At 43.2% G+C, this 288,358-nt stretch overlaps 4 protein-coding genes and 4 non-coding genes across 13 annotated transcripts; 5 read left to right on the top strand and 3 right to left on the bottom strand.

Moving 5' to 3' along the window:
* The first annotated feature begins 33,583 nt into the window (after positions 1–33,583).
* Positions 33,584–33,656, top strand: Trnaa-ggc. Its single transcript has one exon. It is a non-coding gene; the product is annotated as a tRNA-Ala (tRNA).
* Positions 33,657–87,985: 54,329 nt separating this feature from the next.
* On the top strand, positions 87,986–128,877 carry Fbxo32 (F-box protein 32). The gene is made up of 9 exons (XM_036208155.1): positions 87,986–88,391; positions 94,831–94,943; positions 96,092–96,141; positions 97,146–97,238; positions 110,970–111,063; positions 111,868–112,052; positions 119,907–120,089; positions 121,611–121,754; positions 123,201–128,877. Exons 1-9 carry the CDS (start codon positions 88,276–88,278, stop codon positions 123,288–123,290), a joined length of 1,068 nt encoding a protein of 355 aa, XP_036064048.1. The 5' UTR covers positions 87,986–88,275; the 3' UTR covers positions 123,291–128,877.
* Positions 120,637–120,710, bottom strand: Trnaa-agc. Its single transcript has one exon. It is a non-coding gene; the product is annotated as a tRNA-Ala (tRNA).
* A 20,022-nt stretch (positions 128,878–148,899) lies between the features above and the next one.
* Ntaq1 (N-terminal glutamine amidase 1) lies at positions 148,900–167,896 on the bottom strand. Of its 5 annotated transcripts, none has more exons than XM_036209007.1 (6): positions 167,655–167,896; positions 159,169–159,268; positions 157,635–157,685; positions 153,644–153,792; positions 152,687–152,811; positions 148,900–149,295 (listed from the first exon to the last, which is right to left on the bottom strand). In XM_036209007.1, the coding sequence occupies exons 1-6, from the start codon at positions 167,744–167,746 to the stop codon at positions 149,186–149,188; spliced, it is 627 nt and encodes a 208-aa protein (XP_036064900.1). In that variant the 5' UTR covers positions 167,747–167,896; the 3' UTR covers positions 148,900–149,185. The 5 variants fall into 5 exon arrangements, with proteins under 5 accessions (XP_036064900.1, XP_036064901.1, XP_036064903.1 ...); XM_036209008.1 differs by lacking the exon at positions 167,655–167,896 and adding an exon at positions 167,402–167,520; XM_036209010.1 differs by lacking the exons at positions 148,900–149,295; positions 153,644–153,792 and having other exon boundaries at positions 152,751–152,811; positions 159,161–159,268.
* On the bottom strand, positions 161,999–162,124 carry LOC118597530. Its single transcript, XR_004946836.1, has one exon. It is a non-coding gene; the product is annotated as a small nucleolar RNA SNORA11 (small nucleolar RNA).
* Positions 167,897–173,064: 5,168 nt separating the features above from the next.
* On the top strand, positions 173,065–219,818 carry Atad2 (ATPase family AAA domain containing 2). Its single transcript, XM_036208292.1, has 28 exons — positions 173,065–173,322; positions 178,525–178,673; positions 181,312–181,358; positions 182,732–182,897; positions 183,357–183,459; positions 183,680–183,767; positions 184,760–184,915; positions 186,380–186,497; positions 190,968–191,072; positions 193,081–193,189; positions 193,536–193,651; positions 194,774–194,948; positions 196,585–196,673; positions 200,444–200,603; positions 201,875–201,965; positions 203,276–203,590; positions 203,684–203,816; positions 204,667–204,853; positions 205,499–205,684; positions 209,625–209,760; positions 210,945–211,141; positions 211,634–211,793; positions 213,640–213,762; positions 213,874–214,017; positions 215,071–215,457; positions 216,919–217,052; positions 217,634–217,762; positions 218,623–219,818. Exons 1-28 carry the CDS (start codon positions 173,167–173,169, stop codon positions 218,665–218,667), a joined length of 4,104 nt encoding a protein of 1,367 aa, XP_036064185.1. The 5' UTR covers positions 173,065–173,166; the 3' UTR covers positions 218,668–219,818.
* A 24,205-nt stretch (positions 219,819–244,023) lies between these two features.
* On the top strand, positions 244,024–279,029 carry Zhx1 (zinc fingers and homeoboxes 1). 2 transcript variants are annotated; one of them, XM_036208232.1, is made up of 5 exons: positions 244,024–244,347; positions 253,133–253,246; positions 265,440–265,589; positions 271,410–274,256; positions 277,550–279,029. In XM_036208232.1, the coding sequence occupies exon 4, from the start codon at positions 271,629–271,631 to the stop codon at positions 274,251–274,253; it is 2,625 nt and encodes an 874-aa protein (XP_036064125.1). In that variant the 5' UTR covers positions 244,024–244,347; positions 253,133–253,246; positions 265,440–265,589; positions 271,410–271,628; the 3' UTR covers positions 274,254–274,256; positions 277,550–279,029. The 2 variants fall into 2 exon arrangements, with proteins under 2 accessions (XP_036064125.1, XP_036064124.1); XM_036208231.1 differs by lacking the exon at positions 265,440–265,589.
* LOC118597526 lies at positions 277,043–277,168 on the top strand. The gene has a single exon (XR_004946832.1). It is a non-coding gene; the product is annotated as a small nucleolar RNA SNORA40 (small nucleolar RNA).
* Positions 279,030–288,358: the final 9,329 nt, after the last annotated feature.

Genomic DNA, 288,358 nt, shown 5'->3' with positions numbered 1-288,358 from the left:
TGAACATGAATATGGGAGAAGGTACAACTCGACCTACTGCAGATACCCTGTACTCCAAGAGTTCTTAACGGTCTTCATCCTATTCTGCCCCTGCAGGGCCACCAGAACACTAAGTCATCCCAACATCCCCATGATCATCGGGGGCATCTTTCCTGGATCCTCCACTCCTAGCATAGGGCCTGACACCAAGAAGACACCCAGCAAGTGGGCATTGAATCATTTTACAGACTGAAAGGACAGAGGGGAAGTGGACACAAGACATAGCTTTTTAGTAACTTCCTACAACCCCAATACCTGCCAAATGTCCATCAAGAAGGAATTAGAGGGACAGTGAGATGCTTCCGCAGGGAAAGGCACTTGCTGCCAAATCCAGTGACCTTAGTTCAATCCCCAGAACCCACATAATAGAGAGAACTGACTCCAACAGGTTGCCCTCTGCCCTGCACACACCTGCAACCACACACAAGTACACATGCATGCACAAACACACACGCGCGCGCGCACACACACACACACACACACACACACACACACACAAACACGCATTCACAATAGATGGATGGATGGACGGATAGATAGATAGATAGATAGATAGATAGATAGATAGATAGATAGAATGAAAACACTGTTTATAAAGAAGAGGTGGAGGTCTGTGAGAAGTTACAGGGTCAGGCACATGGAATTATCTAAGATGACTCTTCTGTTTGCACAGTGTCGCCCACCACAGCCTGCTTTTGTCTTTCCACTGTGACCCTTTGGGGTGACCGAATGCTAGAGTAGAATTCTTCTGAAGTGCTGGCTTCCCTGCAAGCTCACAGAAATTCCAGAAACCCGTTCCAATGCCATTCCACTCTCTTCATGTGGGGAATTTGGTTTCTGTTTTCCCTAAAGATCTCCATGAGTCTCTTTTCGTTTTTGTTCCATTTATTTGACTGAATTAAAATGTCAAGGCCTATGAACCCCAATTCCCCAGTCACCTTCCCATAATAAGTCAATGGTCCAGAAAATGGAGCTTTCGGGACACAGCCAGGGAGGGAAGACTCCACAAAGACAGTAACTCGGGAAGACATGAGCCTGGAGGTCTGCCTTGTTCAAAATCAGAGGCTGTCTTTGCAGTTCCCCCAGAAGACCCATCATCCCTACCCACAAAGTCACCTCCAGACAATGAAAAAAGTCAAGGCCCATGGAAAGGGCTGGGTAGGGAGCTGGAGAGGAGTCCCATCCAGGCTGAGGGTAGAACCACAGAGCAGAGCAGGAATGTCCTTAGCAGGACCTCAGAGGTGGGACCTTTTGTCCAGTGCTGGCCAAGAAAACAGAATGAATCCCCATTTGGGTGTGTTTGGCTTGCTTATCTGGGGAGAAAGAATGCTAATGTGTTTGAGGGGCCATGACTCCATACCTAGAACCTAGACCACTGGTGGCTCAACACAGGAGTGACAGTTGTGGCCATCTGCCCTGAGGAAATCTTGCTGAGTGAATAAATCAGAGAGTGATAACGGAAAACATCATTGTTCATTTAGCTCGCACTAGGCATGGTGCGTCACAGGACAGCCTTCCAGCATCCCACACTCACCTGTCCCTGGCTGCCCTGTGGGAAGCAGTCCCGTCTCTGCATTATTCCCCCTCAACCTTCCTTCCCTCCCTTCAGACCTTTTATTATAATTATTTACAAATCTGTTTTTTTTTTTTCCTGACTTTAGGTAGTTGACATGTGACCCAAACAGTCACCTCATGTCGAGCAGAGCAGACCTGCTTTGTTTGCAAGTCTGTTTCTGAGGTTCCAGAAACAGGGCCAGCCATCAGGAAGCAAGAGCTAAATGCATGCAAGCACACCAGTGCAGATGCTGTGGGTTGAATTTGAATGTCCCTCCACAAGCTTGTGGTTTGAGTTCTTAGTTCCCTACTTGTGAAAACAGCTTTTGAAGGCTGTGGGGCTCTTGGGAGATGGGATATAACTGGAGGAAGTGAGTCACAGGGGGCGGACCCCTGAAGGTTTCTGCCGTCATCTCTGCTTTCTGCCCACCATGATGGGCTGAAATCTCTAGGAAACCGTGTGCCAAGATTCTATTACCCTCCCTTGAGTTGATTCTGTCAGATATTTTGGTCACAGAGACTAGAAGCTAAATAATTCACCAAACATCCAGGGTGCAGCCCAATTGAGAAAGGAGGCTGAAAGCAGTAGAGAGAAGGGTTGGAATTCTGTTGAGCCTTTGGTTCAATCTCTAGCAGCCACATAAAAGCCCAAAGAAGTAGTGTATGCCAATAATCAAAACACAAGCAGAGACAGGAAGTTCCTGGGGTGTATGTCACATATATATTTATTAATAGGATTTACTAGAGTGGCTCACAGTTATGGTTTGATTGCCCCAACAAAGGCTGTTTCTCAAAGTAAAGTCCAAGAATTCAATAATTAATTGTTCAGTCCATAAGGGTGGATGTCTCCGCTGGTCTTCAGTATTCTCTGGAATCCTGAAAATGTAGGCTCTGGTACCTGTGAAGGCACGAACTTGGCAGTAAGAGCCAAAGCCAGTGGACAATGATCAAAAGCTCCTTTCTTCCACGTTCTTTATACAGGCTGTCACCAAAAGGTGGGGCCCAAATTTAGAGTGGGTCTTGAATCTCAAATGATTTAGTTAAGAAAACTCCCTCAAAGGTATGTACATCCAGCAACTTCAGGTTTAATCGATACAGATGTAGTCAGGTTGACAACCAAGAACAGCCATCACACTTGGGGTTGGATGGCCAGCCAATGTACCCAATCAACAAATTCTAGTCCAGTGAGAGACCCCTAAGGTAGAAAGTGATTGAGGAAGACACCCAACACCAACTTCCGGCCTCCTCACACACATATACCACATATACACACTCACCACATACACACATACACATACCTAAGACTAGAACACAAGTGAAGGACCTCAAGAAGATAGCATCTGGAGCCCTCTGGGGGAAACTCAATTCCAATGAAGATATCTGATAAGAGACACAGAGTGACAGACAGCTGAAGCAGAGATGCGTGGGAATGCTGGAGCCACTGGAAGACAGCAGAAAGAGGCAACCAATTCTCTCCCTACCAACTCTGGAGGGAATGTGGTCCTGCTGACACCTTCATTTTGGACTTGTGGACTCCTGTGAGAAGATACATCCCTGTGAGAAGATACATCCACCAAGCTTGTGATGATTTATTACAGCAGCCACAGAAGTCACACACACACACACACACACACACACACACACACACACACACACATCATCATCATCATCATCATCACAGGACATCTGTGGGAGCTGAAAGAGAGCCTGTGCCTCAGCAGCCAGCACGCCACCCCTGTAGCATTGAGCACCACTCCCTCCTCTTCCCTGTGCTTCTGTCTTCCTTCTCACAGTCGAGTGTGATGTAGGACAAAGACACCAGAGCTTTTGTTCCCTCACACAAGGCTCTTTCACCACTCAGATCCTTCCCAGAAACGGGACTGTGCCATTGTCCAACCTTCCCACACTTTACTGAGTTCTGAGGCAGAATCCTCCGAGTTCCCAGGTCTTCAAATGTCTCCATCCATCACAGAGGATGGTGGGAACCTGCCCTTGTCATCAGGTCCTCCCTGGAGGTGACAAAGTGCACCACACTGCACAGTCTCTCCCTCGGTCTTCCAATGGGAAAGAGGCCTCTGGGCAAGTCCCTCAACCCCTCAAATACATAGTTGCCAAAGTTATATTTTAGGGATTGTGAGATTCTCTCCCTCCTACTCAGGGGCTCATGAGGGAAACTTCATTATGAATATTGAAAACCAAAATAATAGCTATAGGGTTAGGCTTATGGTGGTGCATGTCTGTAGCCTCAGTACCCAAGAGGCTGCAACAGGAGGACTGTTGGGGGTTCAAGTCCAGCTAGGGCTATATGGAGAGTACCAGGCCAGCCTGAACTACATAATGAGATCCTCTCTCAACTTGCAAAACAAAACCAAAACAAAAAAAACCTATGAATGGTGGCGGATACAGACATGAAATGCATAGGGATGGCAGCAGAAAGAATGGGAGGGAGGAGAAATGAATGGTTCATAGTGGTGTTGCCGAAGCAAAGTGCAATCATCCCTCACCCACACCATACAGTCCCTCCTAACTCTTCCCTCCTGGGTCCTGTTATGGTCTGAAATATCCCTCAGAAGCTTACTGTAGCAGTTTGAATGAGAATGGCCTCCGTAAGCTCACTCATATGTTTGGATACTTGGTCCCCAGTTGGTGGAACTGCTTGGGAAGGACTAGAAGGTGTGGCATTATTGGAGGAGGTGTATCACTTAGGTTTCAAAAGCCCACACCCTTCCCAATGAGCTCTCTCTGCCTTGGATTAAGATGTGAACTTTCAGCTCCAGCTCCAGCACTATGCTTGCCTGCCTGTTGCCATTCTCTCTGCTATGATGGTCATGGACCTTCGCAACCACAAGCTCCAAGTTAAACACTTGCATAAATTGTCTCAGTCATCATGTTTTATCACAGCAGTTGAAAAGCAACTAAGAAACTCACAGTTTGAATGCTTGGTACTCATGGTATTCTTTTGAAGGCTTTGGGGGCCTTTGGGAGGTTTGGATCTGGGTGGCAGAAGTAAGTCCCTAAGGGCCGGTCTTTAAGGGATAACCCATTCTGTGTTTCCAGCCAGCGTGCTCTCGTCTTTCATCTGCAGACACATGAACTATCTCCATCACGTGCTCTAACCATGATGGGCAGCACTGCCCCTACAGCCACATCTCCCGCTACAATGTACTTCAACCCCATGAACCCCATGAGTCAGAATCCTTCCTTCTATATGTTGTTTCTGTTACTGAGTCATGCCAAGACTACCGGAACTAACACAGCTCCAGTCTCCCTTCTCCTCACTCTTTCCCGGCACTAGGATCATCCAGGCAATTCCAGTGGGAATGGGGAAAAATATACCCACTTATGTATCTAATGATCTCTTCCCTGTTTAAGCCCCTCAGTGATTTCCTACCTCAAAAATCCTGGCTCTGCTTCTAGACCCATGAATCCTTTTATGTGTGGAAGAATAAACAGTCTCCATTGGATTAGATCCCATGGTGGGCTGAATAAGAAATGTTCCCCACAAGCTCATGTAAGCACTTGGTCCCTGCTCAGTTGCTCTGTTTGCAAACCTTTAGGAGGCTGAGACTTTCTGGAGGACGTATGTATGTCACAGCGGGTGGATTGGAGGGTTTTCTGTCTCAGTCCACTTCTAGCTTGCTCTCTCTTTATCCTTTCAGGAGGTTGAGGATGTGATCTCTCAGCTTCTGGCTCTGGCCACCTACTTGCTGCCATGCCTACCCTGATAGTATAGATTGCACATCTGGACTGTCAGCCAAAATAAACTTTTCTTTCATAAATCGATTTTGGTCATGGTATTTTATCACCGAAATGGGAATAACTGATACAGATTCAAAATAAAATGGTAGCAAAGGACCTACCCTATAGTCAGTTACTCAGTGAAGGCAGTTTTCCTAGCTGACCTCACAATCCCTCCTTTCTTCAACTGGTCAAAATGTTTTCCTATTTATCTACCAACAAACAGTGCTTAGCTATTAGCTACAGCGATAGATAAATAGAAACAGACTAAATAGGTCTGATGCTTGGCCTCCAGCTCTTCATCCAAAGAGGACAATGTGACCTTCACATTCATGCCTAAGGCACAGGACACTGGTTCCATAAAGGCTTGCTCCCTGTGGATGTGGCCAAGGCTTCTGTTTCTCAATATGTCTTCAAGGAAATGCTTTTGCCCTCAAAATTGCCCCCTTCCCTTTGTCTGGAATGACGATTTATTCCATTATTCAGTGACTGGAAATTCATGAAATTTTGTGGTTACAGAAGAAAAAAATGTGTCACACACAATTTCATATGTCCATGCAATGGAACTGAGAAGAGCTGACAATAAAAATAACCATTTCTCCCCGAGAGTTTAATGGGCCTCCGACCTGATTTCGTCTTAACAATATTTTTACCCTCTTAATCAAAAACACTGTTTTTGTTTTTTAAAGGTAATTAGAGATAAGGCTGTATAAATAAAGATAGCAGTCAGAACTCTGTAGCGTCCTGGATTCATTTCAAGACTGGAATGCTCAAATGCAAATGTAGTTTTTCTGAGTCATGGAACTGATGGGGGCCTGTGAGACCAGTTGTTCCAGTCCAGCGAAACATCATGGAGAAATAGGAACACCAGGGAGCCTGAGAAGAGATCCAAGGACTTGAGTTTGAGATCCATCCCTCCCTGGAATAAGAATGGGACCTGAGAAGATCCGTAAGCTATGATCTCCTCATGTATGTATCTCCTCTGCCCACAGCCCTTGAGAAAGTTGTAATCATAAATGCAAAAGTACATAATGGGCAACAGTGGCTCCAAGTAAATATTCCTCCATATTTATCACTCTGTATCTCCCAGATCAAAGTCCATGTAGCTCAGGCAGGCCAAGAACAAGGGGATAATTAGAGAAGTCCACCAAATACATTCCTGTGACCAGCATCCAGATCAAGAAGTAAGACAATATGGGATCCCAGGCCCCATCTCTCCCCTAGGGAGAGCCCCTAGGTTCCCCCAAGGTAACTACTGCCCTGAATTCTAGCTTGTAAGAACTGCTGGATTCTGTACAGATGGAGTTAGTTTGAGTCTGTCATCCTGTCACAGTTTATTCAACATGAAGTTGTAAAATTCACTTACGTTGTTGTATTCACTTAAAGCTCCTTCATTCTTGTTGCTTATAGTACTGAACTTTGCAACTCAGCACTGTAGATCCATGTGTTAATCTTAGTAAGCTTTCATGCAGTTTCTTATTTGGAGTTAGTAGAGCACTCTTGTGTGGAACTTTAATGGTGTGTGTGTGTGTGTCTGTGTGTGTGTGTGTCTGTGTGTGTGTGTGTGTGTCTGTGTGTGTGTGTGTGTGTGTATGTGTGGTGTGTAGATCTGTTTGGTATGGAATGGGGAATGAAAGGGCTGACTCAGAAGGCATACACGGACTCAGCTTCACAGATCAACCAAGCTTTACAGTTATCCAAACTCCTGCCAGCAGTGTGAGAGTTATCACTGCCCCACACCTTCGACATTTGTATTATCTGGCCATTTTGATGGTCAGGAGTGGTATCACATTGCAAAGTGCTTTCCTTTTAAATATAAATCAGATTAGGTGGTCCTGCCACTACACGAAATATACAGCCAACTCCCAAACCTCATCTCCAGGGGCAGATTATGTCTGACCTCCTCTCCAAGTGTTCCGTGTACATAGCACTGTGCTCTGGCCTATTACCTCCTTCCTAGTGTTCAAAGCTCAAGTTCTCCCTTGTCTTGGGATTTTTGTGCTCACTGTTTCCTGCCTAAAATGTTCTCTCTATAGTTATTCCTGTGGCAAACTCCTTCCTGTTCAGTCATACAATCAAGAACTATCATGGGTGACCAGGTTTCCTCGCAGATGTTACCTCCCTTTCAAGATGTTTTTTCTTAGCCATCAGGGAGTATAGTCATGGCAGCCCCTTATAGTACCCATATTCCCTCCCATTTCCTCTCTTAAGATGTGTTTTCTGGGAGGCTGGAGAAACAGTGAAGCAGTTAAGAGCGCACACTGCCCTTCCAGAGGAAGCCAGTTTGGATCCCAGCCCCCACATCAGGCAGTTCTGTAATTTCAGCTCTAAGGGATTGGACGCTCACCTCTAACCTCTGAGGATACCCACACACATGTGGCAGACAGTCACACAGACACACATATATACACGGAAAGGATGTGTTTTCTTCCTCCTTATGTTAAAATACAAGCTAACAACAGAGCTCATATATTTATTAATGCCTAAAATGCTAAACACAAAAATATTCTTCATTGGAAAATGTTGAGTGGAAGGGAAAACATTGGTAGATAGCATTTGCAAAGAAAATTATAAAACAGTAAAGCTAAGAGAACCCCTGCTTAGTTCTATTGCTATGAAGAGACACCATGGATTAGTCCATGGTCATCATGGCAGGAAGCATGGCAGCACGCAGGCAGACACAAGGCTGAGAGCTTACATCCAGATCCACAAGCAGTGGACAGGGAGAGAGAAACTGAGCCTAGGGTGTGCTTTTCAAATCCCAAAGCCCACCTCCAGTGGGCCATACCTCCTAATCCTTCCCAAACAGTTCCATTAACTGGGGACCAATGATTCAAACATAGACGCTTATAGGGGCTATGCTCATTCAAACCACCACACCATCTATCCTCCAACTCAGCTGACAAAAATTAAGCTCAGAAAGATATAATAACTTAGCCATATTCATGACATTGTTCTTTACAGAGGTGGGGTTTAAAATCAAGTTCATTACTTCTATTCTAGTGTCCTGCATTGCCTACAAGGATAGAAGACAAAATCTTACTCTGTATAAATGTGTCCACAGTTACTGAATGTAGGGCATTGGTGGCTGAATAATCCTGGAGACATCTTTCCTATACCATGAAGGCCAACAACACAGCAATAAGCAATGAGATGAAGTCAATTATGGGTCTTCCCAAACCGTCTTTGACCTTAGTTCAGAAAAAGATGGTAATTGAAAGAGTGAATATAGGTTCATTGTCCTTCCTCTGAAGAAATCAAAGAGAACCCATCTGGTGGAATAATTTCCCTGAGCTTCAAGAACCTGAGATCTTTTAAGAGACCACGCTGTGCCAGGTGAGAATCCAATCTCACATGCTTAATTTGGGTGAGACTCAGATCACACCACAGTGTGGGTCTAGGGGCTGGTTGCATAATTGGAGGAGTAATCAGTACCTCCGAGAATGTCAGCCAAAGCACTCCTGACACCACTTTCAGCCTTACTGAATCATCTCCAGACCCCATGACTGGATGAGTCACTGATCTTCGGGGTCATGACTATCAGGTGCTGCCCTAGAAATGAGAGCTAAATTCTTAAGGGGAAAGAGATCCTGTAACTGGAACTTCGGCTTTCCCAGTGGTCCAACCTACCAACTCTTTGGGTTTCTGGAGACTAATGGAAGACATGTTAGTCTCTTCCTGTCAATCTAAATAATTGTAAGTGGAAACAGAAACCAACTAGAAAGGAGAAGGGGTGGCTATTTGAGAAGAAACCAATCAGGAGCCTCCACACTCAGCTGAGCTGAGCTTCTAAGACAACTCACCCACACTGCAGGGGATCCCAGCTCCTTAGGTATTCCCATATAACTGCTAGAGGGCCATCCCAAGCATGTGCCTGGAGTCTTCCATATAGAGGAATGCTGGAGAGAATGAAGCAGAAACCAGAGTATGCAACTGCACTCAAGGGTCACATTCCAGCATACTCATAGTATCCTGCTAGCAATACAGGTTACCCTCTCTAAGATGGGAGGAAACCACACCAGAAAATGCCAAAGTCTGGAGGTGGTTTGACCCCAAAGTGTTGCTGTGCTAGATAGATGCTTGAGGGTTTGAAGAGGTAAGACCTAGAGCGAGGTCACTAAGTCACTGGGGGAGGTGGCCCTTGGAAAGAAGTCGTGCCAATCTCCCAGGGTAAGTTACTTCTCTCCAGCATTGATTATAAAGTAAAGCTACCCCAAAGTTCAGCCTCTTCTACACACGATGTCCTCTTCTTGTGTTTGCCATGATATCATATCACTATGGTGAGACAAACAAGACTCCTCCCATCTTTGACTTTTAATCTCCAAAAGCTAAATACACATCTTTTTTTTTTTTTTAAGTGTCTAGCCTTGGGTATTTTGTCATAACAACAGAAAGTGGACCAGCAGACATGAACCTCAGGAAGTAAGTATCAACGTGAAGAACAACCTTGGAAGAACGGTCACCACATCTGGGTTGGATGTCTGAGGAACTGGCCAGAGGTTATGTATCTTACCAACTGCCAACAAGGACTGTAGCCAGGCTGGCAAACCCCAGAGCCCACACTCTAGCTATATATAACTTGATATGACCTCCTTAATCTCTTGTTATTGCCCCAGGCAAACATGCAGGACACAATTGCTAGGTCAAATTGTGTAGACGTTTTTAATGCTGTTGATACACACTGCAAAAAAATATATAATCTCCAAGAAGGAAACACTAATTGACAACCTTAGTGAAAATCCATGTGGACTCCTATCTAGCTCACATAATGGATATTATCTCCAGGCAAATTTCTATGGATTTTATAGGTTACCAACACTTGTTTAGATTTTCATTTAGAATATTTCAATTACTTATTTTACATAGTGGAATCATTTAAGAGTATCAATTACAAGGAAGAGAAGCCAATTTTTCTCTCTTTAGTGAGACACATCTGTACATATTTATGGAGGAGAGAATGACAATTTTATACATGTGTACAGTGTGTGGTAGGCAAATCAGGATAAGAAGATCTTCCATTCATAGCTATCTCTTCTATCATTAGGGTAGGAGTCATTTTTTTTATGTTGGGAACTTTCATGCTCCTTTCTAGTTCTTTTAAACCTATCATAGATTGTCATACACAATAGTTATTTTGGTATGCTAGGAACACCAGTCCTAATTCCTCCCTTTGGTCTTGGTGACCTCAATCTGGTCGTCTAGCCTCGCCTTTAATGCCACCCCCACTCGAGTGACCACAATTCCACCCCACTCCTCTATGTGTTTGACACATTAGTCCCTACAAATTAATAAAAATGTGTGGTATTGGGGACGGACTCATCTCACTTAACATGATAACATCCAAATCCATCCATGTTCATATAACTTAATTGTAGTATTTCATTCTTTTTGTAGCAAATGATATTCAATTTTGTGTGCATATCACATTTTCCTTACTCATTTATCTACCAATAGGCACCCTGATTGATTATATATTGACTATTTGAGTGGTGCTGCAATAAATACAGGCATGCGAACATTTTCTTGACATAATAATTTTATTTCATTTGGATATACACTCACTCCTTAGCTGGATTGCTGGGTCATATGATAAACTTACCTTTGTTTTTAAGGGATTCCTATACTGTTTCCCATACTAATCTACATTCCCATAAATACTGTCTGGGTTCTTTTTTCTCTGCATCTTACCAGCACTTTTTTTTTTGTCTGGGTTCTTGGTTGGTTGACTTTTGTCTTTTGATGCTAGCCATTCCAACAAGACTGAAGTTATATCAAGCTATAGGTTTTCATTTGCATTTCCCTAATGATCAATAATGCTAAACATTTTTCCATATCCCTACTCAGTTATCTTCTTCTGAGAAATGTCTATTCAAATCTTTAGGCTGTTTTAATTGGATTTTTTTTCCTTCTGGATGTTTGTGCTAAGGTTTTTTTTTCTCCCCATGATTTCTGGATATGAATCCTCTGTCAGACAGTACCTTATACGTGTTTCCCCCACTCTGCAGGTGTCTCTTAGCACTGTAGATTGTTCTCTTTGCCACAGAGAAGATTCTCCATTAGAAATAATCCAATTAACTACCTTTTGTTGTAAATTACAGAATTGAAAGCATGCCAGATAGCTCATGGAAGTTAAAGAAATGTTAGAAAATATGTCTGAAAATGAGCCACGGTCAAAACATCCACAGGCTCTCTAGGCAACAGATGGTGGCCTTGTGGGGTACTGCCAATGGGATGAATCATTTTAATATTCCACCCATCCCCTTGATCACGTGTCTAATTTTGTGTAAGGTGGTAGAGGAAGATGTCCCTTGATTCAACCAAGACAGCAACACAAGACAACACTTAGTCGTGGGGGAAAGGAAATAAATCTATTACAAAAAGATCCTAGACAGCTAAAGAACAATAAATGTCTGCTTGGGACTTATATTTGATGGTTCCCAAACCTCTAATCTTTTCATTAAATTAAAAGTTCTTGCCTCTTTACGCTGGGCCATCATCTGTTCCACTAGTTGCTCAAATAAAATAAAGGATGTTAACCTTCTTAGCGTAAGTTCAATGTGCTTGGAGTCTCCACTATGGACAAGCTGAGGGAGAACCTCTTTGGTTGAGAGAAATAGCTAAAACCATAGAAATATGGAAATAAGACTCCTTCAATTTGCCTACTGAAATAATCAAGAAGGAAGAGATAAGTCTACACAGATCAACCCATTGACTACAGGTCGACAAACGTTTTCTGCAAAGAGCCAGGTAGCAAATAGCCTATGGTTGTTTCATAGTCTCTGCTGCACATGCTCACCACTGCTGCTGTGGGACATTGATAATAGGGAATGAATGAACATAGTCGTGTCCTAATAAAAATGTATGTATAAAGTCAAGTGGCAGGCAAGCTTTCACCTGGGGCCACCATGCTGAGTGCTGCTTTAACTAAACTACAAGTAAATACTAGCTATGGGATACTAGCCCCACACTATGAGGAAGTCCAAGCTCCACGGAGAAGGCAACTGGAGAGGACCAACAGTCCAGTCGAGCGCCCCCACCCGGCCATTGCACCAACTGCTAGTCATATGAAGACATCATTTGGAAATGGATCCTTTGACCCCCAAATCAACAGCCCCCAGCGATTCTATGTGGAGCAGAGATGATTAACCTAGCTAAGTCCTGTCCAAACACAGGAACCATAAATTATGAATAAAATGAAATTGGTGTTTTAAATCACTATTCCAGGACACTTTGTCACTCGGTGGTGGATGACAGGAACATAAAGCCAAACAATTTCTTTCTTCAGTTTGGTTGGAGATAAATAACCATTAGAAATATTAGGAGCTGCACGTCATCCAAAGACATAGCCATAGCCATACGTTAGAAATGCATGGACAATCTATGCAAGATGGAAAGTTCTAGACCATCTTCCACTCAAATCTCTCTTCTAGTAGGATTAGAGTGACCCCAGCAGTTACTTTGGAAACAAGTGTCATATGATTGATTTCATGAATAAAACTCTTATTTGCATACTCAGCAGGGAAACCCAACACACACATTCACATTTCTCTTACCCTATATCTCCAAATTGCCTTTGACTTGAGCCCTAATAATTCAGTGTGGGCTATTTGTAGCCTCCAGTTCGGTTAGGTCTCAGAGTTAAGAAAATCCTGTGTCAATAAAACCTCACCAAAGGAGATGGTAAAGCCTGGATCCTCATGAACCGGTAGTTTAATCTAAATTGAACCTGAAGACTTAATTGTCTTCCAATTTTAGAATCTTAAAATATCCATGACTGCAAGATTAAAGATCTCTGTCTAAGACCCAGTATGAAAACTTTTATAATCCTCATTATAATTCTTCCTCCAAAAGGCAAATCTCATCAGACACCTGGGGGATTTTTTCTGGATTCTGTCACAGACAACAGGGCCTTTCTGGAAGGCAGAACTGCTGGGACTCGGCCATTATCTGCAGATAAGATTTCAAAGGGCTTGTCCGTGTGGGTGAATTCTGGCTGGGGCTGAATGTTTCGGGAGGTTTGCTTTGAGGAAACCAGACGGGAAAACTGATTTATAAGCATGGGACTGCCCCAGCTCTGGTGCAGTTACACACAAACAGGGTCACAGTCTGTGTGTTCTTTCCTGCTTAAGCACATATTTGGGAACAAGGAAAAGAAACAAACCTAAGAGTTAATTGGTGGTCTATTGACCGCTTCCCACAGTCAGTCCAAAGAAGCAAATACTATTTGAGTGGTTCTTGATGTATCTCTAGTGACAAACTTGAAATTTTTATTTTATTTTAATATTAATGTATATTAATTACAAAAATAATAAAGCATTTTCATACATGTATACAGTGTTATTCAATTGTGTCCTTTTCATCCTAAATAGCTATGATTCCAAGACTTAAATTCTCTGCTTAAAATTGATTGGCTATTGCTTATTACCTACTGGTTCAATTGGGCCTCCCAGTTTACCTGACCCATCTTACAAAAGACCAGCCAGCAAGTGAAATAGAGTTATTGGGAGGAAAAAATATAGGAGATTGAGAGGAGAGGAATCCAGTGAGATATCAGGATGGGCCATGGGATATGTACTAAGTCCCCGGGTCCCCAGGTTGGAAGTGCCAAACAGAAAAAGAAATGGGTCATAACCCAGGTGTGGCAGTGCATTCTTGTAATCCCAGCACGTAGAAGGCAGGGGGATCTGAGGCCCAAGGCTGCCTCAACAATGCCAGATAACAAGGGTGCAGGGGATGGGGGGGGGAGAAAGAACAAAGAGGAAATGAGAGAAGAGGAGAGGGGAGAGAGAGGGGGAGGGAGGAGGAGAGAGAGAGAAGACAGGAATGGGAGAGGAAAGGGGCATTGAAGATGAGAAGGGAAGGCAGGGAGAGGAGGAAATGCTATGAGGTTCCCTCTCTCTTTGGCTAAGCCTTAAGAAAACTTCCAAAGAGTCTGTCCTGATAAGAGCTTTCTAGACCTTTATGGACAGTCATTAATTGATAAATAGGCACAGTGATAATGATCCTAAAAAATGTTAATCCTTGATACCAGTTATCATAACTGCTCTCTTTCTGTTCCAAAATCGATACTAACCCATGTGGGGCCAGGAAGGATTGAGAGGGGGAAAAAAAGGAGCAAATGACTAGCAGATGATTTTACTGGGCACCCACTCGGGACAAGGCACTGTACTGGGCACATTGAATGGATGCTCCTGTCGACTTCTCAGCCAAGCTACAGACATTAACCATACCCAGTCTACACGTTCAGAACACTCGCTCAGTATCAGCCAGACAGTGATGGGTTTAAGTTCACCTCTGGTGGAAACCAAACTCCATACTCCTTCCATCTATAGCCACCAAAACCCAAAAATAAGTTTTAGCTTGTCACTTTAGTGATAAGCAAAATACTAATTATGTTAGCATTCAGTGGAGGTTTATGATTTCTCAGCCATTGAACTAAATCTGTCACTGACTGTGGCATTCAGTCCTCACTCCAACTCTGTAAACAGCGAATACTGTCCTCCCTTCACTAGGAGGAAGCTGAAGTTAAGCCTTTTGCTTGGGGACAGCCAGTGAGGTAGCAAAGGTTTAAGCCAGACAATCTGATACCGAACACCAGAGACTTAAGTGCTGCACATTGCAAACTTATTTTAGTTCAATCAGCCATAAATAAAAATCTGTTCTTGCTCAGTGTACTAAGAAGGACAGAGACAGAGGAGAGTTTAGCTACAATCCAGGGGGTTGATAAACTGAGAAATGCCTCTTGGCCAGCATTTGGAGGTTACCAAGAGGTAAGCTCTACAGTGACACAGACCAACATGTAATTTCTTTCCCCACAGTTTCCTTCCATGGCCCAAAATGCAATCAGTAATCATGAATTGCTCCTGGTCAATCATCTCTGATGTTCTTAAAGAACACAATGCTATTTCAAGCCTCCCATGACTACGGCTGCCACAGGACTCTTTCCTGCAAGAACAACACCCTGGCTCTCTCCACTTGGGGCCTGGAAAATGTTTCTGGCATCTTGGCAGAGATGAGAAAATGGAGGAGGGAGATGGGAGCTGGCATGCAAATGTTTACATATAGACAGTGCAGCAGGAAGCTGGACTCATGAGAGAAGTTAATTCCAAAATTGGAACCAAAACCTTTCAGAAGCTCTCTTGGCCTTGGGGTGGGTCAGCTGTTAAGGAGCATGGCTATGAGTACCACTCTTTGTTGACAGGTTTGCCCGTTGCCCTCCATGTAGACATGACTTTCTGTATCCAAGATGAGACCTGATGATCTTGTTACCTGGGCTGCAGAAACCCAAACAATTCCGAGTCTCCAGGACAAGACTTTAGGAAGAAGGCCCACAGGAAACCGCCTGTGGGTAGACTTTCACATCCACTTGGATATACAAGCATGCCAGGGTGTGCCCAGCATAAAGTGCTGGCCTGTATGCTGCAAAATGCTAATGTAGGGACAAGGAAGAGGTCCCAGTCAGTAAAGCATGAGGACCTGAGTACAAATTTCCAGCACCCATGTCAAAATAAAATGGCACAATAGCAATCACCTGTAATCCTTGTGCTCGATTTGCTGCCCAGCCGGCCTACCCAATCAGCAAGACTTAGATTCAGCGAGACCTTGTATCAAAAAATAAAATAATAAAATGGAGAGCAATTGAGAAGATACCTAATGTTGACCTCTGACCTCCACATACATGTCTACACACACAGGCTCTAGCACACACCTGTTTGTTCATACACAAACACAGGAATACAAACACACATGCACACACAAGCAAAGGTTAAGAAAAATAAACAAAGCTGGAAGGGGTGTGCCAAACTAAAACACATGGCCACGATGCGAAATGCATGATGGTCTTTGTTGCACTTGGGCCAGGAGGGGAGGAGGAAGAGAGAAATCCTATGAAGGCTATGACGGGCGATTGCAAAATTGAATATGGAGTGTTAGCTAACAGCGTTAGCTCAAAGCTAAATCTCAGCTTGAATAATATGCTGAGAGACTGTTCAAAATGGCAATGGCCAAACCATGTATAAAAACAGAAGTTTAACTCCAAACTGCAAGCCCAGTCTACCCAGGAAACCAACCCCATACCTATGACCATCAGCCCGGGAAATCATATAATCACGCAATGTGACCTTGTCAGAGCCACATGGCCACCCCTCACGACAGAAATGAAACAGTAAGTAGCTTCTGTAATCTTAAGAGCCCCAAATGGCCAGGTCTTGATGAATCACTGACAGCTTGCCTAGATTTATACCTTCGTTCCAATTTAGGATCAACCAGACAGAGCCGCCTGCAGCTCCCCCATCTCATTGCATCTGCCCTTTTTCCAGTGCAAAGTAGTCTCGGCCGAACCGATGGGGCTTCGCTCCCTTGCCACAGAATAAGTAGCCTTAGTTTTGTTGGCTTGTCTGGTCCTTTTTTTAAGGCCTCATCACCATGTCATGTGAATAGCCCTGTTTATTGGAAAGATGAGCCAAAGCATTGGTTGTAAAGAACCTCAAATTATTCAGGAAAAGAAATATGTCCATATAGACAGAAATAAAATAGGTGTGACAACGGACTAACAACTCGTGTATCTGGATCAATGGTATGAAACCTCTTTGTACAATCCTGACAGCTTTTTTTAAAAAAATGTGACTTATTCCTGAATAAGAAGGATTTAAGCCGGGCAGTGGTGGCGCACGCCTTTAATCCCAGCACTTGGGAGGCAGAGCCAGGTAGATCTCTGTGAGTTTGAGGCCAGCCTGGTCTGCACAGCGAGATCCAGGAAAGGTGCAAAACTACACAGAGAAACCCTGTCTCAAAAAAAGGGGGGGAGGGGTTTAAGTTCTCTCCACTTGAATGCTCACATCTTGACCCGTTGGGCAGCCCATCCCTGTTCACCTGAGATTGTGGACAATGGGCTGGAACTTCCTGTTTCGCTTTATCTGTCTGTTCATCCTTCAAAAACAATAATATGGAAGATGGGGCCCATCAGCCTGTTCTGGAGGAAATGATCATATGCCCCGCCTACACACAGCCAGTCTTGATCCCTCTAGTGGTGTCATTTGTTCATATTGTTGAGCACATAGAGCAGTGTTTCTCTCGCTACCCCTTTGGGGTCATATATCAGATATCCTGCATTTCAGACATTATGATTCATAACAATACCACAATTAGTTATGAAGTAACAATGAAATCGTTTTACAGTTGGGGACCAGCACAACGTGAGGAACTGTATTAAAGGGCCACAGCAGTAAGCAAGTTGAGAACCAGTGACAGAGAGAATCTCAAAGTCTTTTTTCCTTTCTCTCTGGCCCAAGGGTGCAGAAGCATTGTGGTACAGAATCACCATGGTACTGTTCTTATTATTAGCCCTCATGTGTACCATGGACTATGTGACGCACGAATCTCAAAGACTAGGGATTTCAAGGATATCTGGAGGCTGGCCATCAGTTTGTTAATGTTAAAATGTGCTGGGGATGCTGTGAATGTGTTGCTCTGATTGATTGATAAATAAAATGCTGATTGGCCAGTAGCCAGGCAGGAAGTATAGTGTAGGCAGGATAAGAGGAGAATTCTGGAGAGTGGAAGCCTGAGTCAGGAGACACTGCCAACCCCCGCCATGAGGAGCAAGATGTAAAGTACTGGTAAGCCACGAGCCATGTGGCAAGGTATAGATTTATAGAAATTGGTTAATTTGGGGTTGGGAATTTAGCTCAGTGGTAGAGCTCTTGCCTAGCAAGCACAAGGCCCTGGGTTCAGTCCTCAGCTCTGGAAAAAAAAAAAAAAAGACAAAATAAAAAAAGAAATTGGTTAATTTAAGATATAAGAACTAGATAGCAAGAAGCCTGAGCAACACGGCCATACAGTTTATAAATAAAATAAGCATCTGTGTGTTTATTTGGGTCCAAGCAGCTGCAGGATTGGCGGGTGAGAGAGTTTGTCCTGACCGTGGGCCAGGCAGGACCAGGAGATAACCCCAGCTACAAAACGAGTTCTAGGAACTAGGTAGTATAACTGTCATCCTCCAGAGTTGTTACTTATGCATTCCATAACCTGGTCTTCAGACCCTTCCTTCTACCTTGCAACATATTAAGCTGTTCTATTATATGTGAGCTCCTCTTATTCATTAGTGCCTCAGTTCTTTGCCTTGGCTGTACACTGAGCTGTCTAAGAAGCTTGACGGAGTACCCATGCTGATCCTGTACCCCAGACACTTCACTGTTCCCAGGTACAGCCTGGGACTTCTTGTATGTTTGGTTCATTTGCTTGCCTTTTGGTGCCTTCCCCTGCCTCCAGGATTCTTAATTGTTCTAATGTACCCCGCCTCCAGGATTCTTAATCATTCTAATGTACACAGTTGAGATTGAGAACCACTTCTGTCCTACATTGCTTATAGGAAATACACCCTGAAGTGTTTATGGCCAAAGGGATGTCTGCCCTTAACCCTCAAGTGGTTATAAAAAATGTTCATATCTATAGACAGAGAGAGGGAGAAGGAAGTAAAGCATACATCCATGAAGCTCTTCCTTCCAAATCCTCCATTACTTTAGGGACGGGCTTGATCGTTCATCTGGGTTGATCTCACTAAAGACTCCACATAGAAGCAAGTGTCCTGAGGTTCTGAGGATCTGTGTGGCCTTCACAACAGTGATTTATTTTAAGGTCTTTCCCAAAAAAACAAATTAAGGAGAGATGAGCAAGTCAACAACAAGCAAAGCTAATCACTGTAATTTCCCCTCTATAAACTCCCTGCTTGGATTCACAAACCCCCCAGTGACAGCACAGGAAACATCCCCTTGTGACTGTTCAAGTTGCCACAAGACAGAAAACAACAGATTGTTCATCCAGATGTAGTTACAAGATACTGAAAGTACATGGAGCAAAGGCATGATGAAATCGACTCAGATTTACAGCAACAGGTGGTAGCCTCTGAGAAGGCATAGACCTGGTCATCTGGCCTCTTGTACACACCGCAGAGAGAACAGGGAGACCCAGCACCAAGATGTCTGTTGTAAGCACTGTGGCTAGCATTCAAAACTGGCAGAGAAGGGCACAGGGGTGTGGGGAAAGCATGCATGTGCCCACTTGGCTCTTAGTCCAAATACTCATAAGTATCATAGAAGGGGCTTTCAGGCACTTCTCCTAGATCTCCCTCAGCCCAGTAAGATCAGTGACTTTAGACAGAGCCTGAGCATTATTTTTATAAGTTTCCTAGACAAATGCACTGCGTGCTTGACTTTGAAAATGATCTCCACAGGGAATTTTCTTGTCTCCCCGGGCAGGCAGGACACTGAGGTGCCCATGCCTTCAGCCTCCCTTCTTCCTTCTTTTCTTGTTGCTATGTAGCTGAAGGTGGCCTTGAACTCCTCATCCTCATTACATACATGCACACACACTCATACCCTCTCATACTCGGGCCCACAGAGAAAGTGTTACAGCAAGCTCATCTGAAGTGTCTTAAATACAGGTCATTTTCTAACCACACCGTGAGTCTGGGGAGCAGATTGGCTTGCACTGTGGAGGTTCTTGAAGCGTCTAGCAGTATCCAATTCAATGTACGCACTGTGGCTTAAAAAGTCGTTGGTTGGTTTATTTAGTTAAAACTGTAAGAAGATAGATAAATTCAAGACTTGATGTGCCCTTGTGATTAGTCCCTGATATAAAGTATCACACTTAGAATGTGTTTGCTTATTTGGAGACAGGCTGTAGGATAGCCCATGACATTCTGAAACTCATTATGTAGCCAAAGCTAGTCCTGAATACCTGACCCTCCTTGCTCCTACCTCCCAAGTGCTGGGATGGCATGTGATGCTGTTCATAGAAGCTATGTGACTTTAAATTTATTGCTTAAAACCTTTTTATAGCTTAGCTGAGCGGTGGTGGTGCACGCCTTTAATCCCAGCACTTGGGAGGCAGAGGCAGGTGGATCTCTGTGAGTTCAAGGCCAGCCTGGTCTACAGAGTGAGTTCCAGGACAGCCAGGGGTACACAGAGAAACCCTTCCTTGAAAAAAAGAAAGAAAGAAAGAAAAAAGAAAAGTAAAGAAAAAGAAACCTTTGTTCACGTCTGTTTCTGTACCAACAAAATGAGAATAATATAGACCCAGTTCATAAGGCTTTAGATAACAAAAGCAAAGTTGCCTGACAGCCAGTCAGCTTCTCTTACTAGTTACTGCTAAGGACCAAAGTTTGCTCTAAAACTTCCAAAGTCCCTGCAAAGCCCAACTCCAGCACGTGTTTCATCTTTTCTAAACAGTGACTATGATAGTGCAGATGAGGAGTTAAAAGGCCCACTACTCCGTGCTGAGAACCCAGGCTCCTCCTGTCTGGGTAACCTTGTCCCTCCCACTCTGATTATTCTCACCTGAAAAGAATCAGCGGGCAGGAAGGATATCTCAGTGGTTAAAAGAGTATACTATTCTTGCAGAGGATCAGCGTTTGGTTCCCAGCACTCACATAAGGTGGCTCACAACTGTAACTCCAATTTCAGAAGATCCAAAGCCCTCCTCTAGAAGCCAAGGACACTGCACTCCTGTGCACAAAACTACATACAGATACACACATATACACTTAATTTAAAATAAAATCTTTTTAAAAATAATAACAAGTGTGTACCACCACTGCCCAACTAATGGGCTCACTGGTTTCCATCCCTCATTACCACAGGATCCAGAGTGAAAGGCAAACATGTCAAGACCAGGTCTAGAAATCAGCATTCAGATATCTGGACCGTTTGGAGTCCCTTGGAGTGTTTGATAATTAATAGGTTGGGAGTACTAACTGAGTTGCTACAGACCAACATGGTCCTCCTTTACCAAGGAAGACTCCCCAAGATCAGTTCTTCACCTAACTTGATGTTTCCTATCTCACCCAGGAACCTCCTTTCTTTCGTTCTGGGAATGTCTTTCAAAGGCTGGGAATGACTTTGTGTTCTAACACTTGGCTGCCCCCCAAAAATAAGCAACAGATAACAAGCGCAATCTTCCAAAATACACAGAAAATGCCACAAAGCTCTTGGGCATTCTTGAGCATTCCAGCTTCTCTCTGTAATCGTCCAGCGAATCTTCTTAATGCCTTTCCACTCGGTATGCAAGGGGTACAATAAAGAAACCGAAAAGGCTGCTCCGTTCCTGGAAGAGGAAAAGTGTATTCCAAATTGCCATGGCTGTGCATCGGGAAAGCAGAGAGAAGTGAGATGGGGAAGAGGAAGAGGAGCAGCATAAGGAAAGCCAGAGGGATGGAGGGAGTTTAGTGTAGGGGAGGAGGTAAGAAGGGTTAGGATGCCAGCATGGGCGATGAAATGGATAACAGGCACTTGAGATACTGAGGAAGCCTGGAGGCCAGCATGTGTGGGAGGCCAACTGGGTGACCGGCTCCCACATTTTACCCCAGGGTACTCCTGAGGAGTGAGGGATGAGAGATTTAGATAGAAGGCTAGAGGGAGAGAAACAGAAACACAGGACAGCCTCCAGAGGGCCTGGATCCTTATCCACCGGCCCCTTCTGAGTCTTCTAAAGAGCTATTTATTTATAGGAATGCCAAGGGGTAGAGCATAAGATCCACCCCACCCCACGCCCTCCAGCACAGCCAAGTCCAGAACCTTTCCAATCACTTGGTAACCATGCACCCATGCATGTGGTCAAGCAATCCTCTAGTGCAGCTCTGCTGGGTAAAGCAAGCTGAGCTCTCACTAGGAAACCTCTGTGGGCCTCCACAAGTATGGGCTTTGATATCCTAATAGGCATCACAGGTAGTCTTCTGCCAGAGGAACTCCTCTTTTTGACAGATGGGAACCAGTTCGACAAGTTCCTAAGGAATACTGGCTTTTGTCTAACTGCTAGAAGTCTTCCTATAGTCCGTGTTGTGCTCATTTCTGCATATGCCTTTGGGATTTGGGGAATTGGAGGTTCCTTTGGACATAAAAAACTGTACTTTCATTCCTACACTCATCAAATTTCTCATCTCCTCAACTTCCCTAGACAGGGCATATGACCCTCCCTCTTCATTAAGTCCCTTTTCTCAGCCAGAAAGCCCTAGGGTCAGACTTTGGTGTCTGTTAGTGTCCCTTCAGGTGTCCTGCATGGCCTGTATCTTTCAGGAGCTGCCACAGTAACACTTGGATCCTTGAATCATGGCCTCTGCAGACTTCTCCTTCACCAGAGAAGTGATGAGATGAGGCTGTGATATTTTTTAGGTATCCAGAGCCCAATATGCCATTCATATTTACGCAGACATACCACCTTAAAAGTACAACAGGGATCCAGTGATAGCAACAACAACACAGAATGGGAGCAACTTGTAATTCTTCACAATACGACCTCCACCGAGCTCCTTTCTCATCTCTTGATAGAAAGTGATCACATGCTGTGAGCATTGTCTTTGGGGTTGTTGTATTGATTATGTTTCCTGCAATCGTCACCAGAGTCACTTCATTTTATGAGTAGCTTTTGATTCCTCATTGAGGATAGAAGATGACTCCTGTCTGGTCGTGGTAATCTGGAGCACAAAGCTATGGCGAAGAGGCAGGAAAGGATTTTAATCAACACAGCTAAACTCTATCACAAAGACAGAAAGTATATGCATTTCAACCATCTTCCCAGTGCAGACTTGAGTTCTGGGTTTAAACAGAGGAATAGCGCAGTGGCCAGCCGGCAGGAGGTATGAATAACTAAGCAGTCTTGGCCACTCTGGGTCTGCAAGGTGATCAGAAGTCCTGTTGCTCCAGGAGATAAGCAAGTTCCTAGGAGATGACTGCCCCTGCTTGTGCAAGTGACCTGAGCACAGACAGGGAGCTATGTGTGCAAAGCTCTGCTTTTCCTGCAGACCAAGGTGACATCACTGCAGCTTTAGGACAATCCCTGGTGACTCTGATGCCTGCTGGGCATCCGGGACAGGACACTATAAGGGCTGGTAGTAAGATGCCTGTTGCCTTTATCTGTGTCCTGTCAGCCTGGGAAGGTGATGAGCTAGGGTAGATAGCAGGTCTTCTCGAGTGATTAGCATGCTGGCATGCAGAGCAAAGCAGGAGTCTCCCAATATGCCGGATTCAAAATGTCTGGAAGTAATTTACTTTTGTAGGCTCAAGTGAGGAGTCAGTGTTTTACAGTTAAAGAGGGTCTGGGTCAAAAGAATGTAGTCCTGGGGGAGGAATCCCTGATTCCTCAAGCCTAGAGTAGTACTAAGGCCATGTAATATGCTAACACTGAAGAAAACTAACTGGATGAAGAAGGGTCGTGAGTGCACTATGCCAAAAACACAGCTGTGTCTTTCCACAAAGTCAACGTTTATTGAATAGCAATAAATTCACAAGGTCCGGTGGTTTCAATGATAGAAACTTGACATATAGTCCATCTATCTTGGTATCCTTGCTGAGACAATTGCAAGGTTTTTTTTTTTTTTAATTTAATTGTAGTTACTAATATTAGCTTTCATATCACACAGCACATAGTAAATATCTCTCTGTCTTTTTCTCGCTCTCACGTGTGTGTGTGTGTGTGTGTGTGTGTGTGTGTGTGTGTGTGTGTGTGTGTTACAGAATAAATACAGGATAAATAGATTGCAGCAGAGTTCAAAGGATTACAGAAGGGGCTAATGTGCTGAGAAAGAGTCTGGATTGATAAAATAATGAAGTAAACCAGTGCCCCGTGGGAGCTGCTGCTAGAGCTGCCGGATTCAGGTTTGGGAGTGAAGTCACAGAGTTCAGTGAGGTGAAAATCCAAACGGGGTTTGGAGCAAGGAACAAGTCTGAAGCAGGTCAGGTCCCAGTCTCGATGGATGAACAGGTGGATAGGTATGCAGGCTGCATCCCCAGCAGGTGACCAAGCTAAGCCATGGCTCCGAGAATAGTCAGAGTCCACATCAGCATTCACAATAACTGTGTGCCCAATTGTTCTCACACACAGTCCTGACCACACTGGAGGAGCTGGGAATGGCAGGATGAACAAGGTAGACACAGGTCAGACCAGGGCATGCAGCTAAGGGCACCCATCAAGGAGCGAGCAGGCAGCAGAGATGCACAGAAGTCAAGGCTTCCTCAACCCAGGGAAGGCAGGATTCAGGAAGTTTCAGTGGGATAAATGAAATTGGGGGTAAACGAATGAGGGGTTCTACAGATCTTCAGTTAGTCTACAGCAGTGGTTCTCAACCTTCCTAATGCTGTGACCCTTTAATACAGTTCCTCTTGTTGTGGTGACCCCAACCATAAAACTGTTTTCGTTGCTACTTCATAACTGTGATTTCACTACTGTTATGAATAATAATACAATATTTGATATGCAGGATATCTGATATGTGACCCCTGTGAAAGGGGTGTTCAATCCCCAAAGGGGTCACAACCCACAGGTTGAGAACTGCCGGTCTACAGAAAACCTTTAGAGGGAAAAAAAATAGAAAAGATTCTTGTTTTCTTTTCCTAAAAGACCAGCCCCAGCCCTTTAGGACAGACATCTTAGCAGAGTATGCAAAATGAACTTGAGGTGACCTTGCCCTGAAGGATGAATAAGAGCCCCCACAGAAGGCGAAGAGTATTCCAGTCATAAGAACCCGAACAAAGGCCAAGAGCTGAGGCAGAATTGGATCCAAAGACTCTGATAAACTTCCTGCCTAGGCAGGAAGTGGTCCGGCTGTGCAGGTTAAGGGTCACATATATAACTGTAAAACAATTTATATCAGTTTAAAAGCAAGTGAAAAAAAACCTCCACTACCAGAGACAGCCGTTCCGACAGGGGTGCAGTGAGAGAGGCCAAAGGACAGAGTGCTCTGCCAGTGACAGCGTCTTCATGGAACTTCAGAACGTGGAGACCACCTGCGGCCCACCCACTCTTTACAAAAACAAAACCTTCCTCTTCTAAAATAGGATTCAAAGGCCGAATCTCCTAAAATAATTGTCCTTAGCTCTTCATTTGCCTTTGTGAGTCTGGAAAGGAACAAACACATCTTCCTTGGTTGGACCTTTGTGTGTGTGTGTGTGTGTGTGTGTGTGTGTGTGTGTGTGTGTGTGTGTGACAGACCCTGCCCCCCACCCAGGATGGGTCACTGGGAAGAACACTTTAATCAGACCACCATCCCAACAATTTGAGGAGATAAAACACATGTTAGTGTGGGCTTTTACAACTCTCTTCTCTTCAACTTTTTCTCTTCACAGAACAGAATACTCACATAGCTGACTCTCAGTCTCCCAGACCACAGTGGGGGCAGGGTGGCTTGAGGGAGGTAAAGGCAGTTCAGAGAGCTTCCGTCCATCATGGAGGGGAAGGTGAAGTGGATGGGCTTAGTTAGAAAGCTATGCCCGTCTGGGGCAGAGGCTGTTTCCCTAGTGGCAAATCAGAAAGCAAAGGGCAAGGCAGGAAGGAAGAGAGACTGGGCTTCAATGGTCGGTCCCTAAGGACCTGCTTCCCTTAGCTAGGCTCCCGCCAAAGTTTCCACAACCACCCCAAACAGCACCACTGTCAGAAGAACAACCAGCCCAAACAGGGCCGCCATCGGAAGAACAGGCATTCCAAACAAGAGCCTGTGGGAGGCATTTTACATTCAAACTATAAGTGTTACTTTTAAGCATATTTTATGTGGCTTTTAAGTAATTAGTTCATATAGCCATTCATTCAACAAGTATCTAGTAAGAGTCTACCATGTGTTAAATATGTTGGGCCTTAAGGATACAATATTAAACAAATCAAAGCCCACCAACTGCATACACAAGAGACAGACAACAGACAAATATATACACATGTAACTGTAAGCTTTCTTTTCATTTCAAGCTAGGTTATGACCCAAGAGAAAAGGCAATAGAGAAGGGAGTCTGGAGGGGAGGAAAGAGTCACTCAAAAGGTAGCACTTAGCCAGAGATCACAGAATGGACAGAGAGAATGATCCCTACAAATAAACCAATGTTGCAAGCCAGGAAAGAGCCAGTGCAAAGGGCCAGGGGCCAGAGTGCACACAGTTAGCAGATAGCCCTGTTGTGTAGGGTGACAGGTTCAGGAGATGGACTCCAAGAGAAGAATGAGGTTAGATAAGACTAGAAGGACCTATGAAGATTGGGGGTTTTAGTGAGTAAGGTGGGGAGCTGAGGGGGCTGAATGGTGATGTGGCATGAGCTGACTACTGTTGTTTTACTTTGGGGGGAGGGTTAATTCCTTGAGCTGCTGTGCAGAAATAGATGGCTGGAAAGGGAGAGGAAGCCACCAGGAAACTAGATAGAAGCCACCACAGTGCAGGTGAGAGGTGGTGATGGTGGTTTGGACAAGTGAACACGGCTGGACTCCGGGTATGCTTCAAATATAGATCCAAAAGGTCTGACTCATGGGCTGAATGTCACATACAAGAGAAAGGACAAAATTAATCTGGTGTATATTTATATTTATTGTTATATAAAACTGTATGTTTATATTTAGCCTGAGTGGTGCCACCATTATCAGGAAAGGGGACATAGCATAGTGCAGCTTTGGGGAATGAGGTAGGGTCTGGAGCATTCTATGTGAGATGTTAGTAGTGTTTTTAGACTTTTGAGAGGGGATATAGGACAAATAACTGGGAATATGCATCTGGGATTTGGGTATGTATTAGTTAGCATTCTCTAGACTAACTTATAGAATGAATATTTCTATATGTTTTATTAGAATGATTCACAGTCTGTGGTCCAGCTAATCCAAGAATGGCTGCCTATGAGTGGAAGGTTCAAGAATCCAGCTAGATTCAGTCTATGAGGCTAGATGTCTCAGTGGGTCTTCAGTATGGAATCCTAAAGAAGTAGGCTCTCATGCTAGTAAAGGAATGGACTTGTTAGCAAGGGGGGAAAAACAGTTAAAGAGAGATGCTTCCTTCTTCCATGTCCTTATATATGCTTCCAGCAGAAGGTGTGGTCCACATTAAAGCTGTGTCTTCCTAGCTCAAAGATCCAGATTTGAAGTGGATCTTCCCACTTCAAATGATAGAATTAAGTAAAAATCCCTCACCAGTGTGTCCAGCCACTTTTGGGTTTTAGTTAATTCCAGATATAGTCAAGTTGACAACCAAAATGGCTATCATGGGGTATGAAGACACAGACTTGAGAATCACTAGTGCTTAGGTGGTGTCCAAAGCCAGAGACAAAGGGGTAGGCCTAGAGAATGTACACAAATGCAAAAGAAACCTGGGGCTGAGCCTGGGCCACTCCATATTCACGGGTTGAGAAGAGGAGGCCAATGTAGTTAACCTGCCAAAGAAGCCACCAGGATCCATGTGGGGAGCATGTTTTTAAAAGGGCCAATGACATCAAAAGTTACTAATGAGTTAGAACAGAAAGCAGAAAGGACTCTAGTCCTGGCAATGTATGGAAGCAGCTGGTGACCTTGAAGAGAGACCATAAAATGTTACACTATTGGAACAGTGCTAAAACATAGAAAGTAGGAAACAATTTACATACAAGCAAAGTTGTGGATTTATAATCACAACCCAGCAATTCTTTATGTAGGATCTATCACAGAGGGATTATAGCACATATGTCAAACTTTCACAGCAGCATTGTTCCTAACAGTCCCAAGCTGATGAGACCATGTGAGATCATGGGCCTGCCCTTTGAAGACACTGGTCACTTTAAGTGGACAGATCCCACACAGAGAACTGTTCTCTCTCTCTCTCTCTCTCTCTCTCTCTCTCTCTCTCTCTCTCTCTCTCTCTTTCTCTCTCTCTTCCTCCCTCCCTCCCTTCCTCCCTCCTTCCCCCCTCTCTCTGCATCTCTGTCTCTCTCTCTCTCTGTCTCTCTCTCTGTCTCTCTCTGTCTCTGTCTCTCTCTCTCTCTTTTCCTCCCTCCCTTCCTCTCTCCTTCCCCCTCTCTGCCTCTCTGTCTCTCTCTCTCTCTCTCTGTCTCTGTCTCTCTCTGTCTCTCTCTCTCTTCCTCCCTCCCTACCTCCCTCCTTCCCCCTCTCTCTGCCTCTCTGTCTCTCTGTCTCTCTCTCTCTCTCTCTCTCTCTCTCTCTCTCTCTCTCTCTCTCTCTCTCTCTCTCTCTCTCTCTCTCTCTCCACCCCCCCACCATTCATCTCCCTGTGCCCCCTTCCCTCAGACAGAAAGGTAAGAATCTATGCTGTGCTGTGGCTTCACAAACAGGCTACACAGGGAAACCTTGACTCAAACAAACAAACAAACAAACAAAAAGTTATGCCCCTCAAGTTTAAGTGGGTAGAGTAAGGATCCACTCAGATAACCAGCACCCACATGAAAGCCAGGTATGACTACACATGCCTGTAACCCCAGCCCTGGATGGGGGAAGGCAGACACAGGAGGTTCACTGGGGCTTGCCAGCCAGGTGAGTTAGTCAAAATGATGAGCTCAAAAAGTTAGGGGGAGAAGTAATAGAGGGAAGCATTCATGATCTACCTCTGGCCTACGCACACATAAAAACCACAAATACACATACATACCTATACACACATTTACGTACGTATACATACACTACAGAAAGTGAGTGAAAGGAGTAGGAAAGTAGAGATGTTGTCCATTGAATATGAAAGTGTGTGTAGGTAGGTGAGAAAGCAGACCTTGGGTTCCAAGATGGTCAAGAAGGAATTGTAGAAGACAGTAGCAAACATCATATTTCTATACTATGGTCATCATCTTCAACTCAAATATAATTATTCCTCTAGCTTGAGCTTTAAAACCCTATCATTAAACTTTACCCCAAGATTCAGTATTTTATATACTTTTAAAATTCATTTTTTAATGTCCATAAAGATATGAGAGCCCTTGGGGAGACTGGGTTGTCTGAATGTGTCCTAATAAGCTCCTGCTTTATGACTGGACCACTGATAATATTCGAAAAATCCTGGGAACCACACAGTCTTGTGCAGTCTTCACCAAAGAAGGGGACATTGCGGAGAAGCCACAGGTTCCACCACTCCCCAGTACACGAGACACAGACAGCTCTGACTACCACCCATTCCATCACCAACAGATTTCAGCCAGGATTCTCAGCTCTGCCAACCTCTGTCTTCTCCTCCACAGTAGGAAATAAAGTAATGTCTACCTCCTCAGTGCTGTAAGGATAAACACGAGAAAATTCACATAAAGGGCTTAACAAGATTCAAGGCACATAGCAGTTAGTTAAGAAAAAACTGATGCCCCCACCCACCCCACCCCACCCCCGCAACCAACAACTTGAAGGGAAGTATCCCATACCCGGGGCTGGGACTAATGTTTTTTTGTCATAGTCTGTGGTTTCTGGGAGGAGCATTTCCCATTAGACCTTGACCATACTATCCTACTGCTGATACCACATACTTTCGTCACCGGACTTGGAGAAATCTAGCTGGTACTGAACTGGAATCCTCCTCCATAATGGCCAGATCTCATAGTGCCAAAAAGTGCTAGGCAGGCTGCAAGGAGAGAAAAATACCAGCCGTCCTACCCAGATATGAACCCAATTCAACTACAAGAGCCTCTGGTCCGTCGGTGTAAGGGTGGCAGCACCAACGTTATCGTGAGTAACCAACAGCTGTCTCACTGGATTTAAGGTCCACTAAACAGGGGGAGCTCATGCATGGTGCTGGAAATCTGGCCTGTGGTCACAGAACCCAGAGAGAAACCTACTGCTATAACTTTGCTAAACTGATAGAGAATCCAGCTCCCTTCCAGATACATATCCACCTACACATACATTAGTCCAGATCTTTACCTCTCATCAAAGATGCTTCTTTTTGTAATGGGTGGAGGTTAACACGGAGAGCCACAAATAATCAAAGAGCAGAAAATAAGTCACTGTGGTGGTGTATTCATCCCCAAATGGGACATCTATATCAAACTCATCCCCAAGGATCAGGGGCTATCTCAAAAGACTTAGCAGAAATATTTTAAGAGCCAGAGACTGGAGAAAACTACCGTGAAATGGTGTCTTCTGGGCATGATGGGAAGTTGCACATGTGAACTCACACTATCTGTGGTTGCCTCCACAAGACCTGTACCAGGTCAGAGTAGTCAATAGTGTAGCACGAACTTGTGGGACTCACAGGGCCCCACTCTTGGTTCATAAGCTATAAGCACTTTATGGTCACTAAGGGAAATAAAATTTTCTTCAGGAGTGGGGCCCTTGTTAGATTGCCCATCTTACATTGTGGTTGGCCCTATGTCACATGCTTGTGGGCAACACTAATTGGACTCAGTAGTTGTAGATAGATAGATAGATAGATAGATAGATAGATAGATAGATAGATAGATAGATAGATGATAGATAGAGAGAGGACAGGCAAATGAAAGGACATGACACTGAGTAGGATGTGAGGAGAAGGACCAGAGTTGGAGCATGGAAGTGAGGAGTGTATTTTATCAAAGTAAAATACATTCATGTGTAAGTGAGAACAAAGTTTTAAGAGACCAAAAGAGAAGTTTACAAGTATTTTAAGCATTTGATCTGCTCTAGGGAAAAAATAAAAAAGTAACTGTAGTTATTGGCTATAGTGTTGGCTGGCTCTGGTTGGTGGTGGTTATGGTGGTGCTGTGATGTAACTGAACTCTGAACAAGATGATGAATCCTTGAATACCTTGGTGATGATGAAGTTCAGCCTTGTTGGTATTCTGTTCTGTAGGTAGACAACATTCCCTCAACTCAAGATAGGAAGCATCTTGCTGTTTTTAGTGTCTTACACACATTGTTTCACTTAATCTTCACAAGAGAATTCAAAGCCATATCTTGGCTGTAAAAATCCCTACTTTTTAAAAACTTTCATTTATTCTTTGAAATTTTTTTGCACAGAATATATCTCAATAATAGTCACCCTTCATGCCCCCTTCAACTCTCTCTATGATACCCCATTACTTCTCCCTCCCAACTTCATGTCCTTTTATAATAACTATTTATTTTTTTAACCTATTGAATACACTTGGTGCTACCCATATTGTAGTTGGAAAGTTTCTCTGGTCCTGCCAGGCCTCCACACTCCTGTAGCATGCTTATAAAATAAACACTCAGAAGCTCATATTAATTATAACTGCTTGGCCATTAGCTCAGGCTTATTACTGACTAGCTCTTACACTTAAATTAACCCATAATTCTTATTTACATTTAGCCATGTGGCTTGGTACCTTTTCTCAGTTCTGCCTTGTCATCTTGCTTCCTCTGTGTCTGGCTGGTGACTCCTGACTCAGCCCTCCTCTTCCCGGAATTCTCCTTGTCTGCTTATCTCGTCTATACTTCCTGCCTGGCTACTGGCCAATCAGCATTTTATTTATCAACCAATCAGAGCAACACACATTTACAGCATACAGAAAGACATTCCACAGTACCATATGCTCCTAAGTGTGGGGTGCTCTTCTAGGGCATGAGGAACCTACCACTGAACGTACTTCTAAAGAAAATGTACTCTCTCCTCCAGTAGCTATCAATTGCCAGTAGCTCCATAGTTAGGGGGTGGGATCTCAGAAGCCCCTCCCCAATCCATGCTGTCCTCTTTAACTGTCTTGATCTTGTGACAGTCCTATGTGGGTTCATGAATCCAACAGCCATATCACATCCAAAGGACGGCATCTCACAGTTCTCTTCCCATCCTCTAGCTCTTAGATTCTTCCCATCCCTCAGTGGTACCTGCCGTGCAATTGTGGCAGGACTGTTTATGGGGATAACCAACTGTTCTCCTGATTGGATCTGAGACCCGCCCCACAGAACAGAATCCTTGACTGGTAGGGTAAACATAGCCAAAACTTCTTATTGCAGGGCATAGTGGTTAATGAAGAAACTAATTATTGATCAAAGTTTGTTGCCGAGAATCAGCAACTGTGAGTGCTCTGCTGCAGACAGAAAATCTTTACTCTTCTCTCAGTGAAATTCTCTTCTTCCTGATGCAGCTTTCTAGTCCTGGTCTTAGGAAGGCCTCAAAGATATCAGCTCCTCTCCCTCATGCAGCTTCCTCCAAACTCCGAAGCAGACTCTTCAGAGTTGGCAGATATTTTGCTAGTCTAGAGGCACACACTTCTAATCCCAGCACTTTGGAGGCAGAAGCAGGAAGATGGTGAGTTTGAATCCAGGCTGGGATGCATAGTGAGACCCTGTCTCAAAAAAAATTAATAAATAAAGCACACGATATTTCTGAAGGAGCAGCCTTTCTGTTTGCAATCCCATGATGCAACCCTGACACTTGACGGTAGCTATGCCAGCATCCCATCAGCCAGCAAGCTTGTGATGAATTTCCAGGGTGCATGGGCCCTGAGGGAGTTATAAAGGAAGCACACGAAATAGCTCTTAAGAATACAGGACAAACCATGAGAACATCTCAACAACAGTGTGATCTCGGGCAAATCACATCTCTATCTTCATCCCTGGCTTCCTGGGTTGAAATGGGGATAATAATGATATGTAGTGTCAGTGTGTGAACTGCCACGGAGGTTGAAAAAGACAGTGCCAGTTATTACTATGGAAGACTCCTACCCAGAGCCACACATCTTCTTTGTTATCAGAACCCCAGTTTTATGCAGGAAAGCTCTGCATCTGCCTCCTAGATTAAATTAAAACTGACCCGATCTGGGAGGACAAGCTTGTTCCCACCTCCCCAGCTTCCCTGTGACTATGCATGTCCATCTGACCTTGTTCTGGTCAATGCAACATAAAGTACAGTCACATGAGAGGCTTCCCTATAAGGGGTACAGGTATGAGATGATGCACATTGTGGTGGTTTGAATAGGTAGAGCCCCTATAGACTCGTGTGCTTGAATGCTTGGCCCATAGGAAGTGGCACTATTAGGAGGTGTGGCCTTGTTGGAGAAAGTGTGGCCTTATTGGAGGAAGTGTGTCACTGTTAGGGCATGCTCAGTCTACACCCAGTATAGAGACTCCTTCTGCTGCCTACAGATCAAGATGTAGAGCTACAAGCTCCTTCTCCAGGACCATGTCTGCCTGCAAGCTGCCATATCCTGCCATGATGATAATGGACTAGCCCTCAGAAACTATAAGCAACCCCCCAATGCAATGTTTTCCTTTGTAAGAGTCGCCATGGTCACAGTGTCTCTTCACAGCAATAGAAACCCTAAGACACACATTAAATACTCTTACCTCATAGCCTACCCCACCCTCACAACCTATTCACAAAATGCTTCACAGATAGCCTTCCAGAAGAATCACCACACTTGTGGCTTTCTTGACCAATCCCATACCCTACATGTCTCATATATTGTATGAACAGCTCTCTGGGCAAGGCTTGGGCATTTTGCCCTGCTTTAATGGGCAAACTTCTCCTAATAATCTGGTCTCATTCTTGCCCTTGAGGACGGAGAAGGAAGGATTTGAATGCTTGAGCAAATGCAAAGAAAACACCATGCAGGGGTTGGGGATTTAGCTCAGTGGTAGAGCGTTTGCCTGGCAAGCACAAGGCCCTGGGTTCGATCCTCAGCTCCAAAAAAAACCAAAAAAACAAAAAGAAAGAAAGAAAGAAAGAAAGAAAGAAAGAAAGAAAGAAAGAAAGAAAGAAAGAAAGAAAGAAAGAAAAGAAAGAAAAGAAAGAAAAAGAAAACACCATGCATGGTGGCTGTAAACAGCAGCTCTGACCACAACCATGACCAGTATACAACACAAATCTATCCTTTGGTCTCCATATGTGCTTATATGTGAATCATTCGCTGGTTCTGCTGGGGTCCTTTGTACAAAATAATAACAACATAAATCACAGAGGAGCTTGACTGTGTATAGCACACACACACACAAAATAGTGATGGTGGTGATAGGTGCATGATGTATTGTATGGGTGTGTATGCCGCAGCATACATGTGAAGGTCAGAGGTAGAGTTAGTTCCTTTTCTCTTACCTCTATGTGGGCTCTGGGGATCAATCTCAGGTCATCAGTATTGCACAGTAAGTACCTCCACCCACGAGCCACCTCATCAGTCAGTTGAAAGTCTTAATTCTTCATCAGATTGCCTTTGGATTGACTTAAGCTTCACCTTTCCCCGGAGCCTCTAACCTGCTATCCCACTCTGCTGATGGTAGACACTTTCAGCCACAACAAGGACATGGGCCAATTTATCACTCTGAGTGTGTGTGTTAAAGAGAAGGCAAGGTGAGATCTATCCCTTAGTCTGCAGTTCCTCTAGGAAGAGGTGTTAAAGAAGTCAGGACAATGTCCTCTTTCAGGAGGACTTGTGCAATAAGCCTCCTCAGCCCGGCAATAAATAAATACCAGTAGTTCCTGAGCTGGTACACCAAGTACTGTGGGGGTATGAAGAGAGATAAACCAGTGTGAAGGCAGCCAAGAGGAAACCCAAAATAGGAGGTTGGGAAGGCGGCTTTTCATTCCGCCTGCCTGGTTGGCCATGGTCTGTTGGGATAGTTCCTGATTCTTGTACGTGACAATGCTATTGTCCTAGAGGTAGGAAACAGGGATGTGACTGGTGCTGATGCTACCACAGTGAGGAAGACACAAGAACCTACCCTGGGCAGGGTGGGCAAAGAGGTAGTTCAGGGAACACCCCAAAGCTCACATCCATTTGAAGACCACTGCACTGAAAAGAGCCTGCTCCACGCCAGCTGTTCCTTACATGCTCACGTGCCTTTCCTTGAACACACCCCAAGTGGATCTCAGTTACAGCTTTTGTAACCAGAGAGGCCACAGCTTGGAAAAGGTCACTCATCCTCAGGCTCCTATAGCTGGTATTTCTTCCTCTTTAAATCCCATGGCCCAGGCTCCAGCCCAGCCCTCTACTGGTACCTTCCCTTTTAACAGTCTTCCTGAAATCCCATCCACATCCAAGGTTTCCATGACCACCCCACTTGGATGAGCCCCAATCTTGAGCCCACATCCGATTGCTCTCCCATGTGCCTGGCCTGGGTTTCCCTGGATGGAGACTCCCCAGGAGCAAGCATGGCTACTCCTTGTTCCTTAGCATGTGGAGTATGTTAAGTGGGGAATAAATCTCATTGCAGAAAGTGAAGAGAACTACATCCTCAGCTTGCAGACACCTTGTTGTATTGAGGTTGTCTTGGCCTCTGCTTCTGTAAGATCAAGCTCTTTATCCACCCACTCCCAAACTGTGTTTCCCATTTTGTTAGTTTTCTCACTACCCATTTCCTTCTCGGTCCTGAGATGTGGGTGACATCTCTATGCCCATGGTTCTCCATTGCCTCCTGTTTTCAAGATGTCTCCAAATCCTTCCCTCTCATGCCTCTCACCTGTTCTATGTCATTTCCCCCACCTGGAACATAACATGTGGGGAAGTCATCCTTCCCACACAATAGTCATCTGTTTACTTCTCTGTTTCTTCAACCAATGAGTCATGGAACACTGGGACCTGCGGTACTGACATTGGGCCACGTAAAGGAGAAGGGAACCCTACAAATCTAAATATTCCCTTCCTTGTAGGCAGGAGTTTCTCTCCTGCTTGCCTGTTCCCAAATACCCAGCAGCTGCTTCCCAAATAATTGACTCAGAGACTTAATATTACTTACAAATGCTTGACTGGTAGCTCAGGCTTATTACCAACTAGATCTTACACTTAAATTAACCCATACTTCTTATGTATGTTTAGCCATGTGGCTTGGTACCTTTTCTCAGTTTGACGTTCTCATCTTGCTTCCTCTGGTCTGGCTGACAACTCCTGACTCAGCCTTCCTCTTCCCAGAATTCTCCTAGTCTGGTTGCCCCACCTATACTTCCTGCCTGGCTACTAGCCAATGAGCATTTAGTAAACCGATTCGAGTGACAGATCTTTACAGTGTACAAGAGCATCATTCCACAGCACTTTTCATTTGAAGGGAAATCCCCTAGTGAGTGGGGTTGTGAGGTGCAGAGGAAGCCACGAGAGTCAGAAATGCCACCACCGTATGCAGTCATGAGCAAGTAATATGGCCCTACTCACTCACAACTTCCATCCCAAACTTGAAAGCTGAAGGATAGCGTCAAGAAGCAGGTTCATTTAGAGCTCATCCAGGCTTCAGCTATGGCTAATGGCTATGCATAAGGGACTCGCAGCCAGTGAGTCCTAACCAGCAGACCACTCCTGGGGATGTCCAGGGCTGTGTTCCCTGCAGCCTGGCCTGCTGGTTGGCCCCACTGGGTTCTCCAGCTTACCACCAATTCTGGGAAATGACCATTGTTGAGCTAGAAGTTGAGCTAGAGTCAGCTTTTGGGGTGCAGAAAAAACAAGAACCCCAACTGACAGTACCTCGCCTCCGCTGTCTCAGAATCCCGGCATCGAGCAGGGTACCCGATATCCAACAGCTAGTCAGGATATGGATGAAGAGACAAGTGAGAATGAGATGGAAGGAAGAGAGAAGAGGGGGCAGGGGGGAGCTCCTCTCCCTCTTGGGAGTAGGGAGAGTGAGAGAAGAGCTGGAGAGAGAATGCGCTCCCTGTCTGCATCTGAGCCTGGGGTCCCTCTGCACCTTCCTCCTCACCTGCTGAATCTTAAGACTCCTGGAGAATGTGAGAAAATGTACCATGTCCAGCCCTGAGAAATCAATAGTCCTCAACATCCCATGGGCAATAAGCTATGATGAACGTTTCTCAATAAACTGACATGACTCCAGCTTGACTCCCATTGAGAGCTCAGGAGAAAAAAAAAAAGGGTAGGTTCTGAGTCGTGGTGGTAGGTCCGATGAAGCAGAGAACAGAGAATTCGGGGAGGCATGTAAATAGCTCCTGTTCGGTTCCCATGCTTTATAGAAGCCAGCTGAGTAGAGACATGAGTATCATTTTTTGCATATCACGCTGGTATTCCCTTTGACCCACTAATTCCATTTCCATGCAATCAGAAACACAGATGATTTATGTATAAAAATAACCATGCTGATGTTACTGATAAGCAGAAAAAAATGGAAGTAACTTAAATGTTTAAATATAAGACACGTCTGGGTAAATTGTCTCAGTAATGCAACAGAATATTAGGCAGCTGTTAAAAATACTGCTCACAAAACAGTTATGAGGACATGTGGTGATTTAGTGCTATGTAGAAAAGACAAGCCACATGGAAAGTCATGAACATAGTGTTAAGCTTGGTCTCAAATAAAAAAAATGTGTACATTAGGAGAAAGGCTATAAAGAAACCATCAAACTCTTCAGAGGGGCTGTCTTGCCCTGATGAGCTTATGGGGGTTTTCCTCCTGAGTTCTATAATTTTCTACAATGAATCAAAGTCACCTGTTTTCATTTGGTTTTGTTGTTGTGTTGTTACTGTTTGTTTGCTGAGACAGGGTTTCTCTGTGTATTCCTGGCTGTCCTGGAACTTACTATGTAGACCAGGACAGCTTCGAACTCAGAGATCACCTGCCTCTGCCTCCCAAGTGCAAAATCATCTTCTTGATAAAGGAAAAAAATTGAAAAATAAAATGAAAGAACAAAAGTTAAAGTCAGGAGGAAATGATGTCATTGTATTACAATCTCAAAATAAAATAAATAATTTCATTTTATTCAGTATTCAGCGATGACATGTCACCTCCCTCACACACTTTTCCCCCCTTGCTCCTGTCCCTCTCTCTCACCCCAGCCTTGCACCATTCTGCATGGACTCCCAGCCTGAATTCATCATATCTAACCTACAGATGGTTCTTCTACTGACCTACTCTCTCAGGCAGGTGTGCCACCTGGAAAGATGTCACAAACTCATTCATGGTACTTCGCATTTTTTAAAGACTTATGCAATTTTTATTTAGGGGTGTGCATGTATATGTGCATGTGTGTGTGCATGTATGCATGAGTGCGTGCGTGCGTCCATGTATTGGTCACAGTGGAGGCCAGAACAGGGCATCAAATCCCTTGGAGTTGGAGTTACAGGCAGTTGTAAGCCACCTACATGGGTGATGGAATTGAACTCCAGTTTTTTTAAGAGAGCAGGAAGTGCTCTTAACTGCTGAGCCATCTCTCCACCCCCTCATTCATAGTATTTGTAAGTAAGATGTGTTAGATGTGTTTGGCCCACCCACCATCTAAAGAGTTTATAATAGCTACCCTTCATCTACCAAGCCCCACTCTATCCATGTGGAATCTGTCTGGATGCTGAATACATGCCACAGGTGTATTTGTTAGCAGATCCAGCATTGTGGCATGTGGCGTTCTGAGAGAAGCGGGAATGTACATCCTGCACTGAATTCATGCCTTTTCTAACCAAATATAGAGTTGTTCTTTACTCAGTAAACAATGCAACCTTTTGACTAATCCCACTTTCTTCTTGCAACAACATAATAAATGTTAGAACAAATCTCGTGCAATTTAACTGCCCTTGTCATTGAGCCGTTCCCCGGCCAAGTTCAACTAATCCTCAGTTCTGCTCCAGCTGGTTCCGAGTTGTACTGCTGGTGTTAATTGCCGCAATAATGAATTTTACAGCAATAAAGGCTCGTTACATGCCAAGTGCTGGATTCAACTGATTATTTCCTGTAATATCCACAAGATCCTATGCAGGACATGGGAAGGCTAAACACACTGGCCCAAAACTAACGGTTCTCTCACAGCTCCAATGATGAGACAATAAAAATGTGGTTCAATTTACTGTCTTACTATATCTGTTTATATATTTTGTGTGTATGTGGGCACACACATGCCACAGCCCCGTATGTGGAAGTCAGAAGACAATCTGTGGGAGTCGGAGCTCTCCTTCCTCCATGGGGATGCTGGTGGTCAAACTCAGGTCGTCAGACTGGGTGGCAGGTGCCTTTACTGGCTGAGCCATCTTGCCAGGCTGAGATATGACTCTTACTGTCTCCAGCTAACAGGGCCAGCCTTGAACTTCTGCTCTCCCTGGCTTGGTACTCTACTGTGACTTTTAGAACGAATCGCTCTAAAACCTTCACCGTTCTTATACCTGACTAACATGCTTCTTTTCCAACTAATCCACCTGTCTCATTGCCTAATGTGATCCTTGATTATTATTTCCATAGTCCTTAGAAACATTTTAAAGCGCCAACTCTCCTTCCCTTAAAGTATAATGGCGTGTGTGCAGCATGTGTGTGTGTGTGTGTGTGTGTGTGTGTGTGTGTGTGTGTCCACACCTGCAAAGCCAGGGGTCAGCATCCTCCTCTCTCACTCTCCATCTTATCTCTTTGATCCCCATGTACTCATCTATTCACTTGTATTGTATACATGCTTGATTGTATGGATGCGTGCCACATGTGTGCAGGAGCCCAGAGAGGTCAAGAGACAGAAGCTGACCTCCTAGAACTGGAGTTACAGAAACTTTCAAACTGTGGTGTGCTGGAAATGTGGGTGTGGGTGATGAGGGTGCTGGAAACAGAACCTGGGTCCTCTGCAAGAGCACCAAGTGCTCTCAACTGCTGAGCCACCTCTCCCCATCCACCCTGGCTTTTGGTTTTTGTCTTTGAGACAAAATCTCTCACTGACCCTGAAACTCACCAGGAAATGGCCAATAAGAACCTATTGTTTGACCTGCCTGCCACACCAGTGCTGGTGTTCAGTGACATGTCACCGTTCCTTGCTTTTTTTGTTTGTTTGTTTGTTTGTTTTTGTTTTTTGAGACAGGATTTCCCTATGTAGTTTTGGTGCCTGTCCTGGATCTCGCTCTGTAGACCAGGCTGGCCTCGAACTCACAGAGATCTACCTGGCTCTGCCTCTTGTGTGCTGGGATTAAAGGCGTACTCCACCGCTTCCTGGCTCATGCCTTGCATTTAAGTGTGTGTTTGGGACCCGAACTCAGGTCCTCATGCTTGAGCATTCAGCACGGCACTGACTGTGCTGCGTGCCTAGCCTCAAAACGTTTTGGTTTACAAAAGTTTCCCTAGAGTACCGTCATTTCTAGGAAAAAGTGAGACACGGTGGATAGTCACTGCTGGTTTAAGTACAAAGTGGTTTATCGGGCTGGAGAGATGGCTCAGAAGTTAAGAACATGGACTTTTCTCCCAGAGGTTCTGAGTTCAATTCCCAGCACCCACATGGTGGCTGACAACCATCTGTAATGACATCTGGCACCCTCTTCTGTGTACATAATAAATAAATAAATCTTTTTTAAAAATGGTTTATCTTCTTGAAGTGTCAACTGGAAGCATAATGTGATCCTTAATTATTTTCATAGTCCTTAGAAACTTTTCAAAGCGCCAAGTCTCCTTCCCGTAAAACATAATGGTGTGTGTGCAGTGTATGTGTGTCCATACCTGTAAAGCCAGGTGTGAAAAGTTCAAAGGCAAATCTTCCCACCCACAACTCTACTTTGCAGGGATGGGGGGCAGGGTGTACTTGTGTACAAGAACATGTGGGAAAATAGGCTCTCATGGGTATATGCAACCTCAGAGAGCTGCAAAGAGCCCAGATAGCATCAATGAAGGAACATTCAGACCTGCTTCAACACAAAGAGCCCAGATGGCATCAATGAAGGAACAGTCAGACCTACTTCAACACAAAGAGCCCAGATGGCATCAATAAAGGAACAGTCAGACCTGTTTCAACACGTCTGCCCTGGGGAAGAAGCTGTGTGCAGCAGCATCATAACAATGCCCATTATGGTCTTAGGTATTTAAGTCTATAAGTGTGTTAACTGGACCCTTATCCTTTGTTATCTAAGATTTTACAGCCTGTTAACTCTATACTTACTGAATTTTTTGAAGTAAAAGAAACAGAAAACGTGTTTAAACATAGCAATCAAAAGTCATAAGCGTGTTCAAGTCAAAGGGGATAAGCTGGCTTCCAGGAGCTCTGGTGGGTGCACTCCATACAGACCAGCAGTCAGGGGGAAAACTGAATGCTTCATAGCTTTGAGCTATGATGAACTAAGGCGTCTGGTCACTGCATCAACTCCCTGTCCCTGAGCAGTTCCTCGTGGGGCATTCCCTGCCTTCTCCCTGGCCACACTGACTCATAGGTTCCCTTGGGATGGAGACTTTCTTCTTCAGCCGCTCCTGTTGTGTTGCTGTTTCTCTTCCATGCTGAGGGAGGTGATGGAGGCGGGACCCCAGTGTCCCGCCACGAACAATTTCTCTGAATTTGTGTTTCACCTCAAAAGCCCACCTGGATTCGGTTTTCTGTTCCATATTGGGTTATTTGTCTTAACAAAAGTAAGTGAATTTTCTAAATTCTAAACAGTTAGAAGTTAGACAGACTCCCTGGTGAACAGAGAGACAGGGAGAGGGGTGATGGCTAGGTAATGATGGTGGCAAATTCCCAATATGACCAGCTTCTTCTTCAACCTCCTGACTGAGACAAAAGCCCAGCAGGCCCCTGCTGATTGATGGACAGGCTCAACAAGTTCAAGACCGGATCAGGACATGTCACTCAACAGTTCTGGGCCAATCAACCATCAGCTTTCTTCAAACTGACCAACCTAAATTAGGGGAAGAAACCTCTTCAAAGGCTTTAAACCCCAGGCCCGAAGAAGATATTAAATTCCTGGGTCACCCTCTCTGCAGAGTGTCTACTGCATGCATGTCTCCTCGCCCCAGTGAATACCTTCCTTCAACTGCTGATTCTGTCCAAAGCCTCCAAAGGCTGCTACCTTTGTGTTTCAGGTGTTTTCTGCTTTGTAATTCTTTAACTGGCAGAAACAATGATCCTGATCTAGACCCCTAGACTGTATCATTTTAATACCCCTAGCCTGTATCACGTGGACTTTGGAAAGGCACCCAGATTTATTATGTGGTTTCGCGCACTCCCAGCCACATTCCCAGATATAAAGAAGAGGCTGGCTCTCTGTTCCTCTCTCACTTCGCTGAAAGAGAGTATTTCCAAGAGACTGGCAGAAGTTCAAGGGGGTTGCTTAAGGGATCACCTGACTCTAGAGTCCACCCTTTGTAAACTTGGCCTTTTGAGTGTACTGTACACCTGCCCGAGACTAAGCAAGCTTCCTCCAGTCCCTGCTTGGTGCATCTTATCACTTTCCTAGCAGACTCCAGGCTGTGGCTCCCAGAAGAGAAGGCCAGGTCTGTGGAATCGGGAGAGAAGAGCGGCAATGGTAAGAGATACCACAGTGAGAGGAGAGGAAGAGAATAAGACAGTCAGGGAAAGAGAGAGAGTAGCGAGGATAGCTGGGTTATCAGGAATATGAGGCTGTGAGTGGGAGGGAAGCCTGTGAGCTGGAGGAGGTTAGGGCACAGGAGGAGGTAAGAAGGGCAGGATGCTAGCATGAACTTTGAAATGTACAACAGATACTTGTGATACTGAAGGAGCCCGGGGCCAGCATGGGCTTTGATAAGCTGATAGGTGCCACAGGTAGCCACATGTCCCTTCCACCAGAGGTCAAGGAAATGACTCCTTTTGGCACATGGGAGTGTGTGTTTCACAGTTCCCGAGGAATACTGGCTTTCATCTAACTGCCAGAAATCTTATAGTCCAGTTTAAGCTCATTTATGGATATTTGGACTGGCTGTGATACCTAACACCTATCTGGCCAGAAAACAGAGCAGGTAATGTCGCAGGCCTGGCAGACAAGATGGTATTGTAAAGAGATGTTTGGGCCTCTCAATCTGACTATCTGACTATTGGAACAATGGACCTCAAAGAAATGGGAATTTCCATAGGAATCTCATGCTGGAAGAAGGAAAAGGCACCAGCCAGAGGGGGAGCTTGTCCCTGAGAAGAGGTTCCACACAGCTCCAACTACTTGTCGGAACATTTCACAGGATGAATCTGAAGCCCAGACAAGGATGGGCCAATGGTGGGCAGGACCACACCTTGATGGGACTGCATTGGTGTGCATGTCCATGACCCTCCATCTAGACTCTGTTCTCACTGCAGGTCCCCAAAGATGGACTTGAGGGTTCACTGGATCTCTTTGTCCCTCTTCCCAAGATGGCAACATTGAATACATCTCCCTTTTCTGCTTTCCACTTTGATTTGGCCATGTTCAGTCTACTTCTTTCTGCTCTGGAGTCTTCCAGATGCCTCTGGCTGTTCTCTCTCTCTCTCACGTCTACAATAAAAATCTTAACTGTATCATAAAGAAGTAATGCTGGCAGTTTCGTTATTGTACCACCCAACCACACCCCACCCCACCCCACCCCGCAAACAATAGGCTTCTGAATTATGCTTTAGAGAAATTTCTCTTAGCTGGAGAGAAACAAAGATAAAAGTGTAGGAGCCTCTATTTCAGAATCAGACTTCCTTGGGATTTTCAATCTGTTCTTATTAAAGGATTTCATGTTTCAAATGTGAGAGACGGTTTTAAATATAGACATGTATTTCAATAATGACTCATTTAAATCATCCTGACTGACTTTTGAAAAAGACAGAGAACTTAAGGATATTCAAGATGAAGGACAAACTGGGGGGCAGTTGAGACTATCAGAAATGCTGAGCTATGCGTGGCAATATTTTTAGGGTATGGTGATGAGGACTGGCAAGATGGCTCAGTAGATAAACGCATCTATTGCCAAGCCAGGGACCTCAGTTTGATCCTCAAAACCAACATGGTGGAAGGAAAGAACCAACTCTTAAAAACTGTCTTCTGACCTCCACACAGGCACAGTGGCATGAGCATGCTTTCTCTCTCTCTCTCTCTCTCTCTCTCTCTCTCTCTCTCTCTCTCTCTCTCTCACACACACACACACACACACACACACACAATTTGTCTTAATGCAATGAAGTCTCAGTGTTGAATGCCTAGAAATTTCTGAGACATGAAGAACATTCTGATGGGTTTTACATATCATATCTCAGACTTGTTTTTGGAGACTAAGATTCTTTCTTTGTTCCTAGGTCCTGTCTTTTGGTTCCTTCTTTATTTATATACCATAAATATACAATCTGAGAAAGGCCAGAACTAGACGCATTTGTCAGTTTCTTCAGATTCTTCCCAGAATTGGGGCAAGACTTAATGTTTTGCCCAATTCTATACCTCATTCTGTTGAAAGTTCATTTTTAGAGAGTTTTTCAGTAGAAGAAGACTTTCTATTTTTATATTTCCCTTTAAAACTGAACAAGAGAAACAGACCATAAAACCCTTCAGCGTTTTTCTCCCTGGGGTCAAATCTCCATGTTCCTATTGCCATTGGTGACATAATGTCTAAGGAGGGAAACCCAGAGTGGTAAGAAACCTTGAGTATTCCTGCAACCGTTTGAGAGACAGAAATGTGAGGTTAGTTTTGTAGCTTCTCTGCCTATGAAGAAGAGCTCCTTGTCAGGAGCTACTTACACAGAAGTGGGGAAGGGACCTCATGTTCCATGTTAAAAACAAAAAACAAGGCCAAGTACCTGTTAGGTGACATGCCACAGAAGGAGGGAACCCGGCCCACTGCGGCCTGGTGACACTAACCGGGAAGAGGATCACTCCACCATGAGTCTCGTAGTCAAGGGCATCTGCTCTGAGACCTGGAGTGGGTTTGAACACCAGTTTGGCTGGTGCATGAACTCAAAGTCACTCAGCCTCTTGCTTGTTCCTCTCATAGCTGACATCATGGTTCCTTGAACACATGTTTGTGAACACCTAGTAGACACCGGCCTTCTTCTGTGTGCTGGGGGACAGGGAGTGGCCAGCACAGACAAGGTCTCTCTGCCTTGGGGAAGTTTGCATTCAAAAAAAGCAAAACCAACAAGTAAGACATAAAAAGGATTATTTTTTTATCACAAAGGCTATAAAGACATAACACAGCCTGACGTGACAGAACGCAATGAGGGGAGGGTACAGAGAAACAGGAAAAACAATGGAGCTGATCAGTGAAGAGAGGGGGCCACTCCCGCCTTGCAAATGTGAGCGCACAGACTCCCCCGGGAAGAATAAGGACTGCCTGAGATAACGTGTGGAAACTCTTCGTACACAGGACCAGACACAACAAATGGAGGTTGCTCAACAGATGTGGGCAGCCATCATGATTCAGTGTGGAAAAAGTCCCTGAGTCGGGTCACAGGGAAGCCCGGAGAGGAAATGTGCAAGCATTGGAGAGCAGACTGCACAGCCTTGACCTCAGGAACTGGACGGGACAAAAGGCAGTGGGCGGGGCTGGCTCGGCCGTAGATAAAGGGAAGAAGCCTCATGCAACGATGGTGGGAATGAAAACTAGTCTGGCCTCTAAGGAAGTGGGTAGGGGACTTTAGAAAACAAAACAAGACAAAAAAAAAAAAAAAAAAAAAAAAAAAAAAAAAACAGACATAGATCTATCATATACCCCAGATAGACCACCTTTGGCTGCAGCACTATTCACAATAGCGAAGGTATGGGACCAGCATAAGTGCCCAATAACAGAGGGAAGAATAGAGAAAGGGTGATCGTTTTAGCCATAGAACAATGGAGTTATAGCGTTTGTGGGAGAACATGTACAACCAGAGATAGTCATGTTAGATAAAATAACTATCGTATGATTTCTCTCAACTGTGGCCCTAGATTTTATGTAATCACATGAAGTCATGTGAGTATACTAAATGAAAGTACAAGTGAAATTGTCTAGGGGACAAAGGGGACAAATAAGTGGAGGAAGGGAGTGAAGAGGGAGGGCAGGGAAATGGGGTACAGGAGCAGATGCTCTGTAGTTGGTTATTTTTTTAACTCTTTGCTCCATCACCCAGCTCTCAAATAAATACATGAAGACTTATTCTTACTTATAAATGCTTGGCCTTAGCTTGGCTTATTTCTAGCCAGCTTTTCTAACTTAAATTATCCCATCTACCTTTTGCCTCTGGGCCGTTCTCTATTCTATATTCCTTTCTTTCCTTCTTACTCCGTGGCTGGTTGTGTGGCTGGGGGGCTGGTTCCTGGTATCCTCCTCTTTTTTTCCCGTCACTCTTTCCTCTCCTCTTCTCTCACTCTTCTGTTTATTCTCTCTGCCTGCCAGCCCCACCTATCTCTCTTTCCTGCCTAGCTATTGACCCTTCAGCTCTTTACTAGACCAGTCAAGGTGTTTTAGGCAGACACAGTAACACAGCTTCACAGAGTTAAACAAATGCAACATAAAAGAATGCAACACATCTTTGCAGCATTAAACAAATGTTCCACAGCATAAATGTAACACATCTTAAATATTCCACAACAATGCTCAATATACAGTATATACCAGTATGGACTTGTTTTTAAAAATGATTAAGTAAAGTCACTGGAGAAGGGAGTCTAGGGAACCCTAGAGCTTGTACTCCATCTAGAAGGAATGGCTGGAATGCACCCACACCCACCATTAGCCAGGCCGCTATAACTTGAGTATGTCACATTTGCCTGCCAGGGAATTCCTCTTGGTTCACTCAACCCATGCACCACCTGCCCTCTGCCCAGGTGTCCTGGTCTCCTAAGCAGCATGTGAGCAACCAGAGTATGGAAGAGTTGCCTAACCTTCCTGCACCAAAGATAAGGATTCAAGACCAGACAAGCTCTGACGCTCTATCAGCAACTCCCGAAGTCTTGATGGAAAACTGTGCCTCCCCTATCCAAAAGGTCACTTTCCACGTTGGTTCCCTCTCCACATGCCCCACAGGTTAAGAGATGACGTGGATGGAGTAGTATGAGAAAGAAGAGACAGCTTCACAGTCCGTTCACCCTGGAAATTTATGGGGTCACAGATACCACAATGGGATTGTCCCCACAGCCAGAGAAAGGCTTCAGTGTACTAAGTTTTCTGAATGTTGAAGGAATTTGGGGAGCAAAAGAATTTGTGGGGATGATGAGAAAGATAAATTAGCTGTGATATTATTACTTTGGGGGTGCTGGCTGTGAGTGTCACAGAGCAGAACATCAGAGTCCAACCCTAGAAAGCAACCCTAGCCCTATTAACAGGACAGTAATCCAATGCACTGGTGGTCTAGCCTTGACCACAGACCACAGTCAAACCCAGGGGACTCAGCGGTACCATGGCCACTCGTGAGCTGCTTTCAAATCCTCTGCGGTAGTCAATCTTCAGAGGAGATGATGGCAACTCTGAGGGGCCCAAGGGGCCCTGCTCCTGTACGAGTCAATGCCTGTGAGACTTAGAGATGCCTTCCACTTGTGGAGAGCACAAAAGCCTATCCATGCAGCAATAAAAGGATCACACAAAATGCCCAGTCCCATCACAGAGATTCCAAAGCTTTGGATGGTTTGTATTTCTGGGCAACATTGAGTTCTTTCCTTCAGAAGCCTTTTATAAACACTGTAAGCCCATGCTCCATACTTTTCCCCATCGTGACCCTTAGTCACCTCACTAAACCCTCTTCACTGGGGCCTAATTTAAACAGGCTGGCAAGATGGCTGTGGGTAAAGACCCCTGCTACTGAGCCTTATGACCTGAGTTCCATCTTGGGCCCCACATGGGAGAGAGAGAGAACTGACTCCCACAAATTGTGTGCAGCCACACCCTAGTGTGCAGGCACATGCACCCCTATACACTCACAAAATAAATAAATCAAATCAATATTTCTTAAAAGTTAGTAAGCATCAAGCCAGGCAGTGTTACAGAGTGAGTTCCAAGACAGGCACCAAAGCTACATAGAGAAACCCTGTCTTAAAAAAACCAATAAATAAATAAACAATCTACATAAAGGTGTCTCAGATACTTAAGAGTTTACACCCCATCTGTGTGCCCCTTGACCCCCCAATACCTCACCAACCACATATTTTATAATTGCTTGTATTCTCTGTCCCATCTATGTTCCTTAAGGGAACAAGCTATGTTTATTAACTATTACAGGCCACGGCCCCTATGGCACCAATACATTGTTGATTATCTTAACCATGGCAGGACCAGATCCCAGTGTGTCTGAGCTCACATGATAAGCAACTAGGCAACAACTCTACCACTAAAAGCTCCAAGTTTCTTGCTGCATTTTCTCCCACCCCCCCCCACTTCCCTCCCTCTCTCCCTCCTACCCTCCCTCACTATCAAAGGATTCATGTGACTCCAGAGGTCTGGATAATGCCAGCCAATTCCAGAGCCAGCCAGCTCCTCTCTACAGCCTGGGCACCAGTCCATTTCATTTTTCCCTCCATTGGTACGAGAGACCCAAAGGCAGCCAGGAAAACAATCCTGGGACTATCTGTCCTTTCTAGGCCCTTGGGACTAAGAGCCTAAAATTCTGACGGAGGGAGACAAGCTAGCAGTCCCTGTTTGGATAGGTCCCTTGCACTCCCTCCCTCCCTAGGCTCATCTGATTTTACTCTCATTCGCCTGGCTCCCTACCTCCATTCAAAACTTAATTTCTGCTTTTGAAAGCGATTTTTTTAATAGACCATGGTTAATATCTTTATAAATATATGCCAAGTTTACTACAACCCCTTGGGTGTAGCACCTGCCTGCAAGGGCTCCTGAAATCTATATTGTTATCTTATACCCTATCCCCTCAAGCAGCATTATTTGGACCAGCAGGAAACACTAAACCCATTTGAACCTAGAAGCTGGGACCAAGAGAGTCTTTCTCTGTGAAGCCGGTCCTCTAAGTGAGGTGTGTAACTAAGGGGTTGGGTGATGACTTCTGTTACCTCCTAAGTGCACTAGAAAGTATGGAAGGCTGGCTAACAGAGAGAGGAAAAGGAACTGGAGACACACATGCACAATGTGGCTGTGTTTTTCCATTCCTCTTTCCGTGGGCCAGTCCCATTCCTTCTCATTGGTATCCCTTCAACCCCTAGCACTTACCAGCTAACACAGGTTCTGTTGCAGGCATGTGTATTTGCACATGTGTAGAGGCCGGTGGTAAACATCAGGTGTTCCCTCTCCCACCTCCTAATTTGTTGAGACAGGTCTCTCCCTGAACCTAGAGGTCACTCCATTTGGCAAGACTAGTTAGCCAGCAAGCTCCAGGGACCCTCCTGTCCCTGCCTCCCTGGGGCTAGAAATACAGGTGCACACTGCAGCTGTGCCTGGCTTTTTACAGGTTCCAGGGATCTAAATTCAGGTCCTCATGAGCGCACAAGCAATTTACTGACTGAGCCATTTCCCCAGACCCTGGAATCTCCTTAAAAAGAAAGCTTTGAAGTTTTGCCTGTAACGTGTCGAGCACCGTCCTCTGGGTTTCCGTGGGTCTGTGTTTCTCACTTTGCTTTCCTGCGCTTTTGGAATTTACTTGGGTTTAAAAAGGATCCAGGAAAGCTCTGAACACAGACTCTAGCGTAGTAGTTCTCAACCTCCGGATCGTGACCCCCTGGGGATTGAATGGCCCTTTCCCAGGGATCACCTCTCAGATATCCTGCATATGTGATATTTACGTTGCGATTCACAAACCTACCAAAATTACGGCTATTGAAGTAGCAATGAAATAATTTTATGGGAGGGGGCGGTCACCATAACATGAGGGACAGTGTTAAAGTGTCAATGCATGAGGAAGGTTGAGGACAACTGCTCTAGAGGATCATAGAGCAAAGAAGAGGTTGCCACATGGATTCAAATCAGAATCCAGTCAGGCTGGTTGCAGAGGCCAAACTCGATCAATGACCTATTTTTTTGACCTCCCTGTGCACTGTATGGAATCTGGAACACAGTGCATCTTTTCAGATAAGGAGCATAAATTTCCCACTCTACCACCTCAGTGGTTAGGATGTTTGATCTAAAATCTAGATATTCCCCGGGAGAGCCGAGCATCTCACAGCCAGGTGTCTGTCAGAGGACTGGGTGTTTTTTTCCTGGGACTCTTAATCACCATCCCCCTTTGAGGGGGGATGCTGAGGAGGAAGACAAGCTCTCCTGTCCCCCTAAATCAAGATGATGGAACCGAGCAAAATGCAAGTGCAAGGAGCGTCTCCTGGGCTCTGGGCCAGGAAGACCAAACAAGCAAATAAACAAGAGCTGCAGATGGAGAACATGAGACACTCTGGGCTACAAAAGGTAGCTCACAGCCCGGTGGTAGTGGTGCACGCCTTTAATCCAAGCACTTGGGAGGCAGAGGCAGGCAGATCTCTGTGAGTTCAAAGCCAGCCTGGTCTACAGAGTGAGTTCTAGGACAGCCAAGGCTACTCAAAGAACCAAAACCAGGCTGTCTCAAAAAAACCAAAATCCAAAAACAAAACAGAACAAAAAGGTAGTTCAGGCTATAGAATAAATAGCACTCCAGAGAGGAAATACCCGAGCATCCATACAGTGACCTGAAACAGAATAGATGTGGGAGTAAATATAGAGCAGAAAAATCTGGAGCAAGCCTCCATATTGTCTTATGGATAACATCATAGGATTATTATTAAAATAAATCTGATCAATAGGACTGTTTTTATTTTGACAAAATTAAAGGTACTTTGAAGTTCAAATTAAAGTAACCTATTCTTCGGGGCTGGGGAGATAGCTCAGTGGGTAGGAACACTTGCCATGCAAGCATGAGAGAACCCGAGTTTCTGATGTTGAATTCCTAGCACCCACAGGAAAGAGCCAGGCATGGCCTACATGTTGTGACCCCACCCCTGGGGAGGCATAAGACAGGTATATCCTGGAGCTTGCTGGTCAGCTAGTCTAGCCAAATCAGTGAACTTGAGCTCAGTGAGAGCCGCTGCTGCAAAGCAATGCCGCAGAGCAATAGAGGAAGATACCATAGAGTCCTCCCTCTGCATGGGCATGGGTGAGTGTCTACATATGCACATGCATGCAGACATCACACATGCACACACAATCTAACTATACTTCCATTCGCGCTAATTAATAGTCATGAGCCTGCTAAGCCAGCTGAAAAATAAAAGGCCGATCAGCTGCTCTGTGCAGCCCTACAACTCAATCACTTTTCTCTGTAAGGCCCTCCACCCCTTGTTCCACTTCCCTGCCTCAATTTTTCCATAGCCCCACCCCCGACTCAGGCTCAGTTCTTGGGGACCCTTCCATATGCCCTCACACAGTGTTCCATCCCAGGACATCCTTTCAAGATATTTCCTAATGGAGTACTTCCTACCCCAAGTGGCCCCTTCTGTGTCCTGACCCTCCACTCTGAGATAAAGGACGCTGGGACTCAGAGGTTAATAATGGTTAATTCCGATTCACTGGGCACATACAAGCATCACGCCAAGAGTTCAGGTAGAAGAACTTCCAGCCAATCAGAGGGACTGAGCGGGGAGGGTCTTCAGCTTCCCACAAATCACACCCAGTAGATCTTCACTCTACCGGCAGGGCTGGCACTGAGTGGAGAAAATCTTGGGAAACCACAGGCCAAGTCGTTCGAAGCTAAGGGTAGAGCTTGCCTTGCACATCCGCTGTACCCTCCTGTACCCTGTCCTTGTTTTCCCTCTCTCCCCTGAAAAATAACTGCAGATATGGAATGTGATTAGATAACTCAGGCTATCAGGCTTCATTTGGTCTGGCACATCATGCCGGCTGGGTGAGCCAGCATACAGGGAGACTAACGGGGTTTGGGCAGATGGAGGAAGGTGAAGACACCAGGAACGTAAGAAGGCAAAGACCTGGAAATCTAGACCCAACAGCTTCAATTTCTGGGCCCAGAGTCCATCTGACGGCCAAAGACTCTGCTGACTGTCCTGTGGGAATCCCCAGCTTTTCCTAGTAGCCTTGGCAAGAGTCCACCATGACAGTCATCTCTAGGAATTCTATTGTTTACAGGACTCTTCCTGGCTAGATTGCCTCACAACTGCCCCTGGATAAAGGTTGCTGCTGCTGATATTCCTATTTCACAGATGAGTAAGCCGAGGCCCAGAAGTCTGGTGATTTGCCCAACATTGCACAATGGATGAGAAGAGAACAGAGACTTCATCCTAAGTCAGCTCATTCAAGCCCTGCCTTCCTTCCCTTCCTCTCCACCCCATGGTCCAAAGACTGCCCAGAGTGCTCTAATTCCACTTAGGTGGTGTCCACTCACATTGACTGCACGCAAGTACCTGGTGTTGGATAATGTCAAGGGAAATATAGATAGAGGGAAATACCTCGACCGCAAGTCACAAGCCAAAGAGATTGCAGAACCGAGGGGTACAGCCTCTGGTCTCTCTGCTTTCCATCATAGCCATGACCCTCACTTCACCCTCCTCTATCCAACAAGCATGTACCAAGTACCTGCCCTGCACCAAGCCCAGTCCCATGTGCTGAGGTTTTGAAGGCAACAACCCAGTTAAGGTCCTTCCCTTCGTGATGATGATGTTTTAAGGGAAGAAGATGAGTGAAAAAGAGTGAAATAAATGGGTGTGGGTTGAAACTGAGGCAGATGCAGACAGAGCTGATCTCAGGTAGTAGCAGATTCCAGTCATATAAATGTCAGGCTGGCCTCCATAAGTCAGCCCACAACATTCAAATCAATACCAGGAGCTATTTCTCTCCTTATCAGATCATATGAAAACAAGTCCCTTATTACGAAACCATGGGAGACACCACATGAGAACCCAGGCAAAGGAAGGGCTGATTGCAAGGCCTAAGGACAGTTACCGCTAATAAGCCAGAGCCCCATCTCCAGGGGTAAAAGCGATACCAAGCCTGAGAAAGGGCAGGTGCTATTCATGCTGGAATGATGTGGGAAGATGACATTATCGTCATGTCTTCAGGGTCGAACTAGAGACTCTTGTAAATCAAAATTAAATTACACTCAGTATCATAAGCAGGAATTTCAGCTTCCAGGACATCAATATGTTTGTTCACATGTGGCTTTTATATTTCAAAAGATGATACAGTCTGCAGCCAGCCCAGCCCAGCCCACCCCGGACAGTGTTCTCTCTTTGAACCCGATGCTTTTGACATCTCCAGTCAGTTCTTGTTTGGCAGTTAACCATGCACTGCCTGTGAACTTGAGTTGTTTTCTTGCATTGTTTCTTATCTCTTCCAGCATTGAACTTCTCGTGCAAGGATGACTCATCTGGCAGCTGGTTTACAAGGATCTCATCTTACCTTTGTACTGTTTGAACCTTGAACGATAATGTAGCATTCAGTTAGTCCACAGGATTGACTGAGCATCTGTTGTATTCTGGGCACTTCATAGACAGTGGAGAGGTGGCAGTCTTAGAGGCGGTATTCTTAAGGGGTGGAGAGATATTGCCCTCACTGAGATGAGTCTGTTGTGACAGATTAAGAGTAAAATAAGAGAAGAATGCAATTCTGTCAGAACATGTCACTAGAAAACCCAGATTGGACTGGAAAGGACCAAAGACTTGTTTAAAAAAAAAAAAAAAAAAGTGGTCTCATAGCCCAGATAGAAAGCTGTAGCAGGAAAAATGTGCAGAGGTTATAGACCAGCGCAAACACAGACCACTAAGGGTGCTGTGCACAGTGTGCACTCTACATTGGCACGAGACAATTGCCGGAGAGGAGAAAGCAAGGTAGACAGTGGGTCCTTGCAGAACTCTCCTGAAAGGCAACGGAAGCCGATGAGGGTGTGCAGCACAGGGCTACCGGATCAACTCTGCACACTGGATGTCCTTCCCTGAACACGTCATCACAGACCCTACGACCGGAAGGGTTTTGATCACTGCACAGGTGTGTGGTACATTTATAGACATGGGATAACGTGTTGTGTCACTCTGCATTGCTATGACCAAAATACCTGACAGGAACAACTCAAGGGGAGAAAGGTTCATTTCGCTCAGATTTGGAGCAGTGAGTCACTGTGGCAGGAATGGCATGGTGGAGCAGAGCAGTTATATTATGATGGTCAAGAAGCAGAGAGGGAGTGTGCCAGCCCCAGAGACCGGCTTTCTCATTCCTTATTTTAATTGCATGAAGTCAACCCCCAGCCCAGAGGATGATGCCGCTGATGTTCAGGGTGGATCTGCCCCAAATCCACAAGTCTAATTAGATAAATCTTAAAAAAAAAAAAAAAAAAAAAAAATTGGCAAGCAACACAAATGGTTCCTCCATCTCCTAGGTAGTTCTAAATCCAGCCAACAATGGAAAGGAACCATCCCACTCATGTGCATTATAAAGTGCACAAGTATAGAGAAAATCTTAAAGAGTTAAAGCAACAATCAAAAGGAAAGTTTGCAAAGTCTCACCTCGACGGAATGCTGATAATGCTTGAAGCCTAAGTGACAGGTAAGTGATTCATGATTACATAATAATCTATTTTGCATATATTTGGAAATATATCCAATAGAAAGGTCTTCTCTAATGCTTCAAAGTTGTTAGAACCAAACTGTCATTAGCTTAGAACTCAAAGTATAAAACACTTAGGAACACATTCAACCATGGAATCTACACCAGCCAAAGGGGAATGACGTAGGCGCTTTTGAAAAGTTTCCCTCTTGCACAGATAGCTATACCTTCTACAAAGGAAGAGGTGTAGCCCAATGTGGAGCTAAGTATCACAGTGGCCGAAGGCAGGAGCTTCATCCTAACTGTGTTTAGGGTGATACTCTCTCTGCTTTGGTTTTTAATCGTTCTACTTCAGAAACACCGAAGCAGCTTGTGTTCACAGCTAAGCAAGGCAGCATCCTTTCCTTCCTCTTCAGCTAAAACTTCATGATGTAAGGTGGGCATGCTCAGAGGCATTCTAGTCAGCACTGTTAACCTTTGAAGCATTGCTCCATGAAAGGAAAGAAAAGAAAAGAAAAGAAAAAAGAAAGAAAAGAAAAACATCTCCTTTCTTTCCTTCTTCAGTTACCACCTTAAATGAGCAGATCAAAAATATACTCCTTAGCTGAGCATGCTCAGGAATGTGCCCACCCCTACAGTGCATTCCTATATGAATATATATGGGCCACTACATGAAATCCTTAGGCATTGTTTTGCATATAAGTCTGGGTTTCCTTTACATCTTGCAGGTGTTAAATCTTTCTCCACACCCTTGCCTTGGCCATGCTTACTTTGGCTCTGCACTCATCAAGATACAAACCCATTGTATCAGGCTACAGTTTTCACTTAGCTAATCTCACCGTGGGAAGCTTCCAGTTTTGAGCCCTCAGCCCAAGCAGAATCTAGAAGACAATAGTGTTCAACCAGCCTATCTAGCACCCACGATGCTGCCCACATCACAGGTGCTTTGGCCCCTGCCCCTTTCCTCCACCAGTAGCCCACTCACTCACAAGGTCAGGAGGTCCTCCTTGTGAGGGTGGACCACATGCCGGGGAGGGGAGGGGCTGCCAAGGGGAATCCTGGCTAGGGGCCAAACACACAGCCATCTCCCAGAGTTGACTAGAAGTCTCCCAAAAATCCAGACCAAGATCCAAGCTCTCTCCTACCCACCAGCCATTGTTAGCTGAGATTTCCCACCTTTTGCTGGAAAGAACAACATTGTGCTGACCTCACCACAGCATTTTGAGGGTTTAAACTATCGCTGCTACATTGGTCTGAAGAGATTGAGTGGATTACTTTCCTCAGTCAGGAAAAACCTAGGGTCCCCCAGAACACTGGATTGAGCAAACATTGAAGATAAGCATGCATGGAAACTCCCAGCACAAACATCACACACAGGATGCTTTTTTGTTCCTCTAAGCCCAACTAGGAAGAATATGCTCATAGAATGTAAAGTGATCCTAACCAATTGTTAGGATTTTTTTTTTTTTAACCTATAGGGCTGGGACGTAACTTACTGGTCAAAGACATGCCTAACAAGCACAAGGCCCTGGGCTCAACTCCCCCAACACCAAAAACCACAAAATAAACTATAATTTACTGAACAATTAATTATGTGGGCCTGGCATTTAGAAAAGCACTTTCCGGGCAAAAATCTCATTTGTTCCTTAATATAACTCTGTGAGGTCAGCAGCTGAGATCGTCTGTACTTCAGATGAGCCAAAAACAGAGAGATTAAATACCAGATTAAAAGCCACATAGTGCATGATGGAGCCAAAATCATATGTGAGGTCACAATGTTGTAAATGAAAGAAAAGGGAACCAGAAATCAAGAGACTTGGGTTCGAAGCCTGATTAGCAGTCAATAGCTCCATGATCTCTGGTGACCTTAAAGTTCATATTTCCTCTTTTATGGAATAAAGGACCAGATTATTTCAAGGATCCTTCTATAGAGACATGATCTCCCCTATAACCAGACACCGTTGTGAACGAAGAACCATCAACAGCATTCCATACTGGCTCAAAGGGACAGACACTGTTTTGGAGATCAGCAGGTTTGCAACACTGGTCTCTTTTTAATTTTTTTTTTCCTGAGACAGGGTTTCTCTGTGTAGCTTTGCACCTTTTCTGGAACTTGCTTTGGAGACTAGGGTATCCTCAAACTCACAGAGATCCGCCTGGTTCTGCCTCCCGAGTGCTGGGATTAAAGGCATGCGCCGCCATCATCACCACCACCACCACCACCACCACCACTCTGCTCTTTTTAATTCTTAAAAAAAAATTTAAAAAAATTTTAAACCATCTTGCAGTCCTAGTAACCATGCCCAGCATTGCAAGGGCTGAAGGAAAAGGAAGTACCAACATGGTAGGTGGATGGAACACTCTGAAGGCAGATTTGGTGTTATGGCTCTATGTTGTCATAGCCAAGGTCAGGATACTAAGCAACTCAGCCCCTTATTCATTGAGGGCTGCTCACGGCTCTCTTTCCTAGAGGCATGTGCCTTATGCAGAATTATTTTCTAAAAAGACAAGACGAATGTGGTGGCTCATATCTGTGATCCCAACACCTAGAAGGCCTCAACACCCATGATACTGCCCACATCCCAGATGCCTGGCCCCTGGGCCAAGAGGACCGCCTCAAGTGTGTGGCCAGCCTGGTTATGTATTGGGACCCTATCAGGAAGGGGGGAAAACCTTTGAAAAAATCTCTCACACTTCTGCCACGTGCCTTCTGCACAATGGCAGACTGTGTCCCTTCAGACTGTGAGCAAAATAAACCCTTCTTTTCGAAAGCTGCATCTTGTCAGGTATTTTTGGTCATTGAAATCCTTTTTGTTTGTTTGATTGCTTGTTTGTCTGTTTTTCTTTTTTTTTTTTCAAGTTACTTACTCTTTTTTTAAATTTATTTTATTATTATTATGTGTTTTAATTTTAAATATCAGCCATGGGTTCCCCTGTCCTCCCCTCTCCCGCCCCCATTCCCACCTTCCCCCCAGCCCCTCTCCTCCATTCCCATGTCCTCCAGGACCAAGACTCCCCTGGGGATTCATTTAAACCTGGTGGATTCATTACAGGCAGGTCCAGTCCCCTCCTTCAAGGCTGAGCATGTGTCCCTGTGTAAGCCCAAGGTTCCAAATAGCCAGCTCAAGCACTAAGGACAGGTCCCAGTCCCACAGCCTGGGTGCCTCCCATTGTCTATTTTTCTAGTGATAACTGGGAAGCACCAGTGGCTATCTTCATCACTTGGAAATGTGGTTGATATATTGTACACCCCAATAAACTTATCTGGGGGTCAGAGAACAGAACAGCCACTAGATTAGACACAGAATCCAGACAGTGGTGGCACACATGCCTTTAACCCTATCATTCTGGAGGCAGAGATCTGTCTGGATCTCTGTGAGTTCAAGGTCACACTGGAAACAGAGCCAGGTAGTGGTGGCACACACCTTTGATCCCAGGACTTGAGATCTCATGTCTTTGCTTGGGAAAAACATACACCTTTAATCCCAGGAAGTAATATGGCAGGACACAGAAAGGTATATAAGGTCTGAGGAAACAGGAACTTGCTCTCTTGAGGCTGAGGACCAGAAACTAAAGGCTTTTAGCAGCAGTTCAGCTAAGACCCTTTCGGGGGAGGACTACAGGGCTTCCAGTCTGAGGAAACAGGATCGGCTAAGGACTTGGCTTGTTCTGTCTCTCTGATCTCTCAGTTTTCACCCCAATATCTGGCCTGGGTTATTTCTATTTATAAAGACCTTTTAAAATTTGTGTTACATGGAAGTCCCCAGCAATTAAAGCCAGGCTGTGTGAGCACGGATATGAAATGGAAAGAGGATGATAGAGGGGCCAGCTGTGCCTGCAATCCAGGTCCACCCCGGTCTTCTCAAGGACTTGAGCCAATAAATTCCCTCTGCTCCTTTGCTTCTCCTTTAACTGACATTGATGAATATCCATGTGCTTCTACTAGTGCCTTGAAAGATGTACCTGTGGGGGAAAGTCACAGCTTCTCAGAGCCATGATGGGACAGCTGTGGAATCTCACATCTAAAACATTGTGGTTCTAAATCAGTGGTCAGGACCCTTGAGTCCTTCAAGGTTTGTATTCCCTGACGGATACTCACATGCTTTGCCTTCTTCGACCAAGGTTAGTCTAAAGGCATCTACAGTGTTTCCGGATCTATTACTTTGTATGGGAAATGTCTCAGTATCCAGAGAACACTCCTGGCAACTGTCCTTCTCTTGTCCCTTTGCATCTGCTTGGGACACTAACCAATGTCCTCAAGTAACCACAGACCTCCAAATCTCTTGTGGGGCATTGATAAGGTAACTCATGAGAGAGACTATTACCTAGCCACCTGACCAGAGTGGTGTGAGGCTCAATGTCCCGTTTTTGGAATTCCCTTTGGCAATGTACCTGGCATAGGAAAAAGCTATGCATCTCTCTCCACAGATGTATCCATGTAATGGGACCTTCTATTCACAGAGGACTGGAGGGCCTGCAAGACTGACATGGACCCTGGTGTCTTCCAAGAAACCAATGCCTGCTTAGATCTCTAATGAAATGAGAAAGTGGTTCCCATAATCTTGGCATAGTAACTGGAAGCAGATGCAAAAGCATGAATCACTGCCATTCCCATAGCACCCCCCAAGTGCTCGCTACCATCCCTCTTTTAACCCTAAAAAAACTCCCAAGGAGGCCTCCTCTCCATACCTCTCAAAACCAGAGAGGAGCAGCTAATTGTCAAAGGTTTTGTTTACAACAAGAAGGTACATGCTCAAACAAGCCAATCAATCCCAACAAACCCATTAAGAAATAAAATTCACCCAGCAGTTCCTGGCAGCAGATGATTCATGGTAGGAATGTGATGGGTGCCCAGCCAAGAGCTCCACCTCTGTCTATCTTTTATGTGACTTTATTCTGAGAAAAGTCCCTGAGCACACAGAGTTCTCAGAGTGTGAGATTGAGTCTAGTTCTTGCAGAGGGAGAGGGTTTGGGGTTAAATGCTGGCTCTGAGGCTGAGGAGATGGCCCAGTCAGTAAAGTCCTTGTCTTGCAAACAGGAAGACCTAAGTTAAATTCCCAGAACATACATTAATGATTGAATGAAATGGGAAAAGGAAAGGGTCAGGGAAGGGAGGGGGAGGGGAGGGATGGCATGGGAGGGGAGAGGAGGGGAGGGGAGGGGAGGGGAGGGGAGGGACAGGAAGGGGGCAGGCAAAATGTGGCACAATTGTAATCCCAGCACCAGGAAGGCAGACAAGGCAGATCCTGGGGACTTGCTGACCAGCCAGCCTAGCCTATGTGATGAGTTCCAGGCCAGTAAAAAAGACCTTCTCTAAAAAAGGAAGGACATCAAGGTTGTCATCTGGATTCCACACATGCAAACACGCACACACACACACACACACACACACACACACACACACACACACTACACACATACATACAAACACACATATACAAGCCTTCCCACTCGTACACACACACACAAACCTTCCCATCCATACACACACACACATATATACCACACATACACACACACTATACATACACACACTACACACATACACCTACACACACAAACATATACAAATCCTCTCACCCATATACACAACACACACACACACACACACACAAACCTTCCCACCCCTACACATACATACAAACACACACACACATACATAGACAAATGTTCCCACTCATACACACACACATACATACACACACACATACATATACAAATGCACACACACACATACATACTCACATACATATACAAATGCACACACACACACACTATACATACACATACTACACACATACACCTATACACACACACATATACAAACCCTCTCACCCATATACACCCACACACACACACACACACACACACTTATTTCTGGCTCCCTAGATAGCTAGCATTGCAACTCTAAACAAGTCAATTGCTACAGTTTTAAGTGTTTGTCCTTGTATGTGTCCCTGTAAAATTCACACTGAAAAGCAATTTGCAAACCCAGAGTATCGAGAGATGGGGCCTTTAGAAGATTACAGCTATGGGGCTCCTCATGGATAGAATAAGTACCTTTACTAGAGTGCTTAAGGGAGCAATAGCTTAGTTTCTGCTTCCCCTTTCATGGTGTGAGGCCACAACCACAAGCCACCACCTTCGCAGTGGAAGGCATGCTCACCAGTCACGGAAGCTGCCTGCTCTTGAACTTGGATTTCCTAGACTCTAGAACTCTGAGAAATAAATTACCTTTATTTTCTTAATTACCTGTCTTTATTAATTGCCTAGTCTACAACATGTTGTTATGAACAGACTGAGAATGTCAAGTAACCAAACAGAGACTTCATCTTCTCTGATGAGAAAATAGGTAAGAATATTGCCTGGAGGCATAGTGGCTCACTTCTTTAATTCCAGCACTCAAGGTGACAGCAGCAGGTGGATCTCTGTGAGTTTGAAGCTAGCTTTATCCACATAGTGAGTTCCAAACCAGTCAAGGATACACAGTGAGGTCTTGTCTAATAATTAAGAGTATCGGTCTCTGGCTTTATAAAACACCTACCAACAAGACTATAGAAGTACTCATCACATGATAGTATTAATACTAAGGTAATGTCATTAGCTGACAGATGAATGGACTCAATGAATTGGGAGATGGCTAAGGCAGAAAATCCAGTGAAGGAAAGTATGCTGTTAGAGGACTGGATGGTCAGCAGTGATGAAGACCACCAGATGGTAAGGTTTGAGTTTGGGAGGACCAGAGGCTATGTATGGAGACCCAAGAGAATGGAAGGCAAAGAGTTCCATTATCAATGTCCCAAGGCCTCTATGGTCTAGAACCCCAGCCTGGAATTGAACCCCTCCAAAGCCACCTTTTTAGAAAGACCACTGCCCACAAACATCAAGACCCTTGAGTTAAAATCCTCGGAGAAGGGACTGGCACTCAAGTTCATTTATCCACTTACTCTGAGGCACCAGATAAGCTGCACTCTGACTCCTGCCAACCCTTTTCCTCATTCCTCTCTAGGAGACCAAGTAGAACATTATCTAGAGCTGCCTTCCTGCTGCCTAGCCACAAGAAGCTTGCTTTTCAAAGCACTTACTCAGCTTTGTAAACATGTCACAACCCATGGCCACGTTCTCCACACTCTTTGTGTCTTTATATGATCTCTCTTAATGGCACTCCACCAATGACTTTGAACCCTCGCTTGCCCGGTTTGGGTTACCAAGAAGTGTATGTTCACAGAAGATTTTATTACTACTCACTTTGTGTGGATGCTTGTTTTTTCATTCATCTCCAAGAAAAACACATTCCCTGATGCAACCAGATAAAGTGGGATGTTGGGCATGTTTTTCTTTTTCTGAGGAAGTTGCTTCTGCTTTTGGTGGGTCTTGTCTGTCCTAGACCTCCCAGAACTCAGCTTGCATTATGGTCAGAGAATGATGGCTAGCTCCTGGGAAACCACACTGATTCCTTCCCTCAGAGCACGGAAGCTAGAGACAAGTGTCACCTGGTGTCCTGAAGGCTCCTTGGAATTCTGTCCTTGGAATTAAATAAATGGCAGAATGGGAGGAAAGATCATTCTTGATTTACCAACGTTCAGTCCAGCAGAACTTACAGTTACTCAGAACTTTGCACTTGACTTCAAAGAAAGACAGAGAACATGGAAGGAAGAAGGTGATATGGGGTGGGTCACTTTGGATGCAAGAATGTTCTGGTAGTTTTTACAATAGCCAGTCCCTACCAGGAGCACAAGGAATGCTACAACTTTTCAATGGTTGTTAGGGTAGGCAGTCCCTACCAAGAACTCAAGAGGTGACAACAGTGCTAAGTAGTTTATGTTCATTACCTGACTGAATCTTCACATCAACCAACTCTACACATGAAAACACTAAAGCTCAAATCAATCAAACAACTCACCCGAGATCACATAAATTTGCCCTTGAACTCAGGATTCTGACCTAAGAGTCTGCAGGCTTAAATTTTGCTCCTCAACTTACAATGGGGTTACATCCTGATAAGCATGTCATAAGGTGGAAAATATTCCAACACAAGGTGCATTTCATTAACTTTGCCTGGTCTTCCTTAAATGAGTTCAGAAGCCTATTTTGCAAAAGAGTAGTGAAATTCCAGGTCATGTGTTCAATACTGTCCACTGAAAGTGAAGAGCAGAATAGGTGTGCATCCCACACCATCAGAAAGTCAAAAGGAACAAGTGAAGGCATCCTAATGTAGAGACCACCTGAAGAATACTGCTCTAGAAGCTCAATAAGGAGAGGTTATCTGATTACTTCAACGTCCACAGAGACATCTAGATCACCCCTAAGGTACTCACTACGTCACTTTTTACAAAGACAGGCAGAGGTGTACCTGGGGACGCTTCACCAGCAACCACCAGACCTAGGACCTCAAACAAGTCCACACCATGTGATGGGATCTCAGGCCACCTGTTCACACCGATGACATAGCCAGGCTCTCATTTCCCGCAATGACCAAAACCACTATTTCCAGAGAAAAAGAACATGAAGTTGGAAGGCGGGGAGATCTGGGAAGAGTTGGGAGAAGGAAAGGAATCTGATCAAAATATACCACATGAAATTCTCAAGAAATAAATAAAAATAAATGAAAACCTTTAAAACAGGCCAGGCCATTAGGGGCTGGAGAGCAGTCTCGGCTGTTAAGAGCACTGGTGGCTTTTTTAGAGGAGATGGGTTCAGTTCCCAACACCTATGTGGTAGTTCACAGACATCTTAACTCCAGTCCCAAGGGTTCTGATGTTTCTGGCCTACAGGCATCAGGCACACACTTAGAACACATGCACATACACTGGCAAACACTCATACACATACAATTAAAATAAATATTGTTTTGAAAAATAAGACAGTGAGGTCTTACTTTTGGAAGACTTTACAATAAGACAATTTGAAGCAGAATAAGTTAATCACTTAATTAGCTTTTATCAGTCAAATAGCAGGATCTTATTGAAGGCTCCTTTGGGTGTAAGAATCAACATAACAGTTGGCATGCACGGATGGTGCATACGGTGCTTGGAGTTCTAGCCCAGGCTATTGACAAATTTTAGCTTAGTCCTCACTCACCCTGATGAAGAGAATGAGCATTATTTATGCCTATTGCACAGTTGAAGAAATTGGGAAATAGAAAAACAAAGTGTTTGCTCAATTTCTGTTAAACATGCCTAATATATTATTAGCGCTTCCATATATATTTCCTTATTTGATGTCATAACAAGCTGGTGAGGAATATTTTCTTATTTTTAACATCTCTTTAGAAATGGAGAACCAAAGTTTTGTCTTAAGGCTACAGCTATTGTGCTGTAAGACTCCAAGCAAAGTAACCTGGAAGATGGTTCACTGGTTAAAGTGCTTGCTAGGCGAGTGTGAGGATTGAGTAGTGTGTGTGTGTGTGTGTGTGTGTGTGTGTGTGTTAGCATCCCTATAATTCCAGCCTCATAAGGCAAATAGGAAATACCTAGAAGAAGCTGGCCAGTAAGACTAGCCATTGGTGAGCTCTGGGTTTGATTGAGAGACCCTGACTTAATGAATAAGGTGGAAGAGTGATTGAGGATGCCTGTTATCGACCTTGGGCCTCCCCATGCATGTGCATACACACACACACACACACACACACACACAGAGAGAGAGAGAGAGAGAGAGAGAGAGAGAGAGAGAGAGAGAGAACAAAATACTCCAAGCAAGTTCCTTGCTCCTCCAGATCCCAGTTTCTTCCTCTGTAAAGTGGGAGGTTAGACAGGAATTCTCTCCAAGCACTTCCAACTCAAACACCCAAGATAATAATGAGAGATGGTCTTGTTCTCTGAAATTCCTTTCTAGTAAACATGATGCATCTTGGTTTAAATTCAGGTAGCCTAGCATCTTGTTAAGGGTTTTGATAATTATACTGCTTAATTATCCATGTGCTCAGGGGCCCAAGAGAGTGGGTGCATTTTTACACTGATCTATTTAAAAATTCTTGATTCAGGATGATACCTCTCAGGTGGCCCACCTCCTTTGCCATGAGCACCAGGTGCATGGCAAGAGCAGGGATGCCAAAATGAGGAAGCGATGGAAGAGTTCATATCTAGGGAGTCCTTCCTGGGCACTGACCAAGGCAAAATCGGGGGCTTCTCAGCATGTTCCCTTTTAAGACGGAGGGTGGAACGTGGGAGGGCTGTTCTTCCTTTCTTTCCCTGGTGCTAAAATAAAATACTCTGACAAAAGCAACTTAAGAGAGAAGAAGAGTTCATAATAGCTCACGGCTCCAGTCATAACAGGGAAGTCTAGGCAGAGGGGCTTGAAGCAGATGGTCATATGTCATCCATCAGGTCAGAAATGACCACATGCTGCTCTGCCTCCTCTGCCCACTTACACAGTCCAGGATTCCCTGAGCAGGAAACAGCCCTGCCTTCCCATATCCGTTAATGTGATAAAGACAACCCACCACAGGCCTGTTCAGAGACCCAACTCCCAGATGATTCTAGATTTTGTCAAATTGAGAACTGACACTAGCCTTGCCTTCATAAGCCGGAAGGTCACAACCCTTGTCATCTGAAGTATCAAGGAGACACTCTCCCTGCTAACCCTCCTCCCCACTCTTAAGCCCCACAACAAATCTCTTAAGCTTGGACATACCAGTGGCTAGAGTCTTCGTGTTTTCTCTGGAGATGTTTGTTTTCGTTTGGCTTCCATTTTTCAGATTAATCAACTCTTACATTTAAAAGGGTACTTGTTCTGGCAGATTGTTGTTTGTTTGATTTTTGAGACAAGGTTTCTCTGTGTAGCTTTGGTTGTCCTGGGACTCACCAGGCTGGCCTCGAACTCACAGAGATCTGCCTGCCTCTGCCTTCTGATTGCTGGGATTGGATAAGATAAGAAATTATCTTTAAGATAAGAAATTAATATGCCTCTGGAGTGCATAATGACATATCATAGCTTTGACACCTGACTTTTGGAAAATGGGAAGTAGCATTTCATTTGATCAGAATGTTAGGACTGGACATTTGGTTAAACATTATCAAACAATTGTGATGTGTTCAATATGGAGAGACACTGTGTTCTCTCTATCATTATAGTTATTTTTTTCTACCCAGTCCCACTGTTCTAGAGAATTCTCCACTGTGAATCTGGGGTTCAACGCACCCATTTCACATACAGAAAACCACAAGGGCAAACAGATATCCACTCTTCCTGCTTCCCTTGCAGCTAAGTGACAGCTTACAGTTTTCATCAGAAGCTGAGGATTCAAAGGCTCAGAGCCCATGGGACAGGCAGGCATCCTGCTGAGGACAAAAATAGCAGAAGCAGTAACAACAGCTTATATCCAACGACTGTAATAGACACGGTGTTCAGGCGATGGCAGTGATGTTATCAGCAGGCTGCTTTTCATCATGATTTTGGCCTTGTCTAATCTGCCAGCCTCCCTTCTCTTCTAGTTTATTTCCCGTTGCTGTGATGAACACCAGGACCAAAACCAACTCAGAAGGGAAAGTTTACACTTTACAGTTCATCATCTAGGAAATCCAAGGCAGGAAGTCAAGGTGGGAACCTGGAGGTGGGAACTGAGGCAGAGACCATGGAGGAACACTGCTTACTTTTCCCCTGTTCTTGCTCAGCTAGCTTCCTTATACAACCTAGAGCAACCTTCCGGGGGTGGCACCTCCCATAGTCAGCTGGGCCCTCCTTTATCAATTAACAACTAGGAAAATGCTCCCCAAAGACATGTTCACAGACCAATGCTATGAAGTCAGTTCCTCTACAGGTGTTCCTTCTCCCCAGGTGTGTCAAGTTCACAACCAAAGATGGTCATCTCATGTCCCTTGTTCCAATTCATTTTCAAACCTGCATCTTTCTGACATTTGAAGACATCCAGAGTTGGTTTCCATTGTTCATATTTAGGAGTGTGGCAGACAGATAAGATACACGACTTGAGCCGGGCAGTGGTGGCACATGCCTTTAATCCCAGCACTCAGGAGGCAGAGCCAGGCGGATCTCTGTGATTTTGAGGCCAGCCTGATCTACAGAGTGCATCAAAAAGACACAGAGAAACTCTGTCTTGAAAAAAAGAAAGAAAGAAAGAAAGAAAGAAAGAAAGAAAGAAAGAAAGAAAGAAAGATATATGACTTGAACAAGTTAATTTACTCCAACTCTGTCTGTAGTATCACACCGTCTTCCATTCATTCACTCAGAAAAAAAGTAATTATTGAACATCTACTAAACACCAGACACTGCCTAGTCTCTTCTGCACTCAGAGATTTATAGTAAGATTGGAAAGTTCAACAAACAAATCATTCTAGAAATAATTTATGATGGTAGTTTTCTATGAAAATCATCAGTTATTCATAATAGACACAAAAAGGCAAATGTTCGCTAACTGATATATGACCTATCCTTATAAGGAAATACTCAGTTACAGAAAGGAATGCAATGAGAGTGTGTGACAATATGGATGAACCTTGAAAACATCACACTGAGGGAAAGAAGGCAGACATAAACGCCACAAAAAACATGATTGCATTTGTATGAAATGCTCAGAACAGGCAAATCCAGAGAGACAGGAAGATTATTAGTTCTCAGGGCCTAAGAAATGACAGAATGGGGAGCGACAGATAAAGTTTTGGTGTGGTGAAAGCGTCCAAAAAATAATAGTAGCACTGTTTGTTCAAACTTATGAGTATACTAAAACCATATATATGTATATATACATGTATATACCTATATATATATATACATATATATGTGTGTGTATATGTGTATGTATGTATATATATATATATATATATTTAATGAGAATAATTTTATCATATGAGGGTATATGTGAAAGGACAACTCATTCTTATTCCGCACCTCATCACTGCTTCCCCTTATGCAAGGCCATCTTTCTCTCCTGAGGCTGAGTTTCTCTCTGGTAACTAGGTGCCCACTCTTCAGTTTAGAAACCTCATCAATAGACCATCCCTCTGTCTTTGTCTCACTAGATCAAGCCCAAAGACTGATTGACCATGCCAGCTTAGGTAACATGTCTGCCTACAGATCCCTCGCTAGATTGGGAAAGCCTGGCTTGCCTGGTTTCCTGGCAACCCCTGTGAGGTGTTGGGTGGGTACTATGGTGAGCTACATGGAAAGGGAGAGAGTTCCCCCAAAGAGCAACAGGACTTGCTGCCCAAAAGGGAAGATGAGGTGGGGTGCTTAACCAGTAGCCATCAGTCCATCATAGTCTCTTTCAGAGATCAGAGGCCAGACATCAGAAAGGCATCCCTAAAGATGGTTCAGACTCAGGGCTAGAGAGGTGGCTCAGCAGTTAAAGCATGTCTGAGAGGACTAGAACTCTGACACCCAGAACCCAGAGAAACGCCAAGTAGGCATGGCGCCCACCTGCAATTCCAAACTTAGAAGGCCAAGACAGGCTGTCCCCAGACCAAGCTGGCTAGTGAGGCTAGCCATATAGGCTGGATTGAGAGACACTACCTCAATAGATATGATGGAAAGCAGTGGACAAAGTTTCCCAACATCAACCTCAGGCCTAAGGCCCATGCATACATGTGTCTGCACACACTTACAGATACATGTAAACACATACACACATGCACACGACAGACACATTGTTTAGAAAGATATTTAAGAAACAACATAAGGAATAAGTAGAAGTAGAAAGTACTGGGCAAGACTGCCATGGGCAGTATAGGTCAAGGACACCCCCACAGATGACACACACCATCATACCATCAACTCTGAACCCTTGAGCTATGCTGCTGTTACTGTAGGACCCAGAACCCCCAAGGTAGCTCCCTTTATGTTCTGGAGACCTGGGATTCAGAAAACATCCTGCCCCAGGTTTTGCCCTGCAGAGGACAGTCCTGAGAGTAGTTTCTATCCTGAGAGCAACCGATTCTTGAAGGTTCCCGGCTGTTGAGCATTACAAGCACAATAAATACCATTTCATGCCTCATGTTCCAGCCCTGGTCTCATATAAAAAATTCCAAGCAGATATTTTAATGGCCCTTGCTTTCATCTAGGAAAAGCTAAGCTACAAGGCGATAAGATCGGCTTGAACTCATTGCTTGCATCTCGGAACACTCTGCACAGATTTGCTCTTTTCTTCTTTGTTTTGGGGTGTTGTTGTTTTTTATGGCCAATGGGAAGAAGGGGGGGTTACAAGGCTAGTCTGATATGGATGCATAGCTTTTATGAGACTGGAAGAGAATATTAAAAATATTCAGCTACTCATCTCAAAGATCAAAAAACAAAAAACAAAACCCAAGAACTGGCTAGGAGGGCACACAGATGTTTCTGTCCCCAAAGCAGCTCGTTCCTGAGGACCCATTTGAAACCAGTGAAAGTTCACAGACAGGGCTGGATCTGGGAACTCCAATAATCTTGTCAGGACACACTCTCACTTTCTAGTCTAAGCGAGCAGCTGTCCTGGTCAGCCCAGGACTGAGGGATTCTTAAGCTGTGAGACTCAAGTTTCAGAATCAGTAGGATTCCTGGTAGAGTGAGCTGAGCTGATAACCCTGGTTTATATCGCCAACGGTACTGGTCTCTAAGCTAGCTACATCAGTCCTGGGCAACCCTACTATCCAAAGCTATAGCCTTGTGACCCACCCTCCCTGCAGCTCAGGCAAATGGGCAGTCCTAGTCTTAGCAGAAGGGTGCCCTCATTGGCTGGATTTGGTCTACATGCCATGAATATGTCCCTATACCAATAAGTTGTGCTCAGCACCTTCACTATCATAGTTCTTCTGATTCCAACCTGGGATGTGCCTCACTGTTGTAGAATATTAATTTAAGATGTGTTACACTTAATGATGCTGTGGAACATCTGTTTAGTGATGCAAAGATGTGTTGCATTCTTTTATGTTGCATTTGTTTAACTCTGTGAAGCTATGTTACTGTACCTGTCTAAAACATCTGACAGTCTAACCAAGAGCTGAATGGCTAATAGTGAGGTAGGGAAAAAGATAGGCAGGGCTGGCAGGCAGAGAAAATAAATAGAAGGAGAAATCTGGGAGAAAGAAGAAAGAGCAAGAAAATGAGGAGAGGAGAACACTAGGGTCCAGCCACCTAGGCACACATCAGCCATGGAGTAAGAGTGAAAGGAGGTTTACAGAGGTAAGAAAAGGGAAATGCCCAGAGGCAAAAGATGAATGGGTTAATTTAAGCTAAGAAAAGCCGTAAAGAAACAAGCCAAGCTAAGGCCAGGTATTCATAAGTAATAATAAACCTCTGTGTGTGATTTATTTGGGAGCAGGGTAGTGGGCCCCCAAAATAGTAAAGAGCCAAAGAGCATAAGAGTAAAAAAAAAAAAAACAGCCAACAACACCTTGCAAACTCATGTTTTGAGTATTTGGCCTCCAGACTGTGGCACTGTTTTAAGAAGTGATGGATCTTTGCACAGGTGGAGTTGGGCTAGCAGAACAAGGTTGACGAGTGCAGATCTTTGATGTTTCCAGCCTGGCCCCTAGTTTCCAGCCTTCTCACTCTGCTTCCTGGTCTGTGAACAGCTGCTGCCTCACACCCCCACCCCCACCAGCCACGGAGCCACTCCCCCTGCCTCTGTGATGGGCTGAAATCCCCCAAAACTGGGAGCCGAAATAAATATTCTTCTCCCTCACGCTGTTTCTGTATTTCTGTCATGTGAACATGATAGTTACATCAAAGCCCACACATGGGCACCATATCACTCTGTCACTGTCTTTTGGTTCATGTGAGATTCTGGGATAATAGTATAATAATTTTAACATACTTCTAATGGCATGTGTATAGTCATATATCAAAATGATACTACCAGACCAGTAAGAAAATGTTCTAGAACATAGATATCAGATCCAAATGACACAACTTGACCAAGGGACTGTGGGAAGTATCCAAAATGGGTGATGTAACCAAGGAAAACACTGCTAAAAGAAAGAGAAAATGGATGTCAGAGTAGCCAGAAACGACAGGTCTCGGCTCCGTCACTCCATGCAGCCTGGCCCTGCTGACTTCATGCTATCCTGCAGGAAACTGTGCAGGGGGCATGGAAAATGAAAGGAGCAGCCTAGGAGAGGCAGACAACATGAACCAGAGCCGAGGAGGCCAATCGCCCCTTCACTCCTGTGTGGCTGGGCCAAATACCTACACTTGCCTTTTCAGAGCAATGCTGACTCTGTGCCTCCAGTGTGCCCCAGAAGCCTAACCCTGAAAACCTGCATGATTGGGCTCAATGGACCTTCGGCTCCTGGGTGGGTTTTACTGATGGAGGCACCAGCAAGAAGTTGAAAAGAAGGAGAATGGGGGGGGAGGTTTCTTGACTCCTTTCTCTTAAGCTGTGGACATGGCTCCACAGCTCCTATCGAGAGACCCTCCCCATGAGGAACCCTCTTTCCCGGGATTCCTGAACTATTCCCTCTACTTAATCCTTTAGCCCAGCCCTGAATGTTTCACAATTCCCCTTCTATCTCCTTTACCCTATCCAAATTTTATCAGTATCCTGCTTCTAGGCTGTTCTCATCTGACCATCTAAAGATTCCATCTGTTACAGACACCCTGATTAATAAATACCCCATTAGGGAACAGTAGACTAAAAACAACAAACAAAACTCGGTGTCTAAGGGCCTCAATGGGAAGAGGGTAACTACACTTCTCAAGGCAGAGGCATGTCCTTTACCCCAGGTTAAGCTCACTTCATCCAGCAGTAGATCTGCATCAGCCACAGCTATCAAAGAGTACTATGCTCAATAAACATGACTTCATGAACTGTCAGCCTCTCACTGACCTTTCTTCTTTCTGATTCAATTAAATAAGAAAAGCAAAATAGAACATGATCTTCTGATATGTACCAATGCCAGAAGCTGACAGGTTTCCTTCCCTTAGGGCTCCTAATACAACTCAACCTTTATCACAGTTTAAGCTCAAGATGGAGTATCCCACCCACAAGACATTGGTTGCAACATGTCTCTGATGTTCTGAAGTCAAGCACCATGAAAGAGGTTGTCCTTGACCCCCCAAAGGTGTTCTACCTCCGTTCTCAGCAAAGATGTAACTTGACAGTAGAGAGTCTTTGCAATGGGCCCTAACTTGCCTTCTAGCTCAAGCCCAGTGTGCACATCAGTACAGCCTCCGCCTCAGGAAAACTGATTCCAATGTCTTTTCCAAGACAGCAGAAGATCAGGCTCTTCTTCCCATTGAGACCCTCTATGATTTCTGTGGTGGCTGTTCTTGGTTGTCAACTTGACTGCATCTGGAATTAACTAAAACCCAAATGGCTGGGCACACCTGTGATGGATCTTTTTTTTAATTAAATCATTTGAAGTGGGGGAAGATCTACTTCTAATCTGGATCTTTTGAGGTGAGAAGACCCTCTTTTAATCTAGGTCATACCTTCTTCTGACATCCTATATAAAGGACATGAAAACAGGGAGCTTGCTCTCTCTTTGTCTACTGGCTCTTGCTAGCAAGTCCATTCCTTTATCGGCATTAGAGCCTCCTTCTTTGGGATTCTGGTGTATGCTGAAGACTGGCTGAGACATCTAGCCTGTGGGCTGAACAATTAGTGGATTACTGGGACTTCTGTTGGTAGACAGCCATTGTTGAATTAGCTGGACCATATCCTTTAAGCTATTCCAAAAAAATTCCATAGATAGACAGACAGATGGACAGACAGACAGATGGATGGATGATGGATGGACGGACGGACAGACAGACAGACAGATAGATAGAGTTCTATAAATTCTATTTCTCTAGAGAACCCTGGCAAGTAAATCCCACCTTCTCTGCCTTCCTCTGCTCTCTTCACATATTAAATTTTATGGCTACAGGTGTACTGCTGCAAGATATGATCACAGTATCTAACATCTCTGAAGCATCTATCATGTGCCTTCTGCTCTGTCAACATCACAGTTCATTCTCACTACAACTCTGTGAAGTAGATCTCTAGATCCAAAATTGTCTAACTACGGGCGCAGTGTCCTAAGTAGTTTTGTTGGGGAGCAGTTTTGTTTGATGCAGTTGTTGTTTAGGATTTTGGTTTGGTTTGAGTTTTTAGCTTGCTTTGCTTTGTTTCCCCCTTGGTCTTACAGCTCTGGTGCCCCAGCACTAACACATAGCAAGCAAGCAACAAGTATTCATGGGACAAATAAATGAAAGTTAATGTTACTGTTACTTTTACTCATGATAATTCTCAAAGTCAGGAAGTTGGATGAGCTTACACATAATCACACTGGAAATTAATGACAGCTCAAATTCACTCGTAGGTTTGTAGACAAATTTCTAAACAGTCTTATTAAATAAAAACCCAGAGCCAGGGGCTGGAGAGATGGCTCAGAGGTTAAGAGCACTGGCTGCCCTTCCAGAGGTCCTGAGTTCAATTCCCAGCAACCACATGGTAGCTCACAACCACCTATAATGAGATCTGGTGCCCTCTTCTGGCATGCAGGTAGATCGATGTATACATAAAAAATAAATAAACCTTAAAAAAAAAATGGAGCCAGATATAGGAGTGAAAACCTAAGAGATCAGGGAAATAAGAAAAGCTACAAGCTAACCTCACCTCACTGACAGCTTAGTCTCCAAAAAGCGTTACTTCCTGTATACCCACACCTATATGCCTTTCTGTTTTAGTCTCTCATTGGCTCTCTCAGTCCAGCTACATCACTTCCTCTTCCGCCCAGCTCTGTCACTTCCAGTCTATCTGTACAGACCTACAGACCTCTGTGGTTAATGCTGGGATTAAAGGTGTATATTACCATGCCTGGCTCTGTTCCCAGTGTGGCCTTGAACTCAGAGAGATCCAGGCAGATCTCTGCCTCCCAAGTGATAGGATTAAAGGCATATGCTACCATTACCTGACTTCTATGTTTACTATAGTGGCTGGCTTTTTCCTCTGATCCTCATATAAATTTTATTGGGGGACACAGTATATTGGGGGACATAATACATCACCACATAGGTTTGTTTACACAGTGCCCTGGATATGCTTGGTGAGGACTATACTCACACATCTGCCACTCAGGGTTAGGGACTTTGTGTGGCCTCAATAAAAGCCTAGAGAAGTGGATGAGTGCTTAGTTTCTGCATGTCCCCAAGAATCCCAATACAATGCCAGTCAACTGCGAACAACAAAGAAAGCAGCTGCCCTCTCCCACATCAGCAGAAACCAATCTGCTCATTTATGACATAGAGTTTTTATTTTTTTTAGTAATTGATCTGGGAGTATATCTAAGTTTCTGAGCTAAATTAGACCCTTGAAACAGCTCCTTCCTTATTTTATATTGCTCTTAGCACAAATTCCTCTTGGAGATCTGCACATAAATCAGACATGTATGGGGCAAAATTATTTAAATGCCATAGGACTCTTTCTGGATTTTTTTTTGGGGGGGTGTTTCTTTGTTTTTTCAAGACAGGGTTTCTCTGTGTAGCTTTGGCTGTCCAGAAACTCACTCTGTAAAACAGGCTGTCCTTGAACTCACAGAGGTCTGGCTGTCTCTGCCTCCCAAGAACTGGGATTAAAGGCATATGCCACCACTACCCATCACCGGACTATCATAAAAACTCTTGCCCTTTCAATATAAACTACCACACACCCTATGGGGAATGGAGACTGCTCTATTCAGTTAAAAACAGATGCCAATTTTAACATAACTTTACAATAATGTAAAAAGTAATACTGTTGGGGTTGGGGATTTAGCTCAGTGGTAGAGTGCTTGCCTAGCAATCCCAAGGCCCTGGGTTCTATCCTCAGCTCAAAAAAAAAAAAAAAAAAAATACTGTCTTTGATTTCCCAAGCTAGCTCTATAAAGAACAGTCTTCCCTCATCAGCCGGGCAAGACAGTTCCCAGTCAGTTCTCCAATACAAGGTGCACTGTACTCGAGAAATACTATGAGGTGCTTAGTACTTCATCAAACAGGATTTGTATTGAACGGCAGACTCAACTATAGGTTTATGCCGTTGCATTAAGCTTGATTGGGTGGGGGTAAACTGAGCTATGACATTAAGAAAACTAGGTATTTTACTAGTTTGACTTAATGAAATGTTCAGCTTGTGATGGTTTCATCAGAACATAACTTCATAGGGACATCTGTAAAGTAAATCAGACAAGATAAGACTCCTCAGAAGCTGGTCATGGGACCAAGATCAACAACTATAGCTTCTTTCTTCCCCATCCACTCCACCTTCTCCCCATCCTCAGCACATCAGAAGGTTAGAGTTTTGACCTGGTAGACTGAGCCTTGCGCTATGCCCTGGGATAGTCTATTTATTTACTAAGATGTCATGGTTTCCCACAGAGCATTATAACTGTGTACAGGAGTGGTATGGAGTGGGTCCTCCATATCATTGGAGGCTTTGTCATTGTTGAGTAGCAGTAACTCAACTGTCCTTGACGATGAAGTTCGATCACTACAGTCAATACAGTGACCTCTGGGTACAGTGGGATGAGGAGCTTAAAATGACCAGGGGACAGTTTCGGCTTCAGGCTTAACAGAACTACGCCTGCATTTCCTTGTAGAAACTAGGACCCAAAGTTGTGATGATGGGAACCCACGATGCTCAAAGAAGGGCACTGGGTAGAATGGTCTGACAGTGAGGGACTACTACACCAGTCTCCAAGTCTGCATCCTGTGCACAGAGGAAACACCATATTTAACTATATTCTATAGGATAGCAATCCAACATTTAGGATATTTTCCAGCTGTTCTTAGGAAGTTCATGATCTAGAAAGTTTTTGGATGGTGAGTTGCATGGCAAACTCAATTTTCTTGGTTCTTTAGAGGTGAATAGTGTGGGGAAAACCAAGATGATCAAAGCCCCCTCTAGACTGTTCAATTTAGCAGCTATATCACCAATCCCAATTCTCATTTACATGGAGGAAATTTCTCCCTAAGACTGTATCTCTCTGCCTTTTTCTGTCTTTTTCAAGTCAATCCTTGCTCTCTTTTATTTATCTATTTACTAATTTATTTATTTACTTACTGACTTCCTCATTGGGGGAGGGCATGAGCATGCCGCAGTGAGTGTGTGGAGGTCAGAGAACAACTTTCAGGAGTGGCCCCTCAGCTTCCACCTTGTTGAGGCAGGCCTCTTTTGTTTCTGCGGCTGAGCTGTATAGTCCAGGCCAGCTAGCCCATAAGCTTCTGGGTGAGTCTCCAGTCTCCATCCACAGGAGTCCTGGGATTACAGGTGTGACCTGCTGCATTCTGCTTTGGGGGTCTGGAGATCAAACTCAGGTCATCAGTCTTGCATGACTAGTGCCCTGTGTCATTACCCTAGCCCCTGGCTCTCTCATACACCAAGATCTGGACAGCAGACTATCAGAATTAATAGAATCAGCAACAGGTTTAGAAAACAGATAGGAACTGAGGGATCCTCCAAGACCAGAAAGCAACAGCAATAGCAGGTACTGCAGTAAGAACCATTTACCCACAACACCTCTCCAGTAATGCTATAGGAATACCCCCAGCATGGAACTACCAGCCTCCTTCCTTCCCTCCCCAGGAGAATGCATGTTTAGTTAAACCCAGTCACCTGCCTGCCTCAGGACAACTACAACAGGGAGCAGGAAGATCTCTTCCCTTTAGAGGATTTGCAAGTGAGGAGGACCCCTCACCAAGACCCATGTACTAAAACACCCCCTCAATCAGGAGTCTAGAAGAACACAAGTCCTAATCAGATGGTAAAAATAGTAGCAATGCCAGGTGGTAGTGGTGGCACACGCCTTTAATCCCAGCATTTGGGAGGCAGAGCCAGGCGTATCTCTGTGAGTTCGAGGCCAGCCTGGGCTACAGAGTGAGATCCAAGACAGGCACCAAAACTACACAGAGAAGCCCTGTCTCGGAAAACAAAAAAAGTAGTAGTAGTAGTAGTAGTAGTAGTAGTAGTAGTAGTAGTAGTAATAATAATAATAATAATAAAGATATGGGTAGGTATCTCTGTCAATAAGCTATGAAAACAGGAAGACCTGAGTTCAGATCCCCAGCACCCACTTAAGACCTACGCATGTGAGCATACGTCTGTAATCTAGGGCTGGAATAGCAAAGACAGGCAGATCCCTGCAGTCATTCTATCAGTGAACTCCAGGTTCGGTGTGACACCAACATCAACTTTTGTCATCCATGCACATCCACACACACAAACATGCACACACGTGAACACCCTCCATACACACACACACACACACACACACACACACACACACACACACACACAGAGTTTTACTAACATTCATTTGCTTGCTAGTTTTATGTCATTTCATTCTGTGATTATTTGTTGTCTGTGATTATTTGTTATTGTTTGCAGCAAAAAATAGTGATATATATTTTTCTTTTTTAACTTTATATATTTAATTTTTTATTGTATGAATGTCTTGTCTGCATGTATGTCTATTTGTCACTCATGTCCCTACGGAGGTCAGAAGAGGGCATCAGGTCCTGTGGGACAGGAGAGTTACGTATGGCTGTTTGGGTGCTGGGAATCAAACCCATGTCTTCTGCAAGAGCAGACAGAGCTCTTAACTGCTGAGCCATCTCTCCAGCCCCATATTATGATTTTCTTAAATTAATTTTTTCTTTGTAAATGTTCAATTTAAAAAGCAATATAAGCCGGGCAGTGGTGGTGCACACCTTTAATCCTAGCAATCAAGAAGGCAGAGGTAGTGTGAGTTCAAGACCAGCCTGGTTTACAGAGTGAGTTGTAGGACAGCCAGAGCTACACAGAGAAACACCATCTCAAAAAAAAAAAAAAAAAAAAAGAAAAAAAGAAAAAGAAAAAGAAAAAAAGCAATATAAGTCAGGTGTGGTGGCGCACGTCTTTAATCCCAGAACTTAGGAGGTTGAGGCAGGTGAATCTCTGTGAATTTGGGGCCAGCCTGGTCTACAGAGTGAGTTTCAGGATAACCAGAGCTATGTAGTAAGACTCTGTTTCAAAAACCAAAACTAACTTAAGTTAAAATTTTAAAAATCAATATATACATGTTAAGAGAAACTTGGAAAAATGAGGAATTAGGAAAAAAAATCATTCATAATCTCAAGGTCCTTAGAGACACTTTTAATCCATTTCCTTCCTTTTCTATGCGCAAAATATATATTAATGACATTTTTAGGGCATTTGAAAATGGAACATGAACAAAACTATAGTCCAGAGGTCTGTTACCACTGGCAGACAAAGTCTGCCTTATTCAGATGGATGGTGTATCTGCAACAAGAAAGAAAGATCCACATACATAAAGGGGGTCAAGTGGCAGCAAGATGGCTCAGCAGGTAACAGCAGTTGCCATACAAGCCTAAAGACCTAGGTTCAATGCCCCAAACCCCCATGAAGGTGAAAGGAGAGAACCTTGTCCTCCACGTTTACACTGTGGCATGCGGGTATTAGCATTCATACACATTCCGTGTGTGTGTGTGTGTGTGTGTGTGTGTGTGTGTGTGTGTGTGTGTATACACAATGATGATAAAGAAAAAGAAAAGAACACAGAAACCACAACTGGTCAAAATGCAGAGAACAGCTGAGTGTCAGGTGCCCACACATAACTGATACACTACAATACAGCACTCACACCAAGGTTCAGGGAACACTGTGGGAAAGGGGGTGGAAAAGACTCTAACAGCCAGGGAAACAGGATGGCTGCTTTAAGATTGTGTGTTCTATATATGAAAGTAAAGCTGCAGCCATGAAATGTCAAAAACATGGTTGCCCAAGCAAGACGTGAACACTGACAATAACAGTTACCCTGCCAACACGGATGGGAAAATCTCACAAGATCCCACCCCTAGATAAAGAACTACAGGCAATCAATGATTGCTGTGAGATGAGAATTAGTCTTCCCCAGGGTTGAGCCTGCTCATATGCATATGAGCAACATAGACATATGAGGAACACTCTGATTCTAAATGGACTCAGCAGGTTTTATTTATATACTAGTTCACATATATGGGTAACAATAATAATTTTTCTAAAAAGAGGCCATGAATTTGAGCAAGAGGGGGATGCTAGAGTTGAAAGGAGGGGTGATAATGTAAATATAGTACACATATAAGTTTTAGAATTTTTTTTGTTTTTGTTTTTGTTTTTGAGACTGGGTTTCTCTGTGTAGCTCTGGCTGTCCTAGAACTCACTCTGTAGACCAGGCTGGCCTTGAATTCACCAAGATCCACCTACCTCTTGAGTGCTGGGATTAAAAGTGTGCACCATTAAGCCCAGCTATGTATACAAATTTAAAAAGAGGGAGGGAGGGAGGGAGGAAGGGAGAGAGAGAGACAGAGAGAGAGAGAGAGAGAGAGAGAGAGAGAGAGAGAATGAACTCCTCTGAGTGACAGCCTATGTAGAGCTCCTGGGCAGGCCTGGGCAGTTCTGCTCAGAGGAAATCCTCCAACAACATGCACAAGCTTCCTAAGCTATAAGAAGACAGCATTTGTTCTGTTCTTGGCCCTAAAGCCTATAAGAGTGAGTCTCACTCAGAACAGTGAAATTCTAATTTTTTTTTCTTTCACCTAAATAAACCAGAATCTTGAAATCTGTTTATATTATTTTTTCAAAATACATGACTATCCTAGCTACTTTCTGTTGCTGTGATAAGATATCAGCTTGAGAAGGAAGAGGTTTATTTGGCCTACATGTCCTAATCACAGTCTGTCATGAAGGGGAATGGGGACAGAAACTCAAGGCAGGAACCTGGAGCAGGAGCTGAGACAGGGATCACAGAGGCTCTGCTTGCTGGCTTGCTTTCTAAGATACACCAGGACCACCTTCTTGAGGATGGCACTACCTACAACGGGCTAGGTCCTCCCACATCAATCATCAATAAAAAAAAAAAAAATACTCCCATGAACACGCCCACAGAACAGTCTGATGGAGGCATCTCCTCAGTTCAGGTTCTGTCTTCCCAGGTGACTCCAGGTTGTGACATGTTGACAAAACTGACCTGCACACACAAACTGGTGCTTTTTGCAAATGTGCAGGTCATGTCACAGTGACAGAAACCACCAAAGGAAGGAAGGTTTTGTCTTGGATCACAGTTTTGGAGGATTTCAGTCCATCATGGCGGGAGGAGTTCATGACTGGGAGAGCATGTGGCAGAATCTCCTCACCTGTCAGGTGGCCAAGAAGCAGAGTACAGATCAAAAATCAGACATCCTCAAAGGCCCACCCCTGATGTCCTATTTCCACTAGCCATTCCCTATCTCCTAAAACCCCCTACTGTCTTCAAACAACACAAAGTGGGGACCAAGTGCTCAGAACATGAGTCTATAGGGGACATTAATGAGTCGAGCCACGACGAGTCCTCCTGGGTGTCCAGTAACACCCGTACCTATCGCTCTCACTGCACATGCCATATTGCTTTAGACATGCATACTCACACAGTGCTCTCTCCTTGCAGCCTCAGAACTCTTCCTGTGTGCTTGTGTTCCCCGAGAAGCTTTAGAACATTGCCAGGAACATGGCGCAGTTTGATGGTGAATGAATGAGACTCTACAATAAATTTTCCTACCTGTAAAATGGTTGAAGCAAGAATTCAAAATAATCCCTCCCTCTGCCTGGGCTGTCAGAAGCCGAGGAGGAGCAGGTAGAAGGAGACAAACTATGTCCCAGTTCATCAGTAACCATACAGCCAGAAGACAAAAAGCCAAGGGCTTTTATAGACTGACGCTTTTAGGAAAGCAGATGTTTAAAAGACTAAATTATTTCTTCAGTTACTAGGAGCAGTAAAGGCTGGTTAAAAATAACATGTCCCTTAAGGGACCTGATTTCTCAGGCTGGAGTCAGGGCAGAAAGGAAGATGAATGTTCTGTTCTCCTTTATAAATTAATTTCTTCTTTCTTAAGTGAATGTGCTGTTATTCAAAATGAACCCTGGGCTTGTCTTGTTCTTGTGTTTACTGAGGGAGGCAATGAAATGGTTTTGCTGTTTGCAACTGCTGAGCTCAACTTGGAGATGCAACTCTAAACACTCCAAGATCCCCTACGTGTACGCTTCTGGCATACAACAGGAAGCTGTGCCTACAGACTGAAAAGATACAGGTCCGACAGGCAGTACATCCAGGGAAATCGGAGATAATGATGATTTGTTTCTCAGTGAAAAATTAACTGTTAACATCAACCTTCTGATAGTGTTGTCCAAGATCTGTGCAGTTGTCTCTGTAACACACATGTATATATACACATAAACTCAGAACCACAAACAGGTTATATGACTTCTCTGAGAGTCTGTAAACATGGAGCTGACTCACCCAGGGACACACATTTCACCTGACTTACTAAAGGCTCATGAAGGCCAACCAGGCACAACAGGTGGTGATGACAAGAATCTGTCAAAAATAACAAGCCAGGCTGGGGATGTTGAGTGCTCGCCTGGCATTCATGAGTCCTGGGTTCAATTACTGACACCCAACTCCCAGGGCTCCTATGAAATCCACGTGTGCCTCAGTGAGTCCCTGTTCTGTGGACCTTCTTAGGGCAAAGTTTGTCTCTAGAAGCTGTTCTGATTTTTAAGAAAACGGTAAGTCACTATCACACCTATGGCTCAGTCTCTTCATCTATAAGGTGGGGTAAAAACAGCTAACTAGCAAAGCTGCATAAACATTTTTGGTATTAAGTAAGCCACCAGACACTGTGTCTACATGAATCAGCCCAAACTGTATTTGTAACTGAGATCTCAGAACTAAAATTTCTTGCCCAACAATTCCAAATATCATTTGGAGGATTATCAAGTCTAGATTTAATCTGTACCATGCACTAATTTTGTTTTAAAAGCCATGCCTCCCTAGCAAACGTAATATCCAAAACAAACTTTATTTGAAAACATAATTTTAAGTGGGAAATGGTGGCACACACCTGAAACCCCAATACTTGGGAGGAAGAGGCTGGAGGATCCGGAGTTTTCAAAGCCAATCTTAGCTACACCAAGATTTTTAAGGCTAGTCTGGACTACATGAAACACTGTCTCAAAAATAAATAAATAATAAAACAGAGGTTTTAAAGAATTATTTGATTTTTAGGTAAGTGAGGGGGCTATGTGCACATGAGTCCAGGCATCCTCAAAAACCAGAGGTATTAAGCTTCCTCTGCAGCTGGAGTTACGGGCAGTTGTGAGATACCCAGAATGGGTGCTGGGGACCAAAGTTATGTCCACTCCAAGAGCAGTGTCTTAGTCAGTGTCTTATTGCTGTGAAGAGACACCATGACCACTACAACTCTTATAAAGGAAAACATTGAATTGGGGCTGGCTTACAGGTTCAGAGGTTCAGTCCATTATTATCATGGTAGGAAGCATGGAGGCATGCAGACAGACATGGTGCTGGAGAGGTAGTTGAGAGTGTTACATCTTGATGCACAGGCAGAAGGATGAGAGAGAGAGAGAAAGAGAGAGAGAGAGAGAGAGAGAGAGAGAGAGAACCTGATTTGAACTTCTGAAACCCCAAAGCCCACCCCCAGTGACACACTTCCTCCAACAAGGCCACACCTACTCCAACAAGGACACTGGTCCTAATCCTTTCAAATAAATCCACTCCCTGTGAGCCTATGAGGCCATTTTCATTCAGACCCCCACAAGCAGAATGCATTCTTAACCACTGAGCCATCTCTTCAGCCCCGCAGAACTTTTTTCAAAGAAAGGAGAATAAGAAGTTACTGATAGAAGTTTGTCCTTCCATCCATGGGAATGTTTCAGTTTTATCTACTTCCTTGATTATAGAAAAGTTAGCCTTGCCTATAAATCCTTCTGACTACCTATGGGAGAACAAAAAGAGGGCCAGCAAGATGGCTTAGCAGGTAAAGGTGCTTGCCACCCAGCCTGATGACTTGAGTTCAATTCCCCCAGGACCCAAACACCCAAACTGTAGAGGCGAGAGAACCAGCTCTCACAAATGGTCCTCTTGACCTCCACACTTGGGCCGGGGAATGGAAAAATAAACAAATAAATACATGTAACTAAAAAAACACGTTTACATAGTAAAAAAGAGTTTTCAACCAAAAATGTGCAATTGTTCTGTGAAAGAAAGAGTTATGACAAAACACTCTTGCCTCTTTCTTCTAAACAGAGCCAAGCCCCACGCTTGAGGAATGCCAAGTGATCCTCATTAAAGTAATGAGGATATTTTCAGTGACATATGCCTGACTGACTCGTTGGCAGAGCTTACAGCAGCCAAAGCCTCCAAAATAACTCATGGCTGGCCAGCCCTGCTGAAACACACTCGGCAGAAGTATTTCTCACTGCTTTGAGGATGCTGCCCCACCCTAGACCAAAGGTCTGTCAGGCCATATGCAAATTGTTGGTACAGTAAACATACATCCCTGTGACACCATCAGCAGGTCAAGCCTACTACCCTGAGCCCATCCAGCTCCTCTCTGCAAAAGTCACTAACCTGAACAGATCCAGTGGCTTCTTGTCCCTGCCCCACCCGACCAGCAAGTTATTTTTAACTTACAACATTGGCTGATAAGTCTGTTTCACATTTTTAAAAAAAAATACCCTTTCAGAAACAGACTATTAAAAAAAAAAAGTTGCAATTCAGTGAGAAGTCACTCCACTAAAGATTTGGGGAAAAAGTAGTCTGGACCTGTTCATCCTAGGTCACAGGTTTACAAGGAGCGCTAAGCAGGACCAGGTTGGCAAAGCACTCTGCAGTGTCTTCAGCATGGTCCTCATCAGCCATCAGCAGACTAGCATTCACATGGGTGTCTTCTAAGAAGCCACCTTTAACCACTTTCTCTCTTTTCCACACCAATTTGTAAGACATCTCTGTTAGAAAAGGCAGCTACAAGGTCAAGTTCCGGACACTATTACAGTGTCCCTAATAAAATGACCATCAGTGGAAGTCATGGGAGTAGCAGCCTTCTAGGTCAGGTCAACATCTGTTTACTTATTAATTGGATGCCTGCCATGCATCATGCATCGTGCATCATGGCAGGTCGTGTGGTAATGGTACCACATCCTAGCAGGACCTAGTGAGAGCCTCCAAGCCTGTATCCACCTCTGTATCTTCAACCTAATGGTGAGGCATCCACAGCTCTTCTTTCGTGATTCTCAAATGTGCAGCCAGAAGATGGCTTCCAGTTACAGTCTGCATACAGTCAGGCCAGCATCAAATGAGAAGGTCACCGAGCTGCAACCAGACACAGCCCAACAAGATGGAGAACTTCTTGAAGGGTCCAGCATTACAAGCCTTCCTAGTTGAAACCGGTCTTCCATGAAGTGGCCAGTTAGACTTTTGATGGTAGAGGAAATCTAAAGCAGTCCATTATACTTTCAAAGTAGTCTGAGTTCAAGTATGATAGTCACATTTTTATTTTTTTAAGAAGGGGTAAGCTTGAGGCTGGAGAGACAATTCCAAGTTTAAGAGCACAGCCTACTCTTCCAGAAGATCTGAACTAAGTTCCCAGTACCCACATCACAATTGCCTGTAACTCTAGCTCCAAGGAATCTAACACCCTCTTCTGGCCTCTTCTGGAACATAACACATACATAACATACAATCACACACAGAGACACACACACAGACTCACACACACACAAGCTCATGAGTTTAAAAATCTGCTTTTAAGGAGAAAGCTGAAGAACTCAAGGCAAATGCTGTGGCTTCTGGAGATTAGTTCGTAGTCAGAAAGGAAGGGAGGGAGGGGTGGAGGGAGAACAGGGGAGAGGGAAGGAGAATAAGAGGGAGGTAGGAAAGAAAGGAGGAAAATGTGATTGTTTTACTTTTGTTTGAATTTTAAAGATTAAAAAAAAAAGTTCATCAGGTTTAGTCACTCGGTTCTTCCTAACAGTCAGTTGCAGGGACTTGAGCCTGGCCCATGCACGATGAACTTGGCTCTGGCAGCATTTGCCCTTCTCCCCAACTCTCTCTCTCTCTCTCTGCCTTGCTAAACAGTTAGATTGCATTCCTAAAGCTAGTCACTAAGGTCTATTCCCTTATTTGGCCACTTCCTCCTCCTGAGGCTGACCACCAAGGTCCAGCTACCAAAATATTAAAGTCTAGCATCAGAAGCCCCCTTAGGCTCACCTAATTAAGATGCCCAATTAAAATTAAACACTTCATCCTAACATGGGGTTTCCCCTTTTGCCTTTATAAACTACCATTTTTCCTTTGGGTCACATCTGCCTCCCCTCTATCTAGAGACAGTCCTTTGACCCCCTCCAGGATAAATACCTCGGCCCCCTCTCTGTTCCCTTCCTCTTCTTCCTCATCCTCTAGCTCCTGTCTGTGTCTCTTGTTCCCTGCCCTCTGTCCCTCTGGAGCAAACTGATCTCCTTTGTGCTGAGAACTTAGTCTTGGGAGTCCTTTCCCCAGCTATAGAGATGATGATATTGTGGAACAAACAAATCTCATTATCATTCTACAGAAAACCTTTATTTCTTGCTAACATATGTAGGATACCAGGGAGACCTGTTTCATGTGTCATACCCCAGGATACATGGTGCCACTCTAGCAGTTCAAAAAATAGTGACTAGCCAGGGTACAGAAGGGCAGAAACAAGAGATCTCAAGTCTGTGGGTAAATAACCTCTGCCCTCATCACATGTTCCTAGCATTTATTCCATTGGCCCAAGCAAGTCACGTGGCCAGTAACTCAAAGGTGCAGATTGCCCATCCAGATGCTGCTGTGTCCTGTATGGCTTTAGTTCTGGAAAACTGACTGGGTCGGCAAGAGAATGGAAAAAGAATACACAGGCACAGAATAGTAGAGAACATCTGGGCTTGGGTGGGCCAGGCCAAGCACTCTAGTGGCGATGCAGCAACCACAGAAGCAGCCCAGAAATTCAGCCTTTATTTTACACATCTGAACGGAGGAGGCAGAGGCAGGCTTACTTAGTCTCAATGGAAGGTCTCTGTAGGGAAGCAGTCTCAGGCTGCGGTGATCCCAGAGGGGAATGCTGTGGTTGATCTTTTTTTTTTTTTTTTTTTTTTTTATACACATTGGTCAGTCATTCATAAACACTTGTACTTGGGCCATTGTGTTATGTGACAAAACTTTCGCTGGGGAGACACTACACACATGTCTAGTCACCATAGAGAGGGAGCCCAGGACAGACCGAAGTCTGGTTACCACCAAAATCGAGCTTGGTAAACCAATAAGTGTTAATGAGTTTACTTACAGGAATATGGGTGAGAGGTTAGTTACAGGAGCAGAAATGACTCAGAGACAGCTGCATCACCAAGACCCACCCCAGCATGGGTGACAAGGCACAAGGTTGGGAACTTGGAACACACTGCACACAGCTTGCAGGCAGCTCAGCAGGTTGTAGAGTGTCCTTTCCAAGTGACTCTGGTCTAAACCTCTTCCAGGCTGCTAGGTAGTCTCTGCTGCTTCCAGGCATCCTGTCTGGTCTCATTTTTACAGATTGGCCTGGCTGACAGTCTCCTATTCACCTTGGCTTCTCTGAGAGTGACTCTCAGCAGTCTTGGTTGCTTATTCTGGCAGGGAGGGGGCCTAGTGAATCTTGTCAGTTTCAGGGACTTCCTGAAGCTATTTTGAGTAGTTTACCTCCCTACTTAAAGAACTCCCCTGCTGTATGGAAGGTTTCGATCGTGGAGGAAACTGTCACACAACACACAGGAAGACTTTTGCCAATTTCCTGAACCTAACTTGGAGAAGGTTTGGCCACCCTCATTAGTCTAATGCACTGGGGCCCTTGACATAGTGTTAAGCATGTTAACAATACACACTTGGGATTTCAACTGTTCTTTACATATTCACCCAAGGCTTCCTCCACTCCCCTTCAAGAGGCCAGGTCAAGAGCATGGATACACATCACTATTACATATGGCACTTAAAAACCCAACTACTATACTCTCTCAACAGTCTGAAAGGCAGGCATCCCCTGCACCGTTGTCTTGAATATGTGGAGCCTTCTGTTGTCCACCCAACAAAGTGTAAGCTGCTTTAGCAAAATGAGAATTCATAGCCTCTCTCTGCCTTCCAGACCTCGGCGGTTTCTTCCTGGAAGTAGGCCCCTGCATCGTTAATAATCACATCTCTTGTGTTTCGGTGCCCAAATTAGTTCTTCTCCAACAGAGCCCCAGCCCAACGTTGCCTCCTCTCTTAGCCTGATCAGAGTTTAACATTTGTTTGGGATCTTCTGCAGTGCTTTTACAAGCCATTTTTACTATTGCTGCACTAATAAATTATTTATGGGTGGGAAACCAAAATCAGAAAAGCCTGGCTACTTGAAGACAGACTTTATTAAAAACATCTCCTTCCCCCTTGCAACAGAGAGCCCCCTAGGCACACTCAGTTCCTCTGCTTACCCAGCCTCAATGCACAGTGGAAGAGACACTGCCCATGGCTACAGAGGCCAGGGTGTGGAAGAAGAGAGCAGGAAGCTAATTCTCTAATTAACTTAATTAATTAATGGGATTTTTTTTTTTTTTTTTTTTTTTTTTTTTTTTTTTTGCTTTGCTGCTACTGCCTGGTGCCATGTAGGCACAGATGAATGTGACTTTACGGGTCTGACTGGTGATGGTGGGAGGCCAGTGAATGACATGGGAAGCCACCTCACCCTGATGCAGTAATCCCTTGTTCACACAAGAATTGGCTATGGAGAGGCTGCTGAGATGAATCGGTAGTGGGATGTCTCAGTGAATAAGGTCTTGATGAGCAGGCATGAGGACCTGGGTTCAGATTACCAGCACCCAAGTTAAAACAAAATAACGCACTATGCCTTTATCCCAGTAATGAGAGACAAAACCAGGAGAACCCAGAGGTCCGTTGGCCTGCCAGTCTAGACAATCAATGAGCTCCAGGTTCAGCGAGTCTTGTCTCAAAAATAAATTAAGGCCAAAATTGACAGAAGAAGCTACCTGACATACACCGGGGTGGAGAGGGAAGGGGGGGGGGACGGACACAAGGATAGAGAGGATGTTTATGAGTGACCAATCTGGGCCTGATAGCAAGGCATTGGGCTGAGATGTCTCTAGAATAAAAGGGAGTTTATATTCTGCAGAAAGGGACGATTAATTGAGAAGAAAGTAGCCATACGACTCGGGGTAGTCTTCACCCTCTCTGAGGACCCATTGGCCTTTCACCTGAAAATTAGGATGACACCAGACAGGTCCCCATGCGAAACCCAGGAGGGGACTTTATAGTTAAAGGCCAGAAGACAACCAGAACTGCACGAACTGAACTGCAGAAAGGGCAAGAAATGGGGGGATTCCAACGATTCCACAGGATAAAAGTGCAGCCCTGGGGCACGAGACCAGGTACAGTGAGCATCGCCAGAGACTCTTTCTGACTCTCCTGCACTGGCAGCGTTCGGACCAGGCGCCTCTGTCGCCGCCAGCACGCTGTTCGCTCGGGGTCCCTGGGGTGGGGCCCAGGACGGTCTCAGCTCTTCAATTCCACGCCTTGGAGTCCAGACGCCGCAGGGTCTCCCCATATTTTGCCACCGGGGTGGGAGGGTGGGGGAGTCGAGATTTGACAGCACACACATCAATGGCAGCTTTAAGGCGGAAGGCGTGGGGGCTGTCCCTCCCCACTCCTGACGCACCCGGTCCCCTCCTCCCCTTAGCACACCCTGGCGCCTGGAGTTGGTACTGGCAGTCAGAGAGGTCCAGAGACTTCGCCGGTACCCTGCCCCTGACACTCTGGCCTCCCCTAGGCTGATCTGCTTGCAAAGAGCCGTCCCCACGTTCCCAGACACCTAGGGTCTGACGGTTCCCAACCCTCGGAGCCGCCTTCCTAGCTGCACCTAGCTAGTCCAGGAGTGCCGAGTACAGGGCCAGGATCTCGGCAGCGGCAGCTACTCCCGGTGGCGCGCGGGGGGGGGGGGGGGGGAACAGGCCGTTGTTGGGGGGCAGAGGTGCCAGGGGACCGAGGGACAGCGGGACATCTGGCCTGGCCACGCGGCTTCAAATTTCCACGGGCGCAAGGTTGTGCAACCGCGCGATCCGAGCAAGAGCCGCGAGCGCCTCGGAAAACAAGGCGAGCCCATAAACAAAGCCACGTGGCCTCGGGGCCCGGGGGGGGGGGGGGGGGGGGGGGGCGGGGGGGGGCGGGCTAAGAGCAGGCGGCTCTTCCGGCAACAAAGAGCCGGGGCAGAGGCCCGGGATAAATACTGCGCCCCGGCAGCCGCGCAGCATTCCCGGAGTCCGACGCGACAGGAGACCCTCCCCAGCGCCTGCGCCTTCTGCGAGTGCAAGGACCCCCCGCGCCCACCCCAGTTCCCCACACTTGTCCCGGTCGCCGCCTGTGTTCCCCTAGCATCTTTCCAGCGCCGCGCACCCCCGGGGCCAGCCAGGCCGGTCGGTCCCCGGCTATCAATCCGTCCTGTCCGTCGGTCGCGTCCGCGCTCAGTGCCATGCCGTTCCTTGGGCAGGACTGGCGGTCCCCAGGCCAGAGCTGGGTGAAGACAGCCGATGGCTGGAAGCGCTTCCTGGATGAGAAAAGCGGCAGCTTCGTGAGCGACCTCAGCAGGTGAGGACGTACCCCCAACTTCCAACCTCACAACACCGACCTTAGCCGGTCGCAGGGGTGGGATGTGGGGTGGGAAGCGCCGCAGGGGCAGAAGATGGAAAGCAAGCAGGGCTGGGAGCCTCTGGCTGAGGGGACAGGAGTCAGGTGCCCGCATTTCTGCAAAGGCCGCCAGAACACAAGAGATGGGTAATTTGGTGTCTCTTACTGATCAAGGTCAGTGTCTCCCAGAGAAAAAAAAAAGATTCCATACAGATCCCGGGATCCCTCCATCTGGCAACCGGGGATCAGGTCTCTTAACACTTGAACTCAAGCACACAACTCAGGGACTCTTGCCTTTAGAGCCCGGAATTGCACAGTTACTGCTTTAAGTGGGCGCCAGCAAGTTGGCTGTGTGCCTTTCCCTGTCCTGTGACTGGACCCAAGGAGAACAAGTACGGTAGTCACGAGCCGGATGGTGGGCCTGGTCGTGGGCACTGCCCTGAGTTGCACGAAGGCTCTTCCCACACACAGTCGACGGCTGAGTGGGCCGAGAAAAAGAGTGACTGGGAGGGGCAGCCGGTGAGCCCTGGGACAGCAGCCTTCCTGGGCAGACTTGCGAGTGGGTGGTAGTGGTAACGCTTAGGGGCCGCAGGGAGGCGGGGTACGAAACACGCAGCACGCACAATGCTCTGCTTCAGGAAGGACCAGACACTTTGCACCTGTTTCCTCCATGGCCCTTTCCAGGCAGTCTTTACACGGTGCGTGCGCACACTCCCATCCCTAGTGGTGCCCGCCAGCTGCAGAAAAGACCACGCAGACTTGAAGTCTCACCTGAGCTCGGTCCTCTGATGGACAATCTGAGGTCGGAACAAGTGCCCACTCATAAATTATAAGGTCGAGAACCAACCCCCAACCTGGGCAGCTGACTGCCTGAGACACCCGAAGAACGTGATAAAAATGTGTTCAGAGGGGGCTGGTGCAGTTGAGGTCACCCCTGGGTGCCTTCCCCTCCCACTATCCTTTGATTGACACCCCCACACGGCCCTGCATCCTTAAACTGATTTCAACAGTGTTCTGTGAGTGGGCTAGGTCCCACTGAGTGAGATTTGCCAGTGGTTGTTTGAATAAAGGTTTGGCAATTAATTATCAAGAAACCATGGTTATATGGGCAGCTTGACCTCCAAGGCTTCCCATTTGATTGTGATTTGTAATGCTTGAATTCCCTCTGTCTCTTAATGAAGTGAAACAAACCATTGAACTGGGGGCCTTTCAGGAGAACCGAATATATTAATTAACCTCTGTGTTAGGTCCTCTGAGGCAGTTTAGAACACTCTAAAGAAATCTTATTCACAGAAAATCAGATAAATGACCAACTGTTGTACCTGACCGTTTTCCAGAGAATAGAGTTAACAGTTATACCTAGTACTTCTTCCTCAGCTAAGTGAGAAGGGAGTAAACCAGAAGAAGCTTTCTTCTCCTTGGAATCATCCACCTTAGAAGCCAGAATCTAATATCCCAGCCCTCGGTTTCTGTATAAAAAGTTCAGCTTCTGGCCGGGCGGTGGTGGCACACGCCTTCAATCCCAGGAGGCAGAGCCAGCCGGATCTCTGGGAGTTCAAGGCCAGCCTGGTCTACAGAGAGATCCAGGACAGGCACCAAAACCATACAGAGAAATCCTGTCTCAAAAAAAAAAAAAAAAAAAAAAAAAAAAGCTCAGCTTCATCCCAGGGTGATGCTGCAGGGGGTTCAGCCAGCTGCATCACAGTGACTTGTCCCAATAAAATAGGATAACAGCCCACTGTGTTCAGCAGGTCCAGATCTAAAGGGGGGAAACCACAATTCACCTAGATACTCACTCCATTCTTGCTCTGGGCTACAGAAATCATGACACCCCATTCTCCCTGTTACAAAAGACCTGAGGATGAGTTCATCTTGCCCCTGAAGTTTTAAGGAGTTTTAAGGAGTCTGGGACTGCATCCCTTCCTGCCCACCCCCCTTTTCTGTTCTTGCACATCACACCTATGAACTGAAGCAGTCACTCCCAGTCATTATCTCAGCGGTGATCAACACCATGACCACCTGCAGCCCTCTGCTGAGTCACAGTTGAGGACCAACCCATTTGGTCATCTGCCTCTCTGCAGAGCAGCTGGCTGTTTGCAGGGTATTTTTCCCCCCAGCAACCGTAAACAATCCCCTCCTTCCTTAGCTCGAGAGTCTGCCAACTTCTTAAAAGCAGTGGCCTCCTGAGGTCTGGGTTTGTGATCTCAAATATCCCACTGTTTCCGTCTTGGTTTTCCTGTGATGTAAGGCTTTGGGCCAGTGCCTGACTGCACAGGTGAGCTTGAATGCCCTCTCTTGTTCTCAGAAAACAAAAGGCAGGTCCTTTATAAGAGAAGGTGAGTGACTGTAAACTAAACTACTGAGGCACAGGCTGCTTCTCTAGTTCCATGGACCATCCTGAGAGTTGCCAAGGGCGTAGAATAAAGGTGTACTTTGGGGGGTTATTGTTTAGTGTGAACGCTGACTTGCCTGCACAGCACACCTGTTCTAGACTCTGCTGGCCATTGTTCCTGTGGTCCAGGGCCCTGTCCTCCAACAGCCAAATGTTAAAGTCTCAAAGCAGCCAAATGCCTCCTGAGACCATACATAGACTTTCAGATAAGCTTAAAGCTGGCCCCTTAAAAAGTTGGAACTTGTAAGATAAAGGAGGAATACAAATGAAGCAGATTAGAATTTCAAGGAAGGAACAGTAAGCTGGAGTGATCCAAGAATGCTTCAAGGAAGTGGTAGTTGAGATGGCCCACACTGCCTCCTCCCCAGCCACCCTTGCCCCACCCCAACCCCAGGATGAGTAATCTCAGCTCTCTTCTCCAAGCCTGGACTTCTGCAGTTAAAAGCCCATTTCAGTGATATAGACTGTGTGTTGCTAAGGCTTGCCCCGGAAGGAGGAAGTCGGTCTTTATGCCTTGAATAAAAATAATAGTAGAGATATTTTTATGAGCACTTACTCTGTGCAAGGCAGTATTGTAAGAAGCTTCGTGCACTAGCCTGTTTCCCCAAAGCAATCCAGGAAGTAGTCCTTTGAAGTTTGGCAACCTGGATATGACTTTGAGCAAATAAACATCAAAATCTCATTGGCCATAATCAGGACTATAGAACCCCTTTGGGTCAGGACGTGATTTTATTAAATGTTTTTCTTAGTAACAAATGAAATAGAGATCATGTTTCCTAGCCCCTCCTTTATCTGCTGCCACAAGAGTATTATTTTGAAATCTTTCCACGTTATCTGCAGTTGTCTTACAGTGTTTTCTATGTTGATGGTAATGTGGATGCTGGGTGAAGGAAGGCTTTTTCCTTATTCTTGGCCTGTGCCTGTAAACATCAAGATTAGTAAGAAGTAGCTACAAAGTAACAACTCACTGACTATTGTTACATTTGGTAGGAAAGGCAGCCTCCTTGAGATGGTTTTGATTATTTTAAACATATTTTTATATATGCTATAATTTGTAAACGGTGGATGTTTTTCTTGTTAACCATTTGCATTGTAATTTTCCATTGATTTTTGCATTTCCTGGAAATAGACCTAACTGGAGTCTCAAAATAGCCACGGAATAGATTATTGCTTAAAAGAAAACATAAGCAGACTACACAAATAAACTTCACAGCCTTGCTTCCAAGCCCAGCCTCCAGAATTCAAACCCTAACCCAAAATGAGACGTATAGGGTTTCCCTGTGGTTAAAACTTTTCTATACTCTGCATCAAGAGAGCATCATCAATGGTGTGAAATTCTTCTTGAATTGGCTTTGGGATTGAGTCACTCCAGCTTAAAGCAGCTCATTATAGCATCTGTGAAGAAAACAAGTGTTCAACTTTCCTAGAACACTTTCCATTAGGAAAGTATGAGATGAGGTATGGATGGTTAAAACTTGTGGAGAATAGTCACTACCTGGGCCTGATAAGGAAAGCTGCTGCAGACTCTTACATGTATGACTTAAAATAACTTTGTTTTGTTGTTCTCTGGGTGTGGAAGTTTTAATGTAGTTTGTGGGTCTCTGTGTGTATTTCTTTAAACATAAGTCTTCCTGTGGTATTTTTGCCCACAGAATGTTCTGGCTTTGTTTTCTGACGCTCTGGGACATCACGGACCACTCAAGTGACTTTCCATCTTTTCCTCTTCCTCGGCTTTGATTGAAATTCTTTAAGTTCGCCTCCAAAACTGGAGTTCTATTCCTTGTTCTGCCCCTTTCTTCATGCTGACTAGAAGTGGAACATGACCTTGTCAGTGGCTCTGTGCCCCTCACAGCCATGCAGGCAGACAGACAGACACACTCAGCCGTACAAAACCTGACCCAAAATGTTCACCCTTGGCTTACTTAAACAAGTGCCTCTGAGAGAGGGCATTTCTGCACCACACAATCTAAGCCTAAAAATATCCCGTTTCCCTGAATGGAAAAGAGCAGGCTAAAGGCGCTCGGGAACTCAATAAATCGTTGCCTGGTGACCTGTCAGTTTGTCCCTGCCGGATCTGAAAGCAGGACCGGGGTCTCTAGCTGGTGATCTCAGCATTTTAATAAGATCCTAGGGCAAGCCCTACTTACTGAGACCCCAATCGCAATGAAAGAATACTGGACAGTTTCCGGCCTTCCTGTCCCTGCTATCATTTACACAAAGCAGGAAATACAGAAGAGCATATATGCTTATATTCATCCCCCCTAAAATCATAGGAATTAACTCACATTTTAAATTCTACAAAGAAAGTCAGAAAATTAAAGGACTCTTAATATATTAGTGGACACACATACACAGGTGGTTGTTATAAATCCTTCCTGCTTCTTGAGGGTTGAAAACCAAGGAGCCAGGCAGTGGTGGTGCACGCCTTTAATCTCAGCACTCAGGAGGCAGAGGCAGCTGGATTTCTGAGTCTGAGGTCAGCCTGGTCTACAGAGTGAGTTCTAGGACAGCCAGGTCTACACAGAAAAACCCCCGTCTCAGAAAATCAAAATCAAAACCAAAAGAAAAAAGAGGCAAGAAACCCATCTTCTTGTTAAATTTTAGTATTTCTTCCCCATCATTTTTGTAGAAAGTATCCAGGGATTTTCTTTACATTGTGAGACTATCACCCTTATTCCCATGATACCTCAGCCTGCCGAAGGAAGTAGACAAAGTTGGACTAGCCCGCCCTTCAATGACCTGTGAATTGAATAAGTGTATCTGGTGTCTTTTCAGCCCCTCTGAGTTTATGAATTACACATTTTCTTGGTTTCTGTTAGGACCCAACACTTTAGCCTTTCAGCCTGAAGCCTAGTGTTGTTAATCAGAAACCTAAACAACTAGCATCATATGCCAAAGACCTGCTGGAAGGGGAGTTCGCAAGTCAGATTTTTGTAATTGTGATCCTGTTTTAAAGACAAGACAGGAAGACGCTGGCTAAAGCAGCTTGGTTATACTTTAAAATGGATGACTTGTATAATATGCAATTTATAGCTCAATAAAACTGTTTATAAAGAGAAGGGCAGGATGGGATAGCATGTGCTTGCAATCTCAGCATTGTGTACACCCAGTACTTAGGAGGCTGAGGCAGAGGAACAGTACATTCAAAACCAGCCTATGCTACACAGTCATTGAAAGCCAGCCTGAGCTACATAGTAAAATCTTGTCTTAAAAAGAAGAGCAAAAGGTATTGGGCGGCGGTGGCACACACCTTTAATCCCAGCCCTGGGGAGGCAGAGGCAGGCGGATCTATAGAAGTTTGAAGCCAGCCTGATCTACATGGTGAGGCCTTGTCTGAAAAAGAGAGAAGGGGTTGAGGGTTGGAGAAGATGGGGAGAGAATGGTGGAAATCGAAGGAAGAAGCCACAGCAGCTTGGAATCGATGCTCTGCAGCTTGCAAAATGCAGGCATTGTGTGGCACAGTGATGCCAGCCATCTCCCTCCCCGGGTCAGCACTTTTGTTTAAAGTGATACTGGCACGGACTGTGTCGCTCTTGAAGAGTATAGTGTTCTGTATCCAGTTATAATGGAGGGCCCTGTTAGGGAATTCAGAAGAAGCACATGCCCCCATCCCTGCCTTCCACGTGGAGGTGATGATGTTTTTACTCAAATAGAGAAGTCTGTGCTTGTGGTTCTCAACCTGTGGGTTGCATCCCCTTTGGGGTCTAATGACCCTTTCCCAGGGGTCACATATCAGATATTTACAATTCATAACAGCAAAATTATGGTTATGAAGTAGCAAGAAAATAATATTATGGGTGGGGGTCGCCACAACATGAGGAACAATATTAAAGGGCCGAAGCACTAGGAAGGTTGAGGACCACTGCTGTACGGACTTTTTTTTTTTTTTTTTTTAGATGATTTTATTGTTTTGTTTTGTCTGGGACGCATCTGTGTTGGTGTGTTTTATAAACCAGTGAGTTATTTGTGGAAGGATAGCTGCTGCATCCCTCTTCTCTTCCCTTACAGTTACTGCAGCAAGGAGGTGTACAATAAGGAGAATCTTTTCAACAGCCTGAACTACGATGTCGCTGCCAAGAAGAGAAAGAAAGACATACTGAACAGCAAAACCAAAACTCAGTGTAAGCCATTTGTTTTGAACATAAAAAGGAAGGTATCCGGGGACATAGCTCAATTGGTAGAGTGCCTGCCTAGGATGCACAGAGTCCTGGGTTCAATCCCTTAGTACTGCATAATTAGGAGTAGTGACCCTGGATGAAGGCCATCCCATTAGGAGGATCAGAAGTTCAAGGCCATCATCATCCTTGCTACAAAACAGATCCAAAGCCACCCTGGGGCTACATGAGACCCTGTGCCGAAAGAAAAAGCCGTTGGAAGATTCTTTTTTTGGGGGGGCGGGGGGCGTTTCAAGACAGGGTTTCTCTGTGTAGCTTTGGCATCTTTTCTAGAACTCACTCTGTAGCCCAGACTGGCCTCGAACTCACAGAGATCCGCCTGGCTGTGCCTCCTGAGTGCTGGGATTAAAGGTGTGTGTCACCCCTGCCCGGCTTGGAAGATTCTTATGAACGGTTCTTGAAAAACAAATTAGCACCTCTCCTATGAGACAGCTGCCTTCTGTATCACTAACTGAGGATTCTGGGATCTTTGCTTCCACAAACTCACCTATGCATTTCACAAGCACAGTTATCGCATTCTTTACTGATCAAAAGTCCTTGCCAGCTGAGCACACCCCTGCTTGTCACTTGTGTGTGGCTTAGGTGAGATAGTCTCAGTGCAGGGATACAGCTGACCCCATCCCCACGGTACTGTGCTTTTCAGCTGTGTTTTGAGGCTTTGAAAACAGAATGGTGAGGCTGAGGATGTAGCTCCGGGCTTGCCTCACAGGTGGGAAGTCCTGGTTTCGTCCTCAGGACCAAATGAACTGGGCATCGTGGTTCTCGGAAGGTAGAAGAGTTTGAGGTCAGTGTAGGGAGGTATAGACTTTGTCTCAAAATGAAAGAAAAGGGGGGGGGGATGGAGGAAGAAAATAGGTACATCTCTCTTGCACAAATCTTATTCACACGGTCTAGATATTTAGATGTTGGCAGAAGATACAAGGTTCTACTAAAATTGAGTGTCTTCATCCTCTCAGACTGTCGGTCAAGTCTTTTTTGTCAAAACATTTTAAACTTTGGAATAAATTTTTAAAAAATGAGTCATGTTTAAAATCCGAGGCCTGCCTGCTACAAACTGTTCAGATATGTTTCTTTTTCATGTTTGGCCTCTGTAGATTTCCATCAAGAAAAATGGATCTATGTTCACAAAGGAAGTACTAAAGAGGTAAGCACCCATCTACTCACTGAAGTAGATGGTTAGTGATTGCCATACCTTACTAGGAGAGCATTGAGCAAAAACAGTCCTTTACATCTAACGGGAGTCAGGAGGGTAGCGACTTTCTGTCAGACACACACACACACACACACACACGCACGCACACACACAGGCATGCGTACACACACACACACACACACACACACACACACACGCACGCACGGAGGGGGGATCGAGCAAGCTCTCTTCAGATATTGTCTTGGTTAGGGGTTAGGTTTGAGAGGACTAACAGTTAAATCTGGCTAGTGTTTTCAGTTTCTGCTCTTTGTACTCTGGGTAGGTTCAGGTCCTTAAGTTAGCCATCTTCTGTGGCACTTGATAAAACAAGCAATTTGCTCACTAGAACATGAGGCAATAGGATAGAGCGACAGCATCCTGTTTCTTTCAGGGACCTTGGAAAACACCTCATTTCTCTATGGCCTCAGACCCAGAGAAGGTGGAGCAGGGACAAACCCAAATCACCCAGGAACTTAGGACAGAATGAGATGATATGCCAGAACTCTGTATTCCCAATTCTCTGTGCGTCCATACTAAAAGTTCAAAACGTGTTTTCTTCCTTACAAAGCAGTGGGTGTAGGGTAGTGCCACTGTGGAGGCAGGGAGAACTGATCCCATGAGTGTGTGACAGACACTTAACTGTCACAGCCCCAAATAGCATACATATACTCAGTTCCCAGAAATGCACTGCACATTGGTATTCCCAGATAGTGTGTGCAGAAAGCTCAGGTGGTACTAGTCATGAAAAGGGATAGTCCACAGGTTAGCCCCCAAGTGATGTAGAGGTGGGCTGCACCACCCACCTGTGTCTCCTGGGATTCCGATGCAGAGAGGAAGGCAAAAGTCAGTCCTCTAAGATGGGCAGCCAGATGGTTCGGTGGAGTCCAGTGGAGTGTACTGGAGCACAGCCTGCACATGGCAGGAGTAATGGGTGCCTCTGTCTCACTCCCATGCAGCGCCATGGATACTGCACTTTGGGGGAAGCTTTCAACAGACTGGACTTCTCAACCGCCATCCTGGATTCCAGAAGATTCAACTACGTAGTAAGGGTGAGTCTCAAAAGCCCACGCTTAATCCAGACTCTTGAATTGGATTGTTAACATTCTTGTTGTCTGGCCAGGCAGTGGTGGCGCACTCCCAGCATTCAGGAGGCAGAGGCAGGCAGGTCTCTGAGTTCCAGGCCACCCTGGTCTACAGAGTGAGTTCCAGGACAACCAGGGCTACACAGAAATCCTGTCTTGAAAAAAAATTTTCATGTTGTCCTGGTTTCAAATGGAAGACAGAGAGACAGAGACAGACAGAGAGAATGAGAATGAGCTTTTCATGGCCCTGATGGTTCAGGACGAGCAGAAAATAACTCTCTCCAACATCTTCCCCCACCCCCAGTACCTGAGAGTCTAGATGGTAGCTGTGTTGTCTCTGGGATGGACCCCCCTCAGACATGGAGTGCCATAAATCCTCAGTCACCCCAAGTGAAAATTCACTTCTGGTCCTGTCCCCCAGCCCCCGATCCAGTCTAAATGGGAGCGAGAAGCAGGCAGCAACAGCCATGAAGGGGAGTTTCTCAGGAAATAAGCCCCAAATTCATCTTGTGTGGAAACCTTCTGATTGTTCTCGCTCTTCTGCTTCAGCTGGCTCTGGGTCACATCGAGGCCTGCTTCACTTAGGCCACAAAGCCCCTCCGTGTGGCCTTCCCATGCCTCCCACCCCACACTGGGTCTCCATCTACCTAAGTCTGACACCACCATTGGGGGTCTGCAGCTTTCTATATTCAACCCTGTTTGAAAAAAAAATGAATATTAGCAAAGTATTAATAATGAAGGAGTTAGCAGGGTGAGTCTAACATGACTTAGAAGCTGTTGAGTTTGTTTGGGGGGTGGTTTTACGCACACGCACTTCATGGTACATCTTGTGTCGATGGCTCACCCTGGGAAGAAGCAGCTGTCTAGGTTTGGGGCTCTGAAGCTGGAGGGAATTTCCACCTGTGGGTGTTACTTGGTGAAGTGTTTGTTTTCTTTTTTTGGGTTGTCCGGCTTCTCAGTGCCCATCACACAGTCAGATGACTACAGAAGCTCAGCCAGGGTGGTGACATTCAAGCCCCCTTGAGGCCTGGTTCATTCACCTGTCATCTAGGGAGATACAGGCTGGCTGTGCGGTATGACCTGGCAAACACCCAGGTCTTTTTAAGCAGCAGGTTGGAAGGCCCAAGCTGAGCCCACGACGCTGAGCAGTTCCATACACTCTCTGGCCGAGCCCTTCTCCAGTCCAAGGGGGATAAAAATAAGAGCCCTTCTTGGGTAAAATGTTCCTGTCATTCTGCATGAGTCTGCTGTTTAGGAGAGGTCACCTAGTCCTCACAATGCCTACAAACTAGTCTGGCTGGTTGGAATTAGTCCCAGGGAAATCTGGAAACTTCTGTGGCTAAGAATATGAATAGTTTCCATCAACTGTGTCAGAGGACACACTCAGATCTGATTACATGTTACAAATCGATCATCAAAATGATCTAGTTTTAGATGGCGTTCCTTCCCACCAAGTGTGTTTTTCAAAAGAAATAAAGTTAGAGGGCCCAGATTATAACACAGCCGCATACGTTTTCACCTTTAATCTTTGCAGTGTGCTTAGATTATTTCCATGTAAACAAACAGGGAAGCCGGGTAACTGACTTGTCTGCAGTCACAGGACTATGGGAGGAACAAAATGCAGACTTGAGAACAAGACATCCTTAAGAGCTCATGCTGTATTTGCTTCCCTGGGTTCTTTGTAAGCAGGGGCTTAATGTAAATGTCCTGAAGTTGGGGCCCCACTGGATTTCCTCTTCCGTAAGAGGGGTGCCCCTGGTTGCAAAGGGAAGGTGTGGAAACATGGTGACGTTTTTACACATGGGTGAACTCTGCAGATGAGAGCCAGTTATGCAGACTTAGCCACTAATATTTAATACCAATTAATATTAATTACTAACATTATCAATGGATTGATTCTGTTCGATATTAAGTTGAATAATTATGTTAATTAATTATAATTGATGTGTTTGGTTGGTTATTGATATTAATTAATTAATGGTTGCCTGCTTACCAAAACTGCTGTTGAGTCCCCATAAGAGAGGGTTGGAGGCTGGTAGCTAGGAATAGCAGCTGACTGCTGGTACACCAAGGCCAGAGAATGCAGCGTATCTCAGCACTGGTTGCACTTAAAAAGCCGGTATGTATAGGCTACCTGCCCCAAGAGCTTCTGAATTGACTAATTACAGGTTGTGAGCAGTTAATTGACATTTTAAAAATATCTGCTAGGGAAATCCCAGTGAGTTTTAGAGTCTGCAGACTAATTCAGGAATTTATTTAGGGCCCAAATGTTGTATCTTGCATAATGAACTTTTAAACAAGATACACAGTATCAAATTCTGATTATGACTTCTGGAGTGTGTACTGTGGGCCATCTGCAATGCATGATGGGAGAGGGGAGCCCCTCCCATTTTCCAGCTCGAAGTCTAAACCATAGTAGCTCTGATGACCTTCCATAAATCAATTGCTTTGATCCTCTAAAATGCGGAGCCGTGGGAATTGTACCTGAATCAGGGTATCTCTGTGAGAATGGAAAAAGGCAGTGTGAAAATGAAGATACAGGATGTGGGAAATGTTACCTAAGTTTCAGTGATTTCCGTGTGTACAGCCATCTTTCTTGAGTGATTGAGATGGGGAGTCTGGGTTTGCAGATGAGAGACAATTAAAGACTTGCCTGTTGCGGTGGGACTTCTGAGGTGCTGAGAATGGCTGACAACATTCTGAAAATGCCTCTGCAGTGAGGCTTGATGATGGCAAACACCAACATTTACCTAAACTACCCCATTCTTCAGTGAGTCACTCAAGAAGGCTGTGATTAGGGACCAGAGAGATGACGCACCAGGTAAAGGCACTTGCCACACGAACCTGGCAACTGAAATTCAGTTCCCTGGGCTCACATGATGGAAGGACAGACTGACTCTACAGTTGTCCTTTGATCTCTGTATGTACAGTGTGGTAAGCATGCACCATGTGCGTACACACGCACACACATACACACACACACACACACATACACACACATACACACACACACACACACACACACCACACCACACCATACACACACACACCACCCCCCACACACACACACACACATACACACACACACACACCACACCACACCATACACACACACACACACATACACACACACACACACCACACCACACCATACCATACACACACACCACACCACACACACACACACACACACACACACACACACCACACCACACCATACCATACACACACACACACACACACACACACACCACACCACACCATACCATACACACACACACACACACACACACACACACACACACACACACACACACACCGCACAATAAATAAATGTTTTTAAAAAACTTTCTTTGAAGAAATAATGAGAAAGACCCTCCTCAAAGCTAGATGGAAGGAGAGAAAAGACCTATGCCCTTCACACACTCGCTATGACGTTTGCACACACACATTACATACACACAAAAGAAAAATAAATATTTTTAAAACAAGATTTTTTTATATATGATAAACTGGAACTATCTCCAAGACAGTCCATTATTCAAGCAGAGAAAGAAAATGCATTATTGGGGTAAAATAGAATCAAGCTAAAACTCTATAGCACCAATAAAAAATGGCCTAGGTGTGGCCCATGGTAGAGCACTTACTTAGTATGTGCTATACCCTGGGTATTCTAGCCCCAGCACTGAAAACAAATTTATGTATACACATATGTATATGTGTATATTCTCATTTATGTGAGGTAAATAAGTGAGAATGATAGAAAATAAACAGACATGAAACTGCCTTAAGCTCTACATGAGGCAACTTCCTCAGGCCATCTCCCACTTGTGTTTGTATGTACCACAAGCCAAGAACGACTTGTATATTTTTCAAATATTTTTCAAATATTTTTCAAATTAAAGAAGTATAATAATTAATAAGACATTAAAATTATGCACAACCCAAATATCAGTGTCCATGCAGCTTTCCCGGAGCCCAGCTATGCACACTTGTTGCATACCGTCTGTGGCTCTTTCTGTGCTAAGTGGAAATTGGATTCAGGGTGACAGTTCTTGGAGCCTGCAAGCCTGAAACATTTACTATCCTTTAAAATGTTTTCCTGACCTCTGCTGTACCACCTACTTCGTGATTTGTGAAATATGTTGGTGATTTGGAAAATACGTACTGCAGTTATCTGAGCTGTCTCACCATAATACAGAGTTTCAAAGTGCCTGATAGGTCCTAGCGTGTAGAGAAGGTAACCTATGAAGAGTTAAGTCTCAGGAGGTGGGAGCATTGTGAGCAGCTTATCCAATAAAGACTACCAGGAAGGAGTAAGTGGGACTGGAACAGGTCTTAAGGAGCAGTAAAACTCAGGGGGACTAGAGAAGGCAGGCAGTGCTCACATCTATCCAGACATCAATATAGAATATTCAGTCTGGTTGAGAGTAGCTGAGTGTACTTCAGTATACAGGATCAGGGGAGGCTGTTGCCATGCACAGTTTTCATGTGATCCTGGGCAAACTTCTGTCATGGTAGTGATGGTCATGGACATCCCCAACTCTCTCAAAGATGTAGCTAACAGCAAATGAGATAATATGGGGATCATTCATGAGTGGGTGAAGGCTGGTGATGATGGCTCCATTAGCTATGGCCAAACAAGGAAGTAGACTTAAGAAGAGTCTTCGAGTTCGAGGCTTCTTTATATAATGTCATCTACTAGACAGGAGGGATCCATGGGGAAGAAAAAAGTCAAGGAACAGAGAACGACGGAAAAGCATTATTTTAATAAGTCATATTTGTGATAGCTTTGGACATTAAATCAGTTACAGGCTATCTCTTTACAATTCATTGGTCCTAACCCTGTGCATCTACTTCTGTGAAAGCGGCCAGGCTGTTCAGTGGGCAGATGAGATAAACCATTTTGAAGATGAGAAAGCAAAGGTCCAGGAATTGAGTGGTATTTGGGGTATTTTGGCCCTGACATCAAAGCACAACTACTTAAGCAAGATTGTACAAGGTTGCCTAGCCAAGAAGAGACACAGGGGATCTAAACCTGTCCTGTACTTCTGGGCATCAGTTCTCTCCTCCCAATGTGGCTTCCAGAGACTGAAGCCAGGTCATGGGGCTTGTGTGCGGCGAACATCTTTACCTGTTGCACCAGCGTGCTGCCCTCCGCCGCCATCTTTTCTATCACATAACTGTTTGCATGCACGTGTACACATATTCACAGGAAAAGGCCACGATGCCCAGATAACTCTGACCATCCTTCTCAGTTCTTCCATGGGATGTGAATGAGTCCAGCCACCTGGCAACTAGAGCTGCAATTATCAACCCAGGAAGTCCATGCAGAACTACTTCCTGATTGGGGTAAACGGGCCCCTGTGTGCTGGTGGGGCAGGAAAGGACAGAGAAAGCCTATACTCTGTGTCCCTCTGCAGCAAAGACCATCACAACCTCGAGGCACATTCTTATTTTTTTTTCACACTACCACCCTAAGTCTATTTGAATATTCTACAAGTTGCTGCATTCCTACAACCCCTAAAGAGCATTTTCCAAAAATATGTTTTAGTTTAAGTTGATAGGTGGTTTGGCAAACCAAAGACCAAATAAGTCCCAATGATTCCAATTTAAACCCAGTACTGAAATTAGGGCATGCCGATGCCAAGCCCCAGTGGGTTGTGATATGCATAATAGCCTGGCTCTTCATGCAGGTTCCTCAGCCACAGTAACCTTGGATTAATTTTGTGCTCCACATACTTGGTGGCCTTCTTGAGGTGGAGGGTGGCCTCAGCCACCGGGGGCTTAAAACTAGTGGTGATTGAAATAAAGGGAAGGAAGCCAGCAACAGCAGTGGCATGGCCCTATCTTGAAAGGACTCTCAGAAACTATTTGAATGGCCATGCTTCCATATTTTTCTAACTGACTTCTCTTGTCCCACTTTCGAAATGACTGAGTCAAAAACATGCTTTTTTGGATGAGGCCTCAGAATCTAAATAAATACTAACATAGATCTTGGAAATACATTTTTTTTTATTGAAATCCACCTTGGATTCTAGGCTGAGTCAAGAACTAATTACAGAGTGGACAGGTGAACTGAGTTTTGTTTGGTGGGAGTGGGGGACAGCTAAGGATCGAACCCAGGGCCTTGTGCTTGCTAGGCGAGCGCTCTACCCCTGAGCTAAATCCCCAACCCCGTGAACTGAGTTTTAAGTATGAGTTTAGTGCCCATCCAAGAAGGAAGCTCATGAGGGTACTGATAGTATACTGTGATGTGGAACTCACAGGCCTCCTGATTCTGTGCAAGTTCTCCAGTGTCAAGGAGGAAAGAGTTGACATCATCCTGCTGCTATATCCTGTGCATGGCAAGTTGCTTCAAGTAAATACTTTTGGAGCCCTAAATTGTACTCAGCCCATGTACCGGTGTGCCCAAGCCACTTGAGAGTTGCATGGGCCCTACCCTCTGCTGCTGGGTATTTTGGCCCTGACATCAAAGCACAACTACTTAAGCAATCAATTGGGTTTGGAGCATTGAACATGGCTTCTTGAAAAAAAAGCAGAACCTGACATGCTTTCTTCCTGGTTGGCCAGGCTTTGGCCAGATGGAGAGGTGGATAGAAGGCTTGCGGTAATAAATCGTGTGTGTGTGTGTGTGTGTGTGTGTGTGTGTGTGTGTGTGTCTGTGTCTGTGTCTGTGTCTGTGTCTGTGTGTCTGTGTAAACCTGGAAATGGAAAAGGACAGAATTGAAGGGGAGTGACAGTGGGCTAAAAGTGAGGACAATCAAGAATCATAGGGAAGGAGTGGGGCATTCTGGGACAGATGAGGCCATGCTGGAAGAGCTGGGGAGCTCAGTTTAAACAATGTCACTGAGGAGGACATGGTGGCTCGGATCTCTACAACAGGAGTCAGGGACCCTTTGTAAGTTCCAGAGTAACTGGGATAGATGAAAGATGGAGAGACAAGTTTCTCTTGGCTGAGGATACAATTAATTCATATAAACTTGGCCCTCCTAGTTATTTTAACTCTCTTAGCTCAAGAGCTGTTTCACTTGCAAATAATATTTACCCGATCTTGACATGCCTGGAGATTATTAATGTGGCTGAAATTTTTCCTCTTACAACCTGCCAGTGTTCAAGCTCAAAGTCAGGACAGAACTTTCCAGGTTTGTGATAGGTATTATCCATTGAATAAATAAGGATCTTGGAAGTACACATACTCAGTGCAGGCTGAGCTGCTGCCTAATGTAACTGAAGGCTTATTATAAATGACGCCACCTTCCATTGGACACCCAGCTTGGGTACTGAGCACGTGAGACATAGGTTAAGCTTCTCGAGGCTGGAACTCTTCTCTGCTTTTGATCATGCCAGCAGATTTTCCAAGCAAGTTATGGAAAGGATCTTCCTAGGAGATGGAAGAACTTGGACACAAATCTGTCCTTTTCTGATATTGTTTGTTTGAGACAGGGTCTCTGTGTTGACCAGGCTGGCCTTGAACTCACAGAGGTCCAACTGTTTCTGCTTCCCAAGTGCTGGGATTAAAGAGATGTACCACCACACCCAGCCAAGATACAGATATATTCTTATTTAGTATTAACAATATCCTCGTGAAATAGAATATACATGGTCAACCTCCATTCAGATTTCACCTTTGAAAACTGACGGGTAGGGGAAGCTGCTATTTTTACCAATACTTCTGAAGGCTTGATTATCAGCATCCCTGCAGAGGTCAGGCTGCCTGCCCTTCAGGGAGTGTTTGAGATGTTTTTCCTGATAGGTAACTTCCTCCTAAGTCCCCCGTGCCACTCCTGGATCCTCACTCTGATACCATAGGACATCCAGCCTGAAAGTTCAGGCAATCTAGAGTCATGTCATTGGACTGTCATGAAGTGTCTTATCCCAAGCAGCAGGGCATTTGGATCACCTGTTTCCTGGTCCCTTCCAGAAATAACTCTGATTCCCAAAGACAGATCTATAAAGAGCAAGTCTGTGTGGAGCCACTGGCCTGTCCTACAAAGCAGTGAGCTAGTAAACCAGCTTCCCTCTAGGCTTTGGAGGCAGAGCTTCTGTTTGGACAGGCAGCAGGTGTGTGAAGGCCAGTGAAACTGTACATAAAGGAACAGTGAGGGTCACGAGTAAGATGACAGGAGAGGTTGGTTTTCATGTATGATGTCAAGGGAGACCTCTCTGAACGCTATCCATGCGACATGTGAATGACGACCTGAGGGATGAGTTGGAGCCAAGCATGTAGCGATGTGGCAGGGACAGAGACCCACAGTTGGGGCTGAAAACCTGTCCGACGAAAGCAGTTGGACTGTATAGGAGGGTCAGGAGTTTGGGGCTGCTGTGCAAAGGAGGTCAGAGGACAGGAAGTTGATCCAGGAGGACCTTGTCAGTTGTGAAAAGGTGCTTGGGGATTTTCCTCAATGCAGAGGGAAGCCATTTTGAGCAGGGAAAAGACATGATTTATTTTTTAAGTATTAGTACTGGGCCAGCAAGACAGTCCAGCTGGTAAAGGCACTTGCCAGCAAGCCTGATGACCTGAATTCAGTTTCAGGGTCCACATAAAGGTGAAAGTGGAGAACCAAACCAAATTCCACAGGTGGTTCTTTGACACCCATTTGCAGTATTCTTTGATGTCCAGTCACACGCAATGGTATACACACACACACACACACACACACACACACACACGCATACAGTAATGCTAATACATTTAAATATGTAAGTGCTATGCTAAGATGAACTGCAGAAGAAACCAGTTTTTGAGTAAAGGATGATGGGAGGGAAATTACTTTTGCCCAGTGGCTCTCCAAACATCGCGTCAAACTGTGGTTGATACACACTCTGAGATTTGCTACACAGCTTTGCTTGCAACTAGATTTTTCTCCAACTCATCATCTCCCAGACTAGCATGAGTTGAGGCTGAATGGCAGGATGTGGTTTGGGCATGTGGTGGCCACAACCTCCCACTAGTAGCAAAGCTTCATTCCCTCTCTCTGCACAGGGAGTCCTTACACACAGTGGCAGGTCCCCCACACTGCCCACTCACAATGACACCATGGCATTCAGGGGCAGCCTACAGCTTGATTCCCTGCTCCTCTTCACCTTCTGCCTCACTTTCAACACAGCCACAGATTACTGGCACCTGAGCTAAAATTCGCCCGGCAGAAAACAGCTACTTCCAAGCGAGACATTTTCCTCTACTCCCTGCTTCTCTTGTGGCTAAGGGCAAAAGATCCAATTGGCTCGATCGTCTTGGTAAACAAGTTGCTGGATACAAACCTGCTCTCTTGGGCAAATGGCTCTCTTAACAACAAAAATGATAGATTCATCACCATCATTGTTAACATCACATGATACTGCCTGCTGGTTCTTGGCAGTAGAGTTGTATGAATAGAAGAGGTTAACCCTTTGTCACTTTCTAAATGTTAGAATATTTTCTGGGCATTATGTCACCTTGGCATGGAAGCTGATCACCAATAATAGTACACTGTGATATAAAATCTCCAGATTCTTTCCCCCACACAATAACAAGTCATGATATTGCTACAATTGTTAGAATACAGTTTGGCCCTATATGACAAATTATTGATTGTCCTTCACAGTGGGAGTCCTGAATACTACAGAAATACGTATTTTCTATTAGACATATCTGGACTCAAGTATTGGCTCACCAGTTTACTGTTGCTACTTGACAGCTCTGAGCCGTAGTGTCCTCGTTTGTCAAATTGGGACCTTAACCTCTTTGTCGTTGAAAACTGAGAGCATACAGGTGAACTGTGCCGCACCATCTCTGCACACAGTAACTATCCATTGTTGTTAGCAAAATATGACTTCATGGTAGGAGCACCTCTGCAAGTCATGAACTGTATCAGTAGAGAGCTGTTAAATGCATCACAAATAATAAAGATGCAGTGGAGCCAAGCAGTGGTGGCGCACGCCTTTAATCCCAGCACTCAGGAGGCAGAGCCAGGCGAATCTCTGTGTGTTCAAGGCCAGCCAGGGCTGTTACACAGAGAGTCTCTGTCTAAAATCCAAAAGCAAACAAACAAAAAAGAAAGAAGGGAAGGAAGGAAGGAAGGAAGGAAGGAAGGAAGGAAGGAAGGAAGGAAGGAAGAAAGAAAGAAAGAAAGAAAGAAAGAAAGAAAGAAAGAAAGAAAGAAAGAAAGAAAGAAAGAAAGAAAGAAACAGTTATTATTTGGACCTTTACAAAAGTTTGCTTCTCCAGCTGTCAACCTGAAACTTCCCTAAGAGACTGGATGGAACTGGGGAGAAGAATAACTTGGTTAGTGGTAATGACACTTTATGTTTGGTACTCAGAGTAAGTTTTTGTTTTTATCTCACTTGATCCTCTTAACAATCTTGTAGGGAGTCTTTCGTTGTTGCTTTGTGTTGTGTTTCCCATAGGTGGTCTTTTCATTGGCCTTTAGGAATACAGAAACAGGCTAGATGACTAAGCAAGAGACTGCATGCCTCTGGGGAGGCACGGGTTTTGTCATTGTCCCCGTCATCTGCTCCAGTGCTAGGACAGAGTGGACACACAGAGAGATTCTTGCTACATGAATGACAGTTGGAAAGGTCACCTCGACAGAGAATCTGCTTCTCCTGTTCCAGGGCTCCACAGCTGCCTGGTAAAGTCCGCAGGGACTTTCTATGCAGTTAGGGTTAGAGAAGAGTCGACGTGTCAACCTACTGTGGGTTGACAGGATTTGCTGCTCTGTCCTTCGCCCTCCTCAGTTAAGGAAGATGATATCAGCCAGCCCAAAGAGCTTTCTGATTCCCCTAGATGTACAGTCTCCAGAGGTTTCTTAGATACACAGTCAGGGCCTGCTGCAGAGGGGTTTTATTTATTTCTTTATTTTTCCTGGTGATGGGTGCCTTTTTAGATAAGGTTAATGCTGACGCTCTTGGGAGCTGGTGGTCACATGGCACCCATGTTTTGGATGCATTTTCTGGCTGATCGCAGACTGCCCCCTGCCTCACCTCCTACCCTGCAGGAGCAGGCTCCAGGCTCCAAGCTTGTGTTTTCTTTCATCTTGCTGTATGCTAGTCATGTGAGGCTCTGGGTATTAATAAACCCCAGCCTGGCTTTCTACAGCCTGCTCAGGGAGAAAATGAAAGGTTTGTGTTCTTTCCACTGTCACGTGCTGATTGGTGGCTGAACTAAACCAGACGGGCACAGAGAGCTGTGGTCACTGGATGGACAGAGCGTCCACCCGGGTGTGTTGTGATGCCTTGACTGTGAGCATCATTCTTGCCAGCCCCTGACTGCTAAGTTTAGGTCTCTAGCACTAAGCACAACACACAGCAGCGTCATCTCCTCCTCCTCCTGCTCCTCCTCCTCCTCCTCCTCCTCCTCCTCATCATCATCATCATCATCATCATCGTCAAGAGACCACACCACCCCCTGTACACGTCAAAGATACCAAAGAAGACATTTGAGGTTCAAAACTTTTTCCCCCTAATTTAAAGTAAAATTATGTTCAAGGAACTAGTTCTATATGTGGTTTGACAGGGTCCCAAAGGGGACCAAATGTTTAACTAAGTACCTGGGACACGGAGGTGCCCTGAACTACCTAGGATGTGGGTCCAAAGTTCAACTTCCTCTGCATTCCAGCTTTTATTTTCATTTCTTGTGTTCTCATATTGTTTTGTTTTTGCAGTGCAGACTTTTGGGTTTTACTTTGTTCCTTCCCTCTGCCTTGATTCCAGCATCCAATATGCCATCACAGTCCATTGATGAAATCAGGCAGGGGCCATGAAAGGCTCTCAGAAAGCTTCCTAGGGCTGAGATGGAGCTCGGTAGGTAGAATGCTTGCTTGGCATGCACGAAGGCCAGAGTTTAATTCCCAGTGTCTCGTAAACCAAGCATGGTGGCATGTACCAGTAACCCCAGCTCTAAAGAGGTAGAATAGGGAGGATCAGAAGTTCAAGGTAATCCTTAGCTAGGTAGTAAGTTTGAAGCCAGCCTGGACTATGTGAAACCCTGTCAAAAAAAGAAAAAAGAAAAGAAAAAACAGACTGAAAGTTTTGTTTCAGCTCAAAGGAGAGCCTGTTTAATTTTGTGATGGGAGAGAGTCAAGGGTTCCATTGAGAAAGTTTTTCTAGGGGCAGGGGAGTCCACAAAGTGAGGGGGTCTTAGTTTTCTTTTTTCTCTTTCTTTTTCTTAGAATTAGCATACATTAATTACACATAATAATTATGATATTCTCACATATGTAAATGATGTGTTTTGATCATATTCATCTCTGTTACCTCTTGTGTCTCTCCCTTATTGGGGTCTTGGTTTTCTAGGGTCATTTAACTAGGCCTAAGTCTGTCTTGTGTTTCCCGGGGACTTCATTTGTCCTGTTCTTGATGAAATGGGTTGTTTTGACTCTATAGCAACCTTTGGTGTGGTGATTCTTTGAAACATACAGTGTGCCCTCTCACTTTCCTAAGTGGGGAAAATACAGCTGAGTCCTCTCTCGGGTTGTGAGGTAGCTCATAAAGTCTTTGTCAAATTTTTTATTCCATTTATTTATTGTGTATATGGGCACATGTATGGTGATCAGAGAACAATGTACGGTTCTCTCTATCTATCACGTGCCTTGGAGATCAAGTTCAGGCCATCAGGCTTGACAGCAAGTGTCTTTTTTGGAGCTGAGGATCAAATCCAGGGCCTTGCGCTTCTCTGCCACTGAGCTAAATCCCCAACCCCGACAGCAAGTGTCTTTACCTGTTAAGCCATCTCCCTAGCCCTGGTGGTACTCTCGAGCCCCACCTGATTCATCTGAGAAGTTGGGTTGAACTAGGTGACTTCTAAGACCCCTTGCCATTTTCATTTTCAACAACAGAATCTTTGGGGGTTTTGTTTGTTTGGTTGGTTGGTTTGGTTTAGTTTTTCAAGACAGGATTTTTCTATGTTAGCCCTGGCTGTTCTGGAACTCAAACTCACTGTAACTCTAGTATCAGGGGTTCTGATGTCCTCTTCTGGCCTCCAGAGGCACCAGGCACACACATAGTACACTTACACACATTTAGGTAAAACACTCCGATACATAAAATAAAATTTTAAATCAGACTCCATGAAAGCTAACAGATACAAGGGTGGCCCTTTGAGCCTCCGGGAAGAAATAGATAGACACATTCTACACCCATCTTTCCATTTTTTTTAAAAGAGGTAAATACAGCCAAGGAGTCTAATCAGGCAGGTTTATTGAACATGAAAAAGCAGACAGTGTCTAGAAGAGAATCATCCCTTCCTTGGGACAAGCACATGGTCACCAAACCCGAGCTTCGTGATACCCTGAGAGCAGTGGGTGCCAGTGAATGAAAGTTCAAGTCAGGGCAGGAACAGTTTCCCCCTGGGAGTGACTGTGCAAAGCTCCTGTGCTCACAGGTCATGAGAGGTTCTGTTCCCTCTGGAATACTGTCAGCTCTCCTTTCCAAAGAGGACCAAATAGAATGGATTAGCCCTGGCGGAAGCCCAAACCCTTTATAGATAAAAGAAAAAAAACAGTTAAATATTCAGCCTGACTCCTAGTTTTGAATTACCACCATTTGTCTTTCACTTGGAGCATCTGCTTTTTATTGCCTGATGGCCTTGCCTGCCATTTATCCCTTTCTCCCTCTCCTGTTAGTCTGTGTCTGCATGTCATGTGACTCAAAAGTGAAGATTAGAGGAGAAAAATATCCCTGTATTCTAAGCCTGGCAACTTCTATTTTTATCCACAGCTGTTGGAACTGATAGCAAAGTCACAGCTTACATCCCTGAGTGGCATCGCCCAAAAGAACTTCATGAACATCTTGGAAAAAGTAGTGCTGAAAGGTGAGCTCCCCCACCCTCTCTCAACCCTTTTTAGAGGCATGGGAATAGGCAGGTGGATTTTCTCATCAAGTAGCATGTCACTAGATTGAAAGTAATGTGAGTGGATGGGAATGAATAATGTCAGCTGAATTCCAGGGGTACCAGCTTCCAGCTCAGCCCCTGGCAAAGAACAAGACCACTGCCCTCTGTTCCTCTCTTTAGGGTCATCTGTTTTGCTTTGCTTTAAGTTTGATTGGCTTCTCCACATCCAGGACATGTACCCTAGCCTTCACCATGGAGCTTCTCTATTCCTAGGAAATGGAGCTGTGTTGTGTGCAAGGCAGAATTGAGGCATAGACTGTTTGAACTAGCAAGGACCTTAGACCTCTGGCTCAACCGAATCATTTCACACATGGGGGAACTGATGCATATGAGAAATAATCATCTGCCTGTGATCGTCAGGAGATTAGCCAGACAGGGTTAGAACCCAACCTTCTGAACCCCAAAACGGCAGCCTTCTACTGACCACCTAAACATATATCAGTGCTTGAACAAAAAAGCCACTTTCTGATCAGGGGGACCCTTGGCACTGGTGGAGCAAAGGAAACGGAGCTCTTCAGTAACCCAAGAGAAGAGAACAAAGAGGGACCTAGATAATGGAAACTTGACCCATAAGCTGAGTATAGAGTAAACACTAATGAGAAAGAAGATGGTATCCTAAGAGGCAGTGCCCAGTAATAGGGGCAGACAGTGAAGAAGAAAACACCACTTGTAACATGCATGGTTTCCATAACATTGGTTTCATGTTTCTTCTCTCCACTCAAGTCCTTGAAGACCAGCAAAACATAAGACTCATAAGGGAACTTCTCCAGACCCTCTACACATCCTTATGCACACTGGTCCAGAGAGTTGGCAAGTCTGTGCTGGTGGGCAACATTAACATGTGGGTGTATCGGATGGAGACCATTCTACACTGGCAGCAGCAGCTGAGCAGCATCCAGATCACCAGGGTAAGTGGAAGCCCTACTCACCCCGCTGCGGATTCCTCCACTCAGGCACTGAGCAGAACTCCAGGGCATAAAGTCCACTCTGGTGATGCAGAAGCTGGTCGCTTCCCATTTGATATCTCTTCCTTGTGCTTGAGGGTGGAAGGTGGTATGAGGGGCATCTAGATAAAGGGGGAGTGGGAAGAAGAACTTGGCAAAGCAGGTGGAAGGAATGTGAAAGTTGACAGCCAACTGAAGCATCATGCAAAAACAAACAAATAAACAAAACAAAACAAAAACCCAGGAACATAGCTATTGGGAGAGGGATGCAGGCTGTCCACTGAAGTCTTCAGTGATGCCTGGGGGTGCTCTCTGCTCATTTCCTCAAAAAGAATGAGCTGTTTGTGGATTGGGAACGCTGCCTTCAGCACAATAGAACCCAGAAGACAGTGGCTTGGAGAACTGGTACCACCAGCCTTTTAGAATTTCAGTCCCATTTAATGGTAGTGATGACAAAGGACACCTTTGAACCACGCCTGAACATACATGTGAGAAAATACTAAGCAAGACTCATCCAAAGCCTGTAGATTACCAGCATATGGCTTCATAGATCAGATGTTTCTTTTGGCTTTCAGAATAAACACTCCCTGTTGCCTCCCATCCTCTTAATGGTGAGCAGGGAGACAAAGGCACACAAGGAACCGTGTGAATGTTGCTGGCATAATCTCTCAGGGCTCACTAACAGACAGGCACACTCAGGAAGCTCACACAACACTTGGCTACTTATCTAATCACACACTGGGCTGATTAAGTGGCTTCCGGGACCCACACTGTTTGGAACTGCACCATGTATCAGGTGAAGGTGACAAGCAGAAAGCCCATGACTCCTCCAAACAATTACCTTGCTCTGTGACGTTTCCAAAAAGCACATTCTTTCTTTACAGTGAATGATTTTTTTTCGGCACCTTGGTTTCTTAAATTCTGAAGCAGAAGGAATAATTAGAATCCTCTAGTTACATGGCATCCTTGAAGTTACTTAGGCTATAACTCCCCCCCCCCCCCGTGCATGCGCGCCACCCCCCCTACACACCCACATACTCATGTACATGCACACACATGCACGTGCCTGCAAAAACATGCATGCAGAGAGCTGAGCAGAGCCCAAATGTAGGTCATCTTTCAGAAATTATCCCCATTGTTGGATTGTTTTAAGAAAATTAAGCATTTATTATGAAGAGTATAGTTTTAATAATTCATCCAGTCTCATCTCTGAAGTAGAGACATAGCTTAACAATATACATTTAGAACCAGAATTCCGTTCTTCTCTCACAGAAAACTCACATAGACCTGCTACCTGATTTCCAGCATTCTCTATGACCTGGACTGAATACTTCCTGTCTTATTCCCCAGAGAAAATTCCCAGCCAGTGATAGAAATGAACAAGGCCCATTTGTTCAAAGGACATCCTCCTCCTGGCAACTTTGGAGCATTCATTTAGATGGTCATGCTTGCACTGAACTGTGTTCCCTCTGACCACCTCAAATGAATATGTCTCCTACCCCAATCTCCCAATCTTTGCACTTCCATGACCTTACTTCCTTAAAATCCTCCTTAGTTGGCCCCCAGACACTCTTGAAAGGCAGCCATTGTTATTACTATTAGCCTTCATAGGATAGCATTGAAGTGGGGGACCAGAGGAGTCCATGTCCTTCCCAGCACTACACAGCAATCAGGCTAAAGTCAGAAGCTGGGACTACTGATCCCTAAAATGGCAAAGCAAGCTTAACATTGGTGGTTTCCAAACTTTTTCCCATCTGGTTTTCTTCCAGTTATTTATCCACTGATCAATCAAACTTTTTTAAGATTTATTTATTTATTATGTATACAGTGTTCTGTCTGCAAGTATGCCTGCAGGCCAGAAGGGGACAACAAACAGATCTCATTGTAGATGGCTGTGAGCTACCATGTGGTTGCTGGGAATTGAACTCAGGGCCTCTGGAAGAGCAGCCAGTGCTCTTTTTAACTGCTGAGCCATCTCTCCAGCTGTCGATCAAATCCAGTGAAATCCTCTGCAGAAGAGATCCAACCCTGAAGCTCATCTCCCTCTCACATCTGCTTGAGGTACTCCAGTAGAACCCTACACTTCTCTACACACTACCTCAGGGCCTTGTGGCTCACAGTCTTCCTGCTTCATCCCATCTCTCTTTAAAAAAAAAAAAAAAAAAAAAAAAAAAGGTTTATTTATTTTTATGTGCATTGGTGTTTTGCCTGCATTTATGTCTGTGTGAGGGTGTCAGATCTCCTGAAACTGGAGTTACAGACAGTTGTGAGCTGCTATATGGGTGCTGGGAATTGAACCAGGTCCTCTGGAAGAGCAGCCAGTGCTCTTAACTACCTGCTGAGCCATCTCTCCAGCCCTTCATCCCATCTCTCACAACCCCTATCACACCATCTTCCTCAGATCGCTTCTGACTAGCTGAAAGGATCTTGGACACAAACACATCTGTCTCCACCTACTGCTCTATAATCTCAGAGGAAAAGACATTGTCATCTTCTGCTCTATAGCTGGCACAAGCGGTCAGTAGATTTTAGTTGAAGAGATGAATGTTTATTTGAAGAGACAGCTCCCCACCAACCTGCCTGCTGCAGGACATGTTCAGGGTTCCGGAGAGCATGATTGGAGAATAGTGTCCCAGATTATGGATGACAGTGATAAGTTACTAACTGCAAGATTCCAACAGTTACTCAGTCTCCCCATGCTTCACTTTCCTCACTTGGAAAATAGAGGCAGACATGCCCATCTCATATCCCTGTGTGAGATTTAACATAGGCATGAGGTTGCAAAAACTGGTCTACAGACAGCAGCTGGAACAGGGCCTGGTATGTAGTCAGCGTTATTATAGGTGCATTAGGTGCTATGATCAAGGGCTTGCCTACACACACACTGCAAGTCCCTCCCATGTGATAATTAACGTATCTAGTAATTAATTGTAATTGGGGCAAATGACTGAAATTTACTGGGCACTGTGCTAAGTACTTCCATGCATTATCTACCTCTTCTACCCAGGCATGCTGCAAGATACTCATTTCCTTGTTTTGTAAGTGAGGAAAATCATCTTCAGTATCCACAGAGGGTAGATTCAAAGTGACCCCAAGGATCCCCCGGGTGCCATAGATGCTCAAGTGTCTTCCATACAGTGGCCTAGTAACTATGCTTGGCCTCCATGCATTCTCCTCTGCACTGCAAATCATCTCTTGCCCAATTTTAATACCTTACAGGATACTCTGTGCATGGGGCATGAGGTCAAGAAAAAGTCTCTCTGCAGTCAGTACAGATGCATTTCTTTTTCAGTATTTTTCATCTGTGGTTCACTGAACTCAAGGATGTAGGAACCGAGAACATGGAGGGCAGAGTGTAATTGTGTTGGGGCCTTTATACCAAGAGGTCTGATGTCAAACTCCAAAACAGGCTGCTGACAGAGGCAGTACAGATCTTTCTCCATTCTGTCCCCTCCTGGACCCACTAGGGGGCTCTGATTATATTGTTCTGAGAGCCGTACAGAAGAGCTTCCCACATAAAGCCCCAACTCTTTTTTTTTTTCAGAGCTGAGGACTGAACCCAGGGCCTTGTGCTTGCTAGGCAAGCACTCTATCACTGAGCTAAATCCCCAACCCCAAAATAAATCTTTTGTTTTGTTTTTTGTTTTTCTTTCCTGGAACTCAGTCTGTAGCCCAGGCTGGCCTGGAACTCACAGAGATCCGCCTGGCTCTGCCTCCCGAGTGGTGGGATTAAAGACGTGTGCCACAACTGCCTGGCGCCCCAACTCTTTTGGTGCTTGGTGATTCAGGCCTGTAATCTCAGCACACTTGGGACATGGAGGCAGGAGAGTGGGGAGTTCAAAGTCATCCTCAGCTACAGAAAAAATCTGAAATCAGCCTGGACTATAAGATCCTGAGGGCCGGGGTTGGGGATTTAGCTCAGTAGTAGATTGCTTGCCTAGCAAACGCAAGGCCCTGAGTTCAATCCTCAGCTTCCAAAAAAACAAACTAACCAACCAACAAACAAATAAACAAAAAAGATCCTGGGGGTGTGGAGGGGGCGGAGAGAGAACAAGAATACTCTAATTATTTCAGTCTGAACGATATTTTTATAGTTGTCAGAAAGAAAAGTATGTTAATCCATGAAAATATTAAAGTGACTTTCATAGTAAACACTTCCCTATTAGCCCACGTTTTGTCACTGTTTTCCTAGCATATAACCTTGTTTGCCTTAGAAATCCTCATATCTAATTCTTTCAAGCCAATTTTTATTGGCAAATGTAATTCCTATAATAATAAAGGATGAAGGGCAAAGTTAAAGAGAATTAGTTTGTAGGGGGGGAAATAAAATATAATTATAGTGCTGTGGGCAAAGCAGTGTTTTGGAAAATGGGGGCTGGGGTAGACACAAGTGGAGTTTAGCCAAATGCTTAACTGAGGCTGCAAGGGTGACATATTTTTCCTTTTACATGTTTATATTTGAAAGGGAGAAGGCATGCAAGCAGTTAACCATTTATCAGGAGTCAGAGCTTGGCATGAGGTCCGGGCAAGGGTTTTGGAAAAGTTCAGGTTTGAAAATTTGACAAGGCAAACTCTGCCAAGCCAACTTTCCTTTAATAGGAGTTAATGTAATAATTGGCCTGGGAGTTTTAACCAAAAAGAGTAGAGGCTTTGAAGTGCTGGAAACAAAAAGAAAACCCCATGGCAGTTTTATTAGCTCATATGATCAACAGCAGATGATAAATGACAAATAGGTATAGGGCTTTCTGCGGTCACACCAAGTCCTGAATGTTGTAAACAAATGGAGTTCAGCCCAACAGCCCAGGGTAGAAGTGAGCAGTAAAAATTGTCAACTCACTGACACTTCTGATGAAACAGAAGGCCTGAGTCGCTGCAGGGCCAAGATCATTAGCACTAGAGGGATCTTCAGTGTTCTAAACACAGTCTTTGGCGGCTGGGGAAACTGAGACCCAGGCTTCCCAGGATGCCATTGGATCTGCTGTTTGCCCATATCATGTTCCTCCCATGCCATGCCCATTCTTCTCAACAGTCCCCATTAAATCTCCTTCTGGGCCCCATCTTCCCACCAATACCTGTCTTGCCTACCAGGGACTCAGGTGATTGCCGAGGCTGAGTGATACTTGGAATCCCAATGAGACTGGTACCAAGTAGCCCCTGGGTTCCCCCATGTGTTTGGGCTTTGCTGTGCTTCCCACAGGTTCTCCCCAGAAATCTGATGAGAAAAATAATCTCTACTCCAAGAGTCTTATTTTCCTCCTGTGCAGTTCTGCACCTGTCGGCGGTAAGCACCACAAGAGCTGTTTGTGCTCATCTAGTCTCCAAGGCCTCCCAGCTAGGTCCTGCCTTCAAGGATGTAGGTCTAGGTGAGATATCTTGAGATCATCACATTTTAAAATAAGAAAAGGCTTGGGAGTATAGTGGAAGTTCCTCCAGAAGCCCAAAGTTGATTGCAGGTGTATATTACATGTAAATGAGCAGCTTTTAAAATATTCCCTGGAGGGACTGGAGAGATCACTCAGCAGTTAAGAGCACTGTTGCCCTGCAGAAGACTGGTTCTGTTCCCACCACCCACATGGTGGCTCACAACCATCTGTAACTCTAGTTGCAGAGGATCCGATGCCTTCTTCTGATCTCCATGAGCATCAAGCATACATGTGGTGCACATACATACATGCAGGCAAAACACTCATATCTGTAGAATAAATACATTTTTTTAAAAAATTAAATGTTCCTTTGTGTGCATAGAACTGCTTCAGTGACAGTGGAGGTTAGCTCAGAGGGTTTGGGGGCCACATTCCCAGTGTGAACACAAACATACATACACACACACATAGACACAAACCCACACAAGGATAATCTCAAACAGAAACATACACAAACCCACACAGATGCATACAAACACATGCATATAATCCTGTAAACACATATAACACACACACACACACACACACACACACACACACACACACACACAAACATATGCACATGCACAGGGTCTTTTGTAATTCTTTTTCTTTTTCTGTTCAACTATTTGGATTTAATCCATTGCACTACTATTTATTGAGTGCTTATGATGTGCCAAACACTTCTGGACACCAGGGCACAAACAGTGAAACAAAGCAAGCTCCCTGTTGTCAAGGACTTTAGGTTCGGAAAGGAATATTGCATTCAGTGTTTCTTAAGGGAAGGGGGTTGTGCAGTGTCTTAAGGTTACTATTGCTGTGAACAGACACCGTGATCACAGCCAACTCTTATAAAGAAAACATTTAATTGAGGGTGGCTGGCTTACAGTTTCAGAGGTTCAGTCCATTATCATCATGGCGGGGAACATGGCAGCGGGCAGGCAGGCGTGGTGCTGGAGCTGAGAGTACCACATCTTATAAGCAACAGGAAGTTGACTGACTGTCACACTGAGGGAAGCTGAGAAAAAAGAGACCTCAAAGCTCCAGGCCAGTGACACACTTCCTCCAAAAAGGCCACACCTCCTAATAGTGCCACTCCCTTTGGGGGCCATTTTCTTTCAAACCACCACATGCCGAAAAGCAGGTGGAGGGGGGTGCACATTGCAGACAGTCACTGAAGGAGCTTATAGGAGTTCTAAGAAGGTGCAGTGGAAGAGACCCAAGGGAAATGCATAAGCCAAAAAGGTGGTCAGAGGACATGGTTGAGTTTTGTTTTGTTTTCTTTGTGCGGTATTTGGTTTTTGCTTTTTCCTGACAGGTTCTCTCTATGTAGCCCTGGCTGTCCTAGAACTTGCTGTGTAGACCAGGCTGGCTTTGAACACAAAGATATCCTCCTCTCTGCCTCCCAAGTGCTGGAATTAAAGGTGTGTGCCACCATGCCCAATAAAAATGGGTTTGAAGTGGGTCTGAGAGACGAGAGAAGGCCAGGTGGGTGAGGGCTTTGTGCACAGATAGGCACTGAAATGGAACAATCTGGAATCACAGAGGACAGTGAGATGGGAGGCCAGGTGTCTGCAGTTGAATAGTGAAGTTAACAAACACAAAAACCCAGTATGTTCCCATGCTCCAGTGTATGGCCCCACCCACGCACACATGGGCAGCATTAAATGGACTTAGAGGGTTGTCAAAACAAACAAACAAAAAACCACGAGGGGCTGGAGAGATGGCTCAGTGGTAAAGAGCACTTGCTGCTCTTCCAGAGGACCTGGGTTTGGTTCCTAACACCCATATGGCAGTTCATAACCATCCATAACTCCAGTTCCAGGGGATTTAACACCCTCTTCTGACCTCTGCAGGCACAAGGCGTGGACATGGTGTGTTTACATATATGTAGACGAACAATCATACACATACAATAAAAATACATCTTTTTTTTTAAGAGGACATGAAGTTGGAAGGGACCTGTTGGATACAGGGAGGTGAGAGGAGGGAAATGAGATAAATAGTATCATATTTCTTTGTATACTTGTATGAAATTCTCAAGAATAAAAAATATAGCCGGATGATGGTGGTGAACACCTTTGGGGAGGAGAGGCAGGAGGATCTCTTGAGTTCCAGGCCAGCTTAGTCTACAGAGTGAGTTCCTGGACAGCCAGGGCTGTACAGAGAAAGCCTGAGAGAGAGAGAAATAGAGAGAGAGAGAGAGAGAGAGAGGGTTGCAGGCAGCTTCTGGAGGCTCTGCCATGGGTCCTACTTCTGCTTGTAAGACAGGGAGCCTCACTGCTTTGAGAATCTAGCTGTTGATAAACCAGCTTGAGCTTGGAGGACCAGGGGCCAGTGGCATTCTGGGAGCAAGTTACCTGGAAAATGGCTCTTCTCCAAACGCCCAGCTTATCATCAGGCCTTCTCTCTGCAGCCTGCCTTCAAAGGCCTCACCTTCACCGACCTGCCAGTGTGCTTGCAACTGAACATCATGCAGAGGCTGAGCGATGGGCGGGACCTGGTCAGCCTGGGCCAGGCAGCCCCAGACCTGCACGTGCTCAGTGAGGACCGGCTGCTGTGGAAGAGACTCTGCCAGTACCACTTTTCCGAGCGGCAGGTCAGTGAAGCCTGGTGGCCTGCTCCCTCAGGCTCCCTCGTGCTCCCTGCTCTGCCCTTACTCTAGGGAGACCCATCCTTCTCCAGCATGCAGTGAGGCTGCCCGCCTCCAGGACTTCCTGGTCTACTAGACAGCCACGGTCTAAGGCGGGGTTCTCAACCTTCCTAACACTGGAACCCTTCAGTACGGTTCCTCGGGTTGCCATGACCCCCAACCATAGAATTATTTTCGTTGCTACTTCACAACTGTCGTTTTGCTGCTGTTACAAATCACAATATAAATGTCTGTGTTTTCTGATGATCTTAGGCTACCCCAGTGAAAGGGTAGTTGGACCCCCAACAGGGTCTCGACCTTCAAGTTGAGAAGCACTGGTGTAAGGCATTCCTAAGTCAATGTGTGTGCTATTTGCTTTTTGGTTCCTTGTTACTGTCTCCATTGTCTTGATAAGGGGAAAAATAAATCCTTAACCCAAATTACATTCTATGGCTCACTCAAAATTTTGCAAATTGGTATTGCTTTTTTTTTTTTTTTTTTTTTTTTTTTTTTTTGCCAGAGCTGAGGATCGAACCCAGGGCACTTGCTTGCTAGGCAAGTGCTCTACCACTGAGCTAAATCCCCAACCCCTTCTTTTCTTAAAGTAAATAAATAAAAAGTCATTTTCTGGTGCTTTATAGTCAAGCACTTTTATGAACATTATTTCCTTTTAGCCTCCCTATCCAGGAAGGATAGATGTTGTGTCCACATCAAACAGGTGAAGAGGCCAAGGCCACCAGTGACCAACTGGTATATTCAAATTAGTGAAATGACTCTCAGGGTGAGACAGCTGGCCTTACATTTGAATTGGCCCTACAGACGCCCTATAAACCTGTCTGTCATCACACCACTTGAGGGTGGTTTTTCCACTTTCTTCCAATGTGCATTGATGTCCCTGGTAGTGGTTGTGTGAGGCAGCCCTGAAGCACCGTCCCTAGTGAGGTAGCAAGTAGCTGTTACACCTGCCTATGACCTTGAGGTACTGGAGCGTGGCCATGAGGACCTTTAAGACCTAGGATGCAAGTATGCAAGGTCTCTCTTCACTAGTAAACTAATTTAGTAAAATACCACATTATTTCAACGGGATCTTTTCATGAAGCTACTGAAACTGAACCATAAGATAAAATCGAGCCCTGGTGCTCATCACTGCGTCTCCCTAGAGATCATCATTCAGGGCTACAGCAAAGAAGATTGAAGTGGCTGATGGGCATGGCCTAAGCTTTGAAGAACCAGTCAAAGGCACCCTAGAAGCAGTCACTGGAAAATAGAGCTACCTGCTTCTTCCGAAAGCCAGTTAAACAGTGCTGAGTACGTGTTAAAAGCCAAGAAAGTGCTGTGTTCTGATCTGACATTTTCTCCCCTGGGTGTCATAGGGTCCGTATAAAAATATGGGGAAAGAGTGGGAGCAGATCTTCGGGACCAGAAGACCCCCCCCCAAATATCCTCCTGGTGAACTCTCCTGATAACTTTTCTCCGTTTGATCTTCAGATCCGCAAGCGATTAATTCTGTCCGACAAAGGACAGCTGGATTGGAAGAAGATGTATTTCAAGCTGATACGATGTTACCCCAGGCGAGAGCAGTATGGAGACACCCTGCAGCTTTGCAAACACTGCCACATTCTCTCCTGGAAGGTAAGTGTCTGTGTGGGCTGGTGTCGCATCCATGTGACACAAGTGAGAGTCATTTTGAGAAAGGGAGCCTCAGTGTAGAAAAAAATGTCCCCACCAAATTGGCCTATGGGCAAGTCTGTATGGCATTTTCTTGATTGATAATTGATGGAGAAGGACCCAGCTGACTGTGAGCAGGCCACTCCTGGGCCGCAATGACAGAGTAGGCTGAGCAGGCTGTGAGGAGCTGGCCTTTTTTTTGTTTTGTTTTTTGTTTTTTGTTTTTCCAGACAAGGTTTCTCTGTGTAGCTTTGCGCCTTTCCTGGATCTCGCTCTGTAGCCCAGGCTGGCCTTGAACTCACAGAGATCCGCCTGCCTCTGCCTCCCGAGTGCTGGGATTAAAGGTATGCACCACACCACTGCCCAGGAGGAGCTGGCTTTTTAAACAGTGCTCCTCCACGGCCTCTGCTTCAGTTCCTGCCTCCAGCCCTGATTTCCCCGAGCCCAGGTCCTAAGAGCCTACTGTGACAGCATCAAGAGGCCAGATCTCCCCTGTTCCTTCCTTTCTCAGCCCTCAACCTAAGGGAGAATAAAACTCATCCAGCCCTTGGACAGGGAAGAGAAACTCAAAGACCTCATGTCCCTTCATTTCCTCTGCCCTTTTGCTGACTTGTCTCTGAAAGCCATTCTCCACATAGTCTGTCTTATACACAGGCAACACGAATTCTTTAGCTTCTCTATGCTGTGGAATTCCTTTGGGGGAGGAGGGGTAGGGAGGAGTAGTATGTGTGGATGCATTTGCGTATGCACATGTTTGTGTAGGTGCACATATGGGGACCTGAGTGTAGAGGCCTGAGATCACAGTCTCCTTTTTCCTCAATAGCTCACTACCTTTTTTTTTTTTTTTTTTTTAAAGACTGAACCTGGAGCTCACCAGATTGGCTAGACTAGCCAGCCAATGAACTTCAGGGACCTATCTGTCTCTGTCTCACCCCCAGTGCTAGGGTTACAAGATGCATGCCTCCATACCCAGCTTCTAGATGGGTACTGGGAATCTAAACACAGGTCCTCCTAGTCACATACCAGTCACTTTACTCACCAACTCTTTCCTCACCCCCTGAATTCAGTGACATTCTTTTGTTTCTCAGATTTATTGGCATTTTTAATCATAAACATGCATACATGTCTATGTGTGGTTACGTGCCTATGAGAGCAGTGCCTGCAGAGGCTGGAAGAGGGCGTCAGATACCTTGGAGCTGAAGTTAAGGGTGGTTGTGAGCCGCTTGACCCAGAGACAAGACTGGTGCTTAGGTCCTCCGCAAGAGCGGCGCATGCTCCTAACCACTGAGCCACCTCTCCAACCTCTGCAGTGGCATTCTTGACAGAGAGCTGCTAAGAGATTGGGCAATGCCTTGCAGAGCCAGGGAGCTGCCACTGAGAACTCAGCTCTAACCCTAATGCTTTTTCCAGGGCACTAACCATCCGTGCACAGCCAACAATCCAGAGAGCTGCTCCATCTCGCTTTCCCCCCAAGACTTCATCAACCTGTTCAAGTTCTGAATCCCAGCCCATGACAGCACGTCACAAGGCCCTGCTGATCAGATGGCTGCAAGTTCGGATAACTTGGTCTGTAAATAGTGTACAATTTAAGCATTGGCTTGAAACTTCTGAGCGAAGTCACTGAGAAGAGACTGCAGTTGCCAATGAGAATTTACAAATGTGAACTGGTACGGAAAAGCAGAGATACTGTAAATAAGACTTTTTTTTTCTCCCCTAACAATTTGCCAGCAAGACTATAAAGGCAAGAACTCTATGTCTGCCATGAAAATGGAGTCCTCTTGATGTTCATGGAAACTTCCTACTTCCCTAGGAAGAAAAATGCAAAACTCAAATACAAGATAGAACGCCCTGTTTACAATGTGATAATGTTGTTAAGACATAAGGAAGGAGGAAGAAAAGAATGCTACAGTTGAGAAGTCCTTGGGCTTTGGGTTTGGATCTGGGTTTGTTTTGAACAGGCAAAGAAGTCCACCCATCTGAATCCTGCATGGGGCATAAGGCCTTATCCTACGAAGATGCCACACAATGGTCTACCTCTAAAAGCATAGAGTGCTCTCTGGCAGCATACATTATCTAGCAGGCAATGTCTGTGTTTCATGTAAGTTCTTTCATCTGTAAAGTGATCTAAGATGGGAACGAATTAGGGAAAAAAAAAACCCTCTTCTTGGTTCTGATTTCCTTTTCCCTCTCCTCTCCAGTATCTATGCCTTCTTTCCCTTCCATGTTATAGTTCATGCAGGGAACCAGAAGGCCAGCTTAAGAACAGCTCCAGCAGAAGTCATGGAGAGCTAGAATTAGACACCTGTAGATGTGAAGGCTTGGCACTTCTGATTGAACTCTACCCTCTTCTAATTAACTTCTGGGCTTATCTGGACTTCCTCGGGTATCTTCATGGATTAGTGAATGTCTGTGAACATAGTAGTGGCGCCCAAGACCTGAGGCTTGAGAGACACACACTTTTCACACCAGCCAATTAAACATTCTGATAGCTGCTGTTTCCCCTTGGCAGGGTCATGAGCCAAGGCTCTTTCTGTTCTTTAGGTCCACCATCAAACTTGAGTCATCCTGAACTGGGACTTTTCACAAGCATGGTTTAAAAGGAAGCCTGGAGTTCCAGCCAGATAGAGAGATGAGTTCATCTTAAACTTGTTTCAGGACTGAGTTAAAAGAAAGAGTTAAAAGACAAAGGATCTCTGGGGGTCTTGCAAAGCAGAGATATGAACACTGTGGAAGAAAGCAAATCTCAGGACTTCAGGAGTTAATTCCTGGAGTGGGAAAAATGTTGTTTTTTACCTTTTATAGATTGTTGTTTTTCTACAATGTACATACATTTGCAGTTGTATTTGCTTTTTTTTTTTTTACTCTCCAAATAAAACTGCCACTATGCATGTCCTTGGCAAAGAAGCAGAAATAGGACTTTGTCCCGTATAAATATTAAGGAAGGTATTGTGTAACCTGAAGCATTGATGCTTGGGGTGGTCCTTGGAGGAGAGGAAAGATGGCCGAGAGAGCATATGCAGGAACAAGGGGCAGGCGATGCCTCTTCCTTCAGTGACACTCGGTACTGTGCAGGCAGATGGCGTCTGCAAGGCTCCCTGATTGGCAGTCTCTGCACTTAACACCGGAAGTTTTCCATACTTCCTTCTTCCTTGAGGGGCAAATTAAGTTGAATTTAGAGGCTCGGAATGCAAAAAGGGAGATGTAAAGGAACAAGAGTTGATGTATAAAGTTGAATTTTAGAGAGTTCAAACCTGTAAGGGTTTTCTATTTGTTCTATTTGGTTTCTTTCTTTCTTTCTTTTTTTTTTCAACTCTTCTCCCCAGAATGATTTTTACATTAAGAATGTAGGGGCTTGGACTATGAAGGAAAAGAAAGAAAAAAAGAAAGGAAGGAAGAGACAGATAGACAGATACTTTTTCCAAAATTGTCAGACTCTCTCCACTATCTCGCCTTCTGTAACGATGTGGGGTGGAGCTGGGTCTGCCATTGCTATGAAAAGCCCTGGAAACAGTGATTCTGAGAGACACTGCTAGGATTAGGGGCTCATGGCCTTTCACATGTTCTCATCAGCCTGTCACCACTGCTCTGCCATGTTGTTTGGAGATGGAAGGTTGTTGGGAACTTGGAGTTCACAGTCCCAGCAACTTTGCCTGCTTTGGACTGCCAGCAGAAAACCGATGAGCCGGTCTCGTGGAGCGTGTCAGCAAGGCACAAAGGCGTATATCACACATGCCCCAGGCAGCAACCTACCCAAGTGTAAGATGACCCTGGCCCCTGGCAGTGAGGTCTGAGCTTTTCGGAATGCTGACTAGGTGCCTGCAGATTCTCCATGAACCTTGGTCTCATTGGTATGTGACGCAACTGAGGAACTAATTGAAGAATGAAAAAAAGAACGTGGATGGGTCTCTTTCACTGGGTAGTAGAAACTAGGAAGGATGTGGCAGGTGGAGAGGGAGTGGGCCAGGAGTAGAAATGATGTGTCTTTGATGGTCTGTGGGGGAGGAGTGACAGAGAGAGCAGAGCAGGCAAGATGTCCATATTAGGCCAAGGCCAGAGCCTCTCATACAAGTAACCGGAGTTCAAAACTTTTGCTCCTAGGACATGAATAGTCTATAGAATTCCTCTTGGCAAACCCACCCAGGACTCCCAGACCTCCAGCACAAAAACTAAAAATCCCTGACGCAGAACTGCTGCTATAAAAGCAAGAGGGGCGTGGCTATAGAAATTGCTAGAAGAACTTTTCCAACACAAAGGGAAAGATACGTGTTTTCTCTCTACTCTACCTTCCTGTCCCTCCTTTGCATGTTGTAAAGCAGGACTAGATGTGCTCACTCTGAATTCATTCCGACAGCAGAGAGAAGGAAAAGCTTCTGCCCGAGCCATTTGAGCTAACCCAGGGAAATGGTGACTCAAAACATGTGAGAGCAGTCAGCTGAGTCTCTGAAGAGGGAGAACCATTCCATATAAAGTTTAGGAATGCTCCTCTTATTGTAAGAGCCAAAGAAAAAAAAATAAACCCACTGACACTAGGACCGTGTCATGACTCACCACTGCTGATTGAGCAGGTGCATCGGTGGAATGGGAGGGGAGGGCAGCAGAAAGGATCGGCAGTTACAAGGTGGAGTCCCCAGCCCATCAGCTGGGAGAGGCTTTCCGGCTAGTGGTGATCGATTTCAGATGAAAGTGGTTTGGACAAGATTCTTCCCCTGCAGAAACTCTCAGCAGAAGAGCCAATCTACTTTTGACTGTGAAGCCAGCTAGTGGGTGGCTCATCCTTGTGGCCTCACAAACCCTTTCCCATGAGGTGCTTGCTATGGACATAGACTCCTTATTTTTATTGTTTTACATGGAAGAGAAAAGGCTGGGGACTTGATTTGTCTAAGCAACTGGTATGATTCCCAGAGAGATGATAAATCATCACAGGAGGTGTTTAGCAGTATATGGTTCTCGGCATTCAAAACAATGTTTATTATAAAACATGCACCTGGGTTTATGTTTTTCTGCCTGGCTGTAGGGCAATAACATCTTGCTATGCAAACACTCTAAGTTTTATGTGTGAATTTTTGACTGTAATTTTATGTGTGCATTTTTTAACTAAACTATCATTTTCTATGCTGACATCTGTTGTTGTTTTTAATCTGTTTCCAACTATCTGAGTCTGTGAAGCATCTCTTCTGACTGGATGCTGGCTTGAAACCCGTCAGTGCTTAAACAGACTCAAACACCCTGAACCTCTGGGCAGACACAGGGATCTTACTTTGATATATCATGGGCCATCTATGGCTTCAACAAACAAGGTAGTAATTCTAAATTCTAAATTCTGTGTTTTCCTTCTCTGCTTTGCTGAAACAGAAAACAACACCACCACCTTTGGTTTTCTAGATGAAGGAAATTCCCACCCCAGACTTTAGACCAAGAAGGGTTGTTAAGAGAGGATGCATTCTGGCATTTCTGCCTTTCAAGATGCGGAAGCTTTTCCAGAACTGGCAGGGTGGGGAGCCTTCCTCTACACTCTCTGGGAAGTCAGCAACAGAGCTGAACAGAAACCTGGAGCTTCCTGATGCTAGAGCTCCGAGTCCACCTCCCAGCCAAGCACCTTGTGGACATCTGTAGATTCACGACACTGAGTGTGACTCTTCCAAAGGTCCTCACTGTGGGAGGCAGGGGAGACCATCCCATGATGGGCATCTGCCACAAAGTTTTCCAAACCTTTCAAGCCTGATGCTTTACCAGAGAAGTTAGGGGGTCCCTTTTCATTTTCACACCCTTCCACTCTGTTGTGACTATAGCATTCTACTGAGCACAGCCTGTTTACTAGGAAGTAACCAGCATGCCAGGTACGTGGTGCACACCTGTAATCTTTGCAGAGGCAAGAGAACTAGACTCCTAGCCTGGGCTACACAGCAAGGCCTTGTTTCAAAAACAGCAGGAAGCAAACACCATGTTTTGACAAATTCGACTTTCCCTGGGGTTTTACATAATGACCCTTTAAGAACAGACACAGGATCCTGGGAGATGGCTAGTTAATACAGTGCCTGCTATGTAAGCATGGGGACCTGGAAAAAGCCATCTTTAGTGCATGGGGAGTTCACAGGTCAGCCAGTCTTAAGAAACAAGTGATATCCAGGCTCAGTGAGAGACCCTGCCTCAAAAGTAAAAGTGGACAGAGATCCAGGAAGATGCTCAATGTCTGCCCTGGCCTCCAAATGCATGTGCATGTGCACACATCCCCAGGCATACTAGCAGGCACACGTACACATGCACACACATGCACATAGACACAAAAGAATAGATAAATGTTGACCTAGCTCCTGCTGGTACCCAAGCATGTCTTCTCCCCTGAAACAGAAAAGTACATTTAAGGCATCTATCCTCCCTGCTCCTTTTACCGGTGAGCCCCACTACAAGATCCAGTGAGGTTCTGTCTGGTGGGAGTTTGCTCTGATCAACCTTGTTTGCAATTAGCAGAATTTATCTCAGGAGGCAAGGGATGGTGACAGCCATGACGTTTGTCTGGTGTGCCTTTTTCAAAGTATCCTTGACTTCAGCAAGCAAAGCTTCTTGAGGAAGCTCTCTGAACTCAGTCCCTCCCCATTTGGCTGGAAATGGATGGCTACATCCAAACTCCAAGTTTCTGGATGCTCCATATGCTTCAGCATTACTGAACATGACTCTGTCTTTGAGTATAGATACATTTTTTAACTATGCACAAGGCTGTTTAACAGATGACTCCAAGCCTTGCTCCATACTTGGGAGCCTTTGGTGCCATCTTTATACTACCAAATGCCAGTCACCCCAGCTAAAGAGAGTGTCTGTTATAGTCCATGTCTAAGCTTAGAAGCTTTAAGTGTACTTTTTAAAGAAAACTATTAGGGTGGGTGGAATGTTTTAACTAAATGTATAAGGTTAGACAGATTACATGCAAAGATGATTGTTTAATATTGAATAATCTGAGTCCTATATAACTTATTTGCACACCTTTCTTGCATGATGAACTGACTTTTTTTATAGTTGTTTGTACCAGACAGTGGCATATTTTTGTAAACATTTTTTTGACACAGAATTGCAATAAATGTTTTTCCAACAATACACCCTGGGGTATTTTTGGTGTGTGTCAATTCAACTTGACTTATTTTCTGGATATATTTATCTTTCATCTTTGAAATTTATATTCCTACTCCCAGAAATTTGTTACCATGATGATAAAATTTCCCGGGAATGCATAGAAAAATAAGCTTGTGGATGAATACCAGCCGGAGTCCAAACTACACTGTTATGTTTAAGTGGGCTATTTCTATGTATTGATTGTATTGTAAAATGATTGGGAGAAAATGAATTCTGAAGTCATTATCATTTGTTCACCAATAAACACAGAACAGTTACTGTTTGCTAGATCTGAGCAAAAACACTGAGAACAGGATGATGAACAAGACAGAAATGGCCTCTGCCTTGATGGATTTTGGATTCTAACCAAAAGATACCACCCCCAAGAAAATACAGCAAGTAAATAGAAGTAGCTTGAGATGAGTTTTCTGAATGGAACAGTATAGCATTGTTTGAGGCAGGCTGGAGCAGAGGCTTCTCTGGGGATGTGATGCTGAGCTGTTACCTACCCTCAGAAGAATAGGGGTTAAAATGTCCCAGAAAGCAAGAGGTTAGAATCACAGACCCAGCACTTCCCTGCAATGTGGCCTGTCACACTTTTACATAACTCCCTCTGTTGCAGTCTGTAAGATGTCCATAGTTAAGATGTCAAGCAAGAAACACAGTTCTCACCTCAAAGGGGAGGCGAGAGTTTATTCTGGACCAAATATGGTGACCATGACCCAGGTACAGAGATTTAGTTTACTCCAAATTCCATGTTCCAACATGGCCACAGTTCCATGAAGTTTTTGTGTTGATAGAACAAAGTCATGTGTCGACTCATTTTTCAAATACGTTGTAATCAAGTAGGTGGGTTACAGCAAAGTGGGGAAATCCCTATTCCTGGCTTCAGACGCTGTCTGTGGGCATTCTTAGTTTTTGGATTGGTAGATGCTGGAAGAGTCTCTTCCTGCATTCCAAAGGATTTATCTAACCACTCACAAGGATGTTAGGTCACATACTGAGGTGGGCAGTAAACAATTATTAAAGAAGCTAAAGATAGCTTTTAAAATGGCTGGGAACTTGCAACATTCTAACCTCTCCACATCAGTGAAGTTCTGATTGCCTTGGTAGTCAATGCTTCTTCCCAGGAACCTTCTTTCACTTCCTAAAATAGACCCGATCCTTTTCCTTATTGTTGTGAGCAAAGGTCTGAGCAGAGCCACTTAAGGCAAGAAGGGTTTATTTCAGCTTACACTTTAAGAAGGAATACAGTCCATCACACCAGGAGAGACATGCAGATGTAAGCATAAGCAGCTGGAAGACAGCAGGTAGGAAGTGGGGCCAGGCTTTAAGGGCATCCCTAGTGACCCACTTCCTCTAGCAAGGGACCACCACCTGCTAAAGGTTTCATAGCTGTACAAAACACCACCACCAGCTTCGGACCCAAGAGTTCAAACACATGAGCCTCCAGAGGACAGTTCACATTCAAGACACAGTAAAGCTTACTGAAGTAAGAATAAATGTTCCTGGAGCCTGACCATAATAGGAATGCAAGAGATGTTAGCCAACATTATTGTTCATTGAGCAAAAAGAGTTTAAGAACTGGCCGGGCAATGGTGGCACACGCCTTTAATCCCAGCACTCGGGAGACAGAGCCAGGCAGATCTCTGTGAGTTCTACAGATCGAGATCTAGGACAGGCACCAAAACTACACAAAGAAACCCTGCCTCGAAAAACCAAATAATAATAATAATTATATATATATATATATTTAAAAATAGAGATGTAGATAAATATATATAAAGAGAGCAGCCAGTAAGGTGGCTCAGTACTTTCCACCAAGCCTAACAACCTGAGTCTGAGCCTGGGATTCACGTGGTGGAGGGGGAAAACCAAGTCCTGCATTATCCATGCACATGTGTGCATAACATGCACTAAAGAAATCATCTTTAAAGATCATTTATTTATGTATCTATTTCTACATGTACAGATAGAGACAGTCCATGGCTAGTCTCTCTCAGCACCTGATTCAGACAGCCTCCTAGAAAGAGAAGGAGAGTGAAGAAAGTCTGAAGGAGGCTTCTGGGAGGGGGGGGGGAGGCAGAGGGGGAGCGGAACCTAGTGGCTACAAGAGGCACTCAGCCAACTACCACATCCTGAGAAATCAGACTTGGCCGATGCCATTGAGTGTGACAGCAGAGCCATTCTCCACCCACATGAAAGTGTGTGTGGCTCACCCTTCCTGCACTTCCCAAACTGAGCTTTTTTTTCATTATAGTTTACTAGGCAGCCTTTTCTTCACTTCAGAATTATTCTACACAGCCCCTGCTTCCTTCTAAGAAGCAACAGAGCATCAAAAACACAAGACTATAGAGCCAGCCATCCCTCTGGTTTCAGTGAAGTGTACAGGACCTCAATGTGCCTCAGGTCTCATCTGCAGAATGGGTATGAATGGCAACAGTTGTGACCTGAGTTGGTGTGATGAGATGCATTCGTGTGGTTATCCAACTTGGAGTACATCTCATAGAAGCACCTGTTAGTATTCACAAGGTCCAGTTTGTGTTCTCTGCTTAGTCTTATAGGCCTGAGAAAAGACAGCCAACCTATGATCCACATAGTGCTAGTCTCAGGGTATTGTTTAAACCAGTGGTATCACCCATTTCATCAGAAAACATCGCTTTTTAAGCTTAAACCAAATTTCTGTCTCAGGAGCTAAAAAGTTGCCAGATCTTTCCTAAGAGTCATCTGGGGAAACAAGAAGACTTGGAAAGGACCATAGGACCTAGCTGGGAGTCAATAATTTAAAAAAAATAAATAGGGGCTGGAGAGATGGCTCAGAGCACTGACTGCTCTTCCAGAGGTCCCAGGTTCAATTCCCAGCACCCACATGGCAGTTCACAACTGTCCGTAATTCCACTTGCAGAGGGTCTGACACCCTCATACAGACACACATTAAATAAATAAATCTTTTTTTTTTTCTTTTTTTTCCAGAGCTGAGGACCGAACCCAGGGCCTTGTGCTTGCTAGGCAAGCACTCTACCACTGAGCTAAATCCCTAACCCCATAAATCTTGAAAGAAAGAGATCAAGAGAGAGAGGGAGAGAGGGAGAGAGGGAGAGAGGGAGAGAGAGAGAGAGAGAGAGAGAGAGAACGCGAGCGAGCACGTGAGCACGCAGGAGGGACAAGGACAGTTAACTGGGGGTAAATAAGATTTTATATATATGTATGTATGTATATGTATATATACATATATATGTATATATATATGTATATATATATATATATATATATATATATATATATATATAGTTTGTGTATAAAATGTCATGAGACCCACTATTCATATGCTAACTACAAAGTTACAACACAATATTCTCCAATCAGGTATACACATGGTTTAGTGTAGACACAACGACATTTAATGTGTTTACTGAACCAGCTCTTCTGCGCCTGTCCTCACACACAGCATGGGGTGAAAGCAGCATATGCTCATAGGATCATTGAGGAAACTGAGTGGAAAAAAGCACCCAGCCAGGCAGGGTGCACACGCCTTTAGTCCCAGCACTGAGAAGGCAGAGGCCAGCATGTGTCTGTAAATTCAAGGACAGCCTGGTCTACGTAGTGAGCTCTAGGACAGCCAGAGCTATATAGTATACAGAGAGATTCTGTCTCAGATAACACCATCACCACACACACACACACACACACACACACACACACACACACACACACACAGGAGGAGGGGAGGGAGGGAGACAAGGAGGTAGGCACCTAGCACAGTAAATTGAAAAGTTAATACTGCAGTCACTCCCTTTGTATTGGGGTGGTGAGACACTGGCCTAAGCATGATGCTGGATCTTCTAGATTCAGCAAACTGAGGCTGTGTGAGCCCAGGACCTACACCCCTGCGGACTGGAGGGGTGAAGCATGACCAGTCTTGCTGGGTCCTCCTGGGAATGCAAAGGCGCAACCACTTTTTCCAAAACAGAGACTGATAAAGCATTACCCTAAAATAACTCACAATTCAGCAATCCGGCTCTGGACTTTTAAAACATTCACATGAATTTTTCAATCCAAATTCAAATTAGAAAAGGCCTAATTTCATTCTAGGGTCCTGAGCATGTACTGTGACAAGGGGGCCAATCCTGATTTTCCTGCTCTTCTCAGATCAAGCCCTGCCCTTCATCCAGGCTGCTGCTTGGAACTGGATGCCACCTCGTTTAGAGGTGAATTTCCGGTCCTTAAAGTGGGACCTGGGCCACCATGCTTACCTGTGGTGTTTACATAACCACCCCAGCCCCTAAAGGATGTCAGTCTGTAGCTGTTTCTTTGTAGGCCTGTGGCTGGAGAGGAAAATGTGGACAACAGCCCCATCTGTCTGTGAAATGGAGGTTCTCTGAGAAGCAGCCAACCCCTCTAGTGATGCCATGCAAGACATCTATTCATATTAAATCACCAGAATCACACTGCCCTGACCGGAACATTGCTATGGTCTCATAAATAGCACTGTCCCATCTAATTAAGTTTCATATCTAATTGTACCATTTCCCTATTTATAATACCCAATAGCTTAACACCAAATCTAGTCATGAGCGAAATCTTGGTAGTTTTTCCTCCTCTTCCTAGTCTATTCTTCCTATTCTTTTCTTTCTCCCTTCTCTATGCCCCTTTTCTCCTCCCCCCCCCCCCCCTTTAATCTTTTTTTTTTTTTTTTTTTTTTTTTTTGCAGCGCTGAAGATCAAACCCAGGGCCTTGCAACATATTAGGGCAATTGCTCTGTCAATTACTGACATACCTCCCAAGACATGTTTTCCTATTTTGTCTATACTCAGCCGGTTTGAAAATCTGTATCCTAAGATTTGCAGTTCCCTGACGAGGACACCCACTGACCATCAGCACGCCTATTTCACGGAACCCACTGTATAATCCAGATCATCCCAAATCTTGCTGCAGTCACATCTGTGGAGTCACTCTTGCTGGGTCCATTAACATGTTCCCATGAAGGCGTGAGGAGGACAAGGAGGTCTCGGAGAACTATTGACACTACCCATCCTAGACCCCAGTGTGAGTGACCTTGGCCTCCGACATCCTCTGTTGCTCCTCCTGGTGTTGTCCATACCTTTAATCACTCCATTTGCTAAACTCTCCAAATTATCCGACTGGAGCCCTGGTTTCCTTCCAGGCCTGTGGCCCAGAGACCAGACTACAGAGACCTCACCTGTATTTCTAGCTTCAGCAGGTCCCAGGTCCCACACAAACACTCAGGCCTTGCCAATCTCTCCAGACAACAAACCTTTCTTCTTTTTTTTAGCCAATCACTTTTTAAAAAAATTTCTGTTTATTCATTTTACATACCAACCACAGATCCCCCTCTCATCCCTCCTCCTGCTACCCCCACTCCGGCCTCCCCCCACCATCCCCTCTTCCAACAGGGTAAGTTCTCCCTGGGACAGCTAAGCCTGGTACATTCCGCTGAGGCAGGGCCAAGCCCCTCCCTACTGCATCAAGGGTGAGCAAGGTGTCTTACCATAGGTAACGGGATCCAGAAAGCCAGCTTATGCACCAGGGATAGATCCTGATCATATTGCCCAGGGCCTCTCAGGCAGACCCAGCTACACAACTGTCTCTGGTATGCAGAGGATCTAGTACGGGCCCATGCAGGCTCCACGGCTGTCAGTCTATAGTTCTTGAGTTCCTTTGAGCTTGGTTCAGTTGTCTCTGTAGATTTCCCCATCATGATCTTGACACACACCCCCCTTGCTCATACAATCCCTCCTCCCTCACCTGGACTGGACTCCCGGACCTTGGCCTGGTGCTTAGCTGTGGATCTCTGCATCTGCTTCCATCAGTTACTGGATGAAGGCTCTATGATGACCGATCTGATTACCAGAGTAGGCCAGTTCAGGTACCCTCTCTACTACTGATAGTCTAAGCTGAGGTCATCCTTATGGATTCCTGGGAATTTCCCTAGCACCAGGGACAAACCTGTCTTGTGGACTTGGCATCCAAATCGCCATGGCAAAGGACCCAGTATGAGAAGGAAGGTCCAGAATCTCCTCATCTTGCAATGCTCCAGCCACACTCACCCTCTTTCAGGTCTTTGAATTCACCAAGTTCTTCCCCACCTCCAGGCTTTTGTAGAGTTCTTTTTTCCTAGGCTTTCTCACTACTAAATGTCGCCTACTCAAGGATGCCTTCCACCACTACATAATGCAAAGTGGGATCTGGACACACACCCATGTTTCAAAGTTATTATTTTACATTTTAATTCTTTTACAGTGGCACAGAACACACTAGTTAACTATTTGGGTAGGTTTTTTGTTGTTGGTTTTGTGTGTGTGTGTGTGTGTGTGTGTGTGTGTGTGTGTGTGTGTGTGTATTCTCTACTTGGCTGCCAGCTCCTTGAGCAAAAGGAATGTGTCTCAACAGTCTTTGGGTGACTCTGACAAAGCTTTTGTTAGATATACTATGCAGTTACATCTTAAACAGTTAGAAGCAGTAGTTAATATGGACAACACAGACTTTATTTCAGTGTGAGCCAATTGCTTATGAACTCTCTGTCCTGACCAGCTGTGACCATCATTGTATCTCTGCTATATTACATGCAAAACTTTGAGTATAACTCCATTTCAATAGATTTTAGGAATGCTAAGTGTTGGTTGTTTTTGCTCTTTTGAGGGGTCCCTCCACCCAGCTCCCAAATAATCACACATGAAGGCTTATTCTTAATTATGAATGCCCGTCCTTAACTTGGCTGCTTGCTAGCCAGCTAGCTTTCCTTAACTTAACCCCTCTCTTTTGCCTCTGGGCTTTTCCCATTCTCTTACTTCTGTAAATCTTACTCTTACTCCATGGCTGGCTGTGTAGCTGGGTGGCTGGCTCCTGGAGTCCTCCTTCTTCTCTGGCTACTCGATCCCTCCTCCCAGTATTCTCCTTCTATAGATACTCTTTGCCTACCAGCCCCGCCTATCCCGTCTCCTGCCTTGCTATTGGCCGTTCAGTACTTTATTAGACCATCAGGTGTTTTAGACAGGCACAGTAACACAGCTTCACAGAGTTAAACAAATGCAACATAAACAAAAGTAACACACACAAAAGTAACACACCTTAAACTAATATTCTACCACAGCCAAGTATGTGTCTCTTTCATCAGGATAAAGATGAAAGTCATCTCAACACCAAAGAACAGCATAATTCCATCTGTATAGATTAAATGACATGATGTCATTTAATCCTCTTAACAGCCATATAAAAATAGGGTACTGCTGTCCTACTTTGCTTCTCTGCTGTGATAAACACTGTGACCAAAAAAATAAATGTGAGGAGCAGGTTTATTTCAGCTTACAGCTCCTGGGTCACGGTCCAACGGTGAAGGAACTCGGGCAGGAACCGAGGGGCAGAAACTGAAGCAGTGACTGTGGATGTGGAGGAGTGCTGCTAAGTGGCTTGCTTTCCATGGCTCTCTCAGTTTGCTCTCTTATGTAACCCAGGACGATGTCCAGAGGTGGCCCACCCGCAGTGGGCTGGGCTTGCCCACATCAATTCTTTTTTTTTTTTGAGACTGGGTTTCTCCTGGAACTCTTAGACCAGGCTGGCCTGGAACTCAGATCCTCTTGCTGCTGCCTCCCAAGTGCTGGGATTAAAGGCGTATTCCACTACACGCAGTTTCCCCACATCAATTCATGCCCTACAGACATGTCCATGGACATATGGATGGAGGCAATTCCTCAAGTGAGGCTCTCTCTTCCCTGATGACCAGTTTATATAAAGCTGACAAACACTACCTAGGACAACATACCATCTCTGATGGTTAACTTTAATTAGCAGCTTGACTGTGAGGCACCTAGATCAGTAAAGCGCATGTCCAGATCTGTCTGTAAGAGTCCCCAGAGACCATTAGATCTTGAGAACACTGACCTAATGAAAGGAGCCATCCCTTGATGGAGTCATGTTAAAATGGTGTCATTAGGATGCGAAGGGAGGGAAGAGGTGGGGAATATCTGGAGAAATAGATCACTGGGAGTATGATCTTGGGGAACACAGAATGCCCTGTCCTCTTCCTGTCTTCCCCTTTCTCTGCTTCCTGTCTACTGCAACATGAACTGCTCTTGACCTCCCTGCCATGATGGACTGACTGAAACAGCCAAAAGTTTCCTCTCTGAAACTGTTTCTGTCAAGTATTTTGTCTGAAAATTAGTACACCAATTAAGAACACAGATTCTAGGATCACGACTTAGACGCACATGCCAGGGCTACCACTCTTGCATAATCCTCAACCTTAATTTCCCTTTCCTTTCTTCAGCTAGAAAATGGAGATCATAGTGCTAACCATGTCTTATGATTGTTGTAAGTGTTACATGTGTCCTAATTAGCATTAACTGTCACTTGACACAGCTTAGAATCACCTGAAAAAAAAAAGTCTCAATTGAGTAACTGGCTTTATCAGGTTGTTCTGGAGGCATCTCCGTGATGGACTGTCTTGATTGTAAATCGATGTAGGAGGGCATAGCCCACCGTGGGCGGCACCATTCCGTGGACAGGAAGACCTGGGCTGTACAAAAAAGCTAACTTGTGAGTGAGCGAGCAAGAAGTATTCCTCCATGGTTTCTTCCTTCAAGGTGCTGCTCAAGTCCATGCCCTGACCTCCCTCAGTGATGGGCTGTGACCTGGAAGTACAAGATAAATAAACCCTCTCTTCCACTCAGTTGCTTTTGGTCAGTGTTTTATCACAGCAACATAAAGCAAACTACAAGGATGTAATAACGCAATATTTTTTTTTTTACTAGTTCAATGCTTGTCACATAGAAAGTATCCCAGTAATGTTAGTTACCTTGGAAATGTTAGTTACCTTATTATGAATTGCTCTTTGAGGGCCTTCTGATGGACTTACAGCATCATACTGTGCCAGCACAGAGAATGAGTCATCAGGCTGAGCTTGCCCTTTTAAGAGCTCAGATTCAGAGTCTGCTATGAACTCATCCTTGGAATCCAAGAGAAGCCAGCAAATGTGCCCATCCAAGTGGCTGTGTTCAGTTTACAGTCCAAGCACCATCAAACCATGTTCTCATTTCCTTTCTAAAATAGCTAGCTGTGCTCCCCAAGAGAGGCCCTGAATGACTAGAGTTCCTTAAATGCCCCAAAATTCTCTGGAGAGAAGGAATGCTTTTTTTAAAAGTAGGCCCAGCTTTGAGAGGAAAAACACGAGGTTACATTCTCTGAAGCTATGACAATGTAACTCATTTCCTGTTTTGCTCAACTGTCTAGACACATAAGCATTAGCTGTGAGTCCCATCATCAGGATAAAAAGAGCAGATTAAGTATGAATGTGGCCACAGGAAGATTGCAGGTTTCTACCTTTGTCCAGTGACTCCACGGAAGCAGGAGGTTTTGCATTTGTTACCCCTTTTCCCGGTAAGAAAGCTGTATTTCGATGCAGAAATAAAGAACATCTTTTTCCCTAAGAATATATTCGCCCCTTGTTAATGTTAATGCAGTTTCCCCCATAGTTTTTGTCTGGTTTTGTTGAGGGGGCAAGGGTTGTTTTTGATGCAGGCTCTCACTATGTAGCTCTGTCTGTCCTGGAACTCACTAGGTAGGCCAGACTGGCCTTAAACTCACAAGAGACCCACCCCACCCCCTCTGCCTCCTGAATGCTGGAATTGAAGGCATGCATTACCACATCTGGCCTTTCCCTAGATTTTCAAAGTCACTTCAACATAGCTTAAGGCATCTTTTCTTAGGAAAGAATATAAAGCTATCTCAGTGTCAGGGCTGGAGAGATGGCTTATCAGTTAAGAACATTGGCAGCTTTTCCAGAGGACTCTCCTGAGTTCAATCCCAGCAACCACATGGTGGCTCACAACCAACTCTGGTGGGATCTGATCCCCTCTTCTGGCAAAAAGGCATGTATGCAGATAGAATACTCATACATAAATTAGATAAATCTTAAAAAAGAAATATATATATATAATATATACATATTGATTAAACAGACTATAACCCCAAATAAATTTGTGTACTAACAAATACAGTAGACTGGATATGTTGACTTTTTAAAAATATATTATTTACCAACTGAGAATTTCACACTTGCATACAATGAATTTTGATCATATTCCCTCCCAACTCCTCCCCAGCCTCCCCCTCCCCCATACATTTACTTTTTGTTCTTCTTCTAGCTTCTGCTTCATAAAATATCTGATAATTATTGTTTTGAATATACAGTCTTTCTGTTGTTTTGCTTGAGACAGGATCTCACTATGCCACCATGGCTGGCCTGGAACTCTCTGTATAGACCAGGCTGGCCTCAAACTCAGATCCCCCTCCGTCTGCCTCCCAAATGCTCAGATTAAAGGTATGCATATACAAGTAGGGACATACACATACACACAAATAAAAATCAATCTTTAGAAAGGAAGAGGCTGGGTGGTGGTGGCGCACACCTTTAATCCCAGCACTTGGGAGGCAGAGGCAGGCGGATCTCTGTGAGTTTAAAGCCAACCTGGTCTACAAAGTGAGATCCAAGACAGCCAGGGGCTACATAGAGAAACCCTGTCCAAGAAGAGGAGGAGGACACAATGATGACCTTGGAGGTACTAGGAGGCATCTGACCATGCACCATGCTGCAGTATTAAACTTCATGGACATGATGTAATTGGGAAGGATGTCTATAATGTCCTTGTTGTAAGTGGAGTTTCATGGTGTCTGTAAGTTGCTTTCAGTTTGCTCAGGGGGAAAGACTTCTACTAAGAGCAAGAGAGCTCTCCCCTGCCAAGAACACGAACATCCATCCCTCCAGGGTTCTCATTCCCAGGCCCGATGCTCCCCCTTGTGTACCAAGAGAGCAAAATGCATTCATCAAAATGGATTTCAAAACCAGACTTCACAGTGAGGGAGCAAGGCTCCAAGACTTTCAGAGACGATAATCAAAGTGGCACACCTATGCCAGACATGAGACTATGGAAGGGTCAAGAGTTAAAAGCCATTCCAGGCTGCAGAGGGAGGCTGTTTCCAAAAGAGTCACACTTCTACAATTTTTTTTCTTTTTTTTTAAGCTGAAGAGCGAACCCAGGGCCTTGCGCTTGCTAGGCAAGCGCTCTACCACTGAGATAAATCCCCAACCCGAGTCGCACTTTTTTAAAGGTACTCACTCCCAACCCTAACAGTATCGTTCCCACTTCACCTCCATGGATGTGAAAACCTAAGTCTCAGTTTGGGGGTGAAGGGAGACATGGCTGCAGAAAGGCCAAGATTGAGGGGAGCCTATCGCAGCCTTGCCTATGATGGGCATGATCTTTGGAGACTGACAGCTCTGGGATATATCCCTATGTTGCTCATAAACTCAGTAACCTCTTTTCTGTGGGGGAAGGGAGTTGGTTTTTCAAGTCAGGGTTTCTCTGTGTAGCTCTGGATGTCCTGGAACTTGCTTTGTAGACCAGGCTGGCCTCGAACTAACAGAGATCCACCTGCCTCTGCCTCCTGAGTGCTGGGACCTGGCTTTGATTACCCCTTAAAGCACCAGCTTCTGTATCTGTGAAGTGGGAATGATAACTGGACCTAGATTAAAGGGGACTGAAGAGGGGCCAGTAATTTGTTCTGATATAACTAGATCATTCTCTTAGGATGCAGCAATTCTCAAGTCAGAGCTGGTTCAAATCATACTCTAAACTAACTACTCTGGGTAAGTAGAGTCTATTTCTTCATCTGAAAAAACAGGGATAATAATTCCTACTCCATAAAGTTAATAGAGATTAACTGTTCATACACAAGTTTTGGGCAGTACCTGGAACCAAGCTGAGTATTTGCCAAGCATTAGCTACCATTATAGATCCCAAGATGCTCTTTTAAAATTATTTTAGAGAAATCACAATACATCTACCATGAAATTATAAGGACTGTAAATACTGGTGTCTATTCTTAGTTCCTAGCCCCTATGTTTCTAAGCACTAGAAATACTAGAACAAACACTTGTTCTAATCTTTGGTTGGGTCCCAGGTTACTGACACAGAACTCCTAAAGGCCTTGTAGACAGAGGTGCTAGAACAATCTTTCATTCTATTTAGTCTCTGATGCTGACATCCACTTCGTGCATTTCTTGGGATCTCCTGGAGTATCTCTTACTCTATGGCAAACTCTGCTTTGGTTTTGCAGGCAGGCCTCACTCTGCAACCCAGGCTGACACTGAGTTCTTCTTGCCTCAGCTTCTTGAGTGCTGGGAGTAGAGGCGGGAGCCACCACCATGCTTTGCTTCTCTTCCGCATGGGAGCTCATCACCAGGAAGTCCAGGCCATGAGAGGAAGTTTGGTGTTTTCAGCCTCACCCCACATCCTCCAGAGGAGGCCTGAAAATGGAGAAAAATCTCTATCATCATAATAAAGTCCTCGTTAAAAAATTTTAGCCAGGGACCAGGTAGTGGTGGCACATGTCTTTAATCCCAGCACTGGGGGGTTGGGGGGGGCAGGGAGGCAGAGACAGGTGGATCTCTATGAGTTCGAGGCCAGCCTGGTTTACAAAGGGAGATCCAGGACAGGCACCAAAACTACACAAAGAAACCCTGTCTGGAAAGAAACAAACAAACAAAAATCCCAGCTGGGCAGTGGTGGCACACATCTTCAATCCCAAGACTTGGGAGGCAGAGGCAGGTGGATCTCTGTGAGTTCAAAGCCAGCCTGGTCTACAAAGCAAGTTCCAGAACAGCCAGAACCATTATAGACAAACCCTGTCTCAAAAAACCAAAACTAAGAATCGCTGCACTGTTGGGTTCACGGAGCCCCTGGACTGACAGATGAGTGTGTACTGGGAGGTTGGCACAGTCCAAGACTACTGAGCGTGACTAAAAACTGTGGTAATCTCCTAACACTGTGGATATTTCACCCACCAAATGGTGATCCTTTTGTAAATCAACCGATCCAGACCTCTGAGGTGAACAGCACATGTGAATACGAAGAGGCAAAACCTCCTATACTAGGGACCATCCCCACCCTATATGGCTTTCCCTGTGCTGTTCATTTTCATTTTCCCACACCCATCTCTTCCTCTGACACTCAGCTCCATGCTTTATCAGCCCCAGTCAATGTTAAACGCATTCGTAAATTCTGTGAACCATCCTAGCAAATCTATTCAGACTCAAGAGGAAGTCGTGCGAACCTCATCTTCTAGCAGGCCGATCAGAAGGGTGAAGGGTATATAATAGCCCACTACTTGTGATTGGCATTTGAAGTAGTATGTAGGTAATACTGAGACCGTCACCCACGGGATCTGACTCAAACCACAGGCACTGTCAAAACCGAATTCTCAGACGCCCAGTTAAGTCACTGGAGAACTGACTGATCCTGCACATCCAGCATCACAACTGTAGAATTCACATTATTCTCAAGAATCTGATCATGTGCTATTCAACTGAGAGATCTCTTGTAGCTGGGCTTGCCAAAGGATCACCGTGCCTTTGGCGAGATCTGCAACATCCATCCTTGGAAGAGGAAAAGGAAAAGACTTAAGGAATGGTTAGTACAGAGTCCAGATTCTTATTTTATGGATGTAAAATGTCCATATTGCTGCAAGGCTTCCACAGGTTTCAGTCATGTTCCACAGGTTTTCGGTGTAGGTTACTCCACAGTACTGTGTCGACCTGCAGGAGGAAAGGTCAGACTCACGTTTGTTCACAAGAAACGAAGTGGGACAAAAAAAGACAAAATACTTGTGTTCAGGTTGGGCACATGGCTTCTGTCTACAAAGCAAGTTCCAGGACATCCAGGAATACATAGTGAAACCCAGTCTCAAAGGAGGGAGGGAAGGAGAGAGACAGACAGACAGAATTTGTACTCATTTAAAAAAAGTTAAAGTGGGTAAATTATGCATACATAAGAGAAGGGGAGATTTCTTTAATTTTTATTTCCTTTATTTTGGAAGGGGTATTGCGTGTGTGTGTGTGTGTGTGTGTGTGTGTGTGTGTGTGTGTGTGTATGTGTCTGCTTAAGTCAGCACATGTAGAGGCCAGAGCTCAACATTATGGCCTACCAGTTTATGCGGTTTTTTGAGACATGATTTCTCTGTGTAGTTTTGGTGCCTGTCCTGGATTTCGCTCTATAGACCAGGCTGTCCTCAAACTCACAGAGATCCTCCTGGCTCTGCCTCCTGAGTGCTGGGATTAAAGGTGTGCGCCACCGCCATCCCAGTTTATGTTTTTTAGACAGAGTTTCTAACTGAACTTGCAGCTAGCAATTTCAGTCAGGCTAGGTGGCCCCTAGAATCCGCCTGTCTGTGCACATTCAATGTTGGGGTTAAAGACATGAGCTATCATACCCACCTTTCACATGGATGTTGGAGAAAGACACCTCTCTTAGAAAGATGTTTTGGGGGGTTTGAAGAGTCTCATAAACTGTCATCTTGCTGTGTAGGCAGGAATGACTCTGAACTCTTGATGTCCCTGCCTCCATCTCCTTTTCAGTTTTTTGTTTGTTTGTTTGTTTGTTTGTTTGTGGTTTTTTTGTTGTTGTTGTTGTTTTTAACCAGAGCTGAGGACCGAACCCACGGCCTTACGCTTGCTAGGCAAGCGCTCTACCACTGAGCTGAATCCCCAACCCATGCCTCCATCTCCTAATTGCTGAGATTACAAGGCACGTGCCACCTAGTAGCTGACACCATGGTGGAATTTGATTACAGAATATAAAGAAGAACTGAGAGACTGGAGAGAGAATTCAGCAGTTAAGAGCGCTCATTGCTCTTGAGGGGACCAGGGTTTGATTCCCAGAACCCACTTGATGGATCACAGCCATCTGTAACTCCAGTTCCAGGGCATCCAATGCCCTCTTCTGGTCTCTGTGGGTACAGCATGCATATGGTACACAGACATACTTGTAGGCAAAACACCCATACACATAAAATATGTATTTTTTAATCAAAGCAAAAAACTAGGGATTGAACAACCTAGAAATTGGATCAAATGGTAACATACATGCCCTGAAGCAGGAATACCTGGATTTTTGTCAGTCACCACTTGTGTGGCTTTGGATAAGTTATCTTACCTTACTGTGCCTTAGTTTTCCAATCCCTAATAGGGAGAAAATGATAGTGTCTTATGCTATAGTTTGAAGATTACAGATTAAATGAGTTCATGTACATCACAGCTTAAAAGAGCTAACTAACCAACAACTGGTTTCTGGTTACTCAAAGTGTTTTATCGGGGCTGGAGAGATGGCTCACTGGGCCCACACAAGCACAAGGACCTACTGACTAGTTTTAAGTCAATTTGACAAAAGTTACAGGTATCTGTAGAGGGAATCTCAACTGAAAAATTGCTTCCCTAAGATCAGGCTGTAGGCCAGCCTGGAGGGCATTGTCTTAATTAGTGACTAAGGGAGGAGGGCCCAGCCCACCGTGGGTAGGGCCACCCCTGGGCTGGTAGTCCTGGGTACTCTAAGAAAGCAGGCTGAGGGCTGGAGGGATAGCTCAGTGGTTAAGGGCACTGGCTACTCTTCCAGAGGTCCTGAGTTCAATTCCCAGGAACCACATGGAAGTTCACAACCATCTGTAAGGGGACCTGATGCCCTTTTCTGGCATAAAGTTGTACATGCAGAGCCAGCCAGGAAACAGCACCCCTCCATGGCCTTTGCATCAGATCCTGCCTGATAAACTATACTATGGAAACTGTAATAACCCTTTTCTCCCCTGAGTTGCTGTTGGTTATGAGGCTTCATCACAGCCAACAGAAATCCTAAGATAAGGACTAACAAGAATTTGGATCCCAGAACCCACCTAAAAGCTGGGCAGGCGTAGCAGCTACCTGTAATGCCAGCAGTAGGGAGGCAGAGGTGAGGAAACCTCTGGCCAGGACTGGCAAGCACTGGATTCAACAAGAGATCACGCTTCAGTAAGTAAAGTGGAGCGAGATCAAGGAAGACATTCGGCATCAACATCAGGCCTCCACATGCACACCCACATATGAACATGTATACACACATGCACACACACCAAAAATACAAACACACAGATGAAATACAAAATTGCCTTTCGGAATATGATCCGTTCTCCCTCTCCTCCCTCCCTCCCTCTCTCTCTCTCCCTCTTCTCTCTCTCTCTCTCTCTCTCTCTCTCCCTCCCTCCCTCCCTCCCTCCCTCCCTCCCTCTCTCTCTCTCTCTCCCTCTCTCTCTCTCTTCTTCCTCCCCCTGCTACACAGTCTCATTTGAGTCTCAAAACAACTCTACCAGGAGAGGCAGCCCAGGGAGACCAAGAGGCTTCCTCGACTAGCAAATATCAAGCAGTGATGGAGAGCTATGACTGATAGAGAATTTTTTTTTCTTGTAATCTGAGTACAGAGACAAGATCTGAGCATCTGGTCACAAAGAGCTTGAATGGAGCGACTCATCAATAATCCACGTCTGCAGGAAAGACACGTGCCAGCACAGTAGGACTGTACTAACATGGGCCCTTCAATCTGCTTCCAATGTTCTTCTCAGAAATTGTTCTAAACCTCAGCTCCCCATGGAAACCTCAGGAAAGACTGCCCATTGACTCAAGTGTAATGTTGCCAATACTCCTCCCTTGATAAGAACGGGTACTATTAAAAGCCAGGCTCCCCGAGACACCTGCTATATAGTCTATGGGTATGGCCCCAGTCTCTGTGGACTGAGAAGGTAAAAGACAGTAGCTCACCCTCCAGCACTGGGCTATCTGGTTAACTTAAAAGAAAGGGAGAATGCATTGTGTCTACGATCACCTAGCCTCAGTAGGAGACACAAAACAAGAGACTTTACACCCAGGTTTTTGACCAGGAGCTGGAATTAGATGCTTACCAAGAATGGAAGAATTAAAGTAATTAAGTCAATTCCTGGTGTTCTTTGCTATCTGCACAAGTTATTTATAACATTTTCCCACACCAATAGGTAGAATAAAGCTTGGAGCTAAGGCCTGAAGAACCTGTCTGGAAAAGGATGGCGTAAGTTTGGAAAAAAGAAACAGAATTGAGTTGTAACTGTCTGAACCTAAGATACCTCCCACAGGCTAGTGTCTGAATGCTTGTTTTCCAGCTGGTGGTGCTAAATTGGAAAGCTCTGGAACCTTTCGGAGGGCCTCACTGGCAGAAGCAGGTTACTAGGGACAGGTCTCTGAAGGTTATACCCAGGCCCCAACTCCTGCCATGCCTTGGTGCATTCTGGTTCCTGATCCATCATCCTTTCTTTGCCAGGATGTACTGAAACCATGAGCCACGGCCCTTCATCCCTTAAATTGTCACGCTGGAGCTTAGTCACAGTGATGCAAAAGTAACTGGGTACACTATTCAAAAACAAGAATCCAGCAGCCCTTCACCAGCATTGGCCAGAGAGCCAGTGGAACGGGCACTTGACGTTCCTGTTCCCGAGCTACACATGGTGACTCACGTCCATAATCCCAAGAGTCGGGAGGCTGAGACAGGAGAATCGCCATATATTCTAGGCCAGGCTGGGCCACATAGGGAGTTCCACACCAGCCTGAGCTCCAGAGTTAGGCCTGAACTCAAAAGCAAAGCAAAGCAAAACAAAACCACCGGACCTCACAAAAAAATCTAATACAGAAACACACATGGAGCGGTCCTAGGGCTGATAACGATGACATTTTAAAGAACGATTACAAATAAATAAGAACTAGACAGAGACAGAGAGAGAAGGGAGGAAGGAAGGAGGGAGGGATCTCCTAGGAACCCATGCTTCAGTTAGAACCGAGAGAAATCAAGCTGGGCGCAGTAGTGGATACGGATAATCTGAATACTTGAGAGGTGGAGTCAGGAAGGCAGGCACAGTTCAGTAAGTGATGGCTACAGGAGCGTGGGGGTGGGGGCCCACTGGTTCACAGAATTGGGAAGTTCAGAAACTGGTGCTGACTTCAAGCATAGACTGCTACAGCTGAGGAGTCTCCTCGGGCTTCCTGCAGTCCCTACTCTGCATGCCTGACTGCTGCAGCCCGACCTGTGGCAGTCCACCTACACCCCAGCCTCCAGGCCTCTGGGCAGCAATTCCGAACATCAATCAATCCACAGAACATCTGGTCATTCTTAAAGGTATCCAGGGTGGGGCTCAAGCCAAGGGCTCAAGTGATGTGCCTATACCCAGGGGCCAGCAGGACCTCTGAGAGTCCATGAGGTTATTTTAGGAGTACTAGATAGGAAAACAAAAACAACAACAAAAAAAACAAATGTCTTCTGTTGCTTCTAAGGAATCAAGATTATGAACGGGGTCGTTTTACAGGCTTGAAGCCATACAAATTTTCTCCTGACAATGGCTACCATAAGGGGTTTTCAATTTTGAGGCAGCTGGAAAGTTCAAGCGTCCATACAGACATTACTGGTGTGTATTGGACACACTGGTCTTTCTTTTTTTATTTGGGGGGGGGGGAGAGCGCGGTTCAGAGGACAGTCTCTAAACCTCAATTCTCCCCTCCCAGTATGTGATTTCTGGGAACTGACTCAGGTCATCAGACTTAACTGTAAGTGGCTTTACCCGGTACTGAGCCATCTTGCTGTCCTTGAACTAGACATACTTTTCAGGCCCAAATTAAAGTCATAAAATAAGAAACTGTCCAGTTCTGGGGCTGGGAAGGTGGTTTAGTCAGTAAACTTATTTGCTGTGCAAACCTCAGAAACTGAGTTCTATTCCCAGCAGCCACATAAAAAATAATTTATGATTATAATGTGTGCATGTGTGAACAAGGAAGAACGCAATGAGTTCAAGACCAGCCCAGACTTCACAGCAAACACCAGGCCAGCTATGTTTTGAAAAAGAGTCTCAAAAAAAAAAATTGTCTTTAATTTTACAGCAGAACCACAAGTGAGAAACATTATAACTGCATCTTTCATCTTTCATACAAAATCTTTATTTAAAATTATAACACCGGGTTGGGGATTTAGCTCAGTGGTAGAGCACTTGCCTAGCAAGCGCAAGGCCCTGGGTTCGATCCTCAGCTCCGGAAAAAAAATTATAACACCAAAGTCAAATTCCTAAGGCATCTCCAAGAAGGCAGGTGTGCTACATGTATTTTAAAGTATTGGTTTTCATCTATGACGGAGACATTCTTAGGTATTTCTGATCAAGAGTGACATAAAGGGGCCAGGGAAAGATGGCCGTCAGTAAAGTACTTGCCACATAAGTATGTGGCCCTGAGTTCAACCCCCAACTCACACATAAAGCCAAGCAAGGCAACATGTGCCTATAACTCCATGCTGAGGAGACAGAGACATGAGGAGTCTCCCAGGGCTTACTAGACAGCCAATTCACCCCAATCAGTGAGACCCTGTCCCCCCAAATAGGGAAGAACATCATTGAGGAAGATACTCAGCATCAACCTCTGGCCTCCGCATGCGTGTGTGCGAGCGCACAAACATGCACATAAAGAGTGACCTGAGCACCTCAGTGGTACAGTACTTGGCACATATACAATTCAATCACCAACACTGCCCAACTCCACTTCAGAACAAAGAAAGCCACAAAATCTTCAAAAACAAAACTAATGTTAAGTCAGTTTTATTTAAAACTATGCATATAAATGGGCCAAATCACACTCAGTCAAAATATCTGCAACTTTTTTAAAACACCATAGTCCAAAACGACTAATACTTACAGCTGATTCAGCTCACAATATTGTCCTTTCCGAGCAGCAGAGCTGTCTCAGGAACATTTTACAGGTACCTCTAATGGGCGACAGAGATTCTCAGAGCCACAGGCCACAGACCTGTGCTCAAGGAGTTTAGAGTCTAGCTGGACAGGAAGCAAAGAGAGCAGATACAAGGAGCTGGCTCCAAGTCCATACTTGTAGTTTAACAAAAGCAATGGCTGGCCTAGGTCATCACATATCTAAACACATAAGTCATGGGAATATCTTAGCAACTCTATACAACGTGTGGCATATCATTAATAAGAAAGCTGTTGCCGGGCGGTGGTGGCGCAAGCCTTTAATTCCAGCACTCAGGAGACAGAGTCAGGTGGATCTCTCTGAGTTCGAGGCCAGCCTGGTCTACCAAGTGAGTCCTAGGAAAGGCGCAAAGCTACACAGAGAAACCCTATCTTGGGGAAAAAAAAAAAAAAAAGAAAGCTTTTATTTTACTTGTCTGAGACTGGGGACTGACTGACTTAGGGTTGGAGACAGAGCTCCGGGATAGATTCCCAAGCTAAAAAAAAGCGGAGAGGGGACATTCATTTATATTTGTGTTCATTAATGTTTCCACTCAAATTTAATTGGGAAAATATACCTCCAAGCCACCTGTACCATGCTAGTCTCTTAAATGCAAGGATGGCTTATTCATATCCTAGAACTTTTCCAGTTCCACATGCTAGCATCAGGCTCAGCAGCTTTTACTGCTGAACCGATGTACAAACTCAGACAACGTGTAGACAGCTCCCCATCCTACGTCGGGATCCATGCTGATGAAGTCGTTCAGGTTCATTTTGGAGTCTAGAAAAGAACATGAAAGAAACATCTGCTGAAACGAATTTCAGGTCAGAGGCCACAGAAGAACCCAGAAACCTAAGGGATGAGGAATCCATTAAAATGAGCAAAGATCACTTCTGCAGTGTTCTTGCCTCAAACACACAGCGCTCTCCTCAAGACAAGCACCACATCAGCCTAAGGGATGCTCCACTGAGCAGATGGCCACCGAGCAATTGGGCAGCAGTCTTTACAAATATAAAGGTTGTACAAGAAAAAGCAAAGAAAGGGAATTGTCACAGACTAAGGGAAACAAAAAAAATGACCACTAAATAAATGTCATAACCCTGGGTTAGATTCTGTACCAGAAATAAATGAATGAGACCCCCTGAAAAATTGAACAGTATTATCATGGTTATTTTTATATACCACAGCAGTATTTCTGCATTGCTTTCTTCTTTCTCTTTGGTGACTATGCTATGGTTATATGTTACAGTTAACACCAAGGAAGTGGACATGGCTCAGCAGCTAAGAGCCTGGCTGTTCTTCCAGATCATCCCCAAATCCCACATGGTAGTTTACAACCATCTGAGACTCCAGATGCAGGAGATCCAATGCCCTCTTCTGACGGGGCACTGGACACATATTACCATACATATTAAAATTTGAAAATAAATACATCTTAAAAAAAGAAGACTTAGCCAGGCAGTGGTGGCCCACGCCTTTAATCCCAGCACTTGGGAGGCAGAGGCAGGTGGATCTCTGAGGTTGAGGCCAGCCTGTTCTGCAGAGGGAGTTCCAGAACAGCCAGGGATACATACAGAGAAACCTTATCTTGAAAAACCAAAAACGAAAATGAGACTTAGCACCAAGGGAATCTGAGGGAGGGTTATGTAAGAACTCTGTCCTATTTAACAAATTTTCTAGAAGTCTAAAATTCTTTAAAATAAAAGGTTATATAAAGGGTGCATGCATAATCAAACTGTCAATTTCCAAGCTTCAATGGGCAACTTACAGCCACTTCAGAGGGACAAGCGGGACACAGGCAGCCAACTGCCAGTTGTCACAACTGTCCCGGTGTCTTCAACTAATAAATGGCAAGGAAAGGGCTGGGTGAGAAATGTGTATATTGAAAAAGACTCTCAAGGAGGTGGGAGAGATGGCTCAGTGGTTAAAAGCACTGGCTGCCATTGCAGGGGACTCAGGTTCAGTTCTCAGCACTCACATGCAGCTCACAACCATCTATAATTCCAGTTCCAGGGGACCCAACACCCTCTTCTGGCCCCTGAGTCATCAAACAAAAACAATGTTTGTTTGTTTGTTTGTTTAAAGAGCTAGGCATGATGGCACACACCTTTAATCCAGGCACTGAGGAGGAAGAGGCAGGCAGATCTCTATGAGTTTAAGACTGGCCTGGTCCAAATGGATGGAACTAGAAAATATCATCCTGAGTGAGGTAACCCAGACTCAGAAGGACAAACACAGTATGTACTAACTCATAAGTGGATACTAGATATAAAGCAAAGGACAATCAGACCGCAACCCACAGATCCAGGGAGGCTACCTAGCAGGGGGGACCCTAGGATGACGGCAGCTTATAAATTTTGGTTTTGCCCAATCACTGGGCAAGCTTTAGTGAAACATTTCACTATTAGGATAAGAATGTATACTGTATCAAGCTGATGAAAGAAAAAGTTGGCCATACTTTCAGGAGGGGAGGCTAAAACCTTCATAGATTATGGGTTAGCCTATAGAAAAATGGTTACTGTAAATCAAACAGTGAAGAGAAAGATGAATAGGATCTCACTTACACAACTTAAGTAAAACAGATCTCTGAAAAGATGAAAATAGTTCTCTTCTGTATCCCAGAATCTAATCAATATTTATATGGATAATTCAGTTATCATTTGGCTTAAAAGGGCTTATTGGGAAATGTTATTATTTATACTATTTTCTATAGAGAAAATATTTTACTGTTTAAAATAACCCTGGTTTTTAAAATTATAGTCTGTTTTAAAAAAAAAATCCCAATCAACTAACAAAGACAATAACAATTCAGGAAAAATACATCCATTAGCTTAATAAATACAAATATATTTTGACTTTAAAAAAAAAAAAAAAAAGACTGGCCTGGTTTACACTGTGAGTTCCAGGCTAGCAAGCGATATATAGTGAGATCCTGTCTAAAATAAATAAACAAACAAATATGAGTAGCTGGAAAGGCAGGTCAGTGGTTAAGAGAACCTGTTCTTGCAGAGGACCCAGGTGTGAGCCCCAGCGCCCAGACCACAGTATAAATTACATTTATATGTGCAGAAGCTAACCAGAGCCCAGCACAAAGTGAGTCATGACACTGGATGAGCTGCCATCAAAGCCAAAGGACTGAGCCAAAAAGGACCAGATCCTGAGAAGGTCACATGTGCTGATTACCTACCATGTACTGGGCTGTAAGAATCCACATCTATAAGAGAAATGGGTGCCTGCTGAAGGCACTGTGTGTGTCCAGGCTAGCCCCTGGGTAGCGGGGCACCTGAGACAATGAGGGAAACCCAGGAAGCCCTATCCTAACATTGTTTTCATAGTTCCAGTGTGCAAGCAGGGAAGCAGATGGGATACGGGAAAGCAATCACACAGTTTGGGGTTTTCTGGTTTTTCTTTCATTATAAAGCCTCTCACTGAGAGACTCAAAACTCAGTCAGAACCCTCTTTAAGTGTTCATCCCCTTCAAATATGCTAAATATTTTTTGCTTTCTTCCTCAAAGAGCTAGGGATGCCCCTGCTCTGTTTCTGCAGGGCACTTTGCTGTGGACTGTGTTAGCCACATGATGGGATGATCGCACCCGTAAGTGGAACGCTGTGAATGACTTCCAGTCATAGGTGATGTTTCGAAAGCACGTGAATGCCGAGCAACAGTAAAAGGTGAAGAGCCTGCTATGTTCTAGCTCTCCAGGCATTCTCAACTGGACGGCTGCCTAGGTGCACAGGTGGAAGCAAGTGTGGTGTGATAAAGCTCGTTTACTGACGGTTTTACTACGAGGTTACAAAAATGGCACTTCACACGTCAGAAGGGCGCGCTGGGGATGTCTTTTTACCAGTATGAGAAATCCCACCGTGGCAATGTGCTACTGATAGCGCTGTTATGTGACACACAGATGTGATACCAGAATCCCAGCAGATGTATCCAATAATCGAGCAGTGTGCTACGGTCACGGCTCTGTTCCCCAGCATTAATAGAGCAATGTGCTTCTGCCCTTCAGTCCTGTTTTCTGCACCTCGATTTCTGAGTCTAGGAAACACAGAGAGCTCGTGCTTGTACTGATCCTCACCACTCAGGGAGCTTATCCAAAAGCTGACTAAGGGAAACACTGATCTGAGCAGTGACCAGGAAGAAAGCCCTGGAAGGACACCCTTGGCTTACCACCAGTTTCAATGCAGGGGTATGCTGGAGGAGGCTCTCTCCAGTTCCCACTGGAATCTTTCATGTGAGACCGGTCAGAAGCAAAGTTCTTCAAGTAGGAATCAGCTCGAACCACTCTAAATTTCCTGTAGATAAATCAACACACACTTATGTCAGAGAGATGTCACGGCTGGCATTCTAACTCATTCCTACAATGGACCCTTTTATGATGTGCACAAAACTACTCAAGTATTTTTGCACTGTTACTAATGCACACACATCTACATGGCTGATTTCCTATTAAGCAAGCTGAAAGAAATAACTAAAACCCAAAGCCATGAACGTACAGGAGTAAATCTACTGAGTGGTTTTTATGTACTCGATTAATTGCACACTGGGGCAAAAGATAGGGTTTTTGTTGTTGCCTTTTAATTTTCTTGAGTTTGGCATTAGCTCTAGCCACGGTCCAGCAATCAAGACAAAAATCCTCAGCACATCTGAAAGAAAATGTCAGGGATGCCATCACACTCACTTTTTTTTTTAAACACAGTTGAGTGTGTGTGTGAATGTGTGTGTGTGTGTGTGTGTGTGTGTGTGTGTGTGTGTGTGTGTGCACGTGTGTGCATGGTCAGAGGTAATCTACAGACGTCAATTCTCTCTTTCCACCATGTGAGTCCCAGGCATGGAAGTCTGGTCCTCAGTCCTGGCTGGCCCTCATCACGCTCAGGTTTATAATACCGTCTTTCATATGATTCAGAGCCTTTAGAGTTTTAAGATTCTCTTAAGCTCTTGTACAGCAAGCACACCAGTAAGGCAGAAATAGGAGGATGGAGACAAAGAGGGGAGAAAAGAGAGGAAAAGAAAGGGAGAGGCTGAGAAAAGGAGTGGGGGAGGGGCAGCGAGGGAGGGGGGGCAACTTCTGCGTAATCACCAAGTCTTACGGCAGAAAATCAGTAACTTAGTACTGAATTTCCTCACCTCCTAAACTGTGGATGAATGTCATCATCAGACTTAAGGGCATCTTCTACGTAAATGTCGAAAGGGCAGGGAAATGGCAAAATAGTATCAAGGTCATAAATGAAGCTCTGTCCTTCACTTGACACATGAAGCAGAACGACATGATAATCCTAGGAATAACAATCACTGAGGTTAACCCAGTTAGTGTAGGACAGTCAATTCCAACATTGCAGGATCAGCGCACAAGCATTAGCAGGAAAGCAGCTACCGGGCTAATTATCACCCTCCTTGTAATGGCAAAACAAAATAGAAATAATAAAACACAAACCCCCCCAAACAGAAAAATGTCCAGTAATTAGAAAATGGCTAAACAGTGACAGTGTTTGACCCGCTGTTATGTGATATCCCATGTTCTGTAATTGAACAGAAAAACTGACCTGTGGGACACAGATGTATTTTGTATTATATTTTAAAGCTTGATTGCACAAAGACACACATGTGAATTCAAATGTATGTACGCATTCACACATATGAATTCAGGAGTCTACAAAGAGATCTTCTTCGACACTTTGGATCTTCAGTGTCCCACGACAGCCCATGTGTTAAAGCTTCACTTATCAGTGTGCACTAGGGAAGTACTGGAGGCTTCCAGAGGTGCAGCCAGGGCAGATGCAGTGAAACGCACTTTAAGCCCAGCACTCAAGAGGCAGAGACAGGTGGATCGCTGTGAGTCCGAGATCAGCCTGATGCACGCGGAGAGTTCCAGGCCAGCCAGAACTACATATTGAGACCTTAGAAAAACCAAAACCATGAAGCCTAGTGAGAAGTCTTCTGAACACTGGGGGCTTAGCCTTGAAAGGGACATTGGGAGCCCAGCCCCTTCCTTCCTCTTCCTCTCCTTGGCTGTGAGACAAACAGCTCTGCCCCACCACGTGTTCCTGCCTTGCCACAGGTGCAAATACACAGAACCAAGCAATCCTGGACTAAATCCAGAAACTGAGCGCAGAATAAACCTTTCCTATATGGAGATTCACTTCATGTAGTAGATACTATGACAGAAAGCTACTGACCGCCCCCCACCCCAAACTGCAAACCAGTGGGGTCTTCCTAAGGGTAGTTTGGAGAGGACACTAATTTCCAATTTTTATTACTTTTCTAATTAAAAGGAAAAAAACAAAACAAGACAAGACAAAAAAATCACCAAGCTCTCATCTGTAGCCTTTAAAGGAGAAGATAAAGACAGCTCCCACGGCCCTGCTTGGTTACAGAATGGATGCTACTTTTACCTCGTGCTCTCGCTCCCAGACACAAGGCACAAGCCAGCACCAGCCGATGGCTACGAGGACCACGGGACCCTCAAGGGACATGTATGCAGGCTGGCGCTCCAAACCCAGGAAAAAGTTCTCGTGGGGAAAACGCACTGAAATGATTGTTCAGTCTACTATCACGCTAGCGGCAGCTGACCTGTGAGGTGGGAAAGACAGTCGACACTAGAAACACCCTATACTGAATGCTCCCCTCAGCTCCGACTCCAATTAAAGAAAGCAGAGATGGAATCTATGAGTGCACTCCCCGCTCCAGATGAGCCAAGAGCCGCTGCCCCTGTAATAGCCTACTTCCTCCCCTGGCCTGATTGATGACCTTTACATCCCCACCACCACAACAACCCTGTTCTTCAGTTGCCAGTCACGTTCTGCTAGGAATTAGCTAAGAATACTAAATCTTGAGCCAAGGAGGACTGAGCAGGAAAAGGAACTAGCCACGAAAGCCTGACAACTCAAGTTCCACTCCTGGAACCCATGTAAGAAGTCTGTGGACGTGGAGTTGGACAACTCAAGTTCCTCTCCTGGAACCCATGCAATAAGTCTGTGGACGTGGAGTTGGACAGCAGTAACCCAGCACACCTACAGCGAGGTGGAAGGGGGAAACAGGCCCGGGACCTCACAGACCTGCTAACCTAGAGTCTGCAGTACAGCAGCAGAAGCAAGGTACTCCGCCTCAACAAAACAGGCAAGAGCCAACACAACGAGCTGTGTTCTCACCTCCGCACGTGCACGCACATGTGCACACATACATGCAATAAATACTAAGTTAAATATTAAAAAAGAGGACACTACATCTTGAACCCTTCTCCAGACAAACTAACACAGTACTCATACTTTTAACCAGTCTCCAGGTAAATCAAGCGTGCATCCGGGCTACATGTGAAAGCTCCTAGTACAGAATGGGTACAAGACACGGAAATCACAAAATTTTTCTCCTACACTGGACATTTATAAACATTACTGTAAGCCAGACATGATGGCCTATGCCTTTAATCCAGGCACTTGGGAGGTAGGACAGGAAAAATAGAAGGTTTAGGCCAGCCAAGACTGTAGCAGGCTTTCTCTGGGCCACCAACCAGTTTCCAATTCAAGATGTGGAGACAATGTTAGTTATGAACGCTCGGTCTTAGTTTAGGCTTGTTTCTTGTTAGCTCTTTTAACAACCTGTTTCTCTTCAGTGCCTCAATGCTTTTACCTTTCTTTCATTCTGTATGTCCTACTTTTACTGCTCCCTCCATGTCTGTCTGTCTGGCAGCTGCCTGGCTGGACAGCCATGGGCGTCTCCCTGGTTCTCTTCTCTCTCTCTCCTCTCTCTTGAGCCTAGTTCTTCCTCCCACTTATTCCCTGTGCCCGCCAGCCCCGCCCATCCCTCTCCTGCCTAGCTACTGGCCAGTCAGCTCTTTATTAGACCAATCAGGTGCCTTAGGCAGGCAAGGTGAAACAGCACCATAGCTTCTCATAGTTAAACGAATGCAGCAATAACAAATTTAACACATCTTTGCCTAGTTAAAGTAATATTCCGCAACACAAGACTGCACAGAGAGAGCCTGCCTTGGACTCCCTGGGTACTCCTGCACTAGTAAACACTCCCCAGTTCTACAACCACATACCTGACAGAAACGACTTACGTGAGGAGATGCTTATTTTGGCTCACGGTTTCAGAGACTGCAATGAGTCCTTTTCTGTCCAGCCAGCCAGCTCCCAAATAATGACGCAGAGAGTTCTTATTAATTATGAAAGCTTGGCCTATAGCTTAGGCTTGTTCCTAACTAGCTTTTTTTTTTTTTTTTTTTTCAGTTTTTCAAGACAGGGTTTCTCTGTGTAGTTTTGTGCCTTTCCTGGATCTAACTTGGTAGCCCAGGCTGGCCTTGAACTCACAGAGATCCGCCTGGCTCTGCCTCCCGAGTGCTGGGATTAAAGGAATGTACCACCACCGCCCGGCCCTAACTAGCTCTTATGACTTAACCCATTTACATTAATCTACGTTCTATCACGGGACATGACCTCTCTTTCATCTTGCACCTCCCGTTTCCTCTGTGTCTCCTGGCTTCTCCTGTGCACCTAGATTCCTCCTCCTCTCCCTTTCTCTCCCCGGAAATCCCATCTATACCTCCTGCCTAGCTATTGGCTGTTCAGCTTTTTATTATACCAATCACAGCAATACACCTTCACACAGTATATAAATATCCTACAACAAGAAACTACAGTCTACCAACCCTATGGCGAAGGCATAATGATAGGAATGACTCTCCATGGAAGCAGAAATATGAGACAATTGTTCCTCATGTGTCGACAGGCTGGGAGGCAGAGAATAAGAGAACACAGGCTATAACCAGAAGTAGGTACAACCTGCAAGGCCCATTCCCAGCAACACACTTCAACTAGCTAAGCCTCAGAGGTTCCACAACCTCACAGAACAGCATCACCAGCTAGAGACCAGGAAATCAAACACAGAAGCCTGTAGGGGACATTTCATACAGAAACCATTACAGCTCCCCAAACAAAAGTTGGAAAAATATATGTCCACAGTGCTTCACCACAGACAGAATAACATCCATTCTCAAAAGATCATGTACTGATAATTGTCACAGGCTTTCTCTAGTGACCCTTCAATTCTGCTTTACCACAGCATACTGATCACTCAGAGGCTAAACAACACATCAGAGGCTCTTAGGTGGCCATCTTACCCAGATCACAGGTCCATTCCCAGGTCTTGCCTGCTGTTTCCAAATAGGTACCTACAAAATATAGGACATCCATGAGTTTCGTTCAAATCCTTCTAGAGTCTCTATACCAATACACCAGTGAGTAATAGACTGTTCCTAGGTGGGCTGGGGAGATGGTTCATAGCACTTGCTGCTCTTGCAGAAGACCTAGGATTTGTTCCTAGCAACCACATGGCAGCTGACAAACATCTGTAACTCCAGGTCAATGGGATCCAACCCCTTCTTCTGGCCTCTGTAGGCACAGTGCACACAAGGTACACACATAGGTATATATGCAGGCGAAACACCAGTACATCTGTACATATTGGAAAAAAAAAAAAAAAAGCCAGGCACCATTGCACACACCTTTAATCCCAACAACATTCAAAAGCAGAGGTAGGTGGTTTTCTATAAGTTTGAAGCCAGTCAGGGCTACACAGTGAGACCCTATCTCAGGATAAAGAAATAAGTTAACCAAATTAAATTTTAAAATAAAAAAATGTTTATGTTTCTAAGCACTCTACCCCAGATAAGTTTATTAAGGTACACAATATCACCACATTCCCCCCCCCACTTTTTTTTGTCTAAAATTTAAAAAAGGTAAAGGAATGAAGTCTAAATCCTAAGTGCAAACATCCTCCACAGTAAGAGTTAACAAGAACTAAAGATCATGCACAGTGTTCTCCAGAGAGCAGGGGGACCTGGATTAGGATGGAGAAGAAGGCCAGGCAGGGTCAAGTCCTGTCTCCTCTCAGTTATTCATGAGACCTCTTGGAATCTCCTTCTTCACTGATTAAGTGGAGAAAGTTAGCAGGTCATGGCGGTACAAGCCTGAAATCCTAGCCTCAGCTATGTAATGATTGTGAGGCTAATGGGCTTAGGTAAATGAAACCTGTCTCCAAAACAAAAGCAAAGTCAATAAAATAAAACAGAGAAAGTTGTCTAAACCTTGCCTACTTCACAGAACTTTTATGAACCCAAATGAGACAATGCCTGCAAAAGTGCTTTATAAAACACAAAGGGCCACTTCGAATGCTCCATGAAACTTTACTCCGCTCAATTCAAACTTCAGAGACAAATCTTTACTTCAAATCAGTTCTATGGATCTAATTATACAAATAAAAAGGCTCTAAACCAGACACGGAGCATGCCTATAATCCCAGTACTCAGGTCACCACAAGTTTGTGGCCAGTCTGGTCTACACAGGGAGTTCCCAGTCAGCCAAGGTCTACACTCTGAGACACTGTCTCAAAAGAAAGAAAGGAAGGAAGGGAATGTAATCTGCATAAACACGCCATCACATCCTTCATCACCTTCAAGGAAGGGGCTAAATTCTACCTCAAATCTAATAAATAAAAATAAATAAATAAATAAATAAATAAATAAATAAATAAATAAAGCTGCTTGAAAGGTTGCTATGACAAAGCACATTTTAGAACGGAGCAGCTTCCATCTGCACTTAGCTTCTGAGGTCACCCTAACTCTCATTTTTCACTGCCGTCACTTACCAACTTACCATCTTCCCCTCATTTGATATGAAGACAGCGGAACACTCTTCCAAGAGATACTGGTCGTGGGTTCTGATGTATTCACAGAGTTTCCAAATGTTTTCCTCACTAAAAGAAAGTAATTACAAGTGAACACGCTACGCCTTTTGAATTTAAACTGATGAGGATAGAATTGGAAAGGACCTTAACCACCTCATCTGACTAACAGTGACTCTCTTCCAAAGCACAGTCAACTAGCTGCTACCCAACCTGCACTGTGCGCACATCCAGACAGAGGGTCCTTACCCACAAATGAAGACTGTGGCCAGTAAAATGACATGTCAGGATTCCAGCAGCTGAGAAACTGCTGGAATTCTCTGTAAAATGCACATTCTCACACTATACCGTAACCCGCCATAAATCCCAGTTAACATTGTTTCCCCATTTGTCTGAGAAATGTGACAGGATTTTTTTGTTTCTTTTGTTTTTTGAGATAGGTTTTCTCTGTGTAACCGCCCTAGCTGTCCTGGAACTCTCTCTGTAGACCAGGCAGGCCTTGAACTCAGAGATTCACCTGTCTCTGCCTCCTCAGTGCTGGGATTAAAGGCATGCATCATCACCTCCAGGCTCATGACTAGATTTTTTTTCATTAGAGGTAGAATTTAGCCCCTTCCTTGAAGGTGATGAAGGAGGTGATGGCGTGTTTATGCAGATTACATTCCCTTCCTTCCTTTCTTTTTAAGACAGTACCTCAGAGTGTAGACCTTGGCTGACCAGGAACTCCCTGTGTAGACCAGACTGCCCACAAACTTGTGGTGACCTTCTGAGTACTGGGATTATTTATAGACATGCTCCGTGTCTGGTTTAGAGCCTTTTTATTTGTATAATTAGAGACATACGTATATGTTTCTAAGCAATCCACATCAAAATGAAGGAATGAAATCCAAACCCTATGTGCAAGCAGCCTCCACTGTGAGAGTTCACAAGATCATACACAGTGTTCTCCAGAGAGCAGGGGGACCTGGATCAGGAAGCAGAAGGAGGCCTGGCAGGATCAAGTCCTGCCCAATCTCAGTTATTCATGAGACCTCTTGGAATCTTCCTTCACTGATTAAGTGGAGAAAGTTAGCAGGTGTTGGCTGTACAAGCCTGTAATTCCAGTTTGGCTTAGCATGCTTCAAAAATCTTTCAGTAAGAAAGGTCTTTTAGGAAACTGTCTCACCAGGCATGGTGGTGCACACCTTTAGTCCCAGTACTTGGGAGGCAGACCTCTACAAGTTCAAAGCCTGACGGGACCATATAGTGAGGCCCTGTCTCAAAAATAACTAGGGCTGGAGAGATGGCTCAGTGGTTAATTAAGAGCACCCACTGCTCTTCCAGAGGTCCTTGTTCGATCCTCAGCATCCACACTGCAGCTCACAACTGCCTGTAACTCCAGCTCCAGGGGGATCTGACACTCACACAGGCACGTAATCATATCCACACTCCCTCAAATATGTAAGATTAAAGATAAATCTAAAACATAGCTAAATCTAAAACATCTCAATTCAGAAAGAAAGAAAGTTCTTTAAGGAACTGAAATTTATCTTCCGACGCCACCCCAGACAAGTCTCTTCCTATCTGACAGGCCATCAGCTGTCTGACACAGCCATCAGAACCTGCCTAAGCACTGCCCAGACTGTCAAACTGAGCAGTACCTGAGCCTCCTTCCCAAGCACAGGCAAGAACAAGCGCTCCTGGCTGCCTTCACAGCTCAGCCTCTGGGTTCCTGTCTTTGTGTGATGAATCACACACACCTCTGCACAAAATGAGTCTCTGCTGCTCCACTCAAGTCTGTCAGGACCAATTTCTCGTCATCCACCTCTCACTCCCTCACAATGGAGCAGGAGAGAAACAGCACACAGCAAATTTATGAATCAAACTAAAAGTATTACAGAAATACACATTTCTTTTTTATTACATTTAGTGTGTGTGCAGCAAATTTATGAAATTAAACTGAAAGTATTACAGAAATACACATTTGTTTATTTTTATTACATTTAGTGTGTGTGTGTGAGTGTGAGAGAGAGAGAGATTTATGCATGCCATATAGTGTAAGTGTGGGAGTCAGAGGACAACTTTTCAGGAGTCAGTTCTCTCTTCCACCTTGTGGGTCCCAGGGATTGAACTCAGGTCCTCAGGCTTGTTGGCAGGTACCTTTAGCTCCCCGCCACACACACCCTTTTAAGAAAGTGTGGAAACTACTGGAGACCTGCTCAGACCTGCTCCCAGCTTTTAAAAGGTTCTTGGGTGAAGGAGAGAGGAATGAGGAAATAGTAGGTAGAAAGATAGACCTAGACGACAACAAGGAGAAAGAAAGAGACAAGATAGCTTTGGAAGGGCCCTGGGTCAATACTCAGCTACCTAGAGCTTTATTCTAAAGGGCTTTTTATAATGTGCAAAAGACCTCCCCCTTGCAAGATCAAAGCACACTGTACAGCTAAGTGTAGCCCCTTCCAAACACCTGGTAACACACTCATGGCCAAACCATCTCCTTATAAAACTCTGCTGGGTAAAGCAGACTCAGATGCTCAGACCCCAGAGTAAGGTCTCCCTAGGAAGCCTCTGTGGGCCACCACAAGAAAGGTTCCAGGATGGGAAGAGAGCTCAGGAGGTGAAGGCCAGGCCTGGGGATCTATGCAGTGAAAGGAGAGAACTCAGGTTCGGTCTCTATTCCTGAGACCGCCCATGGACAACTCACAAAGGAACCGACTGTGCTCTAGACCACCACCTCCCTACTAAATACTGGAGCATTTTTCCTACAACTGACTCCTGTCCCACTGGTGTTGCCTGGAAGCCATGTGAATGAATAGGGAAAAGGCATGTGGGGATCTGCTCACAGAGAGGACACACTGCTGTGCCTTCATTACAGTGGCCCCAGATTCTTCTTGGGTATGTTGTAAACAGAGAAGCCATTCTCCAGGCCCCCTGCTCTGAGCACACCCATAAAATATTTATCCAGGTCCTGAGAAGACACGTGTTGGTCTGGTCCACAGGAATTTTGAACTTAACCACAAGCATCTTCAAGAGCATATGAGACACAAACCACAGCTAAGTGCTTAGATAATTAATTAAAGTCTATAGATGGGAAGAGGCATTCAGATCTAAAGTACCAAGTATCCCAGAAGGCCATAAAAGATGCACAGAGAAAGCACAGAGGAGAGAGCCATTAACTAAGAGGTATGGGGAAACAGCAGAGGTACAGGTCAGCAGTTTCTTCTTTTTGCCCTGCCCCCATCTCCATCCTACAGGTGGGTTTAGACGTAATACAGAGTTCATGAATCCACAAGCATCATTAGTAGGCAGACCACATGATATGGCTTGAATACACACTGCACATTATTTTTCAAATTTGTGTGACTGTTACATAGGGTAAAATAATAATAATAATAATAATAATAATAATAATAGTTCCCCTTTCTTTTCTTTTCTTTTTTTAGACAGGGTCTTGTTCTGTAGCTCTGACTGGCTTGGAACTATGTAGACCAGTGTGGCCTCAAACTCATGAATATATCTCCTGCCTCTGCCTCCTCCTGGGTGCTAGAATTAAAAGCATATGCCACTAAACCCAGCCATCAAATACTTTTCAATAATATAACTAACACTAAGTTGAGGAATATCATGAAATTTCTGCTATTTGATATTTGAAACAGGGTCTGCCCTGGAACTTGCTACGAAACCGAGGCCAGACTCAAACTTGAAGTTATTTACCTGGCCTCTGCCTGTGGGTGTTAGTATTATAGACATGAGCCACAACCTCCAACTCATGAAACTTCTTTTAAAAACAAAGATTTCTTTTATGTGTTGGGGTGTTATGCCTGCATGTATGTCTGTAACGCCACATGTGTGAAGCACCTAAGGAGGTCAGAGGAGGGGATCAGATCTCCTGCAACTGGTGTTATAGACAGGTGTGAGCCAGCATGCAGCAGCTGGGAATCAAACTGTAGTCTTCTGGAGGAGCAGCCAGTGTTCTTAACTGCTTAAGCCATCTCTCTCACCCCACCTTTTGATGTAAAGCGGGGAGGGGGAGGTGCTTCTGTTTGGGAATTCTGGAAGCTGCAGCAGGGATAGAAAGCACACTGTACTGGTTATAGATCCTGGCACCTAGTTAACCGTTAAGAGGGAAAAGAAACCGGGTGGTGACAATAGCATCTCCAGGGTAACAGTTGACCTTATCCATAGCCAAAAGGCTAACAAATCGGCAGGGGTTACCCGTGAGCTGAATTCAGCAGACACAGGGGAGCAGCCCTTGGCCACAGCAACACAAACGGAATGTGACCTGCTGGGGGTTCAATACTTAGCACTGGGGTGGGAAGGAGGAAGAAAAGGGGAGAAACCCTGCAAAAACCACACAGTCCCAGCCAAATCTTAGCTACCATTATCATCATGAAGTGGGATCTGGAAAGAGAAGTAACATCTACCAGAATACAACAGTAGAGGCATTTATTTTAAGTTAAAAGAACCTGGAGAAACAAATGCAGTCAGGTGTGCCCATTGACATGCAAATCACAGCAGGACAAGCAATGTCTAGAGCTATGTTTGGTTGTCACAACTTGGGGTATGGGGAGCTGGTAATGGCATCTGTCTGATACAGGCCAGGAAATGCAATTACACACCCTAAAATTCATGGAACTTGATACTCAAAATGCCAACAGAGCCCAGGGCTGAGAACCTGGCAATAGGGCAGAGCAGATAGGTTCAAAATGAGGTTGGAAAAACACAGGCCTTGGACAAATAAACCAGACAGCCAGTGATACTCAGATGGACTTTGTTATCTCTAAGCATATCCCACAAAATATGATCAGCAAGCCCAGCGTAGTGGCACAGGCCTTTAACCCCAGCGCTCAGGAAGTGGGGGTGGCATATCTCTGTGAGTTGGAGGCCAGCCTGGTTTACATAGCAAGTTTTTTGGGCTTTTTTTGTTTGTTTGTTTTTGTTTTTTAATTAACTGGAGTCCATGACATGATGTTGGACTCTTTTTTTTTTTTTTTAAGATTTATTTATTATGTATACAGCATTTATGACTGCAGGCCAGAAGAGGGCACCAGACCTCATTACAGATGGTTATGAGCCATCATGTGGTTGCTGGGAATTGAACTCAGGACCTCTGGAAGAGCAGTCAGTGCTCTTAACCTCTGAGCCATCTCTCCAGCCCTACATAGCAAGTTTTAGGACAGACAGTGAGAGGCTGTCTAAGAAAAAAGGAGCCTGGCAGTGGTGGCGCACGCCTTTAATCCCAGCATTTGGGACGCAGAACCAGGCAGATGGATCTCTGTGAGTTCAAGGCCAGCCTGGTCTACAGAGCAACATCCAGAACAGGCACCAAAACTACATAGAGAAACCCTGCCTCGGGAAAACAAAGAAAAGAAAGAAAGAAAAAAAGGAAAATAAAGGTGGGGGAGAGGTTTGGAGAGTTGACTCAGAGGTTAAAAGCACTGCTGCTCTTCCCATGGACTCAGCACTAAATCCCGTCTCCAGGGATCTTTTACTAGCCTCCTTGAGTACCAGTCACACATGTAGTACATGGATGGATATGCAAGCAAAACATTCATAGACAGTAAAAAATAAAAACAAAATAAGCCGGGTGGTGGTGGCACATGCATTTAATCCTAACACTGGGGAGGCAGAGGCAGGTGGATCTCTGTGAGTTCGAGGCCAGCCAGGACTGTTTCACAGAGAAACCCTGTCTTGAAAAACCATTAATTAATTAATTAATTAATTAATTAATTAAAGAGCAGCAAAGCAGCCTTATATCCCTCCATGCTACTACCTGTATGTCCAAACTCTGGGATAGAACAGGTTTTAATCAGATGATTCCTCAACACATTCAAACTTAGAATAGTTTTGAGCAGTGTGAAACTAGCAAAGGATAAAGCTCTGTGGATGGAAGAGTGTTAGTTACTTTTCCCATTGCTACAGCATCCTGTTTGTTTGTTTGTTTGTTTGTTTGTTTTGAGACAGGGGTTTCTCTGTGTAGCCCTGGAACTAGCTCTATGGACCAAGCTGGCCTGGAACTTGGGGATCTGTCTGCCTCTGCCTCCGAAGGCTGGAATCAAAGGCGTGTACCACCACTGCCCAGCTAGCAACACCCTCTTAGGGAAGAAAGGGTCTATTCCAGCTCGGATTGACAGTGGGGGAAACATGAAGCAGCTGGTCACACTGTACCCCAAGTATGGGAAGCGTAAATATGGGTGCTCAGCTCTGTTGCTCATTTTTATTCAGGCTGGGACATCAGTCCATGGAATGTTGCTGCCCACGTTTTGGGTGGATCTTCCGTCTCAACCCACTCGAGAAACTCCCTCACAGATATGCCCACAGGTTTGTCTCCCAGGGGATACTAGACCCTGTCACATTGACAATATTAACCATAAGTACGTAAACAGACCTATTAGGAAGGAACTGGAATAGTCCCCAGGACGGCAGAAGAAGGCTCTGCTGTAGCTGAAGGAGCCCAAAGGAGGTCACCTATTGAAGAGATGTGACCTCTTGTCACTCTTCCTTCTGACTTCTCCAGTCCTTCTCACCAACCCCCTTGTCGCTCCTAGAAATACTCACCACACACATCCTTCTCGGGGCTTCTGCGTTTGCTCTGCTCCCTGCCTGAAATGACCTTCAGTGTCACCTTATCAACAAGGTCTTCCTTCAACGTCCCAACACAAAGCAGCATTAATCACCATCTTGTCTCTCGTTCTATTTTTCTTATAGCCCTTACCAGCCAAACGTGGTTTACTTGTTGCTCTCTGCCCATTCTCCACCCCACTGAAGTACAAGAACCATGAGATCTTGCCAGGAAACTTATCCACTTTGTTCACTGCTATATCCTCGGTGCAGAGACTTCACCCAACATATCTTTCACATCCCGAAGAAATAGTGACTGAATAAATGAAAGAAACAAGAGAAGATGTTCCAGATAAAAACTAGCAGAGGGCTGGGCGGTGGTGGCGCACACCTGTAATCCTAGAGCTCGGGAGGCGGATCTCTGTGAGTTCGAGGCCAGCCTAGTCTACAGAGCTAGTCCAGGACAGGCTCCAAAGCTACAGAGAAACCCTGTCTCAAAAAAACAAAAACAAAACAAACAAAACTAACATAGTTTGAGCACCAGGCACAGCAGATATACAATGCACCAGAGCTAAGAAGCAAGGACTCCAACCCTCACACAGACTCCAGATTACATTCCACCACTTAGCTGTGTGGTTTGCGACAAACCACAGTCATTCTATGGCTCAGCCTTTGTATTGGTGGTAATGATCATAGAACCGGTCTCCAAGGCATTGTTCTTCCCAGCAGTTCTCAACCTGTGGGTCATGACCCCTTAGGGCCGCATATCAGATATTTGCCTTATGATTCATAACAGTAGCAAAATTACAGTTATGAAGTAGCAATGAAGTAATTTTACGGTTGGGGGGGTCACCACAAGATGAGGAAGTCTATGAAGGGTGGTAGCTTTAGGAAGTTTGAAATTCACTACAAGCACTTGGACTTGGGCTACGGTGGTCACAGCTGAATAAATGTTAAGTTCTTAGTGTCATCGGCTGAAGGGGGAAGGAGTAGATTTGATGACCCTGAGGTTTCTCTTGAGTTGGGAAAGAAGTCCCTGCACAAGAAAAGGAAGGTATGGGGCTGGAGAGATGGCTCGGAGGTTAAGAGCACTGGGTGCTCTTCAGAGGTCCTGAGTTCAATTCCCAGCATCCACATGGTGGCTCACAACCATCTGTGATGAGATCTGGTGCCCTCTTCTATCCTGCAAGGATACATGGAGACAGAACACCCTATACATAATTAATAAATAAACCTTTAAAAAAAGAAAGAAAGAAAGAAAAGGTGAGGTGTGGAGATGAAAAAGCCAAGGTGAACAGTGTTTGAGCTGCAGAGGCACTAGCCTCACAATCTGAGGCCTGGAGTAAAAACCCTTCTGTGCCTCAGAGTTCTTAAAAACGGCGATCACAACAGCACCTGCCTCTTGGGGTTACTGTGGAGTTCAACCGAGTTAATTTACATAAAGCACCCAAGACGATGCTTGGCATATGGCCAGGACAGTGCAAACGCAACCATTATCATCATCACCTTCGTACAATGATCAGGATAGCGGTATCTGTTGCCTGACTGGATTTCCCGCCACCTCAAACTGTGTCTCCATTGTCTTTAAAATTAAAAAAACGCCCCCAACTTCGATCTGAAACCACACCACGGACTTCTACAGTTACATCAGGGTCTCCAGCCTACCTCCTCTTTCTTGTCCCCAGGCACTAAGACGCGCAGACATCCGTCACTTCCTCCACTCCACCCCACTGCCCAGGCTCAGCTAAGGAGACCAGGGGTGCGCTCCCCACCCTTCTCATCTCCCCACCCTTCTCATCTCGGCGCCAAAACCCGGCAGTGTAGGCCTGCAGCGCTCGGGAGAGAGCCAGAAGCAGCAGCATTCGGTAGCGGTGCGCGATAACGCGCAGATCCCGGGCCACCGCGCCCGCGTTCTCACCAATAGCAGCTGTTGTAGACACACGCGTCCCGCGTAGGGCAGGCCGGCTGGTACTGCGGGGCCGTGGCGGCGGCGGGGCCGTCCCCCTCCATGGCCCGAAGCTGTGGCTCCCAGAACAAGCAAACAACCGGCTTGCAGCAGTTGTAACCAGCTCCCCAGGCGCAGTGGACCGGGCCAGGACCCACCAAGGCAGTTTCCGGGGGAAAGAGCCTAGAGCCGGGTGGGCGGGACCCCGTGCAGCGTGAGGGCGGAGCCCGGGAGGTAGAAGACTGCGTGGTTCCGGATGGGCGGGCCCTCGAAGAGTGGGCGGAGCCCGGGCTGGGGGTGGGGCGGGGTTGTTGGAGAGGGTGCTAGGGGGCACAGATCCTAGGATACCAAGATAAGTGTGGTTCTTGGCAGGCCTTACGTGATGGGTGGAGCCAGTGGCAGAGTGGGCTCCACTGCGAGGGTTCCCCCACCCCCGGACTTAGGCTGGGCTGCGTGGACCTAGTCACCATCAGGTGGGGAATGCTTGGTGTTGTTGAAGGGTTAGGTATGAGATTCCTGACACCCCTTCAACCCCAGCTGAGGGGGCCAGCTGTGTTGTGTCGGGTGTTGGGTTCAAGCGGGTCCTTAGAAAGAAGAAACAGGCGTTCTAGGATGAACTTTAGCCTTCTGCAGCCGCAGGAGAATCAACCTCCGATGAACTGACTGCCTGTGGCTTAGCCAAGGGCCCTTTGATTGTAACACTTTTAGCAAGTCAATTTCCATACACCAAAACTTCTTATCTGAAGCTCCCAAAGTCCTCCCATAACCAAGTTTTGCATAGGCTTTGAACAAGGACGCTCTCAGATAAGATTGACATACTTCAAACAGAAAGTACGACACAAGAGGTAGCAGTCACAAACGGCAGATCAAAACCAGGTCTAACACTCTGGAATCAAACCCACCGCGGGAATCTGCAGGAGCGCTCGCTACACAGCTGTGTGGAACCAGAAGGTCTCTAAAATAAGGGACGCTTGGGCGTGAAAGCTGAAGCTTTAGAACTCTGAGCAGGAACCCAGAAGGAAGAAAAAAAAAAACAACTAATCTCACCATATTGTTAATTTCTTCTAATTTTAGATCTTTATATATGTATTTGTATATATAGACAGACTGATCTAGTAAGTAAAAAAGTTTTAAGCAGGTGTGGTGCTGGGCACCTATATAATCCCTGCTTGCAGGAGACTGAAGCAGGAGGATTGCTTTGAGGGCAAAACCAGCCTGAACTACATAGTACCAGACCAGCCAGAGCTACATAAGAATTTTTCTTAGGAAAAAAAAAAAATTAAAGAATCTGGGTAGCATTCTGTATTAATCATACTTATTTGCAGAAGACACCAAATTGTCAAAACAGTGTTTATTCATAGTAAATTAAGGACATAGAAAACTGCCTCTTTAGATTTCCTATGTTTGCAATGAACATATGTAACTGCTCAGGGAACTTCCCTATCCCCCCCCCCCACAAAAAAAATAATAATTCTTAAGACTGGTTTATAGGCCACCCACAGATTCTCAACCTCACAGTCCCCAAACCCATAAAGTGCTGTGCTGGTGGTATACTGGTGAATGTAGCTGGCTTCCAAAACCCATAAATCCTAAACAAAACAAAACAACAAAAAACTAAACATGTGCTTGTGTCTGTTACCAATTTATTCCTTCAGCTTGCAATTCGCTTCAAAAGAGGCTCTGTGGGAAAAAAAAAGTCATGAAACTGTTCTTGTTTAGTAAAAAGTGAGCATGGAGTTAAGCTTTCTCAGAAAGAGGTTCCCTGCAGTCTCCAGGAAGGCACCATGGCTAGTTGTATGCTCTGTCATCTTAACTATGGAATGGAGTCAGCTCTGGACAGAGGCCCAGAATTTGGTCCTGCTGTGACCTTGAAGGTTTATCCCTTTCTTCAACCCCCTGGATAGAAAAACCAGAGCTTGGGGAGGCCTGCATACAGTTGTGGGTGGCCAGTGGGGTCACACAGTGACCTTCTCGCCTCTTCCCTCCCTTCCTAGTGCTCTCGTCCTAGGTGCTGTGGGAATCGCCCCTACTTCTCAGACTCCGCCCTCGTGTGCCTTCAGAGTGTGGTGACTGCCCAGCGATTGCACATCATCCCACACCTGACATACCAGCAAATGGATCTGCCTTCTCATAGACAAGAACAGCCTTCCTTGAGGAGACAGATAGGGACCAGTTTCAAGTTTGTACTTCCTTGGGTACTCTCTTCCAGCCTTAGATGCATACACAGTGTGTCTCTCTTTTGTAGTTACTACTTTCTACTCAACTGCCTAATCTGTGATTGTCCCCTGATTATTTGGGGCTGTGTGTACAAAGGGGGTGCTGAGACAGGGTCTCACATAGCCCACACTGGCTACCACCCAGGCGTTAGAATTACAGGCGTACATCCCCATACCTAGATTCTGAACTTAACTAGCAGGCTCCTCCAGGTAATAGGTGTGTGCCCTTGAGCGGAGCTACTTCTCCACCACCCTACTCCCTGTGCCTCAGTTTCACATCTGTAAAATCAAGTTAACAATGCTATTATCTAAATAGGTCTGCTACAAGGATTGAGTCTGGGTATATAAAGCACCTAGTAATTGTTGGATAAACTGAGTCCTCAGGGCTTAGGTGCCCCTAAAAACAATCCCGACACTCTGATGTTCATGCCAGATACAACGGCATTACCAATTTTCCCGCTACAAGTAGTTACTGGCACATAATCACATAAATCACAGTTATTTGAAGTCTAGTCCTCCCATAGAGACTTCAAGACTCAGCCATATCCCTTTCTGGTGGTTCCATTTCAAAGGAACGGTTCTCGGGTCCTTCAAAGAGAATTCTGAATTGCCAAAGATACATATTGACAATTATAAGATTTTTTTTGGGGGGGGGAGGGTTCAAGACAGGGTTTCTCTGTGTAGCTTTGGAGCCTTTCCTGAAACTCACTCTATAGACCAGGCTGGCCTGGAACTCACAGAAATCCGCCTGCCTCTTCCTCTGCCTCCCGAGTGCTGGGATCAAAGGTGTGCTCCACCACCACTCCCTGGCTTAAGATCTTTTGAGTAAATGTTCTGGTAGGGGGAAGGTCAGGGCCTATCCTAAGTATAGCCAAGAACAAACAGTAAAACTTCCTAGCAGTGTTTAGCTTTTTTTTTAATGGAGGTGAGGGGTGGGGAAGAAGGAAGAAGGGAGGGGTATCCACCCTACTGACACAGCTGTTAGGAACTGTTACTGTTTTGTTAAGTTAATGTTAATGTTTTGTTAAGTCAATTACAGGTAGGGTTTCTGTGTTGGTATCATGTGACTGAGTACCCTATACAAAGCACTGTATCACTTTGAAATTATCATCATATCATCATTCTCATCTCTCTCTGAGCAAAGGCTAAGCATTATGACTGGCATAAACCCTTTTTAATTAGGATGCCAGTGGCGGGAGATGTAGCACTCAAGGGATGGAAAGCAGCAGTGTTATAGATGGGTATCAGGGTCCAACTGATACCCACTAGGATTTACAGTTTCTTCTGTCTCAGAATAAAGAATTGGGCCAGGGACATAGGGATAACAGTAGAAACAGAAAACAAAATGTTTATTAAGAAAGAGAGTACCACTGGGCCTCAGTGGTGCACGCCTTAATCCCACCCAGCACTTGGGAGGCAGAGGCAGGAGGATCTCTGTGAGTTTGAGGCCAGCCTGGTCTACAGAGCGAGATCCAGAAAAGCCGGGGCTACACAAAGAAACCCTGTCTCAAAAAACAAAAACCAATGAAAGAAAGAGCGTACCTCTAATCAAAATAGGCCAGAGCTGGAAAAGTCAGAACTTCGATGGCATCTGTTCCTATCAAAGTGGGGTATTTATACATCACTTGTTTTGAAAGGCTTTTTTTTTTTTTTTTTTTAATGCCAAATGGCCTTTGTGTCAATCAAGAATGACAAAGAATTACGTGCTACCTGGACAGCTATCCTAGGCTACTCCGAGGTGATCTTAATGACTTCCTTTGCAGCAGATCCTCAGTCTTTCACCACGCAGAGCGGCACCATTAAGTCTTTCAGAGGAATTCTGGGGACCAGAACTACTTTTTCCAGGCAGAGTAGAGCAGCCAACCAGTGTCCACAGTTTGGACAGTGGTGCCTGGTGAAGCATGGGGCAATTTTTGCCAGGTGGACAGAGTAACTACACTTGAAGCAGGTTCGGGTGGAGTCCATTGCTGCCCATCTTCTTCGGGGATAGCCTCAGGGCTGCTACCACTAGCTGGTATTTATGTCAGTCAGAGGAAGCATTTCCCATTAAACACCTTAAATGCCATATTCAGCAGATCTCTTTGAGGGCCATTATCTAATCTCTTAAGGATACCTGATATTTTTTTTAAAGGTTTATTTATTATGCATAGTGTTCTGCCTGCACACCAGAAGAGGGCGCCAGATCTCATTACAGATGGTTATAAACCATCATGTGGTTGCTGGGAACTGAACTCAGGACCTCTGGAAGAACAAGCAGTGCTCTTAACCGTTGAGCCATCTCTCCAGCCCAGGATACTTGATTTTAAAATTAAAACAAAACTTGTTCTTAGTTACTTGCTTTAGGAATATATATATAATATATATATATATATATATATATATATATATTATATATATATATTACAGAAGACTAAATGAATTACAATGGTACTTAGACTACAAACATTAAAGAATTCGGTCATTTATAAGGTGACTGACCATTAACTTACATGTCTTAATTATCTTTAACAGTTTACAACAAGTGTTTATAAGATTAGGATTTTACAGTTCTATCCCTGGTATGTATTGTCTGACTCCGGCTTATCCCAATAGCCTATAGTCAGCACTTTCAACTCTTTAAGGACCCTTAGGTTTTTCTTTCTTTCCGGTAGTTAGTTTATTTTCCTTCGTTCGTCAACAAAAATCTCTTTCCAGCCCCAAAGTCAAACCTGTCAAAGGCAAAGTGTTTGAAGCGGTTTAAGGACTTTTTTTCTGAGCGTTTGAAGCCTGGCTGGCGGGAAGCAGCCGGCAGGTGGCCAAAGGGCCCCTCCGCATCACGCGCCAAAATTCCAAACAAGACGCTGCACCGCTCGCTCCGTCTCCCTCCACTGAAGGCGGGGAGCCGGAACTATAGGAGGAAGAAAGAAGTCGCAAGTTCCTGTTAGGTCCTCGCCACCGTCCGCTGGAGTCCCAGCTCACGTCGGCATAGGCTCCCGCGCTCTTCGGAGGCGAGGGAGAGTCTCCGGTTCGTCGGTCTGGGGTGGCGGCGGGGGCGGGGCCGGCAGCGGCGGGGCGGGGCGGGGCGGGGCGAGGCCGGCGGGGCGGGGCGGGGCCGGCGGCGGGGGGCGGGGCCGCCGGCGGAGGGATTCCGCGCGCGCACGCTGCGGCCGCTGGGCGCGCAGTTTGTGGCGCCAGAATTCAGAGCGCGGCAGCGCCTGAGAGGCTAACCCTCCGGCGCTCCCGACCGCTCTGCCCCTCGCCACGGGTTCCGGCTCCTGCAGCGCGACACGATGGTGGTTCTCCGCAGCAGCCTGGAGCTGCACAATCGCTCCACCGACTCTTCGGACCTGTCCAGCGAGTTCCTCAGCCTGCAGGACAGCGGCCGGAGGCGGTCCGGCTCGACCCGAGGCGCGGAGAAATCCCTGGCTCCCGCAGCGGCGGCGGGCGTGAGTACCGGCCTGGGCCGGGGCCCCCTCGGGTAGGAGCGGCGGCCTGAGGGGGCCCGCGCGCCGCGCGGGGCGGGCTGGTGGGGTGCCGCGGACCGGCCGAGGTTCCGGACCGGCAGCTCTGGCTGGAAGCGGGCTGAGCACTTTAGTTGGTCGCCGCCTCTCTCTGCGCTGGAGGAAACCCAGGCCCGCCAGAGCCGAGGCGCCGCGTCGGGCCGAGCCGAGGTGGTTTGGGGGCCGCTCCCCCTCCCCATTTCTCCGTCCCCGGGTTCGCGTCCGTCAGGGGTCAGGGGGAGCGCGACCGCGAGGGTGCTGACGGCGCCCGCGCACGCACGGGGACGTTTCGGGGAGCCGCGAGCACAGAACGGTAACTCAGACTCCACTGAGCTCCGTGTCCGGGCCAGGGAGGTTCCATAAAGAGACGACGACCTCGGCGAAGTAGAGCGTCAGGTTCCGTCATGATGATGGGCCGAACTCCAGCGTCTCGTGTAGACCCCACTCGGGTCTCCCGACAAGCCTTAGAGGGGCGGGAGCGGGGACCCCCGTGTGACGGATAAAGACGTGGGCTCCAGGAAGAGACGCAGAACCGTGGTAGAAAGTTCTGAAGTTGGCGCTTGAGCTATTTCGGCCTCCCGGATCTCTTCCTGTTCTGGTACTTCATGCTGTAGTTACGGTATCTGCAGGGCGCGTTGCAAAGGCTGGAGAGCCCCGCGACAGACGCTTCTCGCCTATCTCAGGGACCAGTGCGATTTTTGAAGGCCAGTGTCCAGGGGGAAAGACATCACACACACACGCACTCGGGCCGGGGTGGAAGGGAACAGCCTTCACCAAGAAGGCGGAGTGAGGTTAAGGAAACAACACTCAAGTTAGCCCGCAGGTAGTGATTGATGGTCTAGTTGCCGTGAGGATCGGTATGGGAGTAGGGAAAATAGGACCCGAGAGCTGGTCGGGAGCCTGAAGTCAGAAAGGCTGAGAGGAAGTGCTGGGGTGAGGGTGACACAGAAGTTTCCATTTAGTCGAGACAATGTTAATCTTGTAGTCGTGTCCTCCTAGATTTCTGTGATTTCCGTGGGGACTGGGATGAAACTATAGTCTTTTTTTAAAGCTCTGAAATTGCCGGGCGGTGGTGGCTCACGCCTGTAATCCCAGCACTCGGGAGGCAGAGCCAGGTGGATCTCTGTGAGTTCGAGGCCAGCCTGGGCTACCAAGTGAGTTCCAGGAAAAAATAAAGCTCTGAAATTGTTGCTTCTAAAGTAAACATCTTGACTTCACGATTTGTTTCTCGGGTGCAGGAATGAGCGGAGAACTGGGTAGGGTAAACATTTCCTACTCAAAATTACAAAGCAATCCTCTTATTGATTTTTTATTCTGTCCCCTGTTCTAGCGATTACAACCTTCTAGACTATCTATCATCATGCAACTTTTCTTATATTTCTCCCTAAATCAAATGTAATTCTATAGGGGATTATATTTTTTGTTTTTCTGTTAGCACTGTATTCTAGGACAGAACATGGCACATAGTAGGTGCAGCATTTGGTTTTGGTTGTCATTATTCACAGAGAAGTTAGCTAGGCATGATGTACGTGCCATACATACCATATGGAGGTTGAGCCCTTGAAGTACATAGAGCAGCCTGTTGTAGGGGAGAGGATAGTCTCTGGGCCAGAGTTTACAGTACACATCTTACCTTTTTTTGTTTTTATGAGACAGGGTTTCTTTGTGTAGCTCTGGCTATCTTGGAACTCATATAGACCAGGCTGTCCTTGAACTCAGAGATATGCCTGTGGAGTGCTGGGATTAAAGGTGTGCACCACCACTACCTGGCCAAATTTATTTTTTTGAAGTAAAGTATTCCTTCTGTAAATCAAGGCACTTTTGTAGCTCCTCTAATTAGAGGTTAATTAGGAAGTGTTATTTTGTACTTAAAGAAATGAGTAGTCCTCGAGGATAACAGATTCATATTACAAAACCCCTGTCAATACCAAGAATAAAGTAGTTTTGTATTTTAATATTTTATTTTATTTCGAGACAAGGTTTCTCTGTGTAGCTTTGCGCCTCTCCTGGATCTCCTCTGTAGAGCAGGCTGGCCTCGAAGTCACAGAGATCCGCCTGCTTCTGCCTCACAAGTGCTGGGATTAAAGGCCTGCGCCACCACCCCACCGCCCAGCTTGTATTTTAATATGGGAGCTTTGTGTGCAGTCCCTCGTTTAAATCAAATGTATGTTTCAAAGACTTAATTTCCTAGTACCCTGGTATTTATTTGAAAATTTCCTAATTCCTGGTCTCATATTTAACAACAGATGGTAGAGATGGTACTTCGGGGGTTAAATTGATTCATTATAATTCATTAATTTGGTTTTTTTTTTCCCTGTTTTAATATCGAAGACTGACCTTTAAATTCTAAAGATACTGAGAGTGACCCATAACTACATTGTACCTTTTTTTTTTTTTTTTTTTTTTTTTTGAGGCAGTTCTGTAACTTTATTTGACTTTTAGCAAGCTATTTCTCATCTGCATTGACTGTAGATTTTTTTAGTGTCGTCGCGGGCTCTTAAGTTATCAATGTGTAGAGTTTGAGTCCTTACCCTTATTACATTTTCTGGACAAATATGAATACAATATGGAGCTTCCCCTATTTTTTTGGTTTTTTGTTTGGTTGGTTGGTTTTTGGTTTTTGGTTTTTGTTTTCTTCGAGACAGGGTTTCTGTGTGTAGCTTTGGAACTTGTTCAGGAACTGGCTCTGTAGATCAGGCTGGCCTTGAACTCACAGAGATCCGCCTGCCTCTGCCTCCCAAGTGCTGGAACTAAAGGTGTGCCCCACCCCCCCCCCCCCCCCCCCCCGGGCATGTTCCTTATTTTTGAACCTGTTATCAGTGTGCACATCTGGAGTCCCCATCTCCTTTATGCCAAATTTCTGGATTTCTTTGAGTGCTGGGAAGTATGCTTCTTGAGATCATTCTTCCCAGCCCAAGCTAGAAATAGGTTTGCTGTTTGTTTTTGAAATGGCATTACTGCAGCCCTCCATGCCCAGCTACTTTGACATTTTGAATGTTATCTCTGTAAAGATTTGTGTTTTGTTTTTTCTTAATTTACATGAGTTCATTTAATAGTATGGTACTGTTTAACTGGATTATTGTTGTTGTTATTATTATTATTATTATTATTATTATTATTATTATTTAGCTGAGGATCGAATCCAGGGCCTTGTGCTTAAAAAACAAACAGCTGGGTGTAGGGTAGCACATGCCTTTAATCCTAGCACTTGGGAGGCAGGGGCAGGTGAACATCTATGAGTTCCAGGCCAGCCTGTCTACATAGGGAAGCTAGACAAGGCTACACAGTAAGACCCTGTCTCAAAACAAACATATGGACCATGAGATTGAGATTGAGTTTGGTGCTGGAGTGCTTGCCTAGCTTACTCAAAACCCTACAAAAGTGTAGGTGAACACAATCCAAACTTCAAGAACAACCACCCCTATACACACACGTACATGTTCTACTACCCATCCTTAAATGACTCTTTAGGAAAAAAACCCAAGTTTGCACAAATCAAAGAGTTACAGATTTGTCAAAGTTCAGAAATAGATAATGGCTAGTCTGACTCTAAGAGGAAAAGGAAACCACAGAAAATGCATCCAACTCATAAGGTCGGTGAATGAAAATAAAGGTTAAAAAATCCAGTTAAGGTCTGGAGAGATGGCTCAGAGGTTAAGAATACCATCTATACTCTTCCAGAGGTCCTGAGTTCAATTACCAGCAACCACATGGTGGCTCACAGCCATTTTTAATGAGATCTGGTGCCCTCTTCTGGCCTGCAGCCATACATGGAAGCAGAATACTATATACATAATAAATAAATCTTTAAAAAAAGGGGGGGTTATTGATACTGCAGTATGTAGAGGTATGTGTGTGTGCTATTTTTTAAAATTGTTGTTTATTTAAACATCTGGCAAAACACTCCATACTCAATACATATGGAAAATTTGTTTTGAATTATATTAAGAGCCCTGTCTAGTGGTGTATACCTATACCTAACAGGTAGAGGCCAGAAGATCAAAAGTTCAAATTCATCCTCTGCTCCATATCAAGGCCAGCCTGGGTTACTTGAGACTTTTTTTTTTTTTTTTAAATAAGTAAAAGTAAAAAGCACGTAGTTTTAATGAAGTGCTAAAAGAGTGAGTAGGGAGATTTTGACATGGAATGGTGAGTGGTGCTTTGAAGTTGGGTAATATGACACAAGTCTTCATGGAGTATGAGCCAGAAAGGGTTCTTAATTTTAGGTTTAGAAGTTACAATATTAGGAAGCCCTAAAGAGTTAGAATAGGGATTTGATGAGATAAGTTAGGTTATAGTCAGCAAATCCAGAATTTGGATGGCCAGTTAAAGGTTAGAGTACTAATAACAAGAATAATAAATATATTTTATTTATTTTTGGTTTTTCAAGACAGGGTTTCTCTATGTAACAGCCCTGGCTGGCGTATAGACCAGGCTGGCCTCTGCCTCTCAAGTGCTGGGATTAGGAATGTGTGCCACCACTGCCCAGCTCAATAAATCTTATAAGAAGAAGTATTAGTTGTTTGTATATAGTAGTTATATTTTCTCCCATTCAGTGGGTTGCCTTTTCACTCTATTGGTAGTACCTTTTGATATATACATATACATTTTAATTTAGTTTTTTTCATTTGTGTGTGTGTGTGTGTGTGTGTGTGTGTGTGTGTACATGAAGAAATCAGGACAACTTGCAAGAGTCTGTTCTCTCCTTCTACAATATGGGTCCTAGGATTTTTAATTCAGGTCTTCAGGCTTGGAAGCAAATTCCTTTAACACTGAACCATCTAGCTGACCTTATATGTTCTTTTGTATGGGTATCCCTGCTCAGCCTCACATTCTGTGTAACTGAGGATGACTTTGAACTTCTGATCCTACTGCCTCCCATTTCCCATCATCCCAAGTACTGGGATTGCAGGTATTCTCCACCCACCATGCCTGGCAGTAAACCCTGCATTTGCAGTTCCATAGCCTTTACTGTTCCTTGTAATGAAAACATTGTTTATTTTGATTTATTGTTTCTTGGGAAGGTATAAAAATCACCCTGCACTAGAAGCAATCTTTGTTAACTTACAATCAGAGAAAATTCTTAGGACTTAAAGTTGGTCTTAACTAAAGTAAAATTTATAACGGCATTCTTACTTTTTCTTAAAGGATGGATCCTCGGTTAAAGGAGTTGAAATCTACCACCATACGCATTCTTTAAGATCTTTGAGGAAAAAAGCACAGATTTCTTCAGATTCTAGTTTTGATAAGAATATGGAAAGAACAGAGAAGCATACTAATGGCAGACATTTCACAAGGTAATACAAGATGTGTCACCACTAATTCAAAATGGCTTTAAAATAGTAATTTTTTTTTAAAAAAAAATTTCTTTATTTTTCACTTTACTCTGTGTGTGTGTGTGTGTGTGTGTGTGTGTGTGTGTGTGTTGTACTTGCATGTATATAGGCAGGTGTGTGGATGCTTGTGGAAGTCAAGTCGATGTGGAGTCTTCCTTGATTGTTCTCCACAGGGTTTCTTGACTGTGTACCTCCTGCTCTTGCCTTTTCACTGCTGCCAGCACCCTTATTGTGACCTTTTTTTCTTGCCTTTTTACTCCATTTTCCACCTTTTGTATCTGAAAAATCAGATAATCACTATTGTTGGAAAATGTAGGAAGTTTGAGTAGCCGTCCCATAATGGTGGATCTATGTATTTCTTTGATTGTGATGCTTTTGATTAGGGTCCAGAGTTCACACCAATGATCTGCAGGGAATACATGAGACTTGTGAAATAATGTTTTAATTGTATGTGCAGTTTTCTGGGCAGAAAAGATTAATGGCTATACTCAGATTCACAGGGGTTGAAGTCTAGCCACCTGGTTTTACAAATTTCATTGGCACACAACTATAAACAGTCATACTATCTATGGCCAATGACAGTATATTGGCTGTCTAGCAACTTCACAAAAAAAGTTAGTCATTTCTGTAAAATTAAAACCCAATCTGGACCAGTACAATAACAACAAAAAAGAAAATTATAGTTTAATGGGCAGAGCTCCTTGAAAAGAAAAAAAATATGAGCCTAAAAACTAACTCTTCAGTGAATTGCTCAAACCTTTTTTTTTTTTCCTTTATGCTTATTGATTGAGTGAGGATGTGTACATGGAGAGGACAACTGTCAGGAATTTTTCCTTCTGCTATGTTGATTCCAGGGGTAAAACTGAGGTCAACAGCCTCGGTGGCAGGTGCTTTTCCCCTTTATTTTCCCTTTGGTTCTTACCTGTGTCCCAAGAAGGTAAGGAATTGATGCTATTTGGTTTTCAAAGTATATATGGGTGAATTACTTTAGAAAGTTTCCTTTTATTTTTTAACTTTTGTGTTTGTGTGGTATGAGTTCAGGTTTGGGTATATGCATATGTGTGTAGGAGTGTGCGTGCATTTTTGTAGGCCCGAGGTCCATATCAGGTGTATTCTTCCGTAACTGTCTACCTTATTTTCAGGTAGGAATTCTCAGTGAGCCTGCAGCTCATCATTTCAGCTAGTCTAGCTGGCCAGTAACCTTTGGAGATCTGCCTGTTTCAGCCCACCTTCCCCCACATTTCTTCTCCCACATCCCCTCCCCCGGTGCTGCTGCTATTCTAGCTGTGCTGCTGCTCCCACTTTCTAGTAGGGTGCTGGGATCCAAACTCAGATCCTCGTGCTCATGCAGCAGGCACTGGGTCAAATGGAAAATTTTTCTAATTTATTTGTTTATTTTGATGCTGAAGACAGATCCCAAGATATTAGACACAACTAGGAAGTGCTTTACCACTGAACTGTATTCCTAGTCCTTGTTTCATTTTAAAGAATAATATCTGTACTTATTGAGAATAGTGTCAATAAATATAAGTTAATAATATATATATAGGTTTTGAAAGATGATAAAGTCCTGTTTTTCAGGCTTGGATTTTTTTTCCCCCAATTCAGTAGATTCTCTATATCATTTTTGGGTGTAGAGGGGATGTTAGTTTCAGACAATTCTTTACCTAAGCCTAGTCTTGAATTCTTTGTGCATTCAAAGCTGGCTTTGGACTCATGGTTAGCCCTTTGTATTTATTTACTTGTTTGTTCATTTATTGAAACACAGTCTCCCTGTAAAAACTTGGCTGTCCTGCAACTTCATATGTAGACCAGACTGGCCTTGAACCCAGGGTTCTGTGTGTCTTTGCTTTCTTAGTTTGTGAGCACTCCATGGTGATCCTCTTGGCCCAGTTTCTCAAGTGCTGGGATTAGTTTCAAGCAAGCGACTGTTCATAGAAAACAATTAACATATCTCTAAGGGCCATTAATTCTCTTTAGAATTCCAAATTCCTCAAGGCTATGAGATTGCTGTTTCTTTCAACTATACTTAAATACTTAGTCCAAAAATTTCACTTCTCATTTCAAGTGAGATACTTTGACTTGATTTTTCTGCTTGGCTAAGAGTTAATAGCCAGTGTGATAGTTCACAGCTATAACCCCAGCACTTAGAACGCTGAGTGGGGATGGAGCTGGAGAGATTGCCCAGCTGCTAATAGTGCTTCCTGCTCTTCCAGTGGACCCAGATTCAGTTCCCGGCAGCTATGTAAGGTGTCTCACAATAGTCTATATCTTCTCCTCCAGAGTACCCAACACCTTCTTCTGGACTCCACATGCATAAACACATAATTAAATAAATAAAAATGAAGGCTAAGGCCGAGTATTGCCATTATTTCACATCTAGCCTGGGCTACATTGTGAGACTCTGTCTCAAAAAAAATAAAAATAAAAATAAATGAATTAGTCATTGAATTTAAAACAGACTTTTGTTTCATTTTCAAGTGTCTGAATTTCTTACTTTATTGACTTTCCACATTAGTTTGTTGTATAAAATGTAGGATTTTAAACATCTTGTCAATTTTATTTTATTTTTAGTTCATTTAATATGTTTTTCATATAGGCAATTGGCTCGACAGCAGGCTGATAAAAAAGAAGAGTGCAAAGAAGGTAAGTTGTGCTAACAGCATTTCAGCTTTTTTGTTTTTTATTTTTATTTATTTGTTGGTTTTTCAAGGAGTTGCCCTAGCTGTCCTGGAACTCTTTCTGTAGACCAGGCTGGCCTCGAACTCACAGAGATCCACCTGCCTCCCAAGTGCTGGGATTAAAGGTGTGCACCACCACCACGCAGCTCAAGCATCTCAGCTTTTTAAAACATGTGATTCATAATGTTTATAGGTTTATTGAAGCACATATATTACCTGTATATAAAATATATACTTTGTTAGATTTGACATAGTATGTAAAAGAAGCCATTATATACTAATAGCATAAAAATAACCTTTACCCCCTAAAAGTTTCTTCAAACTCCTGTGGCGGTTTGAATAAGAGTGGCCCTATAGGCTCATATTATGCTAAATCAGCAGGGGTGGTACTCTGATAGGATTAGGAGGTGTGGCCTTACTGAGGGAGGTACTTACACTAGGCTTGGAGGTTTCAGAAGCCCAAGCCTGCCGAATATCTCCCTCCCTCTCCGCCTACTGAACTGGATGTTGCTCTTAGCTACTGCTTCAGCAACTGCCTGCATGCCATCGAGCTCCAGGCCATGATGATAACGGTGTAAGGTGCCTCGGTGGTGATGTCTCTTCATAGCAATAGAAGAGTGACTAGGACACTTATGTAATCTATCTTGGCTCTTACAGTTCCTGCCTTGCCCTCAGATTCCCAAGTAATCACCAGTCTTCTTCCCCACTCACCCTCACCCCCAAGACAGGGTTTCTCTGTATAGTCCTGGCTGTCTTGGTACTCTCTCTGTAGACCAGGCTGTCCCAGAACTCACAGAGATCCACCTTCCTCTGCCTCCTAAGTGCTAGAATTAAAGGTGTGCGCCACCACCGGCAGGCTTGTTTTCTGTTGCTGTAGATTAGTTTGCATTACCCAGGGGTTTATGTAAGCGAAATCATACACGATATTTTATATCATTCCTTTCACTCAGCAAAATTAATTTTAAGTATTGTCCATGTTGCTACTTTTGTTACTAGGTAGGATTCTATTATATGACTATACCATGATTTATTACCCAGGCTGATCTTTTAAAAACTCAGGACTTAACTGAGCTTCTTGATGGTGGGAATTGCAGGTATGTTCTGCTACACCTGGCTGTATCTCATCCTCTTAATAGATGTTTGGAGCTATTACAAACTACTTTAAACTTTCTGATACAAGTCTTTATATGACTATAGGTATATGTTGTAACTTAAAATTTTCTAGAAGAACAAGTTTAAGATGCTATAATTTTGCTACATGAAAGTAGCTGTCCTGTGCATTTTCAAGTTGTTTTGCTAATACTTATTTGAAATCTTTTTCTGTACATATCTATGAAGACAAAGCTATTCCAATTACTCACTCATTGAGGAATAGAAACATTGCTCAAAGTACAGAACATTTGCATGAACAGAATGGAGATGTTGAAGTTCGAAGAAGTTGTAGGATTAGAAGTCGCTATAGTACCGTGAACCAGTCTGTGCTATTTGACAAGCTTATAACAAAGTAAGTAAAAATGCTTAAGATCAAAACTATGTATCTGGAACAAACTTTACTAGAGAAAGATTGTGAATTACCACCACCACCACATACATACACACAAAACTATATAGCTGGCTGACCTTGAACTCAGAGATCTATCTGCCTGCCTCTGGCTCCAAGGTGCTAGGACCAAAGGTGTGCACCACCATCACGGCCCCCTCCTCCCCTTTCTCTCGCTAGATTTTAGGGATTGAATATCTATTTTGTGTATGCCAGGAAGTGCACTACCATTGAGCTATACACCCCTGACCTTATCCTGAACATTGTAATATATTTGATTTATGTGAAACATACAGGAGAATGGCTATTGGTAACCTTTATTCTATATGTGTGTGTGTTTAAGTTAATGGAAAGAAGTGTTTGAATATTTTACCAAATAAGTCAGTGCTTCTTACTGAGATATTTTTATTAATATTTTTAAAGCACTGCTGAAGCTGTACTTCAAAAGATGGACGACATGAAAAAGATGCGTAGACAGCGAATGAAAAAACTTGAAGGTTTGGGAGTGTTTAATGAAACAGAAGAGGTAAAAATATTTTTCATTAGGTGGTGACTCAATCTCTTATTTAGTGCATAATCCATTTATGGGTAGTAATTAATCATTTTGTCCAGTATTTAGATTATTTACAAGTTATTACTAGAATTATAAATTTATAATTATGTCTTCATTTTAAGAATATTGGAGGGTTTTAATTTTTGTGTGAACATACACTAAATGTTAATGGCTTTTGTTTAAACATTTGCAGAGCAATCTTAACATGTACACAAGAGGAAAACGAAAGGCTATTCAACAAGCTGATGAAGAAACAACTGATAACCAAGATGGCAGTGTGGGTTAGTTTGTTTTTAATCTTCTGGCTTCAGATGTAAGCATTTTTAACTTACTAAGAAATAGCTGTGACATTTATTATAGTTTGCAGTGGTTGTAATTTAAGAGAAGTGTAGACCAGGGAAAGTTCAAAACAGGATAGTGTATTTTGTTAGAGAAAGTAAATGAAATCAATAGTGTTAAGGTAATTGGTTTGCTTGTATAATAAAATTATAGATAGTTTATCATATATCACTATATTTTAATTAAAATTACTAAAGTTATTAATTCTTTTTTGTTTGTTTTTGGTTGGTTTTGGTTTGGGCTTTCTTGGGGGGGGTGTGTCCAGACAGGGTTTTTCTGTGTAGTTTTGGTGCCTCCCCTAGATCTTGCTCTGTAGACCAGGCTGGGCTCAAATTCACAGAGATCTTCCTGCCTCTGCCTCCAGAGTGCTGGGATTAAACTCACGTACTACCACCACCCAGCAATTAAAGTTAATTTTACTACTACATTTGAGATTTAATAACCTATTTTTTTTTCTTGAGTGAAACAATTTTCAGAAATATATTTTAAATATTATCAGTATGCTACATTAACTTGAACATTTTAGCTAAAATTGGCTTATGTTGAGATGTCTAAGAGCATGTAAACTTTAAAGGCATGTGCTTCCACACTCAGCTTCTAAGTTTTAATTCTATAATTTTTACTTCAGTTTTGAAAAGTTCTTAATGTTGCAAATTTTTTCTATGAATAATGGAAAAGTAGATAAAATTTTAAAAGATCCCTTTCTCTACCAACTCCTTGTGTTAAAAAAATGTTAACCTTTTGATGAATGTATTGGCTGTATTTCTTTTTTAAGTTTTTTACTACCGTTTATTTTGGGTGGAGGGGCTGAGTGGATGTGGAGGTCAGAGGATAATTTGCAGGACTGGGTTCTCTGACTTTGTGGGTCCCAAGCATGGAACTCAGTTTGTCAGTTTGGTGGCATTTACCCTTACCTGTATATTCTTAATTGTAGAGTCATCTGAAGAGGGTGAAGAGCAAGAGGATGATGAAGATGATGATGGTGAAGATGAAGAAGATGATGATGATGAAGATGGAGAAGAAGATAATCAAAAACGATACTATCTTCGGCAGAGAAAAGCTGCTGTGCACTACCAAGCTCCTCTGGAAAGTAAGTACTACAAATGGTCTTTCAGGAGACAGATTTATAGGACCTTATCTCTGCTGTCCTTCTGTTTTTCCTTTTTTAGACTTTTTTTTTTTTTTTTTTTTTTTTACACTTACGTACTTTGTGTAGTGAGTGTATGTGTGTGTTGGCACATGGGGGTGCAGTCAGTTATCTTCTACTATGTGGGTCTTGGGGATCGTACTCACATCATCAGACAGTCTTTGTAACAAGTGCCTTTACCCGCTGATTCATTTCACCAGCCTCGGTTTGTTTGTTGTTGCTACCTATCCTAATTAGATGTGAAAGGGTAGTTTATCCCATTGTCATTTATAAAGAGAGGTAAATGTTGCCTTGAACAAAACAAATAACTGAGCTAGTTTGAGAGTTTTGTCTTATCTTTTTAATCTTCTGTTTATAAAGATAGGATGATTTCCGTTAACACCATACCTCAATAACTTGTGAGCTTTTATGCTCAGGGGAGACAATACCTGTTATACATGTATAATCATAATGATTGTATGTAGCTAGTGTGTATTTTAGTTGGTTGTCCTATACATACTTTGTACTTGTTTGTGTGCAGCACCTGCACACAAGTGTCCATGAAGACCAAAAAGGGTGTTGGATCCCCTGTAATTGAAGTTATAGGTGGTGGTTGTAAGTCACTCAGTGTGGGTACTGGGAATGGAACTCAGGTCTTCTCAAAGCAAGTGCTCTTTACTGCTGAGCTGTCTCCAGCCCCCACTACATATTTTTAATATCAACCCTGTGGTGGGTATTGTGTTCCCTGAAATATTGTGTGTTCCCCGAAATAAACATATCTGGGGTCAGAGAACAGACAGCCACTAGAACAAAGCCAAAAATGGTGGCTAGAAAATGGGTCAGAGCAAGCCATAATAGAAGTTGGGCGGTGGTAGCACACGCCTTTAATCCCAGCACTTAGGAGGCAGAGCCAGGTGGATCTCTGTGTTCAAGGCCACTTTAGAAACAGCTAAGCATGGTGACCCATGCCTTTAATCCCAGGGAGTGGGGTCAGAAAGAGAAAGGTATATAAGGCGTGAGGACAAGGAACTAAGTTAGTTAAGCATTTGGTTAAACATGTTGGCTGGAGAAGCATTCAGGCTTTGGAGCAACACAGTTCAGCTGAGATTCATGTGGAGGAGGACTCAGAAGAAGCTTCCAGCCTGAGGAAACAGGATCACCTGAGGAACTAGCAAGGTGAGATAGCTGTGGCTTGTTCTGCTTCTCTGATCTTCCAGCATTCACCCCAATAACTGGCCTCAGGTTTGTTCTTACTAATAAGAACTGTTAAGATTCATACTACACAACGCCATAGATAAATGACATTAGTAAAATATTCTTTAGATGCTTACTAGCACTTTCATGGAAGGCAGGACCTTTGTAAGTATTTAAAGGACAAAATTTTTTAAATATATATTTTACATTATATATGCTCATTTCTTTTTCTAGAGCCTCGACACCAAAGAAAGCCCAACATATTTTATAGTGGCCCAGCTTCTCCCGCAAGACCAAGATACCGATTATCTACTACAGGACCAAGAAGTCCCTATTGTAAACGAATGAACAGGTTAGGTTCTGAAATAGTGATTGATCTGTGATAACATAATTGGATATGTTATGACAAGATTCTAGAGTCTTTGGATTGAGTGTATTAGGATGGAATTCTAGAATTCCATACATGGGAGAGCTCTGCTCTGCATTTAGTGCTCTAGTTCCCATTGCCAGTGACTGTTTTTGATTTTGCTTTCATTAATAGAAAGTATTAGTAACTACTTGGTAAGATAGTTTATTCCATTGTACCACATTGAATAATAGATGTACTTTGACTTAGTATATATTGTAGTTTAGGCTCTGTTAAGTATTTTTCAAAGATTATTTCATTTAAATTTCACATTTAGATTGTAGCCTTTATATACTGCCACAAGCATAATCTCCCACCACGTTAAATATTCTAAGTATATAGCTTCTAGATTTGATCATGATAATGGCCACCTTTTTCTAGATGTTTTATAGTTTGTTTCGTTTATGTTTTAGAGGGGAAAAAGTTATTTATTTTTACTAGAGGATTTCTTTCTATATCCCAGCAGTTGTTTTCTTTCAGATTGAAGTTTACAGAGGTAACTTACACTTATTTTCCCATCCTAGTAGTAATAAGGTTTTCTGATAAATTGGATAACCAAAGTTTGGGTAATATTACGTGGCTGGTAAATAGGAAAGACAAGAATGATATGGGTATGTGAAATAACTTGAAAATATTATTTTTCAGAAATAAGACTGAAATCAGTTTTCAGCTATTTAAACAATTCTCAGTGAATCTGTAAAGGATCTGGTCATGGAAAGCAGAAACTTTAAGTGTTGAAGAGTCATTTCTTTTAGGAAAAATAAGTATACCTGTGTCCTTAGGCCTTCTTTTTTGTCAGAATCACAAGTAGACATTCTGAGGTTCTTCTTACTTCATCCTGATTTTCAGGATTCTCATGAACTCTTTAGAGTGTTGTTAAAAGCTGGACCTGGTGGTTTGTTTGGTCCTCTAATCCCAGCTCGATATTGAGGCATGAAGACTGACAGTTTAAGACCTGTCTGGGCTACAGAGCAAGTTCAAGGCTAGCCTAGTCAACTTAGCAAGACCCTCTTTCTCTTTCTCTTTCCCTCTCTCTCTCTCTCTCTCTCTCTCTCTCTCCCTCTCTCCCTCTCTCCCTCTCTCTCCCTCTCTTGGAGCCTGTCCTGGAACTCTCTTTAGATCGGGCTGCCCTTGAACTCAACAGAGATCCACCACCTCCCTCTGCCTCCCAAGTGCTGGGATTAAAGGCATGCTCTACCACCGCCTGGCAAAAACTCTGTTTCAAAAAAAAAAAAATTCTTCAAAGACACATCCCTATTTCCTCAATCTAGGCTCCACCTCCCCTCCCCAAAGATTTATGCATTCATTCATTCATTCATTCATTTATTTATTATGTGTACAGCATGTATGACTGCAGGCCAGAAAAGGGTACCAGATCTCATTACAGGTGGTTGTGAGCCACCATGTGGTTGTTGGGAATTGAACTCAGGACCTCTGGAAGAGCAGTCAGTGCTCTTAACCTCTGAGCCATCTCTCCGGCCTCCTAGGTTCCACCTTCTAATGGCCCATTCATTTATCAACTCATAAGTGGACTAATCCATTGATGAGATCAGCATTATTATGGTCTCATTACCTCTCAATAGGGTTCACCATCTGGTGCAAAGTCTTAATAGATAAGCCTTTGGGGTCAGAGGGTTCTTTTATTTAGAAAATGTAATACTTCAGGTTTATCCACACGGCTTTGTTATTTGCTAAAAACGTTTACTGATTTGTGAAATAAACTAGGAACTACCAGTACAGTAGTAGTTGACTTTTTGGAATAGATGTAGGTTTAAATTTAAACATCATTGACTTACTCTGATATTTTGAGCCAATTGAGCCTCACTGACCCTGACTGTAAAATGAGCCTACTAATAATGTATGTTGTCCAGAATTTTAATTAGGAATAAATGAGAGGGTGGTGGTGGTACACGCCTTTAATCCCACCACTCGGGAGGCAAAAGCAGGTGGATCTCTGTGTTTGAGGCCAGCCTGGTCTACAGAGCGAGATCCAGGACAGGCACCAAAACTACACAGAGAAACCCTGTCTCAAAACAAAAAAAAAGAATAACTGAGAAGGCTGGTTGGTGTATCTCAGTGGTAGTGCATTTGCTTAACACATGTAAGACTCTGGGTTCAACACTCACTAATTGGGGCAGTAGGTGTTAGGAAATAAATAATATGTCATGTTGGGTATATGGGAAACAGTCAGTAAATATGACATTTCTTCAAATTTTAAGATTTCTTTATTTATTATGTATAGTGTTCTGTCTGCATGTGTACCTGAAGGCCAGAAGAGGGCACCAGACCTCATTACAGATGGTTGTGAGCCACCATGTGGTTGCTGGGAATTGAATTCAGGATCTCTGGAAAAACAGCCAATGCTCTTAACCATTGAGCCATCTCTCCAGCCCGAAATTTCAGATTTTATTTGGAGCTGTTTGTAAGGGTTTTCATGCAACCATCTCCAGCTACCTAAGCCAGCCCCGCATAGTCAAAGATGTTAGCATTCCTCTTATAAAATCTATGAACAATCATAGTGAGTGGTGTAGAGAACATAAATTGCTCTGTGCTATTTCCAGTCACGTTTCCTTTGCTGAGTAATTATAACTAGTTCATTGAGGTTTATTCATTTGATGTGCATGGGTGTTTTGCTTAACGGATATCTGTTCACCTTTTGTGAAATGCCTGTGGAAAACAGAGGGTGTTGGATCCCCCTGGGACTTACAGTTTTAAGCCACTATGTGAGCACTGAGAATTGAACCCAGGTCCTCTGGAAGAGCAACAAGTGCTCTTAACCTCTTAAGGCATTTCTCCAGCCCAAGTGTTTTCTTTTTTCTTTTTCTTTTTTCTTTTTTTTTGTTTTTGTTTTTGTTTTTCGAGACAGGGTTCCTTTGTTTAGCTTTGTACCTTTCCTGGAACTCACTCTATTGCCCAGGCTGGCTTCGAACTCAGAGAACCACCTGCCTCTGCCTCCCGAGCCAGCCCAAGTTTTTAAAGATAGAGTCTAGATCTGGATTGTATAGATACTTTTTTGGTTTTTCAAGACAGGGTTTCTCTGTGTAGTTTTGGTACCTGTCCTGGATCTTGCTCTGTAGACTAGGCTGGCCTCGAACTCACAGAGATCCACCTGGCTCTGCCCCAAGTTCTGGGACTAAAGGTGTGTACCACTGCCACCCAGCTGTATAGATACTTTTATAAAAGATTGTGAACCTTTTGTGTCTTTGAAAATACTTGCTTAGTGATTATATTTTAACTCAGAGAACATTGTAGCTCCTAAGCCAATAGAATGGTTAAAGTTTTTTCAGCCAGATTTTCTTTCTGTCATTGTTTTTCTTTCTGTGAGTTTTTGCAACTGTCCAAAGGCATTCTTCCTGTGTATTTGTAGTACTTGACACATTGTTATTGACTAAGAACTTAATCACATTCTTATTATTTTGTAAGTAACCAACAGTTAGGTGATAAAGTTGACAATGCACTATAAATAAAAGGTTGCCTAAATTCTTTTTTCTTTTGTTTTATGTTTTGAAGACAGGGTCTCACTATGTGGTTCTGATTGTCCTAGAACTCACTATGTAGATCAGGCTGGCCTTGAACTCACAAATATCAGCCTTCCTCTGTCTCCCAAGTGCTTGGATTAAAGGTGTGCTCCACTATGCCTGGCACCATCTTATTCTTTACTATTTCTCAGGGCTTCATGTGAGAAAAGTAAACATACTACTACTGAGGTATACTCTTAGACCTCACAGCATTTAAAAACATTTAGTATATTTATTTAGTATGTGCCAGTGTATGCTTATGCACTTATGAAGTTGGGACAATTTGAAGAAGTCTGTTCTCTCATTTTATGAGTCCCAGGAATTAAAACTCAGGGAGTCAGCCTTGGTGATGGGCACCCTTACCCAGCGAGCAATCTTACTTACCCTTCTTTCTTGGAGGTTTTTCTTTGATTACAAATTATCTTTTTTTTTAAAAAAAAAATTACTTGTCATTTCAAAAATAGGTAATTTCTAATGTAAAACTATATAATACTGAATATGCATGTTCAGCCAGGCATGTTGCCACACACCTTTACTCCCAGCACTTGGGAAGCAAAGGCAGGTTGATCTCTGCCTTTCAGGCCCACCTGGTCCACACAGTGAGCTTCATCTCAGTCAGGACTACATAGAGACCCTGTCTCAAGACTTAAAAAGTCATTGTCTATGTTATCTTTAATCTTAATGAACATTTGACAGTCAGCTCTAACAACTTCTTGTTTTTCTTCCCTTTCTCTTGGCTATATCTTTTACCTCTTAAAGATTCAGCCAGCTTACTTCATTGTTTTAGAGAATATGTTAAATTTATATAAGCCTTTTTAGATCATTAGATATTTCTGATCCTTATGTCCTCTGCCCTTTTTCTGTTTCCCTCATCATGATTTCCATTTCCTATGTCTAGGCGAAGACATGCAATCCACAGTAGTGACTCTACTTCCTCTTCCTCTTCTGAAGATGAGCACTTCGAGAGGAGAAGAAAAAGGAACCGAAATAGAGCTATTAACAGGTGAGCTCTGCCCCTGTTGTGGTGGCTCACACCTTTAATTTCAGCACTTTAGGGCTTAAGAGTTCTAGGGCCAGCCTGGGCTATGTGATAAGCCTGATCTCAACAAAAACAAAAAATTGGGGGGAGAAGAGGTGGGATGGATGAGTTTTAAAACTACCAAATACATTTTGAAAATAAAACAATTATGCTTTTATCGTTGGCAGGACACATGCATGCCCTGGTGTGCCTATGGAGGTCAAAGGAGTTAATTTAGTTGGTTTCTCCTTCCACTTGTGTGGATTCCAGAAATTAAACACAAGTTGTCAGGCTTGACATAACTCATAAGCCATGTTGCCAGTCCTCAGATACCTTTTTATGGGTGATGAGAAAGAACAATAAGTTAGGAATAAGTATAGTTTAGCTGATTAAAGGGTTGCACCAGAGATTAATACAAAGCAAACTTTGACTTACTAGAAATCTCTATAGTTGAAACAAATGGTAGGCTAGAACATACTACTATAGTTTTTTTCTGGACCAGTATATTAGTTTTTTGTTTGTTTGTTTGTTTGTTTTGGTTTTGGTTTTTGGTTTTTGGTTTTTTTTCCCCCAAAGCACAAAGTCACATTTATTTACATACTTTTCATTAGTTTCAATATTAGTTTAAATCTGTGAGGGTACAGCACCACACAGATGCTGTGTCCACTGGCCTTTGCATGAAGGTTGCTTCAGAATTTGGCAGGAATCATGCCACTGTGTTTACATAAGCCCAAGTTATCTTACCTAAGATTTGACTCCAGGACTGTGTTTTTTGCTTTATACACATTAGCACATCTCTTGCCTAAGTAGAAATTCAGTTTCATCTCAGGCATAAACACCTTCACTTTTAAAAAGAGCCATGTGTTCTTTTTGGTTCTGGAGCCCTTGCTTACAGCCAACCAAAATGTTCTTGTACCACAGCCTTTTAGAAGTCCTGTCCCTAGCAGACCTCTACAGACACCAAGATGGTAAAAGGGATTGTAATAGGTTTTAATGTTGGCTTGAGGGAATGACTTTTTTTTTTTTTTTTTTTTTTTTTTTTCATTTTAAATATATTTTTTTAACTTCTTGGAAAATTCTAAATTGAAATATTTGATTATTTTCAATTGTAGTTTAAGTCCACATGCTAGCCAATTCAAGATTGTTCTTATTTATAGCTAGGTGGGTAGGAATGAATACAATATTGGATTCTAATAGTAAAGTATTTTCAGAGCAGAAAATAATGTTTAAAACAGGAAGGCTGGGTTAGTTGGATGATTGGTTGATTATTGTTCTTGAGACAAGGCCTGACATAGCTCAGGCTGGTATAGAACTTGCTCTGAGTAGTTTAGGATCTTGAACTCCTGGTTTTCTAAGTGCTGGGATTGCAGGCACCTACCACCAAGCCTTGTAGCAACCACGTGATGGCTCACAAGTGGTCTGTTACTCCAGTTCCATGTGTTCATTAGAATCTGAAGGTTGACACTGGGTGTGTTCCCTAGTCACTCTCCACCTTGTATTTTGAGGCAGGGTCTCTCTCTGAACTGGGGCTTAGTCGTGGGACTAGTCTGGCTAACTATAAGGGGATTCCTTATCTCTACTTCTAGGACCCCAAGATTACGTTTGTCCTATTTCTACCCAGATTTTAATGTATTTGGGAGATTGCTAACTCCTGTCCTCCACTTTGGCAGCAAGCACTTTACCCACTTAGCCATTTTCCCCAACCTCAAACCATTTATTTATTTATTTTTGGTTTTCGGGACAGGGTTTTTCTGTATAGTTTTGGTGCCTGTCCTGGATCTCGCTCTGTAGTCCAGGCTGACCTTGAACTCAAGATCTGCCTGGCTCTGCCTCCCAAGTGCTGAGATTAACGATGTGGGCCACTGATGCCCGGCCAAACATTTTTAAGAAGAAAAATAATATTGTAATATAGAATTTAGGGAGGAGGGTGATTTGATGTGTGGCTTTATATATTTGTGTGTGTGCATGCACACACATGTGTTTTTTTTAATAGGTGCCTTCCACTAAATTTTCGGAAAGATGAAATAAGAGGGATTTATAAAGATCGAATGAAAATTGGAGCAAACCTTGCTGATGTTGATCCAATGCAACTAGATTCTTCAGTGAGTATTTTAAAATTTGTGCTTGACTTAAAGTGTAATTTTGTTCACTTTACTTTTGTTTTAAGTTTAAAAAAAACTGATTTTTTTAAATCAGAAACTTAAATCTTTGTATACATTTTAAAAACAAAACTCTTTGGGGAGCTGGAGAGATGGCTCAGCCTTTAGAGCATTGTTGTTCTTGCAGAGTACCTGAATTTGATTCCCTGAATCCACATGGTGACTCATAGAAAATAGACATTTTAAAGAAAATCTTGGGAATGCTACCCTTAGTCAGTTGATTGTGGGATAATGCTCTGAAGATATAGGGCAGTGTTTTAATTTTGACTCGTGTCCTGTTTCACTCTAGGTACGGTTTGATAGTGTTGGCGGCCTGTCCAGTCACATTGCAGCACTAAAAGAGATGGTGGTGTTTCCCTTACTCTACCCAGAAGTCTTTGAAAAGTTCAAAATTCAGCCCCCCAGGTAACCCAAGTCTGTTTACACTGTAGCCGTAATGTGTGCTGTGCTGCTGCGCTTCTCCGGCTTCTTAGAGCTTTACATCTTTACACCTATTATGTGTGTGGGGGAGATGTATGTGAGCGAGAGGGTGTGTGGGTGCAGGTGCACATGCAAGCATGTGGAGGCCGGAGGCAGGTGTCAGGTGTCTGCTCTCATACTTGCCACCTTAGTTACTACTCTTGAGACTACCTCTCACTGAATCTGGAGCTAGGAGCTAGGCTGCCAGCCAGCAAGCTCCAGCAATCCTTTCATCCCACCCCCACAGTGCTGGGATTGCAGCTTTTTGCATGTGTTCTGGGAATTTGAACTAAGATGCTCAAGCTTATGTAGCCACTGCTTTTACTTGCTAAGCTGTTTCCCCCGTCTTCTTAAACTTTTTGCCTTTTTGCTGATCAACTCCCTTTAAAGTGCTAGTTGCTGGCTCCTTTATTAAAATTATTCTCTATTTATGTGCACGTATGAGTGTGTGCCACCTGTGTGGGGGTGTTTGTGGAGGCTAGAAGTCATTCAATCACTGGAGCTGGAGTTACAGACTGGTTGTGAGCCACTAGACTTGGATGCTGGGAACCAAACTCTGGTCTTCTGGAAGAGCATCAAGTGCCTTAATCACAAGCCTGGCAACCTAAGTTTGATCCCTAAAACCATTGTAAAGGTGGAAGGAGAGAACCAGTTCCATAGAGTTATCCTCTAATCATACATGTAATTACTAGTAATTTTTTAAGCCAATACACACCAGTTTTCTGTATATTCCTCCTTGAAATACTATCCCCTCCACATAAAAATCAAGAGAGAATTACATGATTGTATGATATGATTATATATGCAAGGTAATGTAATATACATATGTGTATGATCTAGTAGTGAAGGACAATGTTCAAATAAAGGGATTTGTTTAGTTTCTGTATTAATTGTATTGTATTGGTATTAACTCCTAGAGTTTAAACCTCTACTTTGTATAATGAAACTATTTCAGTGGCTTAATATTTTTAATTAACTAATCAAAGTGGTTATGAGATTGGTTCTTAATTTTTGTTTCAGTAGTCTACCTTTTAATTTAATACTAAAAATGTTTGACATGTTTTACAGAGGTTGTTTGTTTTATGGTCCCCCTGGAACTGGAAAGACATTGGTTGCTAGAGCACTTGCCAATGAGTGCAGTCAAGGGGATAAAAGAGTGGCCTTTTTCATGAGGAAAGGTGCTGATTGTCTGAGTAAATGGGTTGGAGAATCTGAACGGCAGCTACGATTGCTATTTGATCAGGTATGATATTAAAATTTACCTATATAGATTTTAATCTGCAGATTCAAATGTATAAGGGTTAATTTTATTTTATTTTTTAATGGATGAAGGTTTATTTGGGCGTACCCTTCTCAAGGGGTAAGAGTCCATCATGGTGGGGAGGCACAACAGCAAGTGGCAGGCATGGTGGCAGAAATAGGAAGCTGCGAGTTCACGTCTTGAAAATTCTCTCTTGGGCTGATCCCACTCCTTGTATGCAGTACCACTTGTCAGATGTCACAACTCTGGCATCTCCAACATCTTGGGGTATCCATTGCAACCTAGGCTTCACTTTCACAGTCCACAAAATGGTCTTTGAGCCTCTTGCCCTCTGAGGACCTTCATGTAGGAACTCCCCTGCCACATGTTTTCTGGCCTCAACAGTTCTCTGACATTGTAGAGGAAGAATCCTTGACCCTTCCCTCTAGTCTTGCACCCTTCTTGCCCCCAAGGCTAGCACCACATGGACAATCCTGCCAAATTTAGCTGCCAACTTGGGGTGAGCCTAGCCACCTTGAATCACATTAGCAGCAATACACTTATTTGTTTGTTTGTTTATTTATGTTTATTTATCTATCTATTTATTTTTTAATGCTGACTAACAGCAAACAAATTTATATAGTTAGAGTTGAATCTGAGTTCTTAGAAGTATTAGAGCTCTTACAGTTTAATAGTAGTAAATTATTTCACAATATGGAAACTGAATGTAATTCTTCTCTAGACTAGCTTTCAGTTTCATATGCCAGATTGTATTGACAGTACATTGTGAAATAATACATTCTTCTCTACTAGATGTACTGCTAATGGATGTTTTGTGGTTTTGGAGGGATTTTTTTTGTTTTTGTTTTTGCTTTTTAGGCAAGATCTGTGTAGCTCTGACTGTCCTGAAACTTATTATATAGACCAGGCTAGTCTTGAAATCAGAGCTCTAGCTCCTAGGTGCTAGGATTGAAGGTGCGCAACACCATGCCTGACACTGAAAACTGTTTTAAACACCTTTCTAGAACTAAGAGTCTGTATTTTGTTCACTAAAATAGAGTTTTGTTTTGTTTTTCGAGACAGGTTCCTCTCTATAGCTTTGCACCTTTCCTGGATCTTGTTCTGTAGACCAGGCTGGCTTCAAACTCAGAAAGATCTGCCTGCCTCTGCCTCCCAAGTGCTGGAATTAAAGGGGTGCGCCACCACCACCCAGCAAAATAGATTATTTTTTTCTTTAAGTTTGGCATTTTATTGAGTAATATTTTTCTATTTAACATGGAGGGAGAGTGTCACTGTCCTCTATTATTTGTTTCCATGGTCAATAATGAAATTTTTCTGTGTCCAATAACTATAACTGTATTGTATCCAAGATACATAACTGCTGGAATATTTGGATGTTTTCAGTTGAAATGCAAATAAAATTATGTTAATATAATGAATGTATATGTATAGTTCTAAAAAGAGTTTTTGGAATTTATATTTGTCTTATAAATAGTTATAAATGGCTAGATTGAAAAGGTATATATTCCAATTTATAAACTATTCATAATAAATTTGAATGAAAATAGATTAAAATGCTTTGTATTAAATCTATTTGAAGCTCTTTGTGATAACACAGGACTACTGAACCCTCTTTCAGGCTTATCAAATGCGCCCAGCAATTATTTTCTTTGATGAAATCGATGGTCTGGCTCCAGTACGATCTAGTAGGCAAGATCAGATTCACAGGTAAAACTCGATTGATTTGTGTTGATGTTATACAAAGATAAGTATTAAATGGTGAAAGAAACCCAAATACACACACGTGTGTGTGTGTGTGTGTGTGTGTGTGTGTGTGTGTGTGTGTGTGTGCGCTTAAAAGTGGACTTGTTCTGAGAATCAGGTTATTATCAATAGTTTTAAGCTCTTGGTTACAGATTTAACTTATGATCCAAACGTATATTCACAGGCCATTTTTCAGAACAAGGCTGTGGTATAGAATATGGCTAACATAACCAGTTAGCTGTAGTTCTAGCTTGTCTATAACTGAGACCTAAGAATTACATTTTCTTTCTCAAGTTTTATGCTCAGTATTTAAATATATCTTAAATGTTGCCAACTAATCCAGATGCTTTCCCCCTTTTAAACTTCCTTCAGTACTGGGGACTGTTCCAGGGCCTTCAGCTTGATGTGCAAGTGCTTTTACCACTGAGATAGATATGTTCCCACCACACTGACTGTTGCTGTGAAGAGACAACATGACCAAGGCAACTCTTATAAAGGAAAGCATTTAATTGGGGGCTTGTTTATAGTTTCAGAGGCTAGTCTATCATAGCGGGGAGCAGGATGGTATGCAGTCAGGCACTGGAGAAGTAGCTAAGAGCTTTACATCCTGATTCACAGGCAGCAGGTGGAGAGCGTGACTGGGTCTTGGGTGGATGGGCTTTTGAAACTCCAAAGCTTACCCCCAGTGACACACTTCTTCCAATAAGGCCACACCTCCTCCTTCTAAACCTTTCAGAGTTCTACTCCCTGGTGATTTAAACATTCAAATATATGAGGCTATGGAAGCCACTCATAATTCAAACCATCACAGGTGCTTTTAAGGGGATACCTGGACCAAATAAAAATATCTTCTAGAGTAATTCTACTGGTTTAAGATAAGAATACCAAACCTCATTTTAAAGATAGGGAAAAAAACTGAGCTGCATATCGTGGTGTACACCTTTAATCCCAGCACTCAAGAGGAGAGACAGGTGGATCTCTAATTTTGAGGCCAGCCAGGACAGCCAGGACTACTGGGGTTTTGGTATTGGTTTACAAGAGAATATGAAGAATAGAAGACTAAGTTGAAATGTCCCCATCAGCAAGCAGTCAGCCCAATCCAGAACATAGGAAGCAAATTTTAGGTCACAAATGACTTCATTTTTCAACAAGTAAATGGTGTTGTGGAGGAGAATGTACAATGGGAACTGTTAATGTATGGATTTGAGGTATAGATGAGGTGTGTGGATCTTACAGATCTTAGGTTGAACAAATCAAGCATAAACACTTTAAGGGGTTAGGGGTATACCTCAGCGATGTGGAGCTTGCCTAACATTCACAAGGTAAGAAGCTTGATTCTCACTACTGCAAAAGATGTGGGGGAACGGAAAAGCATTGGGTATTAGATAATGCAGGAGTATTGTTACTCACTTTGGGGTAATGTTGAAGTTGCTTTCGTGAAGTACTTAAATGGAGTGATGTGTCAGAGGTTGCACTTACTCTGTATTGCCTGCACTTTTAGAAGATACTACCACTGAGCTACACCAACAGCTTCCTGTGCTTTTCAGTGATCAATTCCTTGTTAGAACCAAGTCATTATCTGTATTGATAATGCTTTAAACTGTCTTGAATATCAAATTATCTGGGTTTTGTTTTTCTTTTGGGTTTTTTTTTTGCAGGGGTGGGGGAGTTTGAGACCTGGTTTCTCTTTTTAACAGTCCTGGCTGTCCTGGAACTCACTCTGTAGACCAGGCTGGCCTCAAACTCACAGAGATTGGCCTGCCTCTGCCTCCTGAGTGTTAGAATTAAAGGCGTGAGCCACCACCCAAATGGTTGGTGATTGTTTTAAATAATTTTCAAGTGTTTCATGTATATTTGTGTGTGTGTGTGTATGTATGTATGTATGTATGTATGTATGTGTATGTACATGTGTGTGTGTGTGTGTGTGTATGTATATATATATATATATATATATATATATATATATATATATATATATATATATACACACACACTACTTGGTTTGCCAATGTACATGGGAGTATGTTTTATAATTTTTAGGTAATTTGTCCTATATAAAAGTACTAATATTATTTTCATGTTATAGTGTTTGATTTGGAACTTTCAAGCTCCCCTGTGAAATATGCTGTATAAAATTATATCTGGGGTCCATTTGTGGCTCTGAAGATTATTTATATTGTCAGTTGATTTTAGTTTTCCCCCACCCCCCTCACCCCACCCTGGTCCTGGGGATTGAACACAGTGTATTTGCTTTTACCTTTAAAACTGGTGTGTGTGTGAGCACATGGGTACTTGTGTGCACTCATGTTGAGTTATTCCTCTTTCACTTTCCGTTTCACAGTTTGCCTGTGTGTAGACAAGCTGTTTGGGGGTGCATATGGAAGTTTGAAGTTAATGTTGCAAATCATCTTGAATGCTCTTCCTTTCACCCTATTGATTTATTTTCTGAAAGATTTATTCATTTATTATGTATACAGTGTTCTGTTTGTATGTATGTCTGCACACCAGAAGAGGGCGCCAGATCTCATTACAGATGGTTGTGAGCCACCACGAGGTTGCTGGGAATTGAACTCAGGACCTCTGGAAGAACAGTCAGTGCTCTTAACCTCTGAGCCATCTCTCCAGCCCTCACCCTATTTATTGAAGCAAAGTCATTTTAACCTGGACCTCACTAGTGTGGCTAGTTACTAACCAACTTGTGGAGATCTCATGTCTTAACCTTATGAAACAGAAGTTAAGGCAAGTTTGCCACACTAAACCTGGCAATTAAGTGTGTTCTGGGGATATAAATTCCAACTCTTGTTCTTGCAAAGCAAGCCCTTTAACTACTGAGCCGTCTCCTCAGCCACATTTATTTTGAGACAGGTTCTCACTGAACCTGAAGCTCACTGGTTAGGCTGACTGGTGAGCCAGTGAACTTTGGTGATTCACTTGTCTTTTGCTTCACCATGCTGAGGTGGTAAACATACTCAGTGGTACCTGGCTTTTATATGGATGCTGGAGAATTGGAACTCAGATCCTCTTTCTCAGCAAGGGTTCTTAACCTCTTGAGCCATCTCTCCAGGAGTGAGGGATAAGAGATTTAGATAGAAGGAAAGAGGGGAGAGAAACAGATAGAAAAAGGAGAGCCTCGAGAGGGCCTGGATCCTTATCCACGGGCCCCTTCTGTCTCTTCTAAAGGACTTTTTTTTCCTTTTTTTTTTTTTAAGGAATGCCAAGGGGCAGGGCAAGAGACCTCCCCTTGCTAGATCAAAGCATACCACACATCCAAGTGCAGACCCTTCCAAATACCTGGTAACCACACATGATCAAGCAATCCTCTGATGCAGCTCTACTGGGTTAAGCAAGCACAGATCTCACTAGTAAACCTTTGTGGACCTCCACACCCTGTGTTTTGATTTTTTTTTTTTTTCCTATTGAAAAGTAGCTAGGTTCCACCTGGCGGTGGTGGTGCACGCCTTTAATCCCAGCACTCAGGAGGCAGAGCCAGGTGGATCTCTATGAGTTCAAGGCCAGCCTGGTCTCCAAAGCGAGATCCAGGAAAGGCACAAAGCTACACAGAGAAACCCTGTCTCGAAGCCCCACCCCCCCAAGAAAAAAAAAAGAAAAAGTAGCTAGGTTCCATAAGAAAATTTATTTGCATGTTTATACATTAAACCTTTTCAAAAAAATGTTACTGAGTGATAGACTCTGTTCATAGTACTACTAATTTATTTTCTTATTTTTATGTTTAGTTCTATTGTTTCAACACTGTTAGCTCTTATGGATGGTTTGGACAGCAGAGGAGAAATTGTGGTCATTGGCGCTACCAACAGACTAGATTCCATAGACCCTGCTTTACGAAGGCCTGGTCGATTTGACAGAGAATTCCTTTTCAGTCTACCTGATAAAGATGTAAGAAAATTTTAAATACTTTTTATTTTTAACAGTTTTGTACGATTACATCCCTTTATATGGCAGGGGTGGGGGGATAGGGAGGGAGTGTTTGTGCCACAGTGCAGGTGTAGAGGTCAGAAAACAACTTGGAGTCAGTTTTCTCCCTGTGCTTTGTGGGTCTGGTGGCTAGAACTCAGCTCATCAAGTTTGGTTACAAGTGCCTTAATCCGCTGAGCTGTTTTCCACTCCCAGTAACAGGTTCTGATAGAATAAAAAGTTGAAGACTTTAGTTTTGTTTCATGATTGTTCAAAAGAAGTCAATAGAGGTAATTTATTATCTTTAAGCATATCTCCCACCCCAACTGCTCGGTTGAACATATCCTTGATGTTGTCAGATACACTTTAGTAGCTTAATGAGTCCTTAGCCAGCCAGTTAGCTTTGACTTCTTCCTGAACACCATTGTACTGCAGTTAGGCTAAAGGCACTTAATGCTTTTGAGAAGCATGTAATAAACATGAATAGAGCTGGCTGGAGTGGTGGCTCAGGTTAAGAGTGCTTACTTACATCTTCATCAGAGAACCCAAGTCAGGTAGGTCCCCAGCACCCACATCAGGTAGCTTGGGACCACCTGCAACTCCAGCTGGGGAATCCAACACCCTCTTCTTGAATCCAAAAGCAACTGTACTCAGGTGCACATACCCACTCACAGACATAATTAAATTAAAAAAAATATATATATATATATATATATATATATATATATATATATATATAAAGAAAGAAACTGAGTAAAGCTGTCAGTACTCTTAATTCTTTTTTTTTTAAGAATGTTTTTTTAAGATTTATTTATTTATTCATTATGTATACAGTGTTTTGTCTGCATATATCCCTGAAGACCAGAAGAGGGCATCAGATTTCATTGCAGATGGTTGCTGGGAATTGAACTCAGGAACTTTGGAAGAGCAAGCAGTACTCTTAACCTCTGAGCCATTTCTCCAGCCCTAGTACTCTTAATTCCTAATGTACTCTAGGATGAACATACTTCTTAATTTTTAAATTTACATAAAGTGATGAGTATAACTTGGGCACATTAAATGGAAATCTGCTTAATTTTGTTAAATGCCTACAGGTGCATCTTTGTCCTCATTTTCATGGCCTCATACTTCTATTTATATTAAGTTTTGGTTACTTTAGTTTTTAAAGTAATTTAAATTGAAGCATTTCTTATTGGAGTAACTTGATTATAGATATAAAAAATTAAAATCGAAGGGTTTTTTTCCCCCCACAGGCTCGAAAAGAGATTCTGAAGATTCATACAAGAGATTGGAATCCAAAACCACTGGACATATTCTTAGAAGAACTAGCAGAAAACTGTGTTGGTAAATATTGTTTGGAGCACAGGTGAAAAATGTGTTCATTTCAAAGATGGAACAAGTTGGGTCTTGCCTTAAAGTTTAGATTTAAAAGGCTGGTGAGATGGCCTAGTGGATAAAGTTGCTTGCAGCTCAAGCCTGGGTTCAATCCCTGGAACATACCTGAAGATGGGAGGGAATAACTTGGCTCCACAAAGTTATCCTCTGACCTCTACACACCCATATTTACATGCAACAAAGCAACAGATTTAGCTAGATGCAGTGGCACACATACACAGTGGTAGCAGTGGGGGTGAAGGTATACTGCAAGTTTATGGTCATCCTTGACTGCACAGGAAGGAAGGGCTAATCTGAAGAGAGCACAGTTCATTTGTTTTTATCTCCTTTGTGGCATGTGTTAACCTCCAAGATCCTAGACATTAAACTATAGATAGTTGTCCAAGTGTAGCAACATAGCCCTATATCCCTAGCACTTGGGAGATTAAGGCAAGATTGGCATGAGTTTAAAGCCATCTTAAGTATAGTGAGTGTCAGGTCAGCTATGTCTCAAAAAATTAAAATAAGATCAGAAAATTGAGGGCTAGAGAAATAAAATAGTTCAGTTGTTACAAGTATATCCTGTTCTTTCAGAGGTCTCTAGTTCTATTTCTAGAACTAGTCAGGTGGCTCACCACTCTATAACTCCAGCTCCAAGGAATGTGACACCCCTTTCTGGCCTCCATGGGCATCTGCACTCACTCATATGCACATACCTTCCCCATAATTAAATACACATATTAAAATAAATCCTTTTAAAAATGAACAAATTGATTATTGAAGGATTTTGAAAACAGAAATAACATGAAAATGGTGATAGCCCTGTGAATTAGACAGTATTATGATTTGACAGATGAAGAATCCCCTGCAGAGTAGAAGTGAGTCTTGAAAGATCACACAGTGAATGACAAACTAGAATCTGAGCTTCTTCTGATTTCAGCCAGATGTGGTGGCACACATCTTTAATCTCATCATTCCGGATGCAAAGGCAGGTAGATCTCTGTGAGTTAAGGCCAACTTGGTCTACATGGAGAGTTCCAGGCCAACCAGAACTACAGTGAGATCCTGTCTCAAAACAAACAAAAGAATTCTTGCTTTTAACCTTTATCCTGTACTTAGTGCTCGCATGTTTCATTCACAAGTTACAATATGTTGAAGTCATTTAAGTTCACTTTATAGAAATTTTAGTTACTTGTAAATATTTTACTAATATAAGACTTAATTTTTAAGTTTTTCTTGAGAGTTTTGCTTTTTTTTTTTTTCTTGGTTGATTGGGATAGGATACTGTGGTGCTGATATTAAGTCAATATGTGCCGAAGCTGCTTTATGTGCCCTGCGTCGACGGTACCCACAGATCTATACCACCAGTGAGAAGCTACAGTTGGATCTCTCTTCAATTAATATCTCAGCTAAGGATTTTGAGACTGCTATGCAGAAGATAATACCAGCTTCCCAGAGAGCTGTGACATCACCTGGACAGGCACTGTCTGCCATTGTGAAACCACTTCTGCAAAATACTGTTCATATGATCTTAGAAGCCCTACAGAAAGTATTTCCACATGCAGAAGTTGGAACAAGCAAACCTTTAAATTCAGGTATAAAACTTGATTGACCATTGAAAGAAAGAAAGTATGACAAAGGAATATTACTAATGGACAGGTTTTTTTATTACTATTATTATTTTGTAGATGTTTCTTGCCCTTTGCTAGAAAGTGATTTGGCATACAGTGATGATGATATACCATCGGTATATGAAAATGGACTTTCTCAAAAACCCTTTAATCAGGCAAAAGAAAATTTAAATTTTCTTCATTTAAATAGGTATGTTTTCCCTGCAAATGAATTTTTTTTTCCATAAAAATAAGTGAAATTTGTTGACAAGGTAAAAGATGCTAGCCAATCGGCTTTTTATTTGAGTTAAAATATCGGGACTGGCAAGAGGGTTCAGTTGGTTAAGTGCTTGCATTGCAAACATGAAAACCTACTGTTGAGAATGGTGGTGTGCTTGTAATTCCAGTACCGGGGATCCAGGGTCCTGGGACTCACTAGCCACCTAGGCTAACCTAATTGATGAACTCCAGACCAGTAAAAGACTCGTCTTACTAGAGGTAGTTAGTGTTCCTGAGGATGGCACCTGAGGGTGTCCTCTAGCCTGCGCCACACATGTGCACACATTAAAGAATATCAAAGTTTGGGTATGAAGAGATGGCTAAGCAGTTAAGAGCACTGGCTGCTTCCAGAGGACCTGGGTTCAATTCCCAGCACTCACATGGCTGTGTATAACCATCTGTAATTCCAGTTCCAGGGGACACAACATCTTCTGGCCTCCACTGTATGCAGGTGGTGCAGACATGCATTCAGTACTCATGCACAAATTTTGGCCAGGTGTGGTGGCATACACCTTTAGTCCCATGCTTGGGAGACAGGGTTAGATGGATTTCTTATGAGTTTGAGTCCAGCCTTGTCTATATAGTGAAACCCTGTCTTAAAAAATTCAAAATGTGTTGTGGCTGTTATTATGTATTCTTAAATTTGGGACAATCATTGTGAGAAACCCAGCCATGTTATAATTGGCTAGTCAAATGAGCAAGGCTTCTGAAGACTTGTAATTGGCAATTTAAGGGGAACATTTACATTTTTGCGCAAAGTACAGCTTATTAATTTTTTTCAGAAATGCCTGTTACCAACCTATGTCTTTTCGACCAAGATTATTAATAGTGGGAGAACCAGGATTTGGGCAGAGTTCTCACTTGGCACCAGCTGTCATCCATGCTTTGGAAAAATTTACTGTATATACATTAGACATTCCTGTTCTTTTTGGTGTCAGTACTACATCTCCTGAAGAGACATGTTCCCAGGTAAGTTGTTTTCCAGCCAACAAGTTATAAAGCAGTCATTCAGAGACAAAGTTCAGAGTTGACTCCGGATTTGAACTTTTAACTTAAAAAAAAGAAACTGACTTAAAACTTACAAAATAGAACTGTATAATTGCTTAGTTATTAAATAGTATATATTTTATTTCTCACATCTGCCACTTAACATCTGTATGGCCTTGGGCGAGTTATTAGATCTCTCTACTTTTTTTCTGTTTGCAAGGTGTGATATAATTTGGCTGTTGTGTTAATTGAAGTTCTTAAGACAATGACTGTCCTTTAGTCAGTCTACAAATATTCTGTTTGTTTGTCAAATGTTTCTATTGTTGATATGTTTAGATTTAATTGGTGAATGTAAAACTATTTTATATTTCTATACTTGTTTAACCTTGGTTATACAGCAGAATAATAGTCTTGGAATTTTCTTGGCCTGTTTCCTAGGTGCTTGAATAAATTGTTTTCCCCCAAATGAGCTTTTATTAAACACTTTAAAAGAGTTGTGAGGGTTTTTCGAAAGAAGCATTCAAGAAATGTAAAGGTTTTATGTGAAAATTCTGGGAAGTTGTTTGGGCACTAATATTACTAATGTGCTGACTTTAAAACCAAATATATTTTTGTTTGTTTTATCAGACGATTCGTGAAGCTAAGAGAACAGCACCCAGCATAGTCTATGTCCCACATATCCACTTGTGGTGGGAAATAGTTGGACCAACACTCAAAGCCACATTTATGACATTATTACAGAATATACCTTCATTTGCTCCAGTTTTACTACTTGCCACTTCTGACAAACCATATTCTGCTTTGCCTGAAGAGGTAATTTATGGGGGGGATTTGCTATTCCTTAAGTTTTCTTATGCCAAAATAAAAACACTGTAAAATTTCAAGTGCTACTGAACTAAATGAAACAATAAGAAATAGTCTTTTCAGATCACCATTGCTAGCTGTTTGTCTTGTGTGCTCACTGTTAAGAATGTACATGCCTGCCAGGCGGTAGTGGCACACGCCTGTAATCCCAGCACTTGGGAGGCAGAGGCAGGTAGATCTCTGAGAGTTCGAGGCCAGCCTGGGCTACCAAGTGAATTCCAGGAATGGTGACACAGGGAAACCCTATCTTGAAAAGCGCCCCCAAAAAAAGAATGTATATGTCTGGTAAGGAGATACATATTTTTTTCTGTTACAGAAATAGTATTACATGACAAACTTGTCTGCTGTATTTACCTTCCAATGTGCCCCCTTTTTTTTTTTAAATTAAGATTGATTTATTTATTATGTATACAGTGTTCTGTCTGCAAGTATGCCTGCACGCTAGAAGAGGGCACCAGATCTCATTAGGGATGGCTGAAAGCCACCAGGTGGGTGCTGGTAATTGAACTCAGGATCTCTGGAAGAGCAGTCAGTGCTCTTAACTACTCGGCCATCTCTCCAGCCCATGTCTTCTTTTGGTTTTGTTTTTCAAGATGGTTATTCTGCATAACCCTGGCTGGCTGGGAACTCACAGAGATCCACATGCCTCTGCCTTCCAAGTGTTGGGATTAAAGGCATGTGCACCACCACTGGCCTTCAGTGTGCCTTCTGAATTAATCAATATTTAACTAATCTTCCTTTATGAGTTGCATGTTCTTGTTCATTATCTTGTAATGAGTTATAACCAGTAAGTTAAATCCCTGGTGATAACAGGTTAACTATTTTGGTTGTTGGTTTTTTCTGGGTTTTTTTTTTTCTGGTTTTCTTTTTGAGACAGTGTCTCCCCTTGTAATCCTGGCTGTCCTAGAACTGTAGACCAGGCTGGTCTTGAACTCAGAAATCTGCCTATTTCTGTCTCTTAGTGAGAAGCATTAAAGATAGAGATTACACTTTTGGCAACAAGTATGAATTTTGGGTTTTTTTGTTTGTTTGTTTTTTGTTCTGTTTTTTTCTTGGGGGAGGGGGTGCCAGACATCAAATAGAGTGCCTAGTAACATACTGACCACATATTCTACCACTGAGCTGTAGTTCTAGCAAAAAAAGTGGGGTTTTTTTGTTTTGTTTTGTTTTGTTTGTTTTTTACTATTTCTTATTCTTTGGAAGTTTCATATATTTATACAATGTATATTGATGATAATCCACCTACCTCATCTACAGCTCAATTTCATGACTTAACCCTCTGAGTCTAATTATTGCTATTCATGTATACGTTGATATGTGACCATCCACTAAGGCATGAGCAGCCTTCCAGTGGCCATCTTCTCAAAAGATGATCCTCCCTCAACACCCATCAAAAGCTAATAGTTTATCCAATAGGGAGGGCCTCAGAATTGGTACCTCCCCCAATTCATGCTGGAATTTTGATGAGCAGGTAACCACATCTATTGTGAGTTGATGTGTGCAACTGCTACATCATGCCCAAAACTTAGCATTTCATAGTTTTCCCCATATGCAGGTTCTTTGTACTTCCTCTTCTTTCCAGTTCCTGAGCATTGAATGATGACCCCATCTGTAGCTGAATACTCAGTTGCTTATACTCAGCACTTGAACCAGTTATGAATTTGTGTGTTAAGCTCTATACACTGTATAAAGCTTCTGACTGAAGTTGATAGCTTTATAAATCTATAGGTATAGACATGAATGTTTAGAATGCAGTTTGACAACATAGCTGTTTAGCAAAACAATAGTAGGTTCCCCACTAAGGCCTATGATCTTTTCAATTCTAGGCTTTTGGTCAGGTTTACAATACCAGACATTAAATCTCTTCTATGGAGCATTTCTTATATCCAATCAGATAGTATTTGGTTACCCCCATAACCATCATGTCACTATTGTGTCAGTGGGTACATCTTGCTATCAGGTCAGTGTTGTAGTGGGCCCAGTGCTGGATAAGAAGACTCTATGGTTTTCTTCCTTAGCTGCCTGTATGGCACCTTCTGGCACTATGTAAGCTAGCCAGTAAGTGGAGTTTCCTAAGAGTTTTCAGGTTGTTGTCTTTTGACATTGATGTCTTATGTTTACTTAATTGAGTGATATCTTCAGCAGTAGATTTTTACCATCTAGTTATGGTACACAAACCAAACCAAGAGCAATGGCCGTGGTTTGTGGGGTCTTGTTTGTTTTGTTTTTGTTCCTTTGAGGCCTTCCTGACCAGTAATTTGTAGGGAGATAGCGTGTCTGGCACCGAGACTTTCATCTTACTGCTTTATCTTCTGGAGCAGAATTGTTCACTCATAGAGGGCACTTTTGTTCATACTCCTGTTTTTGTATTATAAAGTCAGTACACTTTGTGAGGGTGTGGCACAGAATGAGGAATTGCCTTTTGTTTTCTTTCTGTTTTTTTCAAGGCAAGTTTTCTCTGTGTAGTCCTGGCTGTTCTGGTACTTGCTCTGTAGATCAGGCTGGCCTGGAACTTAAGATCCACCTGTCTTCTGGGTGCTGGAATTGAAGGCATGTGATACCACCACCTAGCAAAATTGTTTATTTGTAAATGAATAATTTATATAGGTATAAATAAATCATTCAGCTTTGAACTTTTTGTTTTCAGTGAATCATTGATTAGATCATAATGTGTATAAGGATAGTGTTTCATTTTTACATTTGGTAGTGTAAGTAGCGCGCTTATCTGTGATAGAGCACTTAATTGCAACATACCCAAGTCCCTGGCTTCAATCCCTATGACCTGAAAAAGAGAAAAGTGCTCACAAGTGGGATAGCTATGTCATCCATGAACACTATTGGATTCTCATAACTCATCATGGACTGCAAATAATGTCATCACTGAAATAGAAAATTTTATGAGTCCCCACGTGACACTGTAGTGGGATTAGGCTGATAAAGGTAATAATTAAATTTGTACATTAATTTGAAAGATGTGCTCTGAATTAGTGCCAAGAAGAACTAGAAGGAGCTCTTGGACAGTTCTGGGACCATTGGTTTTCTTACGAGGCAGCCCTAGCTGGGCTGGAATTTCTGTGTAGACCAAGCTGTCCATGACTAATTCTCAGAGTTAGGATCTAAGGCACATGCCACCACACCTAATGACATTTCTATTGTCTACAGATATTGACTTTTGTGAATAATGCTCTCAGTTATTGGTGTATAAATGTCTTTACATTGTCCTTTTCATTCCTTTTGAATGTATACCTGGAAATGGGATTGTTTGATCACATAGTAATTTTTTGTAAAACAATGTTGTTTCCCACAATGGTTGAACCATTTTTCATTCCTCCACTTTTCAGCAATACTTGTTTTTGAGTCAGTATTCTTTAGAATACTGATTCCCTTTTCATGTCTTAACATTTTACTTTAGGTTGTGAGAGTTAAGTGAATAACCTCAGTAAGCCCTTTATATAAATTATAACAACAGTTACTATATGCTAGTTGGATTCTTGAATTCTAAAGATGATCTGATGTTTAGTTACTAATCTAGCACACATATATCCGTACTTAATTCTGTATGTATGGGTGCCCTGCTTGCTTGCATGTTTGTGTGCCACATGTGTGCAGTGCCTGTAGAGGCCAGAAGAGGGCGTTGGGTCCCTTGGAACTGGAGGTACAGATGGTTGTGAGCTGCCATGGTGATGCTGGGAAGCAGACACGGGTCCTCAGGAAGAGCTGCAAGTGCTCTTAACCACTGAGCATCTCGGGCCTGTGTCTACTTTAAAAGACTTACATTTAATTTTTTTGTTAGAAATATGTGTTTAATACACTGTTGAATTAAATGTGGTAATGTACATTGTGTGTTTGCATATGTGTATATTCTGTATATGTTACTTTTTTTTTTAAGGTACAAGAATTGTTTACCCATGATTATGGAGAAATTTTTAATGTCCAGTTACCAGACAAAGAAGAACGAACCAAATTTTTTGAAGACTTAATTTTAAAACAAGCTGCAAAGCCTCCTGTGTCAAAAAAGAAAGCAGGTTAGTTATCTCAGCTATTAGGGAATAATTTTAAGAAAATGGAACTATGTAATAGCTAATATAATTGACATCTACCTGATAGCACAAACTCAAACCCTCATGTTTACTATTTAAAATACCTCTGCTTCCTGGTAAAATGGACTAAAACTTCTTAAGGCACGTAAGATGTTTTAAAGATTTATTTTTTAATTGTCTGGAGGTATACACACATGAGAGCTGGTGCCAGTGAAGGCCAAAATAGGGTGGTTGAATCTCTTAGAGCTGGAGTTTTAAGCAGTTTGAGCTGCCTGATTTGAGTTCTAGGAACTGAGTGCAGATCCTCTGTGAGATCAGGATGTGGTCTTAACCACTGAGCCACCTCTGAGCCATCTCTCCAGCTCTAGTCCTGTGTTCTTACCTACCACCAGCTATCTGTTAAAACAAAACAAAAACTATCACAGCATCACAGTTTCACTTCTGGTTCTTGTAAAGCTTCTATCTTTATCCCTCATTGCTGCTTAAAGAACTACTTAACTTGGGACTAGAGTTATGGATATCAGTGCTGAGAATGAACCCAGGTCCTCTGCAGGATCGACAGATGCTCTTAACTGCTGGGTTCTCTTGAGAAAGGGCTCCTCTCATTTTTCCTTCTCCTCTTCTTTTCAAGACAGGCTTTCTCTGTGTAGCCTTGGCTGTCCTAGAACTCGCTCTGTAGACCAGGCTGGCCTCAAACTCACAGAGATCTGCCTGCCTCTGCTGCTGAGTGCTGGGTTTAGAGGCATGAGCTACCACTGCCCGGCCTTTTTTATTTGTTTATTGTGTGTGCATGCATAGGTCACTCCTGGAACTCAGGTCATGGGCCACCTCCAGTCCCCTTTCTCATTTCTTTTAATCCTGCGTATTCGCTGTCTTATCTCCTTAAAGGAAATTAAAATTTGATATATTTGGAGTATCACATTTTTTCATTAGTCCACAAACTAAAGACTTTGTAGTTACAATATTCTTGTTTTAGAAATAATGTACTCTCAAAGTTTGCAAACTTTTCTGGAGTGTGTGGGGATGGAGATTGTGGCAGTATTTTTCTGAATTCTTGGTTTCCTATCCGTTGTAAGAAAGTAAGCCCTCCAAGCCTCGTTCTGTTTGCGTTGAGTCACTTGTCCCTCCGTCTGGGGAGGCTCTTAACTAAGCTCTAACGTCCTGTGCAGTGTTGCAGGCCTTGGAGGTGCTCCCCGTGGCTCCACCACCGGAACCAAGACCGCTGACAGCAGGGGAAGTGAGACAGCTGGAGGAACAAGAAGAAGACACCTTTAGAGAACTCAGGATTTTCTTAAGAAATGTCACACATAGGCTTGCTATTGATAAGCGATTCCGAGTCTTTACCAAGCCTGTTGACCCTGATGAGGTACTAATTTCCTCTTTGGATGAAATATGTTTAAGCCATAGTGATAGGAAAGCAGAAAGTTTGAATAGTTCGTGTAGGTGTCCTGCTGTCCTGAACTTGTTTTCTCTCTATGGACACATGAACTTAGTGTCCTGAGTATGTAGACTTTAAGGACTATCTAATATATTTCCTTTGTTGCAGAGAAGTAACAGTTAATTTTATACCCAGTTAGACAAAAGAAATTTGAGAATGTTTTACCTCCACATGGTATTACCATTATTTATAGAATGAAAATTGAGCTTAGAGTTTTCTAAGTCAACATTGAAGGATGGGTGACAGTTGCATAAGGAAAGAAATGGTGGATATTACTGGAGAATATAACTGACCAAGAATAGGAGTAAATATAATGCAGAAATAGGTTAAAATAGAATGAAAGTATTCATATAAATATGGTACACTTATTTATACTATTTCCTCTGTACTAAGTGATCTGGTCATTTGCTTGAATTTTAGGTGCCTGATTATGTCACTGTAATAAAGCAACCAATGGACCTGTCATCTGTAATCAGTAAAATTGATTTACATAAGTATCTGACTGTGAAAGACTATTTGAGGGATATTGATCTAATCTGCAGTAATGCTTTAGAATACAATCCAGATAGAGATCCTGGAGGTGAGCATTAGTGAATTCCTTTTCAGGGGTGGTGTGGGGGCTACTAACGTTTAATGAGGGTTGATGGTTTGTTTGTTTGTTTGTTTGTTTGTTTGTTTTTAATGTCAGGTGTTATATTAATATTTTACATTAAAAAATATCATGTAATTCTCACAATAGCCTTATCCCATTCTACAGCTGAGAAAGGTATAGTTTAGGAAGATGAAAGCTTTGCTGGGGTCACAGTGCCAGGAAAGGACAAGGGCAGATTGAATGCCTGTTTTCACTGAAGTCCTCAAATATTAACCACATAATATATCCTTTAATGTAGTGGTTCTCAGCCTTTAATACAGTTCCTCATGTTGTGACCCCCAACCATAAAATTATTTTGTTGCTGCTTCATAACAGTAATTTTGCTACTGTTATGGGTTGTAATTAAATATTTGATATGCAGGCTATCTGATAAGCAGCCCCTGTGTGGTCATGACCCACCAGATTGAGAACCACTACTCTAATGAGAAAAAATAGCTTGCTTATGCTTTCTGAAAGTGGAAAGATAAACACTAATAGAATGGATTTCAAAATATTCCCTTTTTAAGATTAAAGGCCTTTTTTTTTTTTTTTTTAAGTTTTAGTTTTAATGATTTATTTACCCTTATTTTATGTGCATTGGTGTTTTACCTGCATGTATATCTGTATGAGAGCGTCTAATCCCCTGGAACTGGAGTTACAGACAGTTGTGAACTGCCATGTAGGGTCTCAGAATTGAACCCAGGTCCTCTAGAAGAGCAGCCAGTCGTCTTAACTGAACCATCTCTCAAGCCTCTCAAAATGTTCTTTTAGTTAAAACATACATTTTTTGCTGTTTTGGGACAGCCCTGACTGGCCTCAAAGTTAGGGTAATACTGTCTCTGCCTCCAAGTGCTGGGATTACAGGCATATGCTGTTATGCTTGAAAACATTTATATTACGTAAATAATAAGAGTATAATGTTTGCCTAATGTTAATAGTAATATTAAAAGTGTGTGTTCAAAGGTGTGTGTGTGTGTGTGTGTGTGTGTGTGTGTGTGTGTGTGTGTACACGTGTACATAAGTCCTTATATGTATAGAGTTAATTGGAGTATCATTAGACCTCTAAAAGGTGGTACTTACAAATTAGAATGATTTATGTAGGTAACTATTAAAAGTTCCTTTTGTTGTTTTTGGGGTTGTTTGTAACAGGGTCTCACAGTGTAGCCCTTGTTGGCCTAAAACTCAGAGATCTGCCTACCTCTGCTTTCCTAGGGTTGGGATTAAAGAATGCTAGCCCCCAGTTAATATTAATATGTGGAGCTCAGGTTGACCTTGACCTGGCTGCAGTTAAGAGTGACCTACTTCCCCTTTTCGGTCTCCTGTGCTGGTATTAAAGGTATATTTGAAGAGTTCCTTAAAATAATTGAAAGCACGTTGAACTATGTCCCTCTCCCTTTTTCTGATTATCTTATTGGGGAATTTTTGTTTTGGTTTGTTTTGGTTTGGTTTTGGTTTTTTGAGACAGGGTTTTTGGAGCCTTTCCTGGGACTCACTCTGTAGCCCAGGCTGGCCTTGAACCCACAGAAATCCACCTGCCTCTGACTCCTGAGTACTGGGATTAAAGGCGCGTGCCACCACCGCCCACTTTATGGGGGAATCTTAATAGAGAACATCAATAAACATTTTATTGAATCAGATATCCAAATCTTTAAGTTATCACCCAAACCAGAATATAAAAGTTCTAGTAAATTTATTCATTGTATGAAGTTAAGGAATTGTAATGATTACTATCTTTACCAAAGTATTAAGTTTACTTTTGGAAAAATACTAAGAATTATATTTCCTCATTTCTCAGATCGTCTTATTAGGCATAGAGCCTGTGCTTTAAGAGACACTGCCTATGCAATAATTAAAGAAGAGCTTGATGAAGACTTTGAGCAGCTTTGTGAAGAAATTCAGGAATCTAGGAAGAAAAGAGGTAGAAAAATGCTTGAGCATCTGAAAATGATGCTTTGGATAAATCCTTTCATTCTTTGCATTATTTTGAGTTCTGGAAATAATTTCCAAATACCGTCTGTCTGTTTCTAAGGTTGTAGCTCCTCCAAATATGCACCATCTTATTACCACGTCATGCCAAAGCAAAACTCTACCCCTGCTGGTGAGAAAAGGTCAGATCAAGAGCAGAATGAAAAGCTAAAGGCACCTTGTACTCCTGTGGCTTGCAGCACCCCTGGTAAGGACTCTTGAGTAATCTTCATTTGTGAAGTTCTTCTGTCCCCTCCCATGTCCTTTGTCTTGCACTTTGCTTTATTAATGCAGTAAATTACATCCATTTCGTTGCTATCAAGCAACTAAACTGTAAAATAACCAGATCCTTCTCTTTTCTATATACATTTTGGTAAATACAGTTAGTTGCTCAGCTACAAAGCCTTGGCGTTGTGCTGAAGTTCTGCTCTTACCACCTAAACATCCAGCTATCTTCCAAGGTCTATTAAATCTATTTCTGTAGTAGTCTTTCAGGTTTACCCTGTATTCTCCCATTGTAACTTCTACGGAGTTTCTTCCCAAGACAAATGAAGCATAGTTTTACTGTATCAACTTAGACAGAATAGTGAAATTCTTTGTACTTTAGTTGCTTCCACTGTAAAGTGAAGGTGCTAATGGTAGCAAACCTCATCACTTTAAAAGTGAAATTCCAATGAATTAGTATGCAAAGCATGCTTACAAATGTGGGCAGTATATCTTAGCAGTGTGAGTGTAGGTTATTTTAAGTCTTGCCTCTCAGTTATTCAGTTTATATCACATATTGCTGCTCAGCTGTTATGTTGTTGGTTTGGTTTTAGTTTTTTGTTTTTTGAGACAGATTTCTCTGTGTCCCTGGCTGGCCTTGAACTCACAGTGCCTCTGCTGGAATTAAAGGCATGTGCCCCTGCCACCAAGCCACTTCTCTGTCTTGTCACAGTACTTTACTTTTTATGTATTCCAACCATATGAAAGTACTGTGGGAGAGAGAGAGATGGCTTAGTGGTTAAGAGCACTGGTTGTCCTTCCAGAGGACCCAGGTTCAATTCCCAGTACCCACATAGTGTCTGTAACTCAAGTTCCAGGGGATCTGACACCGTCATACCAATGCACATAAAGTAAACTTAAATAAACTTAAAAAGAAAGTACTGTGGTTCTTGATTGCTTTACCTTTTCATCTTTTTTTCCTCTTTTTAAACTCTTTAAAATTTAGAAAATTGTTAGATATTCTTTATTTTTTTTTCTTTTGTTACATTCCTTAAAGCTCAGTTGAAGAGGAAAGTTCGTAATAAATCGAAGTGGCATGTAGGTAACAGAATAAAGCGAAGGAAACTTTCACAAGCAAAAGACAATAGCCAAAGTGCTATGAATAATCAAATCAGTGATACAGAAGAAAGTCAACATACAAGTGCAGAACCCACTGAGCTTGGAAATACAGGAGAGTCTCCCATGGAAGAAAAGGAGAAGCAACATGCCTCTGAAAGCAATATGGACTTGAAAAATAACTCAAGTACCTCTAATACTGAGAATGAACATGAAGAATCCATTCACACTACAGAGTGTACAGAATTGAGAAAAGAAAAATTTGATTGCAGTGGAGATGATTCTAGCTTCCAGGTTGTAGACATTGCTGATGAAAATGAATCAAAAGGTAAGTCCCACTTAAAACTCAATTCCTAAACAAATCATACATACCAATTCATTTTTTTTTTTTTTTTTGATGTCTTTGAGAGGGCAAATGTTACCTACGTAGAAAAATAGCATTATCTTTACTTACCCTTTCAGCTAGTAGAGCAAAACACCCATGCAGACATATAGTACAAATAAAATCTCAAAAATTTTATTAAATCGAATGCAACCAGTATGAGAGCAAACTACTGCACAAAGGAGAATAGAAGCCATGTGTAAGGGGGCAAGGAAAAAGGGAACACTTCCTCTTCCCAGCTACATGCTACAAAAGGAATACTACATAAGTCAACTCAGTGCTCAAGGTCCTAAAAAGACATTGTTCAAATAAGTGATTATACCACCAGCACCCAGCTAAACATTAACTTCTTAAGTAGCTGCAACTGGGCCTAGAACTTATTATGTAGACCAGAATGGTTTCAAAGATCATTGGCCTCTGCCTCCTGAGTACTGGGATTAAAGGCAGGCGCTACCACACCCAGCTAAATATTTCTTATATTGTCTGCTGTTTTTTTTTTTTTTTTTTAATGTAAATGGCCTATCATAATCTTTTTTCTTTATTTTTATTATTAAGAGATTTTTCTATTCATTTTACATACCAACCACAGATTCCCCTCACTTCCCTCCTTCCATCCCCACCCCCGACTCACCCCCAACTCCACCCATTCCCACCTCCTCCAAGGCAAGGTCTCCCATGGGGAGTCAGCAGAGCCAGGTACATTCAGTTGAGGCAGGTCCAAGCCCCTCCTCCCTGCACCAAGGCTGTACAAGATGCCCCACCATAGGCACTGGGCTCCAAAAAGCCGGCTCATGCACCAGGGACAGGTCCCAATCCCACTGCCTGGGGATCCCCTAAACAGGTCAAGATAAACAACTGTCTTGCCTATCCAGAGGGCCTAGTCCAGTACCATGGGTCTCCACAGCTATTGGTCCACAGTTTGGCATGTCAATCTTACAACAAAAAGATTAACCCAGAATCAGTTCTTGTGTCCTAAGTATATGTGGGAGGCCAGCTGGGAGACTGACTCCCACATTTTACCCCTGGGTACTCTTGAGGAGAGAGGGATAAGAGATTTAGATAGAAGGCTAGAGGGAGAGAAACAGATGGAACAAGGATGGCCTCAGGAAGGCCTGGATCCTTATCCACCAGCCCCTTCTGTCTCTTCTAAAACACTTTTTATAGGAATGCCAAAGGTGGAGCAAAAGGCCCCCTTAGCTCAGCCTAGTGGAGACCCTTCAATCACCTGGAAACCATGCACTTAGTCAAGCAAGCTTCTAATGCAGCCCTGCTGGGTAAAACAAGCTCAGATCTCACTAAGAAACATTTGTGAGCCTCCACAAGTACATATTCTGTTATTAATGTAGTTATTATTTGCCTTGGGCACTATGGTTGTGAACCAAATAATTGTTCGATTTTTCACTTTAGAAATGTGTATTCTGCGAATGACTCGAGCTAGACGTTCCCAGGTGGAACAGCAGCAGCTCATCAGTGTGGAGAAGGCTCTGGCGATTCTCTCTCAGCCTACACCTTCACTCGTTGTGGACCATAAACGGTTAAAAGTATGTTAAGCTGACATCATGCTTTCTCTAGGCATTTTTCTCTTCCTCACACACTGGATTGCAGGCTAATAGTAGATTAGCTACATACAGATTCCTCTTAGCTTCGTTGTTCTTCAGAGAAAGTTCTTCTGAACTGGAGAGCTGGCTCAGAGGTTAAGAGCTCTGGCTGCTCTTCAGGACCTAGGTTTAATCCCTAGCACCCATATTTTGACTTAACGGATGCCTTTAACTTCAATCTGCTGGGATCCAGCGCTCTCTTCTGTCCTCTGGGCAGTAGGCATGCACATAGCACACCTTATATTTAAGTAGATTTTTTTTTTTAATTTGTCTGGAGAAGTTTGTGTATACAGTTGAAATGAGCAACTTATGCTGTAGTTTGGGGATAATAAGAGTTACCCAGGGCCAAGGCTGGTGTCACAGAATGAAGGAAATTTGAAAGAATCATTGCTAGAAGAATCATGTCTCAGCAGTGGCTTAGTCTGCCAACATGCTGCCTTTAGAACAGTTCACTAAGCATTCAGAATTTAAAATCTTGTTGCAAGGAATTAATCTGGCACCTACAAATCCTTGTTTTCTTTTAGAATCTTTTGAGGACTGTTGTTAAAAAAAGTCAGGAATATAATATAGTCCAACTGGAAAACTTGTATGCAGTAATCAGCCAGTGTATATATGAGCATCGCAGGGACTATGACAAAATGGCACTTGTCCAGGTAAAGTTTTGACTTAAAACTATTGGTGTTATTTTGAGACAAGGTCTCTCCATGTAGCCCTAATTATATGAAGATTATGGATTCACAAGCTTGGTGTATCTTATGTCTAGAACTTCATTAGCTTGGCTTTATTATAATAATCAATAGCTCCATAGTATCGATAAAACTGAAAAATATTTTGTTTATTTTAATGTAGATATGTAACTTGGGGGGGGGGGGGCGATGTTTTTGAGACAGGGTTTCTCCATGTAGTTTTGGTGCCTATCCTGGATCTTGCTCTGTAGACCAGGCTGGCCTTGAATTCACAGAGATCCAACTAGCTCTGCCTCCCAAATGAGATTAAAGACATGCACCACCGCTGCCTGGCAGTAACTTCTTTTAAAATAGACTTTTTCCCCTAAGATACATTTTTAAGGCGATTATGGTGATGTACATCTGGAATCACAAGTTTAGTCCAATCTGGTGACATAGTAAAACCCTTTCTCAAAAATAAAGATAGCCTACTTGTCTTTATTTGATCTTTATAGATGGTATAGGATATTAATTTTTAAAACTACATGTTGGAGGCTACTTATGTTACCAGTCATTTTATATTTCTATAAAATGTAAAATGTTAACCTGCCATATACTCACCTAGTATATGGGGAGGAGGTGTGTGTATTTAGTATACTAGGATATGTACATGCTATGTATAGAATACTATTGTTTACATTGTATATATGTGTACCAATAACTTACCAGATATTTACATGAATAATTAATATTCTTAGGGGTATTTATTTTTTTAGAAAATAAAATTATGTTTTTAGCTTTTTTCAATATTGAAACTTAACTCTTTTTCTTTCCTGCCTTTTACATAGAAAATGGAGCAAGCAGTAGAAAACTTCAGTTGTTCCAGATCATGATGCCATTGCTTCAAGTATTTTTATATTCAATTCCTATTTAATTGTCTTCAGATATGTCTACATAGCTGATGCAAGATAAGATGAAATCTTGCATCTTCAAGAAAAGATTAAAATAGTAAAAGTATTTTAAATTACATGTACATGTGGTAAGATAACTGATAAGTCTTGGATGTTTGAGCAAAACACTGTAACAATAGTAATAGTTCGTTTGGCCAGATCTTAAAAGCTATTTTGGTAATTAATGTTTTGCAGCATTTAATAATAATTTAGCAGCATTGGATTTGTTGTTGTTAGCTGAAGCACTTTTAATTTGACCATTCCTATTAGATTATTATGTCAGGCCAGAATTATATCTGTTGTAGTTTTGCCATCTCTTTGTTTCCCTTTAAAGCCTTTCTCTCATCTGCCAAAATTCAAATTGTGATCTTCAAGGGGGCCTCAAATACAATTCTGTACTGAATATAAAAATTAATGTTTTCAGATTTTTATAATTCTAATTTGGGTTAATAAAGGTTTAAAAACTTACCGTTTACTTTGTAATTACATACAAAACAAATAGATTAGTGACTAGTTTTTGTATTTGATAACTCTTTATCTTTCTACCATTGTATTTAGGTTATATTGTATAAATACTTTTATATGCATATATGACTATAAATGTAAATTTTGTATTACTGATACCAAAAATACATTTCTTTCTTAAAGTTGAAACCATTTGCTTCTATTCACTCACTATTCGGTGGGACATGAAAACCTTTGCTTGCAGAATGGCATCTGTTGGAAAGCTTGTTTGAGAGGAATAGAAAAATGGTAACTAAAGTGAGAGACTATGGTTTGTTTGTTGGTGAAGTAATGGTAAAGATGGAACCCCGGGCCCGGTGTACACTAAGCACATGCCTTGCTCATGAGTTCAGATTTTAATATAGTTGTATTATGTGGATATTTTAAAAGATTTCTAAAATTCGGTAATTTGGATACTTTAATTAGTAGGTGCTGCCTTATATACCTATTAAAAGTGCCAAATACCAATAATATTTGAACATGTCCATATTGCTAAATATAATATTGTACAAGTTGAGTATGATTGTGTACATCTGTGATCTCAGCCCTGGAGGCAGAGACAAGAAGATCAGGAGTTCAGGGTCATCCATTAGCTGCATAGTAAGTTTGAGGCCAGCCTGGCTACTTGAGACTATCTGAAAACAAGCAAATAAAAGGGGGGGGGTAATACTTAACATTTTTTATTGAAGTTTATTATAATTTATTTCAGATGTATCCTTTCATTGTGCATCTTGTATAATAAATTTTAAAGTTGAAAACTTAATTTGTTTTTAGTTCTTACTTTAGAAAAACATTGTGTGAGTGTGTATTCATCATAACACAAATGTGGAGGTCAGAGGAAAATTCTGTGAAGTCTTTCTTTCCTTCCACCTTTACATGAATTCTAGGGATCAGACCAGGTTATTTGACTTTAAATGTCTCTGTCTACTGGGCCATCTTACTACCCCTTCTTCGGTTTTTAAAAACTGAATAAAGATAGGACAGCGAAGCATCGTCGTTCTTCCTTATATAATACCAGCTCTTAGGGCAGGAAGATTGCCTCATGTTCAAGGCCAACCTGGTCCTCAGTATTTTGGAACAATAAAGGCTGCATAGGCATCAAACAGATAAATAGATGAGTGGATGGATGGATGGAAGGATGGATGGAAGAACTCAATGTAAAACAAATACAGGTGTTCTTTCATATACTAGTGTATACATTAAAATGCTGTTGGCCTGCCAGATGCAGAGGCAAGTGCCTGTGGGCTCGGGCACTCAGGAGGTTCACTTAAACTGTAATTTAAGACCAGCTTAATTACCATTGACATGGGAGTATGTATGTGCTTACATTCATTCTTTAGAGACTAGAATACACTTTCTGTGACATTAGGTTTTGAAAGTGGTAAGTCTACATTCCTAAGTACACTTCAAAAACCTGTTAAAAATCCCAGGTAGATTAACTTTTTTCTTGCTAGAGCAATTAAGGAAAGGAAAGATAATTCATTCAAATTTGAAAGGAAGAAAAAAATACCTACAATTTACATAATCTCATTTAGGAAATCATAAATTAAAAGAAACTGGTAGAGCCATTAAGTGAATTAATTGCTCTAAGAAACGGTAAAAGTCAGCTGTTTCTATACATTGCTAATATGTAATCCAAAAAGGAAGTTAGAAAGTAATTCAGTTTGATCATTTTCCATGACAAAATACCTGAGAATAAAAAGGAAAGATTTATTTGGGCTCACCATTTTGAAGGTTATAAACAACGCTTAGTTGACTTTATTGCTTTAAGGCCTCTAGGAAAGCTGCTCACCCTAGTTAGTCATAAGGTAAAGCAAAAGAACCTCAGATAGTGATGTAAGTCCAGATGTCAAAATATCTTTAACAAAGAATGGCCAAGTTTATGAGATTGGAAAAAGATGTCCAAATACAAAAGAATGAAACTGAATCCTTGCCTCATGCCATATAGAAACCAGCAGAAGAGAAATGGAGGCCAGAGTTAAAGAGCTGAAACTACAATTCTGTGATGACAGTTCTTTCTTCCATTGCAGCAAAATGTTAAGTGATAGGGTTGGGGATTAGCTCAGTGGTAGAGTGCTTGCCTAGCAAGCACAAGGTCCTGGGTTCGGTCCTCAGCTCTGGAAAGAAAAAAATGTTAAGCGACAAAATTGCCACCAGTAAAATACAAAGGGAAGTGCCCAGTTTCTAGGAAAGCCCTTATCTGGGTGTGGGTATTAGTGTGAGTGCATACGGAGTAATGGCCAGAGCTACCAAAAGCTGGCTTGGATCATAGAGAAGATTTTAAGGATGGAACTTGGGTTCTCATTTATGAAAGTCAAACTGGGCCCTCATTCATAATGACTTGATCTCACTCTTCAAATTCTTAACTTCATCTAGACTTCTTCAAGGAGTGGACTTCCTCTATAATTCTCCAGTGGGTCTGGATCAGTAGGAAAATGTAATTCTCAACCAGTAAAGGCATAAGGAACTAAGTTGAAAACTTCGTGTTCTATGATTTTAAGTCAAGGCCTCACATTCTAAGTGAGCACTCTACCACCAAACTGAGCACACAGCTCAGTCTCTGAAAGCATGACTCATCATCTACTGCTTTTAGGAAGTAAAAGTTGGAAAAGTTCAGAGTCACTGAATCCTTCCCTGAATGTGAAGGATGAAGCATGCATGAACAGATGGACTGGACAAAAGCTGTCCTGGCAGAGTAACAGGCTGCACCACATGAGCTGCATGGAAGCAAGCAATCTTTATTCTAAAGGAAAGTTTGTTAAGACTCTGGGAACAGTGCACGGTGAAGATTGTCCCAAAGTTGTAAAGGTAGGTAGGTACCTGAGGATTGGTAGGTATGTTAACGGTGATAGAATGGCCGCCGGTTTCAGGTCTCATGTGAATACTGGGGACATCTAGACTTTCCATTAACAGGAGGCATCAGTGAACATTCTCATGGTTCCCAGTTTATACTTATCTCCAGTCACCTCAAAACGCCCCCTCCCCACCATCATCCTAATCCCCAGGACCTTGAGTATTGCATTCTTTGTCCAAAAGAAAACCTTTGTGACCTGAGTACCAGGGGAAGTCCAGCAAGCACTGGGTCACTAGGAGGTGTGTAGTGGATAGCCCTCCCAGCATTGGCCTGGAAGTTCCAACCCCCATTGAGGCTTCGGTAATGGTCACGCCCACAAGGCAGGGCGGAGAAGGAAGTGGAAAACGGAGGATCGAGAGGAGGTGAGGCTCTTGGTTCCAGGACCCTGGACGCTGGAGGGAGACCGAGCAGAGTTCTCCAGAGAACACCGCCGGACTGCGCTATACCTTTGCCAGACCCTGCAACCTACCCCTTCATTGTAAGTTACCCCACAAAATAAACCTCCCTTTTAACTACGTGGAGTGGCCTAAATAATTTCACCAATAGAGGTGTGTTTTGAAGAATACACATGTCCTGAGAACAGTTCTTCCGCTGAGCTGCCATTGGACCTTAGCAGAAACTAGTTTAGATTCTGTTTCTGGACTCTGTTGTATTCTGTTGATCTACTTGGCTGCTATATCACTATGTTGATTACCATAGCTCTCTATATGAAAGCTATAGCATTAGTTCTACTGGTGATGTGTGTGTGTGTGTTATTTTGATCGTTCTATAGCCTTTAGATTTCTATAAGAATTTTAAGATCAGCATGCCAAATTTCTTTCCCCAACACGGGCCTGCTAAGAACATGGAGGGCTGAGCTGATAACTCAGAACATAAAAGTGCTTGGCAAGAAAGGATGACTGAGGACCTGGGTTTGATCTAACATCAGTTAAGTTTTATCAAGGTATTCTGTCAGAGCCACAGGAATGAAATTAGAGCACCTCCCACTTCATGCCCCAGCCCCTGACCACTGCTGTCTTACTTTCTGCCTGTGGATTTTAACTACTCTACCCACTATAATTGAAAACATACAATATTTGTCTTTTTGTGATGGCATATTTCACTTTAGAATAATGTCCTAAGGGCTGATTCTTCTTATAGCCTAAATCAGAATTTCCTCCGTTTAAAGGAAGAATATCCTACTAGGTAGCGCATTTACTGATCCTTTCATTATGATTTAGATATCCTGTCCCCCAAGGGTTCATGTGCTAGAAGCTTGGCCCCCAATGAAAGGAATGTTATTGAGAGGTATTAGAACTTTCAGGAGTGCCTACTTGGGTTTCAAGAGTGGGTTAAATCTTGCTAGACTAAGGAGTTTCAAAAGAGCAGGTTGTCATTGAAGCCACATTATGTGTTTAACTTTTTGGGCACAAGCTACTCTTATTTCACATGCCCCCACTAAATGCTGTCATCTTCCATGCAGACACAGCTGCCTGAACTTTGGATTTTTTAGCCTCCAAAACTATGAGCTAAAATAAACATTTTCTCTATGAAATACCAGTTTCGGATATTTTGTGGTTATTTATTTTGTGTGTGTGTATGTGTGTGTGTGGTATGTGTGTGTATGTGTACACTTTGCCACTGCATCTGTGGAGTGGAGATCAGGGGACAACTTAAAAGGGCAGTAGTGGCATACGCCTTTAATCCCAGCACTTGGGAGGCAGAGGCAGGTGGATCTCTGTGAGTTCGAAGCCAGCCTGGCTACAGAGCAAGTTCCGGAACAGCCAAGGCTACACAGAGAAACCTTGTCTTGAGGGGGGAAAAAAGTTAGTGGTATTCTGCCATGTGAGTCCTGTGGATTGAATTCAGACTGTCAGGTTTGGGAGCAAGTGACTTTACCCTCTTAAGTCATCTCATTGGCCCAAGTGTGGAGTGTTTCATTAAAGCAACACAAAATCAAAATTGGTCCATCGATAAATACCTGGGTTACCTCTACATTTCTGTGTAAATCATGTCACGTGAACAGGGGTGAATAAGTATCCAAGAACCTGCTTTCAGTTTTGCACATATACCTAGTAGAACTGCTGCATTATATAGTACTCCAGTTGTTTTCTGAGGAACCACCTTGCTCTTCTCAGTGGGCATATCATTTTTCATTCTCAAGATGCACATGACTCCAAAATACAAATAACCCAATTTCAGTTTCGGTCTTAAGCTTTGTTTTGCTTTAACCTGGGGTCATATGTGATGTTAATTATTGTATTAGTGTATTGCCATGGAACAGTACCAGTGGTGAGCACTTCAAAATGTATGTGCAAGCTGCTAGCTACTACCCCTAAGCCCAGAAGAACAAGAACAGAAAGTCGTTACTGAAAGAGCAAAAACAGCCACTGTGAGTTGGCTACCTTCACAGAATCAGTAGCCCTCACATGAGGGGTTTGGCCTGTGCACAGAAAGCAGGGAGGGAATGAAAATAAACACCCTAACCTCACTCTCTGTGCCCTCTCACCCAGAAAAAGAAAATTCCATCTGTAATAAATAATAAACTGCGTGCATGCACAGCCCCTCCACCCTGAGGTCTTGTCAGACTTTTAACAGTTCATGGAATGGTGTCAAGTGTCTTCTCATTGTGGGCTGCATTTCCACTGGTTGTCATCAGTAGTTTTGTATCTGTCTTATGAGGTGTAGTTTCTATTTTCTGGCTGTACCTTGCCTCTGTCACAGAGCATCGTAACAGTTTCCTCCAAAGTTATGCACCCCTCCCCCACAAAGAATTTGAACAAAAGTGCACAACAAACATTGGTTAACTGAATTAATACTGACATCATACTAGCAGAATACTGGAGGAGTTTTGATTGGAAGTAACGATGGTAAAAAGACAAGCATTTTAAGCCCATCTTAAAGTGAGTCCTCAAGATGGGAAGAATGTCTTATGACTTTAAGATGAGAAACGAGATGAAATGGGTTTTTCATTAGTTTCTCTGAAGGAGTATTGCCTGCTTTGGAATAGGAGTGCTACAAATTTCAAAGAAAAATGAAGAGTTTAAAGAAGTGTGTGTGTGTGTGTGTGTGTGTGTGTGTGTGTGTGTGTGTGTGTTTGAGTGGTCCAAATCTTTGGAACTGGAGGTGTTGGTAAGCTACCCAATGTGAGTGCTGGAATTCAAACTCCAATCTTCATTATTGGATGAGCAGCAGCAGGTGCTCTGAGCTGCTGAGCTATCTCCCCAGCCGCAAGAGGATCGTTTTACTTTTGATGTTGGCTGTTGCTTTTAGAAAGAAAAGCATCAGGACTGGAGTGGGACAGGGCAGGTTTCAAAGTTCTTTCTTCAAGCTGGTATTACCAGGGGCGTAGGTGATGACCAGTGTGTCTCAGGCTGTTGCTGTTGCTGCTGCTGCTCTTTCTCCTCATCTTCTCCTCCTCCTCCTCTTCTCTTTCTCTGACTTGTCATTTTTATTTTATGTGCATAGGTGTTTTGCCTGCATTTATGTCTGTACAGCAAGTACACACCATGCCCTTGGAGGCAGGGAGAAGTGGTTGGATCCCCTGTAACAGGATGGACAGACAGTTGTGAGCCTCCATATGGGTACTGGAAACCGAACCTGGGTCCTCTACAAGAGCAGCAAGTGCTCTTAACCACTGAACCATCTCTCCATTCTCCTTCACCCTCCTGCCTCTTGACTTTTCCGCTGTCGTTTAGCTTCCCTGCACATTGTGCTTTCATTTCCTACTAATAACCCCTGCCTTCCTGTCCCTCATTTGTAATCCCCTCTCCTTATCTGATACTTCTTAGTGTCGACTAAGGACCTATTGTGCTAGATGCTGGATCTATAATCAAAAACCAAGACAAAACAAACTGGGCTGCTGTCCTTAAAGGACCTATGACCTGAGCCAGCTAGTGACTCCACATGCCTTCAGTCTCAACACTTGGGAAGCCGAGACTGGAGGATTACAGGAAATTGCAATGGCTGTAGTATCAACAAGTGGAAGAGAGAAAATGGTTTTCAAGCAATCTGTGGGCTGGGTGGTCAAGATCACTGCCAATCCCAACATGCAGGAGTCAGGGACAAGAGAATTATGAACCTGAGGCCAGCCTAGGTGACACAAGATTTTGATTCAAAACACATCAGAGTAGGGGGCCAGTAAGATGGGACTTGCCATCAGGCTGAATGAGCCGAGCCTGAGGACCTGAGCTCAAGCCCCTGAATTCACATAGTGGAAGGCAAGAACTGAGTGTGACTCCTGGAAGTTATCTTCTGACCTCCCCATGCACACCTTAGCCTGCATGTGTGCATGTGTACACAGACACACAGACACACACACACACACACCACATATACACACACACACTACACACATACATACCACACACATACACACCACACACATATACACACACCACACACAGACATACCCACACACACACAAATGTGAAAAAAAAATTAAAAATCAGAGTAAAAGAGGCTGAAGGGATGGTTCAGTGGTTCAGAGCAATTTGTTGCTCTTCCAGAGGACCTGGGTTCAGTTCCCAGTACCCCATGGTGGCTCACAGTGTCTCCCTCACTGACCTCCAAGAGTACCAGGTGAACATGTGGTACACGTTCATACATGCAAGGCAAAACACTCATACACATAAAATAAAAAATTTTAAATAGTATTTTTTAAGCCAAGTGGGATCTAGTTAACAGTCTTCCAAAAAGACACCAGATCGTTTTTAAAATATTTTATGTGTACATTTGTCTGTTTGAGAGTGTCAGGTCCCCTGGAACTGGAGTCACAGACAGTTGTGAGCTGCCATGTGGGTGCTGGGAATTGAATTTTGGACCTCTGCAAGAGCAGCCAGTGCTCTTAACCACTGAGCCGTTTCTCCAGCCCTGATACCAAATCATTTTTACTACACTTTCAGAAACTGCTTCTAAGGAAACTTGTTGGCACCTGTAATTCCAGCATTGGGGAGGTAGAAACAGGATTAAGATTTCAAGGTCATCCTCTGAGTCCAGAGGTCTTCTGGGATACATGAGATTGCAATCAATCAATCAATAGCTCCCCCACCCTGCAACCCCCCCAAAATGCCCATGTTCACTTAACCTCTGGAGAGGCCAGTGTTGCATAATCCAGTCTGTTCTGTGTGAAGCTCAGATGATAAGTGTGAGCCCAGAAGCCAACCCAGGCTTTCTGCCACAGATAACAAAGCCACTGTTAACCAACACAACCTCTACTGTGCAACTGGGTCATTTCCGTGATATACACAGTGAAGTCTCACTTCTGTGACCTACACCCCATCGCCTGATGCTCACAAAAGGCCTCACAAGGACCAGTAGGTAGGCTCTAATACCATTTTCACGTTACAAATAAGGAGACAGGCTTAGCTGAAGCCATTTAAGCGTGTAGTCACATAAAAGAGGAAGAAGCAGGACTCCCAGCTAGGCCTGTGTGACTTGGAACCCATCTTCTTCTTCCTCTTCCTTTTCTCCCCCTCCTCCTCCTCCTCCTCCTCCTCTTTTCCTTCCAAAATTATTTTGTGTGTTTGGATGTTTTGCCTGCACATATATCTGCACACCACAAAATACAGTGCTCTCCAGAGGCCAGAAGAGGGTGTGGGATTCCCTGGTACTGGAGTGGCTGGATGGCTGAGAGCCACCCTGTGGGTGCTGAGGATGGAACCCAGGTCCTCTGCAAGAATAGTCAGTACTGTTAACTGCTGAGTCATAGCTTCAGCCCTTTAAAAAAAAAAAAAAAAAAAGTTTTACTTTGCAGCCATGCTGGGGTTTGAACATCCCAAGCAAGTGCTTTAACACAGAGTCACATCATCCTCAGCAAAACCCACCTTTTTAATCACACCTCTTAAATGGATATTGTAGATTGCTCCCTTCCACCCACACCATCGCCCTTTGGCATTCAGCATCCCAAGATGGGTCAGTAGCAATCTCCTTACGCACTGGAACCCTGCCACCTGAGGTAGGCTGGGTGACAGGAGCCTGCACCACTGTAAATACATGCTGCAGAGAAAGAGAAGCCTCTCCTCCAGCTTTGGCCAGGTTCAAGGTGTCTTCGTTCCCGGAGCGTCTCCATCCCAGTTCAGACCCTACTGGAAGCTGGTCCCTTATCTGATTGCCCACTTCCTTTTCCTGTGTCCCCTTAGAAAGACTGCATGGTGTCACCTACCAAAGAAACCGCTTGCTTTTACAATCCTTTGCTTAGGGGCTGTTTTAGGAAGAGCCTGACCTAAATTTACAAAAATTGAAAGCTACTAAGTACCTAATAAGAGCTACAGGGTTTTTGTTTGTTTGTTTGTTTATACTTTAGGTTTTGGTGTGTTAGCTACTTTTGAACTACTTTTGTAATACTCTATGACCAAAATACCTCACAGAAACAACTTAGGAAAGATCTATCTTGACCCACGGTTTCTGTACATGGTGGCTGGGTCCTGTGCCTTTGAGCAGAGCATTCAAGTGGAAGAGATGGCTATTCATATCACAGCAAAGAGCAAGCAGACAGAGGGAGCCAGGAAGTGGCCAGGGATAACATGCCCCAAGAATCTACTTCTAGTGACTACCTCCAGCTAGACCCCATTTTCCAAAGCCGCCAGACCCTCCAGATTCAAACCATAACACTTAGCGGTTGGGCTTCACCAACCAGCGTTGATCTCTTCCATATTTCATTGTGGTGACATAATTTTATTTTCAAATTTCTTCCCATTGTAAAATTTGTTTTATTTTACAATCACACAGTGTTTGTAGCCTGACATATATATATATATATATATATATATATATATATATATATATATATATATATATGTATGTATTTAAGATATGTAATTTTAGCGTGCAAAGGTTGGAAATGAAACTGCTTACATTTGAGTAACAGACTTTGCCAACATCAGAAGTCTGGCTGGGAATCAGAGAACAACACTTAATATGCAGCGAGAGGGTCCTTGGAAGACTTCTGTCTTGAGAGCTCATGACGAATCAAAATGATTTAAAAGAGATGGGGCGAAAATGCTTCAGGGATCAAAGTGAGCCAGATATGGATACCCTGGACATGTGGACCTGGAAAGCTACAAGCACAGGCTGAAAAAGCCCTCTGTGGGGTGAGGGCGAGAAAAAGGGGGACCGCAGCAATAGCTGATGTATTCATGAAATAATTTGGAAACTGATTACGTGTGATGAATCCTAATTAGAGCTATTTACTAGGGTGAATATTTAGGAAAATCAGTCTTGAAAAAAAGACAAGCTTTTGCTTTAATTATTTAGGAAGAAAAATAAGTTCCCCTCAATCTTGTGTTCTGTAATTAATTTTTTACTCAGTTTAATATGCTTTATATTTAGGACCACAGCATATATGTGTCTTTTTTGTTTCTTCCTTCAAATTTTCCAGTCTCCCACCTCACTAGGAAAAATGTCAATTACCACTCTCACATGAATTCTCTGGTTTCATCTGAACTTTGACCTCACAGCTGTGGTATGAGATACAATCACTAAGATGCTATTCTATCCAAAAAGACACTTTCCTTATCTTCTTAGTCCAGATAGCCTTGCAGGAGAAGAATCAGATAACCTAGCACTTTCTTTCATTGAAAAGGAGTCAATCTGGAAAGATAATGAAATGCCAGTAGTTTCAGAGAAAGGGAAAACAAACGAATCCTTTGCTCTGTGTTTCACTGGTTTTTTAAAAATTAATTTATTTCTATTTCATGTGCACTCGTTTACCTGCATGTTTATCTGTGAGGGTGTCAGATCACCTGAAACTGGAGTTACAGGTAGTTGTGAGCTGCCACGTGGGTGCTGGGAGCTGAACTCAGGACCTCTGGAAGAACAGCCAATGCTCTTAACCCCTGAGTCATCTCTCCAGGCCCTGCTCTGTGTTTTAAAGTTTCTATTATGATTATTTGCTTTTGTTAATAAAAATATAGAAATTTTAAGTTACTTTCAGTAACTTTAGCAGTTAAAAAGTTTGAAATATCTAAAGGATGGGAAAAATGAATCAGAAAATAATCCTTATATATCCAAACTGAAAAATTATGTATTTCTTATATTTTATCCTCTTCCTCAACTATCTTTGGGTAGGAATTTTCCAAGAAAGTTATTAAAGCCTGGTGTGGTAGTGCATGTTAGCAATCCCAGCATTCAGGAAGCTAAGGCTGGAGGATCATGAGTTCAAGCCCAATCTGAGATACATAGGAAGACCCTCTCTCAAAAAAACAAAAAGGAAGAGTTTAACCAAATGCCTAACAGTGTGTGTGTGTGTGTGTGTGTGTGTGTGTGTGTGTGTGTGTGCAATTGAGCACTCAATCATGCTTGATCTGGAAAACAACTTGTAGGAGTTGGTTTTCTCTTTCCACCACGTGGGGCCCAGAGGTTGAGTTCAGGTCGACAGGCTTGGTGGCAATGCCTTTTCCCACTGAGCCATCTTCTAGTCCCATAACATAGTTTTACAATACCTTGCTTGTTAACAAACGGCTCACTTCTCATCCAGCTCTGTAATGTATAAGTAGATTACAAACTGAGAATTTTACTTAATGAGAGATCCAAGCTAATATTCTCAATCTGTAATATCCATATGGAAGACAAGATCATGGTAGCTACATCAATTTACAAATGATAAGACAAGGCATTAACATAGTTATTTTTTAGGTTTTTTGTTTGTTTGTTTGTTTGTCTTGTTGTTGTTGTTGTTTTTTAAGACAGAGTTTCTCTGTGTAGTTTTGGTTCCTGTCCTGGATCTCACTCTGTAGACCAGGCTGACCTCGAACTCACAGAGATCCGCCTGCCTTTGCCTCCCGAGGGCTGGGATTAAAGGGGTATGCCACCACAGTCTGACTTTTTTAGGTGTTTTAAATAATTTTAAGGATTATAAAGGGAAAAAGGAAATGAGTTGTGTCTCTACCTCCCTGATTAATCAGGGTTCTCTAGAGTAACAACTTATAGAATGAATAGATGGGATTTATTAGAAAGATTTACATGCTGTGGTCCAGCTAATCCAACAATGGCTAGTTATGGACAGAAAATTCAGGAATCTACTAGTTGCCCAGTCCATGAGGCTGGATGGCTCAGCTGGTCTTCAGTAGACACTGGAAACTCAAAGAAGTAGGCTCTAATATCAGTGAAGGAATGAATGTGCCAGCAAAGAGCAAAAGCTTCCTTTTTCCTTGCCTTATATAGGCTTCTAGCAGAAGGCATGGCCCCAATTAAAAGTGTGTCTTCCTGCCTCAAGAACTGGATTAAAGGCATCTGTCTTCCTACCTCAAAGATCTGATTAGAAATGGATCTGCCTACTTCAAATTAAGCAAAAATCCCTCACAGGTGTGCTCTCCATTTTTGGATTTTAATTAATTCCAGACATAGTCAAGTTGACAACCAAGAATAGCCACCACACCACCGTGGAGTTTGTAATATGGGAAAATAAATCAAATTGCATCCAAATCTAAGTTTAAACAAATGTCTACCTACCCGATTGTCTTGCACCTCACTAGAGTTTCAGTTGCCTTTGCTTTCTTTGTCTTTCGAGACTGTCTAATGAAGCCTGTTAGTTACTCCATGGTGGGTTGGATAGGGAGGCCTATGGTGTTAAACACAAGTTTCATTCTTTTTGGACACAGTCTCCAAAAAAGACTCCCTTTGGCAAGGTAGCAGACAGACATTTAGTCCTCATCCAGATGCCCATCTGTCCCCTTCCCATATTATGACTTTTCTGTTGCCATGATAAAACACCACATCCAAGGCAACTTACAGGAGTTAAAAGTGTTTATTTGGCTTACCGTTACAGAGGGCTAAGAGTCCATCATGACGGGGAAGCTGGCAGCAAGCAGCAGGCACGGCAGCTGGAGCAGGAGCTGAGAGCGTCGCATCTTGAACCGAAAGCATCAAGCTGAGAGAGCCAATCGGCAGTAGGCAAAGCTTTGACATACTTCATCCAGCAAGGCCGTGCCTCCTCAGTCTACCCAAACAGTGCCAACCACATGGGGATTAAGTATCCACTGTTGGACAACGGGGGCCATTTGTCATTCATGTCACCACACCATTGCTGTGGATATTGCTCTGTATAAATAAAATGTGGATTGGCCAGGCAGGAAGTATAGGCAGGATGAGCAGAGAAGAGAATGCTGGGAAGTGGAAGGCTGAGGCAGAGAGACGCTGCCAGCCACCTCCATGAGAAGATGTTAAGATACCGGTAAGCCACGACCCACGTGGCAACTTATAGATTAATAGAAATGGGTTGATTTAAGATATAAGAACAGTTAGCAAGAAGACTGCCATGGCCATACAGTTTATATAAGAGTCTGTGTGTTTGTTTTTTAAGTGGACTGCTGGGGTTTGGTGGGACTCGGAGAGAAAACTCTAGCTACACACCATCTTGTCTGTATATGGACAAAAAGGAGCAGCAGCCCAGATGCCTGACTTATGCTTGGAAGGGAACTTAACTGGAGTCCCTTGCTGCTCTATGAATCCTTGACAAATAAGAAGTAGCTGATCTGCTAAGGCTTGTGTATTCTGGGCTTGTTGCTGAAAAGCAGTCTGCATGTTGTAAGCAAGGAGGTAATACAGTCACATCATTTTCATTGACCCGAAGACAGAAATCGCATGTAGACATTATAGGCATATGTAAGATTTATTTTTAAAAGTTGTCAAAAGCTGGTTGTGGTGGTGCACGCCAGTAAGATTTGCTGAAGGAGGCAGAAGCAGGAGGATCACAAGTTTGAGGCTAGCCTGGGCTACATATTTTGTAGCTGGGTATATGGTGCATGCCTTTAATCTCAGCACTGATGAGGCAGAGGCAGGTGGAGCTCCGTGGATTTGAGACAAGCTTGGTCTACAGAGTGAGTTCTAGGACAGCCAGAGCTACATAGTGAAACTCTATCTCAACACACAAACAAACAAATAAAAAACAAAACAAAAAACATTAAACAACAAAAACAAAAAAAAGTTGTCAGAAATTGATGCGTCAAGCTGGGCATGGTGTCACACACCTGTGATCTCAGTACTTGGGAGGTAGAGGCAGGCAGACCTCTACTAGTTCAAAGTCTACATGGTAAGGGCACTTGCTCAGCTATGTTCATATCAGCATTGTTTGTAATAGCCAGAACCTGGAAACAATCTAGATGCCCTTCAACTGAAGAATGGATAAAGAAAACATGGTACATATACACAATGGAGTACTACTCAGCAGAGAAAAACAGTGACATCATGAGGTTTGCAGGCAAATGGATGGATCTAGAAAAAATCATCCTGAGTGAGATAACCCAGACTCGGAAGGACAAACATGGTATGTACTCACTCATAGGAGGATACTAGATGCAAAACAAAGATGACTAGACTGCTACACAACTCCAGGGAAGCTACCTAGAAAATGGGATCCTAGGAAAGACACAGGGGTCACTCAATGACAGAGAAATGGATGAGATCTACATGAACAACCTGGACGACAGTGGGAGTAATTAAGGGCAAGGTTTGAGGGAAAGAAAGCTTAGGGAGCAGGAGATCCCAGCTGGATCAAGAACAGAAAGGGAGAACAAGGAATAACAGACCATGATAAATGAAGACCACATGAGAACAGGAATAGGCAGAGTGCTGGAGAGGTGCCCTGAAATCCACAATGATACATCCTCTGTAGACTGCTGGCAATGGTCGAGAGAAAGCCTGATCTGACCTAGTCTGGTGATCAGATGGCCAAACACCCTAACAGTCATGCTGGAACTCTCATCCAATAACTGATGGAAGTGGATGCAGAGATCCTCAGCCAGGCCCCAGGTGGAGCTCCAGGTGTCCAATTGTTGAGAAAGAGGAGGGACTGTAAGAGCGTGAATTGTTGAGACCAAGATTGGAAAAAGCACAGGGACAAATAGCCAAATGAATGGAAGCACATGAATTACGAACCAAAGGCTGTGGAGCCCCCAGCTGGATCAGGCCCTCTGGATAAGTGAGACAACTGAATAGCTTGATCTGTTTGGGAGGCACCCAGTCTGTGGGACCAGGACCTGTCCTTAGTGCATGAGCTGGCTGTTTGGAACCTTGGGCTTACACAGGGACACTTTGCTCAGCCTGGAAGGAGGGGACTGGACCTGCCTGTACTGAATCTACCAGGTTTAAATGAATCCCCAGGGGAGTCTTGGCCCTGGAGGAGATGGGAATGGGGGGGAGGGGCTGAGGGGGAGGTGGGGGCAGGGACGGGAGGGGGTGGACAGGGGAACCCATGGCTGATGTGTAAAATTATAACACAAATATAATAATAATAATAATAATAATAATAATAATAATAATAATAATAATAAAAGACAAAAAAAAAGTCTACATGGTGAGCTCCAGGCCAGCAGATGCTGAATAGTGGGACCCTGTCTCCAAAACAAAAACAAACAAACAAAAGAAATATTGATGTGTCTTGTTTTGTTTTTGTTTTTTGAGACAGGGTTTCTCTGTGTAGCTTTGGCACCTGTCCTGGATCTCACTCTGTAGACCAGGCTGGCCTTGAACTCACAGAGATTCACCTGCCTCTGCCTCCTGAGTTCTGGGACTACAGGCATGCGCCACCATTGCCTGGGTAATTTGTCCTTCTTCATGATTCTCTGAAACAATGGAGCATGTAGTCTATTACCCACAGGGCTATTTGGGGGGAAGCTTCACAACTCCATAGCTAAGCCTGGCCCCAGAGCCTTGGATGTAGAGTTGGTCCTTAAGAGTGGGTTGGCAGAGCCAGGTGGCAAACACCTTTAATTTCAGCACTCAGGAGGCAGAGGCAGGCTCTGTGAGTTTGAGGCCAGCCTGGGTGTTAGGACAGCCAGGACTGTTACATAGAGAAATCTTGTATTAATTACTGACTGTATTTTAAAACATTTTTGGAAGCTTCAAAATAAAACACAGAATCTGTATTCCTCTTTAGACCAAATAAATCAGAATCATTGGTTGGAAGTGGGGATGGGGTACAGATTTTTGTTTTTTAAACATCAGGTGTTTTTATTGTCTAAGTGGGGTTGAAAAACACTGTCAAAAACAATCAAATACAATTTAATTTTATGTAATTTAAGACAGAGGCATGATGGTGGTGTGTGCCTCTAATTTCAACATTTGGTAGACAGAAGCTGAGGAAAGAGGATTGTGAGTTCAAGGCTAGCCTAAACTATGCAAGAAGACCTTGCCTCCAAACGGGGTGGGAGGTGCAAGGGGCGAGGGGAGGGAGGGACTTTATAATGTAAAAAGTCTTGAAAAGTTTCCAGCGTCACCAGCTATTCATTGACTTGAATTGCTACAAAAGGCTCATTCATAATTAGCAGACACAGAAAGTCGATCAATCCTTATGGGACACTTCTCAGGAACTGAGACAGACCTGTGTCCCTGCTGACACAGAGCTAGAGATAAACACCTCGATGCTGGAATGTCAAGAACAGACACACCGCCTCTGCCTCCTCCCTTTGTGTGATGATGACCGGTTTCTGATGTTACCCGCTGAATCCTGCCTCCTCCGGAACTCCCAGGTTAAACCCCCACCACCACCACCACCAGTGCCCCAGGATGCATTCATGTTTTGGGACAGGCTCTTTTGCAGAGTTGAGTTAAAATGAGGTTATTAAGGCAGATCCTAATCCCATGTGAGTGATGTTCTTAGAAAAAGAGAAAATGCAAACAGGTGTATTCAGAAGGATGACGAGATGAAGGCACAGCAAGACGGGGAGGAGCCTGTTGCAGACCTGCCTGCAGCCCCATAAATCAACCAATCCTACCAGCACCTCCATCCTGTACTTTAACTTCCGCAGCTGTTGTTGAAGCCCCTCAGCCTGTGCTGCTTTTAAAATGATGGCCCTGGCACCTGGGGAGAGCTCAGTGGGAGGTGGGCACTTGGTGAAAGAAATAGACACTCTGTCTCGCTTTATTAAGAAATTCAGATGGAAAGTGGATACAAGACCCTTGAAGCTGCTGGGGGGAGGGGTTAGGAGGGAGGCGGTGGCCGGGATGGAAAATAAACAGATGGAAAAAATAAAGATTGTTGAAGCTTTGTTTTGTTTTCTTTGTTTACTATTTGCCGGTAAGGCAATCTCCACGATGAGAGGAGGCTGTGTATGTCCAGGAGAGGTGAGCTGTTGTGTTGGCTGGCTTCGTGACCATCTTCCAGAGGAACTTCCCCTGCTTTCATGCAGTCTCTGATACCCACACAAACCTGCCTTTTCTCACCACGAGTGCCCATTCCCCTTGCTGTGGTTGCTTGGGCTAACTTTTTTTTTTTTTTTTTTCAGTGCTAGGGGCTGAATTTAGGGTTTCATTCAGGCTAAGCAAGCATCCTATCATGGAGCTACATTCCTAGACTATAAACGCCAACAAACACAGACTACCCTCTTAGTGAAAATCAACTCAAAATAGATTGCAGGTACAACTGTAAAACATAAAAATCAACTCAAAATAGATTGCAGGTACAAATGTAAAACACAAAACTATAAAATTCCTAGGTTTTATGAAAATGAAATAGGGGGAACGCTGGATATTATTGGTTATTCCCCACCCCTGCAATAATCTTTTAAGAAAAGATGCACTGGAATGTACAGGTTCTCTCCTTAGGATTTGGAATTGGGACACATACTATTTAGCATAGCTCTCTCTGTTCATTGTTGCTAAATAGTATGTGTCCCGATTCCAAAATCTATTTTACTTCCTAAGAATTTTATGGTTCAGTCTCCCAGGCTGTGTTTGTCACATTTTTTTGCTGTTGTGACAAATACCTGAATCAGTTTGAAAGAAGAAAGATTCACTTTGGTTTAGTTCATGCTCAGCTGGCTCCGTTGTCTTTGGGTCTGTGGTAAGGCCTCAAATCATGAGTGTATTATAGTGTAAGGAGGAGAGAGAATGTAGCAGAAGAGGCTGTTTACTTCATGACAGCTGGGAAGCCAGGGAGAGACAGCAGCGAGACACGTCCTTAGAAGACAGGACTCCTTCTGCTAGCCCATTCAGCTATGAATTCATCAATGGATTAATCTATCAATGAATTTAATGCTTTCGCGATCCAATTTCCTCTCAATAGCGCCACCAAGTGGGGAACCAAGCTTTTCAGGGAGAAAGAAAATTTCATAATCAAGCCATAACACTGGGCCATGCTCTGGAGGGTTTTTGTTTTGTTTAGCGTGCACATGAAGGTCAGAGGTCAACAATTCATGCATTCTATTGCACTCTACCTTGTTTTGTGAGACAGTCTCTCATTGAGTCCGGAGCTGTCTAATTTAGCTAGACGTGCTAGCCCGGGGGCCAGCCTCTATCTACTGTGCTCTCTCCAAGTGCTAGAGTTACAGATGCGTGTGACATCACACAAGGCTTTTATTTGAGTGTTATGAATCTGAACTCAGGTCCTCATGCTCGCTCAGTAAGTACTTTACTGACAGAGCCATGGTCTAAGCCATCTAGAGGAGTCTTTTATTTGTTTGTAGTATCTGTTTGTTTGTTTTTTGAGACAGGGTTTCTCTGTGTAGTCCTGGAGGTCTTGGAACTTGCTTTGTAGACCTGACTGGTCACCAACTCAATGATCTACTTGTCTCTGCCTCCCGAATACCGGCTTTAAAGGTGAGTGCCACCGTGCCAGGCTAGTAGAGAAGTCTTAAAAAGGATTAAGAGAGGTGAGATTAGAGTGGGCATGTAGAGAGCTTTGGCCCCTGAATTGAGCTAGCTCATATGGATGTTCATCTCTCACATCTACAGAACCATCAACTGGAAGAAAACCAAGAGCAAGGGAACCAGGGTCAGCCACCCTTTCTCTTGTCCTGGCAGATCCTTGAGACCGTCCAGCTTGAGAGGCCTTAGAGGACATGAGCATCAGCAAGGCTAATGTTTTCTGAGATGTTAGGATAAACCAGACCTCTTGCACAAGCCATTAAATTAACAACATCAGTTGAATCATTATCTTAATTTTACACAAGAGTGAAAACAAAAAAAGACAAGAAGTCTGACTTGATCCCAGAGTGTGATTAATTTAATGACAAAAAGAAATGGATACAAGTAGACAGTCATTCTTGCAATGAAACTATGCAGCTGTTCTCACTAAGAGGTGGAATGTGGGCTGGCCTATTACTGGGGATGATGGCCAGTAGAATATAGCATGATATTCAAGAGACTCTGAACCCTGCTTCTTGCTGTTTTTGTTTGTTTGTTGGGGTTTTTGTTGTTGTTTTTTCAAGACAAGGTTTCTCTGTGTAGCCCTGGCTGTCCTACAACTCACTCTGTAGACCTGGCTGGCCTTGAACTCACAGAGCTCTGCCTGCTTCTTCCTCCCAAGAACTGGGATTAAAGGCATGTGCCACCACTGCCCAGCTGCTTCTTGCTTATTTGGGCTTCTATGGATGCATGGGAATGAGTCTAGTCTTTGCTATTAGAAGAGGAGATACATGGCTAGTTATACCTGTAACCACTGCTAGTGTGACTGAGGCCATCCTATATGTACCTCCAAGTCACATGAATGCAGTTTTCTCAGACCAAACAATCCCTCAGACAACCTACCTGCTAACTACAGAGACAGGAGCAAGTCCAGCAGAGATCACCCTAATCTGGTCCAGGAAAGCAGAACCACTCAGCTGTCCCACAATCTATTGAGTTAAAGAACTTTTTAGTATTCTCTGTGCGTGCTGGAATCATACTCAGGGTCTTGTGTATTCTAGACAAGCCCTCCACCACTAAGCTGTCTCTCATACCCCATGCCTGGTCTTTTCAGCAGCTTGATTTGGTGAGTTTGTTTTGCAACAACAGTTGGATATAGTTAGCAAGCAGCAGAGGATTTGGAGGCTTGTACAGTAACCATTTTGACTTTAATGACCTGTGCATACTGCACTTGAATAATGCAACTGCTACTTTCTTAGGACCTGTATATACAATGTTAGGTTGTAGGACTGGTCAGGATGTATCCAAATCCCAGTTTATTTACCTTGGGCATGTTAACTTCTCCAAATATCAGCTCCTCATATACTGACTACTTCATAGACAACAAGATTATACAGTGAAATAAAACTGCAAATCAAAAACATGCAGAACTGATCAAACTGTGAGATTTCATGGGAAATGCAAGCCTGTAACGCTCTGAAAGATCTTGGTAACAAGCAGAGTTGACCTCCAATGTTGACCTCCATGTCACTGACAGTTTTAAGAATGGGTTTTTCTACTTAGACATAGTGACTTTTTGTATCTTGGATTCTTCAGATGTTTCTACAAGAATGCAGTCACTGGCCAGGTGATGGTGGTGGTGGTGCACGCCTTTAATCCCAGCACTTGGGAGGCAGAGCCAGGTGAATCGCTGAGTTTGAGGCCAGCCTGGGCTACAGAGTGAGTTCCAGGAAAGGCGCAAAGCTACACAGAGAAACTCTGTCTCAAAACAAAAGAAAACAAAACACACACACACACACACACACACACACACACACACACACACAAAGAATACAGTAACTGTTCTGTTAATCATGAGCATTTAGATCAATATTTCTTTTATTATTATTCTTTTATGTATATGAGTGTTTCACATGCATGTATATAGGTATACCATGTGTATGCCTGGTGCTTGTGGAGGCCAGAAGAAGGTATCAAATTCCCCTGGATGTGGAGTCACAGTTGGTCTTGAGCTACCATATGGGTGTAGCTGGAGTTTTCTCCAGTCCCACCCAAGCCTGCAGCCACTCAGACCCAAGTAAACACACAGAGACTTATATTACTTATAAATGGTATGGCCGTGGCAGCCTTCTTGCTATCTAGTTCTTATATATATTTTTTTAAAAATATCTATTCATTATGCATACAGTATTCTGCCTGAATCTCTGCATGCCAGAAGAAGGCACCAGATTTAATTACAGATGGTTGTAAACCATCATGTAGTTGGTGGGTACTGAACTCAGGACCTCTGGAAGAACAGCCAGTGCTCATAACCTCTGAGCCAGCTCTCCAGCCCTACTTTTTATATCTTAAATTAACCCATTTATATTAATCTATAAGTTGCCACATAGCTTGTGGCTTACCAGTACTTTACATCTTACTTCTCTGTGTCTGGCTGGTGACTCTTGACCCAGTCTTCCATTTTCCAGAATTCTCTTCTCTGCTTGTCCCGCCTATACTATACTTCTTGCCTGGCTACTGGGCAATCAGCGTTTTATTTATCAACCAAATCAGAGCAACACATTCATAGCATACAGAGCTGTATCCACAGCATATAGGTGCTGAGAATTGAGCTCAGGTCCTCTGGAAGAGCAGTAAGCACTCTTAACCACTGAGTTATCTCTCTAGCCCCTCGGTCAATATTTATTAACATGAAGTCTTAGTCAATTATACAAAGGTTACTACAGCTGCATGTCAAAAGCAAATTCACAATGTCATCTGATATCCACTATATTTTCATTTCATACCAGGAGTGGGGTGTGTCTGACCACCTATTTTTAAGTAAAGTGCCCTAGTCATATTCATGCACACTAAAATTTAAGAACTGCTACTTGGCATCCTCTGCTAAGACTTTGAAACAGTCAATCACTACATTTCCTAGCTCATGTAGTACTTCCTAGTTGTGTTGTTTCCCTAAGGTTATCTGTGCCTTAAGCTTTTAAAATGTTTCTTTTTAAGACAGGGTCCAGGTTGGCCTGGGAGCTTACACTGTAGACCAGGCTGGAATCACAGGCATGAACTACCATGCCAATTCTTAAGATTTTAGACAAGGGGCTGGAGAGATGGCTCAGAGGTTAAGAGCACTGGCTGTTCTTCCAGAGGTCCTGAGTTCAATTCCCAGCAACCACATGGTGGCTCACAACCATCTACAGTGAGATCTGGTGCCTTCTTTTGGCCTGCAGGTCAAACACTCACTATACACATAATAAATAAATAAATCTTTAAAAAGAAAAGATTTTAGACGAAAGAAAGAAGAAAAGATACTCTGCAGGAAGACAGGAAGAGAAAGCTTAATTCTTGATCTTTAATTATCAGTGGGCTTAGGAAGGAGATTTAACACCATATTAAATGATGTGGAGTGTAGGTTTTTTTTTCAGTAGTCATGCATATTTCCATGGATTTTTTTAAGTTGCTGTTTTTCAAGCCAGGTGTGGTGGCACACACTTTTAATCCCGGCACTCGAGGCAGAGGCAGGTGGATCTCTATGAGTTCCAGGTCAGCCTGGTCTACATAGTGAGTTCCAGGACAGTTAAGCTACATAGTGAGACCCTGTCACAAAACAAAACAAACAAACAGAAAACAAGAAAGAAAGTGTGTTTGGGGGAGCATTTTTGTTCACCTTCTGAACTAGCCATCCGAGGGCAAAATTCTCAAGTTCCCCTAACTATAGTCAATGTTTAAAGGGTCTCAGTTTGATGTCTGTTTGGTCTGTTTTGTGGTATCATGTTTTAAAACCGGCTTTTTCACAAAGGATGGAAAGAGGGCAGAGAACAACAGAAGGGGACATCTACAAACAGAGCTGCTGGAAGCCTGTGCTCCACCATCAGCCTGCTACTTACCACTTTTTATTCAAAGCGCTTTATTTCCTATGAACACTTTTTTTCGCTGTTCCAAAGGTGGCATAGGCTCTGAAGAGCAAAAGCACTGTGCTTTTAAAAACATACTGAATGACTTCTCATCTCTACCAGCCCTGAAGTTTTGTCATGCCAGTCTGTGTATGACAAGCCGCCAGGCTTATGCATAAAAACTTGAGACTTCTCACGGTGCCAATCCATGGGTAAAACTTACTTCTGGAGCTGCGCAGCTGTTAAAATCAGTCATATTTACAATTTTTATAAATGAGTTTATTTTAATAAAAACAAGTTACTCTGTAAGCGTGGTCTCTAGACAGATTTATGTGGGCTGGCACAATCTGCTATGGAAACATATATGCATATTGCTTAAGTCTGCAACTCTCTCTCTCTCTCTCTCTAACTCTCCTTTTTTTTTTTTTTTTTTTTCAAGTGCTGGTAACAGTCTTGCTTTGTGCAAGGATGCCAGATAATTGGCAGAACTTCAGCCAGGGATACTGTTCCCAGCACTGCGCTATTGAAATTGTTTTCCTGGACAGAAATGCCCCATTGGAGTGACCTGAAATTGGGAGGCTTCTGGGCTGTTGGCTTTAGGGAGTGAAGCAGGCTGACGGCTTTAGAGAGAAGGGTGGAGACTATAAACTGGTGCTAAAAAGGAGGAATATGAAAAGGCAGAACCAGAGGGAGGCTTGGGGAAGAGAGGTGAAGACCATATGCCTAGTCGCTTCTGTTTCTCTCCTCGCTTTTCACTTTGATGTGTTCCATGAGCATGTTTTTTTGCTTAGCATCTAGTCTGTAAGCTCCTGGAAACCAGAACACAGTCTTCTGGATCCATGGTTTCCATATCTGCCATTCAACCAACTGTGGATCCAAAATATTCCGGGGGGGGGGGGAGTGCTGCATTTCTGCTGAACACATCAGCCTTTTTCCTTGTCACTATGCTAGCCTGTTACGGTACAGCAGCTCTTTGCCTGGTATCTACATCATGCTGGTAGAGATGATGTAAACTGCATGGGGGCATGTACACGGATTATGTGCAAACGCCAGAGCAATTTATTGAAGGGACTTGAACAACCCTCGATTTTGGTATCCTGGAAGGTTCCAGAACGGTCCCTTTTAGATACCAGGGGACAACTGGATGGTCTAACTCAGCTTTCCATCTCCTACAGTGCCTGGCACATGGGGTGCTCAAAAAGCCAATGGTTGAATGTATGAACAAAAGAATGAACTTCTGTATTTGAAATATTTCTTTGCTCAGAGTTAAATCCTAAGATGGGTTTCTCAGTGGACCTGGGATTGTCTCTGGGTGAGCATAAACTGTGTAGGGGTGTGTGCGTCACTTTCGTCCTGTATTTTTCTTACGACAGACAAGAGCATTTAAATACATTGTGGAATGTATTGTTTTATTATTTTTACTGATGTTAGTACAGCATTATAAACTACTTTCTATTTTTGCTCTTATTAAAAATTATATTGATTTCTTAAATCATTTGTGTAAGTAGTTTACATTCTGAATTTAGTTTCAAGAAACTAGTTAAATTTTTGTTTCAGAACGCAGTGAGAGTGGGACCGGGTTGAGTACCTCTGCTGGTTGGATCATTACGCCTCAGCGTACACAAGTTTTAGAATTTTAGGATACAACTCAATATTGTGCACGTCGACTTCAGCAGCCAGGCCTTCCCTTCAAGCAACTGCAGATTGCAGATTTTAGGACTGGTGTGGCTTGGTGGAGCCCTGCTATCATATCAAAGCACAAAGGGTCCACGATTGGGATGGGGGTGGGGACTAAACATCCAGGCGCCAAAGAGTTCTCTTCTGTCCGGGACTGGGAAAACACTCTGAGCGAGTAGTTTCTTTTTGCCTCCGTTCGTATATTCAGTTTAACAATGAAGAGAGGGCGGAAGAGAAGAGGAGGCGGGGGGGGGGGGGGAAGATGATGAGGTCCTCAGCGGGCCGCGCTGCAGGGCCGGTGCCCACTGACAGCTCGGTGGGCATCAGTGCGTGGCTCGCAGGGGGACGTGGGGCGGCGGCGGGAGGCAGAGGCCGGCGGCTCCAAGTGGGACCACACTCAACTTTTCCTGTCCGCAGCTGGAGCTGCGGCTCCCGCGGGACTCGGGCTAGAAGAGGCGGAGCCGCTGCTGACAGGAGCGCGGGACTGTTGACAGCCGGAGGGGGCGCGGCTGGAAGCCAGAGGGCACTCCCAAGGCGGAGCTGAGACGGGCAGGGGGCGTGGCCTACAGAGGGGCGGGGCCTTGGGAGTCAGGCTCCAGGGAAGGCGGGGTTTCCGAAGACCAAAGCGGTTTCAATGGGAGAAAGGGACAGAAGTCGCGGGAGGCGGGAGGCAGCTTCTGACGACGGCGGGCGGAGCAATTGCCCGAGAGGGGCGGGGCCGCGCGAGGCCGGAGGGAAGAGCTTCCCGCGGAGGGGCGTGGCTGCTAGGACAGAGGCGTGGCCCCTCCTGACAGGGGGCGTGACTCCTCCTGACAGAGGGCGGGGCGGCGCACACCTCCCGCAGCGCTGGGAACGGGGGAGCGGCCTGGGTCGCATCCCAGTGGAGCGGCCGAGACCTCGAGTGGGGCGCCGGCTCGCCCCGCCTTGCCTGGCTCCTCCTTGCGGCCCCAGCAGGCTCCGGGACCAGAGTATCCCTCGCACCCTGGCTTAGCGTCTTGCTCCTGCCGGGCCGCGCGGGGCTCCGTGGGGGGCCCCCCGCGCGAGGGCCCTCCGAGTGGTTCCGGGGTTAGGGTTCACAGGTCAGAGTTGACTCCCTGAAAAGTGCAGTCGCTCTGAAATGCAAGATGGCGGCGGCGAGGCGCTGAGGCGCGGCGGCCCCTGCAGGTAGCTGCGCGAGCCGGCTGGGTACTGGGGGCTGCGGTCGCGGGGCTGCGGGTGGAAGCCGAGAAGGAGCTCGTGGCCCGTGGGGAAGCCGAGAGGCGCGGGCGCTGACGCTGGCGCGGCACGGGACGGGCAGCCCCGGGGCAGACCCAGCCCACAGCGTAGGGGCGCGCAGCATCGGACCCGCAGGCACCCGGCCTGGGAGGCGCCGGCGGCCGACAGCTTCGCAACTCCCCGGAGCTCTGGGGGGCCGTCAGAGCGAGGACAGAGCTCCGGGCCGGGGGTTTGGGAGAGCAATGAGTAACTTGGGGGTGCTGGGGGGTGGGGAGCCGGTCTCCCTGGGGGAGGACGCCTCTGGGACAGCGGACCCCTAACTACAGTTGGGGTCCTGGGGGAGATGGCGAGCGCTGGCCTCCGGAGGCGTGGGGCCACCTCGTGGGGACGCGGCGCAGCCCTTCTGAAGCGTCAGCAGAGGGTCTCCTGCTGGACGGGAGTGTGCTGGCTTCGGGGTCGGCGCCAACGGGCAACCTCAGCCGCGAAGACTCGGAGTTGCATCCCTAAGAAGTATAGTGCGATTTTGAAGACGACCAGGATTTTAGGGGAGAAGTTAATTAAAAAGGGTGGAAACCCACTGTCTTGTCCTGTAGGGTACCCGGAGCGCATGAACTGGGGCGGGGAGGGGGGTGATGGCCCGGAGGAATCTCCAAGCCTTGGGGCTTAGGGGGAACGATCTACTCACTCCTTGAGGTGGGGGATGAATGGCTAGGAAGATGAAATAAAAAGAATCGGGGTCTGATGGCAGGCAAGCTGAGCCCTGATGGCAGAAGCTCTGCCCTGTGTGTTTACACTGAAGTTCCAAGTGAAGGGACTTGAAATTCTTTGTTTCGGTACACCAAGGGTACCAGTAAGAAATGGGCAAAACCAAAGAAAAAGATTCTCTTTGCTATCCTTAGTTTAGGGATCAAGCCTCTGGGAAAGGCAACCTGGAAGAAGCGTGGGTAGAGTAGAATGCCACAGCACTTTTCTGTCACCAGCCCTTCTTTAAAAGACAAAAACAACCCAAAAAACCGAGAAGGGATACTAATTAGGAGAAAATTATAAGAAAGGCTGATTGAGCATTTGGGACGTGATTAGGGTGGGATTCCATGTAACTTGAAGAAGCAATTCTCTCAGGTTAATGTGATAGCAAATGAAAGTCCATAAGAACCCCTCCTCCCCCGGGAAAAGTGTGTGTGTGTGTGTGTGTGTGTGTGTGTGTGTGGTGTGAGTGTGTGTGTGAGTGTGTGTGTCGTGTGAGTGTGTGTGGTGTGTGTGTGGTATGAGTGTGTGTGTGTGGTATGAGTGTGTGTGTGTGTGTGTGTGTGTGGTGTGAGTGTGTGTGTGAGCGTGTGTGTCGTGTGAGTGTGTGTGGTGTGTGTGTGGTATGAGTGTGTGTGTGTGGTGTGTGTGTGTGTGTGGTATGAGTGTGTGTGTGTGGTGTGTGTGGTATGAGTGTGTGTGTGTGTGGTATGAGTGTGAGTGTGTGTGTGGTATGAGTGTGTGTGTGTGGTGTGTGCGGTATGAGTGTGTGTGTGTGTGTGTGTGTGGTATGAGTGTGTGTGTGTGGTATGAGTGTGTGTGTGTGGTTGTGTGTGTGTGTGTGTGTGTGTGTGGTATGAGTGCACTGTTTTGTTTGTGGTGTTTGTCATCGTATCTCAGTCTTTGTCCTAAAGTTTTAATTTGTGTGCAGTGGCAATTACCTGTTTCTTTTTAAAATGCCCTGAAAAAGTCATCATTTTAAGCTGGTAACCGGGATCACTAAAAGTTTCTTCTAACAGGGCTGTTGGCACATAGATTATTTCAGTTTCTAAAGAAGCGGTTCTGATTCCAGATTTCGAGAAGGAAAGGTTGAGAGCTGCCAGTAACAGTAGTTTGGTAACGGCGTATAAGGAAAAGGACATCCGTGAATAGTTTTTCTCCTGGCTTCTCTCCCTTTCCTCCAAGCATTGTAAGGGTATAGAGACTAGTTTTAGGCAAGGTAAAATGAACAATCTTAGATTTTGCACTGCTTTTCCAATCATAGCCTAGGCTGGCCTGGAAGTCAGACCTCTGCCTCCTCAGTGCTGGGATTGCAAGTGTGTACCTCCATTCCAGTCCATCTTACACACTCATTTTTACATTTATTATTGTCTGCACATCCTACTGTATGCGTGTGGAGGTCAAAGGACGACTTCTGGGAGTTGCTTCTCCACCCACTGTGTAGGTTCTGAGGACCAGACTCAGGCTTGATGGCAAAGGCTTTTACCTACTGAGCCACCTCACTGGCCCTTAGAGGTTTTTTGTTTTGTTTTGTTTTTGTTTTTAATATATAGAATTTACAGTATTTCATCAATTTTTTTTTTTTTTGTAGAATTACCTCTTGACATGTTTCATTTGACTGCTTAGATTAAAACAAGGAATAAAAACCAACCATAGTGACTTGGATAACTGATGACAGTTATGATTCATACAGATGTCCTGAGCCATTCTTGTATTCTCCAAAGAGCTTAATGTTTTCAGTGGAAATGTTTTAAAGAGACAGGTCAAGTATAACTAGCTTATGGCTCAGCATTTGGAACACTCCTCTAAATATGTGCTGTTCTCCGTTTCCCCACAATGCATACAGCTCTAGTGTTAAACTCCATTCTGAACAGATTAGTCTGGCAAACCAGAGAGGCATAGATGCCAGATGGTTTGAAAATATGCTAAGGCTGAAAACATAAATGTGTCTGCATAGAAGATGCTCATCAGTAGTTTCATCTCCCTCACAGCTGAGCTTGCTTTTCACTAGGTTTGAGGGTAGGACATGAAAGATGCCACAGTGGTTTCACCTTTCATCATTCTTGTTTTTGGTTAAAAGGAGCAGAGTTTTGCTTTTCACTAAAGTAGTTAATAGCATAGATGCGGAGGCTTGTTTTGAACTTTTTCTATTTTGTTTAATTCACATTCAGATGGAAAGGTAATGAAGTATTTCCTTTTTTATTGTCATGCACTCTTTTTTAAAAAAAATATATTATTTGTGTCTGGGTGTTGGCCTACATGTATGTCTGTACACCACGGTGTGCAGTGCCCTCAGAGAGGGTGTTGAATCTCCTGGAACTGAAGTTACAGACAGACATGAACCACCATGTGAGTCCTGGGGATCCTTTAGAAAAGTAGCCAATGCTCCTAACTGCCGAGCTCTTGCTCCAGCCAAGTATTCTTTTTTACTTTGCTTCTTAGTAAAAAAAAAAAAAAAAAAAAATGTGCTTAATCCTCACATGGTATTTTTTTTTTTTTACATTGAACAGAAGATGTAATAGTTGAAACTTAGTTTACTGTAAGTTATGGTTTACTACTTAAATAAAAATGCTATTAAAATAATTAAATTGATCACAAATATAGTTGAGGAAATAGCTTTTTTATTTATGTTTTACCATTGTAGATTTGGGTTCAAAAGAGCCTACTTACTTGAATTTTAAATGTGTTGAAAGTTAGTACTAATCTAGTTTTAATTAAGCATTGTAGTCAATGCAGCAGTTATTCAGGAGGATGCTTGGATTGTTGTATTGTTTAGGATAATAGGCAATATTACCCATATCTGTGTGTGCCCGTGCATGCATGTGCAGGTGCTTGTAGAAGCCACAGGTCAACATTGGATGTCTTTCTCAGTCACTCTCTTCCTTGTGTTTTGAGATAGAGTATTGCATTGAACCTGGAGCTTGCTGCACTGGCTAGGCTGGTGGGCCAACCAACGGCAGGGATCCCTTGTTGCCCCTCCAGCTCTGGGACTGTGGTGTACCTTGTAGTGCCTGGCTTTCTACATAGTGCTGGGGATGGAAGGCTGTTGCTCATGCTTGTGCAGGAAGCACTTCACCAGCTCAGCCATTCTGCCAGCCCTATTATACATAAAAAAAAAAAAATCACTATGACTGTTTGCATTATGGTAAGCATATTTACTTTTAATTCTTTTCAGAAATAAGGTTCTTTAAAATTATCTTATGTAATCTTAAAGTAGATTAAATTATATTTACTTTTAGAGCTTTGATACTGGCTCTTGAATAACACCTAGTGTTGTTGCAATATCATTGTAATATTTATTGTATCCTTGTTGCTCTGATATATCTATAGTCATAAGGGCCAGATTTGCCTGAATAAAGTTGGTGACTTAGATACTAATCATAATGTACATTTGAGTTTACATTTTGGAAATCTGCATTTTATAAGACTTTTATAATAAATATACAAAAATTTTATGTACTTACCAGGTTTTGTTGATTAAATTTTTTTAACTTTTTCATTTTTTTTCCTATTTTCTATTTTTGGTTTTTTCGAGACAGGATTTCTCTGTGTAGCTTTGGAGGCTATCCTGGAACTCACTCTGTAGACCAGGCTGGCCTTGAACTCACAGAGATCTGCCTGCCTCTGCCTCCTGAGTGCTGGGATTAAAGTCATGTGCCACCACTGCCTGGCAACTTTCTCACTTTTTGAGTGGTCTCATTGTGTTAATTCCAGAGGGCTTTAAAATTACAATGTAGGGGCTGGATAGATGGCTCAGCAGTTAAGAGCACTGACTGCTCTTCCAGAGGACCTGGGTTCAATTCCCAGTACCCACCTCTCTGTAACTCCAGTTCCAGGGAACCCAATACCCATGGCAAAATACCAATGCATATAATATGAAAAATAAGTAAATTAAAAAAATTTACAGTGTAACCCAAGCTTGTCTCCAGCTCTTCTCAACAAGTGCTGGGATTCCAGATGTGTACTATTATGCCTGGCTCAGGTTTTGTTCTTAATTCTTCTTCTTCTTCTTCTTCTTCTTCTTCTTCTTCTTCTTCTTCTTCTTCTTCCTCCTCCTCCTCCTCCTCCTCCTCCTCCTCCTCCTCCTCCTCCTCCTCTTCTTCTTTTTGGTTTTTCGAGACAGGGTTTCTCTATAGCTTTGCACCTTTCCTGGATCTTGCTTTGGAGACCAGGCTGGCCTCGAACTCACAGAGATCCGCCTGCCTCTGCCTCCCCAGTGCTGGGATTAAAGGCGTGTGCCACCACCGCCCGGCCAGGTTTTGTTCTTAAAGGGTAATTAATCTTGGCATTTTATATAATCAATATTCTTTTTTAAAAATAATTTATTTAACTTTATTTTTTGTTCATTGGTGTGAAGGTGTCAGATCTCCTGGAACTGGAGTTACAGACAGTTGTGAGCTGCCATGTGGGTGCTGGGAACTGAACCTGGGTCCTCTGGAAGAGGAGCCAGTGCTCCCAACTGCCGAGTCATCTCTTCAGCCCCGAATCATCAATATTCCTTAATATATTTAAGAGTCATGAAGATACACACACACACACACACACACACACACACACACACACACATTCACAGATGTGTAATTGATATGTACCTTTGGCCTAAAAAAGTACAATGACAAATTTTAGAAAACAAATATATATGGGTAATTTCAGAATGACATTTGTTCAAGGATTCAGCTGAATAAATGTTTGTTTCTGTGTTTTTAAAACATGGTCTTGCAATGTATCACAGGCTGGCCTATGACTTCCAGTCTTCCTGTTTCCTGAGTGTTGGAATTACAGACATGTGGCTAAGTTTGAATACCTTTTTTTTCCTTTTGTTTTGAGAGGGTGTCATTTAGCCCAGGCTGGCCTCAAGCTTCATATGTAGCCAAGGAGGGCATTAAACTGATCTTCCTGATTCCACTTTCTAAAAATTCTAGGGTTACAGTTGTGTACTATGAGGCTCAGTTTATGTTGTGCTGGGGATTGAATCCAAGGCTTTGTGCATGCTATGTGAATGCTCTGCTAACTGTATCCTGAATAGATTATTTATTTGTAATGTTTTAATCTCAAGATTTAGATTTAGAATTTAAAAAATTTATATCAGAGCTTATTTTTAAAAAGTACAGCATTAAACAGTACCTATAGATATCTATTTGTTATTTAGAATAAAAGCAGTAAGATGGCTGAGTGCGTAAAGACACTTGCTGTTAAGCCAAACCAGAACCTCCATGGTAGAAGGGGACGGACTCCCAAAAGTTGTCCTCTGCACACTGCCATCCTCCCAAATAAATAATAGCATTAATTCTGGGTGATTTAATGTTTATTATGTGATTTGACTCCCCTTCTTCCTCTTCCTAAATATGTATTTCTTTCTCCTTTTGGTTGGTATTAAAGGAATTGGGAAGCTTTGATATTTGTAGATATTATTTTTAATATTCACTCATGATTATGCCTTCCTGCTACACTAAATCTGTTTCCCTTCACAGCTTGATTTTTGGGAAATAGAAGGTTGTTAAAACTTAACTGGCCAGGTGGTGGGGGTGCACACCTTTAATCCCAGCACTGGGGAGGCAGAGGCAGAGGCAGGCAGATCGCTGTGAGTTCCAAGATAGCCTGGTCTACAGAGTGAGTTCTAGGCCAGCCTGGTCTACAGAGTGAGTTCCAAGACAGCCAGGGCTACACGGAGAAACTCTGTCTTGAAAAACCAACAACAACACCCCCAAACCTGTCCCCGCCAACAAAACCCAAACCACTTCAGTGGGCATGGACTGTATTTGGGAGTGTAAAGGTTAGTATGGATAATTTTCCCTCATTACTGTAAGATTATTTGTATGTACATGTCTAGGGAGTTGGATTACAACATATTGTTTGTCTACTGTTAAAACCAACTTGTATTAATATATCAGGATTATAAATGGGGAGTACAACATACTGGTTGACTGTTACCCAGATTTTAAAAATATTTAATAATTTGTTAGCACTGATCCAATTTTAAACAAGGACTTCATTTGTTATATAACTTGACAGAAATACCTAAATAAAATCCAAACAAAATTCATTGTGTTCTTATTAAGTACCAGAAAATAGTCTAAACATATTCCTTCTCCCAATCCTCACAGCACTATCGTTTGCTCCACCTTATGGATGAGGAGGCTGAGGCACAGACAGGCAGTAGTGAGCGGCCATGCTGGGATTTGAATCCAGCTGGTTCCAGAGCCCAGGCTTTCAGGTCTTTAGATCTGCTGCCAGAACAGCTTGTTCTTTTTTATTATATAACATACATGGTTGAGCTCTTGATTTTCTGAAATACACTCACCCTAAATTTAAAAACATACTCAGAATTAGAGAGAAATGTCCTCAAGGAATCTCTGTATGGGAACTGGAATAGCATCAGACAAGCTCAGTTTTCATTCAGAAGAATCAAAGGGCCCATCTATTATGCCTGTGTTGCTTTGTGCCCTCACGTGTCTTGGCAGCTTATCTCACGAGACTGTGTTCAGGAAAACATCTACCCTTCCAGTGTGATTTCAGAATAACCTGCAGTTGGTCCCAATTTCCTACCGTAGTAATAGTTTACTTTTGAAGATGACCTCCCTCTTTGGCAGCTGTTTTCTGTTTTCTAGTCCCGTCCTGTAGTGACTGAATATGGTGATACTAGAAAACAAAATTGTAGAGCCCAAACTATAGAGAGAATACAATGCTTCCCTGGCTGGGTCTGCCAGGAAGGTGCTCTGTGACTTTTCATGAAAGTTGTGAAATTATTTGGCCTAAGCTTTTACTCAACTTAGAAGTTTTACAAGTAGATGTTTTGGCAGGTGGTGGTGGTGGTGCTGCTGCTGCTGCTGCTGCTACTGCTGGTGCACGCCTTTGATCCCAGCACTCAGGAGGCAGAGGCGGGCAGATCTCTATGAATTCAAGGACAGCCTGGTCTACAGAGTGAGATCCAGGACAGCCAGGGCTACACAGAGAAACCCTGCCCTGAAAAACAAAAACAAAACAACCAACCAAAACAAAACAAGTGGATGTTTTAATATATTTACATTATTTATTAAATGAACTCTTTATAAGCTTGTACTTAACATTAGCAGGAATAAGAAGATAAGCTATTTGAGAAAATAAAAGATGATTTTCTGTTTTTTTTTTTTTTTTTTTTTTTTGGTTTTTTTTTTTTTTTTTTTTTTGTGTGTGTGTGTGTGTGTGTGTGTGTGTGTGTGTGTGTGTTAGAGGATCTAATTTAAGAACAGCAAAAAATATTTTCACCTTTAAAAGTAATGCTGTTGCCTGGCGGTGGTGGCGCACACATTTAATCCGAGCACTGGGGTGGGGGAGATTAAAGCCATGCACTGTCATGAGGAGCAATTCTAATTTTTTGATTATATAATACTAATACTTGACCACACACTGAAATGTTATTTTGTAGCAACTTTCTAATGAAAAACTCTTATGACTTAAATGTGAAATGTCCCGGTAGGCTCATGGATGTGAACGCTTGGGGTGGTGCTATTTTGAGAGGTTATGGACCCTTTAGTAGGTAGGACCTAGCTGGAAGAAGTGGGTCTCTGGCTTCTATGTAGCCCAGCCAGCCTTCCTGACCCTTTCTGGGTTCATGAATATGTGAGCAAGTCTCTTCATGAGCCTGTAACCATGAATGCTGAACTGCCTTCCCCACATAAAACTGTGAGCCAAAACAAGTCCTTTTTCCTTTAAGCTGCTTCTTGCACTTCTTCTGTCACAATAGAATTTTGGAAGTTTAGCCAGGTGGTGGTAGTGCACGCCTTTAATCCCAGCACTCAGGAGGCAGGGCAGGTGGATCTCTTAGTTCGAGGACAGCCTGGTCTACAAAGTGAGTTCCAAGACATGCTCCAAAAGCAACACAGAGAAACCCTGTCTCGAAAAAACAAAAAACAAAAACAAAAACAAAAGCCTAGACCTAAATAAACTGTAATAGTTAATAAGCCTAAGTAATATCTAGAATAATAACATAACAGTATATTTTTCTTTGTAGGAGAAGACTGCTAGCTACTTTGGGACTATCTGTGATGATGGCCTGAGCCAGGTACCTCATTTGAAGGGATAACCTTCTGCTTTAATGAACAAAATGCTGAGGAAGCTATGGCAGGTATGTATTCATTATTCAGGGATGGTGAAGCCCCAATATAGATGTACTCAATTAGGAATCTATAATACTGTGTTTGCTAATGTTTAAAAAGCTGCCTCTACTCCAGATTCCAGGGTATCTAATGCTTTCTTTTTGCCTCTGGTGTCTCTCTCTCTCTCTTAAAAAAATAAAAAGGGAGTCATCCTCTTTATTTAAAAAAAAAAAAAAAAAAAAAAAAAAGCTTTCCTTAAAGTAGCAGCTAAGGGCTGGAGAGTGAGTGGGTCAGTGGTGGTCAAGAGCACTTCCTGCAGCCAGGTGTGGTGACACTTGTTTTTAATCCCAGTACTTGGGAGCTAGAGGCAGGCGGATCTTTGTGAGTGAGTTCTAGGACAGCCAGGACTACATAGTGAGACTCTGTCTCAAACTCTCCCCACCAAAAAAAAAAGAGCATTTATTCCTCTTTTAGAGGACCTGAGTTCAGTTCCCAGTACCCATCCAGTGGCTTACAACTTCCTCTAACTCCTGCTCCAGGAAATCAGATGCCACCTTCTGGCTTCCATGTGGAACTTGCACACGTGGCATACATTCACACTCAGACACACATACACGTACACATGAGTAAAAAATAAAAATTATAATAAAAAGCAACTGTAAGCTTAATACTTTTTAAAAACACTTTTCCTCTCAAACTCTAACAACTATATAAATTTTGACTGCTTTAATTTCAAAGGCAAAAGCAAATTTCATCGTAAGTTATTTTTTAAAGATTAACTTTTTGTATGTGTGCAGTCCTGAATATATTTGTGCACCATGTGGGTGCAGGTGCCTGTGCAGGCCAGGAGAGGGTGTCAGACCCCTGGAAGTGGGATTACAGGTGGTTGTGAGCCGCCTGCCAAGAGTTCTAAGAACCAAACGTAAGGCTTCTGTAAGAACAGCAAGTGCTCTTAACTGCTAAGCCGTCTCTCTAATCCCTCAACACATCTTATTTCGGGTATGTATAATCTATTCTTCAAATAATATTTTCCAAACTCTGCCATGCATCAGGTACTACACCAGATGCTCTAATAATGTAGACAAAGGAACATCATCAGTGAAGGACCTTTAATGTGGGAAAGTCAATCTAAACATTTTATTACTCTTTTCACTATATTTAAAATGTAACCAGGCATGGGAATTGTAGCACATGCCTTTAATCCCAGAACTTGGGAGGCACAGACAAGGGGAATCTCTTCAGTTTGAGACCAGCCTGTTCCACATAGCAAATTCCAGACCTTACAGTGAGACCTGTCTTAAAACAAAACTAAACAAACAAAACAATTCAAGGCCAGTGAAATAGCTTAGTCATTTGTAAAGCCTTATGACCTAAGTTTGATCTCTGAGACGCACACTGGAGAAGGAAGGACTAACCCATGCAAGTTGTCCTTTGACATTCACACGTTTCCTGTGGCACATATGCTCACAGACTAAAAATAAAGAAATGTAATGAAAGGCTGGAGAGATGGCTAGGTAATTAAAAGCAATGGCTCTCTTCGAGAGGACCCGGGTTCAATTCCCAGCATCCACATGGCAGCTCTCAACTGTCTGTAACTCCAGTTCCAGAGGATCTAACACCCTTGTACAGACATACACAAAGGCAAAACACCAATGCATAGAAAATAAATAAATCTTTAAAAAAAGAAATGTAATTAAAAAAATAACTTTATGACATAAATACTTGAAAATATATTATAAATATACAGGCCACTGATAATAGTAAATTATAATTATGCAAATTAGGGTGTTATGCTTTTATTTATATTTATTTATATTTATATATGGTATATACCATACCAATTTTTAAATATTTGACTGTATTTAAATTCTCATATATTTTATCTAATTTTGGCTTTTATAGGAAACATTAGGTTATATACTGTATGCTTGAAATAGTTTAATACAATTGTTATTTTAAATTTTTTAAGTCAAATAAACATATCCTCAGTGAAATAGGTAAAATTACCTTATTTTATAAATACAGGTGACAGATGAATGATTTTCCAGCTTCTTTTTTTTTTTTAAATAAGATTTATTTGTTTATTATGTATACCGAAGAGGGCACCAGATCTCATGACAGATGGTTGTGAGCCACCATGTGGTTGCTGGGAATTGAACTCAGGACCTCTGGAAGAGCAGTCAGTGCTCTTAACCTCTGAGCCATCTCTCCAGCCCTGATTTTCTAGCTTCTTAAGGATAGCTCTACTCAGTCTAAGAACAACACTGGTGTGAAAGACAGAACACACCTTGCAAACATTAGGGAAACTGTCTACAGCAGACAAGAACTTTTAGCTCACATTCGCACACTATCAACAAGTCAGTTTTCATGACAGAACCAGTTTCTGTCACTGGGTATAGCACACCTCCCTCCCTCACAGAGGGTATATGCAAACTGGGCTGTTAATGTCCAAGAGACATTTTCCTCCTCAAATCTGGGATCAGAGCTTTCTAGCAGGAACCTGTCCAACTTGGACTCTTCAGTCTTCGGTGTCCTTAAGGTCCATTCTCTGATTTGAACAAAAACAGGTAGCAGTGAGTTCTTACCTTTCAGCCTTCATTAGCATTAGCAAAGGGATCCTCTGAAATTAACCTTCACTTTTGTCATATCCATCTCCTCTTTCTAGTTACTTTAATACTGGACTTCTTTTCGTTTTGACATTTTTTTTTTTTTTTTTTTTGAGATTTACCTTTTAGGTAAGGATTCTAAGTGCCAGTAATATTAAAAAACAAAAACATTTGGATTGTATCTTAGGTAGGGTTTCTATTTCTGTGAAGAGATACCATGACCACGGCAACTTTTTTTGTTTTTGTTTTTTCAAAACAGGGTTTCTCTGTGTAGCTTTGTGCCTTTCCTGGAACTTGCTTTGGAGACCAGGCTGGCCTCGAACTCACAGAGATCCGCCTGGCTCTGCCTCCCAAGTGCCCGGCGTGTTTTTTTGTTTTGTTTTTTTAAATTTAATATTTTGTATTCATTTTACATACCAACCACACATTTCCCCCTCATCCCTCCTCTTGTTTCCCCCAAGCTTCCTCCTCCCAACCCATCCCTCATCCCCTCCTCCAAATGGGGAGTCAGCAAAGCCTGGTACATTCAAGACCAAGCTCCTCCCCACTGTGTTCAAGACTGAATAAGGCATCCCATCATAGGAAATGGGCTCCAAAAAGCCAGCTCATGCACCAGAGATATATCTTGACCCCACTGCCAGCTCCCCCACCCCCTGCAAACAGACCCAGCTCCACAGCTGTCTCCTGTATGCAGAGGGCCTAGTCCAGTCCCATGCAGGCTCCACAGCTGTCAGTCTATAGTTTATGAGTTCTCATGAGGTTCAGTTGTCTCTGTAGATGTCCCCATCATGATCTTGATCATCATATCCCCCCCCCACGCTCATACAACTCCTCATCCCTCTCCTCAGCTGGACTCCCGGAGCTCGGCCTGGTGCTTGGCTGTGGATCTCTGAATCTGCTTCCATCATTTACTGGATGAAGGCTCTATGATGACAGGTTATTCACCAATCTGATTACCAGGGTAGGCTATTGCTAGTAGTCTAAGCTAGGGTCTTCCTTGTGGATTCCTGGTAATTTCTTTAGCTCCAGGTTTCTCCCTATTCCCATGATGTCTCCCTCTATCAAGGTATGTCTTCCATTGCTCTCCTACTCCATCCCTCCTGCAGCCCGACCATCCTGCTGTTCCCTCATGTTCTCATCCCCCATCCCTTCCCCTCTATTGTCCCCCTCCATCGCTCCCAGTTGACTCCGGAGATCTCATCTATTTCCCCTTCCTAGGGTGATCCATGCATCCCCTCTTCGAGTCCTCCTTGTTAGCCAGCTTCTCTGGAGCTGTAGGTTGTAGTCTGGTTATCTTTTGCTTTACATCTAGTATCCACTTATGAGTGAGTACACACCATGTTTGTCTTTCTGAGTCTGGGTTACCTCACTCAGGATGATATTTTCTAGTTCCATCCATTTGCCTGCAAATTTCATGATGTCATTGTTTTTTCCAGCTGAGTAATACTCCATTGTGTATATGCACCATATTTTCTTTATCCATTCTTTGGTTGAGGGGCATCTAGGTTGTTTCCAGGTTCTGGCTATTATGAATAATGCTGCTATGAACATAGTTGAACAAGTGTCCTTGTGGTATGATTGAGCATTCCTTGGGTATATGCCCAAGAGTGGTATCATTAGATCTTGAGGTAGATTGATTCCCGATTTTCTGAGAAGTTGCCATACATTTCCAAAGTGGTTGTACAAGTTTGCACTCTCACCAACAGTGTAGGAGTGTTCCCCTTGCTCTACATCCTCTCCAACATAAACTGTCATCAGTGTTTTTTTATCTTAGCCATTGTGACAGGTGTAAGATGGTATCTCAGAATCATTTTGATTTGCTTTTCCCTGATGACTAAGGATGTTGAGCAATTCCTTAAATGTCTTTTGGCTATTTGAGATTCTTCTGTTGAGAATTCTTTGTTTAAAGCTGTAGCCCATTTTAAAATTGGATTGTTTGGTATTTTGATGTCTAGTTTCTTGAGTTCTTTATATATTTTGGAGATCAGCCCTTTGTCAAATGTGGGGTTGGTGATGATCTTTTCCTATTCTGTAGGTTGTCATTTTGTCTTATTTATTGTGTCCTTTTCCTTTCAGAAGCTTCTCAGTTTCAGGAGGTCCCATTTATTAATTGTTGCTCTCAGTGTCTGTGCTATTGGTGTTATATTTAGGAAGTGGTCTCCTTCTTGCATGGCAACTCTTATAAAGGAAACCGTTTAATTGAGGTGTGGCTTACAGTTTCAGAGTTTATTCCATTAGCATTATGGTGGGAAACATGGCAGTCTGTAGGCAGACATGGTGCTGGCTACATCTTGATCAGAAGAAAACAAGAAGGACTGTCACACTGAGTGAAGCTTAAGCGTAGGAAACCTTAAAGCTTGTCCACAGTGACACACTTCCTCCAACAAGGCCATACCCACTCCAACAAAGCCACACCTCCTAATAGTGCCACTCCCTATGATCTTATAGGGGCCCAATTACATTCAAACGACCACAGATTGGTACACATTTGTGTTGTCAAATTATAATTTAATATTTTTAAGAACTGAACTATTTAAATGTTTACATTTTAAATGTGAAAATACCTTAAATATATGAAGGCCACTGTACCTCTGCATGTGTTTGTCTGTCTTTCTCATTTAAGTACAATGGATACCTTTTGTTTTAATTGGATCCCATTTTTCTTTGTGTACTATTTTAAGCATTTTGTGCTCTTACTGAATTTTAAATTTTTACTTTGAATGTGAAAGGAAAACACATGAAAGTAAATATTTTCAGCTAGCCAAATAGAGTTCCGACTCAGAGAAAAAGTGAAACTGAATGGAACATAGAACCCCGAGAATTCTCAGGAAATCTATATGAATGAAGATGCCTACGGATTCCTCGTGCACACAATTTTGCTTCTTAAGAACAGTTTTACTGGGCTGGAGAGATGGCTCAGCAGTTAAGAGCATTGCCTGCTCTTCCAGAGGACAGAAGTTCAATTCCCAGCACCCACATGGCAGCTAACAACTGTTTGCAACTCCAGTGCCAGTGAATCTGGCACCCTCACACTGACATATACCAATGCAAAATACCAATGCACGTAAAAATAAATAAAATCTTGAAGAGAAAGTTTAAAAAAGCTTATTTATTATTTAGTTGTAAATAATAAAATAATAATAAATAATAAATTTAAATATTTATTATATAAAAATAAATAAAATAATAAAAACTAAATACAAATAATAAAAAATAAAGTAAACTTATTATTTAGTTATTTGTTTATTTAATTGATGCTAGATAAAAATTAATATAAACCATAACATCTTCTAAAATATTTTATTTGACCCAGATTTGATATAAAAATATTTTTTATTCATATACGGTGTTGCCAAAATAACATCTTTTGTGGCTAAGTAGGCCATAATACTTTTATCTGTTAATCATTTAATTTGAAATACAAGATAGTCTAAAATAATTGGGAATTCAGTACAGCTATGACTCTGTCTAATTTATAAACATTTTAAGAACATTTAACATTTTTATTAGAAGCACGAAATCCAGTAACTTTAAATTTTTTAGTATTTATTTTTATTTTTTGAATATGGGTATTTTTCCTGCATGTATGTTTTTGCATCACATGTTTATCTGGTGCCTGTGGAAGCCAGAGGAGGGCATCACATCCCCTGGAACTGAAGAATGGATGTTCGTGAGTCTCCATGTGGGTTCTGGAAACCAAACATAGGTTCTCTAGCAGAGCAACCAGAGCTTTTAAACACTGAGCCATCTCTTCATCCCTATTCACTTTCTATGTGAAAAAAAATAATCCTTACTTTTTAATATTTTGAACTTGTTTTGTGTCATTATAATTTTTAACAGAGCAGAAGTCATGATTCTAAGTACAAATCTTATTTGCTGTTGTTGCAAGAACTATGCTCTTTTCACTTGAATTTTACTACAGAAATAGTCCTTTGGATATTTTTTTACTCTTGTTTAACTCTTAGTCTATAAATTAGTTATAGACTATTCACACATAAAACTTATTTATTACTAGTAAAATTTAGATGTTAGCAAGTGTTTATTGAATGTTAACTGCTTGTTTTAATAAATGGCATGCTTTAGATTGGAGAGTATTTTCACATTCTGATGACTAAGGTGACTTTTGTCAGTATGGACTTATTACAAGTAATCTGTAAAGCAAACAGTGTTTTCAATAGTTCTTCCATAGATGAGCATTTAAAGAAATGAAAGGTTTTAAATTTTTTTATGTATATGATTGTTTTGCTTGTATGTATGTATGTATGTATGTATGTTCACAACTTTGATGCCTGGTGCCCACAGAAGCTAGAAGAAGGCACCAGATTCCCTAGAACTGGAGTTATAGATGCATGTGAGCCACCATGTGGGTGCAAGAATAGACCTGGGACCTTTGGAAGAGCACCAGTGCTCTTAACTGCTGAGCCATCTCTCCAGACACCTCTCCAAATATGAGACAGGGTCTCATGTATCCCAGGCTCCTTCTGTGGGCAGGGATGACCTTGAATTTATAATCCTCACCTTCTACATCCAGAGTGCTGGGATTACAGGTGTGTGCCACTGTGCCTGTCTGGGAAGCCGGTTCAGGATTTGATGCATGCTGGGCAAGCATTCTACCAACTGAGCTACTTCTCTAGCCCCTTAAAAATTTTTTTTAAAGTAAGTTTTTAAACATTTCTGGGCCCTTAATATTCTCTTTGTTGGCTTCTAGAGATATAGTGGGAAGCCAGACACATTTTTTCTGACCAGAAAAGAAGAACTTGTATAAGAACTCCCACATTGTTATGCTGTGATGAAACACATTTTGCTTTCATTGAGTCTTTCGGTAGAGAAAGACTTGTAATTGTTTCAGTGAGTTCAGAATCATGAGCTAGTTGAGAAGCATCTTATCCTCAGAAAAGCCAGGATGTAGATAGAACTTGTTTGGCCAGATTCACACCCTAGAGAATATGGGTGATTTTGAGGGCTCTTAGAACCAGATCCAAAAAAAGTTCTAAAATACACCTGAACACACACATGCTGGGGGTTGATTCCTGATACCCATTGAAAGCCTTTGTGTAACATTTTTTTTTGCCTTAAAAATAAAAATAAAACTTGTTTCCAGCTTGATCTGTGTATGTCCTACAATCCTAGTGCTCCGAGTGAAATAAGGTCATGTGGCTAAGGCAGGAGGATTTTTACACTTGATGCCAATCTGGGCTTTTGTAGCAAGACCCTGCATCAACAAACAAAAAAACTTGCTTATTTAGTTGGTCCTGGATTAGAATTAACACAAACATAAAATTTAAGCCCTTAAAACTATTATTTGTTGTATTTTATAGAAAAACAGTATCGGCTGGGCAGTGGTGGTGGCACACGCCTTTAGTCCCAGCACTCGGGAGGCAGAGGCAGGCAAATCTCTGTGAGTTTGAGGCCAGCCTGGGCTACAGAGTGAGTTCCAGGACAGGCTCCAAAGCTACAAGAGAAACCCTGTCTCGAAAAAACAAAAAAACAAAAACAAAAACAAAGACAAAAAAAAAAACAACAAGAAAACAAGAAAAACAGTACCAAATAATATTAAAGAAAAGATATAAATATCAAAAACATTCCACCTATAACATATGAAATGTCCATTTTAATTTAAAAATATTTTCATATAGTCTTTGTCCAAAAGTATGTGTGTGTATATATATATATATATATATATATATATATATATATATATTCTTAATTATTAATATAATTCAGATTTTATTCACATTTTAAAAAACATACCATTTGGATAAAATTCTTTCCATGTTCCTTGCTGTTATCCCCCCCTTTTTTTTTCTTTGAGATGATTTCTCTGTGTAACACCTCTGGCTGTCCTGGAATTCACTCTGTAGATCAGGCTGGCATCCAACTCACAGAGATCCACCTGCCACCAGGATTAAAGGCTTGCGCCACCACTGTCCAGCTGACTGTTACCATTTTTAATAACAGTGTAACAACTGATTTAATCAGCTTTTAAAAACATAATTTCTCTATGGATCTTTGAACTAAAAACAGTTTCCAAAAGTAATTGTACATACAGTGCTTGATGTATTTAGATCCTTTTTAAAAGTGTGTTAGGGCCCAGTATGGCAGGACCCAGTGAAGCTGACCTCTAACTACTTTCTATAGTACAAGGCCCTGAGATTGGCTTGGAGCCACTTTTAGTTGGACTCCAAGTAGAGGAGGAGGTGTTTCTCCAATAGTGATTTCTCTACAGTAGTTTTCCTGTGACAGTGTCATTGCCTTTAATGACAAGGGAGATTAATTGGGACCATACTATCATAATACCATTTTGTGTATATATGTGTGATGCTGGGATATCATTTGGGCCACCTTGCCTACCCAGCTTTTGGGGGTTTCCAGTGATCTGAACTCTGGTCTTCATGCTCCTGTGGCAGGTGCTTTATCCACTGACCTGTCTCTCCACCTATTTAATAATTTATTTTTAATTGATATAGGGTTGTGTCTTAGTTAGGGTTTCTGTTGCTGTGAAGAGACACCATGACCAAAGCAATTCTTGTAAAGGAAAATATTTAATTGTAGTGGCTCACTTATAGTTCAGAGGTTGAGTCCATTATCATCATGGTGTGAGATATGGCAGCATGCATGCAGACATGGTGCAGGAGAGGTAGCTGAGATTTCTACATCTTGTAGGCAACAGGAAGTGAACTGTCTGATTGGGCATGGCTTGAGCAAAAATGAGACCTCAAAGTCTGCCTCCACAGTGACACATTCCTCCAACGAAACCACACTTACTCCAACAAGGCCACATGTCCTAATGGTGCCACTCTGTTTGGGGGCCATTTTCTTCCATACCACCACAGGTCACATGCTACCAACTGTGTAGCAGAAGATGACATTGAACTCCTGATTCTCCTCTCAAGTGCTGGGATTACAAACATGCACCTGGTCCATAGTAGTGATTTTTATTCCTACCTTTTAATTCAATTTGTGTCTTGTCAGCTAAGGTACTTTCAAAAATAAAAATTTTGTAATATACAAATGCTATCCCTTATTTTCCCCAAAGAATTTTTGAAAGTGGAAGATAGCATCAGTTAAACTCTTAGTGCATATGAGCTGTGAAGAAAACACTGACTCTGCCTTTGAGGGAGGCTATTCCTATTTCCCTAGAGAAGTCTTCTCTCTGCTGCTTTTCCGGAGGCTCCTGTGCTGTGCTTTTATACAGTTCCTGCTGGTTCTCTTGCTGTTGGTCAGAGCTGTTCCCAGTAGTGTTTGACCGCCGGTTTCCCTTGCTGCACTGTCGTGACAGTACTAGCAGAGGCGGTCTGTATTGGCTCCCTCCGCATCCCCAGTGCATGACACAGTACCTGGCACATGGCTGACATTCCACACGTTGGGAAGTCCATTTTTTGAAGAGTCCTGGTTTTATAGGTGAGAAGACTTAGGATGAAGTTGAATATCTTTTCCAGAACTTTACTGAGAGAACAACTCTAAATCCCGCAGTTTTATGCTGCTCCATACAGCTTTATGAATTAACTAACCTGTGTCTGACTGACTTCCTTCTTCCATAAAATTGGTCAGCTGTACTAAAATTCTTGTTTCCTACAAAATTATAACTTTATATTAATAGCCATGAAGATTCTTTTTGTTGTTGTAGCGTGTGTGTGTGTGTGTATGTGTGTGTGTGTGTGTGTGTGTGTAGTGCATGTATGTGTGTGCCAGTGGAAAACAGGATAATCAGCTGTCATTTCTTTAGTTCTGTCCATTTTGGTTTTTGAGGCAGGATCTCTCATTGGCCTGGAACTTGTTGCCAAGTACACTAGGCTGGATAGGGAGCTCCAGGGTTCTGTCTCTGTCTCCCCAGTGCTAGAATTCAAAGTGCCCTACCATGTCCATGTCTGTTGTTGTTGTTGTTGTTGTGTATTGGGGATTGAACTCAGTTCTTGTGCTTGCTCAACAATCACTTAACTATCTCCATATTCCACCTTTTTGTGCTTTGATCTAGTTTTAGGCCAAATTCACATGCAGAATTGAGCCATTTGGTCAAATCTTAAAGCTTTGAGGGGAGTAGAGATTCTCATATTTTCTTAAGAACTGTCTTAGTTATTTTTCTGTTTTTATGACAAAACACCAAGGCAACTTATAAAATAAAGTTTTTAGTTTGTAAGTTTGTGCCAGCATGCTGAGCTGAATCTTTATTGAGTTCCAAAGGGTGAAAATCCATGACCATCATGGCAGGGGGCAGGTGGGTGCAGCCAACAGGCAGGCATGGTGTTAGAGTAGCAGCTTACATCTGCTCCACAATCACAAGACAGATTGTGAACTGGGAATGGTGTGGACTTTCCCCCCTTTTTACTTTTGAGATTATGATATAATTGCATCATTTCTCCCCGCTCTACTCCCTCCCAACCATTCCATGTGCTTCTTTTGCTCTCTTTCAAATTCGTGGTCTCTCTCTTAATTGTTGCTTCATGCTTCTAAGTATATGTGTATATATACATGTATTCCCAGACATAACCTTCTTAGCTGAAGGATGTCGTTTGGTATCAGAGTATCTCTCCACTCTCAGCATTCCTTAGTTGCCTGCAGTTCTTTATGAAGGAAGGGTTGAGGCCTGGTGGGCTTTCCCTGTTGTGGAACTATGAGGAGAACCTACAACCACCACTTTACTAAATCAACATAATCCCTAACTACATTCTAAACATTTGTCCTTTTACCCACAGATTAAGGGTAGTCCTTACCCGTCATCAAGACATAGGCTTTAATTCCTCAAAGCCCACCCACAGTGACACACCTCCTCTAACAAGGCCTCACCTAATGCTTCCCCAACAGTTCCACCAGCTGAGGGTATATGAGCTCATGGGTGCCATTTTCATTCAGATCACAAGAAGAACTATCTAATATCCAGAGTCCATTTTTGTTAGCAAAAGCAAAGAGACCTGAAGGCAAGTTGTAGTGAGCAGTTTTAGAGGAGGAAAGAGTCTCATAGGTCTGTATAGTTAGACACAGAAGTAACCTCAGTTGAAGCAATAGGAAATATCTTGAGGTAAGCTGCTTGCTTTTTGTTTTTTAAACTAAAGCCTTTAAAAAAAAACCCTGTGGTGGGGGCAGTTTCCATATGTAGACCGATCTGGCTTTGTGTTCACTGTATAGACCAGGTAGCCCTGGAACTAACCAGTGATTCTTTTACCTCAGCTTCTTGAGTGCTAGATTTATAGGTTTGTGCACATGCTGAGCTTAATCCTTAGTTTTTCCTTCTTAAAGATTTATCTTTATTTATGTGTATGTGTCTATGATGGTATATGCTACACTCGGGGTCAGGGGTACAAGTGGAGGCCAGAAGAGGGTGTCAAGTCTCCTGGAGCTGAAGTTACAGGTTGTTGTGAGCCACCTAACATGGGTGTTGGGAACCAAAGTCAGGTCCTCTGGAAGAGCAGCAAGTAGTATTAAGGCCAACTCTCCAGCCTTTCTCTCTCTCTCTTTTTAAAGATCTCTTTTCAGTAACTTGAATTAAATTATGTATGTTTCTAAGGCCAATATTTTCAGAGGAAAAAGAACTTTGATATAGATTAGTAGATTATAATATAGCATAAACATATTTTTCATGACTTTAGTAAAAATACTTAAACTTATAAAATTTGTTTAGATCTAGGGCTGGCAAGATGACTCAGTGGGTAAAGGTGCTTGCTGCCAAGCCTAACGATCTGAATTGGGTCCCTGGATCTCACGTGGTGAGAGGAGAGCATCAACTCCTGCAGGTTGTCTCCTGATGTCTGCAAGTGCACACATACTAAATGTAAGGATAAAGTACAATTTGTTTAGATCTGCTTAAATTTTTACTTACCAATCTGAATTAGTGAGCTGGTAGAAAAAGAAGCAAAAGTAATAATTTGATAGTATATTCTTATTATGTGCTATATAAGATTAAAAAAATAAGAAGTTGGGGGATGGAGAGATGGCTCAGTGGTTAAGAGCACTGGCTGCTCTACCAGAGGACCTGGGTTCAATTCCCAGCACCCACATGGCTGCTCAGAACTGTCAGTAATTCCAGTTTCAGAGGATCCGACACCCTCACACAGATATACACCAACACACATACAAATAAACAAATCTTTAAAAAAATAAGAGATTAATTAAAAAGTTGAATCTTTTTCTGAAGATCCAGAAAGGGGCCTGGGCTACTCAGCCTCTCCTCTGCGGCCTTTGTGACTAACTGCTGCTTTGCTCTATCCCTGGGTTCCCTGGATTCTGCCTTTCCCTTCCCATATTGGAGCTTGAACCCAGGATCCTCCTGTGGGCTAGCTGAGTGCTCTTACCACTAAGAGCAAGTCTTAGCCACCCTCACTTTGTTTAGTTTACACTTAATTTTTAATCAGTTTTGCTGAATTGCTCAGGCTGGCCTTGAACTTTTGGCCTTCCAGTTTGGTCTGCCTCCATTTGGTCTGCCTTCTTCAGTTGACTGAAAGTCACACTGCATTCACTCTAGATTTGTTTCAGATAACATGGCACAGTAGTGGCATAGTCAGATGATTTGGTGAAATTGATACATTGTTTTGAAAGTGTCTTAAGTTTGTAAGACACAGTTTTTCAAAAGCCTCCTAGAACTCCTCAGAGGTAGAAGTGGGGTCCTGGGATCCTGGACTATTTATTGTCAGAGAGTAGTTTAGCCCCTCTCTCCTTCAATCAGCTGGCTCCTCTGTTTGTGTCCTTTAAAAAGTGTACTTAGTGACATATACTCGTTGTACATGGCAATGGGCTTCAAAAGACATTCAAGTGCTTTGACCATACTCACCCTCCTGGCCTTTCTCTGCCCCCTCCTGTGATTCCCGCTCATTCTCCTGGTTAGTTTTCCTTCTGTTCCATGTCCTACATAAGTACATGATTTTATGTGTCTGTATAAAACTTAGCATCCACAAGAGCGATAAAATATGAGCTATTTGTCTTTCTAAGACTGATTATTTTACTAATATGAAGATCTTTAGTTAGTACATTAATAAACAGAATTTGACTTACATTTCAGCTTCTCAGAGGAATTTTGTTTGAAGAAAGGGCTCCTTGCCTTAAAACATCAATTTTGAAAACTACTACTTTCAGAAAACAAGCCTCTTTGTCTTTGATTTCTAGCTGTTAGTTCACTCCAGTTAAGGACAGCCTCTTTCTGAGCCAGGAGAATGAAGTCACAAGGTGGCTGACTTCCTGCCTTTCCACAGTGTTCTCATGTTCCCACACTGCTCTTCCACTTAGTGGAGCCATTGGGAATTCTCTGCTGTTGCTTCTTTTCTGTGGTGCTGGAGGTTGAATGCAGAGTCTCATTGCTACCACTCACCTCTGAGAGAATCCCCTGCTTTTAATGATAATAGCTGTGTGATTGATAGTTTGAAATACCAATGATTCAATGATTCCTATTTGATTAGAAGATACTAGTTTATAACAGCTAAATAGTTTTGAATTTCGGAGATTTCTTTATAATCTCTTACAAATAAAGAGTTTTTTGGGAACACTTTTTGTTGTTGTTGTTGTTGTTTTTTCCGTTTTTTGAGACAAGGTTTCTCTCTGTAGCTTTGGAGTCTGTCCTGGACTAGCTCTGTAGACCAGGCTGGCCTCGAACTCACAGAGATCTGCTTGCTTCTGCCTCCCGAGTGCTGGGATTACAGGCGTGCGTCACCACCGCCCGGCATAGGACACATTTTAAAATGGTACTTTCATACATACATGTTGTTATACTTTGTTATTATTTATAACCCCTCTCACTGTACTGCCCTCATCTCCCCTCCAGAGTCTTCCCTTATGCTGTCTTGCCACACATATCCCACTCCCTCCTCTTTTTCCTCCTTTCCTTAAGAATCCTTTCTTCCTACTCACGCTTCCCTTTATACTTTCATGACACACCAACACCCCTGCCCTCTCTGTATGTATATGGTATGTGTTTGTATGTGTGTATATCTATCTATCTATATAAACATGTACACACGAAACTTTAAATCTTGATTCTACATATGAGAGAAAATATCCAATATTTGTAACTCTGGCTTATTTCCCATTATCTAACATAATGACCTCCATACCTGTACAATTTCTTGCAAATCTCATTTTTTCAGATTTATTTATATTTCATATGTATTGGTGTTTTGCCTACATGGATATCTGTGCTATATCATCTGGAACTGAAGCTACAGAAGGTCTTGAGCCACCATATGGATGCTGGGAAGTGAACTTGAGTCCGCTGAAAGAGCAGTCAGTACTCTTAACCACTGAGCCCATGATTTACTTATTTATTTTTTAGATTTATTTATTTATTTATGATGTATACAGTGTTCTGCCTGCATGTACGCCAGATCTCATTACAGGTGGTTGTGAGGCACCATGTGGTTGCTGGGAATCAAACTCAGGACCTCTGAAAAAGCAGCCAGTGCTCTTTTTTTTTTTTTTTTTAAAGATTTATTTATTTATTATGTATACAGTGTTCTGCCTGCATGTGTCCTTGCAGGCCAGAAGAGGGCACCAGATCTCATTACAGATGGTTGTGAGCCACTATGTGTTGCTGGGAATTGAACTCAGAACCTCTGGAAGAACAACCAGTGCTCTTTAAAAAAAAAAAAAAATTATTTATTAGAATTTTTTTCATTTTACATACCAACCCCAGTTTCCCCTCCCTCCCCTTCTCTCGCCTCCTCACCTCCCTCCCACTCTACCCCCATCCACTCCTCAGAGTGGGTAAGGCCTTCCATGGTAGTCAACAAAGTCTGGCATACCAAGTTGAAGGAGGGCCTAGCCCCTGCCCATTGTATCAAGGCTGAGCAAGGTATCCCACCACAGGGAATGGGCTCCAAAAAGCCAGTTCATGCACCTGGGATAAGTCCTGATCCTACTGCCAGGGACCCCACAAACAGATCAAGCCACACAACTGTCATCCACATTCAGAGGGTCTAGTTCGGTCCCATGTAGGTTCCCAGGCTGTCGGTCCAGAGTCAGTGAGCTCCAACTAGCACTGGTCAGCTGTCTCTGTGGGTTTCCCCATCATGATCTTGACCCCCTCTTCTTCTTCTTCTTTATTTATTTATTTATTTTTTTGGAATGCCAAATGCTGTTTATTGAAGGAGGGAGGAGGTCTTAAATACAGGCTTACAGCACAATGGAAGAACCCTGGTGGGCAGAAGTTCGCTTCTGATTTTTTTTTTTTTTTTTTTTTTTGGAGCTGAGGATTGAACCCTGAGCGTTGTGCTTGCTAGGCCAGGGCTCTACCACTGAGCTAAATCCCCAACCCCGCTTTTTATGTTTTACAATCTTGCATCTAAGCTGTTAATGCCCAATATGCTGGATACACAGACAAGGAGCTTCCCTTAAGCATTTAGGAGGGTGGACTCTCGAAGGGAATTAGCATAGGGATGATATCCTCAGCTAGTGCTCTTAACCGCTGAGCCATCTCTCCAGCCCAACAGCCAGTGCTCTTAACTGTAGATGTAACCGTCTTGTTAAATAAGAAACACAGAGCCAATTGCAGAGTTAAAAGCCAAGAGGTTAGAGCCATAGTTAAGAGCTTAAAACCTTTTCTTACCCTTCACTGCTGCAGCTGTCCTTCCTCTCCATAAAGAGACCTACTGTCTGTGTATCTGTCTTTTTTTATAGACTTTCTGTTCTGCCTTCTCATTGGTTGTAAACCCAACCACATGACCTCCTCGTCACTGCCTGTCTGTATAGACCTCCAGGTCTTCTCTGGTTGGTATTTATATTAAAGGCGTGTGTCTCCATGCTGGCTGTATCCTTGAACGCACAGAGATCTGCCTGTCATGTGATCTGGATTAAAGGTGTATGCCACCACCGACTGGCTTCTGCTATGGCTTACTATTAGCTCACTATTAGCTCTGACCCCCAGGCTACTTATTAACATACAAATAAAATCACATTTCAGTACAAATAAAATATCACCATACTTAACCTCTGAGCCATCTCTCCAGCCCCCATGATTTAATTTTTAAATTAAATTAAAAATTTTAATTAATTTAATTTAAATTAAAATATACATGGTCCAATTTTAGATTTGGACCATGTATAACTAAGCTGATGCTCTTTGTTAGTTTGTATCTGAGTGATCAGATGTAGACGGTCTTAGCACCTTCAAATCAGGGCCTACAGCTCTGTTTCCTGACAACTGCTGTCAGCACACCTTCTTATAAGATCTTAGAAGTGGACTCCTTTTCCTTCAGCTATGACAGGGATGATGCTAGCATTTGCAAGTCACTTGAAATTCTGGTGGCAAATAAGTATTTACTTGAATTTGTATTTACTTGAATTTGGTTTAGATTTCAGAAACACATGCACACACCTTTAATCCCAGTACTTGGGAAGCAGAGGCAGGTAGATCTCTTAGAATTCAAGAACAGTTTGGTCTACAGAGCAAGTTCTAGGACAGCCAGGGCTATGCAGAGAAACTCTGTCTTGAAAAACAAAAATAAAATAAGATAAAATAAAAAATTTAAAAGTTTATTGAGCTATAATTCACATAACATGAGATCTACCATTTCAAATATAAAATTCAGTGATTTTCAAGAGTTTACATGTTGATGACTCAGTATCATATTTTGAGTTGCAGTGATTATTGACTATAGTGATATGCTCTGACCCAGTTGGGTTTTCTGGAACTACTTTCCTATTCTTGGCAATTCAAGTTAATTGATAGTGATTACCTGCTTCCATACTGACTTCTTGTTTGCACTGTCAATCAAACGTGAACGAGAGGTCAGCCAGAGCAGCTTAGCTGAGAAAATGTTAGATTGAAACACTGAGGACTTTGCTTGTCTAGAGTTTTGGAGACTTACATAATAAATTGGTTACTAGGGATTAAAAACAAAAAGAGCAAGAAGACCCAGTATTGCTAGTAAGGAGACCACAGGTATGCAGGTATAGGAAGGGAGCAGGAACAGAAATGTTAGCAGGGGTCTGATACAATATGGTTAACACTAGACTAGGAAATGAGTAGAAGAGGTGATTTATAATGCAGAATGATATTACATCACGTGTACAAGCAGGTGTCCTGGGATCCAGAACAGCCTGAGTAAAATCATGACAGTACGTCAGGTGTTCCTGGAACAACTGTCATTTCCTAAGGGTGGGGAAGAAGGAAGATGACGGCAGGAGATGAAGCAGGAAGTGAGGTTGGGCCGAGAGTGAAGGGGACTGCATAGGCCTTAAGGGCTTCAACTCTGTTCTTTGAGCAGTTGAGCCCAGACAGGTGATAGGAGGAAGACCTAGTTGATGGGTTGGATTTTGTATACATGCCGCTGTGGCTGCCTTTACAGTTCCTTCCGTGTTAACAGACGGTTACTTTACACTTCCATAGTGCTTCCATAGCAGTTTCCTTCTTGATTCCTTCTACCATCTAGCTGACTGAAAGATTCAAATGAACACACTTGGATTTGGCTCCTAAGTATCACATAGTCTTCAACATGTTTGCTTGGAGACAGGCATTTATTTAGATTCTTAGAGCCCCTTTTCCAGATTCCTGATTCACAGTGTAAATCTATATAACTGACCTGTGCCACAACTTAATGTAAGTACATATAATAACATCGTTTTATTAAAAACCATAGTCACTCATTTTAAATTTGTTCCAATGTAGGTGGTTGGAGTTGTGCTTCACACATTTCAGCCGTCCAGCAGCGTTTTATCTGCCAGCTAAGCTTGTACTTGATTGCACCATGGAAATGCTACTGAAGAGACTTGTTGAGCACAAAAGTGGACTTGAAGAGCCAGAAACCACTGTTTTCCAATGAAGGATTCCAGTTTTAAGCCTCAGTGCTTTTAAATCACCACTGAGTCCCCCTCCCCCCCAATCAAAATGGCAAGCAGACGAAAATCAACAACACCTTGCATGGTCCTTGCCAGTGAGCAGGATCCAGATCTTGAGTTGATATCAGATTTGGATGAAGGTCCTCCTGTCCTTACACCGGTAGAGAATGCTAGAGCAGAGAGTATTTCCAGTGATGAAGAAGTTCACGAATCTGTGGATTCTGACAATCAGCCAAGTAAAAAAGTGGAAGGGGGCTATGAATGTAAATACTGTACTTTTCAAACTCCAGATCTAAATATGTTTACTTTCCATGTAGATTCAGAACATCCTAATGTTGTACTGAATTCATCCTATGTTTGTGTTGAATGCAACTTTCTTACCAAAAGGTATGATGCACTTTCTGAGCATAATCTGAAATACCACCCAGGAGAAGAAAATTTCAAGCTGACTATGGTGAAACGAAATAACCAGACAATCTTTGAACAAACAATAAATGATCTGACTTTTGATGGTAGTTTTGTTAAAGAGGAGAATACAGAACAAGGAGAATCCATAGATGTTTCTTCTTCGGGAATCTCCATCAGTAAAACTCCCATCATGAAAATGATGAAAAATAAGGTAGAAAACAAACGGATTACAGTCCACCATAACTCAGCTGAGGACACGCCCGAAGAGAAAGAGAATGGAGTGAAAGTAAGCCGGGAAGAAAATGTAGAAAGTACGAGTTCTTCAGCCTCAGAATCCAATACAAGTACTTCCACCATCAGCAGAGTGCACCCCAATCCTGGCAGCACAGTAGTGACACCCTCAGCCGTTCTTCCTGGATTAGCCCAGGTGATCACTGCAGTGTCTGCTCAGCAGAACTCCAACTTGGTCCCTAAAGTCTTAATCCCTGTTAACAGCATTCCTACCTACAATGCTGCCTTGGATAACAATCCCCTTCTACTCAGTACCTACAACAAATTCCCTTATCCTACAATGTCAGAAATTACAGTTCTTTCTGCTCAAGCAAAATATACAGAGGAACAGATCAAGATCTGGTTTTCAGCCCAACGTTTAAAGCATGGTGTTAGTTGGACTCCTGAAGAAGTAGAGGAGGCAAGGAGGAAACAATTCAATGGAACAGTACATACTGTACCTCAGACCATAACTGTAATTCCTACACACATTTCCACGGGGAATAATGGGTTACCGTCTATTTTACAGACATGCCAAATAGTTGGTCAGCCAGGTCTGGTCCTTACCCAAGTAGCTGGAACAAACACCTTGCCAGTAACAGCACCTATTGCCCTGACAGTGGCAGGTGTTCCGAATCAAACAAATGTGCAGAAGAGCCAAGTGCCTGCTGCTCAGCCTGCTACAGAGACCAAAGCAGCCACCATGGCGGCAGTTCCATCGTCGCCAAGTGTCAGACCTGAAGCTGCACTAGTGAACCCAGATTCATTTGGTATTCGGGCCAAAAAGACGAAAGAGCAGCTGGCAGAACTGAAAGTTAGCTATCTTAAAAACCAGTTTCCCCACGACTCAGAGATCGTCAGGCTTATGAAAATCACAGGCCTTACCAAAGGCGAGATTAAAAAGTGGTTTAGTGATACAAGGTACAACCAGCGAAATTCAAAGAGTAATCAGTGCTTACATCTCAGTAATGACTCCTCTGCCACTATCATCATAGACTCCAGCGATGAAACCCCAGAGCCCCCAGCTGCAGTCACTTCACAGCAGAAACAATCCTGGAATGCCTTTCCTGACTTTGCTCCCCAGAAGTTTAAAGAGAAAACTGCAGAGCAACTTCGTGTCCTTCAGGCAAGTTTTCTCAACAGTTCTGTGCTTACAGATGAAGAATTAAATAGGTTAAGAGCACAAACCAAACTTACTAGAAGAGAAATTGATGCTTGGTTTACAGAGAAGAATAAAACAAAAGCTTTAAAGGAGGAGAAAAAAGAAACAGATGAAAGTAATGTAGGTAGTTCCAAAGAAGAGCCTGGAGAAAGCTCTCCTGGAGATGAAGCAGTTGCACCTAAGTCAGGAGGTACAGGCAAGATATGTAAGAAAACACCGGAGCAGCTGCACATGCTTAAAAGTGCATTTGTCCGAACACAGTGGCCATCAGCAGAAGAGTATGACAAATTGGCTGAAGAAAGTGGGCTTGCCAGAACAGACATAGTTAGTTGGTTTGGGGACACCCGTTATGCTTGGAAGAATGGAAACTTAAAATGGTACTACTACTATCAAAGCTCCAATTCAAGTGGTTTGAATGGTCTGTCTTCCCTTAGGAAAAGAGGGAGAGGCAGGCCCAAAGGACGAGGCAGAGGCAGACCACGTGGTAGGCCTAGAGGAGGCAAAAGAATGAACACCTGGGACAGGGTACCATCACTCATAAAGTTTAAAACTGGAACGGCCATACTTAAGGATTATTACCTGAAGCACAAATTTCTTAATGAGCAAGACCTTGATGAACTTGTCAACAGGTCACACATGGGCTATGAACAGGTCAGAGAGTGGTTTGCAGAAAGACAGAGAAGATCTGAGTTAGGTATAGAATTATTTGAGGAAAATGAAGAGGAAGAGGAAGTTATTGATGATCAGGAAGAAGATGAAGAAGAAACAGATGACAGTGACACTTGGGAACCCCCACGACATGTGAAACGGAAGCTTTCTAAATCGGATGACTGAAATGTAAGTGTTTAGCCTTTGTATTCCTCCTCAGTCATATACACGTTTTAACAGCCACCTTATTGGTTCAGTCATCTTCATGTGAGTGTGTGTGTGTGTGTGTGCGCGTGTGCGTGTGCGTGTGCGTGTGCGTGTGTGTGTGTGTGTGTGTGTGTGTGTGTGTGTAGGCCAGAGCCTTCCTCTTGCTCTCCACCATATATTTTTGGACAGCATCTCTCTCTGAACCTGGAGCTCACTGACTTAGCAATACTATGTGGCCAGGGAGCTCTAAAAGCTCCAAAGATTCACCTCTCTCTACACCTGCACCAGGAATACAGGTGTGCACTGCTGGGCATGGCTCTTAAGAGGGTTCTCAGATCTGAACTCAGGTTCTGATGTTTTCATAAAAGTACTCTAGTGATCCAAGCCGTCTCCCTATCCCTCTTCTTCACTTTTACTAATTTTTTTCGAAAACTTTTTTTTCCTAATAAGAGGACCAGGTGCCACTAGTCATGACATGTATATTGTGATGTGTAGCTTGACAATTGTATTACTCGGGTTTTAATGTCTTAATGTCCCTTTAATTATTTATTTTTCATACAGAATGTTTTAAAAGAAAGTAAAAAGGGAATGGAAAACAAACACTAAAGATAATAAAAGTATTTCTTATAACCTTCTCTCTACTAATGCTTCATTTTTGCCCGTGTAAGGAAACAGTTCAGAAACAAAGTTAAAAAGGACAGGTATGCTGAAGGGAGGGATTATGAACACAAGGACAGATGGGTTCTAGAAAACATAAATAAAAGGAGATACTTTTTTCTTCATTGTTGTTCCTCAAAACAGACTTTATCAGACTTTCAGCTAGAGTTTAAGGTTCATTATGCACTCAGTATCTTTTTTCTGCTAAAAGTCAAAGGCCTGTTCTAGGTCCTGTATAAACTCCTGTGTGTTTAGGTGACATCTGTTTTTGAGCAGCCACAATATAAATTCTTTGGCATAGAGATCAAAAGGCAGATAACAGATCTGATATTTGACATAATTTAACTCAGTCCCAAAATATCTATAAGTACCATGTTTGGTTAGGAAAATTATATTTCCTGCTGGATGAAGCTCCATATTCCTATAATCCTAACATTAAGAAACTGAGTCAGGAGGAGTTCAAGTTTGAGGCTTGCCTGGGCTTATAGCAAGACCCTCTTTTAAAGCAATATAAAATCTCTATAGTCTTCTTAAAAGTGCAAACAAATATAACTTAAATTTGAAAAGTTTTGGCATGTTCCTTAATAGATTATAGATTAAATTAAAAATGTACTGTAGTTGCAAGCAGTAACCTGAAGTTAGGACTTCAATTCTTCACATTTAAGTTTCCCATACTGGGGATTAAACTAGGGGACTGACTGTTCATGCTAGGCCAGCACTCCACAACTAAGCTACATTCTCAGCCAGGGACTTCAGTTCTTTATTCTTGTGAAATTCAAGAACATCGTTTTATTCTTTTCTGTTCTTTGTTTTGGGAGTATTCCAGAATAAAAGCACACTGTTTTGAAAACAATGTAGTTGTCATGAAATGCTTGTGTTTGTCTCTCTGTAGCTCAAATAGTGTCTCGTCAGAAATTACTGTAGCGTTCTCAACACTGAGGGAGGAAAAGAAGCACAGACTTCATTTTGTATATGAGCATAGTTACTTATTTCCTCTCTAACATACTTGTATGCTCTCTTACTCTACACAGTATTGGCATCTTCCTGGTTTATTTTAGCAATTATTTATAGAGACCTTAATAAAGGCTACACACTAGTCTTACTCACTAACAGTCCTTTCTCCAGCTTTCTTCTCACTAACATTAAGACAGAAAGTCAGATGAGCTAAAGCCCCACTTATTTATATCAGCAGTGTCAGTCTCATTGCAGGCCGTAGCGTATGGTGTTAGCATTTTAAGTCACAAGAAGATCGAGAGTTTTGTAGCATTTCCTGAAATCTAGCCCTCCACATCTTCGTGTCAGAAGACTTCAGGACAGGCTTTGTTCTGACCCAGATACATAAAGTATTTGTAACAGGCTTTATTTTTTTATTGCTAAACACAAAAATGTGTACTCAGCCAAGATTAAATCAGCAAATTTGTTGCTGCAGTGAATTGTTGTTGCAGGCTTTGCAGCCATTTTCTGAGGAGTTGTAATTTTCTAAAAATAGGTGAACTTTTCCATACAGTTTGCTTCAATGATATAATAACATGGTTACAGATACTGATTATGGTCATACAATTCACATGAAGCCTTTTTTCAAAGGTTTATATTGTATGTGGTATATGTATCCTTTGCTTTTGAAATACGGAGAGAGCAGTGCTGGGAAAATGGATCAGTGGGTAAAGTGTTTTCCTGAGTTCAGACTCCCAGCACCCATCTCCAGGCACAGTCGCTGGCCCTTGTAACTCCAGCACTTAGGAGAGAGGGTGGAGAAAGGCGAGGCCCTGGAGTTGACTGGCCAGCCAGGGTGGCTGAATCAGAGCTCTGCTGGCTTTCCTGAGAGAGCCTGTCTCTGAAACTAAGGTGAAAAGCAGCTGAGGAACACCCTACACCTACCAATGGCTGGCACATGTGTGTGAGGCTTGTGCACCGCCCCCCACATGAACATGTGCACAGCATATCCCATATACACAACTTAAGAAATACTTGGAAATCTAAAATTATAAAACACATTAATTAGCATGTTACAATCTATTTAACAAAATAATTTTCATTTGCCAAAGTATTCAGCATAGGTTTCCTCCTAAAAATTTTATTTAAATATGGTTCAACTTATGAAAATACTTACCTGAACCTTCCCAAAGTAGTCATGCAACTGGGAAAAGCCACAGAAGACAGGTACAAAAAAAATTCCTCTTTTACAATCCAGAACTCATTGTTCAGTATGAACTTTGTTAAATACACAAAGGAATATGATAAAAAAAAGATACTGCAGAACATGAAAATATATATATATATATTGCACATGCTAGTCTTGTGTACAAGTAGAAATACTATAGGTCTTTAGATTTCATGTTACAAATACTGACAATAAAATATCTTCCTACTAATAATTTTATAAATGATTACAGAAAGGTGTCTGTCTGAAAGCAAATGTGGCACATGCAGAACACATACGGTTTACACAAACCGCACTGTGAGGTGTGTGTGGTTAAGTGATCTCACTGGTAAAGAGAATGCAGAATGTATTTGTGTCTAACTGGCTATTTTTATTCTAAAGGCAAAAATTAAAATATGGCTATCTTTAAAGTTTCAGGGTTTTGTTTTTTGTTGTTGTTGTTGTTTTTCTTTTATAGCTACTTAAAATTCTGAAGGAGTATAAGTTCTTCAACTCAAGATGTCTGAATTACTGTGAATGGGCCCAATCCTTGATGACACTGAAAATGCTTTGGGGCATACCTACTCTCAAAACCGGATCCAATGTCCAAAAGAAATGGAACTTGATGTTGTGCCAAAGTCAACCTGCTGCAGTTGGGGAAAGTTCTGCAATGTAAATAGAGCGCTAATTAAAAACAACTTGTAAAAAGTGAAACTTTAATACAGTACATTTTTATTCTGGCAGGATGGAAACTTTGTGAATCTTTGACTTTCTAAGGGGTTAATGACCACTAGAGCTTGTCCTCAATTTTAGGCCAGCTTACAGCTGTGTAAGATAAGGCAGCATTGCCCGAGTGACCAAACAGCTTTCAGAGTAAAAGTTCTTAGAAATGGGAGGGGGAACCAAACCCTAATTTACTTCTGTGTCTTATTTATCAGGTCCTACACCAAAATTAAAAGTTGTACATGGGCTTACACAGTTTGTAGTGTAAAAGCAGCCTGTATGTATTATGTTGGAACAGGAAGACTCGCTGGCCTTCATGACTGGACCCTCCATAAACACTCAGATAAACCACTGTCTCCACTGCAGTCCTTGTGTGACTGCTCTTTGTCAGAATCTGACTGAAGATACTACCCACAGGGGAAAAGAGCTTACTGGGGAGAGAACTCCAAACACTGTTCCAAACATGTGGAACAGTCCCTCAGTAAATACATGCAGTGTGTGCTCACAGGCGTGGGAATCAGGAACATCAGACAGACTCAGGTCAGATTCTGTAAGGTAATCTTTTCATGGAATTCTACCTTGTGTAACAGTTTCAGTGAACAGAGAAAAACAATTCTGAACTGATCCTGATGAGTTAAAATGAGCTTTTCATGTTAGAATCGGAGGCAGGGTGTGTTAGCGGTGACTGCTGTACAAGACTCGGTTCCTACTGACTTGTGATTAAAGACTGGTGCTGCCATTTGTGTTGGAAAGGACCTTTACTTTCGTAATCATAGGACCACTTTTCAAAATGTGCTTTCCTCACAGAACAAATTTTCAGTTCAATTAGATTTGGACTTTAAATTTTTTTTCCAATGATCATGTGTAGTAGGTTTGGCCAGTTTGTTTTCTAATTTAATGAATAATAAATACTAAGCTCTTGGTTAAATGTTCATCAGTTAATGAAACTGTTATGAAAAAGCCTTGAATATGCATGCTGCTTTCATTTTTATAAACTTTTTATTTTTTAACTATAGCTTTATTAGCAATTCCCAAATGCTGCAATTTGCTGATTTCTTCACTCAGACAGCTGGCTTTGTGGGTGGCTTTTTTCATACTACTGTTAACTTTTTTAAAAAAGAAGTGATGTAAAGACTGTAACAATTGAATGCACTAAGCTGTTTTTCTTTTACATATCTAAAATCTTCTTTAAATACTCTTATTATAATGATTAAATCACTCCCTTTTTAAAACCATTGCTAATGTGGTCTGAGTTTTATTTGACAGTAATTTCAATGTTCTCAAAATCCAGTCCTTAAAATGTCAAGGATTGAAGATGAAGGATTTGAATATATTTACATTATGTTTCCTTTGTGCTATGCCAACTTTGTATAGCTGCAAGTAACTCTGCGATTTCCCTTCTCTGGCAGACTGGATGAGAGTCTGCTCTGATGTTTGCTAGCTTTTAAATACATTTATTTGACAGGCAAAAGAAACTTTCTTTCCTGGTTGACTGTGTTCTTGAATACAAAATAAAAGTTAGCAGTAATAAGCAATTTTGAGTGATTTTTTTCTATTTTGTTAACCCAGCATTTTTAAAAATGTGGTGAATTTGCATAGAATTTGATATTATAATTTTAAGTGTACAGTTTAATGGCACTAAATTATATTCACAATATTACACAACCATCACTGTTATTTCCAAAACCTTTTCATCACCCCATACAGAGATTTGTAACCATTAAGCAATAACTCCACATCCTCAGCTCCTGGTAACCTTTACTCTACTTCCTGCTCTATGAATTTGCCTACGCTTGATATTCCAAGTGAGTGGAAACACACAGGTTTTCTTTCTGTGTCTGGCTTATTCCCCTTGGCATAATATTTTCAATGCCATCCATGCTGTGACATATATCATAACATTCCCTTTTGATGGCTGAATAATAGTTCCTTGTGCACTAATTTTTGGCTATCCTCTCATCTGTTGATGGGCACTTGGGTTGTTTCTGCCTTCGGGTTATTATGAATAATGTTGCAATGAACTCTGGCTTGTGAGTCTTTGAGTCCCTGTTTTCAGATATACAGCTTGGAGCAGTACTCCGAATTGTATGAGAAATTCTATACTTAACTTTTTTAAGAAAAAATTTAAGTTCATTCCAGACTGGTCTCCAACTCATTGCATTGCTCAGGCTGGCTTGGAACCCACAATCCTATTGTTTCCTCATTTTGAGTGCTGGGGTTACAGGAGTGTGCCATCACACCTAGCATTATACCTGCTTAACTTTTAAGGAATTACCGACTCATTTACACAGGGTCAAAATGTTTTTCACAGCATCTTAAGCTTTTCACATGTCACCAGCAATGTAGACGAGGTCTACTTTCTTACATCTTTCCCAATACCTTTTACTTTCAGTCATTAAAAGTATTATTATGGGCTGGAGAGATGGCTCAGCGGTTAAGAGCACCAACTGCTCTTCCAGAGGTCCTGAGTTCAATTCCCAGCAACCACATGGTGGCTGACAACCATCTGTAATGAGATCTGGTGCCCTCTTCTGTATACATAATAAATATATCTTTTTAAAAAAGTATTATTATATAGTCAACATGAGGTAGGGAACAAAATGATAGTCATCTTGGATGTGAAGTGTATCATTGTAGTTTTGATTTCCATAGTGACATCATCTTTTCATGTGGTGACAACCACTTGTATACCTTTTTTGGTAAATGTTCAAGTCCTTTGCCCAGTTTTTAATTGGGTTACCCTTTTGTTGTTGAGTTCTAGAAATACTTTGTATAATTTGGATGTTACAATCTTATCTGAGATAGTTTGCAAATATAGCCAATCCTCATTATTTGTGGATTCTGTATATGCAAATACTCCTACTCATTAAAATTTATTTGCAAACCCCAACTCAATACTCAGTGCACATATGTGGCTCTTCCCCTATATGCACAGAATAGAAAAACATCTGAGTTGTCTATGAGCACATTCCCAGGTGAGGTCAGCTAGGTGGCATTCAACTCTCCTAAAGCAAAGAAACAGTCTTTTGTGCAGTGTAGTGTTATGTTTAGTATTTTTGTGCTTTTTGCTGGTGATTTCATTGTTTAAAATAGTTCCTAAATGTAATGCTGGAGTGCTGCCTAGTAAATGCAATGAGTCTGCTTTGTGCCATGTGGAGAAATGCGTGCTAGCTGAGCTTAATTTCAGTGGAAGCTACATGCTGCTAGCCATTAATTCAGTGTTAATTAAATTGATAGTGTATGTTAACTAGGGTGTTTTTAAACAGAAATACCTACAGCAAGTTTAGGAATTGATTGATGAATATCTGGAAGGGCCAGAAGCTTGTATTTTATTTTTCTGTTTTTGTTTTTTTGAAACAGTGTCTCATGTAGCCCAGGCTGGCATAGCTAAGGATGATTTGAATTCTTGATCTTCCCTGCCTCCACTTTTCAAGTTCTGGATTCAAGGCATGTATCACCACATCTTGTTCAGTATTTTCTTTGAAGATTCATTTTTATTAATTTTTTATTATGTGTAGGTATGTCTCTGTGTGGGTGTGCACACACAAGTGCAGGTGCTCTAGGAGGTCAGAGGCATTAGATTTCCTGGAGGTGGAATTACAGGCAGTTGTGGGTACTGGGAATTGAACTCAAGTTGTCTGAAGAGCAGTACATGCTCTTAACTGCTGGGCCATCTCTCCCCTATTCAGTAATTCTAATGTGCTTTTGTGGAACATAACCATTGAAAATAATGAGTATTGTTCGTAATTTTCCCATTGTGTTGGATTTTATTGGTAATGCATAAATTTTAAATTTTTATGAGTCTCACTTTCAGTTTCTTATTGTTTATACTTTTAGTGTCATGTTTAAAAGCCAATGTTAATCCATATATGTTTTTCTTAAGTGTTTTGTATATTTAGGTTCTTAAACCATTTCTAGTTAGTTTTGTATAAGGTATGGAGTAAGGTGTCCAACTCCACTATTTTTTTCCTTAAAAATTTAAAACATATAAACAAATGGCTTTTGTTGTTGTTGTTGAGCTGAGGATCGAACTCAGGGCCTTGTGCTTGCCAGGCAAGCGCTCTACCACCAAGCTAAATCCCCAGCCACAAATGGCTTTTATTATGACACTGTCTTATTCATTTATTTGTTTATCCAGTGCACACATTGGTGCGTGTATAGGGGTCAAAGGACACCTCTCAGGAACCAGCTCACTCCTTGCACTCTGTGGATCCCAAAGGTTGAACTCCAGTCGTCAGCCTTGGCAGCAAGCACCTTTTCCAGTTGAACCATCTTGCCAGCCCTTTATGACATTTCCATATATATCTGTCATTATACCTTGCTTGTATTTGTCCACCACTCATACTTCTCCACTTCTTTCTGCACCTCTCCCCCCACACAATCTCTTTTCTCTTTCCATGTCACATAGATATTTAAATCTACATTTCACATCAGAGACATTAAATGGTATTTGTGTTTCCCTGGTATCCTCTCGTTCTCTTTCTTCTCCCCTTAGATCTCCTCCTTCCCACTTGAGGCCCCTCCCACTTTCATGCTGTATATAGATTTGTGGTGAAAGCTAGATTCTGCTTCTGACTGAGAGAGACATGGAATATTTGTTTGAGCCTAGCTTGTTTTGCCTAATGTGAAGATCTGCAGTTGTACCTATTTTCCTGAAAATGACAGAATTTTGTTCTTCTCTGCAGCTGAGTAGATATGTCACATTTTCAATGGTTCATCTATCCATGGCCATCCAGGCTGGTTGCATAACTTGGCTGTTGTGAATGGAACAGCAATAAACATTGGTGTTGTGTAGTATGTTAACTTAGATTCTCTAGGTATATACCCAGGAATGGTTTATGGCAGTTAATATATTTTTAAAAGCCAGTCTCTCTTCTCCCTATCTCTCTCTCTCTCTCTCTCTCTCTCTCTCTCTCTCTCTCTCTCCCCTCTGTGTGTGTGTGTGTGTGTGTGTGTGTGTGTGTGTGTTTTCCGAGACAGGGCTTCTCTATGTAGTTTTGGTGCCTTTCCTGGAACTCGCTTTGTAGACCATGCTGGCCTCGAACTCAGAGATCCGCCTGGCTCTGCCTCCTGAGTGCTGGGATTACAGAGGACAGCTCTTAGGAGTTGTTCTTTGCTGGGTTTGTGGAGTCCAAGGAACAGCTTGGGTTGTCAGCCCGTGCATAGCAAACACTCTGCCATTGAGTCATCGAGCAGACCATACAACTCAGCCTTTCAAGGAACTTCCCTAATGATCATGTTTCTTTCCCACCAGCAATATGGAAAAGGGTCTTGGGTTGGGGATTTAGCTCAGTGGTAGAGCGCTCGCCTAGCAAGCGCAAGGCCCTGGGTTTGATCCTCAGCTCCAAAAAAAAAGAAAGAAAGAAAAAAGAAAAGGGTCTCTTTCCCTACATCTTCACAAGTATGAGTTGTTTTTTCTTTCTTTATAAAAAATATTTACTTGTGTGTATACCTCAGGCATCTTCCTCAATTGTTCTTTCTTTCTTTCTTTCTTTCTTTCTCTCTCTCTCTCTCTCTCTCTCTCTCTCTCTCTCTCTCTCCCTCCCTCCCTCCCTCCCTCCCTCCCTCCCTCCCTCCCTTCCTTCCTTCCTTTTTCTTTCTTTCAACTATGTTTGGGTGGCCTGGGCTTGGTAGTGCACACATTCAATCCTAGCACTCAGGAGCAGAGGCAGGCGGATCTTTGAGTTGGAGGCCTGCCTGGTCTATAAATCAAGCTCCAGGACAGTATGGGCTATGCAGAGAAGCCCTGTCATAAAAAAACAAAACAAAATAAATAAATATGCGTGTTTTGCCTGCATCTGTGTAAATGCATTGTGTCAATGCTTGGTGGCCCTGGGGGCCAATGGCCTGAACTGGAATTACAGACAGTTGTCTTCTGTCATATGGTGCTCTAATCCCAGGTTCTCTGTAAGAGTAGCCAGTGATCCTAATCATGGAACCATCTCTCCAGTCCCTGTACTTTTTATTGATAATAGCCTTTTTGGCAGAGATGAAATGGAATCTTAATGTTTTTATTTACATTTATCTGATGAGTAAAGATGTTTGTTTAGTTTTGGGATCTTTATAGATTTTAAGTATTAATTCTCTATCAGATGTATGGTTTGCAAAGATTTTCTCCCATTCTGTAGGCTGTCTCTCAGTCTGCTAATGGTTTTCTTGTGCCATGCAGAACTTTTTATCCCTGTGCAATCCTGTCTGTCAATTCTTGAGATTACATCCTTTGATACTAGAGTTCTTTTGTGTGTGTTTCAAGATAGGGCTTCTCTGTAACAGCCCTGGCTGTCCTGGAACTCACTCTGTAGACCAGGCTGGCCTTGAACCCACAGAGATCCACTTGCTTCTGCCTCCCGAGTGCTGGCATTAAATGTGTGCGCCACGGCCCCTAGCTGTTACTGGAGTGCTTTGCAGAAAGTTTGTGCCTATTTGTCTGTCTTGAAGTTTTCTCTCTACAGCCCCAGAGTTTTAGATCTTTTGTATGTATGTGTGTATTTGTTCACGTCACTTCCACATTAAAGTTTTTTATTGTGGTTTTTCCTACATATTTAAATCATGCATGCATGCATAAGCTGCAGCGCACCTGTGGAGGTCAAAGGACAACTTGGAGACACCGATTCTCTTCTTCCACCATGAGGGTCCTGGGGATTGAACTCATGTCGGGTTTGGTAACAAATGCTGTACTCGTTTGTGCCTTCTTGCCAGCCCTCCACCTTAGTTTTTGAGAAGGGTCTCAGTCAACCTCAAGTTCAGTACTTGGTCTAGATTGGTTGGCCAACAAGCCCATGGACTCCTAGTTCTGCCTCTTCCCTGCTGCGGTACCAAGCTAGCGTGTCACTGTACCCAGTTATTTTTTAATTAATTAAATACAAATATTTAACCTAGTGCTGGAGGTCAAACTTAGGTACTCATGCTTCAAAAGTATTTTACCAACTCAGCCATCTCCCCTGCCCCACATTTGGATTTGTGTGTGTGTCTGTCCATGTCTCTGTGTGTACATGCCTGCAGAGTGAGAGAGAGGAATTTAATTCTTGTACATGTAGACATCCAGTTTTCTTTGCTATTTCTAGCTTCTTTCTTTGGCAAATGATAATCTAGTTGTCTCAGAACCATTTGTCGAAGCAGCTATTTTCCCCTTTAAATGAACTTTATGCCCTTGTCAAAAATTAATTGCTTATATTCTTGAAGGCTTATTTTCTGGACTTTCAACTCTATCTTGTTGGTATATATTTCTGTCATTAGGCTAGCCCTGCAACCACTTAGATTTTTGTAGATTTGTAGTAAGTTTTGAAATCAGGAGTGTGAGTCTAGCAACTGTCTGTTTTTATGATCTTGTTTGGGGGCTTGTAAGATGGCCCAGTGGATAAAGGTGCTTGCTGTTAGTCCTGAGTACCTAAGTTTGATCCCCAGAGCCACACAGTGGAAAGAGAGAAGCAACTCTTAGAAGTTGTTCTTTGACCTCTATATATGACTCCCCCCACACACAAATTAATAAATAAATTAAAATTTTTTCCTTGGGAGTTGGGGTCATCTTTGGCTCCCTTTGCAATTCCATGTAAATTTGAGGATTGGCTTTTTCATTTTAAAGCAGATGGTTGAACATTTGATCAGATTATGTTGATTCTGTAGATTTCTTTGGGTAGCAGTAACATGCTAATGATGTTGGCTTCCTGTCTGCAAACAGAATACTTGCCATTCTATGTATTTGGTCTTACTAAATTTCTTTCAGTAATGTTTTATAGTTTTTAAAAAGTGTAAAAGTCTTTCTTTGATTTAAAAAAGTCTTTTTTTATTAAATTTATTCCTATATATTTTATTCTGTTAGATCTTAATATTAATGGGATTGCTTTCCTTTTTAATTTAATTTTTATTTATGTGTGTGTGTTTCACTGTGTGTAAATGTACATGTGAGTCTGGGTGCCCGCTGAACTACCCAGTATGGGTGCTGGTAATAATTGAGTTTGGATCCTCTGCAAGAGCAGTACATGGTTATAACTGGTAAGTCATTTCTCTAGTCCCTGGAATTCCATAAGTTATTTTTGTTTGATGATGTGGTCCAGTTCATTTATTAGATCTACCAGCTTTCATGTGGGTTCCTTAGATTTTTTTTTCTATACATAGGATCTTGTCATCTGTGAACAGATGTTCTTTTCAGTTTGGTACCTTTTATTTATTTTCCTTGCCTCGTTACTTTTGCTGTAACCTCTAATACTGTGTTTGAAAACAGAACAGAGAGGTGTTGTAGATTATTATTTTCAGATGTGCTACATTTGTTTATGCTATGGAACATTTGTTTAGTGATGCAAAGGTGTGTTGCATTCTTTTATGTTGCATTTGTTTAACTCTGTGAGGTTGTGTTACTGTGCCTCTCTATAACACCTTATTGGTCTAATAAAGAGCTGAAGAGCCAATAGCTAGGCAGGAGAGGGATAGGCAGGGCTGGCAGGCAGAGAGAATAAATAGGAGAAGTCTGAGGAAAAAAAAGATAGAGGAGCAAAAGAAGAAGGAGCCGACCACACAGCCAGACATGGAATAAGAGGGAAAGAAAAGATACACAGAAATATAGAGAGGTAAAAGCCCAGAGGCAAAAGGTAAGTGGGAAAAATTTAAGTTAATAAAAACCAGAAAGAAACAAGCCACGCTAAGGCCAGGCATTCATAAGTAATAATAAGTCTCCGTGTGTATCTGTTTGGGAGCTGGGTGGTGGGCCACCCAAAGAGTAAAAGCGAAAGAATAAAAAACAACAGCCAGGCGTTCTGTTTACAGCAGGCTGTACTTACACCAGCACTTAGGGGCGGAAGCAAGAGGACAGGCGAGACAACCCAGAGCAAGTTCCAGGCACGCCGGTTACGGAAAGAAAACACTGATTCAACAGAAACAAAGGAGAAAGAACAGAAAGAAGGGGGGTTTCTTGCAGTGTGTTTTTACACAATATTTAAAATAAAATTTATTTTTAAATTAAGAAAGAAGAAATGAAGGGGAAAATAAAAGGCCAGAAATGTCTCAGTCTTTGAGCGTGTTGGAGCACTCTGACAAGTAGCCAGGCTTGGACGACGCTAGGAGCCACGCAGACTAAGAGCTTAGTGGCCTGCTGTGTCTTTTCTGTGCACACATCTTGCTCCGAGCATATGCAGAGCTTTCTAAAGTCTCCCAAATGCACAAGAACTTTTCAATTTGCAAGGAATCTCCCCCATTCTTTCCTCTCAGGCCTTTGTGATGTTTTGTCTTGACTAATCATCTGCCCCAAGGTCTTAGAAGCTGGTAGTTTTTTTTTTTTTTTAAAAACACTTTCAAACAACACCCACTGCTTTTTAGTCAAAATTCCAGGATATATAAAGTAAGTGGATGTTTTGTAAGTCCTTCAGCAGCCCCCTGACAGAACAGACATATCTAATAATTTGTAATGAGGGCTTTTCTGCATTTTCTGGATCTAGGAGGTAGACTGAGAAGACAGACTAATTATTATTTGTCTCCTCCTAAAATAGAACTTACACTAGAGCAAAAATCTTTTATATATAGAATATTATATATATAATGAATATGAAAATATTCACAATATATGAATAATAGATAAATATATGTATATATGAGTAATATATACATATATAATATACACATAGAATTTGTCAATATGTACAGCTCTGTGCAGGTACCTATGGAGGCCAGAAGAAGGTACCAGATACCCTGGAGCTAGAGTTAACAGGTGGCTGTGAACTGCCTGGAGTGGGAACTGGGAAGGGAAACCTGGTTCCCTCCAAGAACAGCAAGTGCTCTTCAGGGCTGAGCCATCTCTCCAGCCCTGAGTGTATGGCCCTTATCTGTCTTATTTACCACTGTATGCTCCATTCTGAAAACAGTACTTTTCTTACAGCACATAAACACAGATTTTAGTTGAATCAATGAATGTACTACTATAAAAAACTTCAGAATATGAGAAATGTACGGTGGTAAATTATTCATGAGAATTAGTGGGATAGCACTCATGTCAGAAGTAGAAGGAATGGCTTTTAGCAAAAGAAACAAACAGAAAGGCCAGTAAGATGGCTCATTGGATTAAGGCATTGGCCTCCAAACCTGATGACCTGAGTTTGACTCCTGGGAGCCACGTGGCAGAGGGAGGAACTAACTCATATAAGTTGTCTTCTGACTACTACATGGGCACTGTGGCATTTGCCCCCACCCAAATAAATATAGAAATGTAATTTTTTAAAAATTTGAAGAAAAAATATGGAAAAGTGGAAAAAGAAATATTTACCATCTTCATAGAGCCAAAAGGGTAGCTCAAAGGAGACTGCTTGGCTCAGAAAAGCAAAGAGATAGGTCTATCGTGGAAGCCCTTTTCTACAGTAAGTCCAGAAAGGCTCTGCCCTGCTTCGGTCCCTCTGCTCACGGTGACAGAGACAAGGGAGGAATGGGTTGTTCGGGCTCACAGTCTCAAAGGGGTTTCCATTTGGGGTGGCAAGGGCGGCATTTTAGCACGAGTGTCTGAGTCAAGGGCTGCAGTGTGTGGGGAAGCTTTGCACATTGTGACAGACCAGGAGTGTAGGCAAATTGCTAAATGGTCTTATTA

The sequence above is a fragment of the Onychomys torridus genome, chromosome 16 (assembly GCF_903995425.1).
Source record: "Onychomys torridus chromosome 16, mOncTor1.1, whole genome shotgun sequence".
Lineage (NCBI taxonomy): Eukaryota > Metazoa > Chordata > Mammalia > Rodentia > Cricetidae > Onychomys > Onychomys torridus.
This window is presented reverse-complemented; position numbering and strand designations above follow the sequence as displayed.

Coding starts and splice junctions, on each gene's coding strand:
- Fbxo32 (XM_036208155.1), top strand. CDS start 88,276: ATGCCGTTCCTTGGGCAGGACTGGCGGTCCCCAGGCCAGAGCTGGGTG. Junction 97,239..110,969: donor GATTCAACTACGTAGTAAGG/GTGAGTCTCAAA, acceptor TTTTATCCACAG/CTGTTGGAACTGATAGCAAA. Junction 111,064..111,867: donor GGAAAAAGTAGTGCTGAAAG/GTGAGCTCCCCC, acceptor TCTCCACTCAAG/TCCTTGAAGACCAGCAAAAC.
- Ntaq1 (XM_036209007.1), bottom strand. CDS start 167,746: ATGGAGGGGGACGGCCCCGCCGCCGCCACGGCCCCGCAGTACCAGCCG. Junction 157,686..159,168: donor TATCAAATGAGGGGAAGATG/GTAAGTTGGTAA, acceptor TATATTTTGTAG/GTACCTATTTGGAAACAGCA. Junction 153,793..157,634: donor GGAATGGACCTGTGATCTGG/GTAAGATGGCCA, acceptor TGTTATTCCTAG/GATTATCATGTCGTTCTGCT.
- Atad2 (XM_036208292.1), top strand. CDS start 173,167: ATGGTGGTTCTCCGCAGCAGCCTGGAGCTGCACAATCGCTCCACCGAC. Junction 186,498..190,967: donor TATTGTAAACGAATGAACAG/GTTAGGTTCTGA, acceptor TCCTATGTCTAG/GCGAAGACATGCAATCCACA. Junction 205,685..209,624: donor ATTCTGCTTTGCCTGAAGAG/GTAATTTATGGG, acceptor TTTTTTTTTAAG/GTACAAGAATTGTTTACCCA.
- Zhx1 (XM_036208231.1), top strand. CDS start 271,629: ATGGCAAGCAGACGAAAATCAACAACACCTTGCATGGTCCTTGCCAGT.